The 288,358-nt window shown below is 44.4% G+C and overlaps 6 protein-coding genes, 1 long non-coding RNA gene and 1 pseudogene across 7 annotated transcripts; 4 read left to right on the plus strand and 4 right to left on the minus strand.

The window, feature by feature from the left end:
* The first annotated feature begins 23,956 nt into the window (after positions 1 to 23,956).
* Positions 23,957 to 151,850, plus strand: FOCAD (focadhesin). The gene is made up of 44 exons (XM_028712104.2): positions 23,957 to 24,023; positions 27,953 to 28,042; positions 29,411 to 29,485; positions 30,952 to 31,106; positions 33,863 to 33,967; positions 36,858 to 36,959; positions 38,438 to 38,642; positions 40,201 to 40,407; positions 42,800 to 42,887; positions 44,716 to 44,921; positions 48,661 to 48,918; positions 59,855 to 59,959; positions 61,679 to 61,780; positions 65,700 to 65,830; positions 68,968 to 69,094; positions 88,201 to 88,335; positions 90,088 to 90,138; positions 93,535 to 93,618; positions 94,841 to 94,985; positions 98,612 to 98,800; positions 100,980 to 101,101; positions 111,257 to 111,349; positions 113,880 to 113,968; positions 115,505 to 115,546; positions 116,677 to 116,785; positions 118,163 to 118,279; positions 121,800 to 122,038; positions 123,888 to 123,977; positions 129,775 to 129,922; positions 130,051 to 130,170; positions 131,704 to 131,826; positions 132,806 to 132,883; positions 134,106 to 134,177; positions 136,071 to 136,173; positions 137,909 to 137,989; positions 140,055 to 140,183; positions 140,897 to 141,012; positions 142,802 to 143,062; positions 144,608 to 144,697; positions 145,089 to 145,266; positions 147,201 to 147,298; positions 148,076 to 148,315; positions 150,404 to 150,479; positions 151,412 to 151,850. Exons 2-44 carry the CDS (start codon positions 27,986 to 27,988, stop codon positions 151,483 to 151,485), a joined length of 5,415 nt encoding a protein of 1,804 aa, XP_028567937.2. The 5' UTR covers positions 23,957 to 24,023; positions 27,953 to 27,985; the 3' UTR covers positions 151,486 to 151,850.
* LOC144326042 (5S ribosomal RNA) lies at positions 130,683 to 130,805 on the minus strand (annotated as a pseudogene).
* Positions 151,851 to 152,491: 641 nt separating the features above from the next.
* On the minus strand, positions 152,492 to 178,458 carry HACD4 (3-hydroxyacyl-CoA dehydratase 4). The gene is made up of 7 exons (XM_028712989.2): positions 178,301 to 178,458; positions 174,301 to 174,404; positions 172,036 to 172,163; positions 160,425 to 160,537; positions 157,693 to 157,799; positions 155,881 to 156,012; positions 152,492 to 153,893 (listed from the first exon to the last, which is right to left on the minus strand). The coding sequence occupies exons 2-7, from the start codon at positions 174,395 to 174,397 to the stop codon at positions 153,811 to 153,813; spliced, it is 660 nt and encodes a 219-aa protein (XP_028568822.2). The 5' UTR covers positions 174,398 to 174,404; positions 178,301 to 178,458; the 3' UTR covers positions 152,492 to 153,810.
* A 14,706-nt stretch (positions 178,459 to 193,164) lies between these two features.
* On the minus strand, positions 193,165 to 194,793 carry LOC144326022 (interferon alpha-1-like). The gene is made up of 2 exons (XM_077921654.1): positions 194,208 to 194,793; positions 193,165 to 193,169 (listed from the first exon to the last, which is right to left on the minus strand). The coding sequence occupies exons 1-2, from the start codon at positions 194,791 to 194,793 to the stop codon at positions 193,165 to 193,167; spliced, it is 591 nt and encodes a 196-aa protein (XP_077777780.1).
* Positions 194,794 to 197,039: 2,246 nt separating this feature from the next.
* Positions 197,040 to 197,702, plus strand: LOC114588057 (interferon beta-like). Its single transcript, XM_077921655.1, has one exon. It carries the CDS (start codon positions 197,040 to 197,042, stop codon positions 197,700 to 197,702), a length of 663 nt encoding a protein of 220 aa, XP_077777781.1.
* A 3,344-nt stretch (positions 197,703 to 201,046) lies between these two features.
* On the minus strand, positions 201,047 to 205,038 carry LOC144326023 (interferon alpha-2-like). The gene is made up of 2 exons (XM_077921657.1): positions 204,453 to 205,038; positions 201,047 to 201,081 (listed from the first exon to the last, which is right to left on the minus strand). Exons 1-2 carry the CDS (start codon positions 205,036 to 205,038, stop codon positions 201,047 to 201,049), a joined length of 621 nt encoding a protein of 206 aa, XP_077777783.1.
* Positions 205,039 to 207,189: 2,151 nt separating this feature from the next.
* On the plus strand, positions 207,190 to 208,388 carry LOC114588058 (interferon beta-like). The gene is made up of 2 exons (XM_028712987.2): positions 207,190 to 207,730; positions 208,384 to 208,388. Exons 1-2 carry the CDS (start codon positions 207,190 to 207,192, stop codon positions 208,386 to 208,388), a joined length of 546 nt encoding a protein of 181 aa, XP_028568820.2.
* A 3,408-nt stretch (positions 208,389 to 211,796) lies between these two features.
* Positions 211,797 to 219,648, plus strand: LOC144325979 (uncharacterized). The gene is made up of 2 exons (XR_013391149.1): positions 211,797 to 212,107; positions 219,310 to 219,648. It is a non-coding gene; the product is annotated as an uncharacterized LOC144325979 (long non-coding RNA).
* The last annotated feature ends 68,710 nt before the right edge of the window (positions 219,649 to 288,358 follow it).

Consider the following 288,358-nt stretch of genomic DNA (forward strand, 5'->3'; position numbering starts at 1 on the left):
CACACTGACTCAAATGAGACTTCTCTGGAATGAAGTGCCATGACTCACAGTATATGTTGATCCTGTAAACTAGCACACCAAAACTCCCTTTTCATTCACTGAAACTACTTTCCCAAATGAATTATGAAGTTGTAGATTCAGGGCTAAAATTATAGTTTTTGCCTTGAATGCGCAACTGGCGGTACATTTTTAAATCTCTTCTGCTTTGCAACAACCCTGTAAAAGTGTGCTACTTGCCCTTCCCATCGATGGACTCCACAGGTCTTGCCCTTGGAAAGATCTACAATGAAAAGCAAATAAGAAAGCACATGAGTTTAAACACACAAAGGCAGGAAAGATTTTAAAACACACAAAGAGATGTTGGTGGAGAACCTGCAATACAGTCTCGGGAAACAAAGAGAAAGAAAAATGCAAGGAATGTGCTAATTGAATGAGCGCACCCAGCGATGATGGATCGGAGGATGGAAATAGCATATCCAATATTATTTAAGAACTGTTTGCCAGCTTCATCCTGACAGCTTTTGAAAGATCTTAATTTCCATCCCCCGTGTTTCTGTATGTAACAGAGAGCTCCTGAATTGAGACACAGAAATGTTTCAAGAGAAAATCACACATGATATAGTATTCCAATATAAATCTATATGAGACATGCTTGTTTTGTTTTCATATTGAAAGAAGTATAGTCTCTCATCTGAATTGCAAACATTAGTCATTTTTTTTAAATACCTTGAATAAAGTTTCAAAGAAGAAACTCTATTTAAAACATTGTTGTTATTATTAATAATAATAATAGTGATTCTTGGATGTGAAACAATGCCCTCTTGGGAAAGGGTGTATTTTGCCAGCAGATGGCGTAAATAATCTTTGAGCTGTTGTCCTCACTTGACCTCTTCTGAAAGACCCTGAGTGATCCCAGTTTGCTGTGGTCAATTTGAGATTGAACTTATTCAAGAGGTAGCCATGGGTTGGTAAAATTAACAATTGGGTTGCAACAGATTGCCAAAATATACTTATAGAATTCATTTTTGTGGGGATATACAGTAGACATGCTAGGAAAGCATGAACAAACAGTGCTTTTGAATGTGGGCAGATGTTCATTCAATTGACATTTTGCGCGCGCACAAACACATCTTGGGGCATGCAGGCTAGCAGCCTCATCTCACAGTTGTCCCTGCACTTGCCTCACTCGCAGCACAAGATCAAATTATGCTTTCTGCAAGACCGCAGATGTTTGCACAGTCCACATTGTACAAATAACAGTGTTAACAAATAAGTGAAACGTCTGTGTTCACACTGTCAGCTACATGCACTTCTGGCTCTCGCACAAAGACCAGATTGAGGACATGGGGAGGGATAGGCTATAAATAAGTGAAACCCCACAAGCCAGTTCATGCTATGAAGATCCAAGCTACTTGGCATTCTTAATGCTTAATGCTACGCCCGATTGTGAACGAGGAGTGTCTTGCTTTGTGGAAACAGACTCCTCAGCACACAACAACATCCTTCTGCAGTTTTTGTTCTTCAAACTGGCCTCGTTCACAGGTTGCAGAATTATGGCCTACCAGGACAGGTATGAGGGCTTTGCTCCAAGACAGGTGATGTTTAAGCTGAGAACAAACTCATGGTTAACTTGTTCTTCTTGTGTTTCAAATTCCAACAAAAGTTAACGCATTTTCACAGTAGCTTGTTCAGCCTCTGTACACAACCACATTTCAAAATCTGCCTTTTTTGTTCTATACCAAAAGTTTTTTTTAATCCAATTTAGATCTCCCTGCAGCTCACGGCTAATGAGGAGACAGTTTCACCACCATTCTGGGTTTAGATGATATACTAAGCCGAACCTTGGCTTAACTCAGCGCAGTGCGGGGTTAAAAAGATGCAGGAGAAGCAGCAGAGCTGCAAGCCCATCTCCAGGAGAACATGGTCCTGGCACACCCTGGCCTTGCCAGGATGTGCAAATCAGGCTACTGTCAAATTTAACTTGAAACTGCAATGCTATGTACGCATACGTAGGAATAAGCCCCACTGAACTCACAGACTTGTGCTCTGAAGTTTATTTGGGGCATAGGTAAAGGTAAAGGGTCCCCTGACTATTTGGTCCAGTCATGACCGACTCTGGGGTTGCGGCGCTCATCTCGTTTTATTGGCCGAGGGAGCCGGCGTTTGTCCGCAGACAGCTTCCAGGTCATGTGGCCAGCATGACCAAGCCGCTTCTGGCAAACCAGAACAGCGCACGGAAACGCCATTTACCTTCCTGCCGGAGCGGTACCTATTTATCTACCTGCCCTTTGATGTGCTTTCAAACTGCTAGGTTGGCAGGAACAGGGATCAAGCAACGGGAGCTCACCCTGTCGCGGGGATTCGAACCGCTGACCTTCTGATTGGCAAGTTCTAGGCTCTGTGGTTTAACCCACAGCACCACCCGCATCCCCTTTGGGGCATATCTAAACGCAAAATCAAGATAAGCATCATGGAGGGGGGTTTACTTATGATATTATGGCCAGCAGTGGCTGCAACCTGGCCCCACAGAAGGGTTGTACTGTGCCCAAATTCATGCCACATTACAGATACGAATGAGATAAAAGAAAAGAAAAATCAAGATTGCAATGGGTTGGAAAATCTGAAAAGACTCTTCAGACTCCCATCTTGGAGCCATAAACCTAAGTGGCTTGGAACACCCCTTGTTTGTACTGCGCTGTATTTTTGCAGGAGGGATGGGAATGTCAAGCATGGGCGTAGCCAGGATTGCTTGGGATCTGCCAAAGTTGTTGAGCTACACCCATGATGCCGAGGTATAGTATGATAAGGGGAATGTCCCTTTTTTAAAAAAAAAAACAACAACAACATTCAATATATACAGAGCTTTAGTGTCAATCTTCTCTTTAGTGTCAGTTTCCTCCAAATTCATTTCCTCCAAATATTACCCTCCTTCAGCCATTCAGATCCTTGCATCTTTTCCAGCTGATTAAATGATTCTGAATACCCAATCAGTTTCCCTTTAGGCTCAAGAACTAGCCTGCTAATTATCTACAGAACAGTTTATTTTTTTCCCCCTTCCCATGTTGGAAGAACCAGAATGTTAAACAGTTGTTACCTCCAAGCCAGCTGGCTTCCCCACAGCTGCACGGTTGATGATCTTTACATCAACCTCAGCTGCAGCAAAGGTAGGGAAAGCCATACAAGAACGTTTAAAAACCACACAAACATTTCCTGATGTGTCATGTTGTAGCTTCTGAAAAAAAAATTAATGGTATAGCAATCATATGGTAATGTAGTAGACTGACATTGACAAGGTCTGAACACGAATAGGTTTTCATGTTTTGTGTCTCCGGCATTCCCCGGTGGGAGAAAGTCTGCATAAAAATCAAAGCTCTGCTTCTTTTGTTGGCGACATTTCAAGAGCCAAACTATTTCTCGACCCCACCCACCCAAATCTACATAGGGAAAGCACTTTAATCAAAGGCTATTGAAAGAACATATCTGAACTTCAGGAGTTCCCCAAAGAGCCATACATTAACTCTTAGGTAAACAAAATGCAAGGGGAAATGTAATCTCTTCACTGTCTGTCTCTACAAGCAATAATAAGGCAGTAGGCGGGATGCGGGTGGCGCTGTGGGTTAAACCACAGAGCCTAGGACTTGCCGATCAGAAGGTCGGCGGTTCGAATCCCCGCGACGGGGTGAGCTCCCATTGCTCGGTCCCTGCTTCTGCCAACCTAGCAGTTCGAAAGCACGTCAAAGTGCAAGTAGATAAATAGGTACCGCTCCAGCGGGAAGGTAAACGGCGTTTCCGTGCGCTGCTCTGGTCACCAGAAGCGGCTTAGTCATGTTGGCCACATGACCCGGAAGCTGTACGTCGGCTCCCTCGGCCAATAAAGCGAGATGAGCGCCACAACCCCAGAGTTGGTCATGACTGGACCTAATGGTCAGGGGTCCCTTTAACTTTAGGCATACTCCAGAGAGGAATGGGGAACCTGCAACTCCCCAGATGTTATGGAAGCATCTCCCAGCCAGCATGGCCAATGGTCAAGGAACATGGGCATTGTAGTCCAGCAACAGCTGGAGAGAGACAGGCTCCCATCCTTGCTTTAATTATTAGATGAGACAACAGTTGCCCAAGAGGCTGCTTGCAAGTCTTTCTAGACCCGTGGTTCCCAACATGGGGGCCATTCGATTTTTAAGGGGCACGATTTGGAAGCTTCTTTAGACCAAGTTAATGGCATTTTAGGCTTCCTTCGTGTGATTAGAAGTTCACTTTTGGAATAATAAGAATTATATGTCACCAGGGGTGGGGGTGGGGAATCAGGATTTTAGAGATGCTTAGGTGGGGCATGGCCAAAAAACGGTTGGGAACCACTGTTCTAGACTGATAGTCTACTTTTAAAAGAGGGGCACAAAGCTTGGATCAATTCTATAACTGCTTGGTTTTTGACGGAAATAACGCGGCTGGTTTTTAGTTGAGAGATTTGCAGTGCGGTGCTGTTCACGGCATTCCGGAAACTGGAAAACAACTCACCATCACCAGCTATCCCAACAGCAGGAGTGCCAACTTAAATAAAAAAATTGTGGGGGGAGGGAAGGTACACCCCACCCTACATAATGGATCACACGACTCGGCCCACGCAAACCATTTGAATGGCAATGGCCATCAACTTTATGGGGGGCTCAGCCCCCTCCAATACAGTGGTACCTCGGGTTACATATGCTTCAGGTGACATACGCTTCAGGTTACAGACTCCGCTAACCCAGAAATATTACCTCGGGTTAAGAACTTTGCTTCAGGATGAGAACAGAAATTGTGCTCCGGTGGCGTGGCAGCAGCAGGAGGCCCCATTAGCTAAAGTGGTGCTTCAGGTTAAGAACAGTTTCAGGCTAAGAACAGACCTCCGGAACGGATTAAGTACTTAACCCAAGGTACCACTGTATTTTATTGGGAGGCTGAAGGGACCTTGGCCCCTAGGAGTTGGCTCCTTTGCTCAACAGTCCATCAAACTGAGAAACTGAACAACAATGCGGTGTCTTCTAACTCCCTTTCCAAGGTGGCTAGAGACCCACTTTTTATTTTTAAATTACGGCTCAGATTCTGGACCCCCTTGAAGGCAGGGCCCCCAGTGCGATTGTTCTTATTGCACAATTGATAATCCGGCTTTGAGTGATTGAGCTGGCATGTATGTTTAACAACAGGCTGAAGAACAGCGAATGTAGACATACATCCGCTCAATTGCTAGTGTTGTCATATAAAGCAGTCTGAGCAAATTTTACAAGATGTCAGAATGGATTTCTTCCTTCCTGATCTCCCAGCGCAGCTTGTATTCAAAAACATAGCCTAGTCTCCCAATGAACCAGATACTTCAGTTACAGAAATAAGGTACCCTGGCTTGCCCCAAACTACAGAATGTACCTTAAATGCTTATTGGAATCCTATGTCAAAATGTAGATGAAAAGTGCTTGGTCAAGCCATACAGATTGCTCCAAAGAAGAAGCTGGGAAGGGAAGCAGGACTGTTCCATCAGCTCTGCTGAGAGGTCATCTTCCTTTAGCGTTCCCTCAATTGTCACCCACAGCCAACCATTCTGCCAGGCTACCTCATCTCAGTTGACCATTACAGGCATCTGATTTGCTTCACGTCCCTTTTTCGTTTTGTGCCTTCGGATTGTACATTCGCAGGCAGAGATCATCTTGTTTTTAATTGCTCTTTAAGCCAATCTGACAGCCTTTTCAGTTATATTGTAGGGTAAATATCATTTAAACAAATAATGTATATAAAAAAAAACTGTAAATGATGAGGGGTGCTGTTTGCTGTTTGCTCTTTACACCCAAAACGAGCTGGGATCCTGCATGCTGAAGCAGGAAGGGAGGAAGTTGGAAAAGTATGGTGGACACTCAGGTTGCGAACATGATCTGTGCAGGATGCACGTTTGCAACCCACAGCATTTGCAACCCGCAGTAGCGCGTCTGCGCACGTGTGGGTTGCAATTCAGTACTTCTGCGCATGTGCAAAGTGCAATTTAGCGCTTCTGCGCATGCACGACCACCGAAACCCGGAAGTAACCCATTCCGGTACTTCCGGGTTTTGGCGGGTGCATAACCCAAAAAAACGCAACCTGAAGCGGCTGTAACCTGAGGTATGACTGTAGTGGGGCAGACCATCGTTCCCACATAATGTCTCATTGCCCTGGGCACTCGCTGTTTTTACTGGGTTAAGATGTGGCAACTCAAGCTATGAACACAGAACCATAGAATCATAGAATTGTAGAGTTGGAAGGGAACCCAGGGGTCATCTAGTCCAACCCCCCTGCGATGCAGGAATCTCAGCTAAAGCATCCATGACAGATGGTGATGACAGATCCATCCAACTGCTGCTTAAAGGCCTCCAAGGTAGGAGAGGCCAGCACCTTCCAAGGAAGTCCATGTGCTGGGCCCGGGGGTAACCCGTGAAATGCGGTCCAGGTCCAGTCCAGAATCCGAAGGTTCCGTTAGGAGTCAGTCCGACAGGGCCAAGGCAGGACACGAGGCAGGAAACCAGGCAAGGACAGGTACAGGATCTCAGGCAGGATCTAGCATACAGCTATGTTGCTCCTGCAACCTGGGGCAGGGTCCGACAGCCTTTTATCTTTGTCGGAGTAGCGGCTGGTCCTGATCCCCTGGTGACTCACCTCCCTGTTTCACCCAATGGTGAGCACTACTCTTGCGAATACTCAGGTCTCTCCTTCTCTTAGACCTTAGTCTCTGCAGCTCGGGAGACATCGGTGGGTTACTAGACCCAGGGGCCGCCTCAGCCTCCCCTGACCCAACCGGTAGTGGAGCAGCTGTAAGTGATGGCCCAGCTGAAGGCAACAAGGTAATCCCCGCATCTGGAGCCAGGGCAGGCTCAGGCCCCTGACTCGGCCCAGCTGGTGCTTGTTGCAGGGGAACCTGTGCAGACTGGGACTCTTCAGAATCAGGCCCCAGACTTGGTTCAGATGATGCCTGAGGTAAAGGATCCAGTGCAGACTGAGACTCCTCTGGCTCCGAGTCCGAGCCCGAGTCCCAGGCCATCACAGTCCGTTCCACTGCCAGACAGCTTTTACCGTCAGAAAGTTCTTCCTGATGTTTAGTCAGAATATCCTTTTTTGTAACTTGAAACCAGTGGTTCGAGTCCTACCCTCCAGAGCAGGAGAAAACAAGCTTGCTCCATCCTCCATGTGACAGCCCTTTAGATATCTGAAGATGGCTATCATCTCTCCTCTCAGTCTCTTCTCCAAGCTAAACATATCCAGCTCCTTCAACCGTTCCTCATCAGGCTTGGTTTCCAGACCCTTGATAATCTTGGTCTGCACACCTTCCAGCTTGTCAACTTCCTTCTTAAATTGTGGTGCCCAGAATTGGACACAGTATTCCAGGACACATTATTTCTTCTACCAACCCTCTCTCTTTTTTCTTCTTCACTTGGACAAACTTAGAATGAACCTACAGCTAATTAGAATGGATAATATTTGAAGCTATTTTTGGATTCAGTTGGCTTTGTCTCTCTTACATGCCTTAAATAAACTAAACACACACATAATGGGCAGCATGATCCCGAAATGCCATAGTAATGCAAGCACCATCAAAATTAATGAGCCATCCGATGGTATAGCAGACAGAGAATGAGATGGACTGGCAATCCAGAAACCGTTTGTTTTCTCCATTAACGAAGCTGTTTTCTCCTAATGCCCTAGGGGTGAGCATGCATCCAGTCTTCTGTGGCTTTAAGTGCTGCAGAAAGGGAAGCATTTTGGCTGGTGAACAATCTCCTATTAAAGTATTGCTGGGGAAGAAACTGCATTTGCTAAATGTTTTTTTCCCTAGACAACTGCAAAAGTATTGGAGCCCAATTGCATTCTGGATGTGGAAACCCCTCCTTAGAATCAGAGAACTGTAGAATTGGAAAGGATCCTGAGGTGATCCTCTAGCCCCCTGCCCCCTGCAATGCAGGAGTCTTTTGCCCAATGTGGGGCTCAAACCCATGACCCGAGATTAAGAGTCTTGTGCTTCAACAACAGAGCTATTAAGGCCAATCATTTGCTTGTGGCTTAAAACACTGGTCTAATTCAGTGTTTCCCAACCTTTTTTGGGCAAAGGCACACTTGTTTCATGAAAAAAATCTCGAGGCACACCACCATTACAGCCCCGTGACGTCAGCGCGCAGCGTCACGCCGGGAGGGACGCACGAAAGTGTAAGATTCAATTTTTTCCCCTCCCCCTTGCCTTCCTTCTGTGCCAACCGCCAAAAAGCCAAGAATCGCGGGACCGCCGGCGGAGGGGGGGAGGGCGAGCAGAGGCAGCGGCGAGCCCCGTTCCTCCCCATCCACCCCATTCCATGCAAGGAGCGCGAACAGGTGTGAGAAGGGGGTCAAACCTGCGGGTCGGCGCCGGGGAACCTCCAAGCTTTGGGGGTGGGGGGGAGGAGGCAGCAAAGCGAGGCAGGAAGGAGAGCGCGGCTTGGCGAAGTACTCGGCGGCGAAGGCCAGCAGGTCCGGCGGCCGGTGCCGCAGCACCTCCACCGTGTAGCCCTGCAGCAGCTCAGTCAGACCCGGCGGGATCTCGATGCTCATCTTGTAGCCGAGGCGCGCTGGAGACTCAACGGACGGGCCCGGGAGAGAGAGAGAGAGAGAGACACGACGGAGAGAGAGCGGGAGTCCCTGCTCGCCGTCGCCACCGCTACAACTACTGTGGCGGTTGGTCGTGGTCGCCGCCGCCGCCGCCCACCTCTATCTATCTCTCCCCCTCAGCTTTCTACGCGGGCCTCGAGCCGGAGGTGGGGGGTGGCCGCCGCCGCTTTCTCCGCCTCCACGTCCTGCCTCCTCCTCCTCGAGCCCTCCGTCAGCCCTGAGGGAACCGCCGCGCTCGCGCCGCCGCTCTCTGACACGCGAGAAAGAGAAAGGAACGGAGCGGCGGGGTAGTCGGGGGAAGGAGGGGCCGGAATGGAAGCGCGAGGCAAGCTGCGCATGCCCAGCAGGAAGCGGCGGAGAACGCCACAGAGAGAGAGAGAGAAGCAAGGGAGGGCGGGAACACGCTTCATGCGTCACAATAACGGACAAGAGGCGCTCGAGGGATAGATTAGGACCTAATTTGACTTTTACAAAAAAAAAAAAAATCTTTTGAATTTTCCCCACGGCACACCAGGCAACATCTCGCGGCACACTAGTGTGCCACGGAACAGTGGTTGGGAAACACTGGTCTAATTCCTTGTTGAATACATTCCTATATTCTGCTCCTTTGCAACTAGTTGCAGTGGTGTTCAATGCCTGGACATCACTGAGAATATTGACCAGGCTTCCTGCATGGATGCTGTAATAATAATAATAATAATAATAATAATAATAATAATAATAATAATAATAATAATAATTTATTGTTTATACCCCACCCATCTGGCCGGGTTTCCCCAGCCACTCTGGGCAGCTTCCAACAGAACACTAAAATACAATAACTTATTAAACATTAAAAGCTTCCCTAAACAGGGCTGCCTTCAGGTGTCTTCTAAAAGTCTGATAGTTGTTTTTCTCTTTGACATCTGATGGGAGGGCGTTCCACAGGGTGGGTGCCACTACTGAGAAGGCCCTCTGCTGTGTGTCTTTTTAAGGATCGGTGTCAGGATCTGCACCCTTACTCCCAAGGAACAATGAGAGAAAGCAATACCTGTTGTGCCTGGTGGCTTCAGTATTACCAGAGGGCAGGAATGAAGGGGTCCATAATAGGGAGAGGGAACTGAAGGAGTTACCAGCAAGCATACAGCTCATATCTGAGACCTTGGGTGGGAAGCAGGGAGCACCAGGCAGGTTCCTCCTGACATAAACTTACCGGTATATTTATTTAAGACATTTCTATAACAACCATTCATACAAATGCATCCACAGGTAGTTCATTGCAAGAATTTACACAAATAAATAAACATCCTGGAACACACACACTCAAAACCAAAGCACTTTCCATAAGCTAGACTGGTGACTGAGAGCGGCTGCCGAGACCACATCACACCGGTCTTGAAAGACCTACATTGGCTCCCAGTATGTTTCTAAGCACAGTTCAAAGTGTTGGTGTTGACCTTTAAAGCCCTATACGGCCTCGGTCCAGTATACCTGAAGGAGCATCTCCATCCCCATCGTTCTGCCCGGTCACTGAGGTCCAGCTCCGAGGGCCTTCTGGTGGTTCCCTCACTGCAAGAAGTGAAGCTACAGGAAACCAGGCAGAGGGCCTTCCTGGTGGCGGTGCCCACCCTGTGGAACGCCCTCCCATCAGATGTTAAAGAAATACTATCTTACTTTTAGAAGACATCTGAAGGCAGCCCTGTTTAGGGAAGTTTTTAATGACTGATGTTTTAATGTACTTTCAGTCTTTTGCTGGAAGCCGCCCAGAGTGCCTGATGGGCAGGGTATAAATATTATTATTATTATTATTATTATTATTATTATTATTATTAGCAGTAGTAGTAGTATTACATCCTGTTGTCTTTGTCCATGGAGTTTTTTTGGCAGGGATACTGGAGTGGCTTGCCGGTTCCTGCTCCAGGTGGATCACATTTGGTCAAACTCTCCACTATGACTTGTCCATCTTGGGTGGCCCTGCACGGCATAGGTCATAGCTTCTCTGAGTTATTCAAGCCCCTTCGCCATGGCAAGGCAGTGATCTATGAAGTCCTTGAGAGTCCCATGGACTGGAAGAAGATCAAACCTATCCATTCTTAAGGAAATCAGCCCTGAGTGCTCCCTGGAAGGACAGATCGTGAAGCTGAGACTCCAATACTTTGACCACCTCATGAGAAGAGAAGACTCCCTGGAAAAGACCCTGATGTTGGGAAAGATGGAGGGCACAAGGAGAAGGGGATGACAGAGGACGAGATGGTTGGACAGTGTTCTTGAAGCTACCAGCATGAGTCTGACCAAACTGCGGGAGGCAGTGGAAGACAGGAGTGCCTGGCTTGCTCTGGTCCTTGGGGTCACAAAGAGTCAGACACGACTAAACGACTAAACAGCAACAACAAGTATTACATCCTTCAGCTTGTTCCAAAGTGATGTACAGCTAAGTAAAAGCTACACCACCCGCTTGGTATGACTGGAATCTTGAATCCATTGGCTTTAGATTGCTTACATTCGCCTCTAGGCCTGAGATGAACCCCATGAGGCCTATTACTTGATATGACTGGTGATGACATTTAATTTTTTTAAAGACTGTATCCTGCTAATACTAACTAGCATCCCAATTCCAGGTAAGAAACAGCTGACAAGAAATACAGGCAAAGTAATAGCCAGCCCTTGCCACATATGACATTAGCTACGGAACTTTTTCTTTTCTTTTCCAAAAAAGTAAATAAAAATGTTATAGGCCTCCGGAGACAAATAAGGAAAGCTGTTCAGAGTGGAAAGTCTGGTTGAGAGACCTACAGGGAAGTATTTGACTTTTCATTGCCTCGAGAACATCTATGCTCTGGAGAAAACCTAGTAAAACAAACACAAACCTGGCTCAAATAATTCATTTGCTTCAGTAATTGCAAATATGTGGCTGACAGAAAGTCATTCTGACCTGATTCTGATGACACTTTTATGCTAGGCTAGTTTAAACGTAATTAGTAGCTCTCTACCTAAGTTAATTATCCCAATTATTTGCTGAATTAAATGCTAAGTACAGAAGAGACTTGAGAAGCTTCTGCTGTTGGGAAAATGGATCAGCCTTTGTGGTTCTCTTGCTTTTAAGAGTAAACAGCAGTCTCACATCTCTATGCCCTGCAAACCTCCCCTAGCCCTCAGAGAATGGTCCAGCCAGGGATCTTTAATTAGAAGGTCTCAGGTAGCAGAATTAGAAAACCTCTGGCTCCAACCCACAAAGCCAATTAGGAATCAAACTAAATGTTACTCAGTTCTATAATTGGAACTGCTCCCCATGTTTGTTTTCTTTCTTAAAAAGTAGCCCTAGGAGAAAGCGGGGTACAGGGAAAGAGATTCCATTTATGGCACCATCTATGGGGAAATTGTGGGACGTGGGTGGCGCTGTGGGTTTAACCACAGAGCCTAGGACTTGCCGATCAGAAGGTCGGCGGTTCGAATCCCCGCGACAGGGTGAGCTCCCGTTGCTTGGTCCCTGCTCCTGCCAACCTAGCAGTTCGAAAGCACATCAAAGTGCAAGTAGATAAATAGGTACCGCTCCGGCGGGAATGTAAACAGCGTTTCTGTGTGCTGCTCTGGTTCACCAGAAGCAGCTTAGTCATGCTGGTCACATGACTCGGAAGCTGTCTGCGGGCAAACGCCGGCTCCCTCGGCCAATACAGCGAGATGAGCGCCGCAACCCCAGAGTCAGTCATGACTGGACCTAATGGTCAGGGGTTCCTTTACATTCACCTTATGGGGAAATTATGCCCTTGGTCCCACTTTTTATAAACACCAGTTTGTATATTTGTGCTTCTTTAATTTTTGTATCCTGCAGAACTCCCCGCCACCATAACTCAGCATTTCGCAATGTTACCCATTTCTGCTGCCTCCCATTCCCTCAGAATGCTTAAAAACCTCCTGATAGGCAGGTATGATTGTCACCAGCACTGCAGAACAGAGCACACCATTAACTAAGGGCTTGTCCACATTTGATCAATATTTAGCTGTTAATCCACTTCCCAACATTCAAATTAGTTCGTACTGGTCCACACTCATAGACAAGTAAATTTGTATTTGGGGAGCTACTTCAGTCTTTCCCATTCATACCAACAGACGTCCCCCTTTCGTGTGTATCCCTGCTTTCTAATCTGTTGATTCTGTTATGACATGGGTCTGTAAACTAAGGCCCATGGGCCGGATCAGGCCCAATTGTCCAACTGCCTTCTACGGGACCGCCTCTCCTGGTATGCCCCGTGGAGGACCTTAAGGTCCACAAATGACATTTTGGAGGTCCCAAGTCGCAAGGTGGTTAGATTGGTCTCAGCTAGGGCCAGGGCCTTTTCAGCACTGGCCCCGACTTGGTGGAACACTCTGTCACAAGAGACCAGGGCCCTGTGGGACTTGAAATCTTTCCGCAGGACCTGCAAGACAGAGCTGTTCCGCCTGGCCTTTGGCTTGGACTCAGTCTGATACTTATGTTGCCCTCCCCTTATGGTCTTGATCTATGGGCTACTTTTAAAATGAGGCTGCATTTTAAATTGCATTTTAACCTGTATTTAAAATTGGTCTCCCCCTCCTTCTTTCCCCCCTATTATGTTTTTACTGTGATTTTATTGGTGTTAGCCACCCTGAGCCAGGCTCTGGCCAGGGAGGGCGGGGTATAAATAAAATTTATTTATTTATTTATTTAAATCCTGCCTGTGGACGGTCCAGAAATTGCCGCGTGGATCGAAAGCTGCACATTCTTTCCCTCTCCCTCACACACACGGGGGCGGCGGTGGCGCCTCCTCCCTCCCTCCTCCTGGTTTCTCCCTGCCCTGCCTAGAGGAGGAAGGGGACTGGGCTTTGTTGGTGACAGCCCCTCTCCAGAGCCTTTTGCACGCTGCTCATCACCCCCCCCCCCGCCGCGAGGCCCTGCTGTTCGCAAGACATAGGAGCCGCAGTTGGCTGAGCGCCCCTCTCGAGTGGCCGCCATTCAAAGCAGCCCCTTTCTGGAGCCCTTTTGCGTGGCTCGCTCATTGTCCCTCGTTCATCCCCCCCCCAAATATAGTCCAGCCCCCCCCCCCCAAGGTCTGAGGGACAATGGACCGGCCCCCTGCTGAAAAAGTTTGAGGACCCCTGTGTTATGATGATTAAGTATCGACAGGGCATGTGTGCAGAGAGCTGTGCAATATCCAGTGTATCTTTTTTTTCGATCCCTCAGATTTGCGCAAAACCAGGAAAGTGCACAAGCAAACCACATTAAGCATTTCTTGTTTGTGCAGGTTTTTGGTTTTGTGCAAATCTGAAGGATCAATGAGAAAATAAAAAAAAAGTTAAGGGGAGTGCCAGAAATGGTTTAGGAGCACAGTTGGAAAAGAAATGAAAGCTGTGAGGAAGTAGAGGGAGCAGAAAGGGGGGCGGCAGAAAGTGACAGTTGAGCCACCCATTCCCAAACTCGGGAACAACTCATCTGCAACCCCAAGTGGGAGGGATTTAGAGCCTGATTTCCCCTAATTTATCATATTATCCCTGTAGAGTGATATCTCGGGTTAAGTACTTAATTCGTTCTGGAGGTCCGTACTTAACCTGAAACTGTTCTTAACCTGAAGCACCACTTTAGCTAATGGGGCCTCCTGCTGCTGCCGCGCTGCCGGAGCACAATTTCTGTTCTCATCCTGAAGCAAAGTTCTTAACCTGAAGCACTATTTCTGGGTTAGCGGAGTCTGTAACCTGAAGCGTCTGTAACCTGAAGCATCTGTAACCTGAAGCGTCTGTAACCTGAAGCGTATGTAACCCGAGGTACCACTGTATTGGTAAACTGAATTTATGGGGGCTGGGAAGGAAGCATCAATATTGGTACTGTTTGAGGGGTATCTCATGTGGACTACACAAATGGGAATGCAAACAGGTGCAAAGAAAACATTAAACTCTGGTGTGGACAAGTCCTATAACTGTTTCTTAAAGGGATATTTTGCACATAAAGGGAAACCTGATATTTACATTGGAGTCTAACATGTACTTGACATTTCTTAAGGGTTCAAGAGACGATGACACAAGCCTCAAAAACTCTTTTACCTCTTGCTAAGTTCCTTAAGTCTCCATCCCACCCAAATTCACTCACAAGTTCTGGCTTACCTTGAGGAATTTTGGACATTTTACAGCTTTCCCTTGATATTTTTTTTTTAAATAAAAAATTAAAAAATCAGAAGTCTTGCAATCACAAAGAAATTCTGAAATTTGCCCATGGCATTTGGTCATTCTTGAGATTTGCCACTATATGTCTGAACTGTCTATGTCACGGTGCTTTTTTTGGAAATTTCCTGCTTAAATTAATATTATGCTGAGATAGATAATATAAGTGAGGGAGGGACAAAATGTGGGATTTGCCCATTAGCTTACTACATCAGAACCAGTTAGCTTATTGAATGAGAACCATACAAAAATTAAAGAGGTGGAATAGTTTCGAAGCTAGCTGCCATCTCTTTGCTGAATACTGCAAAGATAATTTATTCAAATATTCAGTTTTATACCTCCGTATACAAAAATTGTGATGAAAATTAGGATATGAAATTGCATGTATTTAGATGATGAAAAATGAATTTAATTTTATGAAAAAGGTAATAGAAATGAGATAGGAATTTGGTCATTAGCCAAAGACATGGATAGTTTACTTTTAAATACTGTATTGTGCTTCTTATCAGCATGACTATGAAAAGAGGGTTATGATTATCATACAAGTTGCTGCCAAAAAGCAGCATCTGTATCTATGGAAACCCAGGTTCTTCTAAGCCATTATTGATGTGAATGCATCACTAGAGGCATTCTGGGAGCATTGTGCAGATATAAAACTGATCATTTGAACTAGTGCTAAATATGGAATGCTCAAATCTTCCTCATTCAGAGATTATTGTCCTTTATATTAAAAAGCAAAACAAAATAGAAAGTGCTTTTTTTTCTACTGAAAACCGATTTATCCCATTCAAAGTGTAAGTTTTGCTTTCTTAAGCATGGTTTTTTAGAACTCAAAATCTTGATAATGAAAATGACAGTCGGCACAGTCTGCACTGCAATATTTGCATGAAAGCTTATATTCTCCATTTCAACATCTTGCATGATTTTATCTTCATTCCTCTCTCCCCCCCCCCCCCCCGGCTGGCTTTCACATCTTTTTCTTTTGCCAGAATAGAACATTTTAGGCAGATTGTCTCCATGTCATTTAGCTGAAGCCCGTTGGGATTAGGATGTCATTGATATTTGGAAACTTGCTACTGTGTTATTCACATTGTTATTATGTTGGTGGGCAATAGTGACACACCATGGTGCAATTCTATTTATTTAGAAGGGAGAAAAATAAGTTTTCTCATCACACTTCTCAATTAAAACAGGAAAATGTAAGCCATTTCTGATGGGAGTCAAGAGAAAAATGCTGTCCTAGCAAATGATCCACACCGTCGACCTTTCTCTCCATCGACATATTTAGAGTGCATTTTACTTTGTGCAAAAATACTGAAAAATAATGGAAAGGAGTACAGTGGTACCTTGGGTTACATACGCTTCAGGTTACATACGCTTCAGGTTACAGACTCTACTAACCCAGAAATAGTGCTTCAGGTTAAGAACTTTGCTTCAGGATGAGAACAGAAATCGTGCTCCGGCAGCGCGGCAGCAGCAAGAGGCCCCATTAGCTAAAGTGGTGCTTCAGGTTAAGTACGGACCTCCGGAATGAATTAAGTACTTAACCCGAGGTACCACTGTATACCCACTCTATTGTCTTTTCAAAAATGTCCAAGTTGTAATGCAGAAGCCAGCAAAGGCTGATTGCCTAGTTCAGAAACGAACAGGGTCACTATTCATGACTGGTTGTTATGTTGCCAGTCCAGAACAGCCAGCTAATAGGAATCACACATATATGATCAGTAGTGGTACTTTTATTCAGAGACCTGAGATTATTAGAAATAAGAATCTGGATTCAGGATTGGATTAACAGATGTACAATTTGATTTTATAGTTCCTTATTTGCATACAACCAAAAGCAGAGTCTTTTTCTCGAGAACGTAAGAACTCAACTAGTGATAAAATGTCTGGCAGACAAAATGGGAAGAGGCGAAGCTTTCCACATAATTGTATTTCCATACTGGAAAAAGGCTTAACCTGTTGAACTTCTGTTTGCTACAATGAAAGCAGGGAGCAGCCAGGCTGCCTAATGTAAGAGAAATCGCTTTAAAAGGTAACTACACATTTTGCTTCATAACTTTCTTTCTAAGAAACCTAAAGACTTCCTTTGGGTTTTTTAAAATGAAAGCTCCATATCTGAGGTCCCTAGTACACCAGTCCCTGCCTCTCTGCGACCCTGACCAGTCCAACAGATGGTTTGGCACATGACTTTGATCTTCATTCGTGATAGGTAAAGGTAAAGGGATCCCTGACCATTAGGTCCAGTCGTGACCGACTCTGGGGTTGCGGCGCTCATCTCGCTTTATCGGCCAAGGGAGCCAGTGTACAGCTTCCGGGTCATGTGGCCAGCAGGACTAAGCCGCTTCTGGCGAAGCAGCGCAGCGTACGGAAACGCCGTTTACCTTCCCGCTGGAGCGGTACACATTTATCTACTTGCACTTTGACGTGCTTTCGAACTGCTAGGTTGTCAGGAGCAGGGACAGAGCAACGGGAGCTCACCCCGTCGCGGGGATTCGAACCACCAACCTTCTGATCGGCAAGCCCTAGGCTCTGTGGTTTAACCCACAGCGTCCCTTTTTATTCGTGATGGAACAGTTTAAAAGGAGGTTTGTCAGTGACCAGGCTAGATCTGTCCAAACCAGCAGGGCATACTATTTCCCTTTAAACTGGGATGCAAATTTTTGCAAAACATACATAAGAGAATGAAGAGTAAAGCAAACCAACTTTGTATTATACAATTTTTCCAACTTATCTAAGAATGGGTGCTGCTCCAAATTCTCTGCTGATTTCCCCCACAGCTGCTTCCTTTCATGCACCTACTCAAATAATGCTTTGGTCCTTACTATCATTATCCAAGGGGATAGGAAGGGTGGACAGCGGTTGAGCCTCTCCCCGTCAGACTTCCACCTAAGGAACTAGATTTTCCCCAAACTTTTTTCTTCTAAATGGCCTCTGTGACTGAAAGCGGCCCTCTGTTTACTATTTATTTAAAACCTTTATGCACCTCCCTTCATTATCAAATCCCAAGGCTTTACAATATACATTAAAACCACAAATTAGAATAACAAACACAGCAACCCACAGCAGAAAAGAACAAACGAACAGATAACAGTATCACTAAAAGCTAGGTATTAAGATCTGCAAATGCCTGGCTAATTTAAGTGCTTTTGCCTGGCTGGAGTGCATTCTTGAGCCCTGATAATGCCTCTTTGCCTGGACGGAGCTCTGTGTGTGTTTAGAAGCCTTTGATTTTTGCATGGTTGGAATGTAGGCTATGGTATGCTCCATATACATGTTCTGCTGTGGTGCTGCCCACCATTAGCATGAAGTCCCTAGAAGGTTGTGCAAGAGAGAATGTGTCAATTGGGATGGGTAATAATAATAATAATAATAATAATAATAATAATAATAATAATATTTATTTCCTGCCCATCTGGCTGGGTGCTGGGTCCCCCCAGCCACCCTGGGCAGCTTCCAACAAAGTATTAAAATACAGTGGTCTGTTAAACATTAAAAGCTTCCCTAAACAGGGCTGCCTTCAGATGTCTTCTAAAAGTCTGGCAGTTGTTGTTCTCTTTGACATCTGGTGGGAGGGTGTTCCACAGGGCAGACGCCACCACCGAGAAGGCCCTGTGCCTGGTTCCCTGTAACTTGGCTTCTTGCAGTGAGGGAACCGCAAGAAGGCCCTCGGCGCTGGACCTCAGTGTCCGGGCAGAATGATGGGGGTGGAGACGCTCCTTCAGGTATAAGGATCCTCTGGCATAAGGGATTAGGCTGTTTCTTCTGCCCATCTGACCTCCAGAGATTCAGGAGAACCCAGGTTCAGTTGAGCCTGGATAGCTCCGTTGGTTACAGCATGGTGCTGACACTGCCAAGGTTGCAGGTTTGATCTGCTGCATATTCCTGCCTTGCGGAGGGTTGGACTGATCCTCCGGTCCCTTCCAACTCTGCAGTTCTAAGATTCTAGTTGTACCCTTAGGAAAGCTGGAGTCCACTGCTATGCCTTTTTCTCCATACTTTTTTTTTTCATACCCAGCCCACGGCATGAGGTTGACTTGCAATCCTCTGCTGCTGCGTGAATTGAGCAGTTGTGATTCTATTTTTCTCCTGGTGGTGGGTGGGTGGCAATTTCACACTGAGAAAGTCCATGCAATTGGACCCATGTGATTGTGTGTATAAGCTCAACATCAAAAAAATGAAGATCATGGCCACTGGTCCCATCACCTCCTGGCAAATAGAAGGGGAAGAAATGGAGGCAGTGAGAGATTTTACTTTCTTGGGCTCCATGATCACTGCACATGGTGACAGCAGCCACAAAATTAAAAGACGCCTGCTTCTTGGGAGGAAAGCAATGACAAACCTAGACAGCATCTTATAAAGCAGAGACATCACCTTGCCAACAAAGGTCCGTATAGTTCAAGCTATGGTTTTCCCAGTAGTGATGTATGGAAGTGAGAGCTGGACCATAAAGAAAGCTGATCGCTGAAGAATTGATGCTTTTGAATTATGGTGCTGGAGGAGACTCTCGAGAGTCCCATGGACTGCAAGAAGATCAAACCTCTCCATTCTGAAGGAAATCAGCCCTGAGTGCTCACTGGAAGGACAGATCCTGAAGCTGAGGCTCCAATACTTTGGCCACCTCATGAGAAGAGAAGACTCCCTGGAAAAGACCCTGATGTTGGGAAAGATTGAGGGCACAAGGAGCAGGGGACGACAGAGGACGAGATGGTTGGACAATGTTCTCGAAGCTACCAGCATGAGTTTGACCAAACTGCAGGAGGCAGTGGAAGACAGAAGTGCCTGGCGTGTTCTGGTTCATGGAGTCACAAAGTCGGACACGACTAAATGACTAAACAACAACAACAAATGTGACCGTATTTGGGGAAATGGTGCTCTATGTGTGTGAGTGTAAGGACACCGTGGTCCAAGTAAGGAGCTTCTTATCTAAACTCTCCATGGATGATTTTCCTAACAGAAACAGGAAAACGCATCTTCTTTCCTAGCAAATCATGACTTTAGTGACACTCTAGCCTTCCCAGCAGTGATACTGCAGGGCGGAGAGGGGACTTAGTTATAGGTTTCTATAAAAGCTTTTTCATCCCCTAATGATATGTAATGTGTGCAATGGTTTCTGCCAGCTGTCCGCATGAAGGCCACTGCTTGTGTAGATTTCAGTCTTATACAGCCAACTGCAGTTTAGGTTAAAAATGGCTGCACCTAAAAGTTTACAGTGTTTTAAATTACCCTTAATCATAGTAATAATGAAAGCTCTTTTGGTCAATTTACATTTTAGTGCCTGGATTTAGAGCTTTAAAATAAATATTTGTTTAAGTGGAAAGGTTTACTTTGACTGATTCCTATAATAAATTCTAAACTATGTCACTCCTATTCATGCTCATGGATTATTTTGTTAACTACAATTTTACATCAAGCGATATTTCAGGGAATACGAACACACAAAGCTTCCTTACTACATTGAGTCAGACCATAGGTCTACCTATCCAGCTTGGTTTTGTCTTTCTCTGCCTGGCAGCCACTTTTCAAAGTCTCCTATCAGCATCGTTATATATCATAAACACCATTCATTCATTCATGAATTTGCTCTGCATTCGTTCATTTTTATTTTGCAATATTTATACTACTTAATCCAAAATATCAGACTTAGATATTTCCCATCACTGAACTGGAAACCATGTTAGAAAAGTTAGAGACAGGTTAAAAGCAGGCATCTTCAGCTGAGTGAATGGTTTTCTTCTATAAACGCATTCATGAATGTAAGCTCTATTTTTCCTTCACAAAACTGCCCATTGCACCACTTCCGAGTCCTCCCTCTCATCCTCCTTGGGGTTTTATGTGGGGTAGTGATCCAGAATGACACTTGATGTACTCCTTTCAGACATTCGAAAGGTGGCAATGTGCTGAGAGCAATTATGAAGAAATAGCATTCATAAAGAACAGCCGACACTTGCTCTCTGCTGGGTAGGAGTTCTTTATTTCCCAACTCTAGGCTACGCAGCAGTGAACTGGATGGTCACAAACCTCTGCAGTTATGCATGGACTATTAATAATCTGTACTGATTATACTATGTTTTAAATGACTGGGATTTGATGTGAATGGTCTACGGTGATCATTTTATTGTATTCCACTGTTGTTATTTTTACTGGAAGCCGCCACCACAGAATCACTTGGCAGGCTGTGTGGAATATATTTTTTAAAAACAAATAACACACAATATTTTGTGTGCCTTGCAGTACTATTACTGCTTGCCATTTTTGTAGCGTGTTTCAGACATGCAAAGTACTTCACACACATTATTTCAGTAGCAATCCTGCGAGGTGGAATGTACTATTACCTTCCAAATTACAAGTGGCAAACTGAAACCGAGGAGGAGGTGCTTATTTCCTAAGACCACCTAGTGAGCTCATGCCTAAGTTGCAATTTTAACAACCAGCTTACACTTTTCAAAACCACGCCACACAAGTTTCCTGTTATAATCCACTTCTCCTACATTTGATCCCCCAAAAGAGACACGCTTTTTAAAACAGAACCCCCAAAATCAGCAGAGCAAATGGGGCACTGCCCCCCAAATTCCAGCCTGTGCTCTGCCAGCCCCCAGCTGCCTCTCTTCTTACTTAGAGGGGAAGGATGATGATTTATTTATTTATTTATTTATTTATTTATTTATACAGTGGTACCTCTGGATGCGAACAGGATCCATTCCGGAGCCTCTTTCACATCCTGAATGGAACGTAAGACGCGTCTGCGCGTCTGCGCATGCCGCGTTTTGCCGCTTCTGCACATGCGCGTGATGTCATTTTGAGTGTCTGCGCATAACTTGAAAATGCTCAACCTGAAGCACATTTAACCTGAGGTATGACTGTACATCGCCCATCTGGCTGGGCTTCCCCAGCCACTCTGGGTGGCTTCCAACAAAATATTAAAACACAGGAATGCATCACATATTAAAAGCTTCCCTAAACAGGGATGGCACTGCCTGACAGCTTTCCCCAAGGTGTGTTGCCTTTGCAGATCTCGTCAGGGAAGAGGATGAGGACAAAATTAAAATGAGTCCCCAGGAGCCAGCAGGGTTAAAACTTAGCTCAACTCTAACCAACTCAAACCGCAATTTTTCTTTGTTCCTGTTTCCCCTCAGACCTAGACAGCACTAGGGAGCGGGGAAGAGGAGGTTTGCTCCTGTTCCGAACAGTCCAGGATGCTTCGCCTATTTCTGACCAACTGTTAAGCCATCCTTCCGGCCTTATTTTACCCTTCCCTGTCCAAACCCCCAAACCAGCAAACTTTTCCACCAGTCCACTGTCCCTCAGACCTTGTGGGGGGCTGGACTATATTTTGTTTTTTGGGGTGGAGAACGAATTCCTATGCCCCACAAGTAACCCAGAGATGCATTTTAAATAAAAGGGCACATTCTACTCATGTAAAAACACGCTGATTCCCAGACTGTCCGCAGGCTGGATTTAGAAGGCGATTGGGCCGGATCGGGCCCCTGGGCCTTAGTTTGCCTACCCCTGCCCCAAACTCACAACAATACTCCAGTTGAGTGTTATAACCTGCGATCGATGGTGAGCAGATGGAAGCTTGGGAAAGCTGTAGTTTTTTCTATTCCACCTGCAAAATAGGAACAATAACAACCCATTATTATTATTATTATTATTATTATTATTATTATTATTATTATTATTATCATTATCATGTGTGAATTGTTATTATTACTAATTCCATTTGTATACCACCCTTTATCAAAAGCTCCCATGGTGGTGTACTACATTAAAAATACATTACAGAACATCAATGATAAAAACGTAGTAGAAAGCATACAGACAAACAGCCCATAGATTATTTAATAGCCATAGGCCTGGGTAAAGGGAAATGTTTTTGCCTGGCGCCTAAAGCCATGTTATGATGGAGTCAGGCGAGCCTCTCTGGGGAGAGCGTTTCACCATTGGGGAGCCACCACAGAAAAGGCCCTGCTCTCTTGCTGCCACTCTCCAAACCTCTCTGGGGTGGGGGGACATAGAGAAGGGCCTCCAAGGACAAGTTCAGCGTTGGTCAGTTTGGGGAGAGGTGGCTCTTAAGGCATTGAGGTCCTGAGCCACATAAGGCTTTATAGGTCGACACCGGCCCTTTGAATTAGACCTGGAAACTAATCCCCAGCCAGAATGAAACCGGAAAAGAAAGAAAAGCTATTTCTTGCTTTGAATTCGTAATTTTAAAAAAGCAAATCTTAACTGATGACCTGGATAGACCTTTGAGGACACTGGCTTTCAAACACAGGAACAGAAATAGGTGTGTGTGTATATATGTGTGTGATGTTCTACTATGTTACTATGGAAACCAAGCCTGATGAAGAACGGTTGAAGGAGCTGGGTATGTTTAGCCTGGAAAAGAGGAGTCTGAGAGGAGATAGGCGAGCCATCTTCAAATATCTGAAGGGCTGTCACACGGAAGAGGGAGCAATGTTGTTTTTTCCTGTTCTGGAGGGTTGGACTCGAACCCATGGCTTCAAGTTGCAAGGAAGGAGATTCCAACTAAACATCAGGAAGGGAAAGAGCTGTTTGAAAGTGGAAAGGTCTCCCTCGATAGGTGGTGGCCTCTCCTTCCTTGGAGGCTTTTAAGATGAGTTTGTTTGGCCACCAGCCAGGGATGCTTGAGCTGAGATTCCTGCATTGCACGGGGTTGGACTAGATGACCCTCAGGGGTCCCTTCCAAAACTCTGATTCTATAATTAATATAATCAGAGTTTCTATAATATATATATATATATATATATATATATATATATATATATATGTTTTTATTTGCTTTTACAATTAAAGTTTGCATTCAAATATGAATTAACATCACAAACAAGGGATTCCTCGATTTTTACAAAACCTCCATTATATCCTTAGTTCTTGTTACATTACAAGAGTTGTTACAATCCTGCTAATGTTTTTTTCCAGTTGTTTACAGTTTACAGTAAATATTTGTTATTTATTCTTCATTAAAAGTATCCCCTCCTCTCTGAGGCGATTCTTCCCGCCCCTCCCCCTCCTCCGAGCGGCCTTCGAGCCCCTGGTGTCTAATGCGCATGCTCCCCGGCTGCGAGCATGCTCGGGACCAGCAGCGAAGCCGAAGTGCCCTTACCTTGCCCTGATTTGTCGCCGGCCGCGCGGCGGGGCGGGGAGAGAAAAGAGGGCGCTACTGCGGCTGCGCCGCTCCGGCCAGTCGCCACGCTGCGAAGTTGCTGCTGCTGCTTGACAGGTGAGCCGCGCCTCGGAACGTTGGCGGCCGCGGGGTTCTAACCGCCGCAGGTCACTGACCCCGGGGTTCTAACCGCGGGGTAATAACCGCAGGGCACTAATTGCAGGGTTCTAAACTGCGGGGTGCCGATTTCGGAGTTCTGTCTGTGGGTTCTAGCCACGGGGTAATCCTTGCGGGGTTCTAACCACGGAGCAAGGAGGGCAGCCTCGGAATAGGGAGAGGGGCAGGCCAGTCTCCAGACTTTCCTGGAACAGGGGCTGGTGCAGACCCGGCCATTGAGTGTTTCTCCAAAACTTGAGTCTCCAGCTGTTTCGGGACTCCCATCATCCCTGACCGCTAGAGTTGATGGGAGTTCATACAGTATATTTTTGAATTATTCGCCCAGCACATGGAGTGGACATTCCAACGCCCTAAAGCACGGCAAAAAGACTTGATACTGATGAATTGGAAAAATAAAAACGTGGCGGCTCCTTTCTGCGATTGGAGACTTCTACAAACTCGCAACATATGAACAACTTGCATATAAACACAAGCTTGCCATGGACAAATTCAATGATGTTGGGAATCCATTCTTACAAATACTGTAATAGGTTAAGATCTGGTAAAGTACAATAACAACTTTGCAAAGTGTACAGTTTTGGGTTTCCTCCCCTACCTTTACTTTCCCTTCTACACAGGTTCTGTTTCTCTTTCTCTCTCTTTTATTTAGGTATAATTATGTACTTTTAAACTTTCAGCAAAGATGTCTGAATTGTTATTATTAAAAAACAAATAAACATAGGAAGGGTCCCAAGAGTCATCTAGGGAAAATGCAGGGAGACCCAATTTTTGGAAACCCTGATTTAGAGAGAGGGGCATGCACTTGGGAATATAGTAGCATGCCTTGGGGCCCTAGGAGCCAACTCCTTGGGGTTGGGGCCCTGCTTCTCAAGCAAGTCCATAGGGAACCCTGCATGTACAGATCATTGGAGCGAGAACTCTCTACAGTGGTACCTCAGGTTACATACGCTTCAGGTTACAGACTCCGCTAAACCAGAAATAGTACCTCGGGTTAAGAACTTTGCTTCAGGATGAGAACAGAAATCGTGCTGTGGCGGCAGCAGGAGGCCCCATTAGCTAAAGTGGTGCTTCAGGTTAAGAACAGTTTCAGGTTAAGAATGGACCTCCGGAACGAATTAAGTACGTAACCAGAGGTACCACTGTGCAGCCATTTTAATGACTGTGTGTGAGTCAGCCATACATTCAGAGCATGTACTTAGTCTTGAAGATGCTGCCCAGAGACGTTTCAAACTGTTTGCAAAGGCTTTTACATAAATAAACAAAGCATAACCAGAAACTGTATAACCAAGGATCCTACGATGACATAGTAATAGTAATTAATTATTTGTATCCAGCCCATCTGGCTTGGTTTCCCCAGCCACTCTGGGCGGCTTCCAACAAAGATTAAAAATACATTAAAGTGTCACACATTAAAAACTTCCCTGAACAGGGCTGCCTTCAGATGTCTTCTAAATGTCAGTTAGTTCTTTATTTCCTTGACATCTGATGGGAGGGTGTTCCACAAGGCGGGTGCCACCACCGAGAAGGCCCTCTCCCTGGTTCCCTGTAACCTCACTTCTCGCAGGGAGGGAACTGCCAGAAGGCCCTTGGCGCTGGACTTCAGTGTCCGGGCAGAACGCTGGGGGTAGAGACGCTCCTTCAGGTATAGAGCAAGAATGAGGAACCTGTGCCCCCCCAGATGTTGCAGGACTACAGCTCCAATTTTCATGGTTAGCCAGGACTGATGGAAACATCTGGAGTCCTGCCACATCTGGAGGGCCACAGGTTTCCTAACCCTGCCACAGAATATCGTGGAGTAGCGCTCGCAAGTATTTGGGGACCATCAAAGAAGTTCAAGGACCTTGATGCCTTTCAGTTTTCTACACGCAAAAGTGTAATGGAAACGTCTCGTTGACAACTGACTTTTGTCTGGGACAGATGCTGTACATCAGGCCATTGCCTGGAGGGAAATGCAAGAGGTGCCAGATCAATAAAGTGCTTACCTTTAGACTATAGAAGTGTGCAGCTTCTACCACTATAATGTCTAGATGAGTTACTCTTCCCATATGCTGACCAGTTTTCGTTACAGTATGTGGATCTCGTTAGACTTCCCCGTTCAAGAGGCTTCTCATTAAGTTATTTGTGGGGCTTTCGGGGTGTGTGGCCAGAGAACCTAATCACAGCCGACTGGGAAGCAGGTCAGTTTGAGGTTGCTGGGAGCTCCCATTGGTGTACTGACACCTCGTTGCCAAATACTGAGCCTCGACTTCAGCCGTGAGAATGATGTAAAGAGAATCGTCCATAAAAGGGGCTGGGGAATAATCATGCTTCCAGTTGGATCCATGCATATAATCGTTGGATTATGGAGAAATTATAGAGATTATATGCGCTGGATTATGGAGAAAGCTAGAGAGTTCCAGAAAGACATCTACTTCTGCTTCATTGACTATGCAAAAGCCTTTGACTGTGTTGACCACAGCAAACTGGCAAGTACTTAAAGAAATGGGAGTGCCTGATCACCTCATCTGTCTCCTGAGAAATCTCTATGTGGGACAATAAGCTACAGTTAGAACTGGATATGGAACAACGGATTGGTTCAAAATTGGGAAAGGAGTACGACAAGGCTGTATATTGTCTCCCTGCTTATTTAATATATATGCAGAATTCATCATGCGAAAGGCTGAGCTGGATGAATCCCAAACCGGAATTAAGATTTCCGGAAGAAATATCAACAACCTCAGATATGCAGATGACACAACATTGATGGCAGAAAGTGAGGAGGAGTTAAAGAACCTTTTAATGAGGGTAAAAGAAGAGAGCACAAAATATGGTCTGAAGCTCAACATCAAAAAAACGAAGATCATGGCCACTGGGCCCATCACCTCCTGGCAAATAGAAGGAGAAGAAATGGAGGCAGTGAGAGATTTTACTTTCTTGGGCTCCATGATCACTGCAGATGGTGACAGCAGTCATGAAATTAAAAGACGCCTGCTTCTTGGGAGGAAAGCAATGACAAACCTAGACAGCATCTTAAAAAGCAGAGACATCACCTTGCCAACAAAGGTCTGTATAGTTCAAGCTATGGTTTTCCCAGTAGTGATGTATGGAAGTGAGAGCTGGACCATACAGAAGAATTGATGCTTTTGAATTATGGTGCTGGAGGAGACTTTTGAGCATCCCGTGGACTGCAAGAAGACCAAACTTCTCCACTCTTAAGGAAATCAGCCCTGAGTGCTCACTGAAAGAACAGATCGTGAAGCTGAGGCTCCAATACTTTGGCCACCTCACGAGAAGAGAAGACTCCCTGGAAAAGACCTTGATGTTGGGAAAGATTGAGGGCACAAGGAGAAGGGGACAACAGAGATGGTTGGACAGTGTTCTCGAAGCTACCAGCATGAGTTTGACCAATCTGCGGGAGGCAGTGGAAGACAGGAGTGCCTGGCGTGCTCTGGTCCATGGGGTCACGAAGAGTCAGACATGACTAAATGGCTAAACAACAACAACATATAATCGTATTTGTGAGCAAATGCAAGAGGAGGGCAGGATCCTGATCTGGGGATCCTGGGAACAGAATGAGTATCTGAAATGCATCCATCCAACAGTCATCTAAACAGAAAAGCTCCTTCAGAAGAAAGATGTACAAAACTGGCTTTCATTACCGTTTGATTTTCTGATTATTTTGGCTGACATCAGATTATATGTGTTCTGCATGTTTTGTTTTGTTTTGTGTCGTTTTAAAAGAGAGAGAGAATAAGAGGAGGAAGGAAAGTGTGTGATATTTCAAAGCATCGACGGGGAGGGTAAGGTGCTAGGATGACTACAACCTGCTTAACAGTTGGACTTTGGATTCTTGGCCTTTGTTGATGTGCTTCGATTGTCTCTGTTTGCAGAAGCTGAATGGGTAGCAGGTGGAAGAAAGAGCCATGTCAGAAGAAATCAGAAAGAGACTTGATTTCCCTAACACCCTTATACAGTCACAGGTAAGAAACGGCATCCTTTCCCCTTTTTGTTTTCCCCACCTGGACAATTTTAATGCCATCAGCAAACCCAGCCACCTCACTCATTTATGAATAAGTGAAAAAGCATCTTTCCGCATGCAGATCCTTGGAGGACCCCACTTCCTACACCCTGAAGGCATCCTTTTTTCACTTGTTGATTCACTGTGGACCAGTTTCCTTTGCATCTGTAGCTTTAGGAACCCTTTACAGCAGGTTAGATGAGTCGTCTGGGTAGCCCAAGACTATCCACTCTCACTGGCAGGATCTCCCAGGCTTTTGGGGGGACGGGGGACTCCTGTCTCAGCACCTGCTCTTGAGACCTTTTGAAAAGGGAGATGCCAGAGACTGGCCCACTGAACTGTGGTCCCTCTGCCAGCTTTGGTTTCCATAAGTCAGCACCAGGCAACGACGACTGCACCGATTCAGCAAATAGGCCAAGCGGTTGTTTGGGGCCTCCTTAATAATAATAATAAATTTTATTTATACCCTACCCTTCCCAGCCAGAGCCAGGCTCAGTGCGGCTATCACCAGTAAAATTACAGTAAAAACATAATAGGAAAAAAACACCTATATAAAAAACAGGTTAAAATGCAGCCTCATTTTAAAAGTAGCCGATAAATCAAGACCATATGGGGAGGGAAACATAAGGGTCAGACGGAGTCCAAACGAAAGGCCAGGCGGAACAGCTCTGTCTTGCAGGCCCTGCGGAAAGATGTCAAGTCCCACAGGGCCCTAGTCTCTTGTGACAGAGCGTTCCACCAAGTCAGGGCCAGTACTGAAAAGGCCCTAGCCCTAGTTGAGACCAATCTAATCACCTTGCAACTTGGGACCTCCAAGGTGTTGTCATTTGTGGACCTTAAGGTCCTCTGTGGAGCATACCAGGAGAGGCGGTCTCGTAGGTACGTAGGTCCTAGGCCGCATAGGGCATTAAAGGTCAAAACCAGCACCTTAAACCTGACCCTGTACTCCACCGGGAGCCAGTGCAGCTGGTAAAGCTCTGGATGAATGTGATGCCGCAGCGAGGACCCCGTAAGGAGCCTCGCCGCGGCATTCTGCACCCGCTGGAGTTTCTGGGTCAGCTTCAAGGGTAGCCCCACGTAGAGCGAGTTACAGTAATCAAGCCTGGTTTCTAGAAGCGCCTTGAAGCAGGTTGCAATGTGCAAAGTTGCAGAGGATGCTTGGTTGTGACCCTGTAAGACCACTAGCCACCCTGTCTGACTTTGCAAGGTTATCCTGGAGTCCCGTTCTTTGATTACCTGTTGCAGCCGTTTGGCACAGCAGAACGTCTCGAGTTGCCGCCGCAGGGCCCCGATAAGGAACATAACATGGCAATTTGTGTTTCCTTCGTAGACGGTGGGCCATCTTGTCGCTGCTGTGCTGAAAGAAAATGTTTCGTCTAACAAGATAAGCCAGTCCACTAACCAGGTTTGTTCCGTTGCTTTCGCCTTCTCTTTCCCGCATCAGCCTGGCAGCTGACTTTGTGGCATTACATGATTGAGAATCAATCCTGGTAATGTTAAGTCTTTATGGTTGAATGGTAATTCTTTGCAAGGTTTTGTGTGTGTGTTTTTAAATGAGGTACTTAATAGTACGAGACTGCATAGCCATCATGACAGGCTGTCTGGAGAGAGTGGGATCTGTGCACGCCATATAAATGCTGTGTAAGATTCGGCATGCTGATAAATTTTTCAGATACAGTCATACCTCGTGTTGCGTTTTGTTAGGTTTCCAAGGGGTTGCTCGAGAGCAAGCAGGCAAATACCTCCCTGCTTGGCTGTGAAGCCTTGCTTTTGATGCAAAAAAAACTTTATCTGTCCCGTGGCTGGCTCATTTACTGGCAGAATCCGTGAGTGGGCGGGGCTTAAACTTTCCCCAGCAAAGTAATTTCTTGACGCCCAGTCTGCGCCTCCTCTCTCTGCGCAAAACCTTATGGCGCAGGGAGGGCGTGGGTAACAGTGGACCTCTCCCCTCCCCGCTTTGCCCAGGCAAGGTGTCCTGGCAATGCCTCGCCTCCTCCGAGCCCTGAAGCTCCTCTCCAATGGAGGCGTGGTTACTCTCCCCCGCCGAGGAGGAGCTGTTTTCCACAATCTTTGGGGGTTCTCTGTAATCCATCCGGCTTTTCCTCTCTCCCTCCTGAACCTGACACGTTTGCTTCAGGTTGAGAATTTTCAGGTTGTGTCCCATGGCGACCCAGAAGTACTGGAAAGGGTTACTTCCGGGTTTCGCGCATCATGCGTAGACGCTCAAAATGACGTCACGTGCATGCGCAGAAGCGGTGAATCGCGACCCACGCACACGCAGATGCGCAGACGTGGGTTGCGTTCTGCTTATGTTGTGAATGGGGCTCCGGAACTGAAATTCCATAAATAAGAAGTATGCAAGCAGTCCATGCAGAATGTAGGCACCCTATATATAGAAAGGAGCAAACCAGTGATATTTTAGGGAGCAGGCGAGCAGTCAGGGCCCATGACTTACATTCTAGGAGCCTACAAAACACCATTGCTGTATGTAGGTTTTATTTTATTTGTTTTTTATCTTATATTTTGGAAATGTACATCCAGGTTTTTTTCCTTTAATTTTTTGGGGGGGCCCCCCAAGAGAGTGGGGCCCTAAGCTAGAGCTTGTTTAGCTTATACGTAAATCTGGCATTGGATGGGCGCCTGATGGGAGGTGTGACCCTGGTTAAAACCTTTTGCCACAACTTGAGGTAGTCCATAGAGCCAGCTGGGTAAGTTGGCACCACAAGCTGCAGCTGGAGAAGCTTCCCAAGGAACCTCTGTCCTGTCCTTTTGTGGAGATAAATAATATTTTCAGTTGCGTACCAATTTAAGGAAGCAGAAAGTTGCTGCGTTGGTAAGTCAGCAGTCTTGAAGGAGTGTTCTTGATTTCAGACCCCTGCCTTAAACTTGCTCTGGGAAAAGTGCTGCAGTGACAACGTGGTTGTCCGAACCTCGTGCTGTGAGGCTCTGGTGGCGCTCGTCTCGCAGGATCACACAGAACTCGGTTATGTCCTCAACGGAGCGCTCAACCTGATTCCTTCTGCCAGGTAATTTGCGGGTTGTTTGCATCATCCATGCCGTGCTCCTCTTACGCTTTAAAAAATAAATTAAAATGTTTCGATCATCTTTATCCAGCACATCTGTTCCAGCTTAGCTGCCTTGTACCCATGTTTGCACCATACTCATCACATGGTAATATGTGCTTCTCATGGGCATAGCCAGGATTTATGTTGGGGGGGGGGGTGGACAGGACACCCACCTGTCGTTGTCCTCCATTTGTCTCTGTCTGGCAGATTCAGAATGAAATGTCTGAACGGCAGTTGTTTTAAATTACTTTCTTTTAAAAGTAAAATAGTTGTTTATTGCCTTGACATCTGCTGGGAGGGCGTTCCACAGGGCAGGCGCCACTACGGAGAAGGCCCTCTGCATGGTTGCCTGTAACCTCACTTCTTGTAGCGAGGGAACCACCAGAAAGCCCTTGAAGCTAGACCTCAGTGTCCGGGTAGAATGATGGGGGTGGAGACGCTCCTTCAGGTATACTGGGCCGAGGCCGTTTAGGGATTTCAGGGTCAATGCCAACACTTTGAATTGTGCTCAGAAACGTCCTGGGAGCCAAAGAAGATCTTTCAGGCCTGGTGTTATATGGTCTCGGTGGCTGACCCCAGTCCCCAGTCTAGCTGCTGCATTCTGGATTAATTGCAGTTTCCGAGTCACCTTCAAAGGTAGCCCCACGTAGAGCGTATTGCAGTAGTCCAAGCGGGAGATAACCAGAGCATGCACCACTCTGGCGAGACAGTCTGTGGGCAGGGAGGGTCTCATCCTGCGTACCAGATGGAGCTGGTAGACAGATTCCCTGGACACAGTGTTGACAGCTATGAGTCCAGAATGACTCCCAGGCTGCGCACCTGGTCCTTCAGGGGCACAGTTACCCTATTCAGGACCAGGGAGTCCTCCACACCCGCCCGCCTCCTGTCCCCCCAAAACAGTACTTCTGTCTTGTCAGGATTCAACCTCAATCCTGAACAATCAAACTCAAGAGAATTTTCTGCGAACACCTGACAACCAGCGCATTCCATGTGTGTAATGCATTACTTATGGCGCAATCGTATACGTGCCTGTTTATAAGCAAGACCCATTGACTTCAGGTAAATGTGTACAGATGTTTGTTGGACTCCAATACCCAGATGCCCCAGCCAGAATAGCCAGTGGCCAGGTTTGATGGGAGTTGTAGTCCATCTTTTGTCTGGAGCGCACCATTTTAGCTACCTCTGGTGTATAGGTTTGGAGGTTCAGTCTAGCCCCAAGCACAAATTATTTTGCCACATGTCTGCCAAAACGAAATGTGAGCCTTCATGCCCTACATTTCTTTGAATACTTAAACTGGGTGAGATACGTGGCGGTGGAGGTGTGGAATCAAAGCAAATGGGGAACGGATAAAAGGAAGAACGCAAAGCTTAATAGGTTACAGGTTTCCTGCTCTTTGCATAGAGAACACAAATTTGTTTTCTTGCTCAAGGCCACAAATTTGATTTCCCACCTGTGCTGTATTATGGGGTCAGAGCCAGAGTTTCCAGGACTGGTACCGTTCGAAACATATTTTTCAACCCTTCTAAACTTCCACAAAATCGCATTTTCAGCTGGCTTTTCTTATGCCTCGACCCAGTTAGAAAAACAGAAAACCACCCCACAAACTCTCGAGAGACTTCAGGGCAACAGAGTTTCCCCTAAAGAATAGTTTGTTCTTTTTAAAAATAATTTTTTTTAAAAAAAGAGAGACCCGGGTCTGCCGACAGATTATCCAAATCGAATTAAGACTTTGAAAACACGGTGTGGGAACGCGTGCCCTATGGTGTACTGAAATAGCTGAGATTTATAGATAAAGACGACAGATTTGGATATGTTTGCCGTGTGATTAAATTGACTTGCATAGGACACAGAGTACTAGCTCAATGACTTCCAACCCCAACCCCTTAGTGGAAAGATCAGAGATAGCTGGTAAAGGTAAAGGGACCCCTGACCATTAGGTCCAGTTGTGACCGACTGGGGTTGCGGCGCTCATCTCGCTTTATTGTCTGAGGGAGCCGGCGTACAGCTTCCGGGTCATGTGGCCAGCGTGACTAAGCCGCTTCTGGCGGACCAGAGCAGCGCACGGAATTGCCGTTTACCTTCCCGCCGGAGCGGTTCCTATTTATCTACTTGCACTTTGACGTGCTTTTGAACTGCTAGGTTGGCAGGAGCAGGGACTGAGCAAGGGGAGCTCACCCCGTTGCGGGGATTCAAACCACCAACCTACTGAACAGCAAGTCCTAGGCTCTGTGGTTTAACCCACAGCGCCACCTGTGTCCCTAGACAGCTGGTAAGCAGCTCCAAAAGCAACTTGTATGCCATTATTAATTTTGGGTAGTTCAGTGGAGTGTTTGGGACTCATCCATTACTTCCCCTGAAGAGCTCAGGATTGCATGCCTGTTTTTGGCACAGGCTCCCTGCCCTGAAGAGCTCAGGATTGCATGCCTGTTTTTGGCACAGGCTCCCTGCCCTGAAGAGCTCAGGATTGCATGCCTGTTTTTGGCACAGGCATCCCCAAATATTTATTATTTCTTTATTTCCAATGTTCATGTACTACCGAATGACAAAAGTCCTTTGCGGGACTTTTAAAGTCCTGTGGCACAAATGGAAATCCTTGTGCCGATAGGATAAGGGAATTAGATACTGCCCGTCGTGGAAAAAGTCTCTCCCCCCCCCCCAGCCCTATGCTTTGCACAACAGTGTTGATATGAACTTACACTTATTTTGCTTTTGATAGGAACGTCCATGGTTTGGTAAAAATCCTTGTCAAACTGCTGCAGAAGCAGGCCTTGCAGGTGAGCAAAAGCGAAGAGGAGCCGTTGGGGGAGTTCTATGCAATCAGGTATGTTTTATAAATGGTTTGATTTCTGAGTGCTAATTTGAATGTAACAAGGACTCATCTGGCACCTTACAGACAGGCAAATTTATTATTACAGTGGCCCCTTGGTTCTCAAACACCTTGGTACTCAAACAACTTGGAACCCAAACACTGCAAACCAGGAAGTAAATGCAGGATAGGTCCCTTCCGACAGTTGCCTAAAGGATACTAAGGGCATTGGTACTGAATATATTGCAATCAGCTTGGGTAAAGCTTTTATTTGGGGTAATGGTGAACATTTTGACTCTAACATTTTGACTCCATAAAATGCACCCCTTATCTTAAGAAGATCACTGAGAATCTGAAAAGTACAATTGCAAGCTGTATCCAATTTGATTTTTAATGTACGTTCATTTTATTTAAAAGGAATGTTGTCTGTGACAGGCTCCATCACTGTCATTGCAGAGTGTGGGGTTATGATTATCATTGCACAATCCAGACAAAGCTAAAAATCTGTTGACGTTCCATTGAAATTCTGCTTAATGCAGGTTGTTGGGGGTTTTTTTTTGTAATTGTTTCCTTAGTAAGCCTGGAACCGTAATGCAAGATCCTACTACTAAAAAAGCAAGATGCAGATAATGTTTTGGAATAGAAGCAGTACTTTTTTTTCTGGGGGTTCTTAAGAGCACACACCTTTTTTTCTTACAGAAAAGCACTGAATAGAAGTAATTCCATTTTGCAAGCCACCTGTAGGCAAAACTCTTTGACTTTTGCACTTTTCACTTCTTCCTCTTTATCATAACTGGGTTCTAATTCCTGGTTCTTGTCCCTGGTAAAACACTGTTCCTGTTTTTCCCCCTTTTGAGAAGGTATTGTTGATGCACTTAACCTCCATCTCCTGGGTCTCTGGAATTAAAATACCCAAGGGGTGGTAAGGCAGGGAGCAAATTATCTCTTGTGCCTATGCTTCCACTGCATTGCTTCCGGTTCCCCTAACCATTGTACCAGTGTTAGAAATTCAGATATATAAGCCAGGCACCAAATGGCTCCTTCAACCAAGGTTGTTGTTGTTGTTTAGTTGTGTCCGACTCTTCGTGACCCCATGGACCAGAGCTCACCAGGCACTCCTGTCTTCCACTGCCTCACGCAGTTTGGTCAAACTCATGCTGGTAGCTTCGAGAACACTGTCCAACCATCTCGTCCTCTGTCGTCCCCTTCTCCTAGTGCCCTCCATCTTTCCCAACATCAGGGTCTTTTCCAGAGAGTCTTCTCTTCTCATGAGGTGGCCAAAGTACTGGAGCCTCAGCTTCAGGATCTGTCCTTCCAGTGAGCACTCAGGACCAGTTTCCTTAAGAATGCATAGGTTTGATCTTCTTGCAGTCAATGGGACCCTCAAGAGTCTCCTCCAGCACCAGAATTCAAAAGCATCAATTCTTCGGTGATCAGTCTTTTTTATGGTCCAGCTCTCACTTCCATTGAACCAAGATTACAGTCGTCAAAACTGCCTAGTTGCCAGTCGGCTCGAACGCCGCATATTTCAATACGACTTTTTGGTTCCTGAAATTCATTCTGAATGTACAGATAAAATATAATGGATAGAATTCTACAGGATGTGGTCTTAGTGTGTGAAAACAGCCCAGATCCAAGGATCCCCAGGTATGAATCTCCAGGTGGTAGAGACATCAGCATCCTGGCCCCTGGGCATCTTCACTTGGTCGCAAGTGGCCGATAGCCCAGTGCAAAATGTGCCTGGCTAACTTTGAACACTACATTACACAGATCTAAGGTATGGCCACACTTCTGTCCAATTGTGCTCACCACAACTCAAAGAGGAAATTGCAGGTCTGGAAAATTTACAGGAAAGGGCAGCCGAAATAATCTGTCTTAAAACATATTCTGTATTTCAGACTGTTAGCTAGGTATTTTCATTCTGTGCCTTTAGACTTAGCTTCCCCCCCCACTTTAAATATTTTTTTTTTGATTTTTTTTTTTTGGGGGGGGGGGTTAATTAAAATTTTACAATAACGTATCAACATACAATATAGAAAAAAGATTCCGCAGAATCTCCTGGACTTTCCTCCTCCTCTTTGTGGGTCCTATTGTTAGTCCTTTCCTCCTGCAACTTTTAGAATAATCCAAATCTTTTGCATCTCCATTATGTCAAAAATTCTCCATTAAACTACAAGTGTTATTCTAATCCTATTAACAAATTTAGCTGTTTACAATGGTTTTTAAGACAGATTCTAAATCCCCCCATGTGGTATAGTGGTTAAGAGCTGTAGTCTCGTAATCTGGGGAACCTGGTTCGCATCTCCGCTCCTCTACCTGCAGCTGCTGGGTGACCTTGGGCTAGTCACACTTCTTTGAAGTCTCTCAGCCCCACTTACCTCACAGAGTGTTTGTTGTGGGGGAAGAAGGGAAAGGAGAATGTTAGCTGCTTTGGGACTCCTTCGGGTAGTGATAAAGCGGGATATCAAATCCAAACTCTTCTTCTTCTTCTTTTGGTCTTCCGGATTTCTGATTCTTCCAGTCATTTTTGCCATTTCAGCATATTCCACCAACTTGATCTGCCATTCATCTCTGGTGGCTGGTGAGAACTCGTTAATTTGTTCAGGTTTGTATGTGGTCTGCTCTCTCCTTCGAAGGTAGCACTGCCCTGAAATGTCTCTCTTGCTCATCCAAGGACTTTGCATCACTGTGTGTTCTCCTGCGTGTTAAATAAATGTGCAGAAAGTTTTTTAAAGCTTGGATTTATGCAACTTGAATACAGTCACAACTTAATAGTAATTCTATATGTTGGTGAAAAACATGCAAGAAATGGAGAATGCCTGCACCTGAAGTTGTAATTGTTTGTAGGCTAGTCTGGCTTCCACATTTTCTTCTATTTAACATTTATTTATTAATTTCCCCCCAGGAACTCTCCTCATCCCTTGATCACCGTTCTTGAGAACAGACCTGACTGCTGGCCAGCTCTTCTGCCGCAGCTTACAGCCTTTTTCCAGCAGTGTCCAGAGAGGTAGGGAAGCCAGCAAAATCTACATTCACTCTCCGGGGATGGGAGATTTTGAAAAGCTCACACTGAGGCAATATGCAGTGCCCAAGCCATGTTTATGTGGCCTGTAGGTTCATGATTGAATTCAGGCTTTACAAAATGGAGAAAGAAAATGCGTGTGGGTTTTTGTGTGTGTGTGTCTTTGTGATGATAGAGTTGCATGTCGATTTTTCCACGCAGCAGAACTGCTGCAGAAACAGAAATTGATAAGGAGATGGAAAGATGTACCCTCTAATTTTTCCAAGAAGTAGGAAACTGAAACCTCTGCTTCCTGCTGTTATTATATTAAACCAAGCACAACACAGGGGTGCCAACCTTTTTGTGCCCATGGGCACGTTTGTAAACTGGATAAACATTGTGGGCACCACATGTACCCCTTAAGTAAGCGCACCACAACCTGATTTGTTGGCTACAACAGAATCCTTCTTTCTTTCTTTGAAACAATAAATATATATATTTATCAATAGAAATTTACAAATCAAACAATTTGTGTAATCATTTTGTGAGATTCTCTGAATCTCTTCACTTTCCCTCATCGCCTACATGGGTCCTTATTACAATCATTAAGACTACATATCAATACGTTCTCCGCTATTTTCATTTTTCCAGATTGTCCGTAATCTTCGTTACTTTACAAGTGATTCATATAGTCCAGCTATGGTCTCCTAAGTAAATTGTAAATTTTCCCCATTCCTTTTTGAAGTCCTTGTCTTCTTGGTTCCTGAGTCTCCCAGTTAGTTAACAGAATCCTTCTTTCAAGCCTAATTTCAGTGGGGGGAGGGGATCCTACGGCCTAGAGAAAAAGCCTTGGAGGGGGGCACAGGTGCTGTGATCCCTGCAGTACAGTATCTGACCTGTTCCTTAACAGAAGGGGGGGGGGGTAAGAGAGGGCCTTTTGGTGGTTCCCTCAGTGCAGGAAGTGAAACTACAGGGAACCAGGCAGAGAGCGCCTTCTCGGTGGTGGCACCCTCCCTGTGGAACGCCCTCTCATCAGATGCCAAAGAGATAAATAATTATATAACTTTTATAAGACATCTGAAGTTTAATGTTTGGTGTTTTATTATGTTTTTATATGTGTTGGAAGCCGTCCATAGTGGCTGGGGCAACGCAGCCAGATGGGTGGGGTAAAAATAATAAAATTATGATGATTAACTGTGTGTTTGACGTATTCCATATGCACCCATCTTCCCAAGGGTTTCATCCAATTGTGGTTTTGTGTTAGAGAAAGAAGTTTGTGATGGTTCAGGGGAGCAGTGGTGAAAACTTCGTACACTGACTTGTGTGCACAAACCCCACAGTTGGATACAACCCGATTTCTTTATTTCCTGTAAATCTCTTCAGTTATCTCAATTACGCTGAAAATTGTGGGACCTCCAATGAAACCTCCATTTGCTTCTCCGCTGTTCTCTGTAAGTTCACCAAATCGTTTTCTCCACCTGCAGCGCAGAGAATTCATGTGTCTCTGTAATGAGACCTTTCCTGCGATACCTGTACTGTGAGCCTTGCCAGCTGAGGGAACATGCGGAATTGCGAATGGCTCTGCTTGGAGTTTTGCTTCAGCTGCGTGGGCCTCGGGACAAGGAGAAACCTTGTGCCCTCGAGCGCCATCTCCTTCAGCTGCTTTGTGACTTGGTTCCACATTATCAGGTGAGGCATCGCTCTTTCCTACCTGACACCATCAAAGCACTTCAGTCCGTTGAGGAGGGGCAGATGTTTTGCGGCTTGAAGTGGAAAACAAGATGGTGTCTCTCCCGTTCCATGTTCAGAAGCTGAGTGGCCTAGCTGTTGTATCTCATTTCACAGTGAGGTGCCATCTTACACCTCACCGGAGGGCAGCAGGCTAGCTCCAGGGGTGCAGGGCAGGCCTTAGCCCCCCTCTCCTTAGCCCCCTGGCTCTCCCCTCAGCACCTTGTGGGATGTAATCCACTGGGAGCAGTCAAATACCACATTCCTTGTTTTCCTAGAGTGGTCATGCAAGGGGATGTTTGGTCCACCCAGTCAAAATTTCCTCTTCCTCCTGGCTGGAGCATCCTTCCTTTTGCATGTGACTAAAGGTGGGCATGACCTTACCTGTCCAGGTAACAAAAGGACGAGTCACGTAACACTCTCTCTCTTTTTCACTCCCTTCATCATTTGACCAGCTTTTAGCTGGGACTGCTCTGCTAGGTTTCAGCTAGCAGCATAGCTGTCAACTTTTCCCTTTTCTTGCGAGGAATCCTATTCGGAATAAGGGAATTTCCCTTTAAAAAGGGGAAAGTTGACAGTTATGGCTAGCAGAAGCACTGGGATTATTCTCCCATATGGGGTAGATCTACGTGTACATATTTGTAACTAATTCTGCCTTCAGGGATCCAACTCTGAACTGATGTAAGTAAACTTCTTGTATTGACTTTGAATAAGATTGTGGCGTCTTTATTCTTTTAAGAGGGATTCAAGGGAACTTACCAGGAACGTACAATTCAATCTATATAGATTGAATTGTATAATAGTGAGAGGCTCACACGAGCCTGCAACCAGCTATCTGCTGTGCAATTAAAAAGGGGAATGTAACTCTGCTAAGTAAAGGAGCTTGCTAGCACAAGTTAGGTAGGATATTAATAAACAATATATCCTCTCCTGCCACGCACACCTGTCACCTCAGGTGGCTTCCTCATTCTGTGGTAGAGGTGGCTCCGAAAGAGAAGGAAGCAGTATGTCAGACCACAGAAGTATATTTGTGGTAATCAGGTGTTCCTCAGGCAGGCCTGAGCTAGGGGACATATATTTTCAAAATCTTGCATTTGCCAACAAATGGATGTTTTGAGCTCTTGAAGTTGCAGGTTGAGAAATTGAGAGTGCTCAGGGCACAGAGAGGGAGGTGGAAGTAGATGGAGAGATGCACAGAAGAGGACAGGGTTTCTGTGCTTTTCGCAGCTGTGTGGAAGTGGGAATGTTTTACCCTCCTGAAACACTGCGACCTGCCAAAATTCCCCTATCTGCTCCTCTGTTGAAGCTTCAAGCACCCAACCGTGTTTTACATCTAGTCCTCCTGTGTGGAACAGCCGCCCTCACTGTTCCCGTTTTCCACTTAAGACTAGCATGGCTAGTCACAATCACTCGACTCACCTCGTAGGGTTGTTGTAACGAGAAAATGGGGAGCTGAAGACCCACGTTTGCAATAAATAAATGAACGAGTTTCTCAGTCCTACTTATTTCCCTCCTTCAGCTAAAAGACCTGCCGCAGGTCACAGAAAAGCTGCTGTTTTTGGAGCAGCTGGTCCGAAGTCTGCAGCGCCACCCTGCTTTTTGGAAAGCCCAGTTGCGCCAGCTCTGCCTGCAACTTTTATGCATCTGTGAGGTTTGCTTGCAGGTCACTGGGGAGTGTTCGTCCGTGATTTGCTTACTGGAAGAAAATGCTGAGCTGCTGAAAGAGGTAGGTTCTGGAGACAGAGAGAGAGAGAAAGAGAGAATCTATTGTTGTGACCTTCCAAATCTAATGCTTCTTCCTTTCCAGTTTTATCCAGTCACTAATCCACACCAAACATGCAGCCTCGTAGTACAATTTAAGCCTTGTAGTACAATTTAATAGTTTATTTATTTTTAAGTGTGCCGTGTATTCGGTTCCCAAGCTGCTTTTGCTTCACGTCTGCAACACTCTAGAACATACCAGAGCAATGTCACTCTTTCATGGTAGTAGACGTTAAGACACCAAAGGACACTGAGGATTGTTAGTTGTGTAACCAGGAGAACCTTGGGCCTAATTCTATGCCCATTTGCAAATTACAGGCACGTTTAACATGTGCGCGACTGCGTGTGTGCGCATCGTGCCAAACCCAAAAGTGGCCCAGAAACGACAGAGAGCCTTCTTCCCTTGTGGGTTCCTCAGCTGCTGCCCCTCACCGCTCGCTCCTCTGTCTCTAGCCAGACCATGGCAACTCATTTGTCCTATGCCACAGAGCAACTTCTTCTGTGATGCTAAATCGTGGCACCAAACTAGCCAGCACCTTAACAAAGGAACCGGTTTGGCAAACTTCATCTGCTGCATTCTGTCCTCACAGATGCAGGGTCTCGGGTTCCAGAAGGGGATCCTGACTCATAGAACGATGTGATATGTGAGAACGGTTGGTGTTTGTTGCAGAACTGATACAAAATTACCTGCCTTCTCATCAAAATCAAGGAGTGAGCCAGGAATTCTAAAATTGGGGGGGGGGGGGGGGATCTATGCAGATGCATTCAACATTAAGATTTTTAGACCCTTTTTTGTCAATAATTTGTATTAGTTTTCAGTTACAAAAAATCCAAAAAAACCTCATTATATGCATATTGAATCTAAATACCAACTCAAATAACAATTAATCAAATATACAATTATATAATTTGGATGACCTCCTACTTGCTGGATTACGGGTTCAGTAATTCTTCCTCCACTGCTTTATATATAGATATAGATATATACAGTGGTACCTCAGGTTAAGTACTTAATTTGTTCTGGAGGTCTGTTCTTAACCTGGAACTGTTCTTAACCTGAAGCACCACTTTAGCTAATGGGGCCTCCTGTTGCCGCTGCACTGCCGGAGCATGATTTCTGTTCTCATCCTGAAGCAAAGTTCTTCTTTTTTTTTTTTTAAATAATTTTTATTAATTTTCCAAACATGTAATAAAAACAAACAATAAAACAAAACAAAACATACAAACAAGTAAACATGTATAATTTCATAAACTTATTTTCCTTCACCTTATTTCCCGGACTTCCCCATACCTCCCTTTTTCTGCATCCTTATTTTTCCCTTTTGACAGCAACCCTCCATTTAATTAATTAACTCATCTTCATTATAATTTCCTTAAATTTATGATTTACAGCTGCAATTCTCTGTTTCTTAACACCATAACATCTCAGCACTCCTCAATGTTACAACAATTTTTAAGGTATATTTTAAATTTCTTCCAATCTTCTTCCACTGTCTCACTCCCCTGGTCACGGATTCTGCCGGTCATCTCTGCCATTCCCATGTAGTCAATCACCTTCGCTTGCCATTCTTCCAGAGTGGGTAGCTGCTGCGTCTTCCAATACTTTGCCAGAAGAATTCTTGCTGCTGTGGTAGCATACATGAAAAAAGTTCTGTCCTTCCTTGGCACCAATTGGCCCACCATGCCCAGGAGAAAAGCCTCTGGTTTTTTAGAAAATGTCCATTTAAGGACCTTTTTAATTTCATTATAGATCATTTCCCAGTAGGCTTTAATCTTCGGGCAGGTCCACCAAAGGTGATAGAAAGTACCTTCAGTCTCATTACATTTCCAGCATTTATTATTGGGCAAATGGTAAATTTTTGCAAGTTTGACTGGGGTCATGTACCACCTATAGATCATTTTCATTATGTTTTCTCTCAAAGCATTACAAGCCGTAAACCTAACACCAGTATTCCATAACCTTTCCCAGTCATCTGAAGCAAAGTTCTTAACCTGAAGCACTATTTCTGGGTTAGCGGAGTCTGTAACCTGAAGCGTATGTAACCCGAGGTACCACTGTAGACCCTTTTCAGACACGTCCATCTTTCCCATGACACTGTTGCAGAAACAGTCCTGGGAAGGAGCTGCCTTTCCAGCTTCCCTGGAAAGTCAGTTGCAGTTGCTCCCATGCCCCGAAGTAACATCAGAAGGGACCCTGGGTGATTTATTTTCGAAACTGGGATTGGACACAGCCCACTGTATTCAACACGATGTGTTTTGGAAAACAGGGGTGTAAAACCTTGTCAAGGTAGTTTATCTCTACAAGCTGTTAGACTGAAAAGATTTCACCTTTGGTTGTATTCCCCTTGTTCTTTTAGGGCTTTCCATCGGAGATGGCCGTAATTGGATTAGGTTTGCTACTGCTTCAGGCTCCAGCCAGTCAGCAAAAACCAATCTTAAAGCTAGGTAAGGCTTTGTTGTAAAAGAAATATATCTAATAAAAATCCCCCGCTTTCAAATTGTTTCCCTTCATTTTGTCTTCTTGTTGTCTTTTTTAATCCAGAAACCTTACTTGGCATATCAAGTCTACTATATTTGGCTTTGCAACCTGGTTTTATTAATCGGAACGGAAATTAGTGGTTTTCTTATTGCCATTATTTGAAGTGTAAAATTATTAACACCCTGAAATAGTTTGTTTGGAGCAAAATAGTTCATTAGGGACAAGAAAAGGTTGATATACGTGCTACGTCTTGTGAATTCCATTTACACAGCCCGTGGGGGCTGAGAAGGTTTATTTCCGTGTTTCCTTGGGTCTTTGGGGGTTCTTTATACAACATTTTTAAAATTTAATTTCTTCTAAATTACATTGTAAACCCATTAACCTGCCCCTGCCTCTCTCTCTCTCTCTCTCTCTCTCTCTCTCTCTCTCTCTTTTTGCATCGCCTACCTTATTATTATTTTTACTTGTTTCACAAATTATTATGGAATAATAGTAACAACAATCTGTGTTCAAGAGAGCAGCCAGCAAGCATTTGGCCCGACACCCAGGATGCAGAACGAAAGAGTGTTGTGATTTTGGCCTGAGGCAAATATAGGTTTTAGATGCCCTCAACAAGGGCTCGGTATTTCAGGCTGCACTCAAAAGTTCCTGAGGAACATTCCTGGTTTTGGAACAGCCACATGCGAAGTAGCTCCCAGAAAAGGCCATTTCTGGTGTTGCCACACTCTGGACCTTTCGAGGAGGAGGCACACAAAGAAAGGTCTCAGAAGATGATCTCAGGGTCCAGCCAGGTTCATAGGGGGAGAGGCGGTCCCAGCGGCAGAGCATATGCCCGCACTGCCCAGGGCGGGCGCACTCCGGAGGGGGTCATGGTGCAGAGGGTGCCCTCCCAGGCGCGGGATAGCCGCTCGGGTGCCCGGAGCAGCGTGCGCACCCTGCCGCCAGGGTGGAGCAAGCTGCTCACCAGAGCCGCCCATGGCGGACATTCGGCGCGCCTCCCATCCATGACTCCCAAGCCTCCCCCAGTGTCACGGTTTGGTTCATGGGCGATCGAAGTCCTGGCAGGGGACGTCAGGACTGGGGGCAAGATAGTGAGGTGGGAGCAGGAACGGGGGTCCAGAAGCCAGCACAGGAGTCAGGAGCCAAGAGTCTGAGGGTCAGAGAGCCGGAGTCAAGAAGCCAAGGGTCCTAGGGTCAGGAAGTAAGGAAGTAAGGAGTCACAAAGTCAAGGGTCCAAGGATCAAGAAGCAAGGAGTCACGAAGTCAGGGCTTTGAGGGTCAGGAAGTAAGGAGGCACAAAGTCAGGGGTCCGAGGATCAGGAAGCAAGGAGTCACAAAGTCAGGTGTCCAAGGATCAAGAAGCAGGGAGTCAAGAAGCCAAGGTACCCTTCAAGGATCAAGAAGCCAAACGCAGCAAGGCAGGAAGGGAAATGCTGACCTTATATCCCTTCCCAGCTCTCGCCACCAGGTTACCAGTTAGCCTCACCTGTGCGGCCGCACCTTGCCTCTTCAGAACAAACTTAGGAAAGCCCCAGTGCTACGAAGCCCTACCAGTCACAGGGCCTGGCTCCTGCACGCACTCTTGACACCCAGCAGTCAAAATGAGGGGGGAATGCCGCTGGCAAAGTGGTGCACCTCCCCCTCTTAGCCTGACAGCTCAGGGTAGGCTTGGTAGTCACAGGCGGGCAGCGCTCCGAATGTCTCCCCCCTCAGTGAGGGCACCTGTGGCGACCCCCTGCCCCCTTTCTCTGCCCCTGGGCAGTCCTGCTTACAACTTTGCTCTTGTCCTTGTAGCCATCAAGCTCCTTTCCTGCTCTGAAACCAAGATGACTCTTGCAGTTGCCCCTCTCCTGGCGATGCCCGCTCTGCAGATCTTGTCTTCCAGCGCCGCGCAGGGCTGCTCGATGGAGGAGGACGGTGGCCCCACTCGGCAGCAGCTGGCCATTAATCTTTTAGAAATCGTGCAGCAGGAAAAATTTCAGGAAGAGAAAATGCAACCGGTGAGGCTTCCATTCAGAACCTTTCATTTTTCTACTGGTGGGAAGTAGTGTATTTTTCCGTGTATAAGATGAGGTTATTTTATTATAAAGGATAAAGGGACCCCTGACCATTAGGTCCAGTCGTGACTGACTCTGGGGTTGCGGTGCTCATCTCGCTTTGTTGGCCGAAGGAGCCGGCGTACAGCTTCTGGGTCATGTGGGCAGCATGACTAAGCCGCTTCTGGTGAATCAGAGCAGCGCATGGAAACGCCATTTACCTTCCCGCCGGAGCGGTACCTATTTATCTACTTGCACTTTGACGTGCTTTCGAACTGCTAGGTTGGCAGGAGCAGGGAATGAGCAACGGGAGCTCACCCCGTCACGGGAATTCGAACCGCCAACCTTCTGATCGGCAAGTCCTAGGCTCTGTGGTTTAACCCACAGTGCTACCCACGTCCCTATTTTATTATAAAATTGTGCTAAAAATTGGGGGCCGTCTTATACACGGTTAGCGGAGATGCTGAACGGGTGATTGGTGGTTACCGTGAGCAGGAGATTGTCAGCGGCGTTTTTGTGGGTGATTGGTTGGTCCGGCAAGGTCTGCTGGCTATTGGCTGCTGCGGTAATTGGGCGGGTGATCGGTGCTTGCTTTCGGCAAGTGTGTAGACAATTGGTTGTTTCATCGATGTGTGAGCAATTGGCTGTGGCGGTCCTGCGGGTGAGCTATTTTTGGTCCCCCCCCCCAATAAAGCTCAACAACTCTGGGCAACCCCCCCCCCCATTTTCTCAATTTGGAGTCCCAAAAAAGCGTCTTATACACAGAAAAATACGGTAAATCATTGTGCTGCACTCCAGCATGTAGCTTGCCCCTTGCTTCCCACTCCTCTTTGAGACTTGAAGCCACTATTCAAACATGGCTCATGGTGGTGATGGTGACTTAGCACTTACAAAGTGCCTCCAATTTCCCCAGACAGACCAGATTGTGTGGGGGCCTTGCAATTTAGCCCCCAGCCCTGAGGTTGTCCAGCATTCTCTTCTGTATTCCTGATTCCAGCAGACCACTGGAAGTGGCCCGTGATAAATTTGGCCCTCTGTTGAAACCTTGCCTGCCTTTTGCCTCCCCTGCCTTAGAATGTGATAGAAGTTCCTGAGTTCAGAATAGAGCAATAAACGATACCCGGGTGTAATTTGGGAAGCTAATCTAACTTGGAGGTGTCATTCGGAATATCTAACTCTGCAGCCCTGAGCGTGTCAATTCCAAAGCGCGTCCCGGTGTAAACAGTGGGGGTTATTCTTTCATTCGTGGATAGGATTTCAGCCTTAAGGACCAAATCTTACTCTGATATCATTCCCAGTCCGGAAAAAACAGCTATTTGTCTTGTAAAACTGGGTTCCCGCAAAATAAGCCTGTGGAATTTTCTCTACATCCCCCACCCCAACCCCATATTATGCTCTCATACTGGGCAGCAGAATGAAAACAGTGGAAGGCAGTAGGAATCCTCTGGGAGCAGTGATTTTTTTGGGGGTGGGGGGTGGGGAACGGGACACATTTACCTCTAAGCGATCCCATCAGTCAAAGTGCCAACATTGCAGGTGGCTGGATCTTAATTTTCCGCATGCTATAATTGAAGGCGATAAACAGGGGGAGGGGTAACATTTTTTAAAAAAATTCTTTTGCACGAAATGGCTTTTTAAAAGGTCAGGTAAAGTACAGGGGCATTATAACTCCCCATCATCCAAAATGAATTTACATTACATTGAACAATATAATTAAAAACGGCCGTGCGCCATTCCGTGCGCCATTCCATTCCAGCAGCTCGTTCGTAAACCTCCTGGCCGATTCAAAACCTGAGAGCAAATTGTCTCCCGCCTTGAAGCCAGTTTGTGTGTCACCTTAGCGATGCTGGGAATCGCTTGGCTGGTCTTGGGCATGGCTGCCCATAGTTCCTTGCAGCCCCTTGTCAAAAGGAGGAGGAGGAAGGGGAAGAGACCCCTGACAGGCTGGTCCGCAGCACCAGTTAAAGCCCCTCAGGTAGCCCCCTGTGGCGATGACACACAGGGCCCCTGGACGTTTGATGGTCTATTGACCCTGTGCCACCACTGCGATTGCTTTTTCCGCTGCCACCACCCCGTATCTCACGGGGACACACGGAGTCCAGTCAGTTGTTAACATAAACAAATAATCAAGTTTATTTTTAAATGCAGGAACAAGCTTATGGTTACAGCTAATTTTTCTCTTGTCAATTTCTTATTCTTAGTTCCTAATAACTCCAAACTGATTATTCCAACTATCTATCTGACTCCACCTACGGTAACAATTCCTCTCACTCTCTCACAATACAACTCTACCAACCCACACCTAAACCTCCCTCTTCCTTCTTCAACTCCCAAACCTCAACTGACTTTCAAAACCTCCCACTCTAACTTCTATTCCCCCCTTGCATTCTCACTGTCCAATCACACCACACCTATTTTAACCCTTTCCTTATGACCCATCCTAGGAGGCAAACGCTACATTCCCCTCCAAGCCTGCCTATTCTCCCTGCTGCTGCTTCCTTTGATGTCTCTCCCAGTTGGGAAACCCATTTCCACACCGATGGCCACTTTCCCTTGGGAATAACCTTCTGTGGGCCACATGGCGGTGCTGGCATGGCCAGAGGCAAAGAGTGTTGGGATTCTGCCTGGGAGACAGGGGCAATAGGCAGGCCCGAAGCTGGCTCCAGCCACCAGCCGGCAGCCGGGCGAACTCCGGTTCTCAGAACAGCATCAGCGACTCGAGCCTCCAAAACGTTCAGAAGCTGAGCACGCTCTTATCAGCAGAGTGTATAAATCTTCACAACGGAAGTGGCGGGCAGAGACATGTGTAAGCATTATTTACAGGCGTTTATTCAGCATAGTTCAGGAGCAAAGGGAAAAACATGTCTGCTTTCCTTCGTGTCCAAGCAAAACAGCCGTACAGCAAAAGCAATGTACAATGGAAGTTTCCCAGCAGACTGTGCTGGAAGTAAACGGACATGTGACATACAACAACTCCGCATATCTGTTCCTCTTAAGGCAGAACGAAACATCAATATCCTAACAAAGAGTGTGTGTGTGTGGGGGGGCAGAAGATGCAACCACATCCCAGCCATTCCACTGCCAGAGGCTTCTAGGAACTTGCTGAGCCACAAACCCATCACCCAGGCAAGTGCCAGGCATCCTCAGAGTTCAGGCTGGACAGAAACGTTTGGAGAAGGTGTGGAACAAGGCTAGAGATCTGGCCTGGGGAGACTCCCTAAGAACGACCCTTTATCACATTTATGTTGTGCATATCGTATCATCCACACAAGGCGTAATTCCCCCAGCTGTCACCTGGGTGCTTAGAAGCGTGCTAAGAGGAAGGCACGCTTGGCAAACCCTCACCGTGATCAACTTCTGCCTGGAAACTGACCATACTTTTCTGTGTTTAAGACGCGGTTCGTTTCTATTTTTAAAAAATGTTGGAAATTGGGTGGCGTCTTATTCTCAGATAGTGCATTTGGGGGACGTGTGATTGGTTGCTGCGGCAAGGGCTTGTGTAATTATCAACAGCAGTGTCTTTAATTTATTTGAAGGAAATACCTTTCACAGCAGTGAGATGGTGTCATTTTATTTTTAATTCTTTGCATGCTTTTTAGGCAAATCGCTGAGGAACAATTTAATTTTTTATTTCACTTATAGAGTACCCTATTTTGAACATACAGACTTTCCTGGCTTGAACGTGCCTTTTCTTTTGCTTCAGGCCTCTTCCGAACCTTTCTTCCCCATCACCAGTGCTTATGGTTCATTGCATACGACCTGGGGGCTCCTGGGGCTCCTGGGAGAGACGTCTTCCGTTTCCGACTGGCTGTCTTCTCTTAAATCCGTGCTGCCCATTACAACGCAAGTCCCTGCCCACGTGTTCCTTCTGCTGGCTTACCTCCTGGTTCAAGAAAACGGAGATTGCCTTTGTGACGTATTAGCTGCCACTACAGAACTCGCCAAAGCAGATTCGTCCCAGGTAAGAATAACCTGGACGTGTGATGGAGGGCCTGCAGCCAAGGCTGGTCTCGTCTCCTTCCAGTTTGGTCTGTGATGCCTTCACGCTGTAGCTCCTGGCTTTTAGGCACATCTCCTCTGCCAAGGTAGGAATGGAGAGCTGCTGACAGTTCATCAGTATGCAGATGACATCCAGCTCTACCTCTCTTTCAAATCAGAACCAGTGAAGGCGGTGAAGGTCTTTTGTGAGTTCCTGGTGGTGGTTGGAGGATGGATGGCGACTGACAGATTGAGGTTGAATCCCGACAAGACAGAAGTACTGTTCTCGGGGGACAGGGGGCAGGTGGGTGTGGGGGACTCCCTGGTCCTGAATGGCGTAACTGTGCCCCTGAAGGACCACATGCACAGCTTGGGAGTCATTTTGGACTCACAGCTGGCCATGGAGGCGCAGGTCAATTCTGTCTACCAGCTTCATCTGGTACGCAGGATGAGACCCTACCTGCCCCAAGACTGTCTCACCAGAGAGGTGCATGCTCTGGTTATCTCCCGCTTGGACTACTGCCATGCGCTCTCCGTGGGGCTACCTTTGAAGGTGACCCGGAAACTGCAATTAATCCAGAATGCAGCAGCTAGACTGGTGACTGGGAGCGGCCGCTGGGACCACAAAACACCAGTCCTGAGAGAGAAGCATCAGCTTCCAGGACGTTTCCGAGCACAATTCAAAGTGTTGGTGCTGACCTTTAAAGCCCTAATCCTGTATACCTGAAGGAGTGTCTCCACCCCCATTGTTCAGCCCGGACACTGAGGTTCAGCGCCGAGGGCCTTCTGGCGGTTCCCTCATTGTGAGAAGTGAGGTTACAGGGAACCAGACAGAGGGCCTTCTCGGCAGTGGCTCCCACCCTGTGGAACACCCTCCCATCAGATGTCAAGGAAATAAGCAGCTATCTTATCTTTAAAAGACATCTGTGTTCCACTTTCTTGGGATGTTTTAAACACAGTTTTGAGAGAAGCACTGGTAGTCCATTGTGTGGTCTCCTTCCTTAACCAGCTGACAGTGCTTGTTTGTCTCTGTTATAAGAATTTAAGGTCTCATATATATAAATTATATGTTCATAAGTGTACAAGGCAAACAAGTATATAAACAAGTATATAAACCACGTGTCTGAAATAGTACAGGAGAAGAATCCTGAAGCTATTTTGACTCCCAAATTGACCTCAAATAGGAGGAAGGAAATGGGAAAAGTTTTCCAGTTGTCTTTGGACTGTAGGGGCTTATACAGTCTGGCAAGTATCTGTTAAGCTGAGCACACTCTCAATATGCGTAAGAGATTCCGGAACTAAGTATTTGCCATCTCCAAGAAATGGCCAGGCTGCCCAGAAAAGGCAATCAGATAAGGCATTATCAGGTATTCTGGCAGACAGGAGAGAAGCAACACACACAAATTTCTGCTGGGGACCACCTGCTTCTGTGATGTATGTATGGGGGATGGTCTTGAGCTACAGGGGAGGCAATTTCAAAAGTCTATATAAGGGCTTGCACACCAATGTTCTGTGTGGGTTGAACGGGGGACCTGTTGCAACAGTTTAATGAAGATCAGGCTTACTAGATGCTTTGTTTCTCAATATTCTCTGCTTCTTGGGAGAAAAACAATGACAAACCTAGACAGCATCTTAAAAAACAGAGACATCACCTTGCCAACAAAGGTCCATATAGTTCAAGCTATGGTTTTCCCAGTAGTGATGTATGGAAGTGAGAACTGGACCATAAAGAAGGCTGATCGCCGAAGAATTGATGCTTTTGAATTATGGTGCTGGAGGAGACTCTTGAGAGTCCCATGGACTGTAAGAAGATCCAACCTCTCCATTCTGAAGGAAATCAGCCCTGAGTGCTCACTGGAAGGACAGATCGTGAAGCTGAGGCTCCAAGGCTTTGGCCACCTCATGAGAAGAGAAGACTCCCTGGAAAAGACCCTGATGTTGGGAAAGATGGAGGGCACAAGGAGAAGGGGACAACAGAGGACGAGATGGTTGGACAGTGTTCTTGAAGCTACCAGCATGAGTTTGACCAAACTGCGGGAGGCAGTGGAAGACAGGAGTGCCTGGCGTGCTCTGGTCCATGGGGTCACGAAGAGTCGGACATGACTAAACGACTCAACAACAATTCTCTGGTTAGCCTCTGTTATTTTTCCCTACCGATAGGGAACCTACATAAGAACTCTATACAGGCTCTTGGGTACCCCACAAGGGAAAGGGAACAGTATTTTTCTCATAACAGTCTCTTCCAGAAAGGGTCTTGCTCATGAAAGCTTTTTTCAGATACAGGGAGGTGTGAATCGGAGCTTGGGTTTAGCTGTTGTATATATTGGCGCAATTAGAATGTCGTAATGTTCACATCGACTAAAATGCAAACGGAAGCAACAGACTAACTTACTGCAAATAACTTTTACAAGGGCAGGCATAGAATTAAGAAAAAGGTATGAAATACTTCTTTATATGCTGGTAACATGTGCGTTTTTTGCTGGTTGGGGGGGGGAATTAAAAGCCGCACAGCACCTTTTATAACGGCTATTTATGCACCGTGAAGTTGCATAAAAGAGTCTCAAAGGCCAACAAGAATACAGTGAAAGCAAAACACTTCTTCAGAAATCCTACAGCTGATCGCTGTATTTAATTTCCTTGCTTGTCTTATTGCTTTTTAATAACATCCACTCAAAATGCAAAAAGGCCCAAACAATGATAACCAGGGAATCGTGCCATGCTGTTTGCAGCTCTCTGTGGGAACAGCTGCCTGCAGATGGTTTGCTGGGGATGCTTTTATCGTATTAATTCAAAACAGATAAATGGAAACTGCTTTACAAGGAATGGGGATCTTGGGAATTTTCTTTTCAGCCTCAAATGGCTCGGGTTGTCTTTGTTCGAGGTCTTCCATCGGAATAAAAAACAAGCTTGCTTTTTGGGGGAGCTAATGGGGGAAATAGAGGGAACGGCAGAGAACGTGGTGCCAGTGGCTGTCTGCTGTAAATTATTTGCATAGTCATGGATCAGGATATGGCTTAACCCCAGGTCAACCACATTGACCGCGGCAAAAAATGCATTTTGGATCTGTAAACTTCAGGTATTTGGCTTACCAGGAAGTTTTATGGCTGACTTTGTTACTAGCAGGAGAGTCATAGATTTTTTTTGTAACAGATTATTTTTTAAAATTATTATTTTGGATTTTAGAAATTTCGATGATGAAATAGGTTTCTCGAATGAAAATTCACGGCAGATCGTGACCCAGGTTCTTTTGGGGCTCAGATTCTGAAATTTGAAAGAAGCCTTAAGGCACATTCGTTACTATGGAAAGTAACAAATATAGTTTGGGTGGTGTGAAACCGCTGATTGGAAAAATAGTCAATAATTAAATGATACGTGTAATACGTGAGAAAATGGAAGACAGGTTTTTGGAAGACAAGGGTTGGTGCAGGCAATTTGGCAGCAGCTTATGTTGCAATAAAGGGACACTGAGTTGTCCCGAGGTGATGATAAGCAGTCTTGGAATTATGTTTTGTTTACATCTCTGGGCTTAACTTTCATGTAAATGCAGTTTGGGAATGAGCTGCATTCGAGATAATTGCTGTTTCATGTTGGAACAATGTATGTATTGATGGCATTTTTAATAGCAAGGATGACTAGGAGATGTGAAATCTATGGGTCTTAATTTATCGGTTGTCACTTGTGGTTCTTTTGAGATACTGAAGGGTTCACAGAATCATAGAGTTGGAAGGGCCCCGTGGGTCATCTAGACCAACCCCCTTCAATGCAGGAATCTTTTGCCCAACGTGGGGCTCAAACCGACAACCCTGAGATTAAGAGCCCCACGCTCTACCAACTCCTGTTGTTGTCCAACAGGACAAGGGACAGTTTTGTCCAAAAATGGAGCAATTCTGTTTTTCTAGGGATGGGAGGCAACCCTACTTGGATTGCATAGAGGGAAATAAAATAGCTTCACTCAGTGCTCCCCCCCCCCAAAAAAAATGTTTAGTGGTACTTCTGGATGTGAACCGGATCTGTTCTGGAGCCCCGTTCACATCCTGAAGCGAACGCAACCCGTGTCCGCGCGTCTCGCAATTTGTAGCTTCCGCGCATGCGCGCCACTTCATTTTGAGCATCTGCGCATGCACAAGCGACGAACCCGGAAGTAACACACTCCGTTACTTCTGGGTCGCCGCGGAGCGCAATCCGAAAATGCTTAACCTGAAGCTACTTCAACACCAAGGTATGACTGTACTCTCGTTTTCCAACTCACATTGAAATACTGCCCCTCAATGAGGTCAAAATTGGATTCTCAAAATGTTTAGGGGTATGCGTACCCTTGCGCAGTGGCGAAGCTGCACGCTCCGCTACCGGGGGTGGAGAGCAGGCGTGGGCGTGGCTGGCCCCCCCCCTAGGATGTGGCACACGCCCGGGGGCGTGGTGCGCATTCCAGGGGCGTGGCACACCACCCACAAGGGTGTGGCTAGCTGCCGGCAGGGGTGTGGCACACGTTCTGGGGGCGTGGTGCCTGGTGCGCGCACAGGGAGTGCGGCGTGTGCCCGGGGCCCTGCTGCGATGGCACCCTACCAGAATAGTGGTGCCGGGGGTGGTCCACTCCCTCCACACTCCCACTCCTTCGCCAGTGCCCCTGCACCCCTCCCGAAAAAAAAATATCACTGGCTTCACTGAAATAAAATGGCTGCTAAGGCCATACTGACTTGGTCTGTTTGCAAAAGACTTTAATACAGTCTTCCTAATCGGATGAATTGACTCACTGTGCAAAAAAAGAGAAAACCCACAAAAACTGTTATTATTTTGCATGTGAATCCAACCGTGCTGCAAAAAGGGGGGGGGGGATAAAATAAATTGTTTGAGTGAGAGGTCATTTGTGCATTGTAACACAAGATCTATTACCATTATTAGTGGATTATGAGTATCTTGGGGATATTCACCCTTTTATGGGCTATCTCAACTGCAGCAATAAAATATTTGCCTGGTATATGACACCCTTCTGGGAAATTCATCAGAAGAGAGTGCTTCTTCAGCTCTTCGGCTTAAAAATAAAAGACAAAGAACACAGCAAATTGTGGCCTCATTTAGGTAGAAGTTTGAGTATTTAAAAGAAAAACCAATTATACACTTGGTTTTGTTGACAGAGAAATGCCTTAAGCAATAATGACCATATTCTAAACCCTCTGCTCTGGGGAAGCAGGGAGTGTTTGTTGGGTAAATGAATGAAATGCCAAGAACTCGTATTGGGTGTTCTTTAGTTGCCAGAAAATCAGGAGTTGAAAGTGGAACATCTTGATTTTGACACAGAGCAGAGAGCAATGGATGTGCGGTTTGCAGAACACATGTGATCCTTGAAAGTATCTGCAATCTGTAAAAATTTTCAAGTCTTCAAAGAACTGTGGTGCTGCAAGAATATAAATCAATAGAGTTTAAGTCTTGTTGACTGGAGATAGGACAGTAATGGCAGGTGTTCTCTACTGGGGTAGCAACATAGAAGAGCCAATGGCCTCAGCCTTTGCTGCTTTTAACTTTGGCTGTACAGTGGTACCTCAGGTTACATACGCTTCAGGTTACAGACGCTTCAGGTTACAGACTCCGCTAACCCAGAAATAGTGCTTCAGGTTAAGAACTTTGCTTCAGGATGAGAACAGAAATCGTGCTCTGGTGGCGCAGCAGCAGCAGGAGGCCCCATTAGCTAAAGTGGTGCTTCAGGTTAAGAACAGTTTCAGGTTAAGAACGGACCTCCGGAACGAATTAAGTACTTGGGTATATATTAAGTACTTAACCCGAGCTACCACTGTATTGGGTGAAGAGAACACCAAGCAAGGATGAATACAGGGGACACCCCGTTTTCACAGGAGTTGTATTCCGGGTCCTTGCATACTTGCGTGAAATCATGTGAAATAGTAATAATAATAATAATAATAATAATAATAATAATAATAATAATAATTTGTTTGTTTGTTTATACCCTGCCCATCTGGCTGGGTTTCCCCAGCCACTCTGGGTGGCTTCCAACATAAGATTAAAAATACATCAAAACATTAGTCATTAAAACCTTCCCTAAACAGGGCTGCCTTCAGATGTCTTCTAAAAGTCAGGTAGTTGTTTATTTCCTTGACATCTGACGGGAGGGTGTTCCACAGGGCGGGTGCCACTACCGAGAAGGCCCTCTGCCTGGCTCCCTGTAACATCACTTCTCGCAGGGAGGGAACCACCTCGGAGCTGGACCACAGTGTCTGGGCAGAACAATGGGGGTGGAGATGCTCCTTCAGGTATACTGGGCTGAGGCCGTTTAGAGCTTTCAAGGTCAGCACCAACACTTTGAATTGTGCTTGGAAATGTACTGGGAGCCAATGTAGATATTTCAGGACTGGTGTAATATGGTCTCGGCGGCCGTTCCCAACCACCAGTCTGGCTGCTGCATTCTGCTTTACAGTGGCACCTCGGGTTACAGATGCTTCAGGTTACAGATTCCGCTAACCCAGAAATAGTACCTCGGGTTAAGAACTTTGCTTCAGGATGAGAACAGAAATCGTGCTCCGGTGGCGCGGCAGCAGCAGGAGGCTCCATTAGCTAAAGTGGTACCTCACGTTAAGAACATTTTCAGGTTAAGAATGGCCCTCCAGAACGAATTAAGTTCTTAACCCGAGGTACCACTGTAGTTGTAGTTTCTGGGTCACCATCAAAGGTAGCCCCACGGAGAGCGCATGGCAGTAGTCCAAGTGGGAGATAACCAGAGCATGCCCCACTCTGGCGAGACAGTCTGCGGGCAGGGAGGGTCCCATCCTGCGTACCAGATGGAGCTGGGAGACAGCTGCCCTCGACACAGAATTGACCTGTGCCTCCATGGACAGCTGTGAGTCCAAAATGACTCCCAGGCTGCGCACCTGGTCCTTCGGGGGCACAGTTACCCCATTCAGGACCAGGGAGTCTCCCACACCTGCCCACCCCCTGTCCCCCAATAACAATACTTCTATCTTGTCAGGATTCAACCTCAGTCCGTTAGCCGCCATCCATCCTCCAAATCAGAAACCTACTGATGAAGCTTGAAGACACCCTACTCTGCCCCCATGTCTGCCCAGCTCAGGGAGGGAAGCGCGATGCTCATGCAAATGGTGTTGGGACATGTTGTGCATGATGTGCCCCCCCCCCATTGCCCTTGCAAGCTGGTGCCTCTGGCCCTACAAAAAAATTCACTGATCTCTTCTGTATTGTTTTGGGTGGAACGGTTTTAGCTGCCTTCTTGACTATCTCTGTTTTACTTCTTGTTACCCACCCTGGGACTTTTTGAAGGGCGGGTAGGGTAAGGAATTTTATAAATAAAATAAATGAATTTAAAAAAAGAAATACTCTGGCTTGAAGGAAGATGAGCGATATCCGATGTCCACCATCCTTAGAGTAGACCCTTCTGCCATCTTCAATAAACATTTTTGCCTTCAGTGGGAGTGTCAGTTCTGCATAAAATTGAACAGGTATATGTTTTTCATTCCTCTTGAGTCCCGAGTGTTGTAGATGTATTTAATATATCAAGAAAATGCAATCTGGCAGCAGAAGTCTAAGCATGTTTACTTGGAAGTCAGGCCCACTCTGCTAAACGTGGCTTAGTCCCAAGTAAGTGTACATTGGACTGTGGTCTTCGTTTCACATATTTTTTAATATCTTTCTCATGAGCTTTCTAACAGAAGAATTCTTAAACTGAGAGAGTGGTTGTCTGGTTATATTTATTTGTCCCAGCCAATGGCATTGGCTGTTGTATTTGCTGCTGAACGAAAGACAAGTTGGAACCGCACGCGAAAGTTCCATTTTACGTGAAAGTTCCATTTTACGAAGTGTCAGATTCTGATACAGTCTCATCATCCGAAGAGCCTTCGTCGTAAATCTGTTTGCAAGACTGACTTTACTGAGACGCTGGTTGGTGGTTTTGAAATGCAGATTCCCGTTTTGTTTTGTTTTGTTTTGTTTTCAAAAGAGAAATCTGGTAAAAAAAAACAACCTTTTGTCAGGCACTTAATGGGGAGGGTTGACCTAACTGCTGAATCTTTAGGGATGGAGAGGGATTGAAAATGCTGCGTTGCTAAGCAACAAATTTGCTGGCTTTCTGAAGGTGCTCAGATGCACTGAGAGTTAATGAATCTGCAGGGCGGCTCTTGGAAAACTGTCGGGAAAACCCAATGGAGACCAAATGCTCATTTCGCCCTGGCAAGGATGCAGCCCTCCCTTACTTATGTTTTAACTTGAGGGGCGGGTCTTCTTTGTGGTTGGAAAAACGAGTGTTATTTCTGAACAACAAACCATAGAGGGAGCATAGATATTTTCCTTTCAAAAGGAGGTTCCTGCAAGAGACATCTCTGGACTAGTTCACACACACAAATATGGGTATAATTTTCTGTTCACGCCAACAGCCTCGACTGTCTCTGGGTATACGGCTTCATGTGGACATGTGTATTTATTTAAAACAACTTTATCTTGCCAGTTAGCCACTCTGAGGATAAATATACAATTTGGCAGGTATTCAAAAGCTGCAAGACTAATGGGTTGTCTTAAATTTTCAGCCAAAAGTATAAGCTCCCAAGATCAAAAGGATTTAAACTCCCAGCTCCGTCTTTAAAGACATAAAGCAGAAAAATGTAGCCTTTAAAATCCTTAGTTTTAATGCAGTATCAAATCCAACATGTTATGTAGCTAGGATATTGCAAAATAGTTAACAGAACTAGCAAGTAGACTTCCAACGTTTCCTTGCTATATTTTTATTCTAAAGTCAGTTTTCAGAAGGAACCGTTAATGTCTCTTGCCAAGTTGAACGTCCTGGGAGTAGTCTTAATGGTTTTGGAACCATCCGACTTTGGAGTGTTTCGTTTCTGTTTGAAGTTATGCTAATTTCAAGCAAAATGTTTATCATCGGAGAACTTTCGGAGATCAAAACGAAAGTTGCGTAAATCATCACAACCCGCTAATGTGATTAAAGATAGATGGAAGGGGGTGGGGGGAAATTCCAGAAATGTTGGCCAAACAACTACTCCTTTTAATAAAATAAAAACAATATGGATTTGTGAGGAACTCACTTTCTACCATACTTTCCTCCTCAGCTCTCCTCTTCTGCACCTGGGCTGAGCTTTTTTCAGCCTAATGAATCCCAGGTTTGCCCCACTCTTACTGGGAGGCAGCATCCAACTGGCTCCGGTGGAAAGAAATCAGAGGAGGCTGTTGAGAAAAACTGCCCAGCATCTGACTCTCAGATCCTCATGTGGGAAGATTATTCCTTCTGCCGAATATGCTCACTTACTTCTCTTGCCTCGTGCATGCGCATCATGCCCTGCTTGTGGGATGTGATCCATGAGAGGCAGTCAAGTACAACGTTCCTTGTCATGTTAGAAAAGACATGTGAGGGAATGTTTGGTCCAGCCAGTCGAAACTTCCTGTTCCTCCTAGCTGGAGCATCCTTTCTTTTGCATGTGACTAAAGGTGGGCGTGACCTTACCTGTCCAGGTAACAAAAGGACGAGTCACGCAGCACACCTCCCTCTTTTTGACTTCCTTCTTCATTTGACCAGCTTCTAGCTAGGACTGCTCTGCTAGCTCTCAGCTAGCAGAAGCACTGGGACTATTCCCCATATGGGGAATGTACATACAGTGGTACCTCAGGTTAAGAACTTAATTCGTTCTGGAGGTCTGTTCTTAACCTGAAACTGTTCGTAATCTGAGGTACCACTTTAGCTAATGGGGCCTCCCGCCGCTGCCGCCGCGCAATGCTTGTAGAAGCATCCAAGTCAAAGTACCACTCACTTAGCTATTTATCTGTTGTGAACTACCCTGGGATCTTTGGATGAAGGGTAGCACACAAATTTAATAAATAACCATGAATAATAATCACGAAATGGAAGAGAGTTCTGGTGATAACAGCTCCCCCTGCCTCTTCACGCTGTTAAATTGAGTTAAAATTACAGTTTTGCCGAAGGTTGATTGCTGTATAGATATCCAAATTAAAAGAGAAGATGGCCTATTTTCAAAACAAGACTATATAGTAATGCTGAATTTATTTGCAACCAACTCTAAAAATACAGTCTTTTGGTACAATGGCAGCAAACTGCATTGGATTTAGGGTGAATTGAGCAAAATCTTCTTCTGTTCATCCTTTGCTGCCTCCTTGTCCCTTTTTTCCTTTATCTTTTTCAAACTGTAGATTGTAAACATCCTTGGGGCAGGGACCTTTCTTCAGTTATGTTGTAAAGCCCAATGTTCAGTGGCAGCCAATCATCATGAAACCGCAAGGCTGACTGTGATGTCCTTTCTCATAACAAACAGGAACTTTTGGGTGCTTTCAGAATTTATTTAATTTCCATGCGTGCACAGGAACTGGCAAACTTCCTTAACATTTCAGAAAGGTTCAGAACCTGTTTGAGTTAATGGTCCTTGAAGGAATTTAATTTAAGACTGTGCAGACCCTTTTCAGTATCTGTATGCCCACTGGCCAATAAGTAAGGGGTGTGGTTTGAATTTGTTCTTTGGTTTCAAGCCAGCTCAAACGTCCAAACTTGGGATCACTAAGTCAGTTCCAAAGTTACAGTAATTGGAGGTAACCGGGGAGCAGGGGAACCCTCCCTGAATAACAAAACTCAGGACAGAGCTTCACTCTGGAAGCAAATAATAAAACTGAGATGGAAAACTTTGCAATACTCTGCTGGAAGATGAAGGAACAGAATTGTTAAAAAATAAAAGAGCCTTGGAAACAATCGTCTGTACAATTCGCATACCCCTGAATTTTGTTGTGTTCCAGAAAAATACATTTCTGTGTTCGTATTTTTGTTTCTGTTTGTAACTAATCGTTTTATGAAGACTTGGAGAGCAGCTCAAAATGGCGATGATGTTTATCATTGTTGTCCACACACAGAAGCATAGCAACCCATTTTTTATGGGTGTTATTTATTTTAGGTGCCAAATCTGATTCCCGTCCTGATGTTTAAGTTGGGGACGCCGCTGGAGCCCACGCTGTGCCGGGAAATCTTGTATACTTTGCCTGCTTTGGGTGTTCATAAGGTCAGTACGAAATTTTAACTTTTCTCCGCTGGAAAAGGCGTTTTGTTTCTTAAAGGCGGATTTGCTTTCCTTTTAATTTTGGGGGGAAATGTTGAGAGCAATGAAAGCGCCTTGGTAGAATGTCATTTACCATCACTTAAATGGGTGGCATCTTGTTCCAACAAAATGCTTTATCTTCCCTAGAGGAATCCATATGGAATATGTTACTTGCCTGGAGGTGGTTGGAGGATGGATGGTGGCTAACGGATTAAGGTTGAATCCTGACAAGACAGAAGTACTGTTATTGGGGGGCAGGCGGGTGTGGTGGACTCCCTGGTCCTGAATGGGGCAACTGTGCCCCTGAAGGACCAGGTGCACAGCCTGGGAGTCATTTTGGACTCACAGCTGTCCATGGAGGTGCAGGTCAATTCTGTGTCCAGGGCAGCTGTTTACCAGGTCCACCTGGTACTCAGGCTAAGACCCTCCTTGCCCGCAGACTGTCTCGCCAGAGTGGTGCATGCTCTAGTTATCTCCCACTTGGACTACTACAATGCGCTCTCTGTGGGGCTACCTTTGAAGGTGACTCGGAAACTGCAATTAATCTAGAATGCAGCAGCTAGACTGGTGACTGGGAGCGGCCGCCAAGACCACATAACACCGGTCTTGAAAGACCTACACTGGCTCCCAGTATGTTTCTGAGCACAATTCAAAGTGTTGGTGTTGACCTTTAAAGCCCTAAATGGCCTGGAGCGTCTCCACCCCCATCGTTCTGCCCGGACACTGAGGTCCAGCTCCAAGGGCCTTCTGGCAGTTCCCTCCCTGAGACAAGTGAGGTTACAGGGAACCAGGCAGAGGGCCTTCTTGGTAGTGTTGCCTGCCTTGTGGAACGCCCTCACATCAGATGTCAAAGAAATAAACAACCATCTGATGTTTAGAAGACATCTGAAGGCAGCCCTGTTTAGGGAAGTTTATTGACTGATGTTTTAATATATTTTTAATCTTATGTTGGAAGCCGCCTTGAGTGGCTGGGGAAACCCAACCAGATGGGTGGGGTGTAAACAATATTATTATTATTATTATTATTATTATTATTATTATTATTATTACCACTAGTACTACTTTTGTCCCTCATTCAGGCTATGGGTGATTGTCAAAGATGTGGATCTACATAGCCTGAATGCCTTGTAGCCGGGAACATTCGGATTGCAACAAACAGAAGCTCAGAAATAATATCTCTAATTGTAGGAAATAGAAGTAGCCCATAGCACTATATACTATGGGTGTAGCTCAGGTTACACTGTAGGAAATGTAAATATGCCTTCAGTGAATAAAGATCTTTAAAAAGATTATCTCCCAAGGTTTCCAGAGAGGTGATTTATTTACAGTCAGGTGTGTTGACTGAATAGGCCTGCATGCCCCCCCCCCCCCCGAAAATAGAAGATTAAAAGATTAGTCATTAACCCAGTGACAACGCAGAACTGTTGCCAAAGCCTCACCTCAGCACCTTCTCTGGCACCTAACATTTCCGCTTCTGCCTCCTGCGCTCCTATCATAATGCAAAATGGTGCTGCCGTCAAGGTGAAAAAGTTGCCGTCTGGATGTAGCCTCAGATGCCTGGCACGCAGAACTGATCGGCGTTTTTGTATCTGCTGCAAAATTAATCTCTCCAGACGTATTCTGCATTGTAAATGAATGTAGGGAAAGTTCTGTTTTTACAAATGAGCAAACGATCTCTTTCAGGTCTGCGTGGCTCAGATTTTACGTGCCCTACAGGTGTTGGGAAACACGCCAGAGCTTCAAGCTGTTGCATTACGCCTGATGACATCTTTATGGGAGAAGCAGGTTGTCAAAAAGATGGAAAGCAATTAATCTCTGTCTCGAAAAATCACATTTTGGGGGAATAATTGATCGTGCTGTTGCCTCTTGCTTAACAATGGCTGGTAGGAACGTTGTTGAGAGTGGCTGGGGCAAACCTGCCCAGATGGGTGGGGTATACATAATAAAGTTGTTGTTGTTAAGAGCTAATCCTTCAGGCCACTCTAGGAGGGGAGTATGCAGAATAATTTGTTCTTGGAAGCTTTTACAATACAGTCATACCTCAGGGGTTGAACAGAATCAGTTCCGGAAGTCCATTCAACTTCCAAAATGTTCGGAAACCAAAGCGCGGCTTCCGATTGGCTGTAGGAAGCTCCAGCAGCCAATCGGAAGCCACGTCGGACGTTTGGGTTTCAAGGAACGTTCACAAACCGGAATAATCACTTCCAGGTGTGCGGCATTCGAGAGCCAAAACGTTCGAGTCACAAGGCGCTTGTCAAGCAAGGCATGACTGTACTGTTATCGTATGTGTACTGAGATACTGCAGATTTTTTTAAATGAATGAATCTTTTTTAAAAAAACAGAAACCAATTTTTCATTGAATTACCAATGCCGGAACCCAGTATTTTTGGAGTTCGACAGTGCACTTGGTTAGCAGGATGCTGTGCTTCATTCTCCCGTGCGTATCCTGGGGTTGCCATATTTTAAAAGTAGAATCATAGAGTTGGAATAGACCACAAGGGCCATCGAGTCCAACCCCCTGCCAAGCAGGAAACACCATCAGAGCACTCCTGACATATGGTTGTCAAGCCTCTGCTTAAAGACCTCCAAAGAAGGAGACTCCACCACACTCCTTGGCAGCAAATTCCACTGTCAAACAGCTCTTACTGTCAGGAAGTTCTTCCTAATGTTTAGGTGGAATCTTCTTTCTTGTAGTTTGGATCCATTGCTCCGTGTCCGCTTCTCTGGAGCAGCAGAAAACAACCTTTCTCCCTCCTCTATATGACATCCTTTTATATATTTGAACATGGCTATCATATCACCCCTTAACCTCCTCTTCTCCAGGCTAAACATGCCCAGCTCCCTTAGCCGTTCCTCATAAGGCATCGTTTCCAGGCCTTTGACCATTTTGGTTGCCCTCCTCTGGACACGTTCCAGTTTGTCAGTGTCCTTCTTGAACTGTGGTGCCCAGAACTGGACACAGTACTCCAGGTGAGGTCTGACCAGAGCAGAATACAGTGGCACTATTACTTCCCTTGATCTAGATGCTATACTCCTATTGATGCAGCCCAGAATTGCATTGGCTTTTTTAGCTGCCGCGTCACACTGTTGGCTCATGTCAAGTTTGTGGTCAACCAAGACTCCTAGATCCTTTCACATGTACTGCTCTCAAGCCAGGTGTCACCCATCTTGTATTTGTGCCTCTCATTTTTTTTGCCCAAGTGCAATACTTTACATTTCTCCCCGTTAAAGTTCATCTTGTTTGTTTTGGCCCAGTTCTCTAATCTGTCAAAGTAAAAACCAGGATACCCCAAAAGTTGTTTAGCTTTTTAGGAAGCCCCTAAAATTGTTGAGCTTTTGTCAGATGCTGGTGTGGTTGCTCGAGAGTAAACAGGCAAGACTCCGACCTGTCTTTTCCAGGCTTTATTCTTGGTGCAAACTATTTACAGTGAAGACCATCGTAAGTTCATGTCTGGCTCAATCGCTAGCAGAATCCGGGAGTGGTCGGTTTTTGTACCTCCCCCATCATAAAAGTCACATCACTCCCAGCCTTTTCCGTCCCTCGCTGCGCCGAAACCTACTGCGCAGAATGGGCGCTGGCAGGGGCGTGCTTCCCGCCTCTCCAGTTTGCTCAGACGCGGTGTTGAGGCTCTCCCTAGCATCCTCTGGTCCTTGCACCTCTTCTTCACTGGAGGTGGGGTTTTCCTCCTCGCCGGAAGAGGAACTGCTTCACAAGATTTTCGAAGGCTCACTATAACACAACTGCCCTTCCATCTCTAGCCTCTGAGCTGATGGCAGTTCCCTGACAGCTTTGTTTAGGGAAACCTGAAACTTAAGTTGTGTGGTAAGTGTGGTGGTAAGGTAAGTGTGTGGTAAGGTAAAGGTAAAGGGACCCCTGACCATTAGGTCCAGTCGTGGCCGACTCTGGGGTTGCAGCACTCATCTCGCTTTATTGGCTGAGGGAGCCGGCGTACAGCTTCCGGGTCATGTGGCCAGTATGACTTAAGCCGCTTCTGGCGAACCAGAGCAGCACATGGAAACACCGTTTACCTTCGAACCATGGACTTGCCGATCAGAAGGTCGGCGGTTCGAATCCCCGCGACGGGGTGAGCTCCCGTTGCTCGGTCCCTGCTCCTGCCAACCTAGCAGTTCGAAAGCACGTCAAAGTGCAAGTAGATAAATAGGTACCACTCCGGTGGGAAGGTAAACTGCGTTTCCGTGCGCTGCTCTGGTTCGCCAGAAGTGGCTTAGTCATGCTGGCCACATGACCCGGAAGCTGTACGCCGGCTCCCTCAGCCAGTAAAACGAGATGAGCACCGCAACCCCAGAGTTGGCCACGACTGGACCTAACGGTCAGGGGTCCCTTTACCTTTACCTTATCATCACTCATATTGCAGATGGGCAGAAAAAAATAATCTGGCAACAGGCCATCAAACTGGGGATTCCAACCCATTGGCCTAGACCGGACATGTTCAACTTGTCGACCGTGATCAACAGGTAGATCCCCTGGGTCATCCTGGTCGATCGGGGGTGATCCTGGTCGAGCTCGGGTTTAAATAAAGTGGGCAAGGAATGTTGCTGCCCCTAGTGCTAGGTCCCTCCCTAGTGCTAGGTGCCCCTGCCCCTTGTGCTAGGTGCCGCCGAAGCAGCAGGGGAAGCTGGGCTAGGCAGCAAGCGCAAGTAAGCACAACGGGTGCGAGTGTTTGCGTAGGTCAGGCTGTTGATTGATTTTCAACAACTCTGGGCTATCTCCCCCCGCTTCCAGTTAGCCGCCACCTTCCACCCCCCCCCCCACGCTCCTCCTCCCTCCAATGACAATGCCAGAATTTTTATACTGGGAGTAGATCGCAGTCTCTTGTGAATTGGACGTGCCTGGCCTAAACAATACTGACCTATCTCGGGTTGTAGGGATTAATATACCAGTATACCTGAAGGAGCATCTCCACCCCCATCGTTCTACCCGGACACTGAGTGCTGAGGGCCTTCTGGTGGTTCCCTCACTGCGAGAAGCAAAGTTACAGGGAACCAGGCAGAGGGCCTTTTCAGTGGTGGCACCTGCCCTGTGGAACGCCCTCCCACCAGATGTCAAAGAGAAGAACAACTACCAGACTTTTAGAAGACATCTGAAGGCAGCCCTCTTTAGGGAAGCTTTTAATGTTTAACAGACTACTGTATTTTAATACTTTGTTGGAAGCTGCCCAGAGTGGCTGGAGAAACCCAGCCGGATGGGCGGGGTATAAATAATAAATTATTATAAGTAGTAGTAGTAATGAAATACTGCATGTCACATCACTGGCAGAGGAAGAAGGGTCGGGGGGAGTGCACTGCCCCCCGCCCCATGCACCCGGTTGAGTGCCATCGTGGCTGGGCCCCCCACGCTGGGCGTCATGCCCTTGTAGGCGGCGTGCCACGCCCCCAGGATGCGCACCAGCCACGCCCCCGCTTGCTCTCCACCCCCGGTGCTGGAGCATGAAGCTCCGCCACTGCGTGACATGCTTTCAACACTTTACGACTATAGTTCTGTGAACACTTGCTGTCGTTCTATGTTTGCTTAAGTTGCAGTATATTAACTACAGATGTACATGAAACCGCATCTTAATAGGCTTTGCAGCAGGGGGCACAGCACTTTGCAATGTAAATGACTTTCGGGAGCTGCGTAAAATAGAATGTTATCCTGGTAAATTTAAATTGCTAAACCTTTCCCCTTCCGTCAAATTATTTTTAGGATCGTGTTTACCCAGAACTGCAGCGATTCATGGCGATGTCGGATATGGCTTCCTTATCCGTTGGAAAAGATACTCAGTGGGAGAAGGTGATTGCCAAAGCTGCTTCTATCAGAGACATATGCAAGCAAAGGTAAACAACGGCGTCCCCCAAAGTGGTTGTTTGGGATTAAGTTTGTCCAGAACTGCAGAGATTTGTGTGCTTCATTGGATTCTTGGTGCTGTACCTGGGGCTTGGTCTCTCCCCATTGCAGTTACATTTTCTGGAGGGCAAGACTGACTGCTGGAAACACAGGGTAGTTTTTAGAAAGAGAAGATGAAATTATTACAGTGGTACCTCAGGTTACATATGCTTCAGGTTACATATGCTTCAGGTTACAGACTCCGCTAACCCAGAAATGGTGCTTCAGGTTAAGAACTTTGCTTCAGGATGAGAACAGAAATCGTGCTCCGGCGGCATGGCAGCAGCAGGAGCCCCCATTAGCTAAAGTGGTGCTTCAGGTTAAGAACAGTTTCAGGTTAAGTACGGACCTCCGGAACGAATTAAGTACTTAACCTGAGGTACCGCTGTACTTGTTTGCATTTGGTCCAACAACGGATTCAGGTTCACATTTTGGGATTTAAGCCATTAATCCGTTGTTCAGTTCAACTTTGCAAGACTATATATAGATCAGGCACATTCATCTTCCAAGAGACAGTGATCTACATCCACTATAAATAAACTGGCAATGATCTACCCATTGGATTGACCAGAGTTGTTGAGCATTTTTCGGTGAGGATGAGCCAAAGTTGTTCGGCTTTTTTGGGGGGCGGGGTGATCAATCACGATCCCGCGATTGGCCATGATCTACCACGGACACCCCGCAATCGACTAGTATATCGTGATCGACCGGTTGGACATGCCTGATATATGGTATTTTTCGCTCCATAAGGCACACCTGACCATACTTTTTGGGGGGGAATTAAAGAAAAAAAATATTATTCAAAGGGAGCAGTGAGCAGAGCTTATATGCATCCCAGGCTCTGCTCAGCGCTCCCTTTCATGAGCCGCGTGGAGCGTGTGTGCGGCGCCTGCAGGCTTTTCCCCGAGGAGGGAGAAAAGCCCCCAAGAGCCACACACACACACACACACTCCGCACAGCTCTTCAAAGGGAGTGCGGCTCTTGGGGGGCTTTTGTGGGAGGTGGGGGAAGTGAGAGAGCCTCGCTCTGTCCCTTCCCCCACCTCCCGCAAAAGCCAGGGATAGCCACGCGAAGGCTCCCCGCTGCCCTGCGGAGGCTTCGTGGGCTACCCCAGAGCTGCTCAGGAGCTTGTCAGGGCTGGTGGGGGAAGCCCAGGTTCCCCCCCAGCCCCTGGGACCACACATTTGCTCCATAAGACGCACAGATATTTCCCCTTAGATTTTAAGAGGGGAAAAGTGCGTCTTATGGAGCGAAAAATACGGTAGATCATTAGATAGAAGCAACCATTTGAGCCTATAGTTACACTTTTAGGTACAGTAGATTAGAACAAGTAACGCTGACCAAGTTCCATAAAATAGCAGGAAATATATTAATAGTTGATTGTTAAAAATTGGAATAAAAAACATTTTTCTCTGGAGGAATGGAAAAGAAAGATATGGACCCATGCTTCTGAGCCACTATGGATTGTCTCTGCTTAAGCCTCTGAGCTTAAGGACAAAGGGGTGCACAGTATCAACTTCTGTGATTGACAGGCTTTGTGCAGCTTTTGGACTGGCTAGACTTTCTTTATTAGGAGCCTAGGCTTCTGACTTTGCTTTGTCCAAAGAGCAGGACCAACTTTAACACTCCAGTTTGCCACCAACACCCACGACATGCCAGTGTTCCTGGTTTTTGTTCCAGCATCTGGTTTGAAAAGTTATGCCAGCAGCTAACCAAAGGAGGGAAAGTTGTACGACTCTGTGTCAGACAACATGGATATATACCTCTGTACCTTATTTCTTGATGGCGATTCATTGTACCACATCCAGGATCTTGGCAAAGTCTCTTCAACTCTGTTTCCAACCATCTTGGACACAGACCTTTTACATTGACCCAAGCTGTTTCAGGAGACGGTATTTGACTAAGAAATGGAATGATTATGGCGATAATGATATCCCTATCTGATTAAGAAGTTGCCATGTACTACTATGGATAAATCAGCAATTGCTATGAGATGCGCTCAGATCAAATACAGTGGTACCTTGGTTCTCAAACTTAATCCATTCCGGAAGTCCATTCCAAAACCAAAGCGTTTCAAAACCAAGACGCACTTTCCCATTGAAAGGACTGCAAAATGGATTAATCCGTTCCAGACTTTTAAAAACAACCCCTAAAACAGCAATTTAACATGAATTTTACTATCTAATAAGACCATTGATCCATAAAATGAAAGCAACAATCAATGTTCTGTACTATAAAATAAATAAGACAGTATTATAGATGACAAAAATTAAAAAAAAAATTCTTACCTGTGCTGATGATAGTGAGTGTTTGGATGGGGAGCTTTTATCCATTTCCGCAGTCACACAATCAATCAACCAATGAACCATAAAACGAAAAACAAGCCACAGTCACAAAAATGAAAAAGCCACACAAACAAAAATGCAAAAAATAGCAAAAACAAAAGCACAAAATATCACCTCAGAACACTGCAATCAAAACAGAAGGCTTTAATTACAATGGGGACTCAAATGAGCGGCGCATGTTCAGCTTCCGAGGCAAAGTTCGAAAACCGGAACACCTACTTCTTGGTTTACAGCATTCAAGTTCTGAGTTGTTCGGGAACTAAGCTGTTCAAAAACCGAGGTACCATTGTATCTGACTGTTTGCTTTCTCTCTTTATGGAGAAAGGAAATATTTTCGCTGTTTGGAGAATGTTGGGACGCTTGTGGCTCTGTGGGTTAAACCACAGAGCCTAGGACTTGCCGATCAGAAGGTTGGTGGTTCGAATCCCCGCGACGGGGTGAGCTCCTGTTGCTCGGTCCTTGCTCCTGCCAACCTAGCAGTTCGAAAGCACGTCAAAGTGCAAGTAGATAGATAGGTACCACTCCGGCGGGAAGGTAAACGGTATTTCCATGCGCTGCTCTGGTTTGCCAAAAGCGGCTTCGTCATGCTGGCCACATGACCCGCAAGCTGTACGCCGGCTCCCTCGGCCAATAAAGTGAGATGAGCGCCGCAACCCCAGAGTCGGTCACAACTGGACCTAATGGCCAGGGGTCCCTTTACCTTTACCTTTATGGAATATTCTGTAATTCTTGCATTTGATTAGGCCTTACCAACACGGAGCGGATATGTTGGCTGCAATTTCCCAGGTGTTGAATGAATGCACGAAGCCTGACCAAGCCACTCCAGCTGTCCTCGTGCTGCAAGGTCTCCATGCCCTTTGTCAGGCAGAGGTAAGCTTCCCAGAGCTCCACAGATTGTCCTTTCTCCTTCGCTTCACCTGTTTTGTTCACCTTGGCTTTCGAGTAGCTGCCCTCGGGATAGAATACCATATTCCCTTCTGCCTCTCTGTTTTCCTCATTCATTAGTCATCCGCAGAGGCATGCAATGTGGCCGTTTTACTTCTCCAGAAAATAAGTTGCGCTGAGACCTGCCAACGATGTGATTGTCACTTTATGACTAATTTATAGATCTCAGAGGAAGCAAAATTCCTCCCAAAGCATTATATTCCCTCCCTCCACTCTCTGTACAAGGTAAACACAAAGTTCTTTTCAGGATGTCTGTTGCAGAGATGTGTCATGTTGCTTATGATCAAAATATTGTTTTTGTTGTTATCTGTACTTCCAGGCCACTTTTTCTTTTTCTTCTTATCTACCTGGAATGTCTTCTCTTTGAGGCCAAGATTTTTTGGGGGGATAACAGCTGTTATCTTCATAGCTGCAACTCTTGCCTCTGTCCTCAGTGTGCATGGTTTGAAAAGCCGACGGTGTGTGGACTTTGATTTGTCCATGATGGATGCAGCTTCCAAATTAAGGCATCAGAACACAGTGCCCAAAATACCGTATTTTTCGCTCTATAAGATGCACCAGACCACAAGACGCGCCTAGTTTTTGGAGGAGGAAAACAAGAAAAAAAATATATTCTGAATCTCAGAAGCCAGAACAGCAAGAGGGATTGCTGTGCCATGAAAGCAGCAATCCCTCTTGCTGTTCTGGCTTCTGGGATAGCTGCGCAGCCTGCATTCGCTCCATAAGACGCACACACATTTCCCCTTACTTTTAAGGAGGGAAAAAGTGAGTCTTATAGAGCAAAAAATACGGTTGCAGGACTTGTTTTGGCGCAACATTTTTTTAATCTTGCACCTCTCTTCAAATAAATTAGTCACATTTAAAACATTTGAAGCTTAGGTGTTGTTTTTTTAAAACACCTGAATTAAGAACAACCCTTTGGTTCTATTTGGATACCCCTAAATCCTGTGATTGAAACCGTAATTCTCAGCAGATGAAGGGTGGAACCCAATGCTGACTGCCTGCAGATGAAAGTAATTTGGCAACAAATCGGGGAAAGGGGACAATTTTGGGCAATTTCCCTTCCTCTAGGTTTCTGCATCCCCCTTCCCACCCCCCAAATCTGCTCTGGTAGTTCCTCCAACCTTCCAGAGTATATCGGGTGGAAGCACACATGGGTAAGGGAAATTGCAAAAAAACAACAACACAAAATGGCACCCCCTTCCTTTTTGCTGACTGTTTCCTTTGCAAACCATCCACAGGCTTTTTAAGAACACATTTGAATGACTTGTGTCCGACTTGTGGAAAGCGTTGTCCTTAAGATGTGCCTTATGTCTATAATGATTCTGCTCCCATCTTAACATTCAAGGCACATGAATGACTCATTTGTATGTTGGGCCCTTCCATACATCCAGTCCAGCAGGTGGTTTTGGCTGTCAGCTTCTTCCTCCTTCGCCTCAGTGTCACCCTCGTAGAACTCACAAGGCAAGTGGATGAGGCCCAAACTATAATTAGTTAGCTACACGTCTTTCTGCCCTACCAGCCTCAATGGGGACCAGCCAACAGGGCTTTTTGGTGAGGTGCCATGACAGCCAGGACCCCATGGCAACTGTTTCTCTTCATGGTCCAACTGGAATTCAACCTGGGGAGGTCAGAAGGTGTTGGGGAACACTGGGACCTTTAAAGCCCTAAATGGTTTTGGCCCTGTATATCAGAAGGAGCATCTTCACATCCGTCGTTCAGCCTGGACCCCGAGGTCCAGCTCCGAGGGCCTTCCGGCGGTCCCCCCCCCCCACGAGAAGTGAGGTTACAAGGAACCAGGCAGAGGGCCTTCTAGGTGGTGGCACCTGCCCTGTGGAACACCCTCCCTTCAGATGTCAAGGAAATGAAGAATGACACAACATTTATAAGATATCTGAAGGCAGCCCTGTACAGTGGATGCTCGGGTTGCGAATGTGATCCGTGTGGGATGCACGTTCACAACCCGCAGTGGCGCATCTGTGCACATGCAGGTTGCGATTTGGTGCTTATGCGCAAAGCGCGATTTAGCACTTCTGCGCATGCGTGACCGCTGAAACCCGGAAGTAACCCGTTCCGGTACTTCTGGCTTTCAGCAGTCCGTAACCCGAAAAAATGCAACCTGAAGCATCCGTAACCCGAGGTTACAGGAAAGTTTTTTATGTTTGAGGTTTTATTGAGGTTTTTAATATTTTGTTGGGAGCCGGCCAGCGTGTCAGGGCAACTCAGTCAGGTGGGCAGAACAACAACAACAACAACAATGATGCTATTGTTGTTGTTGTGGCCAGAGGCAGTGCCTTAGGTGGCCAGTTCTGACACTGTAAAAAAGCCAAAGAACAAAAGATGAGGGACTGGATGAAGCCAAGGTTGGTGATAACTATGGGATAGTTGCTGGGTGCCTCATGCACTCCTCAAGGAGAGAAGGGTGCTCAGGACCCACAGCACCTCCCAGTCTTAAAAGGCATTGTTGTTTGAGACAGGAACACCCTAGCGTTTGAGGATGAAGGAACTGATGACACAGAAGAATATGGCTCCCTGCTATCCTTGATCTAGATCAGTTGTTTTGCAAACTTGGGTCTGCAGCTGCTTTTGGACTACATTTCCCAGCATCCCTGACCACCGGCCCTGCTAGCTAAGGATGATGGGAGTTGTAGTCCAAAAAAAGGCTGGAGACCCAAGTTTGCAAAACACTGATCTAGATGGTGATGGGGGGGGGGGGTGTTACTTGCATGTATAAGAAGTATGCTAAAAACCAAGACATCATTGTTTTAATTTTCAAGTTTCTTATAATCAACGAAGTGTTGCAGCTGAGATGCTGAAGCTAAAATCATAAAAGGATGCCGTGGTGTTTTATAAACACTTTCCACTTAAGAAGATCTCGGAGGGGGAAGGTAGACTGGAAGAGTTGCCTCTTGGAGCTTTTTTGAGAACATCCGTAGCACAAGATCTAAAAAGCAAACTCACAGAATAACTTTCAGCTTGAGTTAAATATAATGGTTGTCCTATATTAGAATATAATGGATTACATGAAGTAGGAAACACAGCAGATGAATTACTCATGTTGCTCCCGAGTCCTGGGCTTGCTTTGGGGTGATTTATGAAGACGGCTAAATCTTTTTGTGCTTTTGTATAATGGAGCCTTTTAATGAGACTTACAGTGCTCACTGGCTTGCATGTCAGGCCTGGATATTATACGCCGCAGCTCTTGCCAAGACCACATCTACTAATTCTTGGCAAATCTTTTGTTTTCGCCCCCGCCCCCAGCAAAATTCAACAGAAGCCAGCATACTTTCTGTGAGCCTATGCATCCTGCTCCATAATAGATTTCATGTGTGAAATGCGTCAGGCAAGCCAAGTAAGATTCAAAGATGAAAAGACTCAGCATAGTTTGGAAGGAGTTTTGTTTTGTTTCTGCTCCGTCCGTTTCTCTCTGGAAGCAATTCTGTGCCGTATACTCCCCGATTCCACATTTATTAGGCTTTGAGTAAAGAGAGAGAACTTGCGGAGCAGAATAGCACAGGGGAAATTATGAAGATGACAAATTATGCCGGTTAGTGAATTTGACAACTAAAAGAAAATGGTTCCTTGGGCATTCTTAAAATAACTTGGCTATTAAAGCTGAAGTGTTGTGTTTTTTTCTACGTACAAAAGCAGACATGCAGCTGTTTCTCCCCCCTTTTCTTGAAAATATTTCCTCCGAGGATTTACAATGCAGCCTTGCAAGATTTTATATTCCTTTATGCTTCCGAGTATGGGACCCGGGTGGCGCTGTGGGTTAAACCGCAGAACCTAGGACTTGCCGATCACAAGGTTGGCAGTTCGAATCCCCGTGATGGAGTGAGCTCCTGTTCTTCAGACCCTGCTCCTGCCAACCTAGCAGTTCGAAAGCACGAAGTGCAAGTAGATAAATAGGTACAGCTCCAGCGGGAAGGTAAACAGCGTTTCCGTGCACTACTCTGGTTCGCCAGCAGCGGCTTAGTCATGCTGGCCACATGACCCGGAAGCTGTACGCTGGCTCCCTCGGCCAATAAAGCGAGATGAGCGCCGCAACCCCAGAGTTGATCACGACTGGACCTAATGGTCAGGGGTCCCTTTACCTTTACCTATGCTTCTGAGTAGGGTTGGCTGTGCCGTTTAAGCAGCCTCGCACCATGGGGTTTAGCAGCCTCGCACCATGTTCTTCAGGAACCCCAATATTTCTGATTATTATGAAGCATGCAAAATATCCACATCATTTGCTCCGTAAAGTTGGCATTTGAACTTGCTGTGAATCTTTCTCCCCTGATATTGATGTGTCTTTTTCCCTTTTCTCCCCCAAAGTGAAGCTGAACTGGAAGCCTTACTTTACAGCTATTTGGTTCCTCCAACTTCAGAATGCAATTGCATCCTGAAAATTGAATGCATGCAGTTGCAAATTGCATGGACAGTTATTGCATACTTCCAGGAATAAAGATCTCTCTGCTGAGACTGTTTGCCCCTCTGTTTCAATCTTTATACAGTAGATCTTCTTGCAAAGAAAGGAGCTGGAGTTGCACTCTTTGCACAGCATCAAAGCCTTTCTCCCTTTTTAGCTGCTCCCACTGAACAGCTGATGGACCAGAGGGGATGCAAAGGGCTGGATAAAATCTGGCAGGCAGTATATGACTTGTGTGTGCTACTGGCATAGCCCATCCTAACAAGCTTAAGAACGGAGAATGTAGCTATTACCTGTGTAAAAGTTAGTGGAAGTCATAGGCTGCAACTGTTGGAAGTTGGCTACAGATCAAAGTTGTGACTGATAACTGGCATCTATCAGATTCAGGCTTGGAACCTGGAAGGACAGAAGCTATTAGACAAAAGGCAGAATTTCTTTGCCCGATGCAGTAACCTTATTGGGACGCAGCAGGGTTTGCAGGACTGCAGCACAGCAGGTTGTGGATGGCGCAGCCGGCAGAGTGTGAGACTCGTTAATGCCAGGGTCGTGAGTTCAAGACCCGTGAACTCCAGGTATAGGGTGGTGTGTGTGTGTGTGTAAATAAATAAATAAATAAATAAATAAATAATATTCCTGTATTAGAGCCAGTGTGGTGTTAGTGGTTAAGAGCGGTAGTCTCGTAATCTGGTGAACCGGGTTCGCTTCCCCGCTCCTCCACATGCAGCTGCTGGGTGACCTTGGGCTAGTCACACTTCTCTGAAGTCTCTCAGCCCCACTCACCTCACAGAGTGTTTGTTGTGGGGGAGGAGGGGAAAGGAGAATGTTAGCCGCTTTGAGACTCCTTCGGGTAGTGATAAAGCGGGATATCAAATCCAAACTCTTCTTCTTCATCAAGATGATGCTGTTGAACAGTAAAGATAAGGCCATCTCTTTAGAATAAGGTTCCTAGATCTTGCTTCTGGATTCCCCCATTTGAAACATCAGGTGCTTCGCAATCCTTCGCTCACCACATCCTTGCTAGTTGAAAAAAGCCATTTTCAGCACCTCCAGATGAGCAGAAAGTTTGTGTCGCTGCAATGTATTGGAGGGAAATGGATTCAAAGCAAGTTCCGTGATAGAACCAGTAGTTAATTGCTCCTGGAAACAAACGCTCCAGTGTTAACACTGAGAATTTGATGCAACCAGTTTACCCTGGATAAAGTAAATAAATCTTCTAATAATTCATACCTCGAATTGTGCATGGAAGCGTTCAAAAGGGGACTGTCAATCGCCCTGAGACTGGCGAAGTTAAAACCTTGTTAATCCTTAGAGATGGAAATGATCTATTCATCCCAAAACAGCAACAAAGGACAGGACAATGGGCACAGAGTTTAAAACAAACTTACAAAGAGGGCTTGCACCCCGAGCCTTTGAACACTGTCTGGAGTTACAAAGATGCTTTCTGATCAGCAACTGCTCTGTTGTGTCAAAGCTAATCGGTGTCCCCCCATATTGTGGAGCCAAAGCCCTTTCATCTTCCGCGGTTCCTAGAGGGTGTTGTGCTCTCGAATAACAGCAATATACAATTGAGCAATAACTATCGAGACTCGGGGCATTTCCTGGGGATTCATGACCGAGGGAAAGAGTTCACCGCAGGCCGTTTATCACAAGGCAGAATCGGCCGTTCCCCCGGAAATGCCCCATGCCAAGATCATTAGTGCTGTTATTACCTTTGCATTTGTTTACTTTTTCAAAAACTTAGGTTGAGAGGAAAGCATAATTTTGTTTCCCTGCGGTTTTCTTTGCAACGCTACGGGGTGGCCGGCTCTCAATGGAGCCGCCGCTGTGTTTCATTATTCCAGAGAATTCGTTTCTTGCAGAAGGAGCCAATCAGATGTCTGGAATTTTACTCTTGTTAAGGGTATAAAGATAATTTATTATGGAAATGCTCTCCAGTGTACTTGAGAGCCCCCAAGAAGCTAACTACAATGGCCAGCTGTGTACAGTGATTTTTTTAAATCAAGTGTGGATTTTCACATTACATTCCAGCAATGTTGCACTTAAATCAATGGGGGGGAGACCATGTGCAAGGATGCTGTATTAAAAAAGTGGCCGTATTTTTCACATTGCTGAGACTGCGCTTTCGTTTCCAGTTTACGGAGTTTTTATTTGGGGCGTTTGTTAATGTAGGCATTGGAATGCGAGACAAAATGAGCCATCTCCTTGCAGGACGAAAGTGCCCGCAATTTGGCTGATGCAGAAGACCGTTTAAAGTTTAAAAACTAACAACAACAACAATTTTATTATTTATATACCACCCATTTGGCTGGGTTGCCCTCCAGATGGCTACCACTTTCTGCCCTGCAAAGTCAAGCTGTGGCAGAGTTGGATGACGAAAGCCTGGCCAAGAACGCCAGTTACGAGAGTTTGGGGATTAATGCTACCCTAATCTAGATCAGTTTGCTGGTGGGCAGGATAGAAGGAGAGTCCTCTTTTGCCTGCTAAAGGTAAAGGTAAAGGTACCCCTGCCCGTACGGGCCAGTCTTGACAGACTCTGGGGTTGTGCGCCCATCTCACTTAAGAGGCCAGGGGCCAGCGCTGTCCGGAGACACTTCCGGGTCACGTGGCCAGCGTGACAAGCTGCATCTGGCGAGCCAGCGCAGCACATGGAACGCCGTTTACCTTCCTGCCAGTAAGCGGTCCCTATTTATCTACTTGCACCTGGGGGTGCTTTCGAACTGCTAGGTTGGCAGGCGCTGGGACCGAGCAACGGGAGCTCACCCCGCCGCGGGGATTCGAACCGCCGACCTTTCGATTGGCAAGCCCTAGGCGCTGAGGCTTTTACCCACAGCGCCACCCGCGTCCCTTTTGCCTGCTAGGAAGGAGCAAATGTGAGTAGAACAGCTCCAGTAGCAGTGAGGACATCACAACCAGTCCCAGATTTACATATCAGCTAAACAAGCTCTAGCTTAGGGCCCCACTCTCTTGGGGGTCCCCCAAAAAACGTAAAGGAAAAAAACCTAGATGTACATTTCCAAAATATAAGATAAAACACAAATAAAATAAAGCCTTAAAAAAAAAAAGTTCTAGATAGTGCCAGTGATTTACTATGTCTCTGCCAAACTCCAAGGACACTTATATTTGAAGACTAGGGAAGTCTTGACTCTTTAAGTTACAAACAGGGGAAGCCAAGGTTCTGGTGAAGAGGCTTGGCTCGCTGGCTGCAAATCATTGTTGGCGAATGACCACCGCAGAGCTGGAAAGAATAACCGTGATAATGGGCTACCTTATCTTAGTGAATTCAAGTCTTGATTTAGCTTTCTGGTTTCCTTTTGTAAAGGACGTTAATCTTGGGGTAGTGTTTGAACTTGGAAAACAGGGAGTCCCGAAATGTCGCTGTGACACCCATCTCGCAGTTAGTTAGAGGGACAAAGCCTGAGTTTAGAGCTGAGTTTGCGGTGATTTGAGCTAGAAGAAAAGCAGCAAGCGGGAGAGAGAGAGGGAGTCATGCCGGATCTCTGTCTGAATCCAAAACTGCAGTTATGGGAGAAACAAGGCTCTTTTGGGGTGCTGGTGCTGTGAACCCCTTCATCATGGGCTCAGTAATAATAATAATTATTATTATTATTATTATTATTATTATTATTATTATTTATACCCTGCCCATCTGGCTGGGTTTCCCCAGCCAGTCTGGGCAGCTTTCAACAGAATATTAAAATACAACAATCTATTAAACATTAAAAGCTTCTCTAAACAGGGTTGCCTTCAGATGTCTTCTGAACGTCAGATAGTTTTTTATGCCTTTGACATCTGATGGGAGGGCGTTCCACAGGGCGGGCGCCACCACCGAGAAGGCCCTCTGCCTGGTTCCCTGTAACTTGGCTTCTTGCAGCGAGGAAATCACCAGAAGACCCTCGGAGGAGGACCTCAGTGGGTGGCTGAACAGTGGGGGGCTGAACAATGGGGGGTGTAGACGCTCCTTCAGGTATACTGGGCCGAGACAGTTTAGGGCTTTCAGGGTCAGCACCAACACTTTGAATTGTGCTCGGAAACGTAATGGGAGCCACTGTAGGTCTTTCAAGACCGGCGTTATGTGGTCTCGGCGGCCGCTCCCAGTCCCCAGTCTAGCTGCCGCATTCTGGATTAATTGTAGTTTCTGGGTCACCTTCAAAGGTAGCCCCACGTAGAGCGCATTGCAGTAGTCCAAGCAAGAGATAACTAGAGCATGCACCACTCTGGTGAGACAGTCTGCGGGCAAGGAGGGTCTCATCCTGCATACCAGGCGGAGCTGGGAGACAGCTGCCCTGGATACAGTATTGACCTGTGCCTCCATGGACAGCTGTGAGTCTGGAATGACTCCCAGGCTGCACACCTGGTCCTTCAGGGGCACTCTTACCCCATTCCGGACCAGGGAGTCCTCCACACCCGCCTGCCTCCTGCCCCCCCAAACAGTACTTCTGTCAGGATTCAATCTCAATCTGTTGGCTGAGGTTGTCTATAGGGGTCAATAAACCACATACCATAAAGACACCACAGCTGCCGCTGTGCCTCATACCCAAAAGGAAACCCGAACCCTGGGGAAGCACCTGGGACCTGCGGAATCCCACCCTCCTTGGAGATTGGGGTGCAACAATACATTGCAAACCGAGTGTCCACGTGCTGTGCTGGCTGGGGCTGTTCTAGTCCAAAACATCTGGAGGGCACCAGGTTGGGGGAAGGCTAGTGCAAGTGAAGGACTCCTGAGATGTCCTTTTGATTTTCTTGTACTTCTGTTTGTGAATCTAAGCTCTGCATCCTTCGGCCAAGACCTCTGAAGAAGCAGGCAGATGTTTCAAATTTTCTCTGTGACTTGCAAAGTTTTGCCAGATTTAACAATTTTGTTGTTGTTTAGTCGTTTAGTCGTGTCCGACTCTTCGTGACCCCATGGGCCAGAGCATGCCAGGCACTCCTGCCTTCCATTGCCTCCCGCAGTTTGGTCAAACTCATGCTGGTAGCTTCAAGAACACTGCCCAACCATCTCGTCCTCTGTCGTCCCCTTCTCCTTGTGCCCTCCATCTTTCCCAACATCAGGGTCTTTTCCAGGGAGTCTTCTCTTCTCATGAGGTGGCCAAAGTCTTGGAGCCTCAGCTTCACGATCTGTCCTTCCAGTGAGCACTCAGGGAAAATTTCCTTAACAATGGATAGGTTTGATCTTCTTGCAGTCCATGGAACTCTCAAGAGTCTCCTCCAGCACCAGAATTCAAAAGCATCAATTAGATTTAACAATAGGAAATCAAAAATTCTTTTTGAAAAAAAGCTTCTGAATGTTTTCAAAAACATTTTGCAAATGAACCTAAGAGTTTTGTAGTTGTTAACAACAACAACAACAACAACAACAACAACAACAACAAATACATCTTTAGATAATAACAAAATGTTACTCTCTTTCAAGCATCGTCCGGTGTGTAAAGGAACATGAGCTGATGGAAACTGAAGGATTACCTGCTGGATGACCAAGAGGTAGTAGAAAAAGCTCAAAATAGATTAAAAGAGTACTTCGAAGATAATTTAGGCAGCAATATAAAACCAAGGGTGGTGTGGGATGCAGGCAAGGCGGTGATGCGGGGATTCTTCATTCAACAGAGCGCAATTAAAAATAAAAAAAGAGAAAAAGGGAAAAAAGAAATTATACAACAACTAGCAGAGAATGAACAGAAATTAACTCAAAACCCAAAAAACAAGAAAGTAAAAGAGAACATAAAAGTTCTACAATCCCAATATACAATGCTGATAAATAGAGAGATAGAATGGAAAATCAAAAGACTGAGACAGAGAAACTTCGAATATGCTAACAAAACTGGGAAATTATTAGCTTGGCAACTGAAGAAGAGAAAGGAACAGAATATCATAAATAGGATAGTGGTGGAAGGAGAAGAGATAAACAAACCTAAAGAAATAAGAAGAGCCTTCTTGGACTTCTACGGAGGCCTCTTTAGGAACACAGAAAAGAGTAAGACAAGAAAAATAGAGAGATATTTAACATCTAAGAACATCAATAAGATCCCCACAGTGGACAAAGAAAAATTAAATGCCCCAATTAAGACGGAGGAAATAAAAGCAATCATATCAGACCTAAAAAATGGGAAAGCCCCAGGCCCAGATGGGTTCACCAGCAGATACTATAAAGAGATGGAATCGGTTTTGCTGAATCCATTACAGGAAGTAATGAACAAAATTTTAAAGGAAAGAGAAATACCAGAGACGTGGAAGGAGGCACTGATCACATTAATCCCAAAGCAAGATTCAGACTTAGAACAAATTAAAAATTACAGGCCGATTTCCTTACTAAATGTAGACTACAAGATCTTTACGGGAGTCCTGGCAAGAAGATTCAAAACTATTTTGGTAAAAAACATTCATAGAGACCAAGCTGGCTTCCTGCCGGGCAGGCAGATTAAAGACAATATAAGGAATATTATAAACATCATAGAATATCTAACAGAAAGATGCGACAAACAAGGTGTACTGTTATTCGTAGACGCTGAGAAAGCGTTTGATAACGTAAACTGGGAATTCCTGTTGAAGCACATGGATTACATGGAAGTAGGCACTGAATTTCTTAATGGGATAAAAGCTATTTATACGGAACAAAAAGCAAGACTGATAATAAATGGGGTGGAAACGGAAGAAATAACAGTATCCAAAGGAACAAGACAGGGATGCCCACTGTCTCCACTGGTATTTATAATGATACTAGAGGTTTTGCTAAATTCCATCAGAGACAACAAAGAAATTAAAGGAATCAGGGTCGGTCAGCATGAACACAAAACTAAAGCTTTCGCAGACGATCTGGTTGTAACAATGGAAGACCCATTGGGCTCAATAAAAGAGGTACTCAGAGAATTTGACCAATTTGGGGAAGTTGCGGGCTTTAAGTTAAACAAAAGGAAAACAAAAATACTAGCTAAGAATATGCAGGCAGATAAGATTGAGGAACTACAGAAAGAAACGGGAATAGACGTGACAAAGAAGGTGAAATACTTAGGGGTATGGGTAACGCCAAAAAATATAGATCTTTTCAAAAACAATTATGAACCAGTATGGAAAGGAGTTAAGAAAGATATAGAAGTGTGGGGTCGGCTCAGATTATCTTTTTGGGGAAGGATAGACACAATTAAAATGTCGGTGCTACCAAGAATTTTATTTCTCTTCCAAAACATTCCAATTATAAAAGGTACAAAGATATTTAGAACCTGGCATAGAGAGATCTCTAAATTCATCTGGCAGGGGAGGAAGCCGAGAGTTAAGTTTAAACTATTGACAGACATGAAAGAAAGGGGAGGCTTCGCCCTGCCCGATCTGAAACTTTACTATGAGGCATCGTGCCTATGCTGGGTCAAAACATGGATAAAATTGGAAGACAGGGAAGTGTTAGACTTGGAGGGGCACGATAACCGCTTCGGATGGCACGCCTACCTATGGCATGGGCGAAAGAAGGGCCACAAGGGATTCGAAAATCATATATTTAGGGGTCCCCTGATGGAGGTATGGGAAAGATACAAGGACATGCTAGAACCTAAAACACCCCAATGGCTATCTCCATTAGAGGTTATGGCTGTCAAAAAGACTAATATGAGGGACAAATGGGCAACTTATGAACATCTGTTAATGAAGGAGGAAGGAAAGTGGAAAATGAGGCCATATGACCAGGTCAAATCCCAAGTATACGACTGGCTACATTACCACCAAATAAACGATATGTTTAGAAAAGACGTTAAAGACAAAGGATATGCCGATAAAAATTCCAGATTCCAAACTGAGATTCTGGGGGATAACACAAAAATCTTATCTAAAATGTATAAGCAATTACTGGATTGGAACCTAGTTGACGAGGAGGTCAAGGCGGTAATGACACACTGGGCCAAAGATTTTGGCCGTAATATATACTTTGAATAGTGGGAAAAACTCTGGAAACAACATCTTAAATTTACAGCTTGTGTGTTACTTAAAGAGAATCTAATGAAAATGTTTTACCGTTGGTATTTGACCCCGGCCAAATTAGCTAAAATGTACGGATCCTGCAACAAATGTTGGAAATGCAAGGACAGGGAGGGGACTTTTTACCACATGTGGTGGGAATGCCAAAAGATCAAAGGGTTCTGGGAGAGTGTATACAATGAAATGAAGAAAATGTTAAGATACACCTTTGTTAAGAAACCCGAGGCGTTCCTACTAGGCCTGGTAGGAACAGAGATAAAGAAAAAGGACTACAAACTGTTTCAATATGCAACAACGGCAGCAAGGGTCCTGATAGCTAAGAATTGGAAACAAGAGAGTTTACCAACAATGGAGGAATGGAGATCCAAATTATTAGAATATGTGGAGATGGACAGGATGACAGGTAAAATTAGATATATAAAAGATCAGAGGTTTGTTATAAGTTGGGAAAGTTTTACGAAATATCTGGAAAATTTAACGGACGAACAGATAACACTGGCGGGTTATAAAGGTGCTCTGTAAAAAGTAAGGGTAATGCCAAAGGAAAACAGAGGAACGAGAACAACTTGTGGCATTACAAACAAGGAAATGCGGATGTATAATTTAATGTTACTTTGGAAGATTCGTGGAATGACAGAAGGAAGTCTTATCTTTTACTTTTTGTGAACAACATGAATACTGACTCATTTGTTTTGCGTTTTGTATTCTGAAATTCAATAAAAATTATGCAGGAAAAAAAAAAGGAAAAAAAAAAAGGAACATGAGCTGGAAGAGCTGGGGGGTGTCCCTTGAAGTTGCCTATTGATAGCTGGTTCCTGGGCAAGCGGAAACACAGGCCCCTTGTCTGGATCTTGCCCATTACGATGCAAACTACAGTGGTACCTCACAAGACGAATGCCTCGCAAGATGGAAAACTCGCAAGACGAAAGGGTTTTTTGTTTTTTGAGCTGCTTCGCAAGACGATTTTCCCTATGGGCTTGCTTCGCAAGACGGAAACGACTTGCAAGTTTGTTTCCTTTTTCTTAAAACCGTTAATACAGTTGTGACTTGACTTCGAGGAGCAACTCATAGCACGCGGTGTGGTAGCCTTTTTTGAGGTTTTTGAAGACTTTGGTGATTTTTGAAGCTTTTCCAAAACTTTTCCGACACCGTGCTTCGCAAGACGAAAAAAATCGCAAGACGACAAAACTCACGGAACGAATTAATTTCGTCTTGCGAGGCACCACTGTCTTTCATTTCTATTTAAGTTGTTACTCCTGGATGCATATCTAAGACATATAAATTAGCATATTATTTAGCATAAAAGGTAAAGGGGCCCCTGACCGTTAGGTCCAGTCGTGGCCAACTCTGGGGTTGTGGCGCTCATCTCACTTTATTGGCTGAGGGAGCCGGCGTACAGCTTCCGGGTCATGTGGCCAGCATGACTTAGCTGCTTCTGGCAAACCAGAGCAGCGCACGGAAATGCCGTTTACCTTCCCGCCAGAGCGGTACCTATTTATCTACTTGTACTTTGACGTGCTTTCGAACTGCTAGGTTGGCAGGAGCAGGGACCGAGCAACGGGAGCTCACCCCGTCGTGGGGATTCGAACCGCCGACCTTCTGATTGGCAAGTCCTAGGCTCTGTGGTTTAACCCACAGCGCCACCCGTGTCCCATATTATTTAGCATATACATTAGCATTTTATGAAAATCTTTGCTGCTTTCGTCCTGCTTTTCATTATGCATTTCCTTCTTTTAGGTGGTGTGTGAATGGCCACCTCAATTCAAAGACCTCCTATTGGTTTGTTTATAAATTTTTCAAATACAGTCGTACCTTGGTTCTCGAATGTAATCAGTTTCAGGAGTCCGTTCGACTCCAGAAACGTTCGAAAACCAAGGCGCAGCTTCCGATTGGCTGCTGGAGCTTGCTGCACCCAAGCAGAAGCCGTGTCGGATGTTTGGCTTCCGGAAAATGTTCGAAAACTGGAACACTTCCGGGTTTTTGGCATTCGGGAGCCAAAAACGTTTGAGAACCAAGATACGACTGTATAAAAAAAATTTGGTCAAACATTTTCCCATCTACATTCCCTTGATAGTCGACTTCCCTTCCATGGTGTCTTTAAATTATCTATTGCTTCTGCATATTATGATTCATCTATTCCTCCTTTCCTCAACCTTATTCTCAGAATCCCTTTTACCTGCTAGTGTTTTAACATGTTTACAATTTAAAAAAATTAATAAGAAATCTACAAACATTTCCCAATCCTCCTTGAAGGTTCTTTCTTCTTGTTCTCTCATTTTGCTAGTTAAACTTGCTAATTCAGCATATTCCACTCATTTCAACTGCCACTCCTCTTTCGTGGGTTCTGCACCCTCTTGCCATTTGGGGGCCTATAATTCTCTCACTGCAGAAACAAGTTCCTTTGATTCTTTGGTACGTTAAATTCAAAGACCTTCTAAACCGTGTATTTGGTCTTGACATAAAATACAATAGCATTTGAGGCTCAACAATCTAACGTGTGCATTTTTTCAGGACAGTGGTCATAATGTGGCTAGTCTGACCCTGTGGTCCTCACCAGCTTAATTTATTCCTAGTAAAGACATTTGGAAAATGCACATTACTTTTCCTTATTGATTTTTTTTATATCTTCCTCAACTATAGTATAAACTCAGAGAATGTGAACATTTCATACAATCGACATTTGTCCCGTCCCCCCCAACACAGGGTAAATTGATCTATCATTTCTCCCGTTAATTTGTAAATGCATATTTATGATCCCTCTGAAACACTGGATATTTCTCTCTCTCTCTCTCTCTCTCTCTCTCTCTCTCTCTCTCTCTCTCTCTCTCGTCTGCAGATGAATTGTTCTCTCTAATTCTTGAGAATAGTATTCCTGAAAGTGGGGGTGGAGAAGTGTCATTTTCACTCAACATATAATCAGATTAAGTTTCAGTAGCTGTCATTATTAGTTACACTGGAATTGTATTCACAGATCTGCCTGTTCGTTAAAAGGATTTAACTCAATAGGCATTCCTGAAAGCTTTTTCTTTACAGTTTTTGAAATAGTCCCCTAAAGTGTTTTCACAACCTCTGAAGTGGCTGCTTAATTCGGCAATTACTTTTCTGATGCCCAGTATTCTGATTCTGTTTTTTTCCTTTTTTACCCGTGTGTGTGTGTGTGTGTGTGTGTGTGTATAATATAATATAATATGAATTTCATCAAGCAATCCCCGTTATGGAATGAGCTTCACAGGGACGCTGTCAGTTCATTTCTCTGCACGAATAAATAGTTGATTCTTCCATTTGGCGAAGGCACATCTGCAGCTTTGCTCATAACGTTGTATACATTATGAAACTTTCTCCGCCATTGACTTCCTTGGTTTTGAATATAAAGCAGATGTGAGACTCGTAACATGGCCCCCTGGTAAATCTTGGCTTGACCTTTGACTTGAGGACTTGCAAGTGTTGAAGGAATTTATTTTCTGCGGCATTCTACTCATCATCCATCTAGGCACCCATTGCCATTGCAATGTAGACTCGAACAATGCAGAGCAATAGCAGATAACTAATCCTGGCAGAATATAGAGCGATGTCTGAAAAGTTGAAATTCTTGAAAGGAACTTTGTGCACTTATGTCAAAGATGGATCGCAGGGGAATCCATTGAAGTCTTCATTACAATGGTTTGCTCCCTACGGAGCTGTGGATCTTGGAAAACCAGGAGACACACTTATGGGAGAGAAGAAGGGAGAATTCAGCATTCATGTCTGTGATGCAAAAGATTTGATTGTCAGATTCATTCATTCCTACTATGACCTTATGTGTGGTGGACTTAACTCATTGCAATGGATCGGTCTGGCAGCTCTGTAAACTTCCTTGTGTTCCTTGAAAGGTTCAGCTATTTGTGGCATGAATGGAAGATGGAATACAAGCAAGCCAATCTTCACTAGTTCTAATGTCTATAATTCTAAAATTGTTTCTACCATTACGAAGAGAAGGCCTTGGTGCTTTAATTCCGGTAACAACATGAAACCTTCAAGAGCAAACATTAGCATGAGAGAGAGAGAGAGAGAGAGAGAGAGAGAGAGAGAGAGAGAGAGGTTGTATATCTGAGGTTGTTGATATTTCTTCCGGCAATCTTAATTCCGGCTAGGGATTCATCCAGCCCAGCCTTTCGCATGATGAATTCTGCATATAAGTTAAATAAGCAGGGAGACAATATACAGCCTTGTCGGACTCCTTTCCCAATTTTGAACCAGTCAGTTGTTCCATATCCAGTTCTAACTGTAGCTTCTTGTCCCACATAGAGATTTCTCAGGAGACAGATGAGCTGATCAGGCACTCCCATTTCTTTAAGAACTTGCCATCGTTTGCTGTGGTCGACACAGTCAAAGGCTTTTGCATAGTCAATGAAGCAGAAGTAGATGTCTTTCTGGAACTCTCTAGCTTTCTCCATAATCCAGCGCATGTTTGCAATTTGGTCTCTGGTTCCTCTGCCCCTTCGAAATCCAGCTTGCACTTCTGGGAGTTCTCGGTCCACATACTGCTTAAGCCTTCCTTGTAGAATTTTAAGCATAACCTTGCTAGCGTGTGAAATGAGTGCAGTTTACCTCTTTGTCCAGCTCTCACCTCTTCCTCTCTTGCGTCCAAGTGTAGATTGTATGGGGCAAGATCCGATTGTCTTGCACTTTGTAAAGCTTCATGCACATTGATGGCCCTATATAACTTAATATACCTTTTAACAGGTTGAACACGGTTGATAGCTCCTTCATGTGAAGGAAGCACCATGCAATTTACTGGATAGCAGCTCCACTTTGTGTGAAGTGGTCTGTATGCAGGGCTTTGAGCGTTGCACAGTGCCCTTCGTAACCTGGAAGAAAAAGAGTTTGTTTTTTATTGTTTATGGTCTGTTCAAGTCCTGAGGGGATCCTTGAAGAGACAAACAATAGGAGTAATAGCATCTAGATCAAGGGAAGTAATAGTGCCACTGTATTCTGCTCTGGTCAGACCTCACCTGGAGTACTGTGTCCAGTTCTGGGCACCACAGTTCAAGAAGGACACTGACAAACTGGAACGTGTCCAGTGGAGGGCAACCAAAATGGTCAAAGGCCTGGAAACAATGCCTTATGAGGAACGGCTAAGGGAGCTGGGCATGTTTAGCCTGGAGAAGAGGAGGTTAAGGGGTGATATGATAGCCATGTTCAAATATATAAAAGGATGTCATATAGAGGAGGGAGAAAGGTTGTTTTCTGCTGCTCCAGAGAAGCGGACACGGAGCAATGGATCCAAACTACAAGAAAGAAGATTCCACCTAAACATTAGGAAGAACTTCCTGACAGTAAGAGCTGTTCGACAGTGGAATTTGCTGCCAAGGAGTGGTGGAGTCTCCTTCTTTGGAGGTCTTTAAGTAGAGGCTTGACAACCATATGTCAGGAGTGCTCTGATGGTGTTTCCTGCTTGGCAGGGGGTTGGACTCGATGGCCCTTGTGGTCTATTCCAATTCTATGATTCTATGAAACATTCACATGTACTTAATCCTCATCCTCCCCACACTTCTCCCCCTTTGCCCATTCCATAATTCTGGGAACAGAAGGAAACAGTGTCTGCTTCTCTCTCTCTCTCTCTTTGTATAATAATTTTTATTAATTTTTAATTACAGTGATCCAAAAGGGCCACATTATCACAATACCAAATTACAATACAGTTAAATAGCCAATTATTCAAATACCGGATTAAACAATTTTGGGTGACTTCCTGTGTGCTGGATTTCAGGGTACAAAGTTCTTATTTCTTTCTGCTTCCATAATCTTGATCATTCCAATTACAACAGCACTGATCTTGATCCTTTATTTTACAGCCACTGGTTTCATGACTTTCACTCGTAATTGCATATTCAATAAATTTTATTTCTGCAAGAGGAGTTTATGTATGGATTTTGGGAGGGGTTAATGCTTCATTGGAAATGGAGGAGTTGCCACCTGCCGTAAAAGATGTACCTCATCCTTAAGGAGACCTCTCTGGACCCGCAAGTGTTAAACAACAACCACCCAGTGGCAAATATTCCATTTCTGGGTTTGATATGAATTGGGAGTCGTACAACAGCCTCATTGACCGGTTCCATTCCTGTTCTATAAGGCACTCAGTGATCAAGTGCTTGATTCTATTGCTAACCTATTTATTAATCCCTGGAGCAATAGAAATATATAGAGAAGTCTCTTTTCTTTCTCTTTGGTGATCCCTCATAGCCAAGTAAGATTGTTTTCCATAAACATGGTTTTAACAGTGAGCCGGTAAGTGACTGTGGAGGCCAATTCTGGATCCATATGTCCTTCCACAGTGGGGACATAAGTTTCCGGGCGGGAGTTGATCACGGTGTGGATTTGCCAAGCATGTCTTCCTCTTAGCACGTTTCTCCCTTGCGTCCTGAGTTCGAGTGCCTTCAAAGCCCATGACACCTTTGGTAAAGGCTGTTCTCCAACTGGAGCGCTCGCAGGCCAGTGTTTCCCAATTGTTGGTGTTTATACTACATTTTTTAAAAATTTGCCTTGAGAAAGTCTTTGAACCTCTTCTGTTGAGTACCAGCTTTCCGCTTTCCATTTCTAAGTTTGGAATAGAGTACACCAAGCCCTGCTCTGATACGGATATTTGGCGCTGTTGTGCTCATGTTACCCTTTGTTCTCTTTCCAGGTTGTCTGCATTCGCTCTACGTGGAACGCCCTGTCACCAAAGCTGAGCTGTGACACCCGGCCACTCATTTTGAAAACCCTGAGCGAACTGTTCTCTCTTGTGCCTTCCTTAACGGTGAACTCAAATGAGTATGAGGTATGCCAGATGACCTTCAGGGTCCCTTCCAACTCTACAACTCTATGTCCCTTGGCCCCAAGGGACGCCTCTTCTTCGGATATGAGGTAGATACTGTCTAGCATTTTAGGAATGTTCCTATAGCCTACGCTCCTGAAAACCTGAAATCAGCAGTTGTGAGCTGCTGTATCAGGTGTGGAGAACCTTTAGCCTTCCCCATGTTGTTGGACTACAATAAAAAGAATAATAGTAACAACAACAACAATTTATTTCTACTCTGCCCATCTGGCTGGGTTTCCCCAGCCACTCTGGGCAGCTTCCAACAGAAGGTTAAAAATATATTAAAACATCAGTCATTAAAAACTTCGCTAAACAGGGCTGCCTTCAGATGTCTTCTAAAAGTCAGATAGTTGTTTATTTCTTTGACATCTGGCGGGAGGGCATTCCACAGGGTGGGTGCCACCACCGAGAAGGCCCTGTCCCTGGTTCCCTGTAACCTCATTTCTCGCAGGGAGGCAACTGCCAGAAGGTCCTCAGTGCTGGACCTCAGTATCTGGGCTGAATGATGAGGGTGGAGACACTCCTTCAGGTATACGGGAATATTGTGAAGCTCCTTGACACTGACGGGAGGCGGGTGCCACTACCAAGAAGGCCCTCTGCCTGGTTCCCTGTAACCTCACTTCTCATGGTGAGGGAACCACCAGAAGGCCCTTGGAGCTGGACCTCAGTATCCAGCCTGAACGATGGGGGTGTAGATGCTCCTTCAGGTATACTGGGCAGAGGCCGTTTAGGGCTTTAAAGGTCAGCACCAACACTTTGAATTGTGCCTGGAAACATCCTGGGAGCCAATGTAGGTCTTTCAGGACTGGTGTTATATGGTCTCGGCAGCCGCTCCCAGTCACCAGCCTAGCTGCCGTATTCTGGATTAGTTGCAGGTCCATAAATGACCATATAGCATATATTCAACACAAAAACCAGTGACAATTTGTTGTTGACAAAGGACAGCTGGACATAGAAAGGGCCCCATTACCTTCAGTAGCTGAGGGCCTCATCAAACCTAAATCTGGCCCTGGCCGTTGGACTGAACTATTCTTAAAATTTGAGCAGGGAGGTCACAGGCCCCCCCTGCCACATATTATTTCACCGGTCAGCTATACTGGCGGGGGGTGGGGCTCCCTCATCATTTTATAGTGCAATATCTGCTTTTCACGTTGTACTGTGGAGCTCACCATGTACTGAATGAAAAAGATCACACCTCCCGGTTCTGGTGAGAAGCTGAGAACAATGTTTTGATAAGTGACTGGCATGCTTTTAGCGGGAGAAAATCTTTCAAAGTCCGTTAATGTCACTGAGACTACAAACAATGCGAATGGTCTACAAATTGCCCCTTTAGGAGCACTGAAAGGTCAATTCCCTTCCCTCCCACAGAAATGGCACTTGTCTTGCATTTTTATTGTACATCATTGGATATTGGCTCTTGAGAGTAATTTTTGACCTTTTGAAATGCTCTCCGTTAGTATGCTAAGGTCCATTGGTCTGCATTTTCAACCCAGCTAAATTGCTCAAACCGTTCTGGTTACCGTAAATTGAGCTGAAAAAACACCCTTGGCAACTCCAAGCCCTAAACTCCTATTCTGAAGAAACTGCCGAGCCATAAACACCTGTTCTCTGAGGGAAACGTAATAGAAGGCTGAGATATTATTATTGGCTTGTATTGTGTACCTTGTTGCCCAGATAAGAAGGCGTGGTAACTTCTTTTTCTAATTTTTATAGAAATTCAAAGTTCAAGTCGTCAGCTTCCTGTGGAGCCACACACAGAGCAAGGTGAGAGACTGGAAAACGAGGTTTGTCCGGTTTGAACAAAATGCGTGTCACAGACTTGGCACGGCTCCTGATGCTGTGTGGTCAGGTGGGAGTGTTCAGGGAGGCAGGAGAGGGTATATTGTTTAATAATATCCTTCCCAACTTGCGTTAACAAATTCTGTGATTTAGCAGAGTAACATTCCCCTTTTTAAACTTACACAGCGGATAGGTTTGCCAGGCTTGCATAAGCCTTTAAAATAAGTTTCCTGGTAATTCCTCATTTATTCCCTCCTAAAAAGAATAGAAGGGACGCGGGTGGCGCTGTGGGTTAAACTACAGAGCCTAGGACTTGCCAATCAGAAGGTTGGTGGTTCGAATCCCCGTGACGGGGTGAGCTCCCGTTGCTCGTCCCTGCTCCTGCCAACCTAGCAATTCGAAAGCACGTCAAAGTGCAAGTAGATAAATAGGTACCACTCCGGCGGGAAGGTAAACAGTGTTTCCGTGCGCTGCTCTGGTTTGCCAGAAGTGACTTAGTCATGCTGGCCACATGACCCAGAAGCTGTACGCCGGCTCCCTCGGCCAATAAAGCAAGATGAGCGCTGCAACCCCAGAGTCGGTCACGACTGGACCTAATGGTCAGGGGTCCCTTTACCTTTAAAAAGAATAGATACGACACAGTCTTGTATAAAAGTATAAAAGAGTTTTCACACATTCTGTTCACAGATGGATCCCAGCAGGCAGACTTAAGTTACAAAATATATAGACCTGGAATCTATCCCAAGGGGGAGATAGTTCCTTTGTCCTCCCAAGAGAGCATCTCAGGCTGATGCTTCTTCAACGAAAGCAAAATGGAGAAGAGAGAGAGATGTGGTTGTCAGCCCTGTGCTTTTGATACATGCACAGGTGAGGTCATGCCCACCTCTGGTCACATGTAGAGGGAGTTTGTCCCAGCCCAGGAGGAAGCAGGAGGTTAAACTACTGGCTGGACAAACACCCCTCTTCATGTCTAAACATGTCCACTCTAGGAATGTTGTATTTGACTGCTCTGTGTTTCACACCCCACAGTGGCCAGGGAGGAATTCACCCCGGGCTGCACAGTGCCAGCAGACGCCACACTGAGCATCCCGGGTGGGTGAATTTTGCATTGGGAAGAGGCCTGATTGGCCTCTCCTGATGTGACAGTTGTCATTCATGCAACGTGTGACATCAAGCCCACATGCGTCATATGTGTGATGTACACACACACACAACCAGTGTCAGGCGAAACTCCGCACCTGTGCTTCTATGCTAGTGTATACATTTATATGTTTTGGTTTGCAATGCTACTTCGGTAATGAATTGGACCTGTGATGGCGCACTGCTTCTTGACATATGTTTTCCATTCGTGGTGTGTTTTTGTTCTGCACTTTAAATCTAATGCGTGTGAAGAATGTTAAACTGTCAGACACAGCAGCTAAATCCAGCACTGCATCTTGGAATAGTTACAGGGCAGAAAAGAACTCTTAGAGGCTCCCCGGCACTTAGAAACTTTGGTAATTAAGTAGAAATAGCTTAGATAAATAGATAATCACGTCAGCATGACCCCTATTTGTGTTCTTATTTTTTAAAAATGTCCTCTGTATTTCTTTTTGACTGCTGCTAGTCAACTTAAAAGGTAAAGGTAAAGGGACCCCTGGCCATTAGGTCCAGTCGCGGACGACTCTGGGGTTGCAGCGCTCATCTCGCTTTATTGGCCAAGGGAGCCAGTGTACAGCTTCCAGGTCATGTGGCCAGCATGACTAAGCCGCTTCTGGCAAACCAGAGCAGCACACGGAAACGCCGTTTACCTTCCCGCCGGAGCGGTACCTATTTATCTACTTGCACTTTGACGTGCTTTCGAACTGCTAGGTTGGCAGGAGCTGGGACCGAGCAATGGGAGCTCACCCTGTCGTGGGGATTCGAACCGCCGACCTTCTGATCAGCTAGTCCTAGCCTCTGTGGTTTGACCCACAGCGCCACCCGCGTCCCATCTATTCAACTTACTCAGATTTTAAAAGGTGGAGTGCCATTCACAGTGGTGAGCAATTTGAAGGCGTGCCTTCAAATGCCCGCTTTCCTCTTTTCCCTGCCCAGGCAAGATACTTTGAGACCGGGCCTATATGTTACCCTTCCTATGGAGATCAGCATCTCATGGGTTTTCAACGCTTTAGTAATGTCCTTTGGTGCAAATCGCTATAACTTTACCCACTGGCGGCCCACATTTGCTGGCTGGAACTGCGAAAGTCGTGGCACGAGTCCCCTGATTTATGTTTTATCTCAAATAAATGATGCAGCTGGTTGGTTTTTTTGTGTTCTTTTTTCTCTTGTTTTTACTGTTTTATTTTGGATTCAATGTTTGTAATTTTTGTTGTAATTTTGCAATGAAAAAAAATCAAAAAAATTTTTTTAATGATGCAGCTGGAAAACAGTTACCTTGCCAAGTCCCATGGTGAGGGTCAGGTATAGACAGGGATAGGGAATCTGTGGACTCCGCCTCCCAGCAGCCTCAGCCAGCATGCCCAATGGTCAGGGGCGATGAGAGTTCTAGCCCCACAATTTCTCAAAATCCCTACCTGGTAGAGATGAACTGTTGTTTTGAACTGCTCAGCTGGATTTCCATGTACAGTGGTACCTCAGGTTACATACGCTTTAGGTTACATACGCTTCAGGTTAAGAACTTTGCTTCAGGATGAGAACAGAAATTGTGCTCCGGCGGTGCAGCAGCAGTGGGAGGCCCCATTAGCTAAAGTGGTGCTTCAGGTTAAGAACAGTTTCAGGTTAAGAACAGTTTCAGGTTAAGTACGGACCTCCGGAAGGAATTAAGTACGTAACCTGAGGTACCACTGTAATGCTACACTTCTCCACCAAGGATGAAAGCAATGGCCTGCATTTTGTGTTCCCATCTGCATTTTTTATTGGCTGCAGGGGCGGAGGAAGGGGGTGCGGTGGGGGTGGGTCAACCATGTGTCACCACTGAGGGGGGGTGTGACAAAATGGCGGGAGGCACTCACCGTGGGGCCTGCAGTACGCCCAAGCCACGCATCTCTCCTGGGAGTGACATGGTGGTTTGGGTGCCCACAGGCTCTGGGCTGCCCCAAACGGTCTGTCCGCTGCCTCCCCCTAGCTATAGGGTGGCTGAGTGGGAGGAGGCAGGCAGACTCCTTGAAGGCCCCGCGGGCTGCTGGCACACACGCTACCCCAGGCACCCAATCAGCTTGCTCTGCTGCTGATTGGCTGCTTCAGTTTAAGCAAGGAGTTTCAGGTTTGATCCCTGTAAAGGACAGCTGCATATTCCTGCATTGCTGGGGGTTGGGCTAGATGATCCTCAGGGTCCCTTCCGACTCTCTGACCTCATACCACAGGGATGTATGATGTGATTGTGACTTCTTTTGTCTCCAGGATCCACTTGTAGCCACATCGGCATACAAATCTCTCTCTGAATTTAGCTCAGAAGAACACATCATTCTCCATCTTCCCGAACAGGTACACGTCCCTCCCTCCCTTCAAACGTAGAGGAAAAGTGATTATTTGTCAGAAATGCAAAGAAAGGCTGTGTTGAGATAGGCTCATATTTCCATGCATGGTGGAGTTGCACGTTGGTCTACACCAGGCATGTCCAAGAGGTAGATTGCAATCTACTGGTAGATCACGGGGTGTTTCTGGTAGATCTCTGGCCCCTCAGCGATCTCCTCCCTCCCAAAAAAAACCCTCAGCAACAACTTTGTCTTCCAAAAAAAGCTCAATAACTTTGGTCTATCCAACAATAATGGGTAGATCACTGCCAGTTTGTTTATACTGTGAGTAGATCACAGTCTATTGGGAGTTGGACGTCCCTGGCCTACACCTTTGGGGAAAGGCGTTTTGCGTTTTTTCCAAAATTACGCAGCAATCCTTTTCTTGCCTTGTTATCCTCAGACTCGAATTTAAACAATAACACAGAGATTTAGTATTTTTCCTGTTACAGTATTAGCAGCCCAATTAACAATAGCTCGATACTGGAAACAACCTATAGAAATCCCCATTGAAATCTGGTTAAATAATATTTGGAATGTGGCTCTTATCGGAACGCCTTGCAGAAGGGCAATTAAAGACATTTCAGGGATAGACACTTTTGACAAGACTCGGCTTATCTTCTTTTGCTTTATAAATGAGACGGAAGATACTTTTATTCCACCCACAACGCAAAAATCTCTGTGGAGATGATACTTGAATTGATAATGTGTAAATAAACATATTGTTTGTCTACTGTGTATTGCATATGAAACCTTATACAGTCATACCTTGGTTTTCGAACAGCTTAGTTCTCGAACGTTTTAGCTCCCGAACACCACAAACTCAGAAGTGAGTGTTCCGATTTGTGAACTATTTTTGGAAGCCGAATGTCCGACGCGGCTTCTGCAGCTTCTAATTGTCTGCAGGAGCTTGCTGCAGCCAATCAGAAACCGTGTTTTGGTTTTTGAATGTTTTGGAAGTCGAACAGACTTCCAGAACAGATTCCACTCTGCCTTCTCGCTATGAGGGAACCGCCAGAAGACTCTCGGAGCTAGACCTCAGTGTATGGGCTGAACGGTTGGGGGTGGAGACGGTCCTTCAGGTCCTTCCTTTCATAAAGAAAAGAAAATATGTATTTGTTTAATTGATGTCTTGCCCTTGCTTGGACTCTTAACTAATGTCCGCTTGCCCCATTACTTCCTTGCTCATACAGGCAAGACCAGAATTGCCCCAACCAGAAGAGGTGGATATCAATGAAGAGGAGGAAGAGGAAGAGGAAGAGAAAGAGGTGGATCTCTCTGTTCCTGGTGCCTCCTATATCAAATTGTTGATGCTCACTCCTCCTCCAGTTCTACCAGGTATAATGCATGCAGAAAGAAACTGATTTCTGGCCAGACCTTTGTATAACATTGCTTCCCTTCTGAGGAGTTCCTTAAAATTGCTGCTAAGTGATGAGAAGCAGGTGCCAGGCATACAAATAAAATACGATATGATAATCTTTATTGTCATTGTTCCATACAGAACAATGAAATTGAAAAAATCTACATCAGACATTCAAAAACCAACAAGCCTGCTATCCCAGCTATCCCTGCCTGGTTAGCCCCCTAAAAACTCTGATACCCCATAATTTAATACAATATACTCCCATAGAGACTACCGTAAAGGTAAAGGGACCCCTGACCATTAGGTCCAGTCGTGCCCGACTCTGGGGTTGCGGCGCTCATCTCGCTTTACTGGCCGAGGGAGCTGGCATACAGCTTCCGGGTCATGTGGCCAGCATGACTAAGCCGCTTCTGGCAAACCATAGCAGCGCACGGAAACGCCGTTTACCTTCCCGCCGGAGCGGTACCTATTTATCTACTTGCACTTTGACGTGCTTTCGAACTGCTAGGTTGGCAGGAGCAGGGACCGAGCAACGGGAGCTCACCCCGTCACGGGGATTCGAACCACCAGCCTTCTGATTGAGAAGTCCTAGGCTCTGTGGTTTAACCCACAGCGCCACCCGCGACTAACTTACACAGCGTTTAAAACCAAAATCGCATTTGAATAGAAACTGTTTCTCAGACGGCTAGTCCTAGTCTTTATAACCCTGTACCTTCTTCCAGAAGGCAGAAGCTGAAAGAGATCATTTCCGGGGTGCGCACTATCCTGCACTATCTCTGCAGCTTTCTTATGGCACCTGGAAGCATAGATTTGATCCAAGGTGGGAAGAGTGCACCCAATTATTCTCTCCGCAGTCTTTACAACCCTGGACAGCATTGTTTTCCCCCTGACCTTGCATCTCCCAAACCACACACACAGACCAAATGTTGTAGTAAGCAGTCATCTTCTATCTCTGACATTGGGGGCAAATGGCTGGAGATGGTGGAGCTTACCTTTGCAGATGCATCTAATGGACCAAAACAAAATGGTAGCATGATAGACCTCGGTCTGCTCCAGTGAGCGGGTTCTGAAGCTGTTTTCCTCTAAATGGCCAAAGCTGGATGTTACTAACTGTAACCAATGCATTCCTTCTGACATTTGCAGGTGTGCTTATATTCCTTTACCAGACTGTGACATTTTTATACAGCTAATGAGTTAGCCTCAAAGAATGAACGCAGAATACATAAAATTTAACGAACCTGGGCAAAAGTCTTCAAGAATATATGCTATATCGTGCTGAAAGCTGGTTGGAATGTTTGGGAGAGGAAGCCCAGGATTTTTCTCTTTAAATTATGCAGAAGTGTAAGCTAACAAAGTCTCTTTTGAGGTGTTAAGCTGTGCAAATTGCCCAGCATGCAGGCAAAAAGATGACAATGCAAGATTCACGTACTGTGTAGACGAAAATGGCAAAATTTGTAAACAAGCTATCCTGCAACACAAACCTACGCTTTCTTCTCTGGTTGTGTTAAATAATTTTTTGTCTCTTTAGTGGATCCTGCATTCTATTTGTAGGAGAGTTTCCCTACTTTCTTGTTAAATATTGAAGCCATTTTCATTATACTTCCTGCTGGCTATTATACACTCATATTTAAAGAAATGTAATGGAGGGAAACTGAGAACATATTGGTGGGCGAGAGGGAGAAAAGATGAGGAAGGACTGGGGATAAAAATCGAAAAGTGTTCCAGAGTCTGTTAATTGATTCTGCGACACTTTGCATGTTTCTGGTTTCCCCGAGTGAGCATGTGAATGCTCTTTTATTCCATGTTTAGCAGAAAACCCAGTGCTGTATTTGGTACAGGAAAAACCTGCATCAAAGCCACAGGGCTAATTTGAAACAGTTGTTATAAGCTCCCCTTTCGAGGAGAGCAGGGAGCAACAACTTTTCATTGTATAGTAAAAAGCGCTAGCGGCCTGTTAAACCGACCAAGCGTTGCCAAACTTTGGCAATTCATGATAGCGAAAGAGTAAACCTGCTGTGGGCTCTCTCACTAATTTGTCTGTGCTACTACATTTTACTTTCTGAAGTGTCTTGGCATGTTGAGAATTCTTTACAACTGTAGCAATGAACTCTGAGAGCGGGTTTTTTTAATATTAAAAACAACCTTTATTATACATCTGTTTACATTAATTTACATATAACTTAGACAATACACACAGTTCACATCACAACACCGACACACCATAAACACTAACTTCCGATTATTCTCTTTGTGCTGTTTTATACTTTGTTGAACTATACACATTTCATTCTTCTTATTTTACTTTCTCATTTAGCATCAGTAAACTTTTGTTCTATACATTCTCAGTACAGTGGTACCTCGCAAGACGAATGCCTCGCAAGACAAAAAACTCGCTAGACGAAAGGGTTTTTGGTTTTTTGAGCTGCTTCGCAAGACGATTTTCCCTATGGGCTTGCTTCGCAAGATGGAAATGTCTTGCAAGTTTGTTTCCTTTTTCTTAACACCATTAATACAGTTGCGACTTGACTTCGAGGAGCAACTCATAGAATGCGGTGTGGTAGCCTTTTTTGAGGTTTTTAAAGACTTTGGTGATTTTTGAAGCTTTTCCAAAACTTTCCGACACCGTGCTTCGCAAGACAAAAAAAATCGCAAGACGACAAAACTCGCGGAACGAATTAATTTCGTCTTGCGAGGCACCACTGTATTCCAAGATTTGTTCTAGTCTCGGAGAGCGTTTTAAGGTATTTGATCAATGTTACCTATCATATTTACAGGGATGCGGGTGGCGCTGTGGGTTAAACCACAGAGCCTAGGACTTGCCAATCAGAAGGTTGGAGGTTCAAATCCCTGCGATGGGGTGAGCTCCCGTTGCTCGGTCCCTGCTCCTGCCAACCTAGCAGTTCGGAAGCACGTCAAAGTGCAAGTAGATAAATAGGTATCGCTCCAGCAGGAAGGTAAACGGCATTTCCGTGCGCTGCTCTGGTTCGCCAGAAGCGGCTTAGTCATGCTGGCCACATGACCCAGAAGCTGTACGCCGGCTCCCTCGGCCAATAAAGCGAGATGAGCGCCGCAACCCCAGAGTCGTCCGCGACTGGACCTAATGGTCGGGGTCCCTTTACCTGTACCTATCATATTTGCTGAGTATCGGTCACCATTTTTGGATGGTTTTGTTTGTAAGTGGCAAGAATCCTCATGGAGGTGCTGGCAAGGCTGCTGTGTTGGCCAAGGAAAAGGTCGCTCTTGCTCCCGTTGTTCCATACCAGTGGCCAAACAAAGAGTGCATTGACCAGCATAGAAAGCAGCTTTGGCTGTTTGTTTTTCCTTCCAAGTTCGAACATCTGACACCATTTATTGAAGGTTTCCCGAGGTGACGTTTTGAGCGGGAGGCGAGCGTGGAACTGCAAAGGCTTCCCCGGGAGTTACAGAAACCGTGACCTTGGAGCTGTCAGCTGAATATGGAGTTACCAGTTATGTCAGCACAACATTCCCGGATAATGGCCGTGGTTCTACGCTGGTTGGGTGGTTCTGGTTTCCTCAGTCAATCACCTTTTGTTTTCTTTATGTCTGCCCCGTTCTCTCCCCTTTTCACCCTCCCCTCAAGCGTTTGAGGAGTTTGCAGCATCGCTCGTGAAACAGGAGATGGCCAGCATGCCTCGTGGAATATACCATTCTGCACTGAGAGGCGGTGCTGTCCGGTCGGACCAAGGGAAGACGGTGTCAGGCGTGCCAAGCTTTATGCTGAAAATGTACGAGAGAAACAAGCAGCCTGGACTGAAGCCTGGCCTCGCAGGTGAGATTTCCCTAGAGAGAGATGAGAGACCTTCATGTCGTAGTAGAATATCTCAGAATGGGTGAATGACACGTTTTCCGGGTTTTTTTACATGCCGCTCCGTTAACAAAGTGTCCTCAGGGTAGCTCGTAAAATGAAAGCAGCAATTAAAAAAGAAACACAATAAAATGTGTGCTGGAATAGCTGTAAGGATTCACAATTAAAATAGCTCCTAAGAGCCAAAGTGAGATTAAAAAGAGCAAAGAGTGGAGGACAGAAGAACAGAACTGAGAATAATTGTTAAAAGAAAACTACAGCAAGATTTAAAAACATGGACAAAAGGAGATATATGCCCAATGTCATAAAGATATAGAAGTACAGTGGTACCTCAGGTTAAATACGCTTCAGGTTACATATGCTTCAGGTTACAGACTCCGCTAACCCAGAAATATTACCTCGGGTTAAGAACTTTGCTTCTGGATGAGAACAGAAATTGTGCCGCGGTGGCAGCGGGAGGCCCCATTAGCTTAAGTGGTACCTCAGGTTAAGAACAGTTTCAGGTTAAGAACGGACCTCTGGACCTCCAGAAGAAATTAAGTTCTTAACCCGAGGTACCACTGTAGCTGATTGTCGTGCCTTTGTGGAGAAAAGTATCAGGGGCATTTGGAGAAAGATCTCCAAAATTGATCTCAGGGTCCAGATCCATGGGAAGAGGAAATCCTTCAGGTATTGATATCTTCACTCTCATTTCTATACTGCTTTATATTTTAAAGAACAAATCTCAAAGCGGGTTAAAATGCATGGAAACATCAAACAAAACAATCCAGAATCAGACAAATTCTAGCTTAAAAAAAATATCCAAGTGATGTTTTGCTTTCCCCAGTCGAGTTGCAATCCAGAGACAGCTCCACATGGTCACAATTAGGCCCACGCCAGTCGCAAAACGCACCTGGCACCTGGCTAATTTCTAACATTTTTTTAAAGCAACACTTTCACATACAAACCAGCAATGAATCCCATTTCACTGTGTTCACTCTTAAGTTATCCACCTCTTAATTCCATCATTCCTTTTTAACATCCGCACCTCGGAATAAATTTGGCAGGTTCGAGAATCATGCATTTATAGCCTGAATGGAATTGAATGGAATCAAGGACCTCAGTAATGTTATTTTCACATCAGCCCCCCCCCCAGCCTGTCTCTTACATACATATTTTTCTGCTGCTCAGGTGGCCACTGGCATCCAATCACAGCTGTCTGGTTATCTTAACACTCAGTGTTTAAGCGCCTGGCAACTATTGCATGCAGCCAGCGTATGGGAGAAGTTTCGACAGGGAAAGCCAACTTCTCAAACTCCCGCTACATATCGCGGCCAGCTTAAATTCCATGTGCTGGAATTCCCTTCTGTGCAGAAAGGAGAGCCAGGCTACTGAATAAATGAGCCTAAGCTAAGCACCAAAGCTGTGAAGTTGTGAGGGAGCAGCTTACCCCTTGATACAAGCAAAGGGAGGAACTCAGGTCCTGCGGTTTTGTCTGCTTGAAAAGGCAGCTCGGGGCTCACCTGAGACAGGGTCTAACCAGCACTTGCAGCAGCCCAGTGTAGAAGCCGACTTCTCCTGAAATAAACCAGAAGCTGCTTTTTCCTTTTCCGGGAATGAATTTTTAAATTTCTACAAAATTGCATTCTTTCTTCCTTTTTTCTTCCAAAAATTTTATTGGTTTTCATAATATTATAAACAAACAAACAAACACACAAGACAAACAAACATAACAAACATAAATCATAGCCTTATTGAAAATTACAGTTATTAACTTTGTTAAGTGACTTCCTCGCTTCCCCTTGGTTGAATTTCATCCTAAGCCTATTAAGTATCTGCAAGATATTCTCAGTTAACTTAACTTAACAAATTTAATCCATTCTTCCTGATATTCCTCCTCCTCCTCCTGATCGCGGACTCTTCCGGTTAGGTCGGCTAGCTCCGAAAAATCCATCATCTTCATCTGCCATTCTTACACTGTTGGTAATTCTGCTGCTCGTATTTTGTTAGCTAAAAAGTGGAAAACCCAAGAACCCAAGAATTACAAAATTGCATTCTTTCGATTCTCGAACCTCAGTATTCTCTGTTTTGCAGTCATATTAAAACACGACTGAATTGTTCTAAGACGTCTTAGTGCATGTACATCTGTAATATCTCCCTTTAGCCGGCATATTGCTGAGTTACGATCTCCCAATCCACGTGGGGAAGGATGGAAAGGCTATCAGCCGATTTCTAGCCAGTAGGGGACGCAGTTTCCACCAGATGTTGATTGCTCTCCTCCACGAGGTAAGCCCTGCAGCTTCCCTTCCGCTTGTGTAGCCGTTCTGCTTTCTTCCATTCCCCCAACCTGAGTTTGCATTTGCCCTTTGCTCTAATTAGGAAATGGTAGCTGCAAGCTGTGTGTGGTGCTGTAATTTACTCTTAATTAAGTAAACTTGCTGCGAAGAACAATTAAGGAGAACAGGACGTATAAATACATCTAATAAAATGCACTCTGCTCCGAAATGTTTTCTCCAAAGTTTGCCGGAGTAAATCAAGGCTGACGTTTCCCCTTCAACTCTGCCTAATCTGGTTACAGTCCTGTCAGATTTGGGCTTGTCTGAGAAACAATTAGGGGATTGGAACCTGGGGAGTGACCTCTACTTCCTTGTTACTGTAATAATAACGCAGCATATCTCTTAATTGTTCCCAGCGCCCTGGGATATTGCATTAATGTAGCTGATTTTGTGTATTAAAGGTTTTGTAAACCAAAGCTTTAATCTCCTGTAGGAAATGTGAGGTGGGGTCAGGGGCAGAAGGAATTAGAAATGAACGTCCAATTAATCATTGTAGAATATAAGCGCAGCCTTGTTATCAAATATTTTCATTAAATAGAGCGTTTATAGCTCTTTCGGCCACTGATCTTCAGAAGCTGCAAACAGCAGGAACGCAGCCAAGAGAGAAACCTGTATGAGCGAGTGCAGATCGGTCGGCCTTTCTCTAAAAGTGCATTAAAGTGAATGTGGTTGCATTATAACATTATGGGCAGTGGCGTATTTGGGGTCACACACCATAGATAAAGATGAAGGGGCACGGGTGGCGCTGTGGGTTAAACCACAGAGCCTAGAACTTGCCGATCAGAAGGTTGGCGGCTCGAATCCCCGCGACGGGGTGAGCTCCCGTTGCTTGGTTCCTGCTCCTGCCAACCTAGCAGTTCGAAAGCACATCAAAGTGCAAATAGATAAATAGGTACCGGTCCGGCGGGAAGGTAAACGCGTTTCCGTGCGCTGCTCTGGTTTGCCACAAGTGGCTTAGTCATGCTGGCCACATGACCCGGAAGCTGTACGCCAGCTCCCTTGGCCAATAAAGCAAGATGAGCGCAGCAACCCCAGAGTCGGCCATGACTGGACCTAATGGTCAGGGGTCCCTTTACCTTTACCTTACCATAGTTAAAGGGGATGCGATCGTTTATATCTGTTCTGGCATTTGTGAGACATCCTCAGTGGCAAAACATGAATATTTCTTCTGTGTCATGGAGGGGCTCTTTCTGTGAAGGGTTGTATTGAAAGCTCAGTACAGTGGTACCTTGGTTCTCGAATTTAATCTGTTTCGAGAGTCTGTTCGATTCCCGGAACGGTTCGGAAACCAAGTCGCAGCTTCTGATTGGCTGCAGGAGCTTCCTGCATACAATCAGAAGCTGCGGAAGACATTTGGCTTCCGAAAAACGTCCACAAACCAGAACACTCGCTTCCGGGTTTGCGGCATTTGGGAGCCAAGCCATTTGACTACCAAGGTACCACTGTATATCGAAACTGCCTTCAGGATGAAGCTATATTCCGGAAGCTAAGCAGCTCCAGTTCATTATTCCCTTGATGCCCATTTGCCTCTATCCATGTAATGGGTACTTTGAAAGGCAATTTAAAAATTATTGGAGACCGGTTGGGTGCATATGGAGCCTGAACTCAAGCTGAACCCAAGGGCAGAGCTCTCTGGAATGGACCCTAATGAATTATGGGTAGTACCCCTTAGACGGGGCTTCCTCAACCTTGGCCCTCCAGATGTTTTGAGACTACAATTCCCATCATCCCTGACCACTGGTCCTGCTAGCTACGGATCATGGGAGTTGTAGGCCAAAAACATCTGGAGGGCCGAGATTGAGGAAGCCTGCCTTACACGTTAGACGTCGCATGGCCGCTACTGAAAATAGGAGCCCCATGTCTTCATTGTCTTCTCTCTCGGCCAAAATACACAATGTGGGAAATCTGGCCATTCCCTCACCATTGGCTGCTGCTTGTGGTGGTTGTGAAAGTTGCATTGCAAAGATGGTCCTGCATTGACTGTGAGAGGAAGGAGAAGAGAGTCGGGGCAATGACAGTCATACATCTTCTGCGATGTCTAGCTCGAGCTCACCTCAGCCAGATTTTTGTAAAATACACTGGACGCTCAGGTTGCGAATGTGATCCGTGCGGGAGGCACATTCGCAACCCACAGCGCCGCATCCGCGCACGTGCAGGTCACGATTTGGCGCTTCTGCGCATGCAGAAAGCACAATTTAGTGCTTTTGTGCAAGCGCCGAAACCTGGAAGTAGCCCGTTCCGGTACTTCCAGGTTCGGCATGGTATGCAACCCGAAAACACGCAACCTGAAGCATCTGTGACCCGAGGTATGACTGTAGTCCCGATACAAAGCAGGATGTGTCCCTGTTCATATTTTGACATGGAGGACTGCACTGGTGGAAAGTATTTATGCACATCATGAGTTATGGTTGCTCTGGCTTTCTTTGATGCGCTCTGCAAAATGAGCATGGCTGTGCTGCAAGAGCCATGGACTCTCTGCCTGACCTTGTTGTTCTTCAGAGCCACCCTTGATTTTTGTCCCAAAGGCAGAAAGCTCACATGAAATGTGTAACCACCTTATAATGGAACGGGTTCTAAGCGCTGTGATTATTCCACGCACTTAAGAGCGCACATATGTGTTTCTTCACTCTCTGACCCTTCCTTCCTTCCTTGGTGTCATGGTTTATATTTATACTTCCTCTTGCTTTTCTCTGAGGTTCAGAAGACTTCAGAGAATTTATTATTATTATTAATAATGCAATCACTGTTTCAAACACAGAACTGGAAAAGTTCCTTATTTCAAGAAAACACAGATAAGGCTTATTTTGCTTATTACAGCTGTTCTTTCCTGTGTTAATTAATTATTCCCACTTCTTGTTTTTGTTGGATTGGTATTTTGAAGTAGGGTATTTAAGCTGAATTCCAAATGCATGCAATTTTTTTTTAAAAAAGCAATATATATATATATATATATATATATATATATATATATATATCTCAGTGTGCTTCTTTTAAACACTTCAGTGCCCAAACCTCTTTGAAATGTAGATATAATATTGGGTTGGTATGGACATCAAATGATGTGCTTAATTCTAAAAATGCTTAATTTGAAACATACTTGGTGTGCGGAATATTATTCCCCAGCGCCTGACTTTGTATGTCTGTAGAATGTTAAACATTCCCAAGAAAAGAAAAGAAAAACTGGCTTAGCTAGTACATGACATGCAGAAGAGCAAAATGTCTATAGGGATTATGAAAGGAATCCAAACATGTGGAGAAACAGAAATGCACTGTTGGAACTCCGGAGCAATGTTTAATTTTGTTATACAAATCTCCTTGGGAAATATGTTCATGGTTATTGAGTATAAAAGTTTTCTTAAGCATCACAGAATCCAGCACAGCACCATTCCTACATCCAGGCAGCCTTGAAGGCAGCATCTCCCAAATTCCTAAACAGCACCTTGTCCTGTGGAATTTAGCCCTCAACCAGGTTGCATTGGGGAGTGTCTGGCTCCCTCACACAAATGAACAAGTTGACCATAGTTGCTGTCTTTGTATACGGCAGCCCAAATAGTAGTAGTAGTAATAATAATAATAATAATAATAGCAACAACAACAATAATAATTTATTGTTTATACCCCGCCCATCTGGCTGAGTTTCCCCAGCCACTCTGGGCAGCTCCCAACAGAATATTAAAAACACGACGAAACATTAAACATTAAAAACTTCCCTAAACAGGGTTGCCTTCAGATGTCTTCTAAAAGTCAGTTAGTTGTTTGTTTGTTTGACATCTGATGGAAGGGCTTTCCACAGGGCAGGCCCCACTACTGAGAAGGGCCTCTCCTTGGTTCCCTGTAACTTGGCTTTTCGCAGTGAGGGAACCGCCAGAAGGCCCTCGGAGCTGGACGTCCGGGCTGAATGATGGGGGTAGAGACGCTCCTTCAGGTATACTGGGCCGAGGCCGTTTAGGGCTTTCAAAGTCAGCACCAACACTTTGAATTGTGCTTGGAAATGTACTGGGAGCCAATGCAGGTCTCTCAGGACCGGTGTTATATGGTCTTGGCGACCACTGCCAGTCACCAGTCTAGCTGCCGCATTCTGGATTAGTTGCAGTTTCCGGGTCACCTTCAAATGTAGCCCCACGGAGAGCGTGTTGCAGTAGTCCAAGCGGGAGATAACCAGAACATGCACCACTCTGGCGAGACAGTCTGTGGGCAGATAGGGTCTCATCCTGCGTACCAGATGGAGCTGGTAGACCCTTTGAGGGATCTCTAGTTTCAGCTCCACGATGCTCAATGTGCAATGTGGGCTTTACTTACAAGCAACCCGTGTGCCAGGAGGCCCCACCTACTGAATACACGTCTCTCCCATCATTTTAGGGATCCTGGGGCCAAGTAATCATTTGAGCTGAACCAATGTGAATAAACAAGGGCGGAACAGAGAGCACATGCATATCCTCCAAAGTTTTGGGATGGGTACCAGCTTGGGTCAGTAACTGCTATGTTCCTCAGGAGAAGTCCCCTGGTTACGGTTTAATATCTGTCAACATGAATAGAGAAAGATATAGAGCATTTGCCACATTTTTTATGGTTTCCTATGAGAGAGATAAAGATGGTTTCAATAAACAGTGGTCTGTTTGAAGTTATGTATTGTTCAAGTTCCTATAATGGTTGAAGAGAGACCAACCAGCTCATCTCTAACTCTCTCTGAAGTCACAGCGTGCTGTTTTATTGTTTGGTAAATAAGACCTGGCAGACCGTCTTTGAAAGGACATTCCAGTAGCATAGACATTTGGGTGAGCTATTCAAATTGGGGGTGTCTGGAAAGGATCTTAAAAAACACACCCACCCACCCAAAGAACGCTCTTAAGATTGGGCACTGCTATCTGGACCAGATTAGGCAACAATTATCTTTAGGCATTTCAGCAGTTAGAAGTAGTCTCTGACTTTCCTCTTAAATGGACTACTTCTTAAATGGACTACTTCTTAAATGGAAGAAGGTTGTGTAGCATTGTGGGGTTTTGCCCTCAGAGTACCAATGAGGTTGCTCCAGACATAATATAATTTAGCATTATGAACAGAAGCTGTAATGAACCTATGGTTTGTTTTCTCTCCTCTCCCAGCATGAAGGGGCGTGCTGAAAGTTTCACGTCTATTTTAGGTTAACTTCAGTGTATCACGTTATCCAAACCTAGACACACAAAAAATGTGGTTAATCTTAACTATGGTTAGTGGAACCATGCCAAGTTCAAACCATAGTTTATGAAACTCTCTCGTGTTAAGGTTAAGTACGGTTTAGAGTTTGGATGATGACTAACTAAACTTCAGTTAATCTAAACCTGAGGTCCAAACTTCTGATCTTTCCATAGCTGTGGCAAAAAAGAAGTAATGGGGGAAATTTGTGAGCTCTTGACTTACGAACGCTTGTTTCATGACGTGAAATGAAAGTTTAGCTGGTTTAGCATTATGTCTGAAAACGTTGTTCTTTGGGTTTTTCACAACGTTGTGTGAGCACTATGGTCAAATTCCATAGAGTACCTATATGTGCATTGTGTGATATGCTGTAGCTCAGGCAGTCAATCATAGAACCATATGGATGGATCATGAAGTTTGAGTCCTTCCTATTCTTGTTGAGATACCTCAATTGTAATTTATAGATGCCCTGTAAATGTTTCAAGAGGTCCTTCCTTCAATTCTCCTGCCTTAACCACCAAAATTCATCCAACCAAATGTCTAGATCAAAGCATAATAGAGCCGGCAAGATAAGATAACTTGCTCTGAATGGTGAAATTGTTTAGGAATTGTAAAAACATTGTTGTTGTTTAGTCGTGTCTGACTCTTCATGACCCCATGGACCAGAGCACGCCAGGCACTTCTATCTTCCACTGCCTCCAGCAGTTTGGTCAAACTCATGCTGGTAGCTTCGAGAACACTGTCCAACCATCTCGTCCTCTTCTCCTTGTGCCCTCCATCTTTCCCAGCATCAGGGTCTTTTCCAGGGAGTCTTCTCTTCTCATGAGGTGACCAAAGTATTGGAGCCTCAGCTTCACGATCTGTCCTTCCAGTGAGCACTCAGGGCTGATTTCCTTCAGAATGGAAAGGTTTGATCTTCTTGCAGTCCATGGGACTCTCTGTAAAAACATAAAAAGTGTAAATATTATCAGACAGGATGATGGACAGCAGAGTGTTATAATTTGAAGTCCCAGGTTCTGGATAGGTTTATGGTTGTCCTGAGGTTCAGTCTGACCTCCAGGAACATTTCCATCTGCCCCCCAGCCTCCCACCCCATGGCAATCCTCAGGACTCATCCTTCTTTGCTTTGTTAGCCAGTTTCTCTCTTGGGAGCTTATAAATGGACTTGAGCGCCTAGGGTAATAAAGGGAGGACTCTGGCAAAGAAGCTGTGTCTGCTCACACTTGCTAGGGGAGATGTAGTTAAAAGAGAAAAAAATGAGTCTCAGTTGGGGCTGCCATATTTCAAACAGTGAAAAATCCAGACACAATCCGGTTAAAGACCTGAGGAATGAGATTATCATCCCTCTTTTATTGTCCATTCCGGGTCGCCCAGCCACTGCCCCAGTGTCCTTTCTCTTGGCAGATCAAGATGAGCAGGTGACAGCAAAGTTTGCCAGGTTTTTAGTTGGGGCAATCAGAATAAGACACACTATTTGACTATTGATTCAAAACCCTAAAATGTATTTTATATCATTTTTTTAAATAATAATTTTTATTAAATTTTTCCTTTTACAAATTCGCCATCTCATACAATATTCACAAATTTCAGCTTTTTGGACTTCCACCAGCTTCTCCACCAATCATCCATATTTTCTATTTTTGTGCATTCTCTAAATTTAATATTGCCATTTAATGTTATCCTTTCAGTTCTATTTCTTTTTTACAATACATCTTTAACTTTCACAAAGCCTCTTTAAATCCCACTAGCGTTGTCTGTTCGTCACATATGCTTGTCAGATAATCTGTAAACTTTCCCCAGTCCTCGATGAACTTGTGATCCCGTTGATATCTAATCTTCCCAGTCAATTTGTCCAGTTCTGCATAGTCCATAAGTTTCATTCTCCACTCTTCAAGGGTCGGTAACTCCTCTTGTTTCCATTTTTGGGCCATTAATATTCTTGCCGCTGTTACTGCGTATTGAAAAAGTTTGTAATCCCTTCTATTTATCTCTCTTCCTGTTATTCCTAACAAAAAGGCTTCTGGTTTCTTTACAAATGTGTATTTAAACATCTTCTTCAACTCATTGTATATCATTTCCCAGAAACCCTTTACCTTCTTACATTCCCACCACATATGGAAAAAAGATCCTTCTTTTTCATTTTATATCATTGACTTTTTGATTTTTATTCTTTGTATATCGTTTTGTTGTTTTATTGCTATGGCCGACGGCCAACGCATATAAAGATCCATTCATTCAAGGCACAATCTGGCTCTGCCCGGGAAATTCCAGACGTATGGCAACCCTAGCTCAGTTCACAAGGGAGTAAGTTGGTGAGCAGAGCCAGAATATTGGGCTCTTTGCTTCAAAAGATGGCTCCCATGAAAACTTAGCTGCTGCCTAAGACAAAAGCATGGAACTAAAATTTGGAAAGTGGTTGTTATAGCAGATAAAACATCCAACAGGGATGAGAAGGCAGATTTAAATAGCAATTCATTCTGGCATTTTCTCTTTCTTTCTTTCTTTCTTTCTTTCTTTCTTTCTTTCTTTCTTTCTTTCGTTGTTTAACGACTAGCCTTGCAGAAGAACGAGAGAGAGAGAGAGAGGCCATCTGATGCCAACCTGGAATATTTTGGGTCCCACCCCCTAAATGTATTGAAGTAATATTGTCCTGGAAACTGCTGAGATCTAATAACTTGTTTTTAATAGGCTCCAAATGGCTGTCATGACAACTTTCGATGTTTTTGGTTGAGGCCAACAGTAGAAATAATTGGATACTGGAAACAAAAAACTAATTCTTTTGCCTGCCATAGAATATTATGAGACATTACAGTGCACACCAGTCATTTTAATTACAGTGCTCTCTCTCTCTCGTTTTCTTTTTTCTTAAGCTGTTGGCTTTGAAGTTGCACTGCAAACAGAAATGATCTAGAGCGATGGTTTTCTTTTAAATTGCTATAATAATGACAACAGCCAGGATGAAATGTGGAGTTGTGTGTGTATTATGAACATGTGTGTTAATGTGCTTCTATCGTCTTTTAAGTTATGTAATGAGAGAATCACCTGGTAATTCTGTGTTCAGCCAAAACCAAGGATTTGATTAATATTCTAAGAAGAGTTTTCTGTTTGTTTTCATTTTGGATAACTTGTTAGATACGCAATATAGATTATGTTTTAAACTGGTAAAAGCTCTTCATAATTTACAGGTCAAATTCCAGCATAATCTACTAGGTTAAATAATTTGCATTTACTATCACCTGGTAATTCTGTGTTCAGCCAAAACCAAGGATTTGATTAGTATTCTAAGAAGAGTTTTCTGTTTGTTTTCATTTTGGATAACTTGTTGGATACACAATATAGATTGTGTTTTGAACTGGTAAAAGATCTTCATAATTTACACGTCAAATTCCAGCATAATCTACTAGGTTAAATAAATTGTATTTACTATGTGAGCTCTGGCTGGAATCCAAAAAGCTGCTTTAGGTACCCTCAAGGCCTTAGACACACTCTGTGAGATTTTTTAAAAACTTTGAACAGACTGCTTTTGAAAGGCCTCTCATGGTGCAGTTACTCACAAATAATCCCACTGAGTTCAATGGAAATTATTAGTATGATTCAGTTTCCAAACTCCATCTGGCATGGGAAGAATACAAGCTCAAATGATAGGTAGACTTTCAGAACTACTTGTGTAGTTCTTGTTGGTGGCAAGCAAAAAAAAAAAAAGAAGAAGAAAGAAAAGAAAAGAAAAGAAAAGAAAAGAAAAGAAAAGAAAAGGGTATAAAAGGAGTATTCCCTGGATGCTAAGATCTTTGATGAGAAAACCCCAGCAGAGATATAAATTCACAAAATATGCAGTGGAAATATAAGCTGTTAGACCTTTAAAATGTGCCCTTGTGAGTTTCAAAACTCCCCTCTTCCCTTGGCATACAAAAGACCACACTTTGGTAATTTTAAAATGGTTTACTTACAAACCCTCCAAAGGTCAGGTTCATGTGCTTTTCCATACAGCATTCAGAAAAAAACAGGCAGTAAAACTTGGCTTACTTGTAGCAGTGAAAGTTCCTAAATCATTGGTCTAGGAAAGCTGCTCCCCTTCCCAGGGGGGCAGGGTTGCAGGCAGGCCACAGGCGCTCCCCACGTCAGTGGGGGGGCATGGCTTAGCCTCTCGCGTCACTGGGAGTCCCAGCCACGTCATAGCCCTGGCCGACCAATCTGGTTGGCTGGGGGGCATGGCCTATGCTATTTAAACTGCAGCGTGGCTGGGGAGGGGCTCTTCCTTCTTGCCTCTTCCTCTTAAAGGTAAAGGGACCCCTGACCATTAGGTCCAGTCGTGGACGACTCTGGGGTTGCGGCACTCATCTCGCTTTACGGGCCGAGGGAGCCGGCGTACAGCTTCCAGGTCAGTGGTTCGAATCCCCACGATGGGATGAGCTCCCGTTGCTCGGTCCCTGCTCCTGCCAACCTAGCAGTTCAAAAGCACGTCAAAGTGCAAGTAGATAAATAGGTACCGCTCCGGCAGGAAGGTAAATGGCATTTCTGTGCACTGCTCTGGTTTGTCCAGAAGCGGCTTAGTCATGCTGGCCACATGACTCAGAGTTTGTACGCTAGCTCCCTCGGCCAATAAAGCGAGATGAGCGCCGCAACCCCAGAGTCGGCCACGACTGGACCTAATGGTCAGGGGTCCCTTTACCTTTATGTTGGTTGTATGAGGCTGGTTATCTCACAGTTCTGGGGTGGATCACAAAGCCTGTGGAAGTGAAAAATCAGATATATCTTTACTAGTGCAATTTCTTTTTAAAACTGCAAAGTCCAAATTGTAATTCATAGTACAAAAGCAGAAGCCATCGGTCAGCGATACTTCCATTCTAAATGTGTGTTCATTTGAGTTCTTTTACTACAACATCCAATTTTGTTCGGTGGTTTCATATGTGAATATGAAATGTTTTCCATGCAGGTCAACATTCAGCCTTCTGAATGGCATCGCTCCCTGCTACTTCCCCAGTCCTGGGCCGGATTTATGGAGAGAAGCTATCATGCAATTCTACAAGTAAGCGGAGTTGTCTGAGTGTTGTTCTTTTGTTGTGTGATCTCAACACTCAGCATAGAGTAAATAGGGGAATGTGTCTGCTATATATAAGATGAAAAGGAAACAAAGTGAGGGAATGGCTTAAGTTCTCATATACAGTGGTACCTCGCAAGACGAATGCCTCGCAAGACGGAAAACTCGCAAGACTAAAGGGTTTTTGGTTTTTTGAGTTGCTTCGCAAGACGATTTTCCCTATGGGCTTGCTTCGCAAGACGGAAACGTCTTGCAAGTTTGTTTCCTTTTTCTTAAAACCGTTAATACAGTTGCGACTTGACTTCGAGGAGCAACTCATAGCACGCGGTGTGGTAGCCTTTTTTGAGGTTTTTGAAGACTTTGGTGATTTTTGAAGCTTTTCCAAAACTTTTCCGACACCGTGCTTTGCAAGACGAAAAAAATTGCAAGACGACAAAACTCGCAGAACGAATTAATTTCGTCTTGCGAGACACCACTGTATAGGTTTGAGGAGAGTTAATACCTGCTGCTTTGTTTGTTTGTTAGCTAGCCTATGAACTCTGGACTAACAGAGCCTTACTTAGAAACTATGTGTAGGCCCCAGACTTACCCCATTGATCTCAATATCACTTAAGTTCAACTATCCTAGTCTAGATCCAATTTCTTACATAGGAATAATGTTGAAATAACTTTGTAGGACCCAAGTTAATCATATCTTTGGAAAAATTAAAGTCATTGTTTGTTCAAACCATAGTTCATAATTACCTTAACATTATGTGACAATGGTCAAATACACAGAAAGCAGCTGTTTTTCTTATAACGAAAACTAAAGCCCTTTTTTCATAGTTTCCCCCAGTTAGATTTCATAGTTTCGCCCCAGTTAGACATTTCATCACTGGCAAAGAAGCAGTTTTCAACTCACTTTTCCTCAGCGTAGACCCATTGCAATTCCTGGACCTCAGTCATGAGCATTGATTTCCATGGGTCTACTCAGAGGTGAAAGTTAGTTGAATACAACCCAAAAAATTCAAATAACAAACTCTGGTTTGATCTGTTTCTCATCCAAATTGTGGGTAGTTTAACATGATTGAACCCCCTCCCTATAAAAAATTATAATCCAAAATTAACTTTTTAGAGTATCGTGGTTTGATTTGCAAGATCACCTATTTTGTTCTTGTGTGCAGTTCTAATAGAACTAGATTGCAGATTACGTTTAGTAATCTTCAGAAAACGGGTTATCTCTCATCATAAGATCAGCACATGTTCAAGCCTTCACAAGATTTGGTTAGCACAAGAATACCCAATGCTCATAGATTAGAAGGAAAAGTTGCTGGTGTGAATTTACCATAAATCTCTTACACCGTAATGGAAAGCATAATCTGATTTTTAGAGCAGTATCAAATGGTATTCATGAACATCCTACTTAATTAAGTATGATGTATGACAGAGAAAGATTCTTATTCGCATATGCTTTCCCACAAGGACTTAATAATGCACATAAAACAGTCATGTTTAACCTGTAGGTCACCGCACTACATTCAGAATAGATTCCAAGAAATTGTTTCTTCCCGTTTTCCTGCTGTCTTTGCTTTGCAAACTTCCTTTCAGATTTTAGAAGTGTAGGGTATAAAAAACTCCTGTGATGAATTTCAGCGGGATCTTAAAGCAAAAAAAAAATTATTATTGTTAGGTGAACTGCAGGAGAAGGAACGCATAGCCAATTCTTGCTCAGTGCTAGGTTTTGCTTTTCCCAACACTGCCGCATCCCCAGTGCCCAAACATACACGCCTGCAGAACCATCTGATTGTTGCAAGGTGTCAGGGGACTGCCATCGGAACAGGGGAGGGAGGCAGGGACTCCGCTGGGATACAGGGAGCCGCAGAAATTTCTGAGGAGCAGTTCCTCGTCCAGCAGTGGGGAAAGCCACACCTCCAGTGGAGAAGAGAGGGAAGGGGCCAGCCAAGCGAGGAAAGGGCTTGAGGATGCTGCTGAGAGCCCCAGGGCCTCACCTAGCCAGGCTGGCCAGGAGGGACGCATGCCACTTCCGTCGCCCAGCGAGGGGTGAAACACAAGGAGGGGAGGCGGAGGTTTGGGGTGTCGAAGTTCTTATGTTGGGGAAGAAGCCGGAAGAGGCCACTCCCGGATTCTGCAAGTGACTAAGACGGACATGAACTTGGTGGATCTGCACTGTAAATAGTTTGCACAATAAAACCTGTAAAAGACAGGTCAGAGTCCTGCCTGGTTACTCACGAGCAACCACCACACAGCATCTGACACAAGGGTTTTTAAGGATTTTAGGGAAGTACCTCGAGACAAGGTTTTATCCTGGTCTGCAGTCTAGATGCACCCTCATTCCTCAAAAGTAAGAAACTCAAATTCCATCACTTAACACGTAGTTCATTACCCTGGAAGGGCAATTTGATTTGAGAGCAGAGTGGACCTCGAGGGAAAGGTTACATCTGCTATTCAAGCGCTCCCCATAGAAACCCCTGGATTGCTCCCCGTGTAAGGTCTCCTGATTTATGCTGTGCTTGTGCAGGGAAGGCAGGCCGAGCTGGAGATGCAGTTAAAACACGGCAAGGAGGGACCCGAAGAAGTGCAGTACAAGCAATTTACAGCCTGGCTCTGGTAAGCGAATGACTGTCTGCTCCCCATCACTCGAAAAGGGCGGTGGGAAATGGGGAAGAGCGCTGCAGAGGCCACTTCAAAAGCTTCCAAGTGGCGAGTTTGCACTGACTGGGCAAGTGCCGCTGATGAAAACCAGATACGGCCTTTAGCTTGAAGGGAAACGGCAAAGACAAGGCAGCGTAGGTAGGAATGGCTTCATTTACCAGTAGCTCTTCTTTTCATGTGCTGGCTGGGAGATTGTGGTGATGGGGGAAGATGGTGCATGTGACAAGCGGTTGCTTTGCCTTGGCATAGAAACCTCTTCCAGAGCATGCAGTGAACTTATACAGAGAAAAGGGCATTTTATAATCTGAAATTGGACTTTTCGGTGATGCTGATACCCATGCTTATTTTTATTATCGTATCAAGAAATGCCCAGTGTGTCTGGATGTGTGGAACAGCTGTTGAAAGTCAGGCTATCCTGTCAGCAATAGACCTTACCAGTGCTATTTTTCTAGAAAAAGAGGTGCCGGAACTCACCACGAACACTTCACTGCTTCTCTTAGAATGGCAATGGCGCCCACCTGAGAGGTGCCAGAACTGAATTCTGCCCATCTGCCACACTGGGCAGCTCCCAACGAAATATTAAAAACGCAATAAAACACCAGCCATTAAGAACTTCCCTACACAGGGCTGCCTTCAGATGTCTTTTAAAAGTCAGATAGTTTTTTATTTCCCTGACATCTGGTGGGAGGGTGTTCCACAGGGCAGGTGCCACCACCGAGAAGGCCCTCTGCCTGGTTCCCTGAAACCTCACTTCTCACAGTGAGGGAACCACCAGAAGGCCCTCGGTGCTGGACCTCAGTGTCCAGGCTGAACGATGGGGGTGGAAATGCTCCTTCAGGTATTTTGGAATATTGTGAAGCTCCTTGACATCTGACGGGAGGTGGGTGCCACCACCAAGAAGGCCCTCTGCCTGGTTCCCTGTAACCTCATTTCTTGCGGTGAGGGAACTGCCAGAAGGCCCTCAGCGCTGGCCCTCAGTGTCTGGGCTGAACGGTGGCAGTGGAGACGCTCCTTCAGGTCTACTGGGCTGAGGCCATTTAGGGCTTTCAAGGTCAGCACCGACACTTTGAATTGTGCTCGGAAACATCCTGGGAGCCAATGTAGATCTTTCAGGACCGGTGTTATATGGTCCCAGGGGCACAATTAAAATAAAGTGACCACTGGCTTCCTAGGAGGGATCTCTTTATTTTCATTACGAACAGGGCACTATGCATGGAGCACTTTTTAAGCGGTGCATTAAAAAACCAGAAAATTTATTAATGTACCTGTTCATAGTGCAAATAGAGTGTTGAGGTTTCTGAGTTTTGTTTTGTTTAAACAGACACACGACTAGATACTACCAGATAAAATAAATTTAGAGCGTAATCTCAGGAGCTGCTCGAGGGCTTGTGAATGAGCTGCTCTTTTTATTTAACTGATGCGACCGTATCATCTGCTCAAACTTCGCTTCAAAGCTAATGCCACTTCTTTCTTCGCCTCCTTCTTCAACAGGGTCAGAGATATGCTGACGGATGTGATCAAGGGCGCTTCCAAGTAAGATATTTATTTACTTGGGGTGCTCTTTCTTACGCGGTGGGGAGTATTATGGTCCTCCAGTGGTGTATCACGGGTTGCCAGACCCCGAGCCCACACAGAGGTGGGTGGGAGGCTAACGCATGTGCATTCAACTGCCCAATGGCGTCCGCTTGACCCAGGAGATCGTAGCTACAGAGATGAGAAGAGGTCACTTCCTGGTTCGCATGGAAGAGCTGTTTTCAACGGAGCCCAGAGATGGAAGTGCACAGTTGTATTGAGGAAGCACCCGCTGTTGAAATTTTGCGCCCCCTAACAATTTTGCAGCTGGGGCAGCTGCCTCTATGGGGGCACCCATGTTATGCCACTGTGGCTGCCTACTTTGGGTTGTCCCTTCTCGTCTTGTTACACAGCATCTTCTGAAGGTGATGGGCACTTGAAGACTCCCTTCTCTGAGTTTAGGTCCTGTGAACTCAAGGGGGAAAGACCCAGCTTTTCTTCTTCTTCCAGGGCTAATCCAAATCGGGGTGCCCTTCACAAAAAAACATTGCTCCCTCCCTACCCCGTGAAAAGCCTGCCTTTAGAAAAGTATTCATAGAATCCATATCTCTATGAAAATATATTCATGAATGTTCTACTTTATGACTAATGAACACAAAATAATGCTTGTTCTCATGTGTTTTTGAGTCTCACAGAACTTAGTAATTCAGGCAAAACAGTCATTCTTGTAGGTCGCAGTACCAAATTTAGAGTACAGTGCACGCTCGGGTTGCGAACCTGATCTGTGCGGGAGGCACGTTTGCAATCCTCAGAGTTTGCAACCCATGACCCACGTGTCTGCGCACGCGCAGGTCGTGATTCAGCGCTTCTGTGCATGCGCAAAGCACGATTTAGCACTTCTGCGCATGCACAAGCGCCGAAACCTGGAAGTCACCCGTTCCGGTACTTCTGGGTTCGGCGTGATGCGCAACCCAAAATCGCACAACCCAAAGCGTCTGTAACCCAAGGTATGACTGTATAGTTTGTGAAACTTTCCATTACCCTTTAATTTGGACATGTGACCTTCTTAAATTCAGAGCTATGTGATCATTTCCATCCCACCCCTTGCGTTTATGTTTGTTTTTCACCACCGATTCAATCATTTCCAACAGGGAAAGTCCAGTGGTCAAGGGGAATTGTATTCTAGCCTTAACAGGCCTTGCAGTTGCGGTAGCCAAGCACGAGAAAGGGCTTTCTTCAGACAGCGAAGAACAATTCAATGTGAGTTCAAACTATTTGACTGCTTTATCATGATGTTCAATGAGTGTGCTTGAAGTAGCACCGAGGAGGAGGAACCCATTTTAAAGGAATCTGTACCTGGAATCTGGCAGTTCTCACCTGGTAATATTTTATCTGTGTTGGACAACTTTTTACATCAAGTGCCCATTGATGCCTGAGACACTTGTGCACTGTTAGTTTTTCTTTTCTAAAAAAACCCGAGTAACTATATGCAAAATTATGAGGGGGGGGGGAAACTCCCTCATATTTCTGCAACATAATTGTGTACGTATTAATACAGAACCATTTTTTATATTCCTTACTGTTTCTGTGCTGGTTATTTGAAGAAACCTGGCATATATGTGCATAAAATGTGAATATAAAAATACATAAAATATGTGATAATTGTTTGTGTTATTAGCAGAACTGGTAAAACAGTTTCTCATCAACATCAGGGAGTTAGACGGGAATCAGAACAGATCTGTATGGATAAGTTCAACAGGGAGATTTTTGGGAAATTTCATCCCTAATGAGAAGTGTTTACCTTTACCATTTCAGATGTTTCTGCTCAAAATTTATTTGTATGAAATCTCATTGGAAGTAGGCAGTTGACTTTTTGGGGAACAAAGGCTGGCATTCAATTAAGTTGTACCCAGAGTAGACTCACCGGAATGAAAGGAACTTAAGTTCGTCCATTCATTTAAATAGGTCTGCTTTGAAGAAAACTTAGTTGAATTCCACCCAAAACTTGGCAGGCTAATCAATGAAAAAAACATTTTGTTCAGTTAAAATGGCAGTCTTAAATATTTTTTTATCTGGAAGTACGTCACACTGACAAGAGTGGGACTTGTTTCTCAGCAACATCATTCAGATTGTTCTGTGAATCTCTTTCGAACAGAATTTCTGACGTTTACACCTCTTTGGTGCTGAGAAATGAAGGTGGAGGAGTTATATGTTGGACTATAACTCCCATGATACCTGATCACGGGTGATGCTCTCCGTTGCTGTTTGAACACATCTCCTTTTGGAACATTTATTTATTTATTTGTGTTTAGGGAAGCTTTTTATGTTTGATGCATTACTGTATTTTAATATTTTGTTGGAAGCCGCCCAGAGTGGCTGTGGAAGCCCGGCCATATGGGCGGGGTATAAATAATAAATTATTATTAAATTATTATTATTTTTTGTGTATGTGTGTGTACCTTTTATACAGATGCAATTTCTAGCTTTAAGAATTGCTCTTGTTTTAGATAGCAAAAGGTTGGGCTGAGCACATATGTCTGCCTTTCCTGAATCACCTATTCAAGCTGAACAGAGGTGGTGGCAAATATTTAATTGGTCTTGGTCTTGCAAGTGCTCACAGTCTTTCTGTCACTTCAGACCGAGGTGGACTTTCTTCTGACAAACCATTGGATCTGCATGGTGATAGACACCCTTCTTAGCATCATCGACAGTCACTATCGCCCCAAGGGCCGAGTCTTCCCGTGGTTCTATCAGGTAGGCCCAAGTCTATTTTACCAGTAAAGGCTGAAATGATCAGACCTGTACGTTTTTAGGAATGGGGAATGAATAGATCTGGATCTGTTATCATCTCTGGTATGTGGAACCAAGCATGGAACACACTCTCTGTTTCCCCTTAAAGTCTGAATGGGAGGAAAACGGAGCTCACTGAATAATCTCCATAACACATCCCTCATTTTCATCCGAGAAATGTTGGAGGGTATGACACAGCAGTGAGGGAATGTTCCACTAGGAATGGGCAAACTTTGGTTTCTCTCCATTTCTAATGTTTCCAACCTTAAGTTCAGCTTGCATCTTTTTTTAAAGTTCTCGTGGAAATTTATCCACACTTCAGTGTAAATTTCTTCTCATTTGTATGCAATTTTGCCTAACATGCCTCTTTTTGCAAAATAATACAAGGCATTTTTCTATGTTATTTTCATCAGCATATGCATTTTCACGCACACCTTATCTTAGTACAGTGGTACCTTGGTTCTCAAACTTAATCCATTCCTGAAGTCCGTTCCAAAACCAAAGTGTTCCAAAACCAAGGTGCGCTTTCCCATATAAAGTCATGCAAAACGGATTAATCCATTCCAGACTTTTAAAAACAACCCCTGAAACAGCAATTTAACATGAATTTTACTCTCTAACGAGGCCATTGATCCATAAAATGAAAGCAATAATCAATGTAGTAAAAGGTAAAGGTACCCCTGCCTGTACGGGCCAGTCGTGTCCGACTCTAGGGTTGCGCGCTCATCTCGCTTAAGAGGCCGTGAGCCGGCGCCGTCCGAAGACACTTCTGGGTCACGTGGCCAGCGTGACGAAGCTGCAGCTGGCGAGCCAGCACCAACGCCGCACACGGAAACGCCGTTTACCTTCCCGCTATAAAGCGGTACCTATTTATCTACTTGCACTTAGGGGTGTTTTCGAACTGCTAGGTGGGCAGGAGCTGGGACCGAACGACGGGAGCTCACCCCGCCGTGGGGATTCGAACCGCCGACCTCAAGATCAGCAAGTCCTAGGCACTGAGGTTTTATCCACAGCGCCACCCGCGTCCCTAATAATCAATGTACTGTACTATAAAATAAGTAAGACAGTACCGTAGACGATTAAAAAAAAGGTTTTTTTTCCTCCTTACCTGCACTGATGATAGTCATTGTTTGGATGGTGGGTGTCAGGGAACTGCCATCGGAAGGACAGGAGGTGGAAGGGCTCACAGAGGTTGAGAGAGACTTAGCAGCTGAAGAGGGAACCAGCAGGGGGAGAGAAGGAACTCCAAGGGAAAGTGAGTCGGAGGGATGGCTCAGGGACACTTCCAGCGAAAATAGTGGGGAGGTTTCAGGACCTCCTATAGGGACACCCACTCCTCGCCGGAAACTGTCGCACAGAGAGTCCAGAAGACGTGTTTCCGTTAAGGAGCTTTTATGCTGGAAGAGATTCCGTAAGCGCCCATTGTCGGATTCTGCTAGCGACTGACGGAGCCATGCTTGAGGGGCTCCGTCGTAGGCAGAGGTTTGCGGACTTGGCCAAACTCTGAGGGACTAGGATTTTACGCACAAGCAGCTCATCATCCCATCACAGTGGGCTTTTATCCATTTCCGCAGTCACACAATCAATCAGTAGTTGAACTGGGTTCCACAGAGTCACAAAAAACAAATTAACCGAAAGAGCCTCAAAAACAAAAAACGCTAAATAAATAGCAAAAACAAAAGCACCAAATATAGGCTCCAAATATCGCCTCAGAACACTGCAATCAGAAACAGAAGACTTGAATTACAATTGGGGGACACAAATTAGCAGGGCAACAGTAAAAACGGAAGCCCAGGACTCAAAATGGAGCACGTTCCGCTTTCGAAACAAAGTTCGCAAACCGGAACACAGGTTTGCAGCATTCAAGTTCCAAGTTGTTCGGGAGATAAGCTGTTTGAAAACCGAGGTTCCCCTGTATATGAATGTTTGTACACATTATTTGCCTCGCCAAACTTGGAAGAAGTGCAAACCTCAAAGTGATTCTGTTCATTGGAGGCTATGCAAGTGGCTCATTGCAGGTTTTTGCGAAAGAGCTGTCAGTATAGGCTTCCTGGCCACAGATATACCGTATTTTTTGCTCTATAAGACACACTTTCCCCCTCCAAAAAAGTAAGAGGAAATGTGCGTGCGTCTTATGGAGCGAATGCAGGCTGCACAGCTATCCCTGAAGCCAGGAGAGCGAGAGGGATCGGTGCGCACCGATCCCACTCGCTCTCCTGGTTTCAGGGATAGCTGCACAAAGCCTCCGGAGCGCAGCAGGATTGCTCCTCCCACTGCGCTCCGGAGGCTTTCTGTTGCTTTCGCTGATGCCAGGAGAGCGAGATGGATCGGTGCGCACCTTCAGTGCTGAAGAGGCGCTGCGCAGAGAGCGAAAGCTGCACAGCGCCCCTTCAGCAAAGCAGGAGGAGAAAAGGAGACCCTTCCATTTCTCCTCCCGCTTTGCTGGAGAGGCGCTGCGCAGAGCGGGAGAGAATATTTTTTTTCTTGTTCTCCTCCTCTAAAATTAGGTGCGTCTTATGGTCGGGTGCGTGTTATAGAGAGAAAAATATGGCAGTTGTGGATGCGGGTGGCGCTGTGGTCTAAACCACTGAGCCTCTTGGTCTTGTCGATCAGAAGGTCGGCGGTTCGAATTCCCACGACGGGGTGAGCTCCTGCTGCTCTTTCCCAGCCCCTGCCAACCTAGCAGTTCAAAAGCACACCAGTGCAAGTAGATAAATAGGTACTGCTGTGGCGGGAAGGTAAACGGTGTTTCCATGCACTCTGGCACTCATCACGATGTCCCATTGCAGCAGAAGCAGTTTAGTCCTGCTGGCCACATGACCCGGAAAGCTGTCTGTGGACTAACCCCTGAAAGCAAAATGAGCGCCGCAACCCCATAGTCGCCTTTGATGGGACTTAACCGTCCAGGGGTCCTTTACCTTTTTACCTTTTACCTTACAGTTGGGCTGCCACCAGCTGTGCTGTAATGTGCGTTTTCAAATTTCAGCACTCTGCTGCATCTAAGTTTTGGAAAGCAAGTTATATATTTAAAAACTGTGTTTTATTTGTTGTGAATTGCCTTGAGTTCATGGGAGTTGGTGGAAGGGTTTACTTTTAAGAATAAATGATTTTCAACAAGCTTTAATCTCCTTGCATTTTAAACGATTCTGTGAGATTTGCAAATATTTCAGTCCCTGCTATCAGTGAATCATTTCATGGGAAATTCCAATAAAGCTGTAATTACAGAATTAATTAACATTCACAATTATATATCTATATAAGGAACAGGGTCATACAGTCCCATCTGTTTTTCCAAGTGCAGATTTGAATGTCTTTTCTCTGTAAAAAGCATATTATTTGCTAAAAAACAAAACAGTAGTAAACATAGCCTTGGAAAATTCTGTTGCCAGATGAAGTGCAAATACAGTTGTTGTTTCTTTTTAAGATTTCCTAATGATGTAAAGGGCAAAGTCAGTAACTTTGGGGGATTTTGTTTTGTCTCCAGAAATCCTACTCTGGTGAAAACACTGCTAGTGTTATTGCTCGTTCCTGTGCAGCGACGGCTTTGTCTCTCTTGGTGCCGGTTTTTATTGCATCCTACAAGGAAAAGGTTGAGGAAGTCCTGAATTTGCTGGTTGCCATGTTACCTGGGAAACCAAATGCAGATGAGTCTCAGGCTGTTCAAATTCACATGGGCCTTGCTTTGGGGATGTTTGTCTCGCGATTATGTGAAGAGAAAGTCAGGTATGGATTACCTTGTACAGCAGGTGTGTAAATAACTCCCCACCCCCACCCCCTTCCCATGTGAGACATTTAAATTATGCAGAGCAACATATTTAGATTTCTGCACTTAACGACTCCCAAGGTGCTCTGCAAGACGATTTCGTTATCTCCTGGCTTCCTTGACCTCCCATCTTCTTCCTCTTTGTGTTGTTTCTCTAAAACACATAGAATTAATTTGTTAATGCTACCTCCACCCCCCCAACCCGCCAAATGTGCTCTGAGTCTCCCACCAACTCTGCTAGAGAGGGTGTTGGAGGCATGTGGAGGGAGCAAACAGGGCAAGTTCTGTTTCCCAAGTAGAAAATTTTTGCTCTGAGGGAATTAGTTAGTTGGATACCACCCCAAACCTTCAGGAGATTTCACCCTAAGATACCTGGTTTCCACGCACCTCGCCCCAAAAAAGCATTCTGTGTTCTGTTGCAAGCCGCCCAGAGTGGCTGAGGAAACCCAGCCAGATGGGCAGGGTATAAATAATAAATTATTATTATTATTATTATTATTATTATTATTATTATTATTATTATTCCAGCGCTTGTCTCAAGCCTCTCTATTAAAAAGCAGAAGCAAATCAGGGCTCTGCATTCCCAAACTCATCCCAGTACAGTGGTGCCTCGCAAGATGAAAAGAATCCGTTCCGCGATTCTCTTCGTCTAGCAGTTTTTTCGTCTTGCGAAGCAACCCCATTAGCGGCTAAGAGGATTAGCGCTATTAGCGATTTAGTGGCTTAGTGGCTATTAAAGGATTAGCGGCTTAGCTGCTAAAAGGCTATTAGTGGCTTAGCGCCTTTGAAAAAGGGGGGGAAAGCGGGGGGGGGAAATGGCGAGACTCGCAAGACGTTTTCGTCTTGCGAAGCAAGCCCATAGGGAAATGTGTCTTGCGAAGCGCATCGCAAACGGAAAACCCTTTCGTCTAGCGGGTTTTCCGTCTTGCGAGGCATTCATCTTGCGGGGCACCACTGTATAGAAAACAGAGAAGGCAGTGAACCATTCCCGCTGGCTGCTTATATCCATCCTTTGACAGTGTGTGAATTGTGCTGGGGTATAGAAGGATACCCTAACTGCGGGAGGCAGCGGAAGACAGGAGTGCCTGGCGTGCTCTGGTCCAGGGGGTCACGAAGAGTCGGACACGACTAAACGACTAAACAACAACAATAGAAGGATATGTCAATCAATCCTCCACCAGGCCCAGGGCCTTTTCAGTGATGGCTCCGACCTGGTGGAATGCTCTGTCCCATGAGACTAGGTGCCTCCAGGATTTAACCTCCTTCCGTCAGGCCTGTAAGACAGAGCTATTCCGCCTGGCCTTTAATTTGAATTCAGCCTGATCTTTTATTTCCCTTCCCTTCCCTCCCCTTACCCTTTTATGAAGATTACCCACTCTGAGACCCCACAGCTAATTCTCCCCTGGCCTCCTCGCTGGCCCAAGTAGGACCATTTCAGCCAGCTAGCCCTGAGGATTATCCAATGCTTATTAGATGGATTTCCCCTAAATTGATTTCTGAACTTTGAATGTTATTATTCATGTTTTTATACTGTATTTTATGCTGCTTTTACAATTAAGTGTTTAAATTTGTTGTTAGCCGCCCTGAGCCTGGTTTTTGAACCGGGAAGGGCGGGGTATAAATAAAAATTTATTATTTTTATTATTATTACTATTATTATTGATCCTAGTAGCCCAGTGGCTGTCATTGAATGAACGCGCCTTAATAATTGCCACTTACAGAGCGCCCTGAAGGAAAGCAAAAGGAAATGCAGTGGAATGTCATATTAGTATCACACAAGTATTTTCTTCCTCTTTTGGTTTGGTCCAGTGATGTCTCTGGAAAACAAATGGATCTGCTGTTGATGAAGTCCTTGGATGCCCTAGAGGGCTGCTGCTTTGACACAAGCCTGGAGTACAAGTAAGCGTGCCGTACAGTTCCCTGCATTTTGACTGGATGCGTTGTGCAGTACTGTAGGGATTAGTGTTGGACTCGGACCACGGAGCGCAGGGTTCTGTGGGCACCAAGGCTGGCGTTTGTGTCTTACTCATAGTAAAGGTAAAGGGACCCCTGACCATTAGGTCCAGTCATGACCGACTCTGGGGTTGCGGCGCTCATCTCGCTTTATTGGCTGAGGGAGCCGGCGTACAGCTTTCGGGTCATGTGGCCAGCATGACTAAGCCGCTTCTGGCGAACCAGAGCAGCGCACAGAAATGCCATTTACCTCCCCCCCAGAGCGGTACCTATTTATCTACTTGCACTTTTGACGTGCTTTCGAACTGCTAGGTTGGCAGGAGCAGGGACCGAGCAACAGGGGCTCACTCTGTAACAGGGATTCGAACCGCCGACCTTCTGATCGGCAAGCCCTAGGCTCTGTGGTTTAACCCACAGCGCCACCCGCATCCCTTCCCTTATTCATAGTAGCCCCACTGAAAGGAATGGACCTAACTTACTTGTGTTCATTAATTTCAGTGGGTCTACTCTAAGTAAAACTCACTGGCCTACCACCCTGAATAATAAGGTGAATTAAGGAGAATTCAGGGGTGTCCCCCTCGTTCCCAAATTGAAGTGTGATACCAGTTTTTAAAACCTCCAGTCAGCTTCCCACAAAGCCTTATGTTACTCTGTGTTTATGTTGTTCTGTATTTCCAAATATCACTGGGTTTCTTCTCCATATGCTTTGGAAGAAGTGAGGCTGTGCAAAATAGTAAAAGAGCTAGGGATTGTTATTTGGTTAAAGCTCACCAGTGGAGTATATTTTTCTTTGAAAAAAAACTTTTTCTCCACTTGATCAACAACAGCAACAGATTACAGCTCTTCAGAGCTCTGAACCAGCGTACTGGACAGCCTCACGCTATTAAGCCTGTTGGAGACTTGTAAAAGCTTCTTGGGAGGCCAGTCAAAAGCAACCCCCCCCCCCCCAAAAAAAAGACAGTGCAAAGCTTTAAAAAACGTAAAAGGAAGGGTACACACTACTCACCCACCTCTCAGTTATCAATCAGTTTCAAACTTCATTTCTGTCGCAGACCAGCATAAGATAAAACATACGGATAAACTGAACACATGAAACTTAAAACTTAAAACAGGTAAGGGATAAACACTAGTAATTAAAAGGTGATTACTGTATTTTTCACGCCATAAGACGCACCTGACCATAAGAAGCACCTAGTTTCCTCCATCCTAGGGAATGCAAGGGGAAAAAATTCTTTAAAGGGAGCGCTGAGCAGAGCCTGTATCATCCCAGGCTCTGCTCAGCTCTCCCTTTCACGAGCCATGAGGGGCGTGTGTGCGCCTCTTGGGGGCTTTTCACTGACAGGCTGCCTTTCCCCCTCCTCGGGAAAAAGCCCCCAAGAGCCACACACATGTTCCAAGCAGCTCGTGAAAGGGAGCGCGGCTCTTGGGGGCTTTTCTGAGAAGTGGGGGAAGGGACAGAGCTGTGCGCTCTGTCCCTTCTCCCACAAAAGCCAGGGATAGCCTCACCGCGCAGTGCTCCCTCTTGCTGTTCTAGCTTCTGGCTTAGCCGCACAGCCTGCATTCGCTCCATAAGACGCACACACATTTCCCCTTACTTTTTAGGAGGGAAAAGGTGCGTCTTATAGAGTGAAAAATACGGTATATCATACAAACTTTAAAAGATAGAAACAGGGATAAACAGTTCTAAGCGATTATAAGGGAGGGAGCGTGAAGGAGCAGAGGTCTTGCAATTGGGGCCTAGTTCGTGGTGCAAACCATCCTTCGACAAAAATCCATCATGGGCGAACCACGTGTTTAAGGGTTGGTCTGGCTAAGGGCAGACTGGAGTTGGTGTGGCAAAACTCAATTCATCCTAGTGGACTGACTCCCACTGCTGCCTTGTCTGAAATTGGCAGGCTTAATCCACTCTGGAGGGGCTCCTGTGCCTGTAACTTTCATCCGCTTTGGCTAAAATGGAAAGAGGTTTCAAATTCCCACCAGTAGTGAAAGGGAAAACACAGAGCATCTTGGAACCCTAAAAAAACAGGTTGAAGCACAGAGAGCATACTCAAAAGCAGATTAAAAATGCACAAATGCAGATTTAATGTGAATATTGGGACTTTTGCACACCCCTATTCTTTTGGTTTGTTTTTGTTTTAATGTACCGTATTTTTTGTTCTATAAGACTCACTAGACCACAAGACGCACCTAGTTTTTGGAGGAGGAAAAGAAGAAAAAAAAATATTCTGAATCTCAGAAGCCAGAACAGCAAGAGGGATCGTTGCGCAGTGAAAGCAGCAATCCCTCTTGCTGTTCTGGCTTCTGGGATAGCTGCGCAGCCTGCATTCGCTCCGTAAGACGCACACACATTTCCCCTTACTTTTTAGGAGGGAAAAAGTGAGTCTTATAGAGCAAAAAATACGGTAATTGCTTTTCTTTGTATACATGTTTCAATTTCACCCACATGGACATGCATTTTCAGGGTACATGTGCAGTGAAACAAGTACGTATATCTGCCCCAAATATTACAAGGTGAGCTCTAATAAGTACCTGTTAAAACTATGGTTTGTGGAGCAGCTCTGACTGACAAGCAGGCAAGCAAGCGCAGTCACACACTCTGGAGTTCAGGCACTGGTCCTTGCGTTTAAGGGACTTGGATTTATTTATTTATTTGGGCCAATAAAAGTGACTCTTCAAATGAGGTCTTTCGCTGCCTTTCACAGCAGCGGAAGTGTTTCATGGAAGCCGTTATTTCCATACAGAATGTGGGAAATTGCATCCATACAAACCCCGGGCTGCTTCACCTATTACATTTTCCCACACTGAAGTGTAAGGAAAACCACGTGTTCCCTATTATATGATTCCCCGCCCCCCCTCCTTTTGCCATGAGCACACCGATCAGGAAATGTGCTTCAAGCAAGACACTCTTATTTTTGGTTCATGAGTAAGCCTACTGCCAGCTGAGGCAGCCCAAGCCTGGCAGAGGGAAAACAAACCTTTGAAACTGAGTTTGACTTATTCCCTGCTTTTCAACAGTGTTCGTTCCACCAGGCTGCCTTATTTGGTGCAACAGGGACTAGTTGGCATTGCAGCAAAAAAGCATTGCATCTTGCTTTTTGGCCACTTCAGAATTCGCTGGAAATCTGGAGCTTGCTGGGAGCAGAATACAGTATCCAGGCATTCAAATGCATGCAAATATATGCAGATTCTGTGCTCCCTTGGCCCAGGGTTTAGATTTGTGTTTGTCACTGGGAATCTGCAACCCTCGCTGTCACCCAAGAAAAGCTTGGTTTGGGGTTGGATTGGCACGACTCTGCTCCCGGGCTGGCAAAGTAGAAGGGGCATATGGCAAAAGGAAGCTGCGTCGGCCGCGCCGCTTTGCAGTGCCCTCTGCTTCAAGTCGGAGTTCCTCCACAGCCCGAGATGAAAGCCTCGTGGCCCTCGCCAAATTAGCTTCCCCTGCCAGCCGAGAGCAGATGGAAGGACTGAGACAATGGTGCAGAGATGAAAGATGAAAGATCTTTCCCATCCTGTTTGAAGTGTGGGGAAAAGGGAAAGAAATAAAAGCCTCTGTTACTATGGACACGACGTGGCATCATCTCCTAGGTGGGAAAAGATTGTTAGTTTCGGAACTTCTTGCCCCGTTTCAAGGTAGATTCCGTGAAACTCTGAAAGGGGAGGAGGGCGTCAGTGTTTTGACTTGGCAGTGGGATGTCCAACTTGCACAACCATCCCACGCTCAGCATTTCATCACCGCCACAAGTGAATTTGCCTAATTCCTTCAGCCCCTGGCCTCCACCTCGTCCTCTGGCAGCAGATTCCATAACATAATTACGCGTTGTGTAATCTTACACAAGCTTTTACAGTGGTACCTCGGGTTACATACGCTTCAGGTTACAGACTCCGCTAACCCAGAAAGAGTGCTTCAGGTTAAGAACTTTGCTTCAGGATGAGAACAGAAATCGTTCTCCGGCGGCACGACGGCAGTGGGAGGCCCCATTAGCTAAAGTGGTGCTTCAGGTTAAGAACAGTTTCAGGTTAAGAACGGACCTCTGGAACAAATTTAGTACTTAACCTGAGGTACCACTGTAATTTTGTGCTACCTGAATCTACAGCGTTAAGAGAGAAACACCCCCTTTCTCCACACTATAATATGTTGGCATAATCTTCTGCCTTTTCCCCTTTGTTGCCTGTCTTTCTAAACTAAAAGGCCTGTTGAATTTATCCTGATCCGGAAGGTCCCTTGATCCTGTCACTTGCTCTTTTCAGCACCTACAAGATCCTTTTTAAGAGGAGACACCCAAAACTTTAAGCATCATTCTAAATTTGAGAGCCAAAGGGACCAAACCATCTCAGTCATCCAAGCTTTGCCCTCTTCCAGAGCACTCTTATTTCAATCCCACCTTATCCCATCCTAGTTTCTCCCCCCCCCCTCAAAAATAAACCCCTCAGCATTTCATTCCTACTGAGCATGCTCAGTCCTCATTGGGACGTTTCAGGGGTTCCCCCTTAGAGGTTCCCCCCCCCAACAGCTCACATTTTTCAGTTCTTCAAACATCCTTGGCCAATGAATTGATGCTTTTTAACCTGCCAATTAGCTCCAGAACCCCCGAGGAATTTTCTGATTGCCTAAAAGACACGTCTCCCTGGTTTTCAATGGGCAAAAGAGCTATCTAAGATGCACTGCTGCCATCTGGTGGGGCAAGAAGTTCCAATGTGCAATTGTAATTTTGTGCTTCTGCGCGATGAAATAGCCAGTGGACATTTGTCTAAAAGCCTGTTCATTCACAAATGCCTCTGCGGTACATTCGCTGTGAATATGTGGGATATGTCATCAGAAAGGGAAATGCCATACTTTTCCATCTATAAGACGCGTCCCCTGTATAAGGCGTCCCCTGTTTTGGGGGACTCAAATTTAAGAAAATGGGAGATGGCACAAAGTTGTTGAGCTTTTTTGGGGGCGGGATTACCCAGGGTTGGTGAGCTTTTTTTTGGGGGGGGGGTTGCCAAAAATCCCGCACATGTTGCAAAATCTGCCTCCTATCTGACCCATCGCCAGCAGAAGCTGCCAATCGCCCGCCCAACTGTCGGAGCACCAGCCAATCAACACCACCCAATCAATGCCACAACCAATAGCACACACAATAGCCGCTGACAACCATGGCAGCAACCAATCAAACGTCCACCCTAGGCACTACCCATATATAAGACGACGCCCACTTTTTAGAATGATTTAGTAACTCTAAACTCTGTGTGTTTGTACATAAAAAACACACCAAAACCCACACACACAGAGCATGTAAACTTGCCCTTAAAAGTTCTGTGCATCTTTTCACATTAACTCATCTGAATGTGTCCATAATATCAATTTCTCATGTACTGTTTGTAGCCAGAAATGTTTTGAGAGCCAGTGTGGTGCCAGTGGATAAGAGCGGTAGACTCGTAATCTGGTGAACCAGGTTCGCGCCTCCGCTCCTCCACATGCAGCTGCTGGGTGACCTTGGGCTAGTCACACTTCTCTGAAGTCTCTCAGCCCCACTCACCTCGCAGAGTGTTTGTTGTGGGGGAGGAAGGGAAAGGAGAATGTTAGCCGCTTTGAGACTCCCTAGGGTAGTGATAAAGTGGGATATCAAATCCAAACTCCTCTTCTTCTTCTTTTGTGGCTGCGTTACTGAGTTGTGAAAAACCATTCCCCTGTTGTGTATATAACTAACGTATGGTTCCCAATACCTTTTAGACCTACTAAATTCTCCTCTGTTTTAAGCACCGGATGCATCTTGGGTGTCGGCCTCGTTCTGTCACTGATGTGTCGCAGCAGCCCATCGGAAGGCCAGGCTGACATCTCTGCCTCCCTTCACAAACTGAGCAAATACTTGGATGATGCAGAAGACCAAAGCAGAACATTTCAGGAGGTAACACACTCCAGTTTCCAACATCTCCCAACCTCCCACCCCAAGTCACATGCAGTTCAATCGTTCATTAAAAAAACCATCTCACCGACTCTTTTCTAAAATTCTGTGTTACTCTTCCTGTTATCCAGATTCTTGCCTATGCGGTCGCCTGTGTCTGCATTTCTGCCTTCAGTGTTAAGATCATCGAGGCCACGGAGGCGGAGGAGATCATGAGCAAGCTGCAGAAATTAGCAGAAACTAATCAGCAGGTTGTATCGAGAGCTTGCCATCCATTTTACCAGGCATCGGCAAACTCGGCCCTCCAGATGTTTTGAGACTACAGTTCCCATCAACCCTGACCACTAGTCCTGTTAGCTAGGGATGATGGGAGTCGTAGTCCCAAAACATCAGGAGGGCCGAGTTTGCCTATGCCTGCATTTTACATTTGTTCACAAATAAATGTTTATGCAATATATAGCATTGGAATCGTTGTAGAGTTGGAAGAGGCCATGAGGATCATCTAGTCCAGCCTTTCTCAACCTGTGGGTCCCCCAGATGTTGTTGGACTACAACTCCCATCATCCCTAGCTAGCAAGGCCAAAGCTCAGGGATGATGAGAGATGTAGTCCAACAATATCTGGGGACCCACAGGTTGAGAACCGCTGATTCTAGTCCAACTCCCTGCAGTGCAGGAATATTTTGCTCAACGTGGGGTTCAAACCCACGACCCTCAGAGTCTCATTCTCTACCGACAGCTATCAAACCAAAGGCCCGTCCCGAAAGCCTACAGCACCTGGTGTTCCCAGGCGGACTCCCATCCAAGTACTAACCAGGCCTGACCCTGCTTAGCTTCTGAGACCAGACGAGATTGGGTGTGTTCAGGGTGGTATGTTTTATCACATACAATCTACAGTCGTAGGGATGTGGGTGGCGCTGTGGGTTAAACCACAGAGTCTAGGACTTGCCGATCAGAAGGTCGGCGGTTCAAATCCCCGTGAGAGAGTGAGCTCCCGTTGCTCGGTCCCTGCTCTTGCCAACCTAGCAGTTCAAAAGCACGTCAAAGTGCAAGTAGATAAATAGGTACCACTCCGGTGGGAAGGTAAACGGCGTTTCCGTGCGCTGCTCTGGTTTGTCCAGAAGCGGCTTAGTCATGCTGGCCACATGACCTGGAAGCTGTACCGCGGCTCCCTCGGCCAATAAAGCGAGATGAGCGCCGCAACCCCAGAGTTGGCCACGACTGGACCTAATGGTCAGGGGCCCCTTTACCTTATCTACAGTCGTACCTTTGAAGTCAAATGGAATCCGTTCCGGAAGTCCCTTTGACTTCCATAATGTTCGAAAACCAAATCGCGGGTTCTGATTGAGTGCAGGAAGCTCCTGCAGCCAAACAGAAGCCCTGTCAGACGTTTGGCTTCCAAAAATAGTTCGCAAATCGGAACACTCACTTCTGGGTTTGGGAGCCAAAATGTTCGAGAACTAAGCTGTTCGAAAACCAAGGTACTGCTGTAATACCTTTCTTACATTTTATATTAATGCTGCAATGAGCACGCAAGTAGAAGAATAGGGTAAAACAGTCAATCTCTGTCAAGTAAACATAATAATTATTAAAGCTTGCCACAGACCTACTCTTCAGCTCTGTGCTTTTTGCAGCTTTTGGTTCTATCCTGATGTTAAAACAAGAACATGCAGCACTATACTTGAAAAGGAGGGGATTTTTTTTTTCTTTTTCTTAATACAATTCATACAATTGCAACTGGCCTTTCTAAATGCCTGCCTGGCCTACATTTCTGGTTCTGTTTCAGACGCCTGGGTTTGCCTTAGCATTGGGGAACATTGTTCATGGATTGTCTGCAAGCGGACATGGCAAAGCGGAAGACCTCGGCAACAGGCTGTTTCCTGCATGGATGAAAATTGTCCTTGCAGAGGTAAGGGATTGTGTTTTGTTGCTGTTTCAGCCAATAATCACCTGAGAATAGGGTGCACCATTTTCATAGGTGACCAAGCCTTAGAAGTAAATATTTTGGAAAACAGCTTTATTTGCTGCTTTAAACCATACCCCCAGCAAATAATAATAATAATAATAATAATAATAATAATAATAATAATAATAATAATAATAATATTTGTATAACTAAAGGCCATAAAATATTTTAACATTTCTGGTCAGCTGAGATTGCTTTTGCTTTCAGTTCAGTGGTTTTCAGACTTATTAGTATTGCAATGTTACAAAGACTTTGGACATATCAGAGGACTCTAATTTGGATGAACTATAATACGCAGTTGATTAAGATATTTAAAGGACCCACAGAGTGGAGGAGGAAAGTCCTAAGATTCGGAAGAATCTTGTTTTATTTTAAAATTTAATTGTGTGATTTACTTTGTAAAACCAATTTAAAAAAAATTTTTTTTTTTAAAGGAATATTGCCCACAGCCAAACCTGAGTAGGCTTGAACCACCAACCTTCTGGTTAATAGCAAGATTCCCTGACCCATTGTGCCCCTAAGGTTCTAGAAGGTTATAGGTTCCTTAACCCTACCTTAATTTTTTCCTGCCCATTTCTAATATTTCTGTTCTTTCATGTCATATTGAGTAGTCCTTCAGTGTCTGAATAGACTCCTTAGATAGAAACACGATGCTGTTCAGTTTTGTCAACTACAATTCCCATCATCCTCAGACAGAATGGCCAGTGTCCAGGGGTGATATGAGTTGTAGTCCAAAACGCCTGGAAGGCACCACATTGATTATTCCTGCGATAGATTTACTGTAATTTAAAAAAGTTACCTTTGTATTGCCACATGTTCCCGATCCCTGCTATGCACCCACTAACTTACCAACGTTCCACAAATGCCTGGAAAATAAATACATTCTGCATGATACATTTGTGTTGTTTTGTTTCAATCTCAGGGAGGTCCTACAATGCAAAGGCTTGCAGCGATCCATGGGCTGGTTGCTGTGGTGGGTTCTGAAGGAGCCATGATACAGGTAAAATACTAGATGATTCGTGCCTGAAATATGTCTATTTTTAAAGTGTATTTGAGGCTGGTTATTTTGCTTCAGAAGAATTTTCTCAATCACATTACGCTGCCAACATGCCTGCCCAGCCAATGGAAACCTGAATATGTTAGCACCGTTTCCTCACAGCCCTTCGAAACAGATGAAAAATTCTCCCTGTTCCAATGTTGTTGTTTTGTAACATGGCAGCTGGGCATTGGGTTGACACGGGTGGCGCTGTGGTCTAAACCTCTGAGCCTCTTGGGCTTGCCGATCAGAAGGTTGGCAGTTCAAATTACCTGACCTGTTGCTGGCAACCTTGTGGCACCCTCATCAGTGGCAGCTTCCACAAACTCCCATCAGGGATGGAGAGCAGTTTTTTACCTTTCTGGCAAGGTTGTCTTCAGGTCTTTCAATTCCCCCATGAAGTATAAATGAGGAGAAATCCGGTGGTCCCTGCCATTGGGAATCAAACCTGTTAATATGGGAATTATAGTACAGTGGTGCCTCGCAAGACGAAATTAATTTGTTCCGCGAGTTTTTTCGTCTAGCGAATTTTTCGTCTTGCGAAGCACAGTTTCCCATAGGAATGCATTGAAAATCAATTGATGCGTTCCTATGGTCAAAAAAAGTCCAAACAAAGCCAAATTTGGTACAAGAGTTTATTAAGTGCTCTTTAAAGTCACACATACTGTAAAGAGCATTTCAAAATTCAAACCCAGAATTTTTTTAAAAAAACAGCAGAGTGGCCCAATGGTCACAGAAAATCATAAAAATGCAGAAAAAAACCACACAAGCTTCCAGATTCTTGCAAACCCCTCCCCAACTGTTCCCCCAGCCACCCAGCACACAGAAATTCAAACCCAGAATTTTTTCCGTCTTGCGAAGCAAGCCCATAGGGAAATTCGTCTTGCGAAGCAGCTCGAAAAACGGAAAACCCTTTCGTCTAGCGAGTTTTTCGTCTTGCGAGGCATTCGTCTTGCGGGGCACCACTGTATCCTGAGATCAGTTTTCTGGGTCATGCTTATCAGCATTGGAGTGGCCAACTTTGTGGCCTCCGGTGTGTGTATGTATACCTGTCAATCTCTGTCTTCCTGTCCTGCCTTTCCCCACCCTATAGCTCCTTAAGCAATTATTTCATTGTTAGGCTTTGCCTTCAGTTGCTTATAGAGGGTTTCTTGCCTGCCATCCATCTTCTCTTTTTCTTTGACAGCTGAAATCTGAGTCCATCCAGTCTTCTCAGTTTCAGAGCAAACTTAATGAGGTCATCAGAATCCTGAGTCAGGTGAGAGCCTTCCGTTGGCCTTTTCGCATTGATACGCAAGCCAAGATGGCTGAACAGGTGTGCTTGGTCTTAGAGGATGACATTGGTATAGTGGGCATAACTGAGACATGGTGGAACAGCAATAACCAGTGGGACACTGCGGTGACATGCAGTCAGTGGACGAGAGGGACTAGGCCCGTTGTCACGGTCTGGTCTACAGGCGATCGAAGCCGCGGCTGAGGACGTCAGGACCAGGGGCATGATGGCGGGGTGGGAGCAGGAACAAGAGTCCAGAAGCCAGGGGTCTGATGGTCAGGAAGCAGGGAGTCATGAAGTCAAGGGTCCGAGGGTCGGGAAGCATGGAGTCATGAAGTCAAGGGTCCAAGGATCAAGAAGCAGGGAGTCAAGAAGCCAAAGTTCAAGGATCAGGAAGCAAGAAGCCAAACACAGCACGGCCGGAAACGTGTTGCTGTGGCAAAGGACCGAAGGGAAATGCTGACCTTATATCCCTTCCTGGCTCTTGCCACCAGGTGCTGTGAGTTACCAGTCAGCCTCACCTGTGTGGCCGTGCCTTGCCTCTCCAGAACAAACTTAGGAAGGCCCCAGTCCTGCGAAGCCCTACTGGTCACAAGGCCTGGCTCCTGCATGGACTCCTGACACCCGTCCCCAAACATTCCCCAGAATGATTGCAACTAAGCATTCAGAAAAACTTTTTGCCAGTAAGAGCTGTTTGGCAGTGGAACAGACTCCCACAAGAGGTGATTGACTCTCCTTCCTCGGAGGTTTCTAAGCAGAGGTTGGATAGCCATCTGTCATGGATGCTTTAGCTGAGATTCCTGCATTGCAGGGGGTTGGACAAGATGATGACCCTTGGTGTCAGGGACTGGGCAGAGGAGGAATGGCAGAGACCACCTCCCCATCCTGACCCTTCCAGACCCTCCCTCTCCCAGAACCTGGCGATCCTTAAAAGTAGGAGAGCAAAGAGCTCAAAGACAGAGGGCACGTAGCAGCACCTGTAGAGGTGGTGGTGATGATGACGAATGAGTGGGAGAGAAGAGGGTTGGAGATTCACTCAAGACAACACCATTATCCAAGAGGCTGGGGTTTATAGTAAAGTATGAAATGAAAAAAGACTTTAAGAAACTTATCCTTGTATTTATACTTTCCTGGGCAACCACCCAGGAGCTGCTGACAGCATCCTGACACTTGGGTCCCTTCCAGCTAAGATAATTCTAGATAAATAATTATCTCAATGAGAGATCTGCATTGGCTCCCAGTACATTTCCAAGCATAATCCAAAGTGTTGGTGCTGATCTTTAAAGCCCTAAATGGCCTCAAAGGCCCAGTATACCTGAAGGAGTGTCTCCACCCCCATCATTCTGCCCGGACACTGAGGTCCAGCTCCAAGGGCCTTTTGGTGGTTCCCTCACTGCGAGAAGTGAGGTTACAGGGAACCAGGCAGAAGGCCTTCTCGGTGATGGTGTCTGCCCTGTGGAACGCCCTCCCATCAGATGTCAAGGAAATAAACAACTATCTGACTTTTAGAAGACATCTGAAGGCAGCCCTGTTTAAGGAAGTTTTTAATATTTAATGCTGTATTGTTTTTAATATTCGATTGTGAGCTGCCCAGAGTGGCTGGGGAAATTATTATTATTAGCCTGGGAAGAATTTGTCCTCTTTGGTCTTCTGTTAAGAGCAGGAGTTGCTGGCCTTGTGGGATTGAGTCACAGCAATAACCTCTTGGCAAGGGAAGAAGAGGTTGTGAATGTTGCAGCTTTGTACAGCCAACCCATTCTGGCTATAGGGAATACAAAATATAAATTAAGTTTAGAATCTTACTGACACGTTGCTCAGTAATGCCTGCTCAGGCAGTGGAAATTGAACTTGGCTCATATGTGATGGTTGCACCTTCAGATAATCAGCTTTTCTGGGGTGATCGGCCTTCAGACAAACGCAGCATGGCTGTTGGGACATTTGCATCTCTCCACTGTGTCTGCGACCCACAGTCGAACATCTGGTAAGCATTCTTGCAGGGAATTCTATTATGGGTGCTAAAGATGTTGAAGATGTCATTGCAAAGTCCACCAGACTGCATTGATTGCATCCAAATATGAATCCAAGACTGATTTGACTGTTTGCCTCCATTCAAAAGAACAAATATTTTTGCTAAATTCATGGCCTAGGACCCTCGTACCTACGGGACTGCCTCTCCCGATATGCCCCACGGAGAGCCTCAAGGTCCATAAATAGCAACACCCTAGTGGTCCCGGGCCCTAAGGAAGTCAGATTAGCTTCAACCAGAGCCAGGGCCTTTTCAACACTTGCTCCGGCCGGTGGAACACTCTGCCTCATGAGACCAGGGCCCTGCAGGATCTGATTTCTTTCCACAGGGCCTGTAAGACAGTTGTTCTGCCTGGCCTTTGGCTTGGAGCCAATTTGATTCCCTCCCCCCTTTCTTTTTTCTTTTTCTTTTCTCCTCCTGTGATGAGGCTGCATTTTAATATTTTAATGTTTCAGTATTTTAATTGTTGTATTTTAATCTTGTTTTTAAGTTGTATTCATTCAACTTGTTTTTATTATTGCATGTTAGCCGCCCTGGCTGGGGAGGGCGGGGTATAAATAAAAATTATTATTATTATTAAATTTGCTCTTTCAAGTGGGGGGGTCCATTGGCAAATGAAAATCTTGGGTCGTATTCTGATGCAATGAAGTTGACCTGAGTTAGGAACTAGTCGTTGGATTGTTTCAGCACATTTCCCCATAACATGCCACCACCTCCTTTTTCAATCCTCTTCTGAAACTTTGTTATGGTGCTAAGGTTAATTGCAATTTCTGGACATCTTGAAGGCATCCATTGTTGAGATCCGTCTAAAATCGAATCTAAATTGGTACAAATAGTCCTCATTTGATGGTAGCAACAGAGTCTGGATTTGCAATACAATCACTACAATGATCTGAAACTATATGGCGTTCATAATGTTTAGCAGGAGTTCTCAAGTGAATTCAAGCAGCTATCAAATACAGTGGTACCTCGGGTTAAGTACTTAATTCATTCCGGAGGTCCGTTCTTAACCTGAAACTGTTCTTAACCTAAAGCACCACTTTAGCTAATGGGGCCTCCTGCTTCTGCCGCGCCGCCGCAGCACGATTTCTGTTCTCATCCTGAAGCAAAGTTCTTAACCTGAAGCACTATTTATGGGTTAGCAGAGTCTGTAATCTGAAGCGTATGTAACCCGAGGTACCACTGTAGTTGTCTTCCCGCGTCAATCAGGAGACTAGACATGGAAGAATTCAGGACAGTATAGTTTTGACTCACGTGGCTTAATGTTAGGACTGCAGAATGCAAAACTCACCACATGAATTCCAAACTTCGGGGCAACCACCATTGGCTTTTCTGTGCGTATTCAAACAAGTGTGGCGGTTCTAGTCTACTTTTGAAATGTCACTGATAAAAGGTGGTGATAGGGGTGGGCGGAAAATAGAATTTCACCCATCCTTTAGAAGCTGCCCAAGAAAGAGAAATGTCTGTTGCTCAGTGGTAAGACAAGAATTTTACATGCAAAAAACCCAGCATCTCACGGTGGGACTGTGCATGTTCTCTGTCTGAATTCTTGAGCCACTGTAGTGAGTTTGTACACACTGAGCTAGGTGAATCCATGGTATGACTGGGTACACAAGGCAAATTCCTATCAACTTCTGAATGCACAACATGGCACAAGATTGGCATGATGGGCACAATTTTCTTTTCACAGTTCCGCCAGACTTTAGCTACCTGCCTGAGAAAAGTTTCCTGACGGCAGTCATCGACTTTGTTATCGAAAGTGGGAAGAAAGGTAAAAAGCAAATGTCAATATTGGGAATACCGTGTTTTTCCGTGTATAAGACAGCCCCTATTTTTGAGAACCCCAAATTGAGAAATCAGTATTTATTGAACCGTTGAGCTTCTTAGAGGGGAGTTAGCCAAAGCTGTTGAGTTGTTTAGTTCAAGGTGTGTGATCGTTTTTTACTGGTGCACTTTGAGAATGTCTAAGCACACACACAGGGACGCGGGTGGCGCTGTGGGTAAAAGCCTCAGCGCCTAGGGCTTGCCGATCGAAAGGTCGGCGGTTCGAATCCCCGTGGCAGGGTGCGCTCCCGTTGCTCGGTCCCAGCGCCTGCCAACCTAGCAGTTCGAAAGCACGTCAAAGTGCAAGTAGATAAATAGGGACCGCTTACTAGCGGGAAGGTAAACGGCGTTTCCGTGTGCTGCGCTGGCTCACCAGATGCAGCTTTGTCACGCTGGCCACGTGACCCGGAAGTGTCTCCGGACAGCGCTGGCCCCTGGCCTCTTGAGTGAGATGGGCGCACAACCCCAGAGTCTGTCAAGACTGGCCCGTACGGGCAGGGGTACCTTTACCTTTACCTTTAAGCACACACACATTTGTGAGGAAAACTCTCACCGTACTTAACACCACCCCGTTTTGCTTTCTTTTTGGTTGGCTGCTATAAAAGATAATGTTTTCTTTGGATTGCTTACAGAAACAGATCAAAGCCTTTTTAAAATTTGATTTGGTATTCTTTTTTTTTTTTTTTTACTATATGTTAGAATAATCCCTCTGGTACGCCAAACCTCTGCATTGCTTTTTAAATGTCATTGTTTATTTTGAGGACTGAGATGGGTTGCATTCATTCAATGCACCAAGGATAATTCTTCTTTTCATTTCTTAATTCTAATAAAGGGTGTGCTTCCTTTTAGTTTTGGGGGCACAAAATGGTTCAGTTTAAAAAAACAACCCAGTAAAATTTAGTTAAAATTCCATGAAAAGATTTCCATTGCTAGTATTTGTTCTTCCAGGGACTCTAGTTGAGACATTTTAGGAAAACATTCTTTAAGAAACAGATAAAAGTTCCTGGAAACTTAAAGAAGGTTCCAGAATTTTCTTTAGTGTGTAGGAGTGGCACTCTAGGTTTGATTGATGTCAGCTGGAGGTGCAAATAAAGGGAGTGTGCTGGTCCCGTGGGTTTCCGTGAGGTGTGGTCCGAGTCCAATCCGAGGTCGAGGGTGCAGTATTGAGGCCGTCCGTCAAAGCTGAAGCTGGGTCCAAGGCAGGGAGTCGGGTGAGATCCAGCAGGACAGGGTGCAGGCAGGAACAGGCTACCAACAACGTTGCTCCCACAACTTGGGGCTGGCTGGCTTTTATCTGCCCTGAGGCATAGGGCGGCCCCGATCCTCTGGTGACTCGCCTCTCCTGGCCTGGAGGCGAGCACTCCTCCTGCGGGAACTTAGTTCCCTCCGCCTCTCTGTCCTGAGCCTCTGCAGCTCAGGAGAGGCTGGAGGGTTACTGGACCCAGAGGCAACCTCAGCCTCCCCTGACGGGGCTGAGAGTGGAGCACCTGCAGGCAATGGGTCCTCCATCACCTCAGGAGCCAGCGCAGACTCAGCTGCTGCCTGCACCTGAGGATCCAGCACAGGTGAGGACCCTTCAGGCTCAAGCCCCAGCCCCAGCTCAGCTGGTTCTGGAGGCGGGGACTCCTGTGCAGGCTGGGATTCCTCAGGTTCAGCCTTCGAGTCCGAATCCCAGGCCATCACAGGGAGGAAGTTGCAGGCTGCAATTTCCGCACGAGGAAAGCACACACACACACACACACACACACACACACACACACACACACTCACTGAGATTATACCGTGCTGGAGAGATAAAGAATGAATGTAAATAGCTTGTATATAATAGTAGCAGAAATCCTTGTGTAACCAGTCAAGCAATAAAGAAGCTCTTGACTGTGAATTTGAGTATGACTCCTGTTCTTGTCCTCTGCCTCTGGGGAAAACTCTGCTACAAACAGTCAGAAGTGGTTTTACCGAGGTGCCACCACACTAGCAGAAAATCCATGTTGTGGTTTGGTATTCTGTTTCAGGCCCTGAACAAATTCGGCCTCCCTTGGTCAAAGCAGCTATGGCTCCCATAGCATTGAATGGAGCAAGCTACCAGTACCCACCTGTGAACTGGGCATCAATTCTTTCCCCTCTCCTGAGACTAAATTTTGGTAAGTTGTTTAAAAAGCAATTTTAGAAATAATAATAATAAAGTTCACCAGACTCTGTCTGTGTTTCCTTTTGTGAATAAGATCTATTTGTAAAACTACATTTTTGTGGTATGGTTATGAAGCACTTAGTTTGTTGCAAAGGCTTTGTGTCTAACAAATGCATTTGTGAGATGTCTCCAATATGCAGCACAGAGTGCTCCAGTAATTATGTTTTGCTTCCATTGCAGTGTTTAACACTTACGTTTTGTGGTTTCAACTTAAATTGAATTTTATTGTTGTGTTATGGAACAGCAAGCATCCTTGAGGATAGGTCTTTAAAGAAACAAAAAACCCTGCAATAGAAATACATAAAAGCAGCAGAGTTCTGCTCTGTTCAGCAGTTTCAAGCTGTTTTAGCTTTTGAGCCAGGTCAGCCCCACAACAAGAGAGGTGATCTTCTACTGCAGACAGTTTCATTTATTTCCTGATTTGAGGAGGGTTTCAACCAAGGGGTGGTGGTAAATCACCCCAGCAGAGACTTTATTGCTGCTTCAGGTGCAACCCACCCACAAAATCTTCTATGTTTTCCCAATTCAGAGTGTATGGGAATGTCATGGAAATTGTGTGCCATCCGTTGTGGTGAATGGTGGTTTTCACTTTTGTTTTGGACTGTGTGCTATTCTGATTTTTTCCTTCCCTCTGACGTCAGCCTTTGCTCTCCTCGTGTCTTTTAGGAGTAGAGATACAGCAGCTGTGCCTTGAAGTAGGCGTGACCCAGGCCCAGTCGTCGCAGAACGCTGCCATGCTTTTGGGCATGTGGGTAGCCCCGCCTCTCGTCTGCAGTCTAAGCGTACGTGTCATCACTCTGCGGGCCGCCACGCCCAATGGCTGCCCTCCTCTCTCTTTGCCAGGCTCATAATCGGCACTTAGAAGTTTCCGTAAAACGGGGTGTCTAAGATCCCAGTCAATGGGGTGTAGGGAATCATCTTGGTCAAGCCATGCTCATCTGCCAGCACCAGATGTCAAAGATGATGTCGGGTGCCAGCAGGGGAAAAGGCAAGTGGATGGGATCGAAAAAGGCTTCTGAAGAACCAATAATCAGCTGAACATAGGGAGTCCAATGTACAGCACAGGACCATAGCTGTCAACCGTCCCTTATTTGGCGGGAAACTCCCTTATCCCAGCGCCATGTCCCACTGCTGTCCCTGATTGATGATGTCCCTTAAATTTCCCGGGTTTCAAAGGAAGCAGCTCCTCTCCCTCCCTCCCTGCCGGCCAGGGAGGAGGGAGGCTCCAACTGTGTTTCTTGGCTGCCTGGCCTGCCCCCCTCCGGCCTCCTCTCACCAGCCTCGGCCCCCGGGAGTCCCTCCCCACCGGGACTGAGGAGCCTTGAGAGGAGAGCGAGGGCAACCATAGAGAAAGCAGTTCAGAGAGAGGAGGTGGAGGCGGAGGCGCTGGCAGGTGTTCCAAGGGCTAACCATAGAGGAGGAAAGCAGAGGAAGGACCGCAAGTGCTTCTTCCCATAGATTTCTATTGGTAGATTAGCATAGATAGTCTGATCTGCAGGTTTACTTCGGGCGCTATTTTCCCGCCTCTCTTCCTCCCGCCCTGCCTGATGGAACTGAGAGCTACAGATGGAGCACAAGAGAAAAGATACAGAACTGCAGCAGCATCTTCGTAGCTTGGACTTTGTTTTGTGCAAAAAAGTGGTTGCTGCTTGTAGTTATTTAATTGCAGTGTTTCATCAGCTGGTGTCTTGAGCAGCAGCCTCTGGAAACGAAAGGCTAAAAACCGGTGCTGCTCTCCAAAATTATCAGGTCCCTTTTAACTTCGTATTTCAGCTGGTTGACTAAAATCCCTTATTTTGGCTGCTGATCCCTTATTTTCGAGGCTGCTGGTCCCTTATTTTCTAATCTGTAAGTTGACAGCTATGCACAGGACTCTTAGAAATCACTTGCAGAGATCCCTTTCTACGGAGGCGTAGTGGGAGGGTGTTGCCCTGGGCACAGTTTTGGGGCTGGCTCCAGTGCCTTTTTCTATCTCCCCTCCTTCAAATAATAATTTATTATTGAACAAATTTAATGGGGCATTATCAGTCCAGTCCAATTCCTGTGGACACGACTGAGAAAAGATTTTGGATTTGTAGGTACTTAGCACTCACAAAAGATCATTAAAACTTGTGTGGTTGTTTTTTTTTTAAAATAACCCTTAAGCAACATTACTATTCCTGTAATAGAATATCACCTTCATTTACGCGTGGTATGCATACAGTCAAACCTTGGTTCCCAAACACCTCCATTTTGGAACGTTTTGGCTCCTGGACGCCGAAAACCCGGAAGGAAGTGTTCCGGTTTTCAAACATTTTTCAGAAGCTGAAAGTCTGACACAGCTTCCATTTGAGTGTGTGAAGCTCCTGCAGCCAATCGGAAGCCGCGTCTCAGCTGTCGAACGTTTCGGAAGCCGAACGGGCTTCTGGAATGGATTATGTTCGACAACCGAAGTTTGACTGTATTCTTACAAAGAGGATGTTTGCCAAGAATATTAAAGTAAAACAAGCCATTGGGTCTAATAACATTTTTCCTAATGCTATGAGACAGTCCTTGTTGGGGTTCCCTAATACCTTACTATCTGCACTTTAGGCACAAGCCAAGAGATACCTTTTCACGTCCTTATCTGTGTGGATGAAACATGTAGCGGAAGACAGATTGCAGGCTTTCACAGAAGTCTTCATGGTTCAGCATTTTGAAGCAAAAAACCAGCCGCAAGATCTGGATCTTTGCTGGAGTATTTTGCAAGGCCTCAGCCAAGCCATGAAACTGCCTAGCTCTGCCCAGTACAGCTGGAGCTGCCTTTGCAGGACTGCGGAGAGGATATTTGAACTTCTGCCAAATGGGATTCGGGTAAGGAAAGTAAATATTTAAAGTATTAGGATGGTGGTGAAAATTGGGCTCCTTTTAAGACGTTAAGAATGACTGGAGAACTGGGTCAGCTACAGGGAAAATCTTTGGCCATGAAATCTGCCGCTATGCCACTGTATGGGTTAAAAACAAGGCTTGTGCACAGAAATACTGTGTTGTGGTACAGTGTCCTGGTGGATTGTTTTGTGTGTTTTTTAAAAGAAAATGTGACCAATTTGAGAATAATTTAAACAGCATTAGGAATGGAATCTGCTTCACGGATGATTATGGAGTTGAAATAGACGATAAAATCCGGTTTCCATTGCAGCAAAATGTCAACGTTGCCGTTAGCTAGTTTTACTGCGTTTCACTTTTAGATTACACACTGCGGTGAGTTCATGGTAGAAACTGAAGTACAGGGTAAATAAAGAAAAAACAAGTTTTCTTTGGGACCCCATGCGGTTAGTACAAGAGGGGAAATGGACTTAAGACATGTCCAGTAATCACGTATTATTTAGTGTAAAGGTAAAGGGACCCCTGACCGTTAGGTCCAGTCGCAGACAACTCTGGGGTTGCGGCGCTCATCTCGCTTTATTGGCCGAGGAAGCCAGCGTACAGCTTCCGGGTCATACACCAGAGCAGCGCACGGAAACGCCGTTTACCTTCCCGTCAGAGTGGTACCTATTTATCTACTTGCACTTTGACGTACTTTCAAACTGCTAGGTTGGCAGGAGCAGGGACCGAGCAACAGGAGCTCACCCCGTTGCAGGGATTCGAACCACTGACCTTCTGATCAGCAAGCCCTAGGCTGAGTGGTTTAACCCACAGTGCCACTCGTGCCCCATTATTTAGTGTAGGTGAGGCTTAATTTGAGAATGATGGTACTTTTGCAGGGCCCCCTAGGCGTCTTCTGGTCTCATTTTCCATTGATCTGTTTATCCACAATGAAATGCTTTCTGCTAATCTGTTGTTGAAAAGACAGGTGGCTGTTATTCCAATTTCCATCCATTTGAAAGTGTTTAGTGGGTGGTTAGGGTGAACGAATAGGGGACACAGGTGGCGCTGTGGGTTAAACCACAGAGCCTAGGACTTGCCGATCAGAAAGTCAGCAGTTTGAATCCCCACAACGGGGTGAGCTCCTGTTGCTCGGTCCCTGCTCCTGCCAACCTAGCAGTTTGAAAGCACGTCAAAGTGCAAGTAGATAAATAGGTACTACTCTGGCAGGAAGGTAAACGGCATTTCCGTGCGCTGCTCTGGTTCGCCGGAAGCAGCTTTGCCATGCTGGCCACATGACCCGGAAGCTGTACGCTGGCTCCCTCAGCCAATAAAGCGAGATGAGCGCCGCAACCCCAGAGTCGGTCACGACTGGACCTAACGGTCAGGGGTCCCTTTACCTTTACCTAGGGTGAACAAATATATATATATATGTCTTCAAGTTGAATTCAGAAACGTTGAAAAGGGAAGGGTTGGGGGATGCTACTATTATGGTTTAGTTAGGCTGTTGGCTTTGCTTGGTTTTAAAGCACACATTTGTTTTTATCTTTGCAGCAAAGTGAAGTGAAGATGTATATACATGCAGCAAAATGTCTCTCAGAAATGGCAGACACAGAAATTGACCGAATTACCCAAGTTTCAAAGGTAACTGCAGTCTAGCTATCTAGATCTTTTTCCAGAAATGGAAAACCTTTCTTTGTAATGTTCTAGACTGCATTGGTATTGCAAGACATCAGGGCACACTGCACATGCAATTTTGACTTAATATTCCCAGTAGTTATTTTTCTTTTGCAAAAGTATTTTATGGGCCATCTTTACAACTACACCCTGTCAGAGTGAAACTTGTGGACGCTACGGAATAAATCAAATTCTAGCCAGCCATAAAGAAGATCAACAGAGACCTCCGTTCCAGAAATACAAAATGTCTCTACTTTAGTGTGAGAGAATTCTTCTCCTCTTCACATAATAACTAGTGAAAGTTTGCATCAGAGAGTTGGTTTCCTATTTCTCATCTACTTCATGGCTTGTTTTGCAGAACAATTTGGAAAAGGTCACATTTGTCAAAGTTTATATAGTTTCCCAAGGCAGATTTCCTTTGGTGAGATGGAACGACGTGATTAGCATTGCCGTTGGGTGCCAGCAGAAAGAAACAATTGTGTGGATGTTGCTGCAGAGCTTCTACCATGCAAGAATTGTGAGCCACGAAAACACAGGTAAGAGCTAATAGCAAAAGAGATTGTGTGGCCCACAATCTTCCTTGCTAAGAAGGGCCCAGTAATAAAATCTCTTTATAATAATAATAATAATTTTTTATTTATACCCTGCCCTCCCTAGCCAAGACCTGGCTCAGGGCGGCTAACAACCAATAATAAAACAAATTGATTAAAATGCAATTTAAAAGATTAAGATACAACATTAAAACAAGTAGGGAGCAATCTCATCATAGGAAGAGAAAGGAAAAAGAAAAAGGGGGAGGGAATCAAACTGATTCCGAGCCAAAGGCCAGGTGGAACAACTCTGTCTTACAGGCCCTGCGGAAAGAGATCAGATCCCGCAGGGCCCTGGTCTCAAGAGACAGAGCATTCCACCAGGCCGGAGCCAGAGTTGAGAAGGCCCTGGCTCTGGTTGAGGCTAATCTAACTTCCTTAGGGCCCAGGACCATACCAGGGCCCAGGGGCATACCAGGAGAGGCGGTCCCATAGGTACGAGGGTCCTAGGCCGTGAAGGGCTTTAAAGGTCAAAACCAGCACCTTAAATCTGACCCTGTACTCCACCGGGAGCCAGTGCAGCTTGAAAAGCACTGGGTGAATATGCTCCCATGGCAGAGACCCCGTGAGGAGCCTCGCTGCAGCATTCTGCACCCGCTGGAGTTTCTGGGACAGCTTCAAGGGCAGCCCCGCGTAGAGCGAATTACAGTAGTCAAGCCTGGAGGTGACCGTCGCATGGATCACTGTGGCCAAGTCGGGGCGGGAAAGGTAAGGGACCAACTTTACCCCCATTTACTGCTTGTCCTCTGCACACTTGTGAGTTCTTCTATGAGAGGCCTGCAGAAATTAAAGCCAACCCACCAGTTTTTGCAGTCCCAGGCAAAAAGCCGGGGGCGGGGGCGGGAAAGAGGTTTACCCAGCCGCTGTTGAACTGCATTTGGCTCAATGGGACACATGTTGTGTTGCCTTGCCCTATGTGAGAGTGTAAATCCCATGTCTATGTCATTCATGTAGCTCTGCGTGGGGCTACCTTTGAAGGTGACCTGGAAACTGCAACTAATCCAGACTACGGCAGCTAGACTGGTGACTGGGAATGGCCACTGACACCATATAACACCGGTCCTGAAAGTACAGTGGCTCCCAGTTAAAGATGGGAAGGCCTGGAAAAACCCAGTTTTTTTTCCGTTTTTTGGGGGGGGGTGTTGGAAAAGACCCAGGTTTTCCCCCCATTTTTTCGGGGGTTTTTGCAGGCCTTCCCATCTCTACTCCCGGTACGTTTCCAAGCACAGTTCAAAGTTTAAAGCCCTAAACAGCCTTGGCCCAGTAGACCTGAAAGAGCGTCTCCACCCCCATTGTTCAGCCCGGACACTGAGGTCCAGCACCGAGGGCCTTCTGGCGGTTCCCTCCCTGCAAGAAGTGAGGTTACAGGGAACCAGGCAGAGGGCCTTCTCGGTGGTGGCACCTGCCCTGTGGAACGCCCTCCCAGCAGATGTCAAGTTAATAAGCAACTATTTTACTTTTAAAAGACAATTGAAGGCAGCCCTGTTTAGGGAAGTTTTTAATGTCTGATGCTGTATTGTTTTTAATATTCAGTTGGAAGCCACCCAGAGTGGATGGGGAAACCCAGCCAGATGGGCGGAGTATAAATTATTATTATTTATTTATTTATTTATCTATTTATTATTGTTATTTCAGGTCTCTCTTTTTTGGTGGGGTGGCTTTGTTTTACCAAACGGTTTGGAAACAATGATGGTGAAATGGTGAAAATATTCTTTTGTTTATATAGTTACGTTTTTGCACCCATCAACTCTAATTCTGAATGCCTTCGCTATTTCTTAGTTGAGCACATGGGCGGTACTGAAACTTAGAATAAGGATGGGGAAGATTCCCTTGTTATCTTTAAAGTGCTTCAAAATACATGTGCGTTTTTGCCATTACAGGAGTCTTAAAGAGAATGGCGTGGCTCTTGGAACTAATGGGATATATTAAAAACATTTCCTTGAAGACAACATCCATACAAAATGTGGCTCCAAAAGAGGTACATTCCCGAAATGTATAATTTTTTGTTTTTCATAACAGTGGGAAAATGACTTTATTCATGATATATGCCCCTTCCTGTGGAACATGTGGAGATTTCTTCCCCTCGTAAAAGTCATCTTATTACTTTCGTAATGAAAATGTCAGATTGCTGACAAAATATATCAAAATGGTTGTTCAGAACACATGTTTAGAATTTGGAAATTGACCATCTGGCCTGCCTGAATGTAAAAACAGTGATGGAATCTCAAAAGAAAATATCACTGTAGATATACATCTACTGCAGTTTTTTTTAAAAAAAAGTTTTTTGAGCACTTATAAAGCCATCTGTGTAATCTGCTAGATTCAAATAATTCAGATGGATTGAACTGCTTTCCTTGCTATTTCTGTGTTGTACAGCAGAAGCTCTTGAAAAGATGCGCAATAAAATTCCTGATTCAAAGACTGCTCTGCTGCAGCAAATCTTAGGGATGCAGTGCTTTTGTGTGGGCACTAACTTTTGTGTTTGTGCAGCTAACCAAAAACTGCAAAGCAGGCCTCTCCAATGCCCATTTTTCAGGTGTGCTGCTCCATGGCTGTTCAGGAGGTTGGTGGCTGAGTTGAGGTTTGAACCATGGCCAGATTCCAAAATAAAACAACAACAACAACAACAACAAGCCACTGAAATTCTTTTGAGCTTCTGAACTCAATTTTCTTTCCAAATGGCTGCCTTGGCTTTATAGCCCTTTCCAGGCGTTGCAGAGCCCGTGAGCAAAATCTGCATCTGTTTCCTGTCTAGGCGGTCAGCTTCCTGTTGTGGATCTTTGCTGCCTCCGTGGTGGCCTGGGCTGACCACTCTGCGCCGCTGCTGCTTGGCCTCAGCGCCAGCTGGGAAGGGGAAGCAAGATCAGCGTTGCCTGCAAATTATTTGGGCAAGCGCCCGGGAGATAATCTGGCTGCGCGGGAGACCCTCGCTCTTTTCCCAGGCAGCCTGCAGAGTCTGTTGGCTAAAGAGCCTTGGAAGGAACAAACACAAAAGGTATGTAGCTGGCGTTCTGGTTAGAGGAATTTCTATCATCAGTGGACTCATACTGAGACTTACGTATTTCTTATTGATTGGATTAGTGCAAATGCTGTTATGAGTACTGTGCAGACAGAACATAGGCCATGTCCATGTGTCTATATTATTATTGGGTCTTTTTGTACATCGCTGTTTTGGCAATTTGTAGCCTGAGTCTTATTCAGCGCACTTAAGGTGGTATTTGCATAAAATCAGCATACAAAATTATTACCTGGAACCAAACATGCCGTAAAAACAGGCATTATTAAAAGCGACTCATAAATATAAATGAGAACTCTGTCAGATGCGAGCAAAATGGGATAATGAAGATGTCTCAAAAGCCATCTATGCAAACATTAAGCTCCGGAGAATGCTGGGAAAGTTTCACATTTAGTCATGGTGTTATTTCTTTGTTAAATGGACAAAGCAAGCATAAGCAATGGGGCTTAAAAACAGATCAGAAGTGTGGAGAAGGGAAATTAGCTATTTCCTTCCTTTAATATAGTTATCACTACACTAAATTTCATTGCATTATTACACTGGGGTCTGACTTTCCCTTCTATTTCCTGTGCATGTGGGGTTTCTTGCACTGATACTGCATAAAAAAGTACCCGTAAAAATTGTGCTGTAATAGAACTGTATACCATATGTAGTAGAAATGAAGGCTTGCACGACTTTTTACGTCTGTGTTTGAGCTAATATTTCCCATAATATTTGTTATTTTCACTAATATATGCACTCGTATGTGCATTTTGGTTCTTGTCTGGAGAACTACATTGCAAAATTCAGAGAAGTGCAAATCTCAAAGAATGGCTCTCTTTCAGTTTGCATATAGTTTGGCAAAGTGTGAATTCAGCCAATTTGCATTTAAACGCAAACTGCAACTAATCTCTCCATCATCCTTACCTGGGGAGCAAATTGCCGCATTGCATATATGAACCAGCTCAAAGCCTGAATATCTGAAGGTTAAGGATTGTGGTTAAGGATTTGCTGCAAACCAGGACTTGGATTTGAAGTAGATTGCAAACTGTGGGTAAGTGTTAACACCTATTTTGGAGCAGACCATACTGAAGCACAACAAAGGTCCATGTAGTTCAAGCTATGGTTTCCCCAGTAGTGATGTATGGAAGTGAGAGCTGGACCATAAAGAAAGCTGATCACCGAACAATTAATGCTTTTGAATTCTGGTGCTGGAGGAGACTCTTGAGAGTCCCATGGACTGCAAGAAGATCAAACCTCTCCATTCTTAAGGAAATCAGCCCTGAGTGCTCACTGGAAGGACAGATCCTGAAGCTCCAATATTTGGCCACTTCATGAGATGCGAAGACTCCCTGGAAAAGACCCTGATGTTGGGAAAGATGGAGGGTACAAGGAGAAGGGGGCGACAGAGGACGAGATGGTTGGACAGTGTTCTCGAAGCTACCAGCATGAGTTTGACCAAACTGCAGGAAGCAGTGGAAGACAGGAGTGCCTGGCGTGCTCTGGTCCAGGGGGTCACGAAGAGTCGGACACGACTAAACGTCTAAACAACAACATACTGAAGCACGTTTCTCTTTCCTCACAATGTGATAAGCAGATCTCACTGGTGGCCCTCTGGACATGCTCTCTGGCACTTGTGTAGCTCACAAGCTCCACTGAGCATTTGCAAGTTTTACCAGACTAGGACAAGGAAATGTGGTTAGTGTGCTAACTAGAGCTAAGCATTCTGTTTCCAGAAAGGCAAAAGTGTGAAGCCTAATAACATGTATTATGAGATCATCACATCTATTTTGCATCATTCCCCAAAAGTGCTTTCCACTTTTCAGTGGAATGTGGAAAAGGTACATTCTGGTGTCGTTTCTCTCCCCATCGGTGCTTGCCCAAAGTAACTTTTTAAAATTTCAAAACAGCCATTGGGTTACCATTACACGTCTTTGCGTGAATTGTATAGTTTGGGCTTCTGATCAGAGCAGGTGTAAGCTTAACAATGGTAATGTTTTTTTCAACCTGAACTTACTCGCCAATGCTGATTTAAGGTATGGCAGTAAGTAAATCATACTAGCGTTTTAACTTTTGATTTCTTCCTAGTTCATTGACTGGCTATTTAACCTGATGGAGAGCTCAGACGAAGTGCTATCCCAGTCTTCTAGGAATCTTTTGAAAGGTATTGTTGCATTTGTTGCATTTACAGCTTTTCAAATTGGATAAATATCAACATTACGTTTCAGAAGGAGGGTTACGCTGTTGACTTTTATAAATGTGCTTTGTTTAGTGATCAGTATTTGGGATGTAATTGCATGCTTCACTTAAATAGCAACTCACATCCCTTTCTCCCATATGTATTGATTCATCTATCAGCTTAGGTTAGAAAGGAAACTGTCTTAAAAGGAAATCTTGGCTTCAGTTTCAGTGGCAAGTTGGATGTAGTCTAATCTAGCCCTTAGTTCCAATACCCACAGTACCTTGATTTGGGTCTTATGTAAAGAAGTATGTAGATGCTTAGGTTTTAGCACTGGCAATTGAAGCTTTTACGTTTTCCTCCTTCTTGTCAGCGTTCAACCTTGCCGCTGCTGCACATTGATCTGTTTAACAAATTGCACAGAGAGTCTGAATGAAATAGTTTGGGGGGATGTTTTCACACACACACACACACACACACACACACCAGCACTGTTCAACGTATACATAAATGACATTGTCCAGTGTCTAACAACCCCAGAGTATCATGCCCCTAAACTGGCCACAAAACCCATCTCAGTTCTACTATATGCAGAGGTATATGCAGATTTCCCTAACAAAAGTAGGCCTAAGAAGACTGATCAGAGCATTTTCAGGCTATTGCCAGAGAGAACAGCTGGCCGTGAAGTACAAGAAAAACAAAGTCATGGTTTTCTCAATAAATTATAGGCCCCACAGTTGGCGTATGGACAACCAATCGAACAGGTCAAATCGAACAGGTCAAAGTTTTCAAATATCTTTGCCTTTTTTTCATTTCATTTCACGCACACACACACACCAGCATATCCTTAAAAACATAATTGTGGAGGAGCAATTGCGGGGTTGACTAATTGCTGTGAATGTTCCTTATTTTTTCAGCATCTCTGCTGGCTCTGCGGTCTCTCCCAGAGTTCAGGAAGAAGGCAGTATGGACAAAGGCTTATGGCTGGTAGCCTCCTGGTGTCGTCTTCGCATGTGGAGCTGTTGTTGAGACACGAGGTGCCCAAGAGGTGTTTTGTGGTTACACTAAGATGTGTTGCGTGCTTTCCGTTCCAGAAAGATTGTATCTGGATAGAAAGTTTTGACAGTGCAACAAAAGCTTCGTGATACATTTGGGCGAGGATTGTCTGTTCCAGAGAGATGGTTTCCGTTACAGAAAGAGTAGACCGTGCAACCCAGTATCGTGATGCATTTGATGAAATTGTCTACAGCTTTGTGATAGAAGTTGCCTGGAAATCTTGCCTGTTTGGAATCCAGGTCAAAAAATATGCTACAGGGTATTTAATAAATGCAAAGAGTTTGAATCCGAGGAAAATAACCAGTTCTGTGCACCCATTTACTCGAGACTTTGTATGTATTATTCAAATGGTAGACTCCGTCCGCTGTGAAACAGTTGGAAAATGGGAACTCATCGGAGTTCTGCTGTTGAAGGGTAACGAGTAAAGCCTTTGGGCACTCTTAAAGTAGCACGTTGGATCCTGGCTAATACAGTGGTACCTCCGGTTGCGGAAGGGAACCTTTCCAGAGCTCCGGTCGGATCCCGAGGTTTCCGCAACTGGAGGGACCGTTTCTGCGCATGTGCATGGTGCAGTGGAGTGTTTTTGCGCATGCACGCGGGGCGAAACATTTCTGGGTTTGCCGCTTTCACAACCCGAAGTTTACGTTACCCGAGGGTAACGTAAGCCGAGGTGCTACTATATATGCCTGTGTATGGATTATAGCATGTGTTGGTTGGCACCCTTCTGTTTAGGAGACAATGGAGTGTGCCTTTAGGGGTGAAGTCAAACTGCTGGAAGGTTACAGCACCTGCTGCGGATGGAGAGACTGATAGGGGAGACACATTGGGGGTTTTGGTTGGGGGGGGGTATCTGAACATATGGAAAAAGAGAGTATCAAAAGAGAATGGACCACTAAATCTAGAGGCCTGCCAGGCACAGCAGAATGGAAGATGAGCAGAAGTTTACATTTTCTCCAGCCTGATTTTATTTATGAGGCTCCCATGGACTGTAGGATTAACAGTGTTTTATCAGCTCAAGTATTATCTTTTGCCCTTTTTCCAATCCTTACCTTTGACTTTTACACCACTTTGCACCCCATGGAGCAGTTTTTAAGGGGTTCAGAGGGGAAAAGCAGAAATTTTAGGGACTAGTGAGAGTTTGTTGTGCAAGTGGAACAGCAGGCATTAGATACAAGCCATGTGGTATTATAGGTGAAATGCAAAGTCTGAATTTCACCTGTAATATCACATGGTTTGTATCTAATGCTACTGTTCCACTTGTACAACAGACTTATACATCTCCAACAAAAGTACTATGCTTCTCTCTCCCCCCCCCCCCTTAAAAACTGCTCCAGGAGGTTGTAGGACCCTCTGGAACAGATCTTGGGACCACACAGGGGGAGAAGATGAAGTGGACATTCTCACAGTGGAAGCAGAAGTCCTCTTCCACGAGTGACACTCCATCCACACAGCACTATGGAACATCCATATTCTCTTGGTTTTAGATATACTCACTGCTCCACTTTGCATATATATAATTATAAATCTTTAAAAGTCTAGGTTTCATTACATAAATGTGTTGAAAGAGACAAATACATCCTTTTTTTCACATTTAAACAAAAAATATGTTTCCAGTGGCTAGAGGTTCGTGAATGATTTAACCAGAAATTCCAATTCCGTGGGAAAAGTTAAGACAAACATTCCAAATCTTAAATATTTGCGCCAATATATTTTGCCTGTGTTGGCTTTGAGGCAGTTTCCACTAGGATGGTAATCCAAGTCTGGCTCTTACCGCTTGCACAAATTGGTGGCTCACATTATGCGATGTTTCTCCATTTGGGGGAGGGCGTAGAAATATTTGAGTACATAAATAGCTAGTGTGTTGGGCAGAGAAGGCTAGGCTTAGTGTCCTTCTCCCTGCTACTGGGCCAGGCTTCAGCATCCCTGAGCAGTTGCCCAGGACCCAGGCTGGGCTACTGGTGATTTTTGCTCTGGGCCCCCTTGACGGTCCCCACCTTGAGGGCAAACCCTCAGAATCAGCTCTATCGCAGCTGAGTGCTCTGTGGTGCCATTTCCCCCCACAATCCCAATCCCAAATGTGCTTTAAAAATCACAGTTCTGCACCAGATTCATGGTTCTGCTACACACACAAACACTTCTCACGCCATGTGTGTCATGGGATCTACGTATCAAGAGCGTGTGTTGCTGTCTTTAAACCAAAGTTATCCAAATTACTGTCTCATGGTACTGTCTCGTCTTCACTCCTTAAGGAAATGGTAAGCTAGCTTCTTTTGGCCTTGATGGTCCAGCTTCCCAGTTGAGCCTTCCGTTCCATGTAGAGACATCGGACAATGAGGTACGCACCTAAATTCAAACCAGAACAGGCTCTGAGTGCAAGAAGGTAGAAACCAATATGGAGAACGCAAAGACATATTGTTCTTATGAAGCCCATTTACCAGTAGGTCCCTCTATGATACAATAATCTTTATTGTCATTTTCCCATACAGAACAACAAAATTGGAAAAATCTGCACCAGACGTTCAAAAACCAACAAGCCTGCTATCCCAGCTATCCCAGCCTGGTTAACCCCCTAAAAACTCTGATACCCCATAATTGAATACAGTATACTCCCCTAGAGACTACCTTAAAGGGTAAAGGACCCTTGACCATTAGGTCCAGTCGTGGCCGACTCTGGGGTTGCGGCGCTCATCTCACTTTATTGGCCGAGGGAGCCGGCATACAGCTTCTGGGTCATGTGGCCAGCATGACTAAGCTGCTTCTGGCAAACCAGAGCAGTGCACAGAAACGCCGTTTACCTTCCCGCCGGAGCGGTACCTATTTATCTACTTGCACTTTGACGTGCTTTTGAACTGCTAGGTTGGCACGAGCAATGGGAGCTCACCCCGTCGCAGGGAATTGAACCGCCGACCTTCTAATCAGCAAGTCCTAGGCTCTGTGGTTTAACCCACAGCGCCACCCACGTCCCAGCAGAGACTGCATTTAAAACCAAAATTGCATTTGAATAGAATCTGTTTCTCAGGCGGCTAGTCCTAGTCTAGGGATCTTCCAAGCCCTTTCTCCCTCAAAACATTTGCTAGAGTTGTAGTTATATTGTGAACTTCCCTGAGACCTGCGGACATAGGGTGGTATACAAACTTAATACATTTAATAAATAATAGTAATACAGTGGTACCTTGGTTCTCGAACTTAATCCGTTCCAGGAGTCCGTTCAACTCCTAAAACTGTTCGAAAACCAAGGCGCGGCTTCCGATTGACTGCAGGAGCTTCCTGCACTCAATCGGAAGCTGCGCCGGACATCCGGATTCCCAAAAACGTTTGCAAACCGTAACACTTCCTGGTTTGGCGTCGTTCAGGTGCCGATTTGTTTGACAACTAAGCTGTTTGGGGACCAAGGTACACTCATACCTCATGCTAACGTTTGCTTCAGGTTGAGCGTTTTCAGGTTGCGTCCCGTGGCGACCCGGAAGTAACGGAATGGGTTACTTCTGGGTTTCGCCGCTCACGCATGCACAGATGCGCAAAATGACGTCATGCGCAGAAGCTGTGAATCGCAACCCGCACACGCACAGACGCAGGTTGCGTTCTGTTCAGGTTGCGAACGGGCCTCCGGAATGGATCCCGTTCACAACCAGAGATACCACTGTACCACTGTAATAATAAAAACAGAGATGCCCAGATATGGTTGTGACATTATGTAGCCCCAGTTCTTCACTTGTGGAAGACTGTACAGTGGTACCTCAGGTTAAGTACTTAATTCGTTCCGGAGGTCCGTACTTAACCTGAAACTGTTCTTAACCTGAAGCACCACTTTAGGTAATGGGGCCTTCCACTGCCGCTGCACCACCAGAGCAGAATTTCTGTTCTCATCCTGAAGCAAAGTTCTTAACCTGAAGCACTATTTCCAGGTTAGCGGAGTATGTAACCTGAAGCGTATGTAACCTGAGGTACCGCTGTATTATTTTGGTTCTTTTGTGCGGCGCTTGCTTCTTTCACCCCATGGAGCCTCGCCATTGTCCTGCGGCCATCACCACTCCCGGCCGTCGCAGAGCATCACGGGCACTGCCAACCATGCGGTTTGAATTGACCAATCCATGGCAGCGTGGGGGGCGGAGCTAGGGGGAGTGGACCTGAGGGATGCAGTCTTCCCTCAGGTCCACTCCCCAGGCAGAAAAGCGGGCTGCACTCAGCAGCACAGTTGGCCCAAGAAATAGAAGAGGGATATATACAAACAGCTCCTAATTCAGTCCCTACTGAGAGACTTGGGCTACAATACCCCAGGCTTGCCAAACTCAGGTTTTTTTGTGTGTTTGCCAAGAAACTAAAAACTTACCTCCAAACAACATCACCATGTATATTTTTAGTACATAGGGAAAGTAGACGGGTATATCAAATGGTAAGGGCAGCTGGGTTGAGTAAGTGCCGTAGGTTTCAAAGTGAGGTAGCGATTCATATATGGCAAACTCTGGAGAGGGGGAGGGGAAATAGATAAAAAAAAAAGATTTAGTGGCTTGTAAGTGAAAAATCTCCAAAAGAGCAAAATTAAAGGTCTTAGGCCTTCCTTTATGAGAAAAAGCTATAATGGATAACTTAATGCAACGTAATACCATCTATAATTATCGCAGGCGAAGTTCCCTCTGCTCCATGTCAAGCACAATGGACAGGCAGGTTTTCAACTGCATATAAAAGTCCATTTTTAGCAGGGCAGATACTCTGTACTTTGGATGGAGTGTAATGTAGTCACCAGAAAGGTTTAGTGCTTGAAATGCATAATAAATTATTGTTATTATTATTATTAAATTTATATACTGTCCTATACCCGGAGGTCTGAGGGCGGTTCACATTAAAAGGATCACAGTATATGAAATAAAAACAATAACGCAATAATACACCCCCCCAAAAGAGCCACATTTTAAAAGGGTATGGGATGTTGATCAGGTCAACCAAAGGCCTGGTTAAAAGAGGAACGTTTTTGCCTGGCACCTGAAGGTATATAGTGAAGGTGCCAGGTGAACTTCCCTGGGGACAGTATTCAACAGTCAGGGAGCCACCGCAGAGAAGACCCTGTTCTCATGTTGCCACCCTCCGGACCTCTCAATAAAGCATTAATCTGCAGCTATGACAGCACAATAAATCAAAGCCTCCATTCAGCCCAGGCTCCCTGAAATAGGAGCATAGCAAACTGTCTTCTACTGAGTCAAATCTTTGGTCTGCAGCTCTCTCTCCAGGGTTTCAGGATGCTGGAGGTTGTAAGTGGGAGAGAGCAGATTTTTAAAGTCTTTTAAAACCCATTGGAAAGTTGGAGGAAAGTTGGTGATAGTTGGGAGGCAAAGAATGGCCCACAGTCCATGGTGTGCAGGGTTTCATGTTTGTCACAGATGTGCTCTATGGAGAATTTAGATATTTGAAATTCTGTCAAGATTTTTTTATATAATTTTTTTTATTCCATTTTCCCCGATATTACACCATAACAATTATTATTATTCACAATTTCCAAATTTCCCCATTCCCCCGGACTTCCCTCAACCTCCTTCTCTGGTTTATTTCACCATAATATTATGCCTGCATATTGCCTTTTCCCCTCCTTTTTTATATTTTAACTTACAAATTATATAACTTTTGCTAATTAACAGAGAGACTTCGAAATAAGGACAAAAAATCTTTCAAGAAAGACTGGGAACCATTTTTGGCCTGCATGCAGAATAAGGGCAAAGATTTGAACTCATTAGCAGGTTTTGAATAATCACTTACAATTCTGTCAAGATTTTTAAATGTTTAGTACACAACTAACTATTCTGAATGAAAGTTTGATGGTGTTCCGTCTCCTTGCAGCAGACTGTGTCTTTTCAGATATTGCCGAATTGCTGCTCCCATTTTCCCCAGCCATTGCTCATCCCAATTGGGGCTTGTGAACATTGGTTTGGAGACTGCATCACAAAGGATGAGAGCAAATTTTGAAGGATAGCTCTGTTGCAACTTGCATTTACAGCATTGCAAAGGATCTGCTTTAAATGTGTGTTGAATTGAATTTTTCCTCCACCTCTACTCAAAAGTAAGCCCCTTTGGATTCAATGGGCATTACTCCTGAGCAAGTAAGCCTTAGAAATCAGGCAGGCTTCTTCACGTGCCCTCGCTCTGCCTTTACCTTCAGCCAAAACCGACAGAGGATACAAAGGAATCCATAGCGTATAATGGAGCCACGTCAATTCTTGAAAGTATGTTCCTGTTACTGCCAGCATACAGTAAGTATATCTAGAATAAAAAGCAGGTGAAAAGAGGGTGAGCCACGTTCTGATTTTTCACTGCTGGAGATGCTGAATAGCTTAAATCTCCTTTTAGTAACCAAACAATTAAACCCCTGTGTTGCAAACAATTATCAGTAATATCCAAGGCAACACGATAACCAAGTACAACAATGCGATGTCAATATGAGCTCTTTATATAATCTATACAGAAGATTGAACAGTATGAAATATATGAAATATGCACTCTCTGCAAAACCAAATAAACAGAAATGTTATAAATCTCTGAAAGTCACAAAATATGCACTCTTGATGGATTCTCTTGAAAACATAGAACCATACTTATGTGAATTTGGGTCTATGTTTTCAAGGGGACGCAGGTGGCGCTGTGGGTTAAACCACAGAGCCTAGGACTTGCTGATCAGAAGGTCAGTGGTTCGAATCCCGCGACGGGGTGAGCTCCCGGAGCTCGGTCCCAGCTCCTGCCAACCTAGCAGTTCGAAAGCATGTCAAAGTGCAAGTAGATAAATAGGTACCGCTCCAGAGGGAAGGTAAACGGCGTTTCCGTGCGCTGCTCTGGTTCGCCAGAAGCGGCTTAGTCATGCTGGCCACATGACCCGGAAGCTGTACGCCGACTCCCTCGGCTAATAAAGTGAGATGAGCTCCGCAACCCCAGAGTCGGTCATGACTGGACCTAATGGTCAGGGGTCCCTTTGCCTTTACTATGTTTTCAAGAGAATCCATCAAGAGTGCATATTTTGTGACTTTCAGAGATTTATAAGAAGTCTCCTTTTAAGCAGCAACTTGACTACTGTGATAGCTCAGTTGGTAGAACTTGAAAGGTATCATTTCACTGATCCTGATTCCCAAAATGTGAGGAAGATGGGAAGCCAAAGAACAAGGGGAGCCATTGTTATGGTGCCTTTGAGATGTTACTGGACTCTATCGCCACAGCCAATGTTTATTGGGACTTCACAGAGACACAGTGTTGCTCTTTTGTATTTCTGCTTTGTTTGCAAGCTAAATCACACAACCCCAACCCAACTTGCATGGGGGTAACCCCACTGGGTTCAATTAGACTTACGTCTGAGTGAGACTGCGAAGTTAGCCATCTGAAAACTCCTTACATTAATTTTTTTAAAAAAAATAAACAATTCTACAACATTTCAAATTTGACAATTAGTCATTCCACCTACGACTTCCCCTCCTTCCCTCCCTAATTCCCTCAAAAATTCAATTTATGCTGCATATTATTCTATACCTTCACCTTATCACAAAAGAAAAACAAAAAGTTCACCCCCAGTGCTGTTCTTACTCAAATCCTATTTGTGTTTTAACATACTGTATTTACACTGAGTTTTTACGTCTCCTACAAACATTTTCCAGTCTCCTTTAAAATCAGTCTCTTTCTGATCTCTAATTTTACATGTCAAACTTGCCAATGCTATGTATTCTATCCATTTCAGCTGTCATTAAATGACCCACGAACTCTGGGGCTTCTGAAATGATCTTGTCCTCTCTCCCAGTAGGAAATAGGCAAACAGGCAATGTCTAAACTTGATTGTCCACATAAAAGATAACCACTCGAATCTCTAAGAGCTGCTGTGTTTGGAAGGCGAGAGCACCCACCTCTTTTCTCAAGAGTTCTGTGTTGCTTAGATTTACTAGGTAGTTGACTTTGTTGCCCTGTGCTTACTTTATCTCTTTTGCCTCAGGTAAATAGCAGGAACCTTGAAAAACCAGTTTGCTCACATTTTTTGCTCTTCCAACAGAACTGTGCCCCCTTCTCTCAGTGCAGCCTAAACCTGTGGCCTTCAGCTTTATCAGACCTGGGACCCACCTTTATTCCAAACAGGAATATGCAGACCAATTTCTTAGGCTTCTTACCATATATACACGTATGGCGATAAAGTTGCTCTTGCAACCTGCCTTAGAGCAGGCCGCAATCTAGTTGGGGGACCCAAGGTAAAGGTAAAGGAACCCCTGACCATTAGGTCCAGTCGTGGCCGACTCTGGGGTTGCAGCGCTCATCTTTATTGGCCGAGGGAGCCAGCGTACAGCTTCCAGGTCATGTGGCCAGCATTACTAAGCTGCTTCTGGCGAACCAGAGCAGTGCACGGAAATGCCATTTACCTTCCCACCGGAGTGGTACCTATTTATCTACTTGTACTTTGACGTGCTTTCGAACTGCTAGGTTGGCAGGAGCAGGGACCGAGCAACGGGAGCTCACCCCATCGCGGGGATTCGAACCGCCGACCTTCTGATTGGCAAGTCCTAGGCTCTGTGGTATAACCCACAGTGCCACCTGTGTCCCTTGGGGGACCCAAGCAATGGCCCAAAGCAACCAATTTAATCCACACAGTTTCTGTGTATCTCTCTGTTTCTAAAAATCTAGGGAAATACACAATTTGTAGACTGCAGCTAGCAGCAAGGCCAAAGCAATAAGTAATGCTGGGAGTAAGTGAGGGAGTGCCCACACTTTGTCCTTTTTCCAGTCTTCCCAAGATTTGCTTTTGCAGGAAAAGCAGACCAGATAATGAAACTTAATTGCCTGCGGAATGTAGATATGGAAGGCCAAAAGAAAAACCATTTGGTTTACTTTGGAGTGACGTGCATGTCTGTGTTAAGTTCTTACCTAACCACATCAAGGAAACTCCAGAGGAAGAATAAGATGCACACAACACATTTTCCTTGAATTTCTTCTTGACTGACAATCACAACAAATAAGATGATGATTCTTTCTGCGATCTGGAAATGAGGGAAGAGCAGAGGATAAGGTGATGGATTGGGTTCTTTTTCAGCAGCTGTAGCCTCTGGTTTGTGCGACGGGAAAGGTACGTGTGAGATTCTGGGTGCTTCCGGACGGCTGGTATTTTGGAATGGAATTCAACCACATACTGGCGAAACCCATTTCCTTGAGAGATTCAACTTTTTGCGACAGGGACGAGGGCAGCAAAATGCCCCGGAAAGTGTGAGTTGACACTTGGCTCAACACGACGCCATCTAACCTCCCCACAAACAAATCAGGAGAAATAGCTCATTAAATAGCACCATCTAATCTCCCTGCAAATAAAAATCAGGTTGAATGCTCAATAAACAGGTCATCTAGAAGCAGCCTGTTTTAAATGAAGGAGGAAAACAGCTTGCATGGCAGCAGCCGTGTTGCAGAAAGAATCAAGGCGATAGAAGCATTTCGTACAGATGCCCACACAGAGACAGTCACACATTCTGTGTTTTACGGCTGCGTTCTGTGGTCCTGCCTCTCCTATCTTATTCGCCACCCAGTATTTTATGCAAAAGCCTCTCTTTGTAACCACCTCTTTCCATATCAACCTACCCGGACCCTGAGATCGTCTTCTGAGGTCCTTCTTTGTGTGCCTTTTCCATGTGAGGTCCGGAGGGTGGCAACTCGAGAGCGGGGCCTTCTTTGCAGTGGCTCCCTGCCTGTGGAATGCTCTCCCCAGGGAAGTTCACCTGGTGCCTTCATTACACACCTTTAGGCACCAGGCAAAAATGTTCCTTTTTAACCAGGCCTTTGGTTGATTTGATTGACATCCTATGCCCTTTTAAAATGTTTTTTTTTGGGGGGGTGCCTATTGGGTTGTTGTTTTTATTATTATTAGGTATCTTGTGGTTTTATATCTTGATTTTATTCTGTGAACTGCCCTGAGACTCCCAGGTATAGGGTGGTGTATAAATTCAAGCAACAACAACAACAACAACTGTTGCCCTTGGCCACTGGATTTGCATGCTCAGCAGACTCTCGCGATACCGTTGGAATAAATTTTACTTTGCATCCTTCAAGGTAAAGGGACCCCTGACCATTAGGTCCAGTCGTGGACGACTCTGGGGTTGCTGCACTCATATCGCTTTACTGGCCAAGGGAGCCGGCGTACAGCTTCCGGGTCATGTGGCCAGCATGAATAAGCCGCTTCTGGTGAAACCAGAGCAGCACACACCATTTACCTTCCCGCCAGAACGGTACCTATTTATCTACTTGCACTTTGATGTGCTTTTGAACTGCTAGGTTGGCAGGAGCAGGGACCGAGCAACAGGAGCTCACCCCATCACGGGGATTCGAACCACCAACCTTCTGATCGGCAAGCCCTAGGCTCTGTGGTTTAACCCATAACGCCACCCGCGTCCCTCCTTATATACCCATCCTTATATACCGCTTATTATCAAAACAGTCCATAAGCAGGGTAGAAGAAATAGCCAGAATACTTCCCCCCTGCTGGCAACATATTAATCTATATGATGGAGTTAAAAGAATGTACTGCCAGATGAAACAATAACCAAGGTCCAGGGATATGATTTGTCAGCCTGGCCACCCGGTACTTGCAAGGTGGGAGGAGGACTGGAGAGAGGTTGTCATCTGCTGCCATCTGGACGCCACCCCCTGCCATCTGCAATGACTTCTACCCATCACCCTCTGAGTAAAAGCACCATCTGCTTCCTCTTGCCAAGGCACATCAGAAGGTCGGTGGTTTGAATCCCCGCGACGGGGTGAGCTCCCATTGCTTGGTCCCTGCTCCTGCCAACCTAGCAGTTTGAAAGCACGTTAAAATGTAAGTAGATAAATAGGTACCACTCCGGCGGGAAGGTAAACAGCATTTCCGTGCGCTGCTCTGGTTCGCCAGAAGCGGCTTAGTCATGCTGGCCACATGACCCGGAAGCTGTACGCCAGCTCCCTCGGCCAGTAAAGCGAGATGAGCGCCACAACCCCAGAGTCGGACACGACTGGACCTAATGGTCAGGGGTCCCTTTAACTTTACCTTTACATATGATGTTAATTTGATGAATGAAATGGATGCATTTCATTTTATAAATTGCAGGTACAATCAGGTGGGGTTCAGAATCAGGGTCAAAGCATGTGAAAGGAGGGTTGAAGATCTTTCTTGTTCCAGGGCAAACATCCCGGCATCATTCTGAAGCTCCTATATTAGCCCTGAGCAGAAAGGTCCCATCAGCTTTGGGAGGGTCTTGCTATTTTCCCCCTCCCTCACACAAAAAAGGAACTTGTGTATCTTCCAGCACTTTTGCTATTTCTGATCCTCTAGTATTCATCTGTAATTTTAGTAAACCACACTAGCCGTAACCACAAAACTATTAGATATACTAAAATGAAAAAATAAATGGATGTGTCAGTTTATCCTTTTTTTGCTGGAAGGCAGGATTTCCTTTGTCAAATGACTTTGCTAGATGGAAAGAAATGCAGACCACTTCCTGAAGATAAAAAGGTTCTGGTCACGGAAAACTGATCAGCTTCTTAGCGTGCAGGACTTTCTGTAAACTTTCAACACATTAACAGCTGCCTGAAAGCGGGTGGGGACAGAGAGTGTGGTTGCAGCTGAAGAAAGTAGGCTTGAAACATGCATTTGGAGAACCCGCATTTCCCCTGAGATATGACCCTGGAGGAGTCTCCTCAACAAACCACATAGTCTCAGCTTCACCTTCCTCATGAGGAGAAAATGAAGCAAGGCTTAATTGCAACTTGACAGTGATGTGTGCTGGGCTGAGCTATATATGGCCTCTGAGACCATATAACACCGGTCCTGAAAGACCTTCATTGGCTCCCAGTACGTTTCTGAGCACAATTCAAAGTGTTGGTGCTGCCCTTTAAAGCCCTAAATGGCCTTGGTCTAGTAGACCTGAAGGAGCGTTTCCACCCCCATCGTTCTGCCCGTACACTGAGGTCCAGCGCCGAGGGCCTTCTGGCGGTTCCCTCACTGCAAGAAGTGAGGTCACAGAGAACCAGGCAGAGGGCCTCCTCAGTGGTGGTGCCTGCCTTGTGGAACGCCCTCCCATCAGATGTCAACGAAATAAACAATTATCTGACTTTTAGAAGACATCTGAAGGCAGCCCTGTACAGGGAAGTTTTTAATGTTTGATGTTTTATTGTGTTTTTAATATTCTATTGGGAGTCACCCAGAGTGGCTGGACCAGCCAGATGGACGAGACATAAATTATTATTATTATTATTATTATTATTATTATTATTATTATTTCTAGAAAAAGAGGTGCCAGAACTCACCCTGAACGCCTCCCTTCTTCTCTTATAATGGCAGTGGTGCCCACCTGAGACGGGTTGGTGGTCTGGTGAGTTCCAGCTGGAAAAAATGCCCTGGTGCTAGGGACTAAGATATGGTTACCAGATTTTTTTCAATGAATCCGGGGACACTTTTTTTAAAAAATAAAAATCATGCTGTAGTTGTTGACTCCAAAGTTGTCATCATTCTACCACTCAATGTATAAACACTGAAGCCAGTTCTTGAGTTCTGACACTTTAGCTTGGCCAGAAAAATCAGAAGAGAGGGTAGACCTTATGCAGAACAAGAGTACAATTAGTTTTCCATGGCTCCCCATCTCCTATAGGACAGTGTAAAGTGTTGGCAATCTGGGCCCTGGTCGAAAGGGAGAGAAACTTGACCCTCACCCTGGGCACTGGGAGTAGAGGACAACTTAAGCCTCCATCCCAATGCTAGACCACCAAGTGTTAGGCTATCAACCACTTAAGAGTATTGTGCAGCCACTGCTACTTGAAGGCAACCAGGAAGGCTAGAAGGGCATGACATGGAACCTACTGAACATACATAGTGCAGATTCTGTAGTTGGAGAGCAAATAACAGCACCTAGGGTGCACAGGTGGGACACAATCCAGTGATGCTGTCTACCTGTGCCACTTAGGGCTAGGAGTCGGCTAGTACTTTCTGCTAGTATTTCCAGTGGCATTGCAGCCTCTCTTGATGTTTTGGGACTGCACAGATGAAGAAAAATGACTAAAGAAAGTTGACAATGTGGAGCCAAGGTGTGATGGCCTGGGATTTGGACTCGGAGGCTGAACCTGAGGAATCCCAGCCTGCACAGGAGTCCCCGCCTCCAGAACCAGCTGAGCCGGGGCTGGGGCTTGAGCCTGAAGGATCCTCACCTGTGCTGGATCCTCAGGTGCAGGCACCAGCTGAGTCTGCTCTGGCTCCGGAGGTGATGGAGGACCCATTGCCTGTAGGTGCTCCACTCTCAGCCCCGTCAGGGGAAGCTGAGGTTGCCTCTGGGTCCGGCAACCCTCCAGCCTCTCCTGAGCTGCAGAGGCTCAGGGCAGAGAGGCGGAGGGAACTAAGTTCCCGCAGGAGGAGTGCTCACCTCCAAGCCAGGAGAGGTGAGTCACCTGTGGACTGGGTCCGCCCTATGCCTCGGGGCAGATAAAAGCCAGCCAGCCTGTCCCAGTCCCAAGTTGCGGGAACAACGTTGTTGGTAGCCTGGTCCTGCCTACACCCTGTCCTGCTTCTCTGCCGGAGCTCCTGACCTCACCCAACTCCCTGCCTTGGACCCGGCCTCAGCTTTGACGGACTGCCTCCCTACTGCACCCTTGACCTCGGACTGGACTCGGACCTCGCCTCACGGTTAACCCTTGGGACCAGCACACAAGGGGTGCGATGTCTTAACTCTTGATGTCTTTACCTTAACCTTTGAGAGGCCCCCACTGGTGATGGTGGTGGTCTTCGTCTTCCTTGAAAGGCACACAGAACATTCTCTACTTCTGTATCTCTCTCTACTGTATGATTTCTGGACTTAGGAACACAGGAATCTAACTTAACACTGACTCAATCACTTCATCTCACTCAGTATTGTCTGCACTGAGCGGAAGCTGCTCTCCAGGGTTCAAGACAGGAATGTGTCCCTGGTCTATGTCAGGACTTGAGGCCTTTTGCATGCAAGACCTGTGTTTCACCACTGAGCTACAGTTCTTCCTGGGAATGAACTCCCAAATCATGGGCCCTGGTCATCCAATGCTATTCTAGGTTACATCAACAGAAGAATAGAATCCAGATCAAGGGAAGTCATAGTGCCACTCTATTCTGCTTTGGTCAGACCACACCTGGAATGCTGTGTCCAGTTTTGGGCTACACAATTTAAGAAGGATATTGACAATCTGGAAGGTGTGCAGAGGAGGGTGACCAAGATGATTAAGGGTCTGGAAACCAAGCTTTTCAAGGAAAGGTTGAAGGAGCTGGGTCTGTTTAGCCTGGAAAAGAGGAGACTGAGAAAAGATGTTGATAGCCATCTTCAAATAGCTCAAGGCCTGTTGTATAGAAGATGGAGAAAGCTTGTTTTCTCCTGCTCTGGAGGGTAGGACTCTTACCAATGACCTCAAGATACAAGAAAGGAGACTAAACATCAGGAAAAACTTTCTGACAGGAAGAGCCGTTTGACAGTGGAACAGTCTCCCACGGGAGGTGGTGGACTCTCCCCCCTTGGAGGTTTCTAAGCAGAGGTTGGATGGCCATCTGCCATGGATGCTTTAGCTGAGATTCCTGCATTGCAGGGGCTTCGACTAGATGACCCTCGGGGTCCCTTCTAACTCTAAAATTCTATCATTCTGTCTCAAGCGCTTTGAAAACAGAAAACAGACATCATACCCTTTGCTATGTTGTGGTTAGAGTAGCGAAAGAATTGGGGGCAGGAGGTCCCAGATAGCCAAGATCTCTCCTCCTCACTCCATATTCTGATTTATGGTTTGGCCCTGTAGAAATTACAGGCTGAAATGAGGCGCAAGATGAGTCCTGAGAGCAAAACCCTCAACCAACCACATTTCCTTTTTGGTGCTGGAGGAGACTCTTGAGAGTCCCATGGACTGCAAGAAGATCAAACCTATCCATTCTTAAGGAAATCAGCCCTGAGGGCTCACTGGAAGGACAGATCCTGAAGCTGAGGCTCCAAGACTTTGGCCACCTCATGAGAAGAGAAGACACCCTGGAAAAGACCCTGATGTTGGGAAAGATGGAGGGCACAAGGAGAAGGGGACGACAGAGGATGAGATGGTTGGACAGTGTTCTTGAAGCTACCAGCATGAGTTTGACCAAACTGCTGGAGGCAGTGGAAGACAGGAGTGCCTGGCGTGCTCTGGTCCATGGGGTCACGAAGAGTCAGACACGACTAAACAACTCAACAACAACAACAACAACAACAACACATTTCCATTTACTCTTGCTCCAGCACACTCCCACCAGCATGTTTGCCATCTGTGTACACATGGCTTTACCCATAATGCAGAGCTATTCTGTAGTTTCAATCCAAAAGGAAAACTTACACCATGCTGACTCCGCAGTTAAGCGGAGGTGTATAAAGCTGAGACAGCCATTGCACATCCATGGATGACAGTTTCCTGAATAGGAGCTTTTTGGGGTGGAGGGTTGCAGGAGTGCAGAAAACAAAAAGGCATTCCTGCCATTTGTTTGGTGTGTACAGAAACCTGTACATGCAACTTGAAACACAGCAGGGGGAAAGAACCTCACTGCATTTTAGGATGCAAATGTTCACATAGCCCAGAACAAAGAGATTTTTGCTTAAGTAATGAAAGGATGTGGTCTCTAAAGTTCTCCTCCGCTTTACTCTTGGGTCAAAAATAAATTTAAGTCCGAAAGCCCGTGCCCTCGCTTCCGAAAGCAGAAATTGAAAGCCTGTGCAGTCATTTTACAAAATGTAAACAAGGAGGTTTTATTTTTCATTCGTGCTCTGTGGAATTTCCTCCTCTCCCCGCTCCCTCTAACTTGACAGCAGCTCAGTTTCTGTGAAATAACACAAGTTAAATCCATAGAAGACCCAAAAAAGTGCATTGCCAAATCACAGCTTCTCTAGGAGATCACAGATGTGTGCGCCATGTTCTGCTCCAGACGGGAAAGAATTCTTTCCCTTGCTCCCCGAAGATGAAAAATGAAACCCAGACACAGTGTAATCCACAAATGACATTTTTTTAAAGGGGGTAAGATATAAACAAAGCAGTAAATGTGTGACACACAGCCTTTCTAGTAGGGAGAGAAGGGGCCTTTCTGGAATCAGATCATGGAAAATCAAGGCCAGCCCAATAAATTTTGGTGCCTGAGGCAGATAGCCCAAATAGTTCTTGGGTGGCTTTAAAACAGGATTAAACAAATTTGGGGGGAATATGGCTATCAGTGGCTGCTAGCTGTGATAGCTGTGTTCCACCTTCACTGTTGAAGGCAATGTACGTCTGCATGCCATTTCCTGGAAATTGCAAGTGGCGAGGATGCTGCTGCTTGTGAATTTCATAGAATCATAGAGTTGGAAGGGACCATGGTAAAAGGAAAGGTAAAGGACCCCTGGACGGTTAAGTCCAGTCAAAGGCGACTATGGGGTTGCGGCGCTCATCTCGCTTTCAGGCCGAGGGAGCCGGTGTTTGTCCACAGACAGCTTTCCAGGTCATGTGGCCAGCAGGACTAAACCGCTTCTGGCGCAACGGGACACCATGACGGAAACCAGAGCGCATGGAAACGCCGTTTACCTTCCTGCTGCAGTGGTACCTATTTACCTATCTACTTGTACTGGTGTGCTTTCGAACTGCTAGATTGGCAGGAGCTGGAACAGAGCAACGGGAGCTCACCCTGTTGCGGGGATTCGAACCGCTGACCTTCTGATCAGCAAGCCCAAGAGGCTCAGTGGTTTAGACTGCATCCTAAAGGGGCCATGAGGATCATCTAGCCCAATGCTCTGCAATGCAGGAACCATCTGGTTGGTAACTGTAAGAACAGCCTGCTGCAATAGATGACTCAATGTGTTCCTTCCTAGGAATGCTGAACAACTCACGCAGCCTTCATGACCTCATATTATCTCTAAGAACAGTGTTTTCTCCTCCAGGTTCAACAAAAGCAGACTTGCTCTTATTGCAGGGGGAAAGAGATTTTCTGATCCACCCCTTTCTTTCTTTACCCTCCCATACTCTTAGCAGCCTTCCCCCACAGAGTGCCCTTGAGGTGCTTTGATCTACAACTCCCATAAGCCAGCACAGCCATCCTGACCGGGGCTCACGGGAGTTGTAGTTTCAGATCTCCGGAGGGCACCAGGTTAGCAAAGGCTGCTCTGAGCATCTTTATCTACTTGGTTTCAACCAAGACAATAGGACGCAACCCACACTAGGACACTGAGTACAAGAAATATCATCATCATCATCATCATCATCTAGAGCAGCGGTTCTCACCCTGTGGGTCCCCAGATGTTGTTGGACTACAACTCCCATCATCCCTGAGCTTGCTAGGGGTGATGGGAGTTGTAGTTCAACAACATCTGGGACCCACAGGTTGAGAAAGGCTGATCTAGAGGAAGGCACTGGGTGAAGAGGCTGCACCAGATTCTGCTGTATCCTGAACTGAATTGGGCCACTTTGAGGGGGATCCAGGCTTGGGCAAATTGGATCAAGATAGACCTGGTGTGACTGCAGGTTGTCAGGGGTGGGTGCATTGGGTGGGAAGGCTGCAGGGCTATGCTCTGCTGGCACGTTTCCTGCAAGGAATGATAGCTTTCCAGGTCATGTGGCCAGCATGACTAAACCGCTTCTGGTGCAACAGAACACCATGACGGAAGCCAGAGCGCACAGAAACGCCGTTTGGTACCTTCCCGCTGCAGTGATACCTATTTATCTACTTGTTCTGGTGTGGTTTTGAACTGCCAGGTTGGCAGGAGCTGGGACAGAGCAACGGGAGCTCACCCCATCATGGGGATTCGAACCGCTGACCTTCTGTGCCCAAGAGGCTCAGTGGTTTAGACCACAGTGCCACCCGCACACATAGCAGAACTGAACCCTCCTGCTCAGGGCTGGATCCAGGGCTGGTTCCTGAGTTTCCTGAGTTGGCCCAGGGCAGCTTGGAGTGGAAGACAGTCCATAACTCCACTAAGCACTTCTATGCTCCATTTATTTCAGTGGGAGAGTTAACAAAGCCCCTGTTGTGAAGTTCTGGTTTCACACGGTCAGTCATTGTTAATATTGTCAATGCTTATTAAACTACAGATGTTCATTAAAATGTAGTTAAGGAAGCCACTGGTTGTTCCCTGCTATGCATTACAGAGGTCACCGCTGCAGACAGCCTCCATGAGGGACAGCCTCCTCATCATGAAGATGACAAGACAAGACTCCTGCATTTGAAGGGGGTTGGACTAGATTGCCCATGGGAATCCCTTCCAACTGTGCAGTTCTGTGCTTCTTTAAAACACTCCGTTTTATATCTCCAACACAGGGTTCGTGGACCTCCAGTTATTGTTGGGCTCCAGTTCCCATCAGCTCCAGTCAGCCTGGCAAGTGGTCGAAGATTATGGAATTTGTCGTCCAAAAACATCTGAAGGCTCCCAGTTTAGCTCTAATGGCGTTGACATTGCACAGGCTCTCCATATGCTACTATAACCCTAAATCCTGCTGAAACCAAAGGTACCAAAATGGATAGCGATGTGCTTAATGGTGCTATGCACTCTATGTGGAGCTACCTTTGAAGGTGACCCGGAAACGACAACTAATCCAGAGTGCGGCAGCCAGACTGGTGACTGGGAGCGGCCGCCGAGACCACATAACATCGGTCCTAAAAGACCTACATTGGCTCCCAGTACGTTTCTGAGCACAATTCAAAGTGTTGGTGCTGACCTTTAAAGCCCTAAACAGCCTCGATCCAGTATATCTGAAGGAGCGTCTCCACCCCATCGTTCTACCTGGAGCAGTCCAGTGCTGATGGCCTTCTGGCGGTTCCTTCCCTGCAAGAAGTGAGGTTACAGGGAACCAGGCAGAGGGCCTTCTCGGTGGTGGCGCCTGTCCTGTGGAATGCCCTCCCAGCAGATGTCAAAGAAATAAACGACTATCTTACTTTTAGAAGACATCTGAAGACAGCCCTGTTTAGGGAAGTTTTTAATGTGTGACATTTTAATGTATTTTTAATCTTTGTTGGAAGCCGCCCAGAGTGGCTGGGAAGACCCAGCCAGATGGGCGGGGCACAAATAATAAATTGTTGTTGTTGTTGTTGTTGTTGTTGTTGTTGTTGTTGTTGTTGTTGTTGTTATATCCTATACAAGAAGTCCTACATGGTGCAGTGGCTGGAGTCACTGCCAAGTAAGAAGACCTAAGATCTCATTTGCTGCCTTGGGATTAAGATCCACTGAATCCAGGGCAACTTGCCACTGTTTTTGTGGCTGCTGTTGTTTGCTGGATTACATCCAACCAGTTATCTGCTTTTCCAGTAGTGACTGAGCAGCAGGGGGGATGTTAACTGGAAACATAAGCTTTTCTAATTTCTCTTTCCCTGAAGAGGAAGGGTATATTCCTAAAATTCTTCTGAAAGGTCAGAACTCTTTCAGTCTTGTGGAATGTTGATCCTATCGCCCATCCTGAGTGTTCTAACAAACATGAACTTTACCCCACAAATTCTTATTCCATTGAATGATTTGGCTTGCTGGTCTCTAGCCAGTATTTCAAAAGGTGGATTTGCCCAGTGGCTTACGCAGGAGTAGCACACTGGTATATGCCGAGAGTGTGCATGATATTTGTCTAGTTTGTCGTTCTTTTCAAAATATGCCTAGGCCTCTTTTTCTGCTAACCGGTGTTCAAATAGTCACCCTACTGAATGATTTGGTAGAGTGGGAAACCCGGGTTCAAATCTCTACTCAGCCAAGATTTAGGACCACGGGTGACCTTAGGTCAGTCACCAGTTCTGGATTGTATCTAGAGTTGCTGTTCCACTGCTGCAACAGACTTCGGCTTGTGCTGTGGAAGTACCCTCTCTGCTCACCTGCAGAGCAGATTTTGGGGGCATGCAAGGAATGGAAAGGGAAATCTTGTTGCATGTGTGGAGCTCTGCTTCCACCAGGTTTGAATATAACCCTCTCTGTGATGCCCACATCACAGGTTGCCGTGAAGATAAAACAGAAGGAGGACCATGTACCTCACCTTCTGCTCCTAAGAGGAAAGGTGGTATATGCAGGTAATAACCAAATCTCTGAAGTTGGCCACCTTGACCAGGACTGGCTCCATGTTTCTGGGGACCCTTGGGCACAGGATATCAACTGCCCCTTTTCCTCCTCAAACCACAGGCCTCCCTCTTGACCCCACCCATTTAAACTAAAACAAATTATGACAAATATGGCACAAGAAAACACAAACTTCACTATTTTGCTTGTTGCCTTTTGATTTTTTTGACAACTGTAGAATTTGAAGGTAAACACAAGGAGCACATACGAACCTCTCTCTCTCTCTCTCTCTCTCTCTCTCTCTCTCTCTCCCACACACACCTGCACTTCTTCCCTCTTTCCCTTTCTTTCTTTCATACACATAGACCACATGCCTACCTTACTTTGAAAGGTTAGCAAATGTTCCAATTTGAGAATGGAATTTCTTGTGGGATTTAAACCCCCTAAACTGATGGCGATCCAAGTGTTGACCCTTGTCTCCCTTCATGCAATTATGAATTATGCGGTACCTGCAAAAGCCTCAGGAGAAAATGGTCTTCCACAATGCTGAGCCGGATATGCAAAAGTTCCAGGATAGACGAAGATTGGCAAACGCGCATCACGAGCCCAATGGAATAGAAAGTATCAGCAACCGAATCTTCACCCCACAGAAAGCAAAAGAAAACATTGGGTTATCATTCTATTGCAGCCTCTTCATATTGGGCTCTCCCACTCCCACTCATCATTAAGAGATCAGGGGATTAAAACGGCCACTGTTTCCTGGCACTAACTTTGTTCAGTGGTATGGTACATTTTGCCAGAAGACACTACCATCTTGACTATGAGTCCTGGAGGACCTGTTCCCTGACTTGCAGATCTTTTCCCACCTGGACGGTAGGACCTGACTGACTCCAGCTACAAAAGCTGAGGCTGCTGAACAGACTCTTGGGCTGGGAGAGTTGTTGTTTCTGTCATTGATATTAATTTTTATATATTTATTTTGGATCATATTGTGATTTATGTGGACAATGTGGTTGTGTACATTTTCATGTTTTATTTATTGTCATGATTACTTTTGTTATGTTTGCGCTTATGTATTTTTTTTCATGTTGTAAGCTGCCTTGAGCATGATTTTGGCAATGGAAAGGAAACATACAAATAAAAAGTTGCATGTGTGCATTCTGAACATGCTCCAACCACAACTGAGTGGCACAGCTACTATTTATAACAAAGAACATTGTGCAAGATCTTTTGCAAACTTTCTGAAGGGAAATGGGCTGTATTTAGGCAGTGGCCCTTGTTTCCATGGAACAGCATTTGGGTGTTTTAATTTGCAAAAGGTGCAGAAAATTAGCTCAGAGACAACCTAGGATCAGCGTTGCCGTATGTGCTTTGACTACATCTCCAGACAATTCTAGACCAAAGACTAGACTCCAATAAATGTTCCCTTTGGATTTGCAAACTCTTTCTCTCTCCTGATGTCTTTCTTGTTTGGTAAACATCAGGTCACCACTATGAAGACAGCATGTTTTGCTGAAACATGTGTAGATACGTGTGGGATCACATGTGGTCCAAGTAATGCGGTTGATTTCCCCCGTCTCTTTTTCTTATAAAGTTTTGTTAAGACTTTCTCCAATACAATAAAGAACAAACTAATCTAAACCGAAAATAATAAAGAAAGAAGAAAATAAAAGAGAGAGAAGAATACAGCCTGTCTTCAAAGACACCGCTGATTATCTTCTCCTATTCCATGCCCCTACAGGGGACACGGGTGGTGCTGTGGTCTAAACCACAGAGCCTAGGGCTTGCCGATCAGAAGGTCGGCGGTTCAAATCCCCATGATGGTGTGAGCTCCCATTGCTCAGTCCCTGCTCCTGCCAACCTAGCAGTTCAAAAGCATGTCAAAGTGCAAGTAGATAAATAGGTACCGCTCCGGCAGGAAGGTAAACGGCGTTTCCGTGCGCTGCTCTGGCTTCTCCAGAAGCAGTTTAGTCATGCTGGCCACATGACCCGGAAGCTGTACGCCGGCTCCCTCGACCAATAAAGCGAGATGAGCTCTGCAACGCCAGAGTCGTCTGTGACTGGACATAACTGTCAGGGGTCCCTTTACCTTTACCTTTTAAGAAGAAGAGGCAAGAAGGAAGCGCCCCCCCCCCAGCCACACAGCAGTTTAAATAGCATAGGGGAGAGTCAAGCATCTTCATATAACATCATTGGGGATAGCTCAGTCGGCAGAGCATTAGACCCTAAATCTCAGGGTTGTAGGTTGTGGGTTCAAGCCCCACGTTGGGCAAAAGATTCCTGCATTGCAGGGAATTGGACTAGATGACCCTCATGGTCACTTTACAGTTCTATGATTCTATGAAATATCTAAACTTTTATCTTTTCCAATGCATTTGAATACTGCTTCTGTCTATAGCATACTGCACAATGTATTTAGATCATTAATTTCTACATTTTACAGAAGGGAACTGAAAGCTGACAGGCCTTTGAATACAGGCATTTGAATACTGCTTCTGTCTATAGCATACTGCACAATGTATTTAGATCATTAATTTCTACATTTTACAGAAGGGAACTGAAAGCTGACAGGCCTTGGTTTTTCTCAGGCCATTCGTGGATTTGAACCCTGCCCTCTTGCACAAGTCCTTCACTGTGGTTCCAGTCCAACTTACGCAGAAGAAATCCCATTTGTGGCCCATGAGTGTTGCTGCTGGCTACTCTCTCAGTCAGACCCCATTTCCATGGAGAGGCAGCTATCCGATCAATCAAATGTCAAAACAGGATAGACTTACCTTCCCCAAAAATCAGGAACCTGATGATCATATTGATAAATATCCAGGAATGTCCGCAGAACTGGATTAAATAATAGCAGAAGATGTAGGGGTTCATTGTGCAGCTGTAAAAGCGAGAACAGGGAATTCAAATATCAAAGCCTAACCGGAATGACAGGTAAAAAGGTAAAGGGACCCCTGACCATTAGGTCTAGTCGTGACTGACTCTGGGGTTGCAGCGCTCATCTCGCTTTATTGACTGAGGGAGCCGGCGTACAGCTTCCAGGTCATGTGGCCAGCATGACAAAGCCGCTTCTGGTGAATCAGAGCAGCACACGAAAACGCCATTTACCTTCCCACCAGAGCGGTACCTATTTATCTACTTGCACTTTGACGTGCTTTCGAACTGCTAGGTGGGCAGGAGCAGGGACCAAACAACGGGAGCTCACCCCATCGCGGGGATTCGAACTGCCGACCTTCTGATTGGCAAGTCCTAGGCTCTGTGTTTTAACCCACAGCACCACCCGTGTCCCTGGGATGACAAGAGCAATGGGCATTTTGCTAGTAGACCATATTTAGAGTTCTCTGTTGGCTAGACAAGATACACCTAGGAAGAAGATAGAAAAGGGATCGCATTGTTGGGATCGCATATCAGAACCTTGGAGCAATCTCTGTAAAAGGGAATCGAGCATGGATGGGATCCACTCTGCTTTCTTCAACTGCCACTTCACTTGGTGGCCATGATCCAGAGAGCCTTGCATGCAGAGTAATCCCCTTGCCTGCTCCTCATCACAGCGAGAGGCAGGTGAGCGCAAGAGGACGCCAAGGTCGTTTTCTACCACTCTGTTCCCTTTTAGAGCACCCATGAATGCAAGCCACCAAAGGCCACTTTATTGCCACTGGTGTGCCCTGTGGAACTGAGCCGGCCAAAACAGTGGTGTTATCACTGCCCTTCATATGTGGGTCTTTTCCCGTTGTGGTGGTGGGAGCAGCACACAAAACGAACAAACCTAAAAATGACTGTACAAAGCTGCCCATTCGGCCATTACAGTGGTACCTCGGGTTAAGAACTTAATTCGCTCTGGAGGTCTGTTCTTAACCTGAAGCACCATTTTAGATAATGGGGCCTCCTGCTGCCGCAGCGCCACCGGAGCACAATTTCTGTTCTCAACCTGAAGCAAAGTTCTTAACCCGAGGTACTATTTCTGGGTTAGCAGAGTCTGTGACCTGAAGCGTCTGTAACCCGAGGTACCACTGTATAGGCCAATGAAAATTGCATTTAACGTTTCAGTTTTCACCAGGTGGAGGCAAAGCAATAAGGAGGAGGGCAAGATTCGCTGCCAACTTCAAAGGTCTGCCCCCAGATATAGTCAAGATTAAACAACATTTTAAGAGGGCTTCTTGTCATTATTTGCTTTTTATGCTCCATGACAGAACAACATTATAAACAGTGTCAAACAGTCATTTTCTATTTCCCCTCTTTAAGCAAAGAGATTTGCTTGGCATGGTTTCTACTTTTTATCATTATATTCATTGCAAATATTTATATACTATTTAATGCCAAGACAGTATATAAGTGGTTTAACAAAACCAACAAACATGACAGAAAGATGGAGATAAAATATGATATGACATGATGATGTGAGATACATCTATATTGATATGCATCAATGAAACTGAAAAACTACAATACCAAATAAATCAATAGAAATCTCCCCAAAGCAAAAACAAGGCAATGCCAAGCAAACTAACTGACCTGTTTGTTGAATTTGCTATGGCATTTTCTTTCTTTCCTTTGAATAAATTGTATTAGATTTTATAAAGAGAGATACAAAGAGTATCTTTTTTTTATCCAAGCCAAGACGTTTATCTAGGTAAAATAAAAATATAGATCCAGAGGAAAAGAAAGAAAGAAAGAAAGAAAGAAAGAAAGAAAGGAAGGAAGGAAGAAAGAAAGAAAGCTCATCCACTCCAATATAACACCCAGCACGACTGCTTTCAATATGTTTGCAAACAGGAGCAGGAAACTGGATTTTAAGAAATTGTATTAAGTTTAAGTAATTTGGTTGGATCTGTAATACTTAGGAAAATTAGGAAAATTAATAAAAATAATAAAAAAGAAAGAAAGAAAGAAAAAGAACTTCCAAGTCTTTGTCTGACAGCTATATAAACACCATTCAACTCACCCACTCCAATATAACACCAACATGACTACTTTCAATAAACCAGTAATATCTTCAGGAGTTTGTTGTGGCATTTTCAAGTGGCTTCACTTACTTTCTGATAAGAACATAAGATGGTCAGTGATGGGTCGGGTCAGTGGCCTGTCTGCTCCAGCGTCCTGTTCTCACAGTGGTCAACCAGATGGTCATGGGAAGTGCTCAAGCAAGACCAGAGGAAACAGCACTTGCGTTTCCCAACAACTGGCGTTCGGAGGCAATAGTGGAAGCCGTTCTACATACAGCCAAAGAACTTACAAAGGGATCTTCGCACATCTCTCATGGCAAAGAAAATGACCTCATGACTTCTCTGCAGCACACTAAAGGTAAAAGGTCAAGGACCCCTGGACAGTTCAGTCCAGTCAAAGGCAACTATGGAGTTGCAGCGCTCATCTCGCTTCCAGGCCGAGGGAGCCAGAGTTTGTCCACAGACAGCTTTTCTGGGTCATGTGACCAGCAGGACTAAACCGCATCTGGTGCAATTGAACACCGTCACAGAAACCAGAGCGCACAGAGACACAGTTTACCTTCCTGCCACAGCAGTACTTATTTATCTACTTGCATTGGCATGCTTTCGAACTGCTAGGTTGGCAGGAGCTGGGACAGAGTGCCAGGCGTGCGTGCAGGAGCCAGGCCTTTGCAGGATTGGGGCCTTCCTAAGTTTGTTCTGAAGAGGCAAGGTGTGGCCGCACAGGTGAGGCCAATTGGTAACTCGCTGCACCTGGTGGCAAGAGCCGGCAAGGGATATAAAGTCAGCATTTCCCTTTGGTTCTTTGCCACAGCAACATGCTTCCTGCCTTTGGCTTCTTGCTTCCTGATCCTCAAACCTTGGCTTCTTGACTCCTTGGTTCCTGACCCTCGGACCCTCGGCTTCTTGACTCCCTGCTTCTTGATCCTCAGACCCTTGACCTCTTGACTCCTTGCTTCTTGATCCTTGGACTCTTGGCTTCCTGACTCCTGGCTTCTGGACCCCCGTTCCTGCTCCCACCCCGCCATCTTGCCCCCGGTCCTGATGTCTCATGCCGGGATTTGAACTGCCGACCTTCTGATCAGCAAGCCCAAGAGGCTCAGTGGTTTAGACCACAGTGTACCATTGGCTTAAGAAAGATGCACAAGGACTTCTGACAATTGTAAGATACCACATCAAGGCTCTTCATAATCTGGGATAGTAGACAGTTTGCAATGGTCTGAGACATGTTGCTACCCAAAGCAGGAAACTGCCTCGTTCCCTCCTACATAGGACTAATACTTTGAAAAGTCTTGCTGCCCCATTTAGACATCAATTCATGCTTTTATCTATGGCCTCATCCCCACTTTATGGTGCCCTCTGAAGCAGCTTCCTTCACTTTGCCTCCTGGTGGGGGGAGCTGGTTCCAAGTGAAGACTCCTCTGGGATCCTCTCTTTCAGACTAACTCACTCCCATGATGGTTGCCAGGATAAAACAGGGCTTTGCCCACATGTTCTGGCGTGAGCTTATTGGTGGATGCGTTGCACCCCGCAGGAGATCTCAACACCCCCACCAGAAAGCAGCACTTGCTGTCCTCCTGAGCCCCTGAGATCAGGTTCCTCGGTACTTTTCCTTGATCTCGGTGCCAAAATGCCGATGAAGCAACTCTCCACCGAAACCAGAAAAGAGGAACTGCCCTTCCTGTTCAAGGCGAGCTTATTGGAATGAAAGCCTCTGTCCGGTACATTGGGCAGCCTCTGCCTTCCCCACGGCAGCGAGAGGACGCTGAGGAGATTCCTGCCTAGACGACAGCTGGCTCCCAGCATGTCATTGCTTCTACCATCCTGGCCTTACCTTGGTTCAGTTGTCCCTGCTCCAGCTGCTGAAGTGAGCCGAGATCTTCTGAGCTGTGTGTGTGTGTTCCTCTTCCTCACAGCTGCAACAGCTGGGCTGAGCTCAGAGAGATCTCCCCTCCTCTTTGCCTTCCCTTCTTCACCACGTCAGGCCAGCATTGCAACACACACCAACACACACACACACACACACACACACACACACACACACACACACACACAACTTTCTGAAACAGCAGCCAAGTTCAGCAGTGAAAAAGGTTTGCCCTGTTCCAAAAGGCGCTTTCCAGAGTTGCCAGGAAGTTGCTGATAATGATGGAATTCAAGAGTCCTTCGTGGAGATATGTCCCTGGAATTGTGAAAATCTGCCCAACAGATAGGCTGCTTAGAAGTCAGGGCTGGTCTTTGGCATTCCCTTTCCATTCTACTCACCTTTTAAATACCTTGGGGTTTTTGTTTCATTTTAAAATGCGCTTGGAGCCCAGTTCACAATTTGCATATGTGACGTCCCTGTCATTTAAGCTATTTCAAATTGTAAAAATAACATGCATGCCTCTGACACATATCATGCCCTCCAACATTTCTCTGATGAAAATAGGGAGTCCTATTTAATAATAATAATAATAATAATAATGATGATGATAATAATAATATTTGTACCCCACCCATCTGACTGGGTTGCCCCAGCCACTTTAGGCAGCTTACAATGTATATACAAACATAATTAAACATTTAAAAAACTTCCCTATACAGGGCTGCCTTCAGATGTCTTCTAAAGGTTGTGTAGTTATCTCCTTGGCTCGGGGCGGGGGTCACATAACTCCATACCCACCAACATTTCTGATTTAAACAGGGATATCCTGTTCCTGCTAGGTTGGCAGGAGCTGGGACCGAGCAACGGGAGCTCACCCTGTCGTGGGGATTCGAACCGCTGATCTTCTGATCAGCAAGTCCTAGGCTCTGTGGTTCAACCCACAGCGCCACCCATGTCCCAGTAAATACCATAGTCTTATCTTATTTTTAGGTTTTTATTGTCTCCCTTGTAAACTGCTTAGAGACCTTTGTAATTAAGCAATTGTTTAAATAAATAATTTGATTTCTATGTGCCAGTTGAGCTCATTTCCACCAGCAACCATACTGCTGTCCTGCGATGGCTATTGGCGAGGACAGTAAATAGCTATTGTGTCCACTTGACGATTGCTTGGACTGGAGAACTGAGGAGATGTGCTCTCTTTTTGTGTGTGTGGAATTGGAAGAACGTTGTGAATGCTTAGGTTCCATTCAACTCAACAGCTGGATGCCCACTGGTGTCTCCAGGTCTCCTATCTTCAAGAAGGAACTCTCTTGGTGAGTGCCAACAGGTTGTTGTTGTTTAGTCGTTTAGTCATGTCCGACTCTTCGTGACCTCATGGACCAGAGCACACCAGGCACTCCTGTCTTCCACTGCCTCCCACAGTTTGGTCAAACTCATGCTGGTAGCTTCAAGAACACTGTCCAGCCATCTCGTCCTCTGTCGTCCCCTTCTCCTTGTGCCCTCCATCTTTCCCAACATCAGGGTCTTTTCCAGGGTGTCTTCTCTTCTCATGAGGTGACCAAAGTATTGGAGCCTCAGCTTCACGATCTGTCCTTCCAGTGAGCCCTCAGGGCTGATTTCCTTAAGAATGGATAGGTTTGATCTTCTTGCAGTCCATGGCACTCTCAAGAGTCTCCTCCAGCACCATAATTCAAAAGCATCAATTCTTCGGCGAACAGCCTTCTGAGTACCAACAGGATTGTAGCCCAAACAAGAAATGCAAGGAGAGTTTTTTGGGGGGATCCCTCTGACGGCGTTCCCCCTCCAGTGCTGCAAAGCATGCCAGGGGATACTGGACAGGCTCAGTGACCACAGAAGGTGGCGTGTCTGTCTGGGGTGGGTGAAAGAGACTAGAAAATTGGTAATGGGCAGTAGAATGGAATAGCCTGGCACAGACCATGGCTAGCTGGCTTGAACCCTGAACAGCAGCGTCCCACACAACCACATTCTGTTACAGGTCCCACTTGTCCTTTCAAATTTGTTCATGCTACAGTACAAATTTTCGGCAAGAGCAGCTGTAGTCTCATGTTGCCCTCTAGCGTTTTGTATAGGAACACAGTGGAAAAATTGTAGAAAATTGCAAGCAAGATCTACAACCCATTGGGAAAGGACTTATTTAGCACCAGAAAATAACTTTACTAGAAGTGAAGCATTAAAAAAACCACAGCAAAAAACCTCTACCATTTGAATAACAATAACTGTTTTAATTGACTGCATGTTCTAGCGATAGAGCATGAAGACTGTTTCGCTCTTGTTTTCAGAGATTGCATCTCTTACTATGGACTTGTAACAACACTGGATCAGTGTCGCCTTCCCTCCATAAATGCAGGAGCAAAGCTTCAAGGTTTTGCCCATCCCCAAATGCGGCCTTGGGAGCAAATGCTGATCCTAGTAAGCTAGTTCATTTCTGCTTATTTGGGGACATTGGTATATCTCCTAATTGAAGTAAGAAGCTTTGGTGGTCTGCACCAGGAGTGGGGAACCTTCAGATGCTGCTGAAGTCCATCTCCCATCATCCTGACCACTGGCTAAACTGACCATTAGAGTCCAACAGGATAGGGAGGGCCAGAAGTTCCCCACCTTTGAGCTTGTTGTTGTTGTTGTTGTTTAGTCGTTTAGTCATGTCCAACTCTTCGTGACCCCATGGGCCAGATCACGCCAGGCACTCCTGTCTTCCACTGCCTCCTGCAGTTTGGTCAAACTCATGCTGGTAGCTTCGAGAACACTATCCAACCATCTCATCTGTCGTCCCCTTCTCCTTGTGCCCTCCATCTTTCCCAACATCAGGGTCTTTTCCAGGGAGTCTTCTCTGCTCATGAGGTGGCCAAAGTATTGGAGCCTCAGCTTCAGGATCTGTCCTTCTAGTGAACACTCAGGGCTGATTTCCTTCAGAATGGATAAGTTTGATCTTCTTGCAGTCCATGGGACTCTCAAGAGTCTCCTCCAGCACCATAATTCAAAAGCATCAATTCTTCGGCAATCAGCCTTCTTTATGGTCCAGCTTTCACTTCCACCTTTGAACTACATGGTCTATATTAGTCCATAGAGGTCTGATCCACTCATGATTGCTTGCATCTATGAAAGGCCCTTTATGGATAACATCTGAATAGCCTCTGTCCATAGGCGCCGATTCCTAGGGCCTGAAGGGACTAAATATATGAGGGGGCCGTCTCCTCCCAAATTAATGGGCATTGCCATTCAAATGGTGTTTGTGTACCGTGTCTTGTGATCAATTATGTGAGGCAAGGCTTACCTGGGGGCATCCCCAGTATTTTATTCAAGTTGTCATCTCTGCTTCTGTTGTTTCAACTACATACATTCATGACAGTGGGATGTGGAAGATGATGAGACCCTCCAAGTGTTCCTATTTTCCAGGGACAGTCCCAGATTTACAGAAGCAGTGATTTGATTCCAGAATGTCCTGGTTTTTCATAGGATGGCCCTATTTTCATTGGAGAAATCTTGGACAGTATGGAGTTATGCAACCCCCGAGCCAAGGAGATAAGTAACTAGACAAGCTTTAGAAGACATCTGAAGGCAGCCCTGGATAGGGAAGTAGTTTAGTCACTCTGAGTGACTGTGGCCACCCAGTCAAATAGATGGGGTATTATTATTATTATTATTATTATTATTATTATTATTATTATTATTATATCCCTATTTTCATTGGAGGAGAGTTGGAGGGTATGGAATATGGGACACATGAAAGGAAGGAAGGAAGGAAGGAAGGAAGGAAGGAAGGAAGGAAGGAATGTGTAGCCTGCTTGTCAATAAAATATTTCTGAGACTAGGAAGAGTATAACCAATAAAATAATAATAAGGCAACAAAACTAAAAAGAAGGATCAGGTGAACTATCAAAGAACAATTTCCAATGAGAGAACAACATCAATTGCAGCTCTCTCTAGAGCACCCAGAAGCTACAAAATTCAACCAGGGGGAAATTGGGATTCCATTTCATAGGAAAACATTTATTACACAAAAACATATAGAAAAATAAAGGCATTTGAGGAGTTAAAGCTATAACACCTATATAAATAATACCTGAATATTAAATGCTTGTTTAATAAATAAAGTTTTAACCAAAATATAATTTAAACAAATAAATAGAGGTGGTGACAAATATTTTTTAAAAATATATAGCAAGAGTCAGGTAACAGTTAAATATCAAGTAGCATTTTTCTCAAAGGTAACTTGAATCTTGTCCTAGGCTGGCTTGCACCCCAATGGATCCTTAGAGCCAGAAATGGTGGTTGTGTCTGGTTGTATTGAATTGAACGGGAGGCTGAAATGGACTGTGAAGGCATCTCTTCTAGAGTGCTCTCTTCGGACAGAGTCTATTGTATGGCAGCCTCAAAGCTGTTTGGTGGGCTTCAAAATTTTCCATCTGGGAAAGGTCCCCCCCCCCCCTCATCTTGCTAGGCAAATCATTCCCCCAGGTCCAAGTCCATCTTGGACATAAAACTGATTCATATTGATGGAACTTGTGTGAGAGATTGTCTTTCCAGTCAGAAGCATTTGAGATTTGACATTCGACAGGTGATGGAGTTGCTCTTCTATGAAAAAGGTGGGTTTTCCAGTGGCCTTCCATGCTTCTCTTTTCTGTGACTTGATGAGATGCTGCATTTGGTCAGTTCCAGAATCTCCATTTGGACCTTCCGGCTTCTGAATTTGTGAAAGCAATTGTAGAATGTGTGTAGATAACAGGAATGTTTCCAATGAGATCAAAAGTGCAAATTTCAAGTTCAAGTTTTTCCTCCTTATCCATTTCTTTATTTTGCTGGGGGTGAGCAGGGGGTGAGATGAATACTTCCCATAGACGAGACAGTACATTTTGAGCAGCTCAAAGACCTCTTTGAACCACTGCCTGCAATGCAAAAGAAAATGGGACATTTTATCATGCTTGATGGACATGTAAAAAAGCATTGATTGATTGATTGGATACAAATACATCCACTAATACAGAGAATTTTAAGATTACCTTTCAACTGAAACCAGAATGGATATACAATTAGAAAATGACTATGGAACTTGGTTTCAATATATGATTACAGCAGTGAGAAAATTATATGCACAAAGATGGAAAGATTCATTGTTACCAACAATGGTTGTTAAAATTAACAGACTTATCTAGGATTGCAAAATTGACATGTTTTGTCCTTGTCAGCATTGATTAAAGATAGGAAAACTCTCAGACTTTTTGCATGAAAAAGAAAAAGAAATAAAGACACTTGGATTTGGGGATTGAAGGTAATGTTTGTTTATAGAAAATGGTTTTGTTAGGTGTTATATTGGAGTGAATGAAGTGAATATTGTTTTTTATATAATGAACAGATGAAGAACCAGAAGTTCTTTAGTTTCTGAACTTTATATTTTCTATGTTCCCTTTTAAACCTTTTCTATCTCTTTCTTCTTATATCTCTCTTCCCTTTTCCTTTTTCGCTGTTTCCCTTTTAAGCTTTTTCTATCTCTTTCTTCGTATCTCTCTTTCCTTTTCCCTTTTCGCTACGTTTTTATCTTATTTAGACTAATGTTGCATAAAAAAGATATTTGATAATAAGTTTTTATTTTTATCTATATACTCATAACAAAAATTATTTAAAAAGAAAATGAAATTTTGAAGACCATTGTCCATAGAGTAATGATTTTCTTCCCTGAGGTGAGGACACATTGTACAGCTCTGAGCTCTTTTACCGATCATATTTCAAAAGTTACAAGACAACTCTGAATGCACAGGTCAAGGAAGCAATAACCTGTTGTCTATGGAATGGTCTACCTGGGGAGATGATGGACTCTGCATCACTGAAGGTATATAAGCAGAGGCTTTAAGGCCATCTGTCAAGGATGCTGAAATTGCAAGATTCCCAGATTCAGTGGGGTTTGGACCAGATGACCTCCAACCCCAACCATACAATTCTATTATTTAGGAGGTACTGGGAACAAAGAACAGGAAGCTATCTCCATCAGAGCCTGCCCACCCATGATGTAGATTGAAGCTTCTGCCTCAGGCAACAGAAATTCAAGAGACAGCACTCTACCCAACTACCCCACCACACATAGCTGTCAACTTACAGATTTGAAAATAAGGGATCAGCAGCCTCGAAAATAAGGGATCAGCAGCCAAAATAAGGGATTTTCCAAGCACAGGTATGTTCAACTTCTGAGCCCCTCCGAGCCAAAGGCAGAAAGCCCAGCCAGCAGCCAAACAAAGCCTCAAGCGGTGGTTCCCACAGCGCAGCAACCCGGCAAAGGGGATGCAGCAAGGAAAACCACCATCACCTCTCCGCTGGGAAGCACTGAGCAAAAGCGAGTCCCCAGGCAACGTGGCCGATTTGATCGGCACAAGGCATGAAAGCTCCACCCCCCAGTAGTTCTTAGACTCCTTACTGGGTGAGCAACGCAGCCGCACAACACAGTTGGAGCCTCCCTCCTCCCTGGCCGGCAGGGAGGGAGGGAGAGGAGCTGATTCCTTTGAAACCCAGGAAATTTAAGGGACATCATCAATAAGGGACAGCAGCGGGACACGGTGCTGCGATAAGGGATTTTCCTGCCAAATAAGGGATGGTTGACAGCTATGCCACCACATATGCCACTGAGCAGCGGTGCAAGCTTTGCTCCCACTTAGTTTAGTGGTGGCAGTGGGGCATGGAGGCGTCAATTCCTGTTGCAGCAACGGGGTGTGTGTGTGGGCACCCACAGAAAAAAAATGTGGGTGCCTGGGCCCCCAGTCCCCCTTAGAGTTGGTGCCCCTGTGCAAAGCTAACAGGAATTAAACCCCATCTGGAAAGAGTGAGAGAGATGTTTCCAACTGGGGCATTAATAAATGCCTTGCATCAGGCAATGAATTTAAGACAACTTGCAAAGAAATGGTTTGCCTGTGTTGTACAGTCCATGATAGTTGCCTTCATTTTAAAGAGGAACAAGGCTTCAGATATTGTTAGTCAAAAACATGCTTTGCCTACCTCGTGCCTTCCAGCTGCTTCAGACAACAACTTCCACAAGCCCTCGTCATGGTGACTGAGGCTGATGGGAGTTGGAGTCCAAAAAGATTTAGAGGATAATGATGTTGAATTGATGCTTTTGAATTATGGTGCTGGAGGAGACTCTTGAGAGTCCCATGGACTGCAAGAAGATCAAACCTACCCATTCTTAAGGAAATCAGCCCTGAGTGCTCACTGGAAGGACGGATCGTGAAGCTGAGGCTCCAATACTTTGGCCACCTCATGAGAAGAAAAGACTCCCTGGAAAAGACCCTGATGTTGAGAAAGACTGAGGGCACAAGGAGAACGGGACGACAGAGGACGAGATGGTTGGATAGTGTTCTAGAAGCTACCAACATGAGTCTGACCAAACTGCGGGAGGCAGTGGAAGACAGGAGTGCCTGGCGTGCTCTGGTGCATGGGGTCACGAAGAGTCGGACACGAATAAACAACAAACAACAATCATTGAAAAGACTAGATGGTTAAATGACCCAAAATACAGGCTAATCTAAACAAATTACATGCACCTGTGGCATTACTTTTTTCCACGAAATGTATCATTTTTGTATATAAAGTGCCTAACTTACCTTAGTTGGAGACAGATTTGAGCAGTTGATCAAGAAGAATCAAGTTGCTCCCTGAAATAGTCTTTCGCACAGCCTCCCATGCACAAAGGCTGTATTGTTTGTCTCTCAGAAAGGTTTGGAGTTTCCTGAAGTATATCATCAGGTTTAGTTTTACACGAGGATCTTTCAGTCTTGCCTCTCTCCCAGTGTGTGCAACAGAACACCTCTCCCACCATTGACTTTGTTGGTGGAGCTCCATTTGGAAAAGTTCTGTGACCGTTGTGTTCCAGTTGGCTTGGGTGAAATTCAGCTGAAAAACACGGAGGGTCTCCTTGAAGATCAGTCCTATCGCCATCCTTGCATCCTCTTTGCTGGGTCTCGAGGTGCTTCTTATGGGGGAGCCAAAGTCTGGCATACCTGTAATTGGGCACTCTGGGGGAGATGCTGGTCCTCCACTCATTGCTTCCAGAAGCTCTTTGGTCTTCCTTAGCTCACCTTTTTGATGTTGCACAATTTCATCACAGTTCAGAGTTACAACTCCAGAGGCAAGCAGAATCAAGATGCCAACTTGTTGCAGACCCATGGTGGCCATTGCAAGTCTCCTTTGGTGGGCTGTATGGAGAGGCTGTAGGGCTAGAGCTTCTTCAAGACCTTCTTGAGATCATTGTGCTGTAGAGCCATTGCTGTGAATTTATGTATTGGGCTGCAGGACAGTTTCTCTACCTCATTTCCTGAAACTTTCATTTTCATTTTGTATTTAAAAAGTATCTGGGACTTTTGGGCACTCTGGGGCACCATTACATACATAGATACATACAGTGGGGTTTTTTCCCCCTTAAAAGTTTTTTTTAGGGGTACTACTCATATTGAAATATTGCCCCTCAATGAGGCCAATCTTAGATTCAGAAAAAGTTTAGGGGTATGCGTCCCCCTGCCTCCCCCCAGAAAAAAACACTGGATACATACATAATTTTATTTGCATGCTTCCTTTCCACACATCAAACCGTGCTCAAGGTGGCTTACAACATGAAAAAAGATATAACTGCAACTTAACAAAAGTAGTCATAAACAATAAATAAAGAATATACAGTGGTACCTCGCAAGACGAATGCCTCGCAAGACGGAAAACTCGCAAGACGAAAGGGTTTTTGATTTTTTGAGTTGCTTCGCAAGACAAATTTCCCTATGGGCTTGCTTCGCAAGACGGAAACGTCTTGCAAGTTTGTTTCCTTTTTCTTAAAACCGTTAATACAGTTGCGACTTGACTTCGAGGAGCAACTCATAGAACGCGGTGTGGTAGCCTTTTTTAAGGTTTTTGAAGACTTTGGTGATTTTTGAAGCTTTTCCAAAACTTTTCTGAAACTGTGCTTTGCAAGACAAAAAAATCGCAAGACGAAAAAACTCGCGGAATGAATTAATTTCGTCTTGCGAGGCACCATTGTACATCCAAACTGAACAATTTCTACATAAATCACAAGATCTAAACTAAAAACAAAAAACCAGCAGCAACAGCCCCCTTTCAAAAAAATTGCACTGGGCATCGGTGTGCTTAAAAATTGTTTAATTGGGCAGGTGTGTGTGTGTGTGTGTGTATACATCACAGTGCTATTTTTCTAGAAAAAAGAGGTGCTGGAACTCGCCGTGAATGCCTCCCTTGTTCTCTTACAAACTAATCCAACTAGTTTAACATGCTCTGCTTGCTGTAGTTAGTTTAACTTTCCTTTTATAATCCTGCAACAAGGCTTTGCAGGGTGGTCTGCATCACTTTAAAAAATGTATTTGTGTAACATTTGAAAACCAGGAACGTTTAACTGTAACGGAGCCAGGAAAATCAGAAGAGTAGAAGAAAAGCATTTTCTCTTTCAATTAGGAATGGTAAATTCCCACTGTGCTCAACGGAATAAATTGGGATTTGGCAATGGCAAATTAAAATACAACACACCCCAGAGAAAATCCGATAAACAGGGTATGCATATACTGTGGCTTAGAAAAAAATAATGAAGATGTTTTGCGGTGTTTTATCAATGCTAGGTATTTATTAGTTTTTCTGTCTGCACCATCTCGGCAAAATTATTAGACAATCCATCCAAGGAGCCATGTGCCCACATGTGTGTGGTTGGGAGCTGTGGCTTAAAGAGTTTCTTCCGCACGTGTTTCAGATGATGACTCATGGAATGTGTTTTCAGAATAAAAGCATTTGTAATCTGGTGGAGTGAGATGTCATCATTTCTGTTTTCTGCTTGTCAGTTTTGGTTTTTCTCACTGTTTCCATCCATATACTTGTTGACTGTGCTTAATTTCTCTCTGGTCAAATTTCACTTTTAGTTTGTCAGATGCTGAGTTTGGGGAGGCCTTGTGGAATTTCCACAGCTTGAGAGAATTGATCTGCCTCAAGCAGCAAAATGTCTTTGGTCAATAAAATAATAAAGAAAAACCCTACTATCGCTGATGGTAGAGGAAAGCTAAAGCAAAGAATGAAATGGGAAGTGCACCAGTTCAGAAGATGTTGCTTACCCCAACTGAGCATGGGAAAGTGTACCTACTCAGCTGTAGCTTGCTTTTATTTTCAGAAAGGTAACCAATTTATAACAGCTGCCGTTCAGATTTTTCAAGCTAAAGTGTTGTCTTTTTGGGATCCCAATATGGATACATGCATATAATAGTGATTTGGATAATATACATTCAAGTTTCTTGAGACATATCCTTGGGCTCCCAAATTCAATCAAGTATGAGACAATGTGTGCAGAATTTGGTATACACATGATGGTATATTGGGCATGGACTAGCACTATAAAATACAGGCTGTGTTGCTGTTTTCGTTCCCACCCTTCAAGTCTGCTTTCTGATTTACTTAAGGACTCCTATAAATCCAGACGGCTCCAGCTCATAAACAGAAAAAAATGGATCTATTGGTATTGACTTGCAATTATTGTATAATTCTAGTGAGCAATATATTTATTGCAATATCCAAATTAGATTAAGGGATATTGAAAAACAAAACATTGAGTCAGCTGTAAATAAAATCTGCTCCCCCAAGTTCTATGGTTTTCATACAACCGATAACAGGATCACTTATATCTCAAAGTTAAAAATTCCAGCCCAATGCAGGACATTTATGTTAGCCAGACTGAATGTTTTTCCCTCAGCTTTTGTTAAGGGCAGATATTTCAACATCCCTAGAAATGATAGGACAGTGTTCTCAAGGCTACCAGCATGAGTTTGACCAAACTGCGGGAGGCAGTGGAAGACAGAAGTGCCTGGCGTGCTCTGGTCCATGGGGTCACGAAGAGTCGGACACGACTAAACGACTAAACAACAACAAGAAATGATAGACATTGCAGATGTTATTTGAATGTGCTGGACATGGTGGAACATATTCCTTTCTACTGTCCACTCTACAACCAGCTACTTAAATGTGTGTTATCCCCCTTTTGGGGCAGTTTAACATCATGGAACTAATAAAGGTTTAAAGAAAGAAAGAAAGGGAAAAGGAAAGGGGGAAGGGGGAAAGGGGAAAGGGGGAAAGGGGGAAAGGGGGAAAGGGGAAGGAAGGGAAAGGGGAAAGGGGAAAGGGGAAAGGGGGAAAGGGGAAGGGGGAAGGGGGAAGGGGGAAGGGGGAAGGAAAGGAAAGGGGGAAAGGGGGAAAGGGGAAAGGGGAAAGGGGAAAGGGGAAGGGGGAAAGGAAGGAAAGGAAAGGGGAAAGGGGGAAAGGGGGAAAGGGGGAAAGGGGAAAAAGGGGAAAGGGGAAAAGGGGAAAGGGGAAAGGGGGAAAGGGGAAAGGGGAAAGGGGAAGGAGAAAGGAAAGGGGAAAAGGGGAAAGGGGAAAGTGGAAGGAAAGGAAAGGAAAGGGGGAAGGGGGAAAGGGGGAAAGGGGAAAGGGGAAAGGGGAAGGAAAGGAAAGGGGGAAAGGGGAAAGGGGAAAGGGGAAGGGAAGGGAAGGAAAGGAAAGGGGGAAAGGGGGAAGGGGGAAAGGGGAAAAGGGGGAAAGGGGAAGGAGAAAGGAAAGGGGAAAGGGGGAAAGGGGAAAGGGGAAAGGGGAAGGGAAGGAAAGGAAAGGGGGAAAGGGGGAAAGGGGGAAAGGGGAAAGGGGAAAGGGGAAGGAGAAAGGAAAGGGGAAAGGGGAAAGGGGAAAAGGGGAAAAGGGGAAAAGGGGAAAAGGGGAAAAGGGGAAAAGGGGAAAAGGGGAAAGGGGAAAGGGGAAAGGGGAAAGGGGAAAGGGAAAGGAAAGGAAAGGAAAGGAAAGGAAAGGAAAGGAAAGGAAAGGAAAGGAAAGGAAAGGAAAGGAAAGGGGGAATGGGGAAAGGGGGAAAGGGGAAGGAAAGGAAAGGGGGAAAGGGGAAAGGGGAAAGGGGAAAGGGGAAGGAAAGGAAAGGAAAGGAAAGGAAAGGGGGAAAGGGGAAAGGGGAAAGGGGAAAGGGGAAAGGGGAAAGGGGAAGGAGAAAGGAAAGGGGAAAGGGGAAGGAAAGGAAAGGAAAGGAAAGGAGGAAAGGGAAAGGGAAAAAGGGAAAGGGGGAAAGAAAAGGGAAATGGGGAAAGGAAGAAAGGAAAAAGAAAAGGAAGGGGGAAAGGAAGAGAAAAGAGAAGGAAAAAGGAAATGAAAAAAGGGAAAGGTAAGGGAAAAGGAAAGGAAAAAGAAGAAAGGAAAGGGAAAGGGAAAGGGAAAGGGAAAGGGAAAGGGAAAGGGAAAGGGAAAGGGAAAGGGAAAAGGAAGGAAGGAAGGTTGTTTCAAGAAGCATGAAATGAAAAAACCAGGGGTGGGAGCAGAGGCTGCTGAGAGCTTGCTAAGGCAACTTGAGCTCAGGGCTCATGTTAACTCTTTCATGCACACAAGTGTGGGTCAATAACTGTATAGTACAACAGACTGGCCCATCAGCAGCCATCAAGTGGGAGCCAGGAACCAAGAATCAGACTTGGGATGGGTGGACTTGAGTCAAGAAACTATCCAGGGGTCAGAATTTGCCAGTGGCAAAAGGAAGTGCTATTGCTGTGGCCAAGAACTCCAGACTGTTATAAACCTTCCTGTTGGGTCAAGCCAACAGTGAGCCTGGGCAAGTATCTGGTAAGAGGACAAGAGACTCTTCTTCCCAGGTTTGCATTTAGACCAGAGTCTTCTGCAGGCATTCAAAGTAAAGGCAGGAAGAGGGCAGTGGGGTCATGTGCACAAACACCACCCTCAACCTCTCTGTTTCCACACTGATTGCAATGATTGGAAGTGGAATGTTCCGAACTCACACTTGTGCTCTTTTGAGCACTGTGCTCTGTAACATGGCAAGCTTTCCTTCCAGTCTGAACAGCAGGTTTGGGTAGGTGATCTAGATGGAACCAAATTGGGAGGACAAAGACTTAAATGCCCTCTGCTGCTACCAATATGGTAACCCTATATGGATTGGTGTCCTGCAATTAACTATTCAAACTCAAAAGCCATTCATACAAGGGTTAGTTGCATGAATAGTGGCATGTTTAGTTGGGCCCCCAAATGCTTGAGGTGTGTAATTTTGGCAGGAGAGGCAACCTCTCTTGGCCATCTGGTGACAATACCATGAAGAATAGTTAAGAGATGCATTTTGCAACATTGCATAGGCTGTTCTTGTTAGTTTTCAGGTGCTAGGGGTGTGGTAAGCTAGTTCAGAGATTGTTGAATTAGTTGGTAAAGTTAATAGCCAGTGTGGTGTAGTGGTTAAGAGTGGTAGACTCGTAATCTGGTGAACCGGGTTTGCTTCCCTGCTCCTCCACATGCAGCTGCTGGGTGACCTTGGGCTAGTCACACTTCTCTGAAGTCTCTCAGCCCCACTCACAGAGTGTTTGTTGTGGGGGAGGAAGAGGAAAAAGGAGATTGTTAGCCGCTTTGAGACTCCTTCGGGTAGTGATAAAGCGGGATATCAAATGCAAACTCTTCTTCTTCTTCTAATAGCTCAGAAGAGAGCAGACCTGTGCGCAGAGCAGAACCACTGAAATTAATGGGCACAACTAACTTAATGTTAGTGTGTTTACTGAAAGTTTTAAGCAGCTGGAAACAACTGATTATATGTGATGTAAGTGAAAATTGATGGGTCTGTTGGGAATGATTGTTGTTTTTAGCTCTTTGCAAGTATATTTTATTTTTTTGTCCTTTATCTCTTAAGTAAGGCTTTATTGTCACATTGCATCTTACTATTTTTAACTTTCTGAGACTATTCAGAAACAAATGAGGCAGAATAGGAAACTGCAGCTGTTTCTGGAGAAGGTCCTACGGATTCATCCAGCTGCTTTCATTGCATCACTGATTGCAAGTCGAGCTGAAGGAAAAGAAATAATTAACATCCATATTTATTTTGAAATATTTATCTTTTGAAATCATTATTTCAACTCCAATATGTGGTTTGTTGGTTTTTAAAAAATAGAGCACCCAAGCTAACAGGACCAGTGGTCAGGGATGCTGGGAACTGTATTCTCAAAACATCTGGAGGGCCGAGTTTGCCTATGCCTAAGACTTTGGATACAGACACCACAGAAAATTGAAGCACATTTTTCTGCACAGCTTTCTGGTGATTTGATTAGAATAACTGACTTTGTTTAGGGGCTACAATGAGAATTATCAACATGTTGCATTTGCTAAACTATGTATCTGGTTCAATAGTGTTTGATTTGCATTGAATTGTGTCCAAACAACAACAACAACATAATATATAAATATAATAATTTATTAAATAATAATAATTTATTAAATAAAGGCAATAAATAAATGCATATATCAAAGTTGACCAGCAACATGACTACAATATCAAAAATGGGCGATCAAAAATGGACAATGGGGGGAAGAAGCTTACTGGGCTTTGGGAAGAAGGTGCCAGGCCTCTGACAGGACTTTGGATCCCTGCTCCTTCCTTCCCAAAGCAGGGCAGACTTTGGGAAGGTGAAGGGCCCTGTTGGAGCATGCTCTCAATGCAGCATGAGAGCAGTGAGAGATACTGGGGAAAGTGGTTCAGAGAAACTTCAGGCGTGACAATTTCTTCCCTATTTCTCCAATTCCATTCTTCTCATTCTATGTTAGGCTTCAATGTGGGGCTGAATATTTCAAAATTCCGTCTCATCGTTTTCTGCTAGTTTCAGGGATACAGTTAGTAACAGATGATGCAGAGCAGGAAACAGCAGCTGTTGGGCTTTCTAGCAATGTTTCGCTGTGGCAATGGAGGGAAAGTGGAATCTTCTGGTCACGCTCTTCGGCTTGCAGTTTCCTTCTGCTATTTTTGTTGCCTCACCAATGGCAGGTTAAGCTGAAAGGAAGAAGGGAAGACATTAACATTCCTCACGCGTCTGAAACGTTTCTGTGCTCAGCTGCTTATGACAAGAAGGGAACATTATAAACCGAAACCCAAGATTGAGATGATTCAGAACATTGACCCATAATTTCCTTAAAAGGTATTGACTGGCTTTTGAAAGATACATGTGGAAAATGTGAGAGTCTAGATTAAAGATTGGTCAACCAGTTCCTCTGCAATGAATCTTCTTTTGCTAGATGTGCTCCCCTGTTGCTGGTCTTGCATGAGAATACAATGCTGTGGACCAAACAGGTGGTACCTCCATGATGCTAACATGGGTAGTATGTAACATGAGTAACATGAGATGGGTAGACTGGAAAGAGAAGCTGCTGAATTGCAACTTATTACCAAACTTAAAACCATGGAGAGACCTGGTCTGAACAAAGACATTGGATTCTTATCTCATTATACATGACAAAGCCATTTTTCACCTTCTCACCCCTTGCTTTTTCCTGTAAGACCTATTGCAGTCGTTAAGAGTCGTCAACAGGCTCATCACAGCTATCTGCCAATCACCCATTCCCACCACCCTTCTGAGTAATACCCCTCCCCACCTTCTCACTATATAGAAGGATCTGGCAACTTCTGTTTCAGTGTATCTGAAGAAGTGTGCATGCACACGAAAGCTCATACCAAGAACTAACTTAGTTGGTCTTTAAGGTGCTACTGGAAGGAATTTTTTTTGTTATGAGATGGGTAGTATGTAAAAACCCACACAATCTGCCCCACCCATGTTGTTCTTTCATGCAGAGTGTTCCCATCCACATAGCATCACCTTGCAGATAAAGTATATTTCTTGCAACAACAAGGAAGAAAGCCTAAATCACCAGAATTCTGAGGAAATCCACAACTTCTTCAAGAAGAATTATGAACATTTCTTAGTGGCAAGTGAGGGCAGGTTAGACATCCTGAAAAGGTTGCTGAGAAACCAGCTGTTTTTCTCACCTAGTTCTAATCAAGTCTTATGTATTTTTTTTTAAAAGTGTACAGTACCTTCGTTAGAGATCCTTTTGATGAGTTGATCTGTCAGCACAAAAGATTGCCTGATGTGGATCTGGACAGTCACCCAAGCACACAGGCTGTACTCTTTAACTTTCAGGAGATCATGGAGTATTTGGAAGTATCTTTTCACTCTCAGTCTGGTGAGCAGAGTTTTCTGACCTCTTGGAGATGTGAGGCCACGCTCCAGCTCTGCACTCCAACATGTTTCCAGCTTCTGAATTTGCTGGTCCAGTTTGGTCTGGAAAGCGGTTGTGGAATTGCCATCCCAACCCATTTCAGTATGGTTTTGTGTGAAGACGTGCAGAGCCTGTTGGAGGATCTCTTGTATAGCTGCCTTGGCATTCTCCACTTGGACTTCATTGATGTTTGTGAAGATTTCCTGATTTGTTGTGACATCCATTTCCTCTCCTATGCATTGAATAGGAATGGTTGCTCCCATTTTGTTCTTCAGAAGCTCCAAGTTGGCCTTGTTGGCTTCATATAGCCAGCTGTGAAACTGGTTACAGTCCAGAGATGAGATTTTGGAGACAAAAAGCATCATTAGGCCTACATGCAGCAACCATCCCTTGGTGATCATGGTGGAGATGAAGGAATGTGGTCTTTGATAGAGCGCTGAATCTGGAAGACTGTGTCTTGAGGAAGATGTTCTGAAGTCTGTTCCATTGTTGAACCGTGTATTTAAATGGCTGGGGAATGCAGTTTTCTTTTGTGCTTTCTAGTTCCTTGTGGTTTTCTACTTCTTCTGAAAATACCCTACTTTCACTTTCCAAGTACAATTTACAATTATGCAGACAGGACCAGAAATCCTGCTTTCTGTTGGGATGTCAGTATTTGGAAAACTGACTTTTATTTTCATCAATTCAGACCTAGAATTGATAATGATTTATGATGTTAATGAAAAATCAATTTTTTTTTGCCTGTTGACTCTGTTCTTTTCAAATTCATTTCATCAGTTTCATCAGTTTATATTAGAAATTGCAAACTACTTGAATTTTGCATATCACACTGGCTAACACATGTGGAAGAACGTGATTACACACTGCTCCCAGAAATGCTTACAGCTTGTTAAAACATACATGAGTATCATTTGATTCATCACTTGGCTGAAAGTGTGGACTCACTCTATTGTTTTTGTATTTGAAGTGATATGAATACCCTGTCTATGATATTTGATCTATGTTGTCTTGTTTTTCATCACTACAGCACCCATACCATAAGCAGTTGTTACCCTAGGCAGACATTTAAACTGTTTACAATGTATGCAAGATGGCTGGGGACTGGGCCACACTCAGTTGAGCCTTTCCATAAAACATGCATTCTTTATGGGTGTAGGGTTCTCTATATACCTTTGGAAATCCTAGAAAAGCAGAGCCTATGGCCATGATATCTGAGCCCATTGCACATACCGCTGAATTATTGGGGACTCTTTATGGATCATTATTTCTAGTCAAAACACCACCATAATCTATTAATTGCCTTCTAAACAACAATTTCAAGGCTATTTAGGCATAAGATTATACAAAAATTATTTAAAACAAAAGCAAAAGCAAATACATTTAAAACAAGACTAAAACAGAAACCAATGTTAATTGGGTCCTCTAATCAGAGTTCAGATTTGCTCATTAGGATTCCAGCAAGACTGAGAGAAAAACCTAGCCAGTGAAAAAGATCATACTCAAGATTGTAGCTGAAAGGTTTCAGTCAGTTTATTGATGCGTTAAGGCATATTGTTCTCTTCCTATAAAAGGTGATATTATAAAAGTTGAAGAAAATAAAGCAAGCCTAAACAGTGTAATGTGCGATGAAATGCCTCAAGGGAAGTGATCAATGAATTAATAGATAATATATTTCCGTTAGAAATATTGTGTTTAAATGGCATAAGAATAGCAGAGAGAGAAAGAAAGAAAGAAAGAAAGAAATGGAACACATTTTATAATGATCAGGAACTGAATAGCAAAGGTTGAATTTGACATCAATTTCAATATTCATGGGGGTGAGCATATGCAAGATACAAACCATGGATTGAAAATAATCTATCCTTTCCACTCTTCAAATGATTACTGAGAGAGGGAGTGATCTACACAACATTTAGGGCACTGGGTTCTGTACAACCCTAGTTCTGAGTGTACTATAATGTGCCCCATTTATTTTGCCTCAATCAACAAAAACTAGAAGACACCAGACATAAACAGAGAGAGTCCAAAATGGCAGCTACAAGTCAAGGGTCAAACTAAACATTAGCTACCCATCTTTGCATTGTTTTAGTGTTGTTAGCCGCCCTGAGCCCGGCTTCGGCTGGGGAGGGCGGGATATAAATAAAATTTATTATTATTATTGTCTGTGCCTTGAAGCGCAGGGTGCCTTCGTAAAATACAAATTGCACGCATGGATCACAACCAGTGATTGGGGGGGTTGTAACAATTCTCTTTATGACAGAATCCTAATCATTTTAACATCACGAGACATTTCAACTCTATCAATTTGATGCAATAGATACTGACAGTGTAAAGGTCCAAGAAGAATATAGTTCACCTTAATTTAAGTTCCTTTTCAACAACAAAACACCTGTTTTCTAAATCTTCAGCATCACTTTTGGTCCTGTGTGATTTAAAAATTCAAAGGGAAAGAAAAAACCTGAAACTAGAGTATTTTCAAAAGGAGGAAGCCCATCCCCACCAAAACTGAAAATGACAAAAGAAAACTTCAGCCATGGAGCATTTAAATACAGGGACATGGCTCAAAGATGGAACAGACTCCAGAGCTTCTCCCTCAAAACGAAATCCCTCAGCATTCCAGCAAGGACCACGTTCCTTCATCTCCACCATGATCTCAAAGGGGTGGCTTCTCTGTTCTGGCCTAGTGATGATGCTCTGCTTCACTGAAATCTCATCTCAGGACTGCAGCCAACTTCGCAGCTGGCTAAATAAAGACAACTTGAAGCTTCTCAACAGCAAGATGGGATCCACAATTCCCCTACAATGCATCGGCCATGTGGCCAATTTTTCCAACAACGAAGAAATCCACAGCCACGAAATCCAGGGGGAGGATGCCAAAGCAGCCACACAAGAAATCCTCCAGCAAACCCTCCACATCTTCAGGCAAAACCACAGCGAAATGGACTGGGGTGAGACTTCCATAGCTGGTTTCCAGGCTGGTCTGCACCAGGACATTGAGAAGCTGGGACGGTGCTTGGGTGCAGAGAAGGGCAACAGCATCCGACAGCGGGTGAAAAGCTACTTCAGAAGAATCAACGACTACCTGAAAGATGACGGGTACAGCCTGTGTGCCTGGGAGATTGTCCAGATGGAAGTCCGGCAATGTTTTCTGCTCATCGACCAACTCCTCAAAAGGACTGGAAATGCAGGTACTTTCACAAAATACTTGACTATATTTAGGAACAAATTTCAGAGTCATGCCCAGGAGTATCCATTGGTACTGGGATTGGTGGGAATTGTAGTTTTCAAAGGCTTCCAGTTAAATGAATGAGGCATTCAACAATGCAATTCCCGTGCATCCAAGCAATGATTCCCCACACATTCAGGAGCATGTAGAACGAGGACCTCTTCTCTTCCTGGTCAAGGTCTCCCTACTGCTTGAGTTGTGCCCCGCTTTGCAAGGGTTTCTCTGTTAGTTTCTCGAAAACATTTATTCCACCCAGAATAGGTTGTTTTGCTGGTTTGAAATACATTTGGTTGGAAAAGGGCACCCCTGGTTTTTTGAATCAGAGAGCATGGAAAAAGAAAGTTTTATTACAAGTTGCTAGGACAGAACATTCAATGTTGCTGAGTGACAGATATCATCCATAGGACAGCTTAGCTCAAAATCTTCATGTAACGTTTGATCTGGTCTTGTGTAAATGAATGCAGCACAATCCTGATGCATTGCATCCATTTCTGTTAGGCGCAATTCAATATCCAGTCTTAATACTATCTAAATCAAGTTGGAGAGTTGCATCAATTTCATAGGGACCAGAGGGATATTTTCTCCTTTAAACTGTCACCAGGATCAATCATTAAAGGCTTTGCAGAGTACCATCATTCTGTTTTCTGAATGTTCTGAGAAGGCAGTATTCAAAAATCTAGTTTCTTGTGGTTCAGAATGTTCCATATTTGAAATAAAGGCTTTTTCAGGGAAACTATCACAAACTGAACAGGGGATGTTCAATTAATCACTTCTCTACTTTGTTCCAGCTTAAGCTGCCATCAGTGATGCAATGAAAGCAGCCGAATGAAACTGCAACTTGAAGAGGGCATCAAATTATTTCAGCTTTCACTCTCTTTCATCATCAACGCATTCCTCAAAAGCAAAAGAGCTGCTTCCTGTTCTTCTTCGTCATCTCTTCAGCACTGTTTCACTACTTTTACAATGGGGTTTTTAAATATGCAGGGCTACTATGAAGCCTTGAAGAGTAGATAACGGTTAAAAAGTAGGAGAAAGCCCCAGAAATTGTGCAGCTGGAAGAGTCTCTGACACAGTCTCTCCTCGTATTGCAGCTCCTCTCAAGTATCATTAGATGGATGCATCAATTCCTTCAAGTGATCTTTGCCCATTTCCCAATGGTCGTCTCCTATCCTGCTCTGGAGGGGCATTTGAGATTTGAGAGTGGGGCACAGGAAGAGGAAATGTGTGAAAATCACTTTCCAGGCCCCCTCTAAGAGTTGGAGTTTCCATCAGCAGAACTCGGCTCACAGTCTATGAAACAATTCCATAATTTGACATACCTTGTAATAGCAAAAAGTCCACAATTTGTTATTGAAGAAGGCTTCATGTGATGACAGAGTTTCCAAATCTGAGGGTGGGGAAAGGAATAGCATTAAGCTGCAACATTCCAATTCACGTTATTACTTTGGAAGTCTACAAATGGATGCTAGTTTTTAAATTATTTCATATCTTACAATGCTGTGAAAATGATATTTATATTTTAGAAGTGTTGTTATTTTTAATTTTTATTTATTATATTTATTAGTGCCACCATTTAATGTTAATTATTGTATACTTTGGCTGACCATTGTTATTATTACCATTCATTTATTTGTTTATGTTTATTACAAATGTTTTTTATTAAAGACTGCAACTCCTGCCCACGTGGTTCGTTTGGATGATTTGCCAAATATGATTTGGCAAAGTGTGGGAGACATTCTAATAGAGAGTTCTTCTGTGAGTTATGGCAACATAAGATGTCAAATTACACAGAAGGTAGACAAAGGAAACATGACCCATTCATGAATGAGGTTTTGGGCTTCTGTAAGAAGGAAAGTCTGCACCTCCTATATCAGACATGTGGAAGTTTTTTTGAGCCCAAAGACCACATTCCATTGTGGGCAACTTTCTGGGGGCCAGGTGTTGGTGTGGCAGGGCCAAAGGCCTTAATGAGGGAGCCCGCTGCGGGGGTGTCTCATTGCGCCCCCTCAAAACTGTGTGCCTGGGGCCATGGCGCCTCTGCCCCCACCCCACCCCACTATGTCTCTGCTGTCCAAGGCCTTTCAATTCTACAACTCTATGGTTCTGTGATTCTATGATTCATGCCACCACAACACAACCATCGAACCAGGATATTCACTTGCTCAAGTGCTAATAAGCAGGAGACCCAAATCTAATATACCTACCAAAGGCTCCCTCCTGAAGCCAAGAGCAACAGATCATCACCAGGAAATACAAATCTGGGATTGATGGAAAAGCAAAACAGAAATCCCACTATGTTCACAGAACCAAAATGTTGTCAACAGGGCACATAGTCATATGTGGTGGGAATGTCCAAAAGTTTAACAAATACAGCTTGAGATATCTCTAGAAATTTAAACATTTTAAATTAAAGACAGTATTCAGTTCTCTCCAAAACTTGATTTACTTTGGATATTTGTGGGAATGAGTGAGAACATTAAATCCAAAGAGATGCTTACCTTCCTGATTCTCACAGCAAGACCACCTATAACTCAACGATGTAAGTTGTTTTCTGATATTGGTATTACAGATTGATGGAATAAGGTTTGGAACTTTGCTCTTCAAGAAAAAACTTAAATGGCATAGGTAAAGGTAAAGGGACCCCTGACCATTAGATCCACTCGCGGATGACTCTGGGGTTGCGGCACTCATCTGGCTTTACTGGCCAAGGGAGCCGGCGTACAGCTTCCAGGTCATGTGGCGAGCATGACTAAGCTGCTTCTGGCGAACCAGAGCAGTGCACGGAAACACCGTTTACCTTCCCGCCGGAGTGGTACCTATTTATCTACTTGCACTGTGTGCTTTCAAACTGCTAGGTTGGCAGGAGCTGGGACCGAGCAACGGGAGCTCACCTCGTCGCGGGGATTTGAACCGCCAACCTTCTGATCGGCAAGCTGATCGGTTTAACCCACAGCGCCACCCACGTGGATTGATGGAATAAGGTTTGGAACTTTGCTCTTCAAGAAAAAACTTATATGGCATAGCAGATCCCTAAATGGAAAGGCAAAGCCAGGTTCTTATTGGCAGCCTGGTGAGAATTTTTAGATCTCATTAAAAACCATCAAATACATTGACTTCTTCCTCCAACAGCTATGAACATCTGGGACAAGTAACTTGTTCCATACTTACCTCAGCCAGAAAGAAACACACCCATAAACTTCCTCCATATTTGACCCTCAACTTCTTCCATGGCAGCTTCATCATACTGATTATCAACAACGGTCATTACCCTATGCGTTACATTGGTTTTTTTCTGTTAATGTATTTACAAAATATTTGTTCTGAAACTCCCAATAAAAATACAAAAAAGAGAGCCAAATGCTAACTGTTCCCCAGAATTTCAAATTTAATGATACAAAGCCATGATGGGCAATTGCACCGTAGAACTGTTACAGAGACTTTAGGCTATCCCAGGTTGTAAAGACTACAAAGAGAAAGTGGGCAGTCACAAAGGCCAAATCACAAAGGCTCACTCCTAGTCTCACTCCTGCAGCTGAGAGGAATGAGGCCATAACCAACTTGGATGGCCAACAAGGTCATCCAATAGCCATGGAAATGTGATGGCAGAAGAGCCACAGCTGAAGATCGGTCATCAGCTGACTCTCCAGTGTGGGATGCGAAACACAAGAGCAGTCATGTACAACATTCCTAGAGTGAACATGTTTACACATGGGGAGGAATGTTTGTCCAGCCAGCAAGTAAACTTCCTGTTTCCTTCTAGGCTGGGACAGACTTCCTCTGCATGTGACTAGAGGTGGGTGTGGCCTCACCTGTGCAGGTAATGACAAAAGCACAGGGCAGGGCAGCCATCTCTCTCTCTTTGACTACATGCATCAAAGAAGCAACATCTGCTTAGCTAAAAATGCTCTCTTGGCTTCCAGCCAAGAGAGGACAAAGGGACTGTCTCCTTCTGAGATAGTTTCCAGGTGTATGTTACTTTTCTAAGCTAAGTCTGCCTTCTGGGATCCAATTGTGAACAGAATGTGGGTAAACTCTTTTTATATTTTATAGAAGACTGTGTCGTGTCTTATCTTTTATGTGGGAATAAGGGGGAAATACCAGAACAGTTATTATAGAGGCTTTAAGCAAGCCTGAGCAAACGCAGCTGCTGCAAATTTAAAAGGGGAATGTTACTCTGCTAAAATTATGAACTTGTTAACACAAGTTGGAAAGGCTATAATCAAACAATCTATCATCTCCTGCATCCCTGAACATTCCCACATGCAGAAGCACCAGGAGCAACACGCTCTCAAGGTATGGAAGAAACCTCAAACCCAAAGAGTGGATATACAGCATGTCACACAGTAGAAGCAAGTATTTAGCCCTCCAAACCTACCTCCCCACTGGAAACATCTAGAGATATTTCCATGTTATGTTTTATTGAGGAGGGGGAAGAAATGTAATGTAGGCATTATTGACTGAGTTAAGAAAAAAGGGTAAGGGACCCCTGGATGGTTAAGCCCAGTCAAAGGTGACTATGGGGTTTCTGTGCTCATCTTGTTTTCAGGCCGAGGGAGCTGGCATTTGTCTACTGACAGCTTTCCAGGTCATGTGACCAGCAGGACTAAGCCTCTTCTGACACAATGGAACACTGTGACAGAAACCAGAGCCCACGGAAACGCTGTTTACCTTCCCACTGCTGCAGTTCCTATTTATCTACTTGCACTGGTGTGCTTTTGAACTGCTAGGTTGGCAGGAGCTGGGACAGAGCAACGGGAGCTCACTCCATCCTGGGGATTTGAACCGCCGACCTTCTGATCGGCAAGCCCAAGAGACTCAGTGGTTTAGACCACAACACCACCCGTGTCCCATATTAACTGAGTAATATGAGTAATATCAACTGAGTACTGTAGTACCTCTGGTTAAGTACTTAATTCGTTCCATAGGTCTGTTCTTAACCTGAAACTGTTCTTAATCTGAAGCACCACTTTAGCTAATGGGGCCTCCTGCTGCCACCGTGCCGCTGGAGCCCGATTTCTGTTCTCATCCTGAAACAAGGTTCTTAACCTGAAGCACTATTTCTGGGTTAGCGGAGTCTGTAACCTGAGGTACCACTGTATTTCAATTTAAAGTATTTCAATATGTTCTACACACACCTATGTATTCAGGCAAGCAAGAGGAATTATCACACAGTTCAAGGACACCAGTAAAGCACTCAAGCAGTGGAGTCCATGAGAGATATCGCCTATGGAGGTCAGGGTCTGGGGAGAGGCCTGAGGCCCAGATAGAGTGGCCTGGGGTCTCTGGGCCTGAGGTTCCCAAGGACACTGGGATAGGAGACATAGAACTTCCTCCCCATACAAGGAAGCACCAAATATCTTCCTCAAGTTGGTCTTGCTTCCTCTGTCCCCACCATTTACAGCCTAACTCTCTGATAGAATGTCCCCCATACTTCATATCATTGAAATAGGCAAAATCACCCAAATGACCCAAATTGCTGAGATGTGCATTTTTAATAGGAAGACTGTTGAAATGGTCAGTCAATGAAAGGATACAATAAATAACATTAAATAAAGGAACTTCATAAATATAATAAATACAAATAAATATAAAGAGCAAAAAGTGTTTCCACAATATAAATAACATCATCGTCAACGTAGATTCTTTTTTCCTTTGGATCTCTAACTTCTGCGTAAGACTTCATGGTAGCATGGCATTTCTTGGTTACAGAAGAAGAGGGACAGAAAAGGGCAGCTGTTTTGATTTCTAGAAATCTGTCTGAGGAATCGAGCGAAAGCTGAATGGTTGTAGTTGTAGCTTCATTCGCCTCTTTCCGGTGCAACTTAAGCTGAAAGGAAGATGAAAAGTGGTTAAAATCCTGCATTCATTTTGAAATACCTTGCTTCTCATTTCAAAATATGAAAAATTATGAATCATAAGCACTAATCTTTTTAATATGGGCTCCTCAGAAGAATCAGAAAATGGAAAGGTAAGTTTTCTGAAAGCTTCTCAGACCTGATTAAAGTACAGTGGTACCTCAGGTTAAGTACTTAATTCATTCCAGAGGTCCGTAGTTAACCTGAAACTGTTCTTAACCTGAAGCACTACTTTAGCTAATGGGGCCTCCTGCTGCTGCCACGCCACTGGAGCACGATTTCTGTTCTCATCCTGAAGCAAAGTTCTTAACCTGAAGCACTATTTCTAGGTTAGTGGAGTCTGTAACCTGAAGAGTATGTAACCGGAAGCGTATGTAACGCGAGGTACCACTGTAACTGTCTTTCTTGATTGTGATGACATGAGAGAATATGTATTTAATGATATGTGTAAAAGTGAATCTTTCTATATTTTTGGCTTCTGATGTTGCATGGAATCTGATTTTTCTGTGATATGGTCCCTTGTTGCAAATGAACAATGCTGTGCACTGGATAGCTCTTACGAGTATTCCCGTTGGTTCCCTCCATGTTGCCAGCAGGGTATTGTTGATAGCATGTGAAAACCACCAGACTCTGCTTCACCAATGTGGATACAAACAGCCCACTACACCACATGAAATCACATCAGAGATCAATCCAATTTATCATAGCAGGAACTCAGTGGGAAGAAACATCTACAATCTGTCCCATCCACGTTGATCTTCATGCAGAGTGTCCCCATTCACATAGCATCACCTTGCGGATTAAGTCTTTTTCTTACAGCAACAAAGAAGAAAGCCTAAATCACCAGAATTCTGAGGAAATCAACAACTTCTTCAAGAAGAATTATGAACATTCCTGAAAAGGTTGCTGAGAAACCAGCTGTTTTTCTTACCTAGTTCTAATCAAGTCTTATGTATTTTTTAAAAAAAGTGTACCGTACCTTCATTAGAGATCCTTTTGATGAGTTGATCTGTCAGCACAAAACATTGCCTGATCTGGATCTGGACAGTCAGCCAAGCACACAGGCTGTACTCTTTATCTTTCAGGAGATTGTGGAGTATTTGGAAGTATCTTTTCACTCTCAGTCTGGTGAGCAGAGTTTTCTGACCTCTTGGAGATGTGGGGCCAAGCTCCAGCTCTGCACTCCAACATGTTTCCAGCTTCTGAATTTGCTGGTCCAGTTTGGTCTGGAAAGCGGTTGTGGAATTGCCATCCCAACCCATTTCAGTATGGTTTTGTCTGAAGACGTGCAGAGTCTGTTGGAGGATCTCTTGTATAGCTGCCTTGGCATTTTCCACTTGGACTTCATTGATGTTCGTGAAGATTTCCTGATTCGTTGAGACGTCCATTTCTTCTCCTATGCATTGAATAGGAATGGTTGTTCCCATTTTGTTCTTCAGAAGCTCCAAGTTGGCCTTGTTGGCTTCATGTAGCCAGCTGTGAAACTGGTTACAGTCCAGAGATGAGATTTTGGAGAAGAAAAGCATCATCAGGCCTACATGCAGCAACCATCCCTTGGTGATCATGGTGGAGATGAAGGAATGTGGTCTTTGGTAGAGCGCTGAATCTGGAAGACTGTGTCTTGAGGAAGATGTTCTGAAGTCTGTTCCATCTTTGAACCATGGGCTTGCATTTAAACATGTAGTCGCAGAAGTTTTCCTCTGTCTTTTTCTGTTTATGTGGGATTCCCCTTTCTGAAAATACTCTTCTTTCACTTTCTCCCCTTTGTACAATTTGTAAAATCACAAAAGACCAAAAATGCTGTTTTCAGTTGGGATATGCATATTTAGAAAACTTACTTTTACGTTTCATTTTTGACCAAAAACACCTTTAAATTAATGTGAAAATGTTTTTTTAATAGTGAAAACCAAAATCCATTGTTATGTTGCATTTTCTCAAATTCATTTTATCAGTTTAAATGTCAAACTACTGGAATTTCTCATGATGTAACATAGACTGGCCAGCAATATCAGTCTATGGCTGCTCCATGCGGAATAATTTTAACAGGTATGGAGTGGTCCCAGCGATGCAGTGTTTAGAGCTGGTTCCCACATACATGGACATCATTTGGTTACTCTTCCTTTGGTGAGCAACAGCTGAATGTGTGAACCCGTCCTATTGTTTTTTAATTGAAATGATTTGAACATCATGTCTGCAGTCTTTGAACTAAGATTCCTAATTCTTACAGCAACTGTGTACTAAGCAGTAGCAGTCATTCATATACAAACATTTAAGCTGCTTACAGATCATGAAGAGGGATGTATGTGAAACTCCTTGCAGGCATTTAATGGTATGTGTTTATTAGCTGTTAGCTGCCATTCACATAAAGGTCTCAGGACAGCACACCACACAATAAAAAAAATACAATTTGTTCACAACTGCACAGTTAAAACACAATCAGCCAGAAAATCATATACAGAGACCAACGACCAGAGCAACTCTCCCCTCCTGTGGTTTCCAGCAACTGGTATTCGGAAGTGTGGGTAAAAGTATAAACCATTACACACCAGATGGGACTAGGAGTACTCCAGAAACAGAGAATATGGGGGCTACCACCAAGAAGGTCCTCATGTGCTGCTGGTCCCACCCTGACACCTGAGGATGATGGAACAATCAGCATTGACTACCAATCTTAAGTCCTGGGCCGGTCTGTAATGGAGAAAGTGATCTTTCATGTATTCTGGACCCCAGATCCAATCTGTCAACAGTTAGACTGTATATTTGTCTTGGGCGGGAATAAGCAACCAGTGCAATTTTCACAGAACTAGTGTAAAATTTGACCTCCTGGCTGCCCTGATCAATAGTCCAGCTGCTTCATTTTGCAGTAACTACAGTTTCTGATGCCTCTTCAAAGAGGCAAGGCACAACCATCCAATCTGGAGTTTGCCAGAGCACAGACGGAACCAGAGCCTTGATCACAACTGGATCACAGAATGTAGATCATCCTGTTCCATGAAGGGCCATGGCTGGCAGGGTCTTGGCCAGTGAGATCACTAGAGCCCCAAGTAGCAATGCTGTATCAGAGAACACCCTTACACTTTGGACCTGACTTCTCCGGGGGGGGGGGGCAACCCTGTCCTTGACAGGCTTCCTCACCACTGACTTGGCATACATAATACCTCCATCTAATATGGACTCAACTTTAGTTTGTCTGCCCTTATCCAGGCCTGTACATCCTCTCCTGATTCGGATGGAATGGGGAGATTGAGCTCAGTGCCATGTGCATACTGATGACACCCCACTCCACCAGCTTCAAATATAAGGTGAATAACCGGGAATACAAAATGGAACCCTGCGGAATATACAATGGGGCACTTCCCATGGTGTTCAGCAGTTGCCCCCACCCCCATATCATGCACTGTGCTGAAGCTGAACTTAATTTTTGCATTCATGGAAGTTCCTTTTCAACAACGAAACACCTGTTTTCCAAATCTTCAAGATCACTTTTGGTCCTGTGTGATTTAAAAATCCAAAGGGAAGGAAAAAACCTGAAACTAGAGTATTTTCAAAAGGAGGAAGCCCATCCCCACCAAAACTGAAAAGGACAACAGAAAACTTCAGACATGTAGCATTTAAATACAGGGACATGGCTCAAAGATGGAACAGACTCCAGAGCATCTCCCTCAAAACGAAATCCCTCAGCACTCCAGCAAGGACCACGTTCCTTCATCTCCACCATGATCTCAAAGGGGTGGCTTCTCTGCTTTGGCCTAGTGATGATGCTCTGCTTCACTGAAATCTCATCTCAGGACTGCAGCCAACTTCGCAGCTGGCTAAATAAAGACAACTTGAAGCTTCTCAACAGCAAGATGGGCTCCACAATTCCCCTACAATGCATCGGCCATGTGGCCAATTTCTCCAACAACGAAGGAATCCACAGCCACGAAATCCAGGGGGAGGATGCCAAAGCAGCCACACAAGAAATCCTCCAGCAGACCCTCCACATCTTCAGGCAAAACCACAGCCAAATGGACTGGGGTGAGACTTCCATAGCTGGTTTCCAGGCTGGTCTGCACCAGGACATTGAGAAGCTGGGACAGTGCTTGGGTGCAGAGAAGGGCAACAGCATCCGACAGCGGGTGAAAAGCTACTTCAGAAGGATCAACGACTACCTGAAAGATGACGGGTACAGCCTGTGTGCCTGGGAGATTGTCCAGATGGAAGTCCGGCAATGTTTTCTGCTCATTGACCAACTCCTCAAAAGGACAGGAAATTCAGGTACTTGCATGCTTTTAAAAATAATGTTTGTAGTTAGAACTAAAGAAATAGAAATTCCAGGGCAGCCGCTCAGCTTAGCAGATACTACTTGCTGCAAACAGAGAAGACTAAGGTTCCAACTAGTTCCCAGTTAACTGAGGAGGAAACCACACCCAGAGAAGACAGGTGTGTCTCTTAAAAAGAAAGGCCACGTCTCCTACAGGGAAAGCATTTCAAACTGGATAATTAATGTTATGTACTGAGTTGAATAGGATCCAAAATGCAGCAGTCTGATTGGTCCTAGAACAATAGGATCCAAAATGCAGCAGTCTGGTTGGTCCTAGAATCCAAAATGCAGCAGTCTGATTGGTCCTAGAACAATAGGATTCAGAATGCAGCAGTCTGATTCGTCCTAGAACAATGCAGCAGTATGATTGGTCTGCAGGAACCACCCAATCCAGCTCCAGATGGAAGTGAATCCACAACCTGATTGGCCAACAGGAGAATTCCGGAATTAGCCAATCACGTGCAGCCCATTGTGTAAATAATGTATATAAAGCAGATACTTTGGGGGAACTTTCATTCCTCCTCCCACTATGAACTGAATAAAGAGGATGAAATCCACTCTCGACTCCGAGTGTATTTCAATTAATCTATTCTCTTCTTCATTCCAGCTTAACCTTCAGTTGGTGCTGCAAAGAAAAAAATGGGATGAAACAGCAGAATGGAATTGTGGCTTGAAGAGGGCATCCCAGTTACTCAGCTTTCATTAGATTCCTCCAGCAATGCATTCCTGGAAAGCAAAACAGCTGCTTCCTGTTCTTCTGCACCTGCTACTGTTTGCCAGATGCAAAGTGGTGTCTCCAGGACGGAAGTCTGTGTTTTCCTCGGTATCAAGAGAGTTTCTCTTCGTGCAGAAAAAGCACTCCGTTCCTCCAGCAATGTGTTTCTCAAAAGCTAAACAGCTGCTTCCTCTTCTGTTTCATTTGCTGCTACATTGTTTTGTTAAGTTAAAGCTAGTGAAGTGTGATTCTGAAATGTGAAAATGCTACAGGGAAGCCTTACATGGAAGATAAAGGTTCAAAAGGGAAAGGGGAAAAAAAAAGAAGATTATCCTGTACTGTTTTTCCACCCTCCGCAATCTTCTCTTTACCTGCGGGAGGGATATAGTTTATATTTCCTTAGACTGATTTTCCCTTGCAATGTGTTCTAGGTGGTATTCTCTGTTCACACGGGGCGCTAGGACAGGCATGGCCAATGCTACAAAAAGACCAAAGATTTGCCCCAGAATCTTCACAAACATGATGAGCTTCTAAGGCAGAGGTATAGGTGTTCCTTGACAGAATATTAATTTTATAAAAATCACAGATCCTTATTCTTAAACATCTGTGTTTGGAAGGGCTAGTGAACCAGTGGAGGCTGCCAATCACAGAAACTGGTCAAAACAGATTGGGGGGGAGGCCACAGGAAGCTACACAGTGATGGGGGGAATGGGGGGGGGGAAATAACATTTTACCCCTTCCATAGGTGAGAGTTTCCATGCAACAACACCACTCGTGGAATCTCCAATGTACCCATAATTTAACGCATTCTACAAAAGCAATAAGTTCAGGATTAGGTTGGAAAGGCTACATACAAGCACAGATTTTCCAAACCTAGGGCAAAATTCGTAGTACGGTAATAATTTATTTGCTAAAGGAACACAGTGATTTATGCAGGTCAAGCAGTCAGAGATGCAAGGATCTTAAGTGGGACAATTATTCTTCAAAGAAGTGTGCCAAATGAAATGCACTATAGACGTACGTGATTTCTGTTATTTAAAAAAATATTTATTTTATTTATATAATGCGTGTGCTACTTTTATTTTATATTTATTTATTATTCATCTGGCTACGTCATGTCTTTTATTGTATCTTTTCTTCACCGACTGGAAATATCAAATGTTCTTCCTATTAAAAGCTGCAACATGGGTCAATGGAATGATTTTGCATGTTTGAAGGGCATGACGTGCGGGAGCTACGAGAGTTTGGCTGCACATGATGGGGACCTCATATGTCATGTTGCAGAGGAAGATGGGCAGAGGAAGCATGACTGATCTGTAGGTGAGGCTTGGTGCTTCCATCATGTAAGGTCTAAGGAGAAAACTCTGTGCCTCCCTCAACAGTGAGGTGGGTGACCTGATGAAGAAGGCACACATTGCACAAATTCCTTCCAGAGGGATGCTCAGATTCCTGTTTTAAGCATTACAGAGGGGAAGACAATTTCCTTGTTCTTTGTCTCCCTTTCCCCATGTTTGTAGCCATTCACAGTACACGTAAAATGGTTAAGGCTGCAATCTTAGTCCCATATATCCAGGAGTAAAGGGACGTGGGTGGCGTTGTGGGTTAAACCACAGAGTCTAGGACTTGCCGATCAGAAGGTCAGTGGTTCAAATCCCCGTGATGGGGTGAGCTCCCGTTGCTTGATTCCTGCTCCTGCCAACCTAGCAGTTCGAAAGCACGTCAAGGTGCAAGTAGATAAATAGGTACCGCTCTGGTGGGAAGGTAGACGGCATTTCCATGTGCTGCTCTGGTTCACCAGAAGCGGCTTAGTCATGCTGGCCACATGACCCGGAAGCTGAGATTAGTGCCGCAACCCCGGAGTTGGTCACGACTGGACCTAATGGTCAGGGGTCCCTTTACTTATCCAGGAGTAAGCCCAATAGAATTCAGTAAGACTTATTTCTAAGTGGGCATGGTTAGGATTCCTGCTGCAGCCTTTTAAAATATCTTTTAAAACTCAATGACAGATTGATATTATTTTAAAAACTACTACAGATAAATTGGGGGGGGGGGTGAAACAGGATGAATGTGTCATTTTCTTTAATTTTCAAGATTTTATCATGAAGTTAAAATAACAATCCAGTAAGAAACATGAAATAAAATGGAGAAGAAGAGAAACAGAGACAAAACACTATTTTAAACAGCCAAGGCTTACCCCCCAAGTATTCTGGGGTGCTGAGGGTTGCTACGGAACCCCTGTTTCTCTCAGAGAACTACAGAATTGACCAATCCATCCCTCTTCACAGAGATCTCTGGGGATTGCAGTTCTGTGAAGGGAATTGGGAGGGGGTGTCTCCTAACCACTCTTAGCCCCCCTGACAAACTACAGCTCCCAGAATTATTAGGAGGGGAAATCATGACATTTTGAAGTAGTAGTTTGGGACTTTATATGTATGAGGTGTCAGAGAGAGGAGGAGGAGACCTACGTGGGGAGTGGGTTGAGGACATAAACTTCCATTAAAATTGCAGGTAATAATTTCATTTATAATGCAAATTTAGCGGGGGGAGACGTTGACCAGGTGGTCCGTGTGCTTGAAGGAAAAATCCATCAGCCCCTGCTCTTAAGAGCTTTTGACCTTTAAAACAGACAGCCCTTCAAATATAGACTGTGCCTTTAAAACAGAGGAATATGACCCCCACAACAGGAAAAAGTTCCTCATCCTTCTTTGACAGCATTGCCACACCATGACGTTTTTCCGCAATAAATGACGCAGTGCCTGTTTCCGCCACCAGATGGCTGCACCCCTACATCCCCACCCACCCCAAAAGTTATGCTTAAAGTTTTATAGGCTGGAGGGGGAAAGCAGGGCTCCGCTTGCTTCATAGAGTCCTCCCAGATCCTGGCGCAGAAACCTTGCACACCTTTCTAAGCCCGGGGTTTCTGGCCCCGTCTTCAGACGACCAGGTGTGCGAGATGGGAAGCGAGTCGACAGCCCACCTTCAGCCCAGGTGATCCCGGATGCGGCAGGAGCTCGTCTGAACGCCTCCAAAAGAAGAAGAAGAAAGAACCCAAACCCAGGAGGACTGGACAAAAATCAGGAGGATGCAATAGTATCTCGCACATTTAAAATAAAAAAAATTCCTTCCAGTAGCACCTTAGAGACCAACTACGTTTGTTGTTGGTATGAGCGTTCGTGTGCATGCACGCTTCTTCATATACCATGCACACGAAAGCGTATACCCAGAACAAACTTAGTTGGTCTCTAAGGTGCTACTGGAAGGAATTTTTTTACTTTGTTTTTACTACGGCAGACCAACACGGCTCCCTACCTGTAACTCGCACATTTAAAAAACCGGGCGGGGGGAGGACTTTAAGCGAAGGGGGCGTGGCAAGGAAAAAGAGCCATTTTTAATTTTTTTTTTAAAGGTTTCCCAGTTATCCCGGCCTGTTGCTAGGGGACTTACTTCCATCCAAATCCAAATTCCACCAGACGCAGCAGCGTCGGCTCAACATCGCTGGGGCGAGAGGTCGTTGCGCCCCAGGCGCATCTCCGGGTTGCTGAGGCTCCGTGGATGATTCTGCTACATGGATTCTGGCTGCTGAAGGGACCCCTCCGGGTAGACGGTGCTGATGCAGGTAATACTCTGCATTTTATTTTTCCACATTCCCCCTTCCCCTTTTAATTCTCTTAACCATGTTAACTTAGATAGCCGTCCACCCATTTCTCCCCATCTCCTCGACTTATTGCGCGATAGTCCTTGGGTGGAGCAGACATCCCGCGCCAAGGGTTTCTTAAAAGAGGACCGCAGCGTCCAGATCCGTTTGTAATTCCTGAGCAGAGCTTTCCTCTTCCCTACCGAGACAGTGAAAGGTACACACGTTTAAAGCGGGCACACACACACACACACACACACACACACACACACACACACATCCTGGGAACTCTAGATTATTAAGGGTGCTGGGAATTGTAGCTCTGTGAATTCTCTGAGCTGACGAGACCAGGGAGAAGAGTTGGTGGAAGAAGACTGGAAGAAATTTAAAGACTATTTGCAGAAATACTGTAAAATTAATGAATGTTAAATTGATGTTGGATTGAAAATAAGTGGTATTGGTAATAAGAGTAATAAGAATATGCAAGTATGGATTGATAATGGATGAAAATATATAGTTATAATAGGTTAAGATATAGAGTAAAGATAAATGAAAGAGGGTAAGGATTTGCTGAAATGCTTTTCTAAACGGGAGTACAAAAAGGGGAGGTGTGAGGAGGTCAAGGAAATAAGCAAACGAGCCTAAAGATATGGAAAAATGGATTTGTTTTTTATTTTTTTATTTTTAGCTATTTGTCCTCTTTTGCACTTTGTATCTTTTCTCTTCCTTTTTTTTATGTGTGCTTTTTAGTTTGTTAATTTTTGTTTTAATTTTCTTTATTCTGTAAACCTATGTTTTTTGCAAAACCTTAATAAATATTTTTTTTTAAAAAAAAAGAATTCTCTGAGCTGAGCTGTGCTTTAAAAGAGTATGATGAATTCCCTCATGTTTAAGAAAGACTCAGTATCCAGTGAGTTCTTGAGCCTGGCATGGGGGAGTGACGCACCCCTTCTTGTCCTTCACTTCAGCAAAATGCCTTGGGTTGGTCCTGGTTCTGACACCCTTTATATTTTGCTTTCTCTGCTCCTTGATCAGAAGGGCTGCTGAAACAGGACAGACCACCCAATTCTTGTACAGTGGTATCTCGGGTTAAGTACTTAATTCATTCCGGAGGTCCGTTCTTAACCTGAAACTGTTCTTAACCTGAAGCACCACTTTAGCTAATGGAGCCTCCTGCTGCCGCTACACCGCTGGAGCCTGATTTCTGTTCTTATCCTAAAGCAAAGTTCTTAATCTGAAGCACTATTTCTGGGTTACTGGAGTGTGTAACCTGAAGCATATGTAACTTGAAGCGTATGTAACCCGAGGTACCACTGTATTATTATTTTTTGCATCTGCTAAAACCTTTTCATTAGGCAAGCCTATCTAGACATGCACACCCTGCATGTATTTTGACATGTAATTATATATTGTAATGTGTGGTTTTTTAAGCTGCTGCTTTTATATTTCTGGGAAAAAAATAGATCAACTTGTGTTTTAACCTGCTTTTGTCCGCATCTGTCTTGTTTGTTTTTATTTTGTGTAAACTACTTACACGATTAAGTGCTATCTAGGTAAGGTAAAGGGACCCGTGACCATTAGGTCCAGTCGTGGCCGACTCTGGGGTTGCGGTGCTAATCTCGCTTTACTGGCTGAGGGAGCCGGCGTACAGCTTCCGAGTCATGTGACCAGCATGACGAAGCCGCTTCTGGTGAACCAGAGCAGTCCACGGAAACACCGTTTACCTTTCAACCAGAGCGGTACCTATTTATCTTCTTGCACTTTGACATGCTTCCAAACTGCTAGGTTGGCAGGAGCAGGGACCGAGCAACGGGAGCTCACCCCGTTACGAGGATTCGAATCGCCGACCTTCTGATCGGCAAGCCCTAGGCTCTGTGGTTTAACCCACAGCACCACCCCTAAGTGCTAACTAAATCCTGTTAAATAAAGGCCAGAGGTCTGAACTGAACACTTGCAGTGTGGCAGATGAGTGTGGTTTGGGAAAATCAGGCCTGTGGGACAATTTGGGATCTATTTAGACCTGTGGACTAGAGCGTTCCCACCGCTGTTCTAGGGTTGCAGCTGCTGGAATCTCTTCAGGTAGCATTCATTCAACTCAAGGTGCCAGGTAAGATTTCCCTTTTTGATGTAGCGCCAATTCGCTTGCTTGCACTATAAGGCAACCAGTGGGTATTCGCTGAATTAATTGAAGCCTTTATTGTGTGCTGATGGTGCAAAGTTTATTTTCTAAACCTGAATCTTCTCTTCACGATGCAAACAGAAAACTGTCATGTTTTTCTGGGTGCAGAAAACACTGGCAAAGTCTTAGGAAGAGTGGATTAAATTTAATGATTATTTAGTTAAATATGTTAAGTTAAATTACCGTATTTTTTGCCCCATAGGGTGCACTGGCCCATAGGGCGCACCAAGTTTTTTTTTTTGGGGGGGGGAATAAAGAAAAAAAATTATCCCCCCCCCAGGTGCAGGGCTGGGGCAGGGGAAGCCCGAGCTTCCCCCGACCCCAGCCCCCAGAACAGGCTGCTATCCGCAAGCCTAGGGAGCCCGGTGGGAAGTGCGGATAGCTTCCTGAAGCCTGGAGAGCGAGAGGGGTCGGTGCGCACTGACCCCTCTCGCTCTCCAGGCTTCAGCGAAAGCCTGCATTTGCCCCATAGGACGCACACACATTTCCCCTTCATTTTTGGAGGGGGGAAAGTGCGTCCTATAGGGCAAAAAATACGGTAACTGAAAACAGCTTGCAGATACTTAATTGACTTTATTTAAGTGATGAATTAATATGTTTAATTTCATAATGTGAAGGATGTTTAAGTTAAATTTTATAAGAACTGCGATTTGGAAAACCGTTAAAAGGATATGCAATGAAATTCAACCAAGGGGAAGCGAGGAAGTCACTTAACAATGTTAATAAGTGTAATTTTCAATAAGGCTATGATTTATGTTTATGATTTATATTTGTTTGTCTTATGTGTTTGTTTGTTTATAATGTTGTGAAAACCAATAATTTTTTTTTTGGGGGGGGGACAAAACACTGGCAAAGTCAGAAGTTTTGTTAACTGAAACACCTTCTCCATATTACATCAAGGGGCTTCACATATTGCTGTTCTCTCCCGTGCATTCATTGAACCCGGGGGAGGGGGTGCCCACCCACTCCCTATATTAATGCATTTGGCATTAGAGTGAAAGGGGACTTGAATATGTGAAGCTGCATAGAGGAAATGATGATAATGATGATATTTCTATGCCTAGGAGGCGGGTGGCACTGTGGTCTAAACCACTGAGCCTCTTGGGCTTGATGATCAGGAGGTCGGCGGTTCGAATCCCTGCAATGGGGTGAGCTCTCGTTGCTCTGTCCCAGCTCCTGCCAACCTAGCAGTTTGAAAGCACGTCAGTGCAAGTAGATAAATAGGTACCACTGCGATGGAAAGGTAAACGTCATTTCCATGCTCTCTGGTTTCTGTCACGGTGTCCCATTGCATCAGAAGCGGCTTATTCATGCTGGCCACATTACCCGGAAAGTTGTCTGTGGTCTGAAAGTGAGATGAGTGTTGCAACCCTATAGTCGCCTTTGACTGTACTTAACCGCCCAGGGATCCTTTACCCTTTTTTAACCTTTATTTCTATGCCACCCATCTGACCTGTTTGCCCTAGCAACTCTGGGTGGCTTCCAACAAATTAAAACACAGTAAGGCATCAACCATTAAAAGCTTCCCTTCAGATGTCGTCTACAAGTCAGATAGTTGTCTATAATATTACATAGTATTACATAGTAATACATAGGGTTCACCTGCCTGATTAGGAACTAATTGCTAATTAGTTGCTAATTGCTGAACTAATTTTTGGATTCTGTGATTCAAAAAAACTTTATATCCCCCTTCTCCTTGCCAGTTTCTCCTCCCTGCCCACCATTTTGCTACTTTCCCTCATGAAATGTTCCAATGGAAAGCCTCAGAATGAAAGTGAAGCCGGATGTGTTCTTCAGCTTTGAGGCTAATGCAGAAAGATGACCAGCTGTGGGGAAATTCAGAAATGACGTGTGAAAAATAAGTAGAGAAATCTAAATGGGGAAATGTGATGTAAATTAATAGGCACACACCCCTAGCTCAGTAATGCATCACTCTGTGATATTTCTTTGCCACATTTTACTCTGAGTAAATGACCTGAGGGATCCTTCAGCGTGCAACTTAAGGGTTTAATTCTGCTAGTGTCTATGTCAACTTGCCAAGAGGGTAATAGGAGGAGTTGCTTCACCACCAGTCAGAGAGCAACATTCTATTTGCTGAGGTAGCACACGTTCTGATTGGCTGTGTAGTTCTAAGGGAGTTTTCCTCCGTCTGTTTGGTTTTATATCTTGCCGCTACGCACAAGGCCTGAAAGAAAGACAAAACCTCTTAGTCTGTTTCTCTTCAAATCATGCCCTGCTTTGTTCAGTTTCTTCCGTAAAGTGGTATCTCTGGACTCCATCTGTGTTATTTAAGCAACTTTGCTAACAAAAGCTCCGTTCCATTGCTTTACCTTCCTGCAAATAGAAACTGTAACTTCAGAAACGTCCGTTTACCAAAGGCTGGCACTGAGCAACACAGACATCTTTGTTAGACTGTCTTTTTTCTGCTACAAAAGTGGGCAGCTTTGGGTTCTCACCCATCCCCACGCCAGGAGAAGCCTATATTCTAGGAGTATATAATAATGGCATCACATCCTTGAAACTGAATCTGTTTTTTTTTTTTTAAATCTACTCTATTAAATATTAAATCGGGAAGACCTTTGTGCCATTTAAAGGGCTTAACATTCCCCACACCCACCCGCCTTGCCTCTCCTGGAAGCAATTAACAAATGACAAAGTTGAGCCAAATCAATACTAAAGCCTTTCGTAAATGACTTGAAATCAGATAGCAGAGATAGGTGCCCAACGTGGGCCAGAGAGCAGTGAGGTTGCTGAAGTTATAATAGCATGTCATTGGCACAGTTCTAGAGGCTATGAGGACAGGTGTCTCGTTACCTCAAAGGGCCCCTAATTTGTGCAAATCACCACTATGGAAAGTACATTTAGACTACAGTTTTGGACTACTGCAATGCGCTCCATGTGGGGCTACCTTTGAAGGTAACCTGGAAACTACAACTAATCCAGAATATGACAGCTAGACTGGTGACTGGGAGTGGCTGCCGAGACCATATAACACTGGTCCTGAAAGATCTACGTTGGCTCCCAGGACATTTCCGGGCACAATTCAAAGTGTTGGTGCTGACCTTGAAAGCCCTAAACAGCCTCGGCCCAGTAGACCTGAAGGAGTGTCTCCACCCACATTGTCCACCCCAGACACTGAGGTCCAGCTCCGAGGGCCTTCTGGCGGTTCCCTCATTGCGAGAAGTGAGGTTACAGGGAACCAGGCAGAGGGCCTTCTTGGTGGTAGCACCAGCCCTGTGGAATGCCCTCCCTTCAGAAGTCAAGGAAATAAACAACTATCTGACTTTTAGAAGACACCTGAAGGCAGCCCTGTATAGGGAAGTTTTTAATGTTTGATGTTTTATTGTGTTTTTAATATTCTGTTGGGAGCCGCCCAGAGTGGCTGGGGAAACCCAGCCAGATGGGCGAGGTATACATAATAATTACTACTACTACTACTACTACTACTACTACTACAGTTTTATAAGGAATTATTTTGCGCACCATTAGGGGCCTCAGATCCTGCCCAGGGTGAGAGCCTGTTGGTGAAACCTGCCCCCCTGGGTGAGAGTGTGAGGTGAGTTTGTGTACCCTGGTGAGAGGGGGTGGCTTTGAGCTGCAATTGGTTGTGGGAAAGGTGTGAATATCGTCATACCTTTGTGACTTTCAAGCTGCAAATGATCGCTACCTAATTTTGCCTAAAATGCAACCCAATTTTGAATGCATAAGACCCCCTTGGATAGATGGAACATCTGTTGCAATCTTGAGAGAAGTTGTTGTTGTTGTTATTAAAAACAACAACCAGAAGGCTGAAAAACTGTCAGTCTTGGTTTGATACAACCTTTCTCTCTGCCAGTGGGGGGAGGTGTTTGCTGGGGCAATTGACCCAGGTGCATGGGGGGGGGATGTGCTGGTCACATTTCCCCAGTGAGATCCATAGAGCACCAGGCTATGTTTCAGTCCATGAGTTAAGGCTGCCATCTTTGATTCATTATGTAGGAGAGTGAACTGTACCTGTAAAAAGTCTTGCGCAGCCTTATCTTGTGTCCTTTTGGAGTCAGGCCAGGCTAGTTCAGTACCAATGTAAAAAAAGGATACATATTTCTGCAGTTTACTACTTACCTGCCAGGGCTGAATGGCATATTTTGACAACACCTTTTAAAAGCACTTATTTTTGAACCACGGGCTTTGAGTGCCTCCTCAACCCCCTGTATCACTGGAGGAAATATAGCAATGGCACCTTTTCTAGACCTGTAACAGTTGTCACCTAAACATTGCCACAAATGCTTATTGTAAAGCTCTGAAGTGGATGCTTATGGTCTCAGAGATGAATGGAAGTGTGTGTTTCATGAAGCTCAGTCAATGGAGAGAGGCTTTAGAATCCATGAGTAGTTAAATTAACAATTGAGATTGTACTTTGCAGCACCTTTATAGGATCTGACTAGTTCAGATAGGTGTTGCTGCTGTGACGCTGAAAACGCCTCTTTGAAACATCGGGTCCTGTGGAATCTTCTTTCTGGTCAGAAATTATTTGTATTAACTTTGGTTTGGGCAAATCTTTGATATCTGTGGACGTTCAGTCTTATATCACTGTGGTTATAGATGGAACAGCAGAAGTGGGTTTTGCATGCCTTTGTAGTGTGGTGGTGGTTGTTTACTGAATTTATATACCGCCCTATACCTGGAGGTCTCAGGGCGGTTCACAGAATAAAACCAAGATAAAAAAACAACAAAACACATAATAAAAATAAAAACAACAATCCAATAGCCCCCTGGTGCCAAAAAACCCACACATTTTAAAAGGGCGCATAGTGCCTAAGATACTTACCTTGAAAGGACAAACTTTAATTCACTGCCCTTTCTATATTTGAACACAGAGCATATCAGGATTAGTCTTGTTTAGATGCCTGTTTGGATGCCTGGAGTGCCTCTATTAATTCTGATGTTTAAATCAGCATTGATGGAATATCCTTATTGTTACAGTCAGCTGACAATTCCTTTTGTGTTTTCTCGCTTTCTGCTTTAGATCCGCCCCATTTAGAGCATGGTGCTGGTGATGCCCAGGTTGCAAGGGACAGCTGCCTATTCCTGCATGGCAGAGGGGTGGACTGGATGATCCTCAGGATCCCTTCCAAGTCTACAATTCTGTGATCCTCTTCTCCCAGGCCTTGGGCTAATTAAACCCCCTATGGCCTTTTAAACTGTGTGGGGAGGTATTGCTTTTCTTTGTTATCATCTTGTGCATTTATGTGTATTCTATTTTGCAACCCACCCTGTGATCCTCAGATGAAGGGCAGTATAAAAATTTAATAAAGAATTATAATAATAAATGATCTATGCAAATAAAAATGGGAAAGAAACAGCAGGAACGCAAGTTTGTCTGTGGGTGAATAATGCCAACTACATAAATCTACAGTGGTACCTTGGGTTACATACTCTTCAGGTTACATATATGCTTCAGGTTACACACTCTGCTAACCCAGAAATAGTGCTTCAGGTTAAGAACTTTGCTTCAGGATGAGAACAGAAATCATGCTCCGGCGGCGTGGCAGCAGCAGGAGGCCCCATTAGCTAAAGTGGTGCTTCAGGTTAAGAACGGACCTCCAGAACGAATTAAGTACTTAACCCAAGGTACCACTGTATTATGTAAAACTTCACTTGCTAAGGCTGCAATCCAAACACACTTACTTTGGGGTGGGGGGGTAAGTTGTTGAAAACTGTGGGGCTGCCCTGCAGACATGCACAGGAATTCTTCTGTTATGAATGGCAGAGCTCCATCTTGGCTTCCGAAAGCCAATGCAACAAAACGTAATTATCCCTAAAGCGTGTTCGTCTTTTGATTCACTGTAGCAGTACGTAAGTATCTGGAACAGATTGTACCACCAGCCTCTGTAAGGAATACAATATTACACGTCCGCAATCTCTTTACGGTGCCCCCGGTGAGAAGGCATGCAAGGGAACAGAGTTACACAAAACCAGAGGGAGCTGCCATGCACAGTGGTACCTCAGGTTACAGACTCCGCTAACCCAGAAATAGTGCTTCAGGTTAAGAACTTTGCTTCAGGATGAGAACAGAAATCGTGCTCCGGCGGCACGGCAACAGCAGGAGGCCCCATTAGCTAAAGTGGTGCTTCAGGTTAAGAACAGTTTCAGGTTAAGTAGAATCATAGAATCATAGAGTTGGAAGAGACCACAAGGGCCATCAAGTCCAACCCCCTGCCAAGCAGGAAACACCATCAGAGCACTCCTGACATATGGTTGTCAAGCCTCTGCTTAAAGACCTCCAAAGAAGGAGACTCCACCACACTCCTTGGCAGCAAATTCTACTGTCAAACAGCTCTTACTGTCAGGAAGTTCTTCCTAATGTTTAGGTGGAATCTTCTTTCTTGTAGTTTGGATCCATTGCTCCGTGTCCGCTTCTCTGGAGCAGCAGAAAACAACCTTTCTCCCTCCTCTATATGACATCCTTTTATATATTTGAACATGGCTATCATATCACCCCTTAACCTCCTCTTCTCCAGGCTAAACATGCCCAGCTCCCTTAGCCGTTCCTCATAAGGCATCGTTTCCAGACCTTTGACCATTTTGGTTGCCCTCCTCTGGACACGTTCCAGTTTGTCAGTGTCCTTCTTGAACTGTGGTGCCCAGAACTGGACACAGTACTCCAGGTACTCCAAGTACGGACCTCCAGAATGAATTTAAGTACTTAACCCGAGGTACCACTGTACTGTTGTTCCATCTAGCCCAGTAATTGTGTACTTGCCATCACCAGCACAAGTGATTCGCTGCGTTCAGGTGCCAACCAAGCATTCTGGCTATGGCACAGACTCTTCCCACCGTCGGTGCAGATCCTGGTTAATGGGAAAGTTGGTCATACATATAATATCACGCAATGATATTGGGGTGGGGGTGGGCATGCAGTGAGCAGGTTTGTACATATGCCGCACTGAGCCTCTACGGCTTGTCAGGAGGTACACCTGCCTTTGCTCGTCTGGCAGAGACGAAAACACACAGGTAAAAGTGCAGGTGAACCTGGGACTGTGGCAGATCTGCAGGGCACTCTTCATGTTTACCTGGAAGCAAGTGTACCTAGCTCACTCACAGGCAAGTGTGTAGAGAAGAAAAAGGGATTCTGCTCTTGGGGTCAAGCTCCCATGAGCCTCAGTCAGGGACAGTGATATAAACTGTACCCTGCTTACAATTTATACCATTGTCCCCTGACCCTTAGGCTATGCCTATGAGAGGCCCTGGTATATGGTATACCATCCATGAAGCCCTCCGTGAAAGGAAGATGAGGAACAGGTAGCTCATACCATCAGCTCTCGAGGGGGAAACTCATACTCTGAGACAATGTTGTGATTTGCTATCCCTTTATTATTTTAGTATATATTTTATTTTGAAATAATTTTTATTGAAGATTTACATGAACTACAGTGGATGCTCGGGTTGCGAACGTGATCCATGCAGGAAGCACGTTCGCAACCCGCAGCGTCCGCAACCTGCAGTGCCACGTCTGCACACACGAGGGTTGCGATTAGGCACATGTGCAAGCGCCGAAACCCGAAAGTAACCCGTTCTGGTACTTCCGAGTTTGGTGTGGTGCGCCCCCCGAAATTATGCAACCCAAAGCGTCTGTAACCCACGGTATGACTGTACAAAGAACGTGCAGCGTCTCACTTTTTTCTTTCTTGATCAGATTATAAAGTCTTTAGGTTACGTCCAATGCAAAATGTATGATGTAGGGGAAAGAGGGTAAACCTACAAACTATCTCGTTTTTGCCAACTTGGTACATACATGAGGTTTTCATGTCAGTGTCAATTGAGTAGGTTTTCTTTCTGTATATTTATTGGCTTACATTGACATTGAGAGAACATTGGGGGCCAGGGTGTTTTTATTTGCCATTTATCACCTCTGATGAACTGCAGTGAGCTTTGCTTGTGGTTGCAGAAGGAGGGGGATGAAATATTAGGTCAAGTTAGCCATATTGATCTGTATGCTGTTGGTAGATTCCTGCTATCACTGTTGTCAGTTTGAGCTGTGTGTGAAATAAAAGGGAGCCATACCGAGGTGAAGGTGTCCTCTTTCTATTGTCCTCGTGTCAGTTTGTTTGTCAGTTAACTTTTCTAATAAGGCCGTTTCCCATACAATTTGGTACCAATGGACTGTACTTATTCCAGACAAGTCTCTCCAGTGTCTGTCTATGACGTTTCTGGCTGTTGAGAGTAGGTGTAAGTCTTGGAAAATATTTAACAGGGTCAATTCTGGAGTGGGTTCAAATACCTGCTTAGTTATGTTTTTGTAGGACTGCTGTCCAAAAGGGTTGGATTTGAGGACATTCCCATCACATGTGAAGGTATGTGCCTGTGGAGGTACAGCTTCTCCAGCATTTTGGTAAGCATTTTGCATTGACGCCAATTTCTTCAGTGTCAGCTGCCATCTATAGATACCATATTTTTTCATGTATAAAACGCCCCCATGTTTTTTGAGCCCAAAATTAAGAAATAATTAATTGCAACTTTCCGTGTACAAGACAACCCCCCAATTTTAAACTTTAAAAATTTGGAAAAAATATAGTCTTATACATGGAAAAATACAGTAAGTTTCAAAGTGAGTTTCCCTTCTTTTGGCTGAGATGGATTTAGAGGAAGGCTTGGACCAAATTGTGGTCCACTGGGTAGAGTTTCTTTCGTAACCTTAATTTTAATGGTGGCTTGCAACAAAAGGAAGTTAGTGCAATAGGTTCCCCATCCCTGCAGTGTAGAGAAGTAGTCACATTGCTGCAGATGATCCCTTCCTTTCTCCTTGAAAACATATTCTACAAACACCGATGAGGTGGTTTCAGAAACAAGCCGAACAAAGCCAGCCATCATCATCTACCACCCCAGCTGCATAACAGTCCATCAAGTCTTTATTATTTGAACAACAGTCTTAGTGGGCACCATCACTGCATCATCCATGGTCAGTATTTTTACTGGCACCAGAAGTAACTTTATTTATTAAATGTATTTGTGTACCATTCTTCAACCAAAGGATTCCATGAACAACATAAATACATAATTAAATTATACTGTTAACAATGGGCAAGTCATTAAAAACATGCAGCCAACTAAAGCATTACAGAAATTAAAATGCCTGGGATTTAAGCTAGTGTGGGGGAGGGGTGTAATGAAGGTGCCAGGCACATCTAAGTCCAGTTTTTAATCATTTGCAGCCAATGGACATTGCTATATAGCTTACAAAATGCATGACAGCTAAACGAAGAGTAAGCTAAGCAGATAACACATTTTCACTTCTTTAGGGAGGGTATTGCATAATTGGGGTGCCACTATCAAAGATGGTCCCACTACAAACAATTAAGAAGAGATTTACACATTCACAGAATGCAAGTGTCTGGAAATACAGGCTGCCAGGTTCTGGAAATGATAAATGTGGCATGACTTGGTTTTTTGGCAATTCTGTGAGCACAACTACAAGCAGAGAAAGTGAGCATGTCGACTCCAACTCCCAGCATCCCTGAACATTGGCCACACTGGCTGGGGCTGATGGGAATTGGTGTCCAACAAAATGGGGAGGTCCACAGGTTCCTCAGGCTTGACTTATAAAGGTAAAGGGACCCCTGACCATTAGGTCCAGTCGTGGCCGACTCTGGGGTTGCGGTGCTCATCTCGCTACAGTGGCCGCGGGAGCCGGCGTACAGCTTCCGGGTCATGTGGCCAGCATGACTAAGCCACTTCTGGTGAACCAGAGCAGCGCGCGGAAACGGTGTTTACCTTCCCGCCGGAATGGTACCTATTTATCTACTTGCACTTTGACGTGCTTTCAAACTGCTAGGTTGGCAGGAGCAGGGACCGAGCAACAGGAGCTCATCCCGTCGTGGGGATTCGAACCGCCAACCTTCTGATCGGCAAGTCCTAGGCTCTGTGGTTTAGCCCACAAACAAAATGTTGAGGAGTATTTTTAAAAAATAATCAGGAAAACTGCACAGGCGTGCCTTTGATTTTCTGGCAATTGCCGTGAAACCAAAGCCCAAGCTAGCCCTGTTTTTTCTGGTCTGCTGACAACCCTAGGAAACAGTGTCTTTCAGAGCAAAGGCAAAGATTAGTGGCAGTCCTTCATTTTAAACTCTCCCCCCCCACACACACACCTGAAGCATAGTAAGCAGATTACAGCTACACCAGCATCTATCATGTTGCAGCCTTGGGCTCCTTTGGGAAGAAGGGCAGGATGGAAAGCTAATAAATAAAATAAAAATGGATCAGGAAATTCCCAAGCAACTTACACTGACTTCGCTGTAGGCAGGAAAATCTGATTTGGTAAATCCATTCTTGGTTGCAGAGAACCTGGAGAATTCACCTCCCATTTACTTATTGTGTAGAACAACAGTGTCTAATAAGACGATCACCGTGTGCCGTTTTCGAAGTCTCCCACTCGTACACAGATAGGCTTTTGGAAAGCACCTAATCCCCTCGGAAGCTTTTGCAGCAAGCAGAGAGGAAAGAGGGCAATATGTTGGCATAGCAGGTTCTTAACTCATCAGCTATGCCAACATCTTGCCTCCCCTCCAGCTCCGAACAAAGGAAATCCTTGTCAAATGGCTACCGCATGAACACACAATCCTTTATTGAAGGTTGCTTGGCCTAGAAAGAGAAAGAAGATACATTTACCATACTACAGCAAGCCAACAAACCTGTAAGCATTAAGTACAGACACAGAGGCAAACCTAGTTTATAGCCAAATGGCGTTAATGGGACCAATTATGTATCTGACAAGGCTTAATCATTAACTGTTAATGGGATGCTTTCTAAGGTTCTGATGCAGGAACTGCAATTCTGACTTTGAACTGAGAGCCTGATAACAGTTCCCTGCCAAACAGGTCTATGCCACAAGGTCCAGTACTAAGTTAAGGTTATAAATTTATAAGATTAAGTTCCAGAACTGAAGTTTGGCTTTTTCTGTCCTGCTTCACCAATAGGCACAGATGCCGGGAGGCAGCAAAACGAGATTAAGATTGGATTGCAGAGCAACTGTGAAAATAACACCAGGCAGCAATCTCTGCTTTCTAAGGCTAATACAGTGTGACACATATCTGCTCTTATCCATTTCCAGTCGATAAATTCCTTTCCCCACCTATGGGGAAATCAATGTCCCCTTCCCCGTCCACCTCATTTTCAGAAACATTGTTTACATAAGTCGGGGAGAAAAATAGCATTTATCTAAAATATTTAAAGTCTCTGGGGGTAGGAAAAAAACGCCTGATAGAAGAAAAAGATAATCATATAAACAGATTTTAAACCCAAAGAGCAATCAAGTCGCAATAGGGTCCACTCCTACAAGAGAGCTGGGGGTGGGAGATATGTTTTTGTAAGATATATGAAGCAACTGATTGATGATGCTCCATGTATTTACCGAGGAAGTTTCAGGGAGGGAGGTAATGGCCTTATTTAACCAAGTAATGATACACCATATTTTTGTGATTTTCACATAAGACATCTCTGCTAAATATTGAGGAAGCAGCCCTAACCTCCACTAAATTATATAGGATTTACCTCTGAGTAGACATGGTTAGGATTCCAGTGTTAGCCAACTAAAACCAAACACACTGTGGCAGTCAAGCGTCAATTCAGTATACCTTCTGTATTTTAAACTGCCAAAATGTTTTGTTTGTACTGAAAAGAATTAATGAACATATGGAAGTATCCGATGTCAACTCTGATTATTAGTGGGGAGGAAATAGATTTCTCTTCTTTTCCAACATCTGCACATTTCCCAGAGAAGTGCATTGCTTTAATTGTTCTTATCAAGAGAAGAAGTGTTTTAAGTGAAAGTCCTTCCACCTGCATGAACGAAGGGAGGGTGACAGTACAGAACAGCACTTTCCAGGGGAAAATATTTTCTGGCCTCTCTTTTGCAGTGACTTGAGGTGCCCCATGCATTTCCACCTGCCTGCTTCCTGAACACCATGCACCCGCAGGATGTGTGCTGGCTGCATTAAATTACAAACTATTAAAAATAAGATTTAATTAAACTACAGATAAGCAACAGCTTCTGAAGTTTCAGGGCAGCACAAAAACCAGAGATGATTCCACGTGTATAGACTGGTGATATCCTCAAAAAAAATGCCAGAGGTGTGTTTGTTGGTTTGATTTTTGCTTTCTAAATCCGAAAATCCTTCGGGGGCTGTTCTATCTCAGCGGTTAGCACAGAGTGTGCATATTCAGACGTTTTACAGTAGAGCAGGGCTTGTATAATTATTGTGGCAAACCATTTCCCTAAGGCTGTGTCTGCACCCAGATTGGCTCTCCTGGAAAAGATTTCCCACTGTCAAACACACACACACAAACCATCTTAATTCTAAAATGGCGTCAATCGTGGGAGCCCTCGCATTCTGCTGCCGGCATTCCTTGGGCGCCATTGTCTAAACCTGCTTAGAACAGATTTACACAACAATGGGATGGTCAGAAAAATGGGAAGGGGGAAGAGAGAAATTAATGTTCTATACAGCGAAAGAACTCAGAACTGCAAGTTGCTGGAACCGGTCACGCTACCAGTGTAAGAATGAAGGTTCTTTAGTACGCTTGAGGAAGTGGTCAGAATTCAAATGCCTCTTTCATCAGAATCCACTGGCTGCGATTCTAAGAACACTTATTATGGAGCAAGTCCCACAGAACACACTAGAGCTTACATCCGAGTAAAACAGAACACTGAACACAGTAGGACTTGTTTCTTAGAGGGGTTTTTTCTTCAACCCCCCCCCCCAATTAATTCATTTATACCCCACCTTTTAAAATTACCTCACCAAGCAGCTAAAAATATCAAACACAGTAAATAATGTGCTGAATATGTCATTTATGTTCCAACTGTGGGAATGTTCAGGGTGGCAGGAGAGGATATATTGTTTATTAATCACCTTCCTAACTTGCGCTAGCAAGTTCCTTTACTTACCAGAGTTTGTATTCCCCTTTTCATGCACAACGGATAGCTGGTTGCAGGCTTGTGTAAGTCTCTCACTATTATACAATTCAGTCTGTCTCTGAATGAATTGTATAGTTCCTGGTAAATTCCCTTTAATCCCTCTCAAAAGAATAAAGACACGAGAATCTTATTTAAAGTCAATAAAAGAAGTTTACTCACATCAGTTCACAGTTGGATTCCTGAAGGCAGACTTAGTTACAAATATTTACATGTGGATCTACCCCATATGGAGGTATAATCCCAGAGCTTCTGCTAGCTGAGAGCTAGCAGAGCAGTCCTAGCTAAAACCAGGGCTCGACTACAAAAATCTGGTTGTGTTTAGAATAATCTTGTGTGTAATACAAAGTGAGACATTAAGGAAATCCAAAGGGAAAATATGAAGAACAGAGGATCTAACGAACGGATTATTAAAAACGCGTGAGGCAAACGGTGGAAGTCTTTTTTTAAAAAAACCCACTTTATTTAAGGTAGATAAGGACAAGATGATTATACAATTGAATATAAATATAGATGGGAAACGGCTATGTATAGTGAATACATATCTACTTTTAAAAAATTTCACCCATGATTTTTTTCTTTTACTTCTTTATTTTTTCTTTGTTCTTTTTTTTTCTTTTTTCTGATATCTTATCTTTCATTCCACTCCTTTATTGTGAATAGCATTTTACAGAGGTATAAATAACTGTATATATGAAAAGAGACAAAGTATTCTCTAACTTTTTCCTTAGTTATATGTATTTTCTTTTTCTTTTGTTGTAAATATGTATGTTTTCTAATTTGTACTTAAAATATATATAAAAAAGGAGCTCCAGTTTCCCCAGGCATTTAGCCTTCTTGCCATACCTTGGCATGCCTTAGTAGCTACACAAACTGTCTTACTTGAGAAGTAATTGTACTGTTTCTGGACTCCGTGGGTCTTTTTTTTTTTTTTTTTAAGGAACATTTGGGATATTTAAATTACGAGTGTCCCTGATCAACAGTTCTTGTATAGATGGCCATGGAATGCCAGAGCACATTGTCACAAATTGATCTGAAGATGCTGTTTGTATTGGAATGTCATTTTTACCCAGCCCCAAGTAACTTAACTCCAGGGGGGAAATGGGTGTACTGTACGTGAATATTTCTTAATTATCCAAGAGCTCATTTTCTTTCACTCACCACCCTCAGTCATTGATCTTACTGTCTGACAGGCAACAGATAATTAAATGAATTAGAGGGTGCTGCAATTCCGGTACCAAAGGCTGTGGGGTGGAAAATCTTCCACTTGGTAAGTTCATTAGTAACAATAAATTGATGTCAAACAAAAATACAACATTAGGGAATACTAGTAAAATAAACATGCTAAATTAAATTACTCTATTAAAAAAAATCCAATAAGATGAAAAATCTGGTGTATGTTGCATAGGAATTTATTTCAAAACAATGTTTTCTGGAAAATTCATTAAGCCACTTGTTGCACTCAAAAACTATTGGGGTGCTGGCTTTAATTCCCAGTAGGAAGCAAACAATAAACTAAGAATTGATAATTTTGAGCAGTCTTCTCTTCAGAGCTTACATGGAGCAAAGCCATTAAGTGTGATGATCAACCCAAGAATACTGTTTTGATTGCTTTGCCGTTTTAACTGTATTGTTTTATTGTATACGTTAATTGTTTATATTTATATTTTAACGTTTCTATAATTGGTTTTTATACTTTGCAAAGTACAGTGGTACCTCGGGTTACATACGCTTCAGGTTACATAAGCTTCAGGTTACACACTCCACTAACCCAGAAATAGTGCTTCAGGTTAAGAACTTTGCTTCAGGATGAGAACAGAAATCGTGCTCTGGCGGCGCGGCAGCAGCAGGAGGCCCCATTAGCTAAAGTGGTGCTTCAGGTTAAGAACAGTTTCAGGTTAAGAACGGAGCTCCGGAACGAATTAAGTACTTAACCCGAGGTACCACTGTAGCTGGAAGTCTATTTTGCCATTAATGGGTGTGTGTATATAATGCAATTGCTGATCATTATATGTAAGCCATGGAAAACACTGTCTTCCCAGTGCTAGAAACTCAGATATTTAAGCAAGGTGCCAAACGGCTCCTTAAACCAAGGTTATGGTTGCCAAAACAGAATGCCTAGTTGCCATTCTGGGGGCCAGACGGCTCGAAAGTCATATTTTCCCATTTGACTTTTTAGTTCCTGAAATTCATTCAGATAAAATATCATGGGGAAAATTCTACAGGATGCATTGTTAGTGTGTGAAAGCAGGCAAGATCCCAAAATCCGCAGGCATGCACCTCCAGAAATTAGAGACGTCAGGCAATAGCCAGGGGCAAAACGCGCCTGGTGAATTTCGAACGTTGCATCTTCCTACAACTAAACTGCACAATATAAATTCTACCCCACTTTCATGCCCTCTTCCCAACTTATATATCTGATTCTAAGTTGATGGAGGAGGTGGAAATATGGCAACCTACTAAAGAAATCCTCCACAACCTTACCAATGGGCTTGTGAAAGCCTTTTGATTCTTGCCCCACACAACAGCTCCATCATATCACAAGCTTACTCACGTCTTGCCATACAGTTGAATGCTAGATGGGAAAATGGGTTGTTGTTTGGAAAAAAAAGGTCAAGAGCCCTGATGATCGTGAAAAACAAGTTTCACGGCACTCTTGATACAACCCATAACGCAATGCACAGGACAAGTGTTGTTGCCCAACTCTACACATTCGAAAGAGACTTTGAAATTACTTCCTGAAAGAGTCCTCCCACCCCACCTGGCAAGAATCAGTTGTGCTTTCCCCACATTCATAGTAAGATGGCCTTATGGCGTGGTTGGTCCAGCAGCTTTCTACATATTGTAGCATTTTGCAGGAATTGCAAAGCCAGAACTCACACCACTTTCTAAGTTGGTAAGCAGGAGGTGCAGACTACTTGGCCAAGGTCAGCATGAAACCAAAAATTATTATTTATTAAATTTGTATACCACCCTTCAACTGTATCTCTCAGGGGGGTTCACAACATAAAAATACAATGTAAAACCACAAAATACATAATAAAAGCAAGAAGAAAAAAGCCCCAAACAAACCAATAAGCCCATTAAAAAACCTAAATGGCATGCCAAAGACCAGCCTCCCAAACCAGATAATGTAGGACTCCAACTCCCACCAGCCCCAGCGAGCTTGGCCAACAGCCAAGGATTATGGGAAGTGTAGTTCAAAGTGTGTGAAGGTTGGGGAACGACTGTCAAAAGAGTAGGGAAACAAGATCGCCTTCACGTTATGTAGAAAAATCAAATGCTTTTCTGAACATGGCATGATTTCCATGCAAAGCTTCACCGTTCTGATCTAAGCACTTTGAGGAGCAGGCAGACATGCTACCAGCCCAAGAGACTATCCTCCTTTAGGGAGAGGAAGGAAACACACAGATGCTATTTTCATGATGCGTATCATCCATGCTATGTTCCAGTCTATCATTATGGACTGGTTCACATATCACACCGAGCCAAACCATGGCTTAGCATGAACTTGTTAGTCCTGGAAGAGGAGATAACAGTAACTGTGGTCCTTCCTGGTCCTGTCTCTGCACTCAGCAATGGTTTGGGATGTTATCAGAATAATAGTTTTGCTCTCTCCAAACCAACCATGAACGTCTTAGGGTTTGTCCAGGAGTACCAAAAGGTGACCCCAGCTTTGGACAACATGCTATAAGGATCATCTCAACACAGCAGTAAGATGATGGGGAATCATAGAATTGTAGAAAGATTTGCCCAATGTGGGGCTCGAATATCAGCAAGGTTAGGAGACGCTACAGATGAAAAATTTGCTAGAGAGTAGGGTTAAACCACAGAGCCTAGGGCTTGCCGATCAGAAGGTCAGCGGTTTGAAACCCCGCGATGGGGTGAGCTCCCATTGCTCGGTCCCTGCTCCTGCCAACCTAGCAGTTCAAAAGCACAGTTCAAAAGTGCAAGTAGATAAATAGGTACCACTTCAGCGGGAAGGTAAACGGCGTTTCCGTGTGCTGCTCTGGTTCACCAGAAGCGGCTTTGTCATGCTGGCCACATGACCCCGGAAGCTTTACGCCGGCTCCCTCAGCCAATAAAGCAAGATGAGCACTGCAACCCCAGAGTCGGTCATGACTGGACCTAATGGTCAGGGGTCCCTTTACCTTTACTATTGTTTGCTGATTGTTACATTGCAGTGGGTTGGACTAGATGACCCCTGGGTTTCCTTCCAAGCCACGATTCTATGATCAATTAAAATAAAAGCTGCAATTAAAACACACCTGAATTTTGCTCACTTGAAAACCTCTCACTTGTCAATATAATCTGCCACATTTTGCATGAGGAGTTCACAGGGCTACCGCACCACCGTGCAACCGCCTACGAGAAGCATTTTTTGTATCAAGCCCACCAGGTTTTTTAATCACTTAATTAGCAAATCAAGGCTGCATTTTTGAGCATGCTTACTTGGAAGTAAGTACAACAGAAAGACTTCCTTCAGAGTAACCATGGAGATTTTGAGCCTAGTGCTAACCAACTTCGCTCACTGTTAAGATGTTACCCTGCACTCATTTCAGAGTAACAGATTGCCAGGGTAGCAAGAATATCAGTTTTAAAGGGACCGGACATGCAAATTTCCCCACAAAAGACATACCGTATTTTTTGCTCTATAAGATGCACTTTTCCCCTCCTAAAAAGTAAGGGGAAATGTGTGTGCGTCTGATGGAGCGAATGCAGGCTGCACAGCTATCCCTGAAGCCAGGAGAGCGAGAGGGATCGGTGCGCACCGATCCCACTCGCTCTCCTGGCTTCAGGGATAGCTGCACAAAGCCTCCGGAGCTGCGATCCCGCTGGCTGTCCTGGCTTCTGGGATTCAGAACATATTTTTTTCTTGTTTTCCTCTTCCAAAAACTAGGTGCGTCTTATGGTCTGGTGCCAGTGCTCTTTTTTCTCTGGGGTACTCAAGAGTACACAGCAGTGGCGTAGCGTGGGTTGTCAGCACCCGGGGCAAGGCAAGTAATTTGCGCCCCCTAACCCGTGGATTTGCGCCCCCTAACCTGTGGATTTGCCCTAATCCCAGATGTTGCGCCCGGTGCGGCCGGCCCCCCCTGCACCCCCCACGCTACGCCACTGGTACACAGTACTGGTACTATATTTCCCCCCCAAATGTGAAAGGTATGGAACTTGCTGAAACAACTTCATAGTGAGTACTGGCCCTCTTTTTTCAAAAAAGCACTGGATATAACAAAAGAGATGAGAGAAGGACTGGAATTTTGATTCCCCCCCCACACACACACTCTTCACGTGGGCTTAGGCTCACGTAGGAACAGGCCCTGCTGAATGCAACAGAACTTACTTCCAAGTAAAAGGTAAAGGACCCCTGGACAATTAAGTCCAGTCAAATGCGACTATGGGGTTGCAGTGCTCATCTCAGGCCGAGGGAGCCGGCATTTGTCCACATGCATCGGATCAGGCACTCAAACAGATTCATTTTCAAAACAAGGTACCAGCAGCCAAAGGAAAGTACGTCTAAGCCTGTCAGCCATTGTGAAGGCATCCAGTGACTGTTGCATCAACAAAACAGATGGAATTTTGCTGTGTGGTTTATTTCTATATACACTGCTTAGAAATGCTAATGATTAAATGCTATATAAATACAATAGCTAAATAAATACAGTGGTACCTTGGTTCTCAAACGCCTTGGTTCCCAAACGCCGAAAACTCAGAAGCAAGTGTTCTGGTTTTCAAACGTTTTTCAGAAGCCAAACATCTGATGCGGTTGTCGGCTATTGTTTCCAGGACGCCTACACCAATCAGAAGCTGCGTCTCGGTTTTTGAATATTTCGGGAGTCAAACGGACTTCTGGAATGGATTAAGGTTTTGTTTTTGCTATTTATTTTGCTATTTATTTTTGAGGCTTTTTCGGTTCATATGTCTTTGTGACTGTGTGGAACCCAGTTCAGAACTGATTGATTGTGTGACTGCGGAAATGGATAAAAGCCCCCCATCCAAACAATGACTATCATCAGTGCAGGTAAGAAAAAGTATTCATTTTAATTTTTATCATCTGCAACACTGTCTTATTTATTCTATAGTACAGTGCATTGATGATTGCTTTCATTTTATGGCTCAATGATCTTGTTAGTAAAATTCATGTTAAATTGCTGTTTTAGGGGTTGTTTTTAAAAGTCTGGAACGGATTAATCCATTTTACATTACTTTCTATGGAAAAGCATGTCTTGGTTTTGGAATGGACTTCGGGAACGGATTTAGTTTGAGAACCAAGGTGCCACTGTATGTTGGAACGAATACATCCCAAGGGTCTGTGCGACTGCCAAAAACTTAGAGAACAACCTGTACTACCAAAATGATTAAGGTTTAAATGACAATTTTAGGTTATATTTTAGTGATTAAGATTTAACTTATATATTTTTAACTGCTGCTATATCTGTATTGTCCCTGTCATACCCGGTTGCAATTCAATGTATCCCTATCGTGTTTTATTATTTTTCTGATATTGCAAGTGAGCCGGAACTGGTCTGTGACCGTAATAATAAATTCATTCGTTCATCCTAAGGGTCCTCTTGACCAGCATTTTTTCACTTGACCTGCTACTGATTTTCAAGAAAATAGACTGGATCCAGTGGTTTGCTACCTTCCATTTAGGATCCATTCAGGGAGAGCCTCAATTATCTGTGTGGGGTGCAGATCTGCTGTTGCATATTGTGCTGAGGACCCCTAAAGGGCAAAGTAAAACCCTGGGACTTTATATGTTTGAACTCCCTGCCTGGTATTAAGAGTGGCTGGTGTGAGGGGGTCAGTTTCTATTGTCAAATTTCTCCATAGAGTCATGTAAGTGAGCAACTGGTAGCTTGGAGAAAGAATAATGCGAAATAGACTTGCCACTCTGTGAGCTGGAAGACATCAGCAACTATGACTGCCCTTTTTTTAGCAGCTACAATCATTAAAACAGCGGCCGTTGTGTGAAAATCCTGGTGCAGGCCAATTTCCTCCCCCCATGCCGTCACATGAGTGGAAATAATCTAGCCACTTTGATTTATTTATTTTACTTTATTTACATTTAGATATATATATACTGCCCTTCCTCGTCAGAGCTCAGGGCAGTTCACAGAATAAAATAAAGGATAAAAGCAAGGAAATAAATCAAATCAAAATGGCAAAAGAAGAACCCTTGCTTCCCAGGCTGGAGAATATTCATCAGCCAAAGGTCTGGTTGGAGAGGAAATCTTTTGCTTAGGTCCTAAATATATATAACGAAGGTGCCAGGTGAGTCTCCCTGGGGAGAGTATTCCACAAACAGAGTAAAGGTAAAGGGACCCCTGACCATTAGGTCCAGTCGTGACTGACTCTGGGGTTGCAGCGCTCATCTTGCTTTATTGGCCGAGGGAGCTGGCGTACAGTTTCTGGGTCATGTGGCCAGCATGACAAAGCCGCTTCTGGTGAACCAGAGCAGTGCATTGAAACACTGTTTACCTTCCCGCTGGAGCAGTACCTATTTATCTACTTCCACTTTGACGTGCTTTTGAACTGCTAGGTTGGCAGGAGCTGGGACCGAGCAACGGGAGCTCACCCCGTCGTGGGGATTCAAACCGCCAACCTTCTGATCGGCAAGTCCTAGGCTTTGTGGTGTAACCCACAGCGCCACCCGTGGTCCCCACAAATGGGGAGCCACTACTAAAAAGACCCGTTTTTGTGTTGCCACCTTTTGGACCTCTTGTAGAGCACGCACAGAAAGACCTCAGAGTCCGGGGAAGTTTATATGGAGAGAGATGCTCCTTCACGTATTTATGGCTTCCAGGTTTGGTCCCCAATAATTATCTGACAGCATGGAAAGTATTACATTCAGGCAGAAGAGACATTTTTTGAAAAGAAAGTATATGATGGACACCTTGAGAGTCCCTGAAACTGGACTGTGGGATGGGAAAATATTTGCCATTTAGTCTGCAGGAAGCACACATAATATAAATTAATACAGAAAGTTCAAGATGGCATAGGGATGGGCAGTGCCAATTTGTTTCTAATTCCTGCCCCGCAACATTCCCATATCAGTTTGCATTTTTTTAAAAAATGTCTTCACAAAAATTCACCAGCATTTTAAAAGACATATAATTGTATGTAATTGTGCCTAATTTATATATTTTCTTGCAATGCAATTTTCTCCAATATAATGCATTTTTAGGTTATTTTCACTAATAGGCATTTTAATGCATATTTCACTCAAGTATGTGCCTTTCTGTACACGGTACTTGGCTGGAGAATTGCACCACAGAATCTGGATAACTGTGAATTTCAAAGGATAGTTGTGTTTCAGTAGTTACATTGTTTCAGAAAATGCCAATTAAGTAAGTTTGCCTTTAAATAAAAACTTAATTGAATTCCCCCCCAAGTCCCTATTCAGAAATCTATAAGGGGCTTTCTTTTCAAGCTGTTTTTTCTTCCACTGTACTCAGAGTCCCCTCGTAGATTATAAATGTGTGGCTTTTCTCTACCATAAAACAGCATTATGAGCTAGGCTTTTCCTGCCTCAAATGTCTTCATCTAAGCAAAAGCTCCAATCTACCATATTCTTGCACCTGAAGCTAATAGTTAAAATTTCTAAAGCCAGCAGTGGTCCGGACAAACATCACAGGAAAGCAAGACATGTACCAATAACACTAACACACACCCCCAAAGTCAAAGATTTGAAACATGAGCATAATTTGGCTTACAAATTCATTTCTTTGAATACGCACTAATCATGGAGAAATCAGTCTTGTAGCTTTTGCATTTTTTGTCAACGGTCAGTGGCTACAGATTCTCTTCAACTGCTTTGTGACTGATAGCATGAAATTCTAGTATTCCCTTCCAGGTTCTGGCAAAGCGGACAGATTATTGTTTGCCAACATGAATTCAGATTCCAATCTCTCTATTTGTCATTCCCTCACTTGGAATCGAAACCGCCTCACAGGGCTATTGTCGCTCTATAGTCCTTAGAAGAAGGGTTGGATCAAACCCATCCACACAATGAGACCTTTTAATAGGATATCACATATCTAACTTTGAAAATTTAACCACAGTTTGCCTAAAATACAATCATTAATGATTTCAATGGGAAAATTCCATAGTTTAGATAGCTACGATTTAGCGAATCCCTGAAAGTTAATTTTGTTTTAAAAACTGCTCCTGTTTTAAAGAAGTTGCCCATCTTACGCCTTTGAAACAAAGTGTAATACAACCATATATGATGCACATTTAAAGACTGCTGTATTGGTTCAAATGATTCCAACCCTTGATTGTAAAACAAACTTCCCTCCAACTTTGTGTAACTGTTTAGCAAATAAGCACTTCCAACCAATTCAATCTAGATCTTTCCAAACACACACATGGTTTTCAAACTTACAAGTATTCTACAGGCTGACATCACCTGTATGCAACCAGATGATTATGTTTCAATATTCCAATACTCTTCTTATATGATACCTGTTAGCATTGTAAGATATCATAAAGCTGGCATTTTTAAAATAGGAAAAGCGGCCAACTCACATTGCAATATTGCAAGGTTTTGCATGTAAACTAAATGACCATTTTAAAATTAATTCTTCATATACCAAAGGAAAAGTTAAAACCTTTACTGTTGCATTGCTGCTAATCTCGTAAAGAACTGTTTCCACAAATGACTGATCTCCTTCACTTGAAAGTAAACACAACAGAGAATGATGTGGCACTTTGAAAAAGACTAACAGATTTATTACACAAGAAGTTCTGATAAAAAGTTATGCCAAAATAAAATGTGGCAGTCCTTCAGATTCACAGGACTCCCATTTCTCAAACAAGGATGGTCACACGTAATTCTCAAAAAACAGAATTACTTAGTATAAAATACTTTTATTTTCCAACAGAAAACTCCATTAGAACTGCAACTGAATTAAGATATTTTTTAAAAAGACGATTAAACTGTTTGTGTATGTAACGACAGCATCTAGGATTCTTTATGCACAAAAATGGAAGGAAGAAGAAGCTCTCACCGCAGAAGAATGGATATGCAAGGTGGTGGACTTTGCAGAATTGGCAAAGCGTAAGAGCCAAAATAAGAGAACCTAATGATGACTGTTTTATGGAGGAATAGAAACCTTTTTCAGGTTACTTAAAGAAATATTATAGACTGATGAAGTCACGATCAGGATTTGAACTATGAGCAACAGAAGGAATTGGAGATTATTGTATTGTTGTTATAGTATAAGAGATAGAAGGCAGGGTGCAGCATAAGGGGAGGAATAGAAACACCATGGGAAATGGGGCGGGAAGTCGACAAAACAAAATAAAAATTTACTATCTATTGGAGTACATATGGGTTTTTTTGCTTTGTTTTTTGAAAATTTAATGAAATATTTTAAAAAGAGATATTTATAAATATTTCCCTGTGTATCTCAAGAATGCCATTTCAGTTGTGATATGAATATGAAGGAGAAAGAAACAGAAAGTGCTTATTTAAAACATAAATAAATATGGAGAAAATGGAAGTTGTCAAAATGGGACATGAAAATTCCTTTTAAATACAGTCATGGTTATTGATACATCACTGGATAAACCTGCACAGGAAAAGCTCTTATTTTAAAATAAGAATTAGGCCCTTCACCTTCAAAAATAAATCAAAATCAAATCTTGTCCTCTTTAAAAGAAATGTTCAGACATGCTTTAACGAAAACAAAAGGTCAAAGGTTCTTTCCCCAGGCATACTGATTCTAAAAACTGTATTTTTAGAACTGTAACTGTTCCACCTGAGCTACAAAGCGAACAAATATCCCAAACTTGAAACTTTAAATCTGAACACTGAAGACATGATGTTTTTTGAAATTAATGGGCATCTAAGTCCTATTGCATTCAATGGAAGAATTAGGCACGTGTGTCAAGCTGCAAAATCGCTCTTTTAGAAATTAGTTTCATAGTTTCAGTTACGGTAAGTCATCTAAGTTAACTTTTTCACCTATGTCTCTTTGACAAAGGGTGTGAAACTGAGATATAAATTCAATTAATAATAACAATAAAAACAACAACAACTCAGTTTTAAAATTACTTGATTAAACCCAAAGCCCAAAGTTCTGAATTTAAACCTCTCCTTTAGGGGAGCTCAAACATTCTTCTTTTTAACTTGCATGTTTTGACAGCATAATTTCCCAAATCAAATTAGTTTTAAGCTTTAACCCGAGGGGGTGGGGAATAAATGAAAACTTTAATTTTCTTGTTAGCTGTGATAACCTCAATCTTTCATTTGGAAAAAACAGTGGATTTGAAGTTTGCATTTAAAAATGCACTCAGGATCGGACTGTGCCAACAAGAGTCCACTTGCCTGGCAGTGTCGTCAGTTTGGAAAATGAGATGATACTTTCACAGCCAATTTTGAATGAGAGAGTTAAAGATCTGTATACGTACGGGATCAATTAACTATGCGATGCGTTTTATTTCTGCACAATCAGAGAAAACTTGCAATTGCTCTTGCTTCCATTTTTCATCAGAACTTGGTGACTTGAGTTCATTCAAGAGTGAAAACTGGTTTCTTTTGAACTGAATTAAGTCCTACTACAACACTGAGAAAGATAAATTAGCTAAATATTTTAATATAGAAGAAAGAATCGGACATAGCTGACTGATAGCCAGAAATGCAGGCTTCAAATCTATCATTGCAGGATGAACTTTATTCTTTAGGTTTAAAGGTTAACAAAAAAACTGAAGCAAAGTCCGTACAGCTCTTGCAGGCCTAGAACCAAATTAATCTGGCTACATTTGTTCTGACCAGATCACTGCCAGCTTCTATTTTATTATAAGAATATGCCTGAGATATACATCTCTTAAAAATGCACTTTGCTACATGAATGTATACCACGCTGAATCCCGCCTCAAGAAGAGAAGTTTGCCAGCCATAGGAAAACTTAATACCCAACTATCCATGTCCCAAAGAACCCTTTTTGGCCAGAGGTTAAGATTAAGCAAAAGGAAAGCAGAGACTATTATCCCACATTACGAAGGAAAGGGGAAGAGGAAGAGGAAGAGGAAGAGGAAGAAGAAGAAGAAGAAGAAGAAGAAGAAGAAGAAGAGACATGATTGGCATTAGGATTAAAATGTAAGGTGTAAGGTTGCTGTGCCCTGAAAGGAAAGGTTTCAATATGAACAATTTGGAGATAGCCTCTCCAAATCCTAAGGAGAAAGGCATTGTACCCGCATTTCCGAAGATGAAAGTCACGCCCGCGCTTTCCCCATATTAAAAAGAGCGAAGATCGTTAAACTTGCATTTAGGCACAGAGAGAAGGACGCGAACTTCGCGTTTTCTGGCATATGAGGACATTGGTTCGGCCTCATGGTAGCCTGGTCATCTATCTAGCCTGCGCTCAGCCGATTCCGGCGCGCAAAGGGCCCTAACAGCCAGATCCTGCAGCGCAGCTGCAATCCTATATGCAGAGTTAGGGCCGGGAGCGAAGGAGAGCGGGTCCCCTTCAGCTCGGCGGGACTTAACTTCTGGGCAAGTCGGAAGGGCGCTGCAAACGAAGGGAAACCCGCGAAGCACCTCCGGCCCAACAAAAAGCACTTTAGACAATTTGTACACCGCCTTCCCATACCGCGAGGCGGTTGACAAGCTCCGTCGGCTCCAGCGAGACACGGACCCCGCTCCACTCGAGGGGCCAGAGCAGCTCGGCCGAAGGATCGGGCGCGCCGAGTTGCCATCCCGAAACATTGGAAGAGGAGGGGGGAGGGGGAGAGGCGGCCATTCGAGGACGCTCGCCCGGCCAGGTGGTGATGCCTGCGTGCGCGCGCGCGCGTTTCGCACCCAGCGATTTACATAAGCGACGAGAGCGCAAGAGCTGGAGCTCCGCCGAAGTCGCGGGGTGGGGAGACGAGGGAGTGGAAAGAGCCCGGACTTCTCCCTCCCTCCCTCTCCAGGTGCGATATCGGTTTCCCTTACCTGCTGCAACACTTCTCTCGCTCCGAAAGGCGACCGGCTCTCGCGGAACCACCAGGTCGGCGAGGCGAAGTCCTCCTTCTTGGGGGGCTACTTCCACCCCACCCCCTTTCACCTGCACGAAGCTGGTCCCCCCAGTCCCTGCCCCCCCACCACTGCCTGTCCTGTCTCCCCTCCCCCCTGGTGCAGAGCGAGAAACTGCGCCAGGCAGGGCACCCTCCTCCTCGGTGCCTCTCCGCCTTGCAGCCAGGCGGGATGGGGGGTCGTGCGCTCCGGCAACCTCCCCGGGACCCCTCTCCTTTCGGCCGGGCGATCGGAGTGTCCCGGGCGGACCGGGGGCTCCGGAGGCTTCCGGCGGGCCGGACAGCGCGACCCCTTCCCCGTCCCCATCGCGTGGCTCCGCAGGGAGGGCGAAGCGAGGCGCAGCGGGCGCGCAGGGAAGCCGCGCTCTGCCTCCCTCGCCACCTGCTGCTCTACTGCAGCAGGTCGGCCAAAGGGGAGGACTCTTCAGCGCGCCGAGGCCAATCGGCGGAGAGGCGCCTGGACTGGACCCCCCCCGCCCCAATCCCGGTGTGGCCCCGCCCACCCCAGCGGAGGCCCCGCCCCGAGAGAGGCAGGCGAGCGCGACGCGCGCAGGAAGGAGCTGCGTCCTGCTTGCGCAAAGCGGGGCCGGAGGAGGAGCGGAGGCTCCGCGTTGTCCCAGCGAAGCAGCGAAGGCGAGGCTGGTTCGGGGCGGGCGAGATGCATCTGCGCATCCTTCTCCGGGGAGAGCCACTCACCGCTTGCAAGCTCTGGCGCAGACTGGCGGGGGGGGGGGGAGAGGGAAGCCCCCTCGGGCCCCAGGATGGGTCCGAGCCTAGCGCGTTCCTGCTCGCCTCTGCCCCGCCAAGCGCCCGGCGGGGAGAACAGCCCGAAGGGGTGCCAACTTGCATCAAATATTGGGGGGCCCAGGTAAGTCCTTCCATGGGCGTAGCGAAGGGGGGGTGGGGCGGGGAAAAAGCTTCCCCCATCAATACAAACCAATACAGATCTGAGGTTCTGCCCCCCCTAACAAAAGCCTGCTGCCCCAACAATTATCCTGGCTACGCCCATGAATCCCACCTCGCAGAATCGATCACACATTTCAGCACACAATTGAAGGGCAATGGCCAGCCCCCTCAAAATTTTTATTTTTTTTATTTTCAAAGATCTGTATTGAAACTTAACATATATACATAATAACCAAAATACCCAATGATTCCCTCACATAAAGTATAATATCTAAATTACAATAGTTGCTTAATTATAAAACCCACCACCCACCCTCTACTTCCCTCCACAGCAATTCGACTTCTTTATATTTCTTTCTACCTTTTCCCCCTTGCATTCTATAATAAATTATTTTTGTTAAATTCTGATTTTTACTTCTTTATTTGTTTTGTTATTGCTTACATTTTTTATTCTAAGCCTATTAACATGTCATTTTTAGAACAATATTTTGACATATAATCTTCGAAATACTTCCACTCCATTCTTAACTTTTGATTTGATTGATATCTTAGAATTGAAGTTAATTTTGCCAATTCTATATACTCACTTAATTTGCAAATCCACTCTTCCTTTGTTGGTATGTCCTGAGATTTCCATTTTGTAGCAATCACTACCCTGGCAGCTGTTGTTGCATATAAAAAGATGGTTTTTTTCATATGTGGTATGTCTTTGCCCACCAACCCTAACAGATAAGCTTCGGGATTTTTTATCAAGGATTTTTTTTTTAGCATTTTCTTAAGTTCCTCATGTATTATAGTGGGGGAGGTGAAGGGACCTCGCCCCCCAGGTGTTGGCTACTATGCCAGCCCACTCTCCACAGGCACACCTAGCACAGAAAGTCCCGTGGAGGATGCCCTGGGCTTCTGCCTTCAAGGCCTCCCTGTCTGCACAGCCGCCACAGCAGCAGGCTTGATCTGAAGCACAGGAGCCAACCCCCAGGGGCCAAGGAGTTCTTGCTGCCCCCCCCAAATGTTTTGAGAGGGCCTCCTCCCTCCCAAAGGTGATGAGCATTGCCATTCAAATGGTATATGTGCACCGTGTCTTGTGATCAATGATGCAGGGAGGACTTACCTAACTCCCCCCCCCCCCAATATTTTATTCAAGTTGGCACCCCTGATCTAAAGGAAGCAGACTGAACTTGGACAGAAATCCCAAGGAGCTCTGTTTACTTCAGGCTGTCCTGCAAACAGGGCTGGGTTTGTGCGCATTTTTGGTAGGTGATCCCAGCTGAGGAAGGCAAGTGGATCTTCGTATCCGTTATCCCCCGTTCGCTCCCTTTTACCTGGTTTTATTTGTTCAGGCTAAAACTCACCACCAAAGGGACGCAGGTGGTGCTGTGGGTTAAACCACAGAGCCTAGGGCTTGCCGATCAGAAGGTCGGTGGTTTGAATCCCCGTGATGGGGTGAGCTCCCGTTGCTCGGTCCCTGCTCCTGCCAACCTAGCAGTTCGAAAGCACGTTAAAGTGCAAGTCGATAAATAGGGACCACTCTGGTGGGAAGGTAAACGGTGTTTCTGTGCGCTGCTCTGGTTCGCCAGAAGCGGCTTAGTCATGCTGGCCACATGACCTGGAAGCTGTACGCCGGCTCCCTCGGCCAATAAAGCGAGATGAGCACCGCAACCACAGAGTCGGCCACAACTGGACCTAATGGTCAGGGGTCCCTTTACCTTTACCTAAAACTCACCACAGATATAGAAGGCAAATTCTCCAGTTTTGTTTGTTGGCAAGGAAGAGAGGGAGTGTAGAAGCCTCGGTTTTTGGCAGGTTGATCTCCGCTTTCTTAAAAATGTATCTATAAGAGGCAAGATTTAGGTCTTCCTCAATGTTCTCCCTCTCCCCATGTGTGTGTTTAAATTAACAGCGAAAAATAGTGATTCGATACTGGCTTTCAAAATCATTTGTTTGGGGTTTAAAAGGTCCGATTGGAATCCTGGTGTTTTTTGAGGGTGGATGTTTTTGACAACAAAATAGTTCTCAATAATTCCAGGTTGCCAAGATTTTTGGTTGGGATTCAGTCACAGGAAAATTCAGTTTTGCCAGTTAAGGTTGGTTTGGAGCTCTTACTACAAACTGATCTGAAAGCTGTTTGATTAGTAAGTTCACAAATTTATGTCCAGAATGCGAATAAGTAGACCAGGCATTGCTAATGTTGGACTACAGTTCCCATCTTCGTTGACCATTCATCATGCTGACTGCGACTGGTGGGACTGAAGTTCACACTTTTGGATCCTCCATGAGCAGTGCTGGATTTAAGTATAAACCAAACAAGCTATAGCTCAGGGCCCCACTCTCTTGCCCCCCCAAAAAAAACTAATTAAAGGGGGGGAAACCAGGATGTACTTTGATAAAATACATATTCTGTTATGTGCAAATGGCTTTACATACTTCTTAGGTCCATAAATTACCATATAGCATATATTCAACACAAAAAACAGTTGTTGTTGACAAAGGACAGCTGGACATAGAAAGGGTCCTATTACCTTCAGGAGCTTAGGGCCTCATCCAGCCTAAATCCGGCCTTGCCCATGAGCAGTGCTTTTTTCAAGAAAAATTGTATTGGTACTCCTCATGCAAGTGAGAGTCCTGACGCTCTGCCAGAACATCACTCCCCCCTCTTTAAGCCGGGCAGAAACTTCCTGGGCTTTTGGAAGGAGGTAAGAGCCTCTGATTTGGGGAGTGAAACGTGCCAGGACTGCACATACCACCAGAAAAAAGCATCGCCCATTACAATCCAATGTTCCACATACACACTTTGGCAGGACGTTAAATTCAGAATGCTTTTCCTTTGTCAGGAAAGCAGCAGCACTGGCTGCTGCTTGTGGAAACTGTTGTACCCAAGTGGGCAAAAATACAGGTGTAGCCCTTAAATTACTTATGGGCTGAGAGTGCTCTGCTTTTCCAAAGAGCCTTGTTCTTAGTCACAGAACCTCTGGCTCTCCATTTCCTATTGACCACACTGGCTGGAGCTGAGAGGAGGTGGAGTCTGACAATCTCTGGAAAGCCACAGCTTCCCTCTGCCTGCTCTCATTCAACAATACTGGCAAGCTGAGCAACTTTGAAATGGGCAGTGGAAGGCGACCGTGAATTCAGTGAGGCATCACTGGACCTCAGACTTGGCCAGATTCAAGATAAAAAATTTGCTCTGCCTCCTATTCACTTTCTCATTTTATATATATGGTATATATTCTTCATTGAAAGATAAAAAGTAATATATAATTGTAAGTGCACAGGGTATAAAAAAAATGTGAAAAGGTGGGGGGGGGACAGAGAAAACAAGGACAAAGGAAAACAATAACTCCAACACGACCTTAATTTAGAGGGTGAATGTTGTGGCATCCCATATATGGTTGCTGAGTTTTGACACAAACTGGAGCACTGTATTAATTTTGTGTTCATCAATATAACCAACATTTAATAATTTGGCACTGTGTTAATTTCTAAATACAAAATGCAATGGGTTTAATGGACTTCACTGGCGGCAAAAGCAATTCATGGTATACCACTGGAAGGTTAACCACTCTCTTGCTACTAAGATAGTTTTATTTGTATTTTAATCAATTGTTTTTATACCTGGTGTTAGCCGCCCTGAGCCCGGCGGGGTATAAATAAAATTTATTATTATTATTAACACACAGCCAAGCAGTTGGCAAAGGGAGTTCAGTCTGCCTTCTTGAAACACAATAAATACTTCTGAGACTTCCATTTTCATTTGACCCTCAATAAATACAGATAGGCAGTGGTGGGGCAGCACCATTGTAAGAACCAACCAAACTGTCACAAAATGTAACAGGCTTTCGAATTCTCAAGAAGTGTCCTTTTGGCAGAAATTTGTGGGTTTCTGCTCAATCTGCTGTTCTTCCATTTGTTCTGGAACGAAGTTTCTCTGGCTGCATACACACCACACACTGAAAGCCATAGCTGTCAACGTTTCCCTTTTTTTAAGGGAAATTCCCCTATTCCAAATAGGATTCCTCACAAGAAAAGGGAAAAGTTGACAGCTATGTTTAAAGCACACACACATTCTCCGAATAAGCCCAGGAACTGTCGCTTTCCTCTCACAGAGCTACAATTCCCAGACACCCTTTACAAAAATAAAATAAAATTCAGTTCTCAAGATTCTTTTTGGGGAGTGTTCTAAATGCTTCATATTGTGTCTGCCACCTCTCACGATCAAAACCATAGATTTTATCAAAGTTTTTAAAAGATATACAAAAGTTAATATCAAATATCCAGTAACTTTTTGGAATATCAAAAGTAAAAGAATTTAATCTAAATAAAAACGCAAACCAAAAAGAGGAAAAGAAAAGAGAAAAGAAAGGAGGAAAAGAAATAAAAAGGAGAGAGAGAAAATAGATTCTCATCCAACATTTTCTATTTTCACACCCTGGGAGTTTGCACTTTCTTTATTTCCTTTTGTTACGGGTGAGTGTGGGTGCAATAGATTCTTGTTTGATTGTTCATATTGAGTCAGTTTGTAAAAAAACCCAAAACCCTGTAATCAGTACAAAATCTGTAGACGAAAAGTAATTTTTTTAAAGCAAGCGTGGTATTCTTTAAAGTTCTAAACTTTGCGCAGTTACATAAGGCTTTGCAGCTCAATGAACATTATCAAATCACCTTAAAACTTATTATATATAATACTGTATTTTTTGCTCTATAAGACTCACTTTTTCCCTCCTAAAAAAAAGGGGGAAATGTGTGTGCATCTTATGGAGCGAATGCAGGCTGCACAGCTATCCCAGAAGCCAGAACAGCAAGAGGGATTGCTGCTTTCACTGTGCAGCAATCCCTCTTGTTGTTCTGGCTTCTGAGATTCAGAATATATTTTTGTTGTTGTTTTCCTCCTCCAAAAACTAGGTGCATCTTGTGGTCTGCTGCATCTTATAGAGCGGAAAATACGGCAAGTTCATGTCATATATAAACTGTGCATGTCAGAGTAAAGCTGTGCTAACATTACCAGCTTAAAATGCAGCTAATTCTTTTTCACTGTTTGAGTTGAAGCCGGTTTAGGGGGAAACACATCAAATTGCAGCATTTCCTAAGAAACAGCAGGGTATATTTGTATGCTTCCTGAATCAGTGGGGGGAGCACACTGGATGCAGTTAATGGCTGTGCATGCACAAGCTAAATCCCATTGAGTTCAGTGGGCCTCACTCCCAGGTAAGCATCATCCTAAATCCTAAAAATGCAACCAAAGTCAGACCAGTTGCACTTAGGGCATCATAAACCTAAGACAACCTAAATATGTATTTAAGATAACAATTTTATTTAAGTTGTTTTGCCTTAAATAGGTCAAATCTTTATGTGGGTATTGGAATGGCTGTTTATATGTTTGGGAGGGGAAAAGAAGCCCATAAAACATTTTAAATCCAATTTGCCATATTTTTCCGTGTATAAGACACCCCCATGTATAAGACGACACCTATTTTTTTGAGCCCAAAATTAAGAAATAATTAATTGCAACATTCCATGTATAAGACAACCCCCAATTTTAAACTTAAAAAAATATGGGGGGACATATAGTATGTCACTTGCTGGAAATCTGATCGAAATTAGTACTGCTAAAAAAGTGCTCAGTTGAAGCTGTCCTTACTTTTATATCATCTGATTTTATTAACGCTGATCTGAACTTCAAACAGACTCCCTTCCCCAGTTATTTTCAAGACATATCATTTTGCTCACCTCTGGAAATTCCTGTATGCAGAAGGCCAAAAAAAAAAAAAATCGTTGTTTTGTTTTCTGACAACCATAAAAATGCAAACATTACATTCGTATGAGCAAACCTCTTAATTATACGGGATAACCCTTTGTAGTCTAGAATTGAAGGAGAAAGGAAAGCACTCGTGCACTTTAAGAGAGAAAAGAAGCCAGCTCTCAAAGAAAAGGAAGAACTTTCAGTTCAAACCATCAGCTCTTCAAATGCTTCTCTCCTAGGAAACCAAAAAATAAAGAACAGATTTCTTCTACAGGACCTCCGTTAAACTAAGTTATAAGAAGACTGTATCGCCTGTGCTTATTGCAGCCATCAGGATGTGATTCCTACAATTTTGAGATAAAGGGACACAATTATTTTTGTGTATGTGTTCAGACATTGGCTACCCGACAATGCATTGTAGAAAAGAATTATCCTAATTTCTCCCTTCCCCCCTTTTGTTTGTTTTTAAATTTATTTAACAAAGATTAAACAACTACGTGCTGTCATAGAGTCACCTCTGAATACAACACAGACCCTTGGTCAAAGTGTCAAACCTAAAATCATCACAATCGTAACAAACATACAATGATACACAATAACCTTCCTTGCTTGGACATGAAATGTAAAGATATATTGTATCTGCACCAGTCCTGGTCTGCAGGGTTGATACAAAGGCAGGAGGAAAGAAGAAAAAATTCTAATTAAAATATGTGATTAATGCATGTCAAGCTGTGCTGTAGAGCATAGGCTCTATGCCTCAATATTTGAATAATCTAAAGTCACCCTAGACTACGTAAAAATTAAATGATGATGATGATGATATAACTGACATGGAAATTGAAGGTAGCAAGAGGGGAAAAGATTATCTTTTTTTTATTTTATATATCTTTATGAGCATGGAATGAATTTTTCAATTAGAAAAAAAATTCTTATACTGCTACAAACCAGCATGCTAATGCTACCAAAAATACCCCATTCTGTTTCCTTTGTGCCTACATAGTAAAAAGAGATTTTCGTTTAAGAGGAATTTTCCTAGGATTTATCAGGAGTTACTGTTTTCATTCCTAACTTAAAGTGATCCGACTTCTCTGCTGATTCCTTTCACAAGTTCACCAGAGATGGGTAAAAACATATTGTCCCCGTTCTTTCAAAGAAACCATGGGCAGAGTTTGTGGCAGAAACACTCCCCAGGCACTTCTGGGCCACACGTCTAGGGGTACCCACTCCCTTGATCCACCAGACATCAGCCACAACACAGAAGTCTCCGGAACCCACTTAGAGACTTGGAAAGAAGTGTAACTTCATCTTTACGTGACTTCCAACTTTTTTGCGCACCTGTGTGCTGAACTGCAGATCTGCTCTGCAGACACACTGCAGAGGCTAGTTCTCACATGCTTGAAACGTCACTGAATGACTCATCACTTGATGACTCAACACACGGTGACTCATAGATGGTATGTGAACTGGCTCCATTGAAAAATCACTGCCACAGAGGCGGCACAGGAGATTTATGTTTGGGCTTAGGGAGGTTTACAGCAACTTTGAGAACCTTTATTCCAGAATCCATGGCCTGCAGCAAGAAGCTTGTGAAAGCACGGAACCTCTTCCATCTCAACCAAGGTCACGTTACAGAGCTTACTAGGTGAGTGGTGGTCAGCTTCTTTTGCCAAGAGAATCGATGACGTATAAGGTGGTGTCATTCATATGCAGATCCACCCCCTCTCCCGCCTTGGGTGGTTTTGCCTCTCATCGATTGAGCCAGGTATCAGTCCAGCAGGGCTTGAAAGGCAGGTGGGGCTGGCTATGTTAGGAACATGCAAAGTCTGGTCCAAGGAATGAGCTGTCAGTAGCACCGTTGTGCCAGAAGCTGTCAACTTCTGCCCAAGGTTTCATAGAATGAAATTAATTACCATGCTTAAATCCATCTATATTAGAAAATGATATATACGATAGATAGATGATAGATAGATAGATAGATAGATGATAGATGGATACATGATAGATGATGATAGATAGATATAGATGATAGATTAGATAGATAGATAGATAGATAGATAGATAGATAGATAGATAGATGATAGATAGATAGATGATAGATAGATGATAGATGATAGATGATGATAGATAGATAGATAGATAGATAGATAGATAGATAGATAGATGATATAGATAGATGATAGATAATGCTTCTGAAAGCAGTATGCTCACTAGCTGTTTCCAAAAGGTAGGAATTGCTTTGGCTTATTTCAGAAGTTCTAAGAAGCAGCAGAAAGCTTTCTTACGAAAATCAATGGATTACGTATTATGCTAGCATGAAAATAATAACTACAAGAACAACAATAATAATCAGGAGCACTTAACGATTTCATAAGCAGCCACTTTCCTGCATTAGTTTTTTTTTTAAAGGGTAAAGGTAAAGGACCCCTGACAGTTAAGCCCAGTTACAGACGACTCTGGGATTGCGGCGCTCATCTCGCTTTACTGGCTGAGGGAGCCAGCATTTGCCCGCAGACAGTTTTTCCGGGTCATGTGGCCAGCATGACTGAGCTGCTTCTGACAAAACCAGAGCAGCGCACGGAAACGCCATTTACCTTCCCGCCAGAGTGGTACCTATTTATCTACTTGCACTTTGACGTGCTTTCGAACTGCTAGGTTGGCAGGAGCAGGGACCGAGGAACGGAAGCTCACCCAGTTGTGGGGATTCAAACCGCCGACCTTCTGATCGGCAAGCCCAAGAGGATCAGTGGTTTAGACCACAGCGCCTCCTGCATCCCTATCCCTGCATTAGTATAATAACACTATTCAGTATACAAAAAAGATTTATAAAATGCGCATCATTTGTAAACCGCCTTGAGGTTTTATTGCAATCAAGCCTTATACGAATTTTGTGAAATATAGACCCACAAAGCTGGCCCAGGACTTTTTGTTGCCTGATATTTGCAATCTGAAAATATTGTACCCACATCTGCCCCTAAAAACACAAGTTCATAGTACCCCTTGTTGGTCAGGTTGCTTTGGCATCCAAAGCAGAAAACCACAAATGTCTGTCCTTGAGGGTAACAATTTTCTCACCCCAGTTTGTTCATCTATACCAATTCAATAAGCTTATTAAGGGGTTACTGGCACATTGTGCTAAATTGGCAGCTGGTTCTGTGAACTATCTACCTCTGGGCCTTCAATCAATATCAGCCGTTGATTGATTTTGTGTTTGATTTTGTATATTTCAGTCTCTCAACCTAGAGCTGTCTGAGCAAGTGGCTCCATTGATCCTTCCTTCCTATGTAAATCCTACAGGATTGCAGCAAAAGGCTTTGATCATGCCGATCCCTGGATGACTCACTTTCTCTGAATGTTGGATTGCGCGATCCCTTCCGTCCATCCTCAAATTACTCTAGCATTAAGGTCGCTAGTCTGTCATTCAACCATACAAATTCAGTACAAAGTCCGATGTACAAAATTGGAACAAATCATGACTTGTGTCAAAGGGAATTTGAGAGAAATGGTTCATTAATTCACAGCTCCTTAAATAAAAAAGAAAACATTTATCTAGTTCAGGTGTCAGCAACCTTTTTCAGCCGTGGGCCGGTCCACCGTCCCTCAGACCTCGTTGGGGGCCGGACTATTTTGAAGAAAAAAATGAACAAATTCCTATGCCCCACAAATAACCCAGAGATGCATTTTTAAATAAAAGGGCACATTCTACTCATGTAAAAACACCAGGCAGGCCCCACAAATAACCCAGAGACGCATTTTAAATTAAAGGGGCACATTCTACTCATGTAAAAACATGCTGATTCCCGGACTGTCCGCAGGCCAGATTTAGAAGGCGATTGGGCTGCATCCGGCCCCTGGGCCTTAGGTTGCCTACCCCTGATCTAGTTTTTCCCTTTTTTGCCCACATCATCTCTATTCATGCCAACCCCTCAGTCAAGGCCTAAAAACCACCACTAAAGGAAACCTGAAGTCTAGTTTCTGAGGAAAACCGAGAACATATGATTGAACTAAATGCATAAAATGAGCATATGCATTGTGTGATCCATGCTGTGTGTTGCCAAAAAAATTAATAAATAGAATATCAGAAAACTATATTAAGGATCCACATGACCGTGAGTACAAACTCTAATTGTGCTGTCTCCTATGATACATATTTTTTTTCCAAATCCTGAGCCTCCCTGGAAAAAAGGGAGGGAAGGAAGAAGTAAGCATGAGTCAATATATATATCATTAAAAAGCAAAAAAAGAAACATTAAAAATTAACAGCACTAATACCAGCTGGTAAAAATAACTCATCTTTAAAGGTTAAAAGCACTTCACTGGGATTTTGCTTGCCATTAGCCTGTTGGGCATCAGATTTTATCAGAAATAATATCCAAGGTGTTTTCCTTTAAGTCCAGCATGAGTTGGAGGAGAACAGAAACTGGTTCGTGGGCAACTCTCTTCAAGAGGGTGGTGGCTTTAATTTCAAAGAAGGAGGCAGCTGGGTTGAATGATTAATTTAGACTCTGTTTCGCCGCTACGTTGGCCAAGTAGCTACATTATGTTTCCAATATTCTTGCTCTTTTTAAATTAAATTGCAGCAAATCGGCTGGCAGATTGCTTACTTTATTAATTGCAGCCAGGAATCCTGTAGCGCCTTAAACCGAGTGTGGAGCTAGCTTTGTGGGCTTGAATCCCCTTCATCAGATTCATGAAGTGCCGTCTTCAGCTGACGCTGAAGCTGATGTCTTCATACAGACACAGATATGCAGGGAGGGGATATTAACCGTGGGTTCAAATGCTATGAAATGCAAAAGGTACACTTTTAAATTTTAAACAAGTGTTAAAATTAGCACAGTGACCATTCACGCTGTGACAGCAGAGCCATCTTAGCGCCACTAAGCTAACGAATAGTTTAGCGAGACAGGAAACCATTGTCCTTATTCCTCCCCAAATGGATAAAATCAAATGTTCTAATAAATTGCAATCTAGCAGTCTCTTTGCAATTCCTTTGTAGGAGATTTGTAACCTTGGGATCAAAACGGGGAGATCCCAATGCTCCCCTGTTGTTTTCTGAATGTTGCCATTGCCGATGTCAAATTTGTGTTCATTAGGAGTTTTTCTTGCCCTATGTGGAACGCAGAACAGCATTGATGGAAGGGGACAGCATAGACACTGGAAGAGGACTAGGCAAGCTCAACTGAGTGGCTCTCAAGCCCTCTGGCATCCATTCAGGAGAGCCACATGGTCCACTCCCTATTGCATTTAAGCTGCGCATTTCTTACTGATGCATGTAAATGTTGGACTGGGAAGATGAAGACAGATACTCGTACACCAAGCTGGTGGAGTGGAAAAGCAAACAATGCTCATTTCAAGTCTCTCCCCAGATGTGAACTCACTAGATAGACTTCAACAACGCTGTATTCTCATCCTTATCCCCAGCCCATGCAGTAATATAATAATAATAATAAATTTTTATTTGTATACTGCCCTCCCTGGCCAAAGCCGGGCTCAAAGCGGCTAACATCATACAAATCAGACAATATGCATAATACAATATACACTATGCAAATAAAATAACATTCCACATTCATTAAAATAATATAGAATATTAAATATGGCAAATCAAAATGGAGGATTTTGCAACACTGAACAAAATATATTTGATTTTATGGGTAAAGCAAGAAGAAAAAGGTTTTAAAGGATCTGAACAAGAATGAGCTTTTTTTTTTAAAAAAAAAGGAATGAAAAATAATGGGAGATAATTTATAATGTTAACCATTTTTGGGGTCTCTAAGAATTGTAATTAAGAAAATTAGCAAGAGGGGACTAATCTCGACTTGCCTTACAGAGTCATTGGAAAAACAATTATTAATTAATATTATGAAATGTTTTAAAGCCCCCTTCAACAAAGGACTCGGTGTACCTAATTTGGCTCTCACCCCATGAGGGGGTCTCAACTGGGAGAGAATGATTGACCCATGATTCATGGCTGAGCAAGGATTTGAACTCAAGTCTCCCTGGTAGGATTTGCTGATCAGAAGGTCGGGTGGTTCGAATCCCCACGACGGAGCGAGCTCCCGTTGCTCGGTCCCTGCTCCTGCCAACCTAGCAGTTCAAAAGCATGTCAAAGTGCAAGTAGATAAATAGGTACCGCTCCAGCGGGAAGGTAAACGGCGTTTCTGTGCGCTGCTCTGGTTCGCCAGAAGTGCCTTAGTCATGCTGGCCACATGACCCAGAAGCTGTATACCGGCTCCCTCGGCCAATAAAGCAAGATGAGCGCCGCAACCCCAGAGTTGGTCACGACTGGACCTAATGGTCAGGGGTCCCTTTACCTTTTACTTCCTGGTTCCCATCCAGCACACTGACTTCAGTCTCACCAGCTCCTGTGTAACATGTGAAGTACGGTACCTTGTACACTTTCCCGTGTGACATAACTGCCGAGGCATCTCTTAAAAGCTTTAAATTTCGACTGATTTCAATCTATACATATTCCTGCACAAACCCATGTGTTTTTATTGCATTTATCTGTGTTGCTTATCTATACCCTGCTTTCCTGCGGTGAAACGTTCTCAAGGTCGCTGGCAACCCCAAGGTTGCAGGTTTGATCCCCGTAAGGGACAACTGCATAGCCCTATATAATCTCAGGGTCCCTTCTAACTCTTGGATTCCATGAAAATTATACCGAATCACATGTTTGCACCTTGACGTGATTCACAACATGCACGCTGTGTTTTGTCCTAAAGGGCCAGTCCTTGCATTCATTGATTCAACACACCTGGACTCTATTGATTGCAAATGGGCCACACCCAATCATATCAACAAGCTGTTTCGTTTCCGCAGCTAATGCAGTTTCCACAGGTAATAGCCAAAATAAACACTCTCAGGGCCCACATTACCAAACGCAGTGATTGTATCTTTACAGCTGTAACCACTCCCTCGTTTGGAGACAGTGTCAGCTGATAACCTGTCCCACGTTCAGGTTATTTTAAATAATTAGAACAAAAAATGAAATGAAATAACACAGCAATGTGCAGACATATGCCTGCAGCTGAATTAGGCGTCTCAGTCCCTGGTGTCTACGTGCCAGCCAGGTTACTTGCAAGTTTCATTTTATCAAGGTTGTGCTAAAATTGTGCACTGAGGCAACTCACATTCTGTGCAAGAAAATCCCAATTAAAAGCTTATTTCTGTAAATGATGATAATTTATTTATACCCCGCCCATATAAAAGTATATAAATCAAGCAAATGTATTAAATTTCTCTTATTTTGCATCATTCCTACGCCATGCTTCTACTTTCAATAATTTGTTCTGGATTTGCTATTTCTGGGAAAGGGCAATTTGAGATTTCAGCAGACATTACCCACTGGCCCCAATACGCCTTCAAGATGTAAAGGGCTAGAAGCATGCTTTGCTTTTAAAAAATCAGAAAGCCAAATTCTGTACATCATACCACAGTCTCCAGGCTTGCAGCATTCACAGACCTTTGCTCTCGTAATATGGGAGCAGCGGCTCCCAAACTTTTTTCACCACAGACCACTGGAAAATTGCTGATGGTCTTAAAGGTAAAGGGACCCTGACCATTAGGTCCAGTTGTGACTGACTCTGGGGTTGTGGCGCTCATCTCGCTTTATTGGCCGAGGGAGCCGGTGTACAGCTTCCGGGTCATGTGGCCAGCATGACTAAGCCGCTTCTGGTGAACCAAAGCAGCGCACCGAAACGCCGTTTACCTTCCCGCCGGAGTGGTACCTATTTATCTACTTGCACTTTGACGTGCTTTTGAACTGCTAGGTTGGCAGGAGCAGGAACTGAGCAACGGGAGATCACCCCGTCGTGGGGATTCAAACCGCCAACCTTCTGATCGGCAAGTCCTAGGCTCTGTGGTTTAACCCACAGCGCCACCTGCGTCCCTTAGTACACCACTTTAATGATTTTTCTGCCTGCTGTAGCAACTATAATGCACTGTGCTGGATGGTTTTTAATTCCCTTTTTATTGCTTATTTTATTTCCTATATTGCGATTTTACCACTTGCATTCCACAGACTTCCAACTGCAATACAATAAAATTCCATATAAGAAGTAAAAGGGGCAATGAAAGTACAATTAAAAATCAGGATGAATATTTAACGCAAACATTCGGCGGAGCACCGAGAAGAAGCACACATAGCGCTGGTGGCCCAGGAATTATAGCTCAGGAACTGCTGTACTAGAAGGCATTGTTATCTAAATTTGAGAAAAGGAGGAAAGAACTCAGCTGGTAGAGCACAAGGCTCTTAATCTCAGGGTTGTGAGTTTGAGCCCAAGTTGGCCAAATGACTCCTGCATTGCAGGGGCTTGGAAACGTCCTGGGAGCCAATGTAGGTCTCTCCATAGGCGCCGACTCCATGGGGCTTGAGGGGGCCCGAGCCCCCTCAAAAATTCGTTTGGGGGGGCTCAGCCCCCCCAATAATCTCCGGCGCCCCTCCAGCAGAGCGCCATCGCCGCCCCTCCCCCAGCCCAAAATGCACAGGGAGGGGCGGGCTGCATGCCTCCTGCCCTCCCTCCCGAGCAAAAGCTCCACCCAATTTCCTTTGGAGCTGATTAATAGGCGCAGCACGCTCTCCCCTATTCGCTCACGAGGAGGCGGCGCCACTTTATTTGCATATTCATGAGCTTATTTATTATTCATGAGCTTTCCCGGGCCCCCCCAATATTTTTTATAAGTCCGCGTCCCTGGGTCTCTCAGAATATCCTCCACTAGTGGAAGTGCAGCCCTATCCAGTTCTGGCAACTGAGCAATTTCTTGGATGTACACCAGTGGCCAGAATGGTGGAAACCTTTTGGGGAAAGTATGTTTCTGAGGTTTGATGGCTCATAACACCATTTTTTTTTATTTGAGCAATACCATAAAATTATATATCAATGGAAAGCTACTGCATATCAACCTAAGCAAGTTGTGCTTCCTTTTTCTGGTTATTTTGCTATAATTTTTGATAGAGTACAGATAATTGAATGAACTTTGTTGCATTACATTCTTCGTTAAATTATCTTTCCACTGATAATTATGATTAGGGTGTTATGGGCCATCAAACTTCAGAAGTACACTTTTCCCAAAAGGTTTCCACAATTTTAGCTACTAGTGTACCTACAGTGGCTGCATACCTGAAGGAGCGTCTCCACCACCATCGTTCTACCCGGACACTGAAGTCCAGCTCCGAGGGCCTTCTGGTTGTTCTCTCCCTGCAAGAAGTGAGGTTACAGGGAGCCAGGCAGAGGGCTTTCTCAGTAGTGGTGCCCGCCCTGTGGAATGCCCTCCTGTCAGATGTCAAAGGAATAAACAACTATCTGACTTTTAGAAGACATCTGAAGGCAGCCCTGTTTAGGGAAGCTTTTAATATTTGATGAATTATTTTAATATTTTGCTGGAAGCCGCCCAGAGTGGCTGGGGAGGCCCAGCCAGATGGGCGGGGTATAAATAATAAAGTTGTTGTTGTTGTTGTTGTTGTTGTTGTTGTTGTTGTTGTTGTTGTTGTTACAGAGGCTCTGCCTTGGCCTTTGCCCATCAAGATGTGAGAGTCAAGTGTCATCAGCCTACTGACAGCATCTTATCCCCAAATCTCATATCCACATACTACACCTCAAAACACACACACACACACACACACACACACACACAGAGAGAGAGAGAGAGAGAGAGAGAGAGAGAGAGAGAGAGAGAGAATGTTTGTTTGTTTTTGTTTGTTTGTTTGTTTCAATAATATATTAACTGGAGGGAGATCATGGCTGTGATCCTGTGCATACTTACCTAACAGGAAGACCCTAAGACTGGCTGGGGCTTCACAAAGGGCAGAAGTGGTACGTTGTGTGCAGGGGAATCCACTATGCTAGCTTCACAACTGGTGGCTCACTCTTGTTTACCAGGAGCGGTGATGCGATGGGGAGGTAGGTGTGATGCCAGCGCAACAGAAGGGTCTCCAGTTTGGCTCTGCTAGTGCGCTACACTGTGCCAATTCTCTGCTGACTTGCCCCTCCATCTTTCCTGGTCAACGACAGTGACTCACCTGCTGTGACGCTAGCGCAGGGTCTCCCTTCCACCAGGTGAGCTACTTCAGAACAGTGGTCCCTCCCTGCTTTACCTGGAGATACTTGGGATGGACCTGGGAACTTCTGCATTCAATGCAGATACTTTGCCACGGACCTACAGCTCTTCCTCAGTTGAACTTTCTTCATAGTAAACATGTGCAGGATCAGGCTGCTTGAGGTGGTGTGTTTTTTCCTTGTTGCATGAGCAGCATATGGTAGGAGAAGATCCTTAACAGCTACGCAGTGCCTCTCTGCAAACCAATGTTCTTGCATTTCATAATTTCTAAGGGCTGTTTCATAAATTACAAAAAAGTGAGAGAGTGTGAGTCATCTGAATGCAAGGTTTTCATTCACCTATGGATTATGCAGCTTTCAAATTTTTGTTACTTGAATATAATTTCCACCACATTTTGTTGGTGGTGGTGGGAATTAACCCAATATAAACAGATCCAATTATATTTTAATCTTCTACCAGCCCTCGGCTCAGCCACCAAATGTCAGAAACGTAAGCCTTTCAAGCCCTGCCGCTATTCCTGAAAGAAATAGTCTGCACAAGCCTGAGCAGGTGGAGTCAAAAGTCAATCCCACCATTTCCAGTTAGGTTTAGGTAAAGGTAAAGGTACCCCTGCCCGTACGGGCCAGTCTTGCCAGACTCTAGGGTTGTGCGCCCATCTCACTCAAGAGGCCGGGGGCCAGCGCTGTCCGGAGACACTTCCGGGTCACGTGGCCAGCGTGACATCGCTGCTCTGGCGAGCCAGAGCCGCACACGGAAACGCCGTTTACCTTCCCGCTTGTAAGCGGTCCCTATTTATCTACTTGCACCCGGGGGTGCTTTCGAACTGCTAGGTTGGCAGGCGCTGGGACCGAGCAACGGGAGCGCACCCCGCCGCAGGGATTCGAACCGCCGACCTTTCGATCGGCTAGTCCTAGGCGCTGAGGCTTTTACCCACAGCGCCACCTGCGTCCAGTTAGGTTTACTGCCTGGTAAAAATGGTTAAGAATTCAGCCTTAAACTTTGTCACATCCTGTTACAATGCAGAAATTGTTTCCCTTCAAGCAAAAGTATAAAACGGACCCCAAGAATGAAATCCAAGAGTAAAATGGCAAATCAAAGACGATATAAAAATAAGTACAAAAATGTTTCAAGGTGATTTGCCGCTGTGCTCTCAGGCGAAACCTTTAGAATTTGTTGCTCCATAAATGACATTGTAAAAACAGAAATATCACACATTCCCAGCTATGTTTTGAAGGGACAGACACATTTGCTTAGGGCATTGGTAGACAAAGTGGTGACAACGTAGTGTGTGCACACTCCGAGGATGACCTCCAAACCATCCTAAATATCTTCACAGAAGCTTACAGAAAGCTTGGCCTATTGCTTAACATCCAAAAAACCAAATTGCTGCACCAACGAACACAAAACAACCCCTCCGTAGCACCACGAATCCAACTTAATGGTGTAACGTTGGAAAATGGCAATCATTTTTCCTACCTAGGCTGTTATCTTTCCACAAGGGCCAACATTTAAGCCGAAATCCAGTATCACCTGAGCTCTGCGAGTGCAGCTTTCTGTTCGGATGCCTGATTATTGTTTTCCAAAGCTTAAGAATGGAAAGCATAATATGCCGGTGGACAACAAAAGAGGTTTAAGGCAAATCTTTAGAAATGTAGTATAAACACCAACAATGGGGAAACACTGGCCTGCGAGTGCTTCAGTTGGAGAATAGCCTTAACCAAAGGTATCATGGGTTCTGAAGACACTCGAACTCAGGACGACACACTAAGAGGAAGGCACACTTGGCAAATTCACACCGTGGCCAACTCCCACTCGGAAACCTATGTCCTAACTGTGGAAGGACGTGTGGATCCAGAATTGGCCTCCACAGTCATTTATGGACAAATTGCTAAGACTGTATTCATGGAAGACAATCTTACTCAGCTATGAAGGATCACCAAATAATAATAAGAAGAAGCCAATGGCCATAATCTCTTTCCGCTAGCCATGCTGCTGGGACTGCTGAGTGTGATAACCCAACAACATGTGCACCCCTTAGAGACCTCAGCAATGAAGCAGCATGTAAAAGTCTTAAATAAGCAAACAACTAATACATCTGGAGGGCACTGTGTTGGTTATCTTTGGCTTAGGACATATTTACATTATTAACTTGTATCTGTTTTATTCCAGTTTTATTGCTACCATTTGCGTGTCGAGGTCCCCAGGGCCACCCCAATAACTCACACATCACACAGAAATTTTTGTTTAAGGTTTTTGGCATAATTTTGGCCACAACTTTATTAAAATACAAAAATGTGAGTGGTTGCTTAGGCATTGGTTGCGACTAGCTGCCCTCCCATGGGGGACAGACTGACATTCCGCACGCCTGCGGAAGTCGGAAAAGGGGAATACACTTGGGGGTGGCGATGGAGCAGGGAACCCGCCCTCAGCCCTCCCCAAATGCAACCAGGAGCTCTTGCAATGGCCCGAGCCCCCTTGACAGAGTGGACAAGCAATAGTTAGCCCCTGATTCCTTTAACGGAATCCCTTGCAGCAGCAGCATTAGAGGGGCAGGCACAGCCAATCCATGCCCCTCAACCAACCAAACCATAAACCAATGCCTAACTGCAACCTTACAAGTTGTGACGATTTGCTACGCGGTAGGCAAAACCCAAATGGCCCCAGCCAATCAGCCAGATGGACAAAATTCCTACTGGGCCCCTGCCCCAAGAGCAGATGACCTCATGACAGGCATAGCAAGGTCAAAGCGAGCAACCCTAAATATAGGGGGGTGGGCAATCTGATGCACGGGCGAAAAGAGGAAGCCCTAACCTCGTGCACGGAGTTTTAGCATTTCTGGCTGTCAATCAACAAATGGCAACATTAACTTCTTCCCAACAACAAGGGAAGCCCAATCGCATCAGTGGCCAATGATCAATTAACCCGTCCCCACAACCTGGGAGTGTCCTGGCGGCCCCCACCACAACATGTGCTCTTCATGAAGGAGAACATGCTTTCTCACAAAGAATCCTGGACAGTGTTATCTGATGGCGTTTCTGAGGCTGTTGTACCCCTAAAACTACATATCCCAGAATTCTATAGAGATCCAAAAACTAAGAAGATAGTTTAAATCTATAAAGTGCATAAACACACACACACACCCTTCTTGTCAGATTTTCTTTTTGTGACAATCTCCCAGCAGAACTGGACTCCTGAGTAACAGCTCAGCAAAACGATCCACACACCCGATATTTAGTTATCTATTTATATATATTAAAAATACTTACATACTGCCAACTCATGAAAAATCTCAAGGTGGCGTACAATAATATGGACAATAAAACATTAAACCCCACAAAAACAATAGAAAATAATCATTAAAATGGCTAGCTCGTGGAGAAAATTTAGACAGCCGCCTAGGCTTGTTGGCATAAAATAGTTTTCAAGAGATACCTGTACAGTGGTACCTCAGGTTAAGTACTTAATTCGTTCCGGAGGTCCGTTTTTAACCTGAAACTGTTCTTAACCTGAAGCACCACTTTAGTTAATGGGGCCTCCTGCTGCCGCCACGTCACTGGAGCACGATTTCTGTTCTCATCCTGAAGCTAAGTTCTTAACCTGAAGCACTATTTCTGGGTTAGCGGAGTCTGTAACCTGAAGCATATCTAACCTGAAGCGTATGTAACCCGAGGTACCACTGTTTTCAGTAGTGAGGTTGCCTGCCAAATTTCTCCTGGAAGAGTGCTCCACAACAATGCTAAGTGCTTAGCTTACAGCTGAAGCCTGTCCGGCCTCTGTAAAATAGGGAACAACTAACTGCTCCTCTGGGTCATTTTATTGATCCAGCTGGGGTTTAATGGCTCAGTTGTTAAGATATCCCAGACTCAAGTTGTTCAGAGCTTTGTATATTACAGCAATACGACAGCTCATCTGAATGTGGGAGAGGGGAGGAGAAGGAGGAGACGTCGAGGGGGAAAGTAGACTTTGGGAGGTCCATGATAATTCATTCTGTTTTTTTAGCAGGAAATTGAACTGATGTTGCCTCAAAGCAGGTGTTACCCCACACTTCCCGGTGCCTTTCCCCCTGTCCCTTTCCTTCTCCCCAAAAGTCCAATATTTGGGGAGAATGGGTTTGTTGTGTAAGACCTGCTGATCAACTATAATTGCCCAACATGTATTTACCGGTGTGTGATTAAATCCCACCTGAAAACAGTGACAATATGGAAGTGCCCTGGGTGAAAATTGAGACTGTGCATAATCTCTCAGATTTAAAGGTTGTGGCACAATTGATGCTGTGTTACCCATTTAGTTGTGTGCACAACAACTAGCCACAAAAGTGGCCGTTCACAGCTAGTCTCCCAAGGAGATCCATTTTTTGTTTGGTTACCTTTCCAGTTCCTTTGTTTTTATACAAGTTTCCGTAACGGAAAGCCTTTATAGAGAGCTACTCTCAACTTGCACATAGGAATCACAGAAATCTCTTCCCAAATATTTTCGGTAACCTGTTGCTTAGTAAATGGATCTTTGGATTTAATGCAGTTAGAAAGGGACTGTAATTTAATTGAAGTCGAGATGCCTGGGCTTGTTTTAATTTCTACCCAGTGTTACTGGGAATTCAGGTGATACGGTTTCTTTGTGTGCCCAGGCAAATGTTTTGATACGAATGCCAACTTTAATCACAGGTAAATGCAAAAGGTGCTCAGATTCAATTCTCCTTTTAAACGGTTTACTGAATTCACAGCTTATCTGTGATAAAAGCTTATTCTTACAACTTGGGCACTTCCAGATTGTCGCTGTCTTGCGGGTGGGATTCAACAATATGTTGCCAAATCTGTGAATGCTTTAGTTGAGATTCCTGCATTGCATGGGGTTGGACTAGATGACCCCGGGACCCTTCCAATTCTATAATTTTATGAATTCAGGTTGTGCAGCTGAAGTGCATCTGGCACTCTCATGCAACAGACTCACTCCGCGCCACGCAAACCTGGACTTTTTTGCGATATGAAAAGTTTATATTAACTTTAAAATTTAAAAAATGCTATCTGTATGTACCCTGTCCTACCCCTATTTCTAGTGAATGTGCTTAAAGTTAACTAGGCTCTCAGATCAGCCTTAATATCTATGAAGACTGGAGAATTTCATTTATAAAAGCCCACTATTAATCTTTCATACTTATCCGGCTTTAGTACAAAAACATGCTAATGTAGGAACAAAAATAAAATACATTCTCCAGACCAACCAGAACATGAGAAGCTCCATTAAATTAATTAATTCAGAATGTATAATTGGCTTTTTAAAAATTTGGATATGATGTGGCAAGATTTGATATGTTATTAAGAAAAATTAAGAAAAATTATTTTTTTAAAAAACACATGCTAATGAAATCTGCTATCTAGAATCTCTTCCGCTCTTCTCTTTGAATACTGGCCCCAGATTTCTGTTTCTTTCAAAATAAAGTGTTGAAAGGGTTCTTTTTATCATATGTGGTGATCTTGTAGTAAGGTTAAAGCTTATTGGGAAATGGTATAGAATGAATTGAAAAAGATGTTTAAAATAGTGTTTGTAAAAAACCCCAGAAGCTTTGCTTTTGGGAATTATAGGGACAAAACTACCCAAACTATATAGAAATTTATTCATGTGTGTGACTACAGTGGCGAGAATGTTACTTGCCCAAAAATGGAAAGAAGAGGAAGTCTCAGCAAAAGAAGAATGGATACAAAAACTTATGGAATATGCAGAAATGGCAAAACGTACTGGAAAAATAAGAAATCAAGATAATAAACTTTTTAAAAAAGAATGGAAATGGTTTATGGAATATTTACAAATAAACTGTAAGCAGGTAAGAACATTGGCAGGATTATTGTAATAACCTGCAGTTTTATAAGAGTATATATTTAAAACAGATCCCTAAATGAGTAAATTAAGTTAATTTGGAATATACAGAAAATGCTAAAAATAAATTTAAGGAACCGCAGAAAGAGCAAGGAGGAAGTCGAGTTTTAAAAAGTTAAAGTGATTGTAAAATTACTGAAATGTATAAAATTTAAAATCATGAATAATAATAAAAAATAAAGTGTTGAAAGGGTTATTTTTGACTGATAGTAATTTCAGCAAACATCCCTTGCCTGCTTTGCGGAGCTTTGGGTGAAATGAGAAGCTGTATTCTCCAGAATCTCATCTAATAATGCTTGTAATTGAAATTGATCCAAACTTGGGACCAGCTGGGTTTTGTAGCGAGAGAAAGCAAAAGTAGCCCCCTTAGAGCATCACCCCAGGACCTTAGGATGATGGGTGAGTAAATGATCATCATCTTCATCATCATCATCGCTTCAAGACCTGCTTCTCAGGATGCCTATAGACTCTTGCAGTGGGCTATTGTTTTGGAGTTCTTGTTGGGGCTGTTAATTTTGTTGTTATTGAGATTAATTTTGTATCTTTGTTAGGGTTTGTATCTTTATTACCGTATTAAGACGCACCAGACCACAAGACGCACCTAGTTTTTGGAGGAGTAAAACAAGAAAAAAAAATATTCTGAATCTCAGAAGCCAGAACAGCAAAAGGGATCGCTGCACAGTGAAAGCAGCAATCCCTCTTGCTGTTCTGGCTTCTGTGATAGCTGCGCAGCCTACATTCGCTCCATAAGACGCACACACATTTCCCCTTACTTTTTAGGAGGGAAAAAGTGAGTCTTATAGAGCAAAAAATACGGTATATTATTATGACTTACATGAGGATTGTACTTCAGTCATTGAGACAATTCCCTGGGAGTCTCTTTTCAATCAACTGAGTCAGAGTTCACACAGTCCATTTCAATGAATGTTTCTAAGATTGCAGCCTTCGTTTTGATATCGCAGGTTTATTTTACTTGGGGTACGTTGAACAGTGATGTGTATGTGTGCAGCCATCCTTGAGTGTCGTAACACATTATCCAAATCGGGATCTGAGTTTGCACATTGTTTTAATTGGTGTTATTTAAGGCTTTCGAGAACAAACCATACATTCTGTCTGTTTCGTTCGGGAAGGAACAGATCAATAGGGTCCCTCTCATTAGCTCAATTTAAAAAAAGAGAGGGGGGGGGAAGAGTTGCCAGTGTTGAGCCATTACGTCCACATTAAATCCTGAAGGGAAAAGATCAGGTGTCTTTCTTTTATGGCCACATAACAAAAAAGTTGGGGGGGGGGGGGACAGACAGGCTTGCTTTATGTAGCAATGTCTTTTGTGCAAACTCTGTGTGAGCAATTGTACAAGGTGAGGTCTTTGGGTGAAACAGGATAGTGCCTTGAAATTCAAAGCAAAAATACAGAGCTACTGTCGCTTGGCACCGTAATTAAATGAGTCTCTCAGCTCAAGAGGAAAGCTGGCCTTTCAGCAACCCAATCTCCCGCATGATAGTTTTGGAGATATTTCTGGTACCCTAAACAGTGGCCGATCGGCAAGATTGTAATTTAGGTCACGTCTACCTGCACTACCGATTTGATCTAGTTTCACACTGGTTTAAGAAGAGGAGCTTGCTGGAGGCAGACAAGGGGGCAGAGAGAGGGGGGAGAGAGAGATTTCCAGAGGATTGATAGTGGCGCAAAAGAATCATCACTGGCTGTCTGCAATACACATGCCTTTCCCCCACTCAGCTGCCATCTTTGATCAAAGAAATGTCACAGGTTGTTGCGCTCCTTGAAACCTATCTAACCAGAGATTATAGCAGCAGAGAAGGACAAAAGAAATCAGTATGTGTGGACCCCACAACAGCAACTCTATTAAACTGCATTCTGTTCTCAGGGACGGTAAGTATTGTCTGCCTCCTCCTCTATGGCCATCAAAACCAGTTTCCAACTAGTGTCCTTCAGCCGTCACTGCAGATACAAACTATAAGCTTTATCCTGTAAAACCTGATAAACCCAACCAAGCAGTATATGAATTTTGTGAAATAACAACAACAAAATAATAATAATAATAATAATAATAATAATAATAATAATAATAATAATAATAATAATAATTTATTATTTATACGCCGCCCATCTGGTTGGGTATCCCCAGCCACTCTGGGCGGCTTCCAGAAAAATATTAAAGATATAAGAAGATTAATATAATTATCATCAGATATACTCCTGGTATTGAGCACAATTATAAAATTTATAGAAAAGAAATTTAAAACCGACTTCCAATTAATCTCACTGTACTTTGTCTATCTATTACTTTATACCGCACAGTTACATATTTCTTATATAATTTCTTTTTACCTCCCTACAAACTTACAGGGATCAGTCTAATTCTGCCAAGATGTTTCCTTCTATTCCATAGTTTTCTAAATATTCTCCAATTCTTATAGACTTTTTGTTTTGGTTGGCCTCTTACTCTTCCTGTTGCTTTCACGACAGTAAAGTAAGCTATAAATATGAATATTGGATATAGGGATATAGATATATAGATACTTCTGTATAAATATATATTCAGAAACCCTGACGAACAGGAGCTCATTGCATCTTTTGTACCACATCCTCTGGGATGAATTAGTTTCATGCAGGGATGGTTGTTGATTACAATGCAAGCAAGTCTGCAGTTATCCCTTTGTGACGCTCTCACACATGACATTTAAAAATAACATAGTCCAGCTGTTCTCACACCATTTGCACATGTTGTTGATAATGACACAGGACAGAAACCTGAATAGCTGCATTTTCAAGGGACTTTGCAGTCAAGAAAATGCAGGCACTACATTCAACTTCCAGGCTCGGGAACAGCAAATTAAGCAACTGTCACCTGCACAGACCAGAAAGGTTCCAACAGGACAATAGCCACATGTATTTATCTATGTGCGGTGCAGTCCCACAACTGCAAGTATAATTATCAGTTGCCCCTCCAACGGCTGCTGTTTGAATTTTTTCTCACGTGTACATTAAGAGCAAAGGCACATGCAACTTTACACCGGAGGTGCCTTGCGGTGTTCAAGTGCATGCATTTACATGCACAAGCACTCAGCCCAAGATCCATCTGCTTCCTTTCAAAAATTTCACGTCTAGGGAGGCTCAGGGAGTGGGAGGTGCTAGCAACATTTTAAGGGGCCTTCCCAAATATCTTTCCCCAAAGCAAAGGCAGGGACAGGAGCCCCAAGCCTGGCAAATAGATACATGTGCTTCTTTAGTCCATGGGTAGGCAAACTAAGGCCTGGCGGCTGGGTCCGGCCCAATCGCTTTCTAAATCTGGCCCACGGACAGTCCAGGAATCAGCGTGTTTTTACATGAGTAGAACGTGTCCTTTTATTTAAAATGCATCTCTGGGTTATTTGTGGAGCATAGGAATTTGTCAATTTTTTTCTTCCAAATATAGTCCGCCCCCCCCCCCCACAAAGTCTGAGGGACAGTGGACCAGCCCCCTGCTGAAAAAGTTTGCTGACCCCTGTCCTAAAGTCAATTTTTCATGCCCACAATATGGGCAGGGCGGGCGGAGGGTGGAAACCCCCTACTCCCCATCCCAGTGTCCCAATTTGAATCAGACCCTTTGCATTGCCTATTTGTGGAAGAAAATTCTGACACTCAAGAATAAACCAGGTGATCAAAGTAAGCCTGTATAGTTTGACCCTCATCCTCTTGCCTGAAGGGAAATTACGTGGAGCTAAATTGAGCATAGCCATTTCTCCTTGGCATGGAAACCAAGGTGCAAGGAACAGACATACAGGTCAGGAAAAGCATCAGGAGAGGTCACTTCTATCTCTCAATAACAGATTCCTACCAATAAAGTGAGATGAACACCACAACCCCAGAGTCGTCCGCAGCTGGACCTAACAGTCAGGGGTCCCTTTACCTTTAATATCCATTTTTATCCCCGATTGGGCATCCTGAATGCCACTTTCACCCCTCCATGAGCAGAACAGAAGGATATATCAACTTGGCATCATAAGATCTGGGACACACAAAAGAACATTAGAAGAAAGATGCATAGCAGACTCTGCCCTTACCTTTGTGCTGTCCTTATCGTGCCTTGAACTTCAAGTGAGCCTCATCAACACACTTGCATGTACACTGCCCTTCCTTCCCTCTCCCCTGCTCCCTAGCTATCAAAGTGTTTTAAGAAGCCAAGTTCAGGTGAGTTGAGTAAATTTTAAATGTCAAGGAAAAGGATCTCCCAGGGAGAAAAGTTATGGGGTTTCCCCCCCCTGCAGGACACGCAATCTTTACTCAGTCCAAGTCATTGTCACCACACCCCCATTGGCAGTCAGTTTTGTGTTCTCTTTCTTACTAACCCCATTTTGTAGTTATTCTAAGGTAATTGGGGCAAGGTATAGAAATGGATGAGGGGAAAACCCAACCCTACGGGCATTACTTTCCTTCCCTCTTTCTTCCCCCATTTCTCTCCCCTCACCCAACTTTCCGCCCATAGAAACATCTACGTAGGTAGAGCACAATGCAAAATACCACCTGAAGTGACTCATATCCTGGGTTGGCGGGGCACACCTCGCTTTACACCCACAGTCATGTTAATAATGTCAAATTCTGTGACAGGTTCCGGGCACTTTACACTTGAGAAGAAATTGGGGTGTTCTGTGCTACTGCGTAAATTGGCCAAGTGTTCTGAGAGAGGGAGAGGGATTTGGTGTGTCAGTTTTCACCAGGTCCATTTTCCTTTCCCGTTTAAAGTACTTCCTCCACAGTCTTCCTTTGAGGTTATTTTTTTAAAAAAAGGAAAAGACAGATCCTAGATATCATTACAAGGATTTGCTCACATACCAGGTCCTAAAAGACCTACATTGGCTCCCAGGACATTTCCGAGCACAAATCAAAGTGTTGGTGCTGACCTTTAAAGCCCTAAACGGCCTCGGCCCAGTATACCTGAAGGAGCATCTCCATCTCCATTGTTCAGCCCAAACACTGAGGTCCAGCTCTGAGGAACTTCTGGCAGTTCCCTTCCTGCGAGAAGTGAGGTTACAGGGAACCAGGCAGAGAGCCTTCTCAGTGGTGGCGCAGATGTCAAGGAACCAGACAACTATCTGATTTTTAGAAGACATCTGAAGGTAGCCATGTTTAGGGAAGTTTTTAATGTTTGATGTATTTATCGTGTTTTTAATATTCTTTTGGGAGTCGCCCAGAGTGGTTGGGGAAACCCAGCTGGATGGGCGGGGTATGTATGTATGTATGTATGTATGTATGTATGTATGTATGTATAAATAAATAAATATTAAGGCAGTCATGGGACACCTTTGGCCATCCAAGTTTTTGCTGAACCATGACCCCTGTCATCCTTGACCATTGGTCATGCTGGCTGAGTTGTGGATCAACCTGAATGAAAGAGAAGTAACTGCTCTTAGTTTGAAATCTGTCTCCCAAATGGGGGGGGGGGGGGGACTGGGCAACAGTTTCTGATAACGACTATCTTCCTAATTTGGGGAGCTCGGCTTTTATAGACAATTGATAGCTATTTATATGCTGTTTTTTTGAGACCTTAATTCATACCGAACCTCTAACAAGAAGGTTTAAGCCTCAGTCTACTGTCTAGACTTCCAAAATGATCTGTGGCTGAAGAAAATTGCATAAATATAAGATCTTAGGTAGTAATTATTCTCTTTTTTTCCCTTTCCTTGGTCAGAAAGCAGTTTCAGGATGGCAATTCTGATAAGTTATACTCACTGTCTTATAATAACACAACTCAAGGTCTGTGGGATTTAATGCTATGGTAAGTCACACAGTGTGGGGACGGCCTCACGTTACATAAATAAACAGGAAAAGTGAGTGATGTTCATGAGTTTTCTCAGGTCCCATTTAGAAAGGGCTTTCCCTCCTAAAGATGTAGTTGTGGCTTGTGCAGGTAAAACAGCACACAAATAAGTATTTATGGCATATTGGACATTTAATGGAAAGGTGAGGTGTGAATGTTTTTTCTCCTACAGAGAAGCAGCTCAAGGCATCTTGTAGCCTGAGGCCAGCCAGGTTTGGGGGGCACTTGGGGCAGAAAATCCTTCAAGCAGTAAAATATATATAAAGTAAAAACACAGTAAGCAGCTGTGGTTCAGTGCTGGAGCATCTGCCGCTGCCAGCCAGGGTCTACAGTACTGAGCCAGAAGAATCAATGGTCAAACTCAGAATAAGGCAGTTTTCTATGTTTCCTGGCAACCCAAATGTGCTGCCTGGGGTGGCTGGCCTTACACACACACACACACACACACACACACACACACACACAGACTATTCTAGGACTTGCTGATCAGAAGGTCGGCGGTTCGGATCCCCGCGACGGGGTGAGCTCCCGTTGCTCCATCCCTGCTCCTGCCAACCTAGCATTCGAAACATGTCAAAGTGCAAGTAGATAAATAGGTACCACTCTGGTGGGAAGGTAAACGGCGTTTCCGTGCGCTGCTCTGGTTCGCCAGAAGCAGCTTAGTCATGCTGGCCACATGACCCGGAAGCTGTACGCCGGCTCCCTCGGCCAATAAAGCGAGATGAGCGCCGCAACCCCAGAGTTGGTCACGACTGGACCTAATGGTCAGGGGTCCCTTTACCTTTACCTTTTAAGATAGTTGTAACTACATAGCACCGTCGTGTCGGGCCTAGGAATAGAAAAGTGTTATCACTATACTAACCATGATCCCCCTCTCCCCATTACATCCTATTAGGGACGCAGGTGGTGCTGTAGTCTAAACCACTGAGCCTCTTGGGCTTGCTGATCGGAGGGTCTGCGGTTCAAATCCCCATGAAGGAGTTAGTTCCCATTGCTCGGTCCCAGCACCTGCCAACCTAGCAGTTCAAAAGCATGCCAGGGCAAGTAGATAAATAGGTATCACTGTGGCTGGAAGGTAAACGGTGTTTCTGTGCACCCTGGTTTCCATCACGGTGTTCCATTGCACCAGAAGCGGTTTAGTCATGCTGGCCACATGACTCAGAAAGCTTTCTGCGGACAAACGTCGGCTCCCTCAGCCTGAAAGCAAGATGAGTGCCACAACCCCAGAGTTGAATTCGACTGGACGTAACCATCCAGGAGTCCTTTACCTACATCCTATTATTCCCTAATATTCATTATGCCCTTTTGAAAGCAGCAATATATTTCTGCCCCAACTGGGGAAAACATTCCACTTTGCAACTCTACCACCTCATTCTTCTGCATGTGTAAAGGTAAAGGTAAAGGGACCCCTGACCGTTAGGTCCAGTTGTGGCCAACTCTGGGGTTGCAGTGATCATCTCGCTTTATTGGCCGAGGGAGCCGGCGTACAGTTTCCGGGTCATGTGGCCAGCATGACTAAGCCGCTTCTGGTGAACCAGAGCAGCGCACCGAAATGCTGTTTACCTTCCCCCCAGAGCAGTACCTATTTATCTACTTGCACTTTGATGTGCTTTCGAACTGCTAGGTTGGCAGGAGCTGGGACCGAGCAATGGGAGCTCACCCCGTCACGGGGATTCAAACCACTGACCTTCTGATCAGCAAGTCCTAGGCTCTGTGGTTTAACCCACAGCGCCACCCTTCTGTATGTGTGGACCAAACCTAAATCTGCTTGGGATATTGGGGAACCCATAATGATATTTCCCTACATGCCAAGAGGTGTTTTTTTGTTTTGCTTTTTAAAGAGCAAGAGAAGGATTCAAATGTGTTGTGCCCACCCCACCAACACTCTGAAATAGTACAGTCCTGGGAAGTCTTCCTTTCCCTAATTAGTGTGTGAGTAGATTTGACTAACAAATTGAACGGCACAAACCCTCTCCTTCTTCCTCTCTGTACAGGAGATACACCATCATATAAATCTCTCATCACCTGAAATGCTTTTCATGTCTTCCCATTTGATGGGTGTTGTCATTTTATTCCGAACACTGTGAGCCTTAAGAGTTTGTATTAATTGTCTGAAAGGTAATGAGTGTGCCGTTTTACTGTTGACATGACGGCTGACGAGGGAGACTTCATCAAGAGGGATTGAGTCATTTTTTTTAGAGGGGGAGTAGATTTACATTGAACAATTAACTACTCTTTGACCCACTTTCTGCTCTCTTAAGTGCTTGGCTGCAGGGAGGTGAAAAAACAAAGAGATAAGGAAACAGCCCCCACAGTGCGAATAGGCTTCCAAAAAAAAGAGAACAGCAGCTTCTTTCTAAAAATGAAAAGGAAAATGTTTTGTTTAGTTTTGTCTCTGATGTTTTTGATCAGTTTTATATCCGTTTTATGGTTTTCTTTTGCAGGCCATCCTGGAAATCTAGATTAATAAAAGTATTGGGGGGAGGGGAGAGGAAATTTGGTTGTGGCTGGGTGGAGAGGAAAATGTATTTCATTACTGTTATGTACTGAAGTTCTCACCCTGGGCAAGCAGGGGGATACTGTGGATAGTTATGCAAATAAGGGATCGAAAGTGACGTTCAGTGATTGGATGGTTTTAGAAAATTGTTACAGTTACGTTGTACTGGAGCTCTATATAAGCAGGCTGACTGTACCCTTCAGTTCAGTTCAGTTCAGTTCAGTTCTGTTCTGGCCTGTGAATAAACAAGAGCTGTTTGCTTTTTAAAGCAACTTAACAATTACTCTTAGCATCCTGGCAGTATCCATAGCAGGCAGGGAATACTACCCCCAAACGAGGTAGCAACAACCCAAGAAGGGAGTGTACAGGAATGACCTAAGGACCGGACAGCTCCTAGGGCTCAGCATTATTTGCATGCATGTGCGAAGGGGAGTAGAGCTTTGGAGAAGCCTGCCAAGTAATCATAATCATAATATATTTTTATTTGTATCCCGCCCCCCCCCCCCGGACAAGGCCGGGCTCAGAGCGGCTAACATCATAAATGTGGCCCAGGACCCATGTACCCTGGTATGCCCTGCAGAGGACCTTAAGGTCTGCAAATGACAACATTTTAGAGGTCCCAAGTCGCAAGGTGGTTAGATTGGTCTCAACTAGGACCATGGCCTTTTCAGCACTGGCCCTGACTTGGTGGAACACTCTGTCACAAGAGACTAGGGCCCTGCGGGACTTGACATCTTTCCGCAGGGCCTGCAAGACAGAGCTGTTCCGCCTGGCCTTTGGTTTGGACTCAGTCTGACCCTTATGTTTCCCTCCCCTTATGGTTTTGATCTATGGGCTATTTTTAAAATAAGGCTGCATTTTAAATTGCATTTTAACCTGTATTTTAAATCCCCCCCCCCACTATTATGTTTTTACTGTAATTTTACTGGTGTTAGCTGCCCTGAACCCAGCTCTGGCCAGGGAGGGTGGGGTATAAATAAAAAAAATATATTATTATTTATTGTTAAAAACAACACAATATGCATTAAAAACAGGCATCAATTAATTAAAATACATCTTAAAATTAATTCAGACAAGTTAAAATCTGGGCAGGTGCAATTATCAGGTTGGAATTGAGAGTGATTTGCAGGAAGTCCTCAGATGCAGGTTGCTTTCTGTCCTGCAAGTGAATTGGATTTGTATTTAGAACACACCTCCTGGCAGCAGCTGTCTTGACTCTCTGTCTTACATTCTGCATTCCACCACCGATCAAGGGAAACGCAAGCTTCTCCGCTCTTTCTTTGTTTAACCTCCCCTTGTTTCTGCATTAGAAGAATGTTGGTGTCAACAGCAACATGAATTATGCAGGAATGGCGACATCTTTAATTTGGCATACTGCCAGGACAACCTAGTGCTTTTGCACAACAAAAATGGAACAATAACAACAACAACGAAAGAAACATCTGTGGTTAAGAAAAGTAACAGGATTTCAGTAGAAGGCTACATACCACACATGGTTCACTAAGGATGTGACCATCGCAAATGTTTTGGGGGTGCAAACTGTTGAAGAAAAGCAAGGACATTTCCTTCTTCTGAACTGCATGTTAATGCATGTATTATCTCGAACCACACAAAACCACTGTTTGTCTGGGATCTAGCCACCCCTTGCTTGTAGTCTTTGCTTTATCTAACTCCACCCCTAAAAGTGGAGCCATTTTGTTTGTTCTCTCCAGACAAGATATCTACTATTTCTCTTTTTATGTCTACTCATCCTATAAATAGTTCCTGCATGAATAAAGCCTTTTAACTCTAGAAACTTTAAGTGATTCTTCCAGTCTAATTCGCCCACACTTCAAGGTCTGCTAACACAAATAACCTTGAATGAGGGAGCGCATGTGACACCCCAATAGCTTTAGGAACACATGTCATCCTGCAAATGCATCTGGAGGAACCCTAAAGCTGTTGATGGCACTACAAGCAGGATCTTTGCAGCTTAAGGCCCAGGTTGTTAGAGTGATAATAGAAAATGCAAGGTGAGCTTTTGTGATAAATCAAAAGTAGCTGAGTAAACTTCAGTGTTGGAACCTTTCCTCTCCTTCTCTCTCTCTCTCTCTCTCTCTCTCTCTCTCTCTCTCTTTCTTTCTTTACATTACGTCCTGTTAATTTTTTGGTTTTTAATCAAATCTACCATCATGCCATTTTAGACAGTGTTTTGCTTTTTGTGGTTTGGATTATGAAGGTAATAAATGTGAAGTGCTCTGCACATTTAAACATGTTGCTTAAATATTAAATATTGTTATACACAGGTAAGCGGTTTCATGATTTCTGCCTACCGGTAAATGTTAAAGATGGTATCTTTCACAGGATAACAATCAGGGAAATGAGCACGCTAGTACTATGCTTAAAAAGTAGCTGGGTGTCAAAAGCGGAGTATCTTCTGTTTGTTGTGTCTCAATATATGAACTAATGGAGAGCTACAGAGGAAGTAGAAAAAGGGAAAGAAAGATGCTACAGACCTGGTCAATGATTTTATTCCTTCATCCCTGTCCCACAGCCAGAAAGCTGTGATGAGGTATTGGCCAAATTCTACAGGACACCATTCACACAATCATGTTAATGGCTGTTAAGAAGCTAAATGCCCTGATCCAGACTGAGACCCTGTTAAGGTGACCATGTACTCCTTTGCCCTCCACTGTGGTCCTGATCCGGATCCAAGGGACTTGCTCCTTACTTTTCAATCGTCTTTCCCACAACTGCTAATTCGGTGAATGAAGCCTTGTTGGGTTGGGCCAGGGTGGCCATTTACGCATTGCCAAGAATCAGAAAATGTATCATCCTAAGAAAGGGGATGCAGATCTGCATACAATTTATGTATGCTCCTTATAGGCATAGGTGCCAGTTTAGAAATAACGTTGCTCTACTATGAATTCAACACATCTCACTATATACAGTAGGGAAGACTGTGAGTGGGTGATTCAGCGTGGTGTAGTGGTTAGGAGCAGTAGACTCGTAATCTGGTGAACTGGGTTCGATTCCCCGCTCCTCCACATGCAGCTGCTGGGTGACTTTGGGCTAGTCATACTTCTTTGAAGTCTCTCAGTTTGAAGTCTCTGTAAGGTGAGTCCCACTCACCTTACAGAGTGTTTGTTGTGGGGGGGGGGGAAGGGAAAGGAGATTGTTAGCCGCTTTGAGACTCCTTAGGGTAGTGATAAAGCGGGATATCAAATCCAAACTCCCTCCTCCTCTGATTCAAGTGCTAGTGGCTAAGGGGCAGCTACAACAGCCCTCCTGCTCTCCTTTCATATCATCCTTTAACCCACACTTGACATGGATAGCTCATTGAACAGAAGACAATTTGGGAAAGGCACACTTCCCTTATCAGAATAGGCTCGCTAAGGGCTGCATTGGCTGGCTGTCCCCCTCCCTGAGTGGGTGAGCAGGTGGAACACCATAGCCCTGTGAATCCTCCATGTTCTACACCCACCTGGCGGCAGCAAGTGTTCGGCTGGTGTAGCAAGTTTTGTTCACCCTCCACCCCCAGCCCCTGGTTTTTCCTGGTGCATGCATGTGCACATGCACTCTGGGCACCAGCAAAGGACGCAACACCACTGCACCACACCACCTTCCCAGCAGGTGGGTCGCTGTTGCTTACTGAAAGTTGATGGAGAGAGGATCCAGGGAGGATGACGCAGTGCAGGAGCACCAAATTGGCTCTGCTACTGTGTTTGCACTAGGCTGACTACCCTGCCTGTCCCCTTTGACCCTTCAGGTAAGCCACAATGACCCACTTGCTGGGAAGGTAGCATGGCGGCTCCATACCACCTGACAAGCTGCTTCTGGCTCTGTCTTAATTCCCCCTGCACAGTGTCAGCGGCGGAGCTAGACGCTCGGGCACCCAGAGCGGCACAAATGCCGTGCACCCGGGGGTGGGGCGATCCGCCCAGGGGGAGAATCGCTGCGGTAGTGATCTGCCTGTCGGAACTCCACTTGGCCAAGCTGATAAAGCCTCATCTTCCTCCAAGCCGAGCCTTTGAAATCGCCTCCGACGTGTTTAATGACCTGAGCCTTTGATAAGGCCTCAAGCACATTCTATCCAGCAGAGTTCCCAGCACAGGGAAGAGACGAGAGGTTTGGCTACATTGTAAAGAGTTTTATTTCTAAACTACGCAGAACAGAAAAGACATCCTCTCTCTATGAAAGCAGAGAGCAACTGAAACAAAGGAACAAAGGAATCAGGAAACCACTAACGTCACATCCCGTCTCCTCTCCCGTGAGACTTTCAAGAGTCTGGACTGTCTCTGGAATGTAAACAGAGTCCTGTGACTCCCAGCAGCTGCACAGTGAGAAACAGAAACTAACACTGCCCAGGGGGCGATCAGCACAGTGCCGATCCACCCAGGAGGCATTTGGCATGGCGGCAATCCACCCACGCGGTGTGGTGGCGATCTGCTTGAGGGGTGATTGGCGCGGTGGCAATCCACCTGGGGGCCAATCGGTGCAGCAGCGATCTGCCCAGGGGGAATTTTGTCACCCCCCTCTGGGATGATACCCGTGGCAAACCGCCCCCACCTTCCTACGTCCCTGCCCAGTGTTGGCTGAAGGTCATTGGGACTGCTGGTCAGAAGGCAGAGAGGGCAACAATAGGTGAAGCTGTCAGCCTATATCAGGCTGAGCCAGCTGGTTCCAGTTTTGGTCCTATCCGCTTCCCTGATGAGCTCTCCAAAGGCAACACAGAGACTAAGGTGAAGAAGAAGAAGAAAAGTTTGGATTTGATATCCCGCTTTATCACTACCCAAAGGAGTCTCAAAGCGGCTAACATTCTCCTTTCCCTTCCTCCCCCACAACAAACACTCTGTGAGGTGAGTGGGGCTGAGAGACTTCAGAGAAGTGTGACTAGCCCAAGGTCACCCAGCAGCTGCATGTGGAGGAGCGGGGATGCAAACCCAGTTCCCCAGATTACGAATCTACCGCTCTTAACCACTACACCACACTGGAGGAGAGAGCTGGCAGGGAAAAGGCAAATACGTGGGGGCTGGCTGATGGCCGGCTGGGGTTGGTGAGGCAGGGCCCCATATGCCAGGATGCTTGAGCCTCTGCTCTCTTTACATCAGTGGAACTAGGTCATTACCTTTGATGGATTCAGGTTTTCTGCTATTTTCACCCTCCTCCTGCAAGGAATGGCAGTAGCGTTAAAGCAATGCCTTGGCACGTCCTTAAAAAACAATTCACAAAGAAATTTCCTACATGCCCAACAGCTCCTAAAGGTATTCATCTGGTTTTTTCTATTTTTTATTTTTTGATTCAGACAGCTGGCACAACTCAGCTTCCTTGAAAACCCTAAAAATTGTAGCTGCCTGAACCCCAGGTAAACTATTGAAACAGGGGCTGAAGAGGGGAAATCCCAGCAACTAAATTAAAAGGGATGAGTCAGAGAGAACGAAAGTTAAATGTAAGTGGGTGATTATAAAACAGAGGTAGGTTTTTGAATGAGAGGGATATGTGAAAATGCATTTGCCCTCCCCATGGTGCATTGCAATGACATTTCAGCTTCATGAAAGGGTCTCAGAGTTGTTAATCACCCAGAAGCATAGCTGGGAACTTGGTGCTGCAAATTCCTTAAAATGAAGAGCAGAAAATCTTCCATTTTCCTATCTTTACATTCTCCAAGAGTGCAATCCTATACAGAGATTGATTGTGGTGGATCATCTGACCTTGGCATTACCAACACCACACTCTAACCAACTGAGCTTACCTGTCTACTCAGAAGTAATTCCTATTAGGTCCAGTGGGACTTATTCCCAAGTACATGAGTACAGGATTGCTGCCTCAATATACTGCGAAAACTGAAATCTTATGCCAAAATAACTCAGAGTAAGTCCCATTGAACTCAATGGAATTTCTACCTGAACAGACATGTATAGGATCGCACTGCAATCTGCTTTCTGTTGATAAACTGTCTTTCCCCTGGGGCTTGGTGTTGTGTGGTATTATTTCATTTTTTACTTCCACACAATGCTAATCACTGGGAAAGGCTGAAAACAGGTTTAAAATTAGAGCAATCAGCCTTGTAAACGACTTTTTGTAGGGCTCATTATCATCACGAGTGCAACTCTGCAATTTATGCACCTTCTGGCAAAATATCTGTCCCTTTCTCCCCAAAATATACAAACCCACAATGAGCACTTTCACAAAATGCTTGTTTCAGGGATCGCCGGTTCCCCATCCACCTCTGATCCTGAGAATGAAGATATATTAGTTTATCTCTATCTATAAACAGATAGGCATAATAAAACCCTGCTGAAATAAAATACAATTCTCTGTGTGTGTGTGTGTGTGTGTGTGTGTGTGTGTGTGTGTGTAACTAAAAAGCATTGCTTACACAATTTGTATATAAATACGCATATGTATGCACATGGTGGGGAAATCTCAATGCATTTAATGCCAGGCTCCCAATTATCTTTGCAAATCAGATGTTAGGCTGAATCATAGATCAGCTCTGACTTCCTTACTCTGGTAGCTTTTGTCCCCCCCCCCCCTCCTGGAGCATGAACTAGCTCCTGGGCTCTTACAACATTTTCTTATGAGCCGAATTCTCAAGATGAGTGGATGATTTCCTTTCGGTTCCCACAATTTATCTCCTCTTCACATGGCTCCGGGATTTTTCGCTGAAGGTAGGTCTCAACTGCCTTTGCGTTACTAATCTCTTAGGATATTATTGGTAGAGTCCTTCTCTTTTGCTCTTGGAGTTGAAAAGCCAGTGGGTGTTGCTGTGTTTGTGGCTGGCACAGAGACGCTTAGGGTTTTCATTAGACTTTTACAGTGCAATTTGCCTTATATATGTTCGCTTGGAAGGTAACTCCGCTGTGTCCGATAGCCTGTGCGTTGGGGATTGTCCCCTGAAGGATAAATAAGCTGACTCATTTAGAACGAGGTAATAAAATCAGGTGCACTCGCATTCTCCCTGCGTTGTTTTGTGTCTGCAATATTTAGTCTGGAAGGGATTGTATAATATAATATGTACTTAAAGACCTATTGCTTAATGAAATAGGCATACTAACTTTTGAATCTCAGAAAGAGATTAAAAAGATGCTATCCTGCCTTGATGAAGCATAGGCAAGGTGCATGTGTGCCGTTTAGACATTTCGCAAGCTGCTATTCCCTAAGGAATATTTGCAAGACATAATGGCCTCAATCTAGATAAAGATTAGCTGAGATGATGCTCCATTGAAAGCAATAGGATGTTTGTCATAACCTGTCTAACCCCCATTACATTCAATGGGACAGCCCAATCCCATGCCTGTTCGCTTGGATTGACATCTGACAGTGTTTCCTGCGACTTACTCTCAGGTTGAGTGTGCACAAGGTTGCAGTCTTCTTTTTTTAAATATAATTTTTATTGATTTTTACATATTAGTTATCATTCATACAACAGAACTTCACATCTTATACAATCTTTTTGGACTTCCATCAGCTCTTCTGATGGTCTTCTGTTCTTATCACTTATTCTGCATTTCTTAAATTCCTATTGCCTTTAATTATCTTAACTAACAGTCCCCCTCGTTATCTTTTTTTTTTTTTTTGCAATGTTTCAAATACAAAACTTCTCGCAAATCTACGAACGTAATATGATCCTCACAATTACTCTCCAAATAATCTGTAAATTTATGCCAGTCTTCTGTGAATCTCTGGCCCCGCAGATTTCAAATTCTTCCTGTTAATTTATCTAGTTCTGCATAGTCCATCAGTTTCATCCTCCATTCTTCTTTTGTCAGTAATTCTTCTTGTTTCCAATTTTGTACCAGTAATATTCTTGCTGCCGTCATTGCATATAGAAATAATTTACAATCCTTTTTTTTTATATCATCTCCTACAATGCCAAGTAGAAATGTTTCTGGTTTCTTAATAAATGTATATTTCAACATTTTTTTCATCTTGTTATATATTATTTCCCAGAAGTTTTTCACTTTTTTACATTCCCACCACATATGGTAAAATGTTCCTTCTCCTTTTTTACATTTCCAACATTTATTATTCACTTTATACAACAAGGTTGCAGTCTTAGTCACTACTTGCCACAGCCAGATCAGAGCTGAAGAATTGGTGAGAGGGTATAGAGAAGTTTAATCTGAATAGCTGATTTTGCCCTGGGAAAACTTGTTCACTCATTAACCATTTGTTTCATGATCTGAACATTAAGAGGAGCATGGGGAGGAAGAAAGTGCAATTCTCCCTCTCCTGTCTTACTTCCTTGAAAGCTTCAAGATCATTTGAATTCCCCCTGCCCTGGCCAGTCTGGATCCAAACGTTGAAATCAGCTGGTTGGAAGAAAAGCACTGGAGTGATTTAGACTACCCCACAATCTCACAAATATACATGGTTATAGAGCTGTAGTTGCCGCCACTAGGGCTGGGAGAAAAATTTGGTTCACTTCAAATTCTAATTCTAATGTGAACCTATCCAATTCAGACTTTCCCAAATGATGTGTGAACTGACAGAGAGCTATCCTTCAAAATCTGCATTTCTCTGAATCCTATGGTGGAGCACCCCAGCTAAATGCATATAGCAAGAGGGAATTGTGGCTATGTAATTGAAAATAACATTGGCGTGAATCAGGCAAATTTCCATAGGAAAAGGTGCCTATTAGGATAAATTTGCATTAAAACGTGAATTTTCGCGAGGACTTAAAAAAAAAGCAAACTGATACAGAAATGTACACAGCTGAACTGAAGGCTGCAAAAATGAGAAACTGAGATTCATAGATTTGCCTATCTACCTTAGCTCTCCCTTAAATTAGGGGGGGGCACCACTAGAACTGAAGGCATCTTCTCCGTATAGTAGCAGCAGCAGCTGGTCCTTGTCTTCTGACATGACTCCGGCTTGTTTGCTCTCATTCCTACTCCTGTTTTGCCTCTTGGAAAGATATGGGGAGTGATAATTAAATTATTTATTAGTGAATAAGCAAATACACGCACTACAGAATCTCCCCTGGTTTTTTAGAAATTTAATTTTGTTTGGGAGGGTGGAAGGATGCACATAAATGTACAATCCCAATTAACCTTTTTCTCTATGTGTTTTGTTCCCCTCTTCTTCTTCTTCTTCTTCTTCTTCTTCTTCTTCTTCTTCTTCTTCTTCTTCTTCTTCCATAAATTTGCCTTTGGGGTGGCCTTTGAAAAAATGCCATTGGGTTTGAGTTGCTTAGAGTTGCCATTCTTTTTTAGACTAGCGATTGGAAGACTTCGCATTGGGATCTTATTAAAGAGAAAGAAATGCACCTCGTTGCAACATTTAATTTTGTATAATTACTTTTCTGTCTTTTTCTCTTTTTAATCCAGGATGGATTAAAATGAAACTTGAGCGTTGCATGGGAATGTTTGCCTTTTCTCCCTTTCAACTCGAAACACATTTTCCACGTCCAACATTTAATTTAGCAATGAGTTAATTGCAGGCTTTCGCTCATGCTGATCAGTTGATATTCTAACCTCCTTGGGAGAAACAGCTCTTTGTAGGTGGTACGATTTTTATCATTGTTCTTCTTTGGGCAACTTAAATATATATATATATTCTGGGAATAATTGGGTTGTATAATGTTAGTCATACTTAGAGTAGAATGGGCAGGACTATGGCTGCAGCCCTAAGCTCCTCGTTACCTGGGAGTAAGCCCCAGTTGGATTTACTTCTGTACAGATATGGTTAGGATCGCATTATAACTTAGGTTCATCCATTTCAATGGGTCTACTCCAAGTATCATTTAGTTGGATGCAACCCATTATATTACAGCTAGCACAGTTTTATTTATTTTTTGTTTCCATCCCAACTTTTCTCCCAAGGAGGACATGGTTGTCCTCCTCCTTTAATCCCCACAACAGCCCTGTGAGGTAGATTAGGCTGAGACCATGCCCAGGATCTGGCCCAGGGTCACCCAGTGAGCTTCCTGACCTAGTGGAGATTTGAACACTGGTCTCCCAGGAATTAGTTCAACACACTAACCAGTGTTCCACACTGTCACAGACATGGGTACAGGGCCGGATTTAGGTTTGATGATGCCCTAAACTACTGAAGGTAGTAATGGGGCCCTTGATATGTCCAGCTGTCCTTTGTCAACAACAATTTGTCACTGTTTTTTGTGTTGAATATATGCTATATGGTAATTTATGGACCTCATGGGTATCTCATGCCATTTGCACATGTTGCCCTGCAACCAGTCCATGCAGAATGTAGGCACCCTATATATAGAAAGGAGCAAACCAGGGATATTTTAGGGAGCAGGCAAGCAGGCGGGGCCCATGACTTACATCGTAGGAGCTGACACAACACAAAACACTGTTGCTGTATGTAGGTTTTGTTTTATTTGGTTTTTATCTTATATTTTGGAATTGTGCATCCAGGTGTTTTTCCTTTAATTTTTTTTTGGGGGGGGCCAGGAGAGTGGGGCCCTAAGCTATAGCTTGCTTAGCTTATACAGAAATCTGGCACTGCAAGGGTAGCATGGTGTTTGCCATAACACTGAAAAAAGAAGAAGAGGAATTTGCTTGTTCTTGTTTGCCATGTGATTATTGCTAGGGTGTCCAGTTGCAAAGCCGAACAGGTTTCCTGCACTGCTGTACCTACTGAAATCCCCTTTTCTACAGAACTACTAACACCAACAAATTTGGAGACACTAATGGAAGCACATATTTTGGTCAGAGAACCACATTACAAAATTCAGAGAAGCACACATTGCAAAGGATAGCCATGTTTCAGTTGCAGGATAGATTTGAGACATGCGAATTAGGTAGGTTTGCATTAAAATGCCGACGGAACCAAATTGCATTCCCATCTCTAAAACGGATGGATTTATAAATTTGTAACATTTTTCTGCTTTGAGAACTGGAGCGGGAAGTGGCCAGAGAATACCTGAGGATGTTAACTAAAGCCCCAAAGTTGAGAGTAATCGTTTGGCATTGGCCAAGATTTTGAATCCTTTGTTCAGATCCCATTCCCCCCCCCCCCCGGCTCATTGGATGAGCTCTTAGACAAGCCACTTCCTCATAGCCTTAGCAACCCATCCGTTATTGGGGAATAATAACACTGGCCTCCCTTGCAAGAGTGTTGTTCAGATTCCTAAAGTAATGTACATGAAGTGTTTAAAATGTGTTATATAAACAGCAATTACTGGTATATGTTGGAAGGGTCAGATAACAAATATGAGAAATGTATCCTGCAAAGCCTCTGAGCTTTTCCCAAGACATTTCATGCTTCTCAAGTTGAAAAAAATACATATATTTGCACCCAGTTTTCTGACGTCTTCACATATGTGATTTGCTACATTTTCTATCTTAGGATAATTCAAGACATGGATGAGTTCTCTCAGGTCCAAATCCAGCACCGTGACTTCTAAGAGCTTATCCCGTTACGACCATAAGCATTGTTCTTTTCCTACCCACAGCACTTTTTTGCAACTTTTCCAGTCGTGCAGTATCTATTTTCTTGATACCTAGAGAGGCTGCTGACGTTTCCCCTTATTGCTTTGATCAGTTTTCAGCTGAACTTTATTGTGTCCTTGATACATTTCCTTAATATTGGAAATGGACCTGATGTCTTTCCTGTTGTTGAGTCGTTTAGTCGTGTCCGACTCTTCATGACCCCATGGACCAGAGCATGCCAGGCCCTCCTGTCTTCCACTGCCTCCCGCAGTTTGGTCAGACTCATGCTGGTAGCATTGAGAACACTGTCCAACCATCTCATCCTCTGTCATCCCCTTTTCCTTGTGCCCTCCATCTTTCCCAGCATCAGGGTCTTTTCCAGGGAGCCTTCTCTTCTCATGAGGTGGCCAAAGTATTGGAACCTCAGCTTCAGGATCTGTCCTTCCAGTGAGCACTCAGGGCTGATTTCCTTCAGAATGGATAGGTTTGATCTTCTTGCAGTCCATGGGACTCTCAAGAGTCTCCTCCAGCACCAGAATTCAAAAGCATCGATTCTTCAGTGATCAGCCTTCTTTATGGTCCAGCTCTCACTTCCAGCTCTCACTTCCTTTCCTAGCGTGTGCTAAATTTGGAGATTCTTAACATACTGGAAATAAACTCTATGCTCTGGCTATACAAATACAACTATGCACACTTTGTATGTTTTACGCTGTATACGGCTTCTGTGCATTAGGTATTCTGCTGCGGATTTTGTATCTTTTTATATATATATAGCTGCTATTGTTAAATATGCATTACGTAGTCTAGCTGCACCTGAGGTAAGCAGATAATAATTTATTTTATCAGACTCTCAGGGGTTGAGTGGTGGTGTTTATTACTGGGCTGACTTTGTGAATAATTTGCTACTGGTCCTTATTATGAATTGGTTATTATGACTATTATTCATATACTTGTTTTATTTGATTTATTTTTTGTTATTTTATGGCTATTATGTCACTTGTGTATGTTGTTGTTTATTATGTCACTAAACAGCCCTGTGGCCTTTGACTAAGGGCAGCATGTAAATTTCTTAAACTAATAATAATAATAATAATAATAATAATAAAAAAGCAGTTTCTGAGCTGTAAAGAAATATATATTCTGAAGTCAGTATTTCCAAACATCTTTGGTAAGGTATAATTCCTGATATCATAGAAATGAGGGTGCGTGTTATTGAGTTGTTGTTGTTTTTATTTTGATTATGTATTTTTTGGTTTTATATTCTGATTTTATTCTGTGAACCACCCTGAGACCTGGGGGTATAGGGCAGTGTATAAATTCAATAAATAAAAATAAAATACAGTTTGCCTTGTTTACCACATGCCCACCCTGGTCACGCAACAAGTATATTAGTTGGCATCTATATCAAATATTAGCAACTATGCATTTCAGCTCCATTCAAATGAATATATCATTTGCCATTGACCTCATGGGATTCAGACTGTGTACCAGGCATGCATGGGTTTTTCTTCCTCTTGTATATCCACAGGGCCAGATTTAGGTTTGATGAGGCCCTCAGCTCCTGAAGGTAATGGGGCCCTTTATGTGTCCAGCTGTCCTTTGTCAACAACAAATTGTCCCTGTTTTTTGCGTTGAATATATGCTATATGGTAATTTATGGACCTCATAGGTATCTCAAGCCATTTGCACATAACAAAATATGTATTTTATCAAAATAATTGTTAAAAAATCCATGCAGAATGTAGGTACCCTATATATAGAAAGGAACAAACCAGTGAGCAGGCTAGCAGGCAGGGCCCATGACTTACATCATAGAAGCCTACACAACACAAAACACTGTTGCTGTAAGTAGGTTTTGTTTTATTTGTTTTTAATCTTATATTTTGGAAATGTACATCCAGGGGTTTTTTCCTTTAATTTTTTTATGGGCCCCCCAAGAGAGTGGGGCCCTAAGCTAGAGCTTGTTTAGCTTATACGTAAATCCATCTTATACGTAAATCCATCTGTTGAAGCAAGCACACAGGTTATCACCAGTGCCTTCTACAGCCCTGTACCAGCCGTAACCCACCCCTTGCTAGATTCTTTACAGTCCATCCATTTTTGAAAACAACCATTGTGAACCACATTATAAGTCCGACTGACACTCTTTGACTCGGTCGGTCAAAAGTTGTGAAGGCCTGATATAACACAGGAGTCTGAAATTACCAAAAGACAACACTGTATGAAAACGATCGCTTCGTAATAGCAATGACATTATTCGTTACTCTAAAAATAATAGTTTTTGGGAATTTTTGAAGATCAGCAAGTTAAAGAGTTCTTTAAAAATGTAATCACAGCCCCAGATTGACAATATCTTGCTTTGAATCAAGCAAGAGTCTTTCTTCTCAACCCTCGGGTAATGAACGCTGTGCATTATGATGGATGTTCTGTCTGCAAAGCTTCTGCTAAGCTTCTGCTCACGGTATTCTTCTTACAAATCAGTTTCTCTGTCAGCTAATCTTGCCCAGAGGCCACCATCTCCTGGAATAATCTCTTGCAGATGAAGCCCCCATTGCTACGAATGGAAGCTGTAGCAGTTGAAGTCCCGTTCATTTAAACAAAGCTACCACAAATGACTGTCACAGAGGATAGTGCCAGTCTAAAATCTAGACATGTACCATCGTGTGCAAGAGTATCAGTCAATTTTTTTTTTTTAATTTTTTAAAAAAATCAATAGCGACAATACTTAAATTTCTGGACAGCTGTGCCAAATATGGGGAAAGCCAAATATAAAATTATTGTATTAACAGTGTTTATAGTCTTATTACCCTGTAATTATATTACATCTCTGGCTGTTTTTTCTTTCCTTTTCATGCCTCCTCTAGCACACTGCTGCCTGAACTTGTTTGAAAAACGCAAAGTAGGTGAAGCGATCTCTTTTTATTTAAGGATTTGGGAGCCTTTGGGATCTTGCAGGGTTCTTTCTTAGACCAGGAGGTTCAGAGAAAAGCATTATAGGGCATGCTCTGGTCCCAAGTTTAATAGTTTTAAGTCCCGTTGACCCCACTGGGGGAGCAGAGCTCATGCTAACATTTCTCCCATGGAAATCAGAGGGAGTTGAAAAATCCCTTAATCTCTGGTCCCATCATTCAAGTTCCCAACTTTCTTCAAAGGCAGGAAAAGATCAACAACAAATGCCATAGCATTCACTTAAACTGGGGGACAATAATCCACCCAGTTCTAGTGTGGATCTTTCCACAGATGGTTGGATTGTCAGATAAATGTCCCGCCTCTCGTGGGCACATGACTCAGGAGGGCTTCCTGTCAGGGGCTTTCTTCCTCTTCCTGAATTTGAGTTCCCATCAGAGGCTGCAATCCTAACCCCAGTTACCTGGGAATGATCCCTGTTGAATGCAATACAGTGGTGCCCTGCAAGACGAATGCCTCGCAAGACGAAAAACTCGCTAGACAAAAGGGTTTTTCAGTTTTTGAGGTGCTTCGCAAGACGAATTTCCCTATGGGCTTGCTTCGCAAGACGAAAACGTCTTGCGAGTTCTTGCGAGTTTGTTTCCTTTTTCTTAAAGCCGCTAAGCCGCTAAGCCGTTAATAGCCGCTAAGCCGCTAAGCCGCTAATAGCCGTGCTTCGCAAGACGAAAAAACCACAAGACGAAGAGACTCGCGGAATGGATTAATTTCGTCTTGCGAGGCACCACTGTATGACTAAGCAGACACAGAATTGTGTCGTAGAAAGAGAATTCACCACTGTAAAAAGGTGGTTTTAATGTCTACCTTTGCAGCAGTGCATCTAGAGATGTTTAATCTGTCTAGAGATGGGAAGGCCTGGGGGGGGGACCAGAAAAATGGGGAGGGGGAACCAGGTTTTTTCCCGTTTTCCCCCAAAGCCATTTTTTCCCAGGAAAATTTGGGGGGAGTGTGTGCAATATTCAAACTATTTGAAACTGGTTATTTTTATTTTCAAAATTTCCAGGGAAAAATGGCCTTGGAAAAAAATGGGAGGGAAACCCTGGTTTTTTCCAATCTTTCCGGGGGTTTTTCCAGGCCTTTCCATCTCTAATCTGGTCCAGTGTAGAAGTCCAGGCAGCAGAAACATCTGCAGTGGAAATCCTTTCAAACAATGTGGTGATACGGACGAGTATCCCATTTCTCATTTTAACTTGCATTCTGGGACAGCCTTCTTTGCAGCACAATCTGATGCATATCTCTTCAAAGGTAAGTCCCATTGGGCTCAGTGGGACTGACTTCCAGGTAAGGACCGGGGAGTTAATAAAGTAGATTTCAATGGGTTTCCATAGTACGTTTGTGTTGTGTTGAATCCTTATGAATAGGTCTGCAGTCTGCGTTCTCCAGGAACATGCATGCAGGAAGCGAGGGCAAAGTTCTTCAAGAATGATAACCACACAGCGCATATGATATTAGACAAGGGATCCGTGCCAGTTTCCTGTCTGGGCATATTCAGTGTGTGAGTCACTCGGAATACTTTGTGCTTGTAGTCAGATTGTGACTGAGAACATAGGAATGTTCAGCCCACCTCACCCTGGGTCCTGTCAACCTCTTCAAGCTTCCTTCAGGTGGAAGCTAGTCTTTTATAAGGAAAGCCACAGGGAACCCCCACTTGGGTTGAGGCTGCCATGTGAGGGGAAAGTAGGATCCGACACCTTTTCTTCTCCCACAAAGCCAAGCCAAGGATTATCTCTCCAGAGCTGCTATGAACCACAGAAGGGGAAATTTGCAATCTTATAAGTGCAAGCTCCCAAGTTTCTCCCTAGATAAAAGGTAAAGGGCCCCCTGACTATTAAGTCCAGTCGTGGCCGACTCTGGGGTTGCTCATCTCGCTTTATTGGCCGAGGGAGCCGGCGTACAGCTTCCGGGTCATGTGGCCAGCATGACTAAACCGCTTCTGGCGAACCAGAGCAGCGCACGAAAACGCCGTTTACCTTCTGCTGGAGTGGTACCTATTTATCTACTTGCACTTTGACATGCTTTCGAACTGCTAGGTTGGCAGGAGCAGGGACCGAGCAACGGGAGCTCACCCCCGTCATGGGGATTTGAACCACCAACCTTCTGATCAGCAAGCCCTAGGCTCAGTGGTTTAGACCACAGCGCCACCCGTGTCCCTTTCTCCCTAGATAAAGGTAAAGGGACCCCTGACCATTAGGTCCAGTCGTGGCCGACTCTGGGGTTGCGGCGCTCATCTCACTTTATTGGCCGAGGGAGCCAGCGTACAGCTTCTGGGTCATGTGGCCAGCATGACTAAGCCGCTTCTGGCGAACCAGAGCAGCACACAGAAACACTAGCAGCAATTTAGGAGTACTATCTGGCCCATCACCTGGGGTGGAAGAATAGGTTCTCCTATGAAATAGTCCTGTCCCACCCGCATTGCCATGACTCTAATCCAAAATGGGGTTGTGCTGCTTTTTCAAAAATAAAATTACTTTGGAAGTTCCAAACATGGAGCTCCAATGTAATATAGCTGAACTATAAGCTCCTCAAAGCAGAGATCTGCCTTATTTATCTTGTTTCTCAATTATGCTGGTACACTAATGGTGTTAAGGAGCTTACAAACAAGGTTAAACCAAGCTTCCTCAACGGCGGTCCTCCAGATGTTTTTGGCCTATAACTCCCATGATCCCTAGCTAGCAGGACCAGTGGTCAGGGATGATGGGAATTGTAGTCTCAAAACATCTGGAGGGCCGAGGTTGAGGAAGCCTGGGTTAAACTGAGTTTGTGTACATAGGATTGCAGCAGTTCGCATTCAGCCGTGGCGTCTTACATGATTTGTAAATTCAGTCTCAATTAATAATTGACCTTAAGGGTCAAAGTAC

Source organism: Podarcis muralis, chromosome 17 (assembly GCF_964188315.1).
Source record: "Podarcis muralis chromosome 17, rPodMur119.hap1.1, whole genome shotgun sequence".
In the NCBI taxonomy this organism is placed as follows: Eukaryota; Metazoa; Chordata; class Lepidosauria; order Squamata; family Lacertidae; genus Podarcis; species Podarcis muralis.

Excerpts from the sequence above, each read along its gene's own strand:
- LOC114588058 (XM_028712987.2), top strand. The coding sequence starts at position 207,190 with ATGATCTCAAAGGGGTGGCTTCTCTGCTTTGGCCTAGTGATGATGCTC.
- LOC144326022 (XM_077921654.1), bottom strand. The coding sequence starts at position 194,793 with ATGATCACCAAGGGATGGTTGCTGCATGTAGGCCTAATGATGCTTTTT.
- HACD4 (XM_028712989.2), bottom strand. The coding sequence starts at position 174,397 with ATGAACCCCTACATCTTCTGCTATTATTTAATCCAGTTCTGCGGACAT. Across the intron at positions 157,800-160,424 it reads AGTTTCCTTGATGTGGTTAG|ATATACTTACTGTATGCTGG; the intron begins GTAAGAACTTAA and ends TTTTTATTCTAG. Across the intron at positions 156,013-157,692 it reads TCTGTCGGTTTTGGCTGAAG|AGTTTGCCATATATGAATCG; the intron begins GTAAAGGCAGAG and ends CCCCCTCTCCAG.
- LOC144326023 (XM_077921657.1), bottom strand. The coding sequence starts at position 205,038 with ATGATCACCAAGGGATGGTTGCTGCATGTAGGCCTGATGATGCTTTTC. Across the intron at positions 201,082-204,452 it reads CAAAAGGATCTCTAATGAAG|TCTTTACAACCTGGGATAGC; the intron begins GTACGGTACACT and ends TTCTCTTTGTAG.
- FOCAD (XM_028712104.2), top strand. The coding sequence starts at position 27,986 with ATGTCAGAAGAAATCAGAAAGAGACTTGATTTCCCTAACACCCTTATA. Across the intron at positions 42,888-44,715 it reads AAAACCAATCTTAAAGCTAG|CCATCAAGCTCCTTTCCTGC; the intron begins GTAAGGCTTTGT and ends TTGTCCTTGTAG. Across the intron at positions 136,174-137,908 it reads GACCCACAGTCGAACATCTG|TTCCGCCAGACTTTAGCTAC; the intron begins GTAAGCATTCTT and ends TTCTTTTCACAG.
- LOC114588057 (XM_077921655.1), top strand. The coding sequence starts at position 197,040 with ATGATCTCAAAGGGGTGGCTTCTCTGTTCTGGCCTAGTGATGATGCTC.